Consider the following 288358-nt stretch of genomic DNA (forward strand, 5'->3'; position numbering starts at 1 on the left):
TATTTATTAAGGGTTGGTATATATTCCACCAGGGGATGATAACGCCTAAGTTTATGCTTGTCGATGAACAATATACATGTATATGCAGTGTGTATGTATAGTTCTAACCTTTTTACCTCTAACCCTTACTATTCTCTTATTCGTCGTTACATTACCCCCAACAACAAACTTTCTAGACCTTTCATAGATATATTATTTTTGGACTGTAGTGGGGTGAACAAGATTAGACGAAAATAGGGGAGGTTAGATGAGAGTTTAGATGAAAATTATTTGACCGGGCAATGTTCAGATGACTCAGCTTTATTCTCATCGAATTCAACCCTTTTTATATGACCGGATCTTATAAACGATGTCATGTTATTTCCTTTTTTTTTCTACACAATTAATCTTGACTTTAAAAATCAATCTTTATTATTAAAAAAAAAAAAAATGAGATTTATAAATTGCAATTTGCAATTCTTTTTGACTTGATATTATATCATTTAATAATTTAATTAAATTAAACTATAAAGACACTGTCCATTATTATCCATACATGGAAATAAAAAAAAAAAAAAAAATTATTTATTTCAGTGATGATAAGGGGTGGAAAAAAAATAAAGGAGGAGCTTATTTATATTTTTTTTTGAAAATTAATTCTGAATGACGTTGTTTTTTTTTTTTGTTGTTATTGACAAAAAATAATTTTATATGTATATATAAAAAAGTGCAGTGTCTGTATGGATTCTCCATTTTCACGGATGTGCATCCCAACATGTGAGAGCACACGACCGGCTCATGGTGCATTATTTAATGGACGTTTTTCCCTTTGTTCAGCCGACTCATTAACTGGAGCTCCCGATTGTACTTTGCATCGGCTTCTACAACACCAGCACCGGCATTACAGGTTTGCAGTGGCGTTGTTGCATAATGAACAGGACACCCTTTGGGTTTTACTCTGTGTGTATATAGAATACCTGTTTTTTAATTTTTATTTTCAATATATATACACACATCTCTGTACTCATTCCACCGTTGAATCGTGTGCATTCTCAACGCTATTATTCAACTTCTCTCGTCGTCTCTCCCAACACCTATATACCTGTGTCTAGTATTACGTTACATTCAACTGCGTTACGCGTTATTTCAGACATGAAAAAAAAAAAAAAAATTAATATCTCCATATCCACAAAAAGTATACATATATTTATTTCAAAAAATAAAAAAATCTGTTGAATGCGTTCAATTCAATTTACATTGTAAAGCTATATATACAAACCTTGAAATTTTTATTTTTTTTATTTTAATATTTTTTTATTCAACTGAAAGCCAAAAAAGTTTGACACTTTTTTTTTTATATTACCATGTGGCAATATTTAATTCCAATTATCCACGTTTGGGACAAAAAAAAAAAAAGCTTTACGAGGTTACCCACATAATTTTTATTGATGAAATAAAATTAACCCAATTAGTATTAATATTTTTTCTATTTATTTATTGATAAATAAATTATAAAAATATATTTTTTGATTTATTTATATCATCAAACGATCATTAATTACAGTATGCAAAACATAGAGAAGCTTTTTGCATATAAAATAATATCTCGGGTGGATAGACGCATGAGAAAATGATGATAGAAAATAGGCCTAGACTAAAAATATACAGTTGACAAGCAATGTATATGAAATGAATATTAGACACTACTATATATACAAACACAGCTCATTTGCCAACTTCGACAAATTTACCAAATTTAAATGCAAAATCGGCAAACGTCGTGCACACTGAGTGCAAGGGAGATTGAACACAGAGGCCTTGTTGGATGGCTGGGTATATAAACTAGTCTACAAAATTTTATAGATGGAATGAGGTAGAAAGTGGATAAAATACAAGCTAAAATAGAGAGAGAGATGAAAAATGTCCACAGGTTTGTGCCTCGGGTGTATAGAAAGTCGAAAATATACGTGAGACTTTGCTTGATATATATTGCTTGAATGAGATAAAATGAGAAAGATATATATTTTGAATGTGAATGCAGGTGCAGTATAGAAGTGGGTTGATTTTAGTTTGGTTTATACGAATATATATATATAAATGAAAAGGGTTAGAGGAAATTCGAATGGTCGCAGAGGCAACATTGCCTGCAGTGAGGTATATATATGCGTTTGGTTGTTGTATGCTTGTCAGCCACAGCATACGATTGGTTCCTCGTATAATGCACTTTGTCTCACTCATTTTACCACTGCCTTTATATATACTTTTATATATATAACTATATATCTCTTTTTATCTATTATTATTTTGTCTTTCTCGTATTCTTCATTTGAGTGTGTTTGTGTGTATATGCACTTTTACAATGCATGTTTAACATTACATTCATTTACTCATACTTGCACACTAATATCAAACTTCATTTTATATATGTGCACATGTACTATGTATTGACTATGTTCAGTATTAAATTTATTTATCTTGCTTGGACTTGTATGTGCTTATCATCATCACCATCGCAAAATTCAAAACTTCTCTCATCTTCTTTTGTTTGGGTGAATATTTTTTTATTTTTTTTTTTTTTTCTGCTTCTTTTTGCAATATTGTTTTGTTTTCTTTATTAGTTGCAACCTCGTTGTATTTTTGTATGGTTTTTCGGCAACTTTAATCCACTGGGAAATTGAAAGTCAATCCAAATTTTTATTCTTTTTTTTTCAAAAACTTTATGCTTGTATTAGCATTTGAAAACTAAATAGAAAAAAAAATAATTGCATACAGTTTTTATTTATAAATAAATAGGAAATATTTAGAAAATATTGTTTAAATTTTTTGGAGATAAATAAAAATTTATAGCTTAGTTTATTTATGAAATTTTGAAATTATTTTTTTTTTCATTTCTTGGAAATTGAAATACATGAAAATGATAATTATTTATTAAAATATTAGCATAGTATGGTAAATAGTTGTTGTGTTATTATTTGTATTATAATTTTGCATGGTTTTATTGTTAATCGATGTCATTTATAATTCATCATCTATCATTTTACGCTATTTGAGTGAACCCATAGCTACACACAAAACTAAAATTCCCTGTTGTATTGAAATTATAGCATAAAATAGTGATAGATAGACAGAATGAGAATTACAAAATTCGTTGTTTGTTAGTATATGAAGAAGAGGAGAAATCGTAATACATATATATCGAAGTAAAAGTAGAAAGAGGAAGAGAAGGAAGAGAAGGAAGAGGAGATGTATATACGTGATAGAGGTCGAATCATCAACCAAATATTTCTCTCTCTGCAAAACTATAGTTGGATTTACCATTAAAATAGAATCTAGTATAGAATATGTATACATGAAAATGTTTCGTCTATACCAACGACAAATGACAACGTACTGTATGATCAGTTTATATGTTTTGTCATCGTGTACCTCACCAACAAACACATCTAAAATTTTATCTACATATAAATTCAAGTATAGAAATAGTCTGAAAAAAAAAAAAAGAAATTTTTAATTGTAAAAACGTCTTTTAAAATTGAAATAAAATGTATTTAAATTATTTTGTTTGAAATAATTTATTTAAAATTGCATCTTGAATGGAATTTTTTTTCCAGTAGAAATATTATCAGAGAAATGTGTTGAGAATTTACAAATTGATAAGAGAAAAAGAAGGATAAAAATTAGAAGGTAAAGAATTAAATTAAAATTAGATGAAGGGTTTTGTTTAGCGAGTGTCAACTTCATCATCATCATGGTCATCATCAAGTTTCTATATCTATTCCAAATAAATTTTTTCAACGTCATTTTTCCTTTTGTCTTTTCCAAGTGCCAATATTAATACAACTTCGTATCACATACCACCATTTTCCCTCACCACATATATTTTTTAAATTATTTTTTTTACTTTTATTTTTTATTTCAAAAACTCACTATCCAATGAGGTCTCTAGAGATTCTTGAAACTGATATTCTTGTTCGCAATATTCACATCATATTTCCATCCTTTCAATGTCAACTATATCTACATAATTATTTTTATTTTTTATTCAAAAAAAAAAAACAATGATGAAAATTAAATGAAATTAAAAAATAAAATTCAAAGTTATTTATATGATGATGATGAAAATAATTCTTGTTATTTAATTATTTAAAAAATCTTGGTAATTGTCGAATAAGAGAGAGAAGAAGAGAGAAAAGTTTATGAAAAGGTCGGAGAATGACCAAGGGTGACTTTACACACGTATGTATTTTATTTTTATTTTTTTTTTATCCAGTAAAATAGTGAATTTTTGAATGTGTTGGAGGGTTTATGTGGCACGTACAATATACCCCAATGTTCATTTAGATATGTGTTGTTAGTTGGTCAGAATATCGCCAAGGAAAATGAAAGGCGGCTTTATAGCTTGGGTTTCGCCATTTATTTTCGCCAAAAACAAAATAAAGAAAAAAATAAAGAAAAAATTAAAAAACAAGAATGGCGAATGAGTAGGCATGCGGGCATCATTAACGCCAACTTTAACCACTTTAACTTTATTTTTTTTTATATACACCATTTTTAAGTATATATTTTTCAAAGTCTTATATATTTACTTGTTTGTCGGTATGTAATTGTTGGGTTTAAGTGGACTATACGTCTAGTCGTTTATTTTATCCTGGCTTTATTAACAATTTGTGGTTAAATTGTTAATAAATTGTACCTTGGTGTTTGTTCAATAACCACCAGTCGATGATAATAATATAAAATTTAAATTTTTAAATAATTAAATTTAATTAAAAATAGTTTGTTTAATTTTTTTTCAATAAGTCTTTAATAAATTCACAAATTAACAAATTATTATTCCTCATTTCATTTTTTTCACTTAATTTTCAATAATATATAATTTGTTTTTTTAGTAATTTAATTTTCCATTTTTTTTTAAATAAAAAAGACATTAAATTTAAACAATTACTATAATTAAAATAATTATTTTTTGTATTTATTATAAATTAAAAATATTTCAATTTAGAAAAAATAAAAAACATGAATATTTCAATTTGAAAATAAATAAAATTTTTATACAAATCTTCAATACTCAAAAAAAAAAAAATCTTCAACAAATAATTTATAATTTATTTCATTTAATATTTTTTATTTAATCTAAAGACATGTATAAAGTATTTTGCATAAAAAAGACGATATTATTCAAAAAACCAGTATAACGTTTTATCTGTCCAACTGGTCTAGACCACCCAAGGGGGATGACCCCCAGTGATGAACGATACATTCGCGAAAGATGCAAATTCAGCAGCATCCGTTTGTCAGTTGATCCAGTTTTAGGGAAGACTTGAACTACCAGTGGGGTCCAAATACCCCACCTGGACACTCTCACTGGACCCCCAGTAGTTATTCAGGTTTTATTTTTTACATTTTAATATTTCCTGTTCAACATTCTTTTGAATTTTTTTCAACCTGGTTGTACGCTAGAAAAATGGTCTTCTTGGTTGTCATGTTGTCAGTTGCCTTCACGACATTAAACCCATCACAGGGTTTTTTTTTTAAATTTATTTTTCTATAAAATTTCAAAATTAAAATGTAAAATTCACGTGAAAACAAGTAGTGTGTTTGTGTCTGTGTGTTTTTTTTGTTTCAAAATTAATGTGTATTTGTTTTTTTATTTTATATTATTTTTCTCGATAAATACTTAATCACTTAATTTAAAATCAATATCACGATGAAAATATATAGTCAAATTGCTAACGAATATAAAACAGTGAGTGTCAATGATGAATCGTCGAGTTAATTTCACAAAATTAATTTCCTATATCTCTCTTTTCTCTTCTATTTTCATGGAAATTTATTTCAATCAAAAACCTTAATAATAAATAGCCAAAAAAAAAAAAAATAATCAATATCAATAAAAAATTCAAATGAAAAAAAAGTTACCGAAAAAATAAAGAATACTCGTGGTCAAAAAGTTTGGTTGATTATTTTTTCAAGTCATCTTGATGAGGGTGGTTTATTGTTGGTCCAGATGTGGTAATTTTTTTTTTGTAAATTATACTTTTTTTTCTCAATAAGGTGTCGGATAAATAAAACAAAAAGAATTTAAAAAAAATAGTTTTAAAAAGAAAAATATGAATGAAAAAAAAAAAGTATAAAAATAATGAAAAGATCCGATAAACCTCGGAAACGCCTCCGAGAATCAAACTCGGATGCTATCCAACGATTTTACCTCTCATCCCATTTAGCAGCTTGTGGGGTTTGAGTATACATGTACATCGTTTCAATATACAGATAAATGTATTTCTATATTTCCTTTTTTAATTTATTTTTATTTTTTTATCAACCTATATCCTCGATTAACGTCGCCGTAGTCAACGGGAATGTATTGAAAATGTAAAAATAAAATAAGTCCATTGGTATCTCCAATAACTCTCCAATAGATCTCATCAATAATTAATGAATTGAAATAAAATCAGTGTGATTGGTTGATATGTACATCGTATGAAATACTAGACACTATTATATACATCAAATATTAATTATCTTTGCACATTATCTTTGACTTTTAAAATAAAATAATAAAATCAATTACTTGCTTTTTTTTCACATTGATTTACATGAGTTTTAATTACAAATAAATTTTTTAATAATTAATTATCATGTCAGACTTTTTGTTGAGGATAATGGTTAGATAAAAAAATTATTTTTAATTGGAAATATTAGTGTGTTATTAGTTTGAAAAATAAAAGAAGAAATTCATTTTGATGAGGTAAATTTTGTACTGTTTGCTATTGTTTATTTGATAAATAGCTAAAGCATCAAAATGGACAGTAAAAAAATAAAAAAATGTTGAGAAAAGGGAAAACTTTCAGGACGGTTAAAACAAATGAGCGGCCAGTGTTGGTCTTAAATTAGCGCTGGCAGGGATGGTTTTCATTTCTACCCTTAAATTAGGACTAAGCCTATAGTACCTACCAAGTTTCACGGTTTGATCGGATGAGTTACTACTGTTAAAAGTTATGCTGACGTTGATTAACATCAGTCCTTCTTTACTATGCTTGAAAAATAATACTAAACGCATTTTGAGGCCATGTCGTAAAACCTCAAACAAAATAAAAAATAAAAAAAATTTGAAAAACAATTTGATAGAAAAAGAAACAATTTAAGTCATTAGATTTAATTGGACAACTTAATTTTTTTTTCATGAATTATAAAATTATCGTAAATTAAATATTTTATAGCCTCAATAAAAAACAAATTATTTCTAAGTAAAAAAAAGGTTTTAAAATTTCATTGAAACAAAATTTTTCATCAAGGATAAATAAATATTTTTTTTAGATCCAATAAATGTTACTTGTGGAAAAATTTTTCTTTTTTTACTTTTTTATACTATCAATTATATTAATAAAAAATTTTTTCAATAAAAAATTTATTTTTGATTTCAAAACAAGTTACATTTTTATTTCTCTTTAAAATCTTTTTTTAAAAATTACAATAAAATTGTTTTTTAATAATAAAATGAGCTTTTTCATGTAATTCAAATTTATTAAATTAAAAAAAAATTATTCTTCAAATGAATAGCAAAAAAAATTTGTTTTTGTAAAAGTATACTTTGACGTAATTTAAAAAAAATTCATAAATTATTAGAAAAAATTTTCCCATTGTAAATTAACGTTCAATAATTTCCAATCAAATAAAAAATTTAACATCCAAATATTAAAAACTTTTAACTGAATATTAAAAATTAAATATACATCAATTTAATAAAAATTTTCCATAAAAAAAAAATCTATTCGTTTTAGTTTTCTAACAAATTGATTAAAAAATTTTAAATTCATTAAACCCAAGTAACTCAATAACAACAATAAAAATAATAATACTAAAACAGATATATAGAAAATTATTATGGATCAGTTGGTAAAACTTGAAATCGTATTTAATCCAATAAAGGTCCTTAATAATCCAATAACCTGGACAGTTGATGTAGAGAGAGCGAGAGAGAGTTGAAAATTTAAAATTACCAACAACTATATATATTGTTTAATAGATAAATTCAAGAGAGAAATAATGATGCAAGATAGAAAAGGAAATAATTATAAGGGAGGTAACTAGTTAATATATAAAGCATAGAAAATATCTATCCCTTCTTTTGGCATATATATATTCATCGTAGTCGCGGCCATGTTGTCTGAATTGCCACACCACACGACTTGCCTCTTTCAATGTTTAAATATATATATGTATTTGTGTATATTTACCACCCCCTTGCCTCCTTTTGATACCTCTCCCGCATAGTCATCTAGTTCTGACCAGGGGTCCGTTATGTAAATTCAAACCAACCCTACGAAACCTTTCTTCCTTTATTTCTCTTTGCTTCCTTTTCTCTTTCTCTCTTCTCTTTCTCTCGCTCCTTACTCTGTACTATCACCCCTTACATCCTTTTTCTCTGCATATACTCAAAATCAACCACCCTTGTCGTCGTCGTCGTATCCAAGTCATGCAAGCTCTATTCTTCATCTCACTTCTATTCATGCATTTACAAATATTCTTGTTTCTCTTTTATATTTTCTCTGTCTTTATATTTTTCTCTTCTTTGAACTGTTCAGTACAGACCACCCCCCATGAACTCAACCAACTAGCAACCCCTAAATCTAAGTCTGAATCGTACAGTCTTGTCAGAAAATTTTCTCAAGTTAATATTATTATACTTGTTAAAATTATTAAACTAATTTGAAAGTTAATAATATTTTTTTGGTATTTATAATGTTAAAAATAATAAAGTTTACAATAATATATTATAAATTAAAAAAATAAAATTCTTAAATAAATAATTCATTTGGTCATAAAAGATGTTAAAATAATTAACAAAATATAATATCAATAAACTTCAAGTTAAATAACTAAAAAGTTAAATAATTTCTAAAATTACAAATGAAATACTGTTTCAGTATATAAATTATATATATGCATCTAAGCCTTTTTGAATTTACTGACATCTCAAGCATACATAGCCAGAATAAACCACCAAATTCATGTTGATTTAAATGGAAAATGTCGACGAGTATATGTGGTCCTTCAACGTTGACAAAAGTATACACACATATATCTATTCAAAGAGTTATATTTATGTATCTATCTTTCACAAATTTATCTTGCAATCTAATATTTCAAATGATTAAATACAAAATGTTTCAAATATATTTATTCAAAGATAGTCAAGTTGTAAAATATATATAATTTTTTATTTTAATTTTGTATTTTTCAACAAGTTGGAAGTTTTTACCAAATAACAAAATGAAAATTTACAGATTTTACAAAAGCTTCCTTGTCGTGGTCATCGTTTTCTTCGTCTTTGTCGAGCGTTATGTTATATATCAGCCAAAACTATACGCCATTTCCCAAAGGCAAGTTCTAAGCTCACTAAATAATGGCCGTTAGAAATGTCCAAAGGGAAAAGACAGAGAAATATGTATAGAATAGAGATAAAGGTGTGCTGGAGTAATAAGAGGGTATATGTAGAAAGAGGGAGGTAAAGGATATATAAAATAGAAGTTGGATGAGTGGGTGAAATGGGTGGTTACCAGAGTACCAAGCATTAATATTACTATACATCTAGATGGTTTAAAACTCACCCCTATACTATATTCTCTCACAATTTTCGTAACTTCCTTTTCACATATATGGATGTATTTGTTGGTTGTATTGGTATTAATTTTCAAGCTAGCCAGCACTATTTCTCTTTTCCCCTCTGTTGAGCTAAGAAAAATTCAAGTGTATGTATGTGTTGTTTATGTGTGCTTGTATATTTATGTGTATATGTATTTATTTTAGTGGAGAAAACGAAGAGGGATGGTCTCGACGTCGTTAGAATTTAATCTCCTGGGGTTGTCTCGTATCAGGCTGAGCGTGTTTGTGAATTGATATGCGTACATATACTATCTCATCTTTATACAACATAGATATATTTGTTGATTATATAGAAACACTATATCACATAATTAATATTTATTAAAAAACATGAAAATACTCAATTTTATATTGAAAAATAAAAGCAAAAAATTAATTTTCTTTGATTTTTTTTTCCTATAAAAATAATAGAAAAATTAGGCTTTTTTTTGGTCTTACTTCATGAAGAAAATACAAATTAAAATATAAATAATATAAAGTTATTTTTGTAAGAAAATAAATTAAAAATATACTTGAAAATTTGATAAAAAAAAAAAAAAATGAAAAATATTCATACAAAGTTGTATACTCTGAGGGCTAACTTTATCTGCAGATGAGTTAGTCAAATGAGAATATTCTAGTTTTAGTGTCACGTCTATTATATTTGATAGTGTGTTGGGAATAAATTTGTATTGTTGTATGTGGCCTGCAGTGTATTTTCAGTGCAAAAGAACCTTTGGTTTTATCCAAGCGTATATAGAGAGAATCAGAGAAAGAGAAAGAGAGAAGTCTATGTGTTTTCATTTGTTAGTTTTATATATATATATATGTTTTTGTAAATGTGAATGTATGTGTGTGCTGATGATGATAAGAGAGTGGGTGAAATTGAGGAAAATAGTCACTAGGTAGAGAAGGGTTTTCCCGGGCTGGACGACATTGGACGGGTTTTATATAAGGGGCAAGTAAGAAAAATGCAAAAGTGAGATGATGGCGGATGAAAACAAAGACAGAGATGTTTTATAGTCTTTGTGAATATATAGAGAGGGTGGGTATTATCAAATAGAAGGGGTATTTTCAAATGCGGGTTTTGTATAAGGATGGACTGGGTTAAACATGGTACGAGGTAGAAGAGTATTCAGGCTTTGAAATACCTCGGGCCACAGTAGTCGTTATACCAACTCTTTTGAATTCCTTTGCATCTTCTCTTTATTCACTGATCTCTTGTTAGTTTTTTGTTTTTTTCTTTTATTCTATTTTTTTACCCAAAAATGTTTTCTTTTATTATTTAATTTTTCAATCAATTAAATCATGCATTTTATTTTTTATTTTTTTTCGCGATTTTATTTAGTATTATTTTTATAAATCCATATGAATCTATCATATTTTTAATCAATCTTCCAAAAATGTCCAACAGTATGATATATGATTTTATTTTTCATTTAAATTTTATATTAAACTGATTTTTTAAATTTTTCAAATACAAAAATATTTTTTTTTCACCATTTGGGGCTTTTAAATTGAAAGTATTTTTTTTATATTACATTGACGAAATTAATTTAGATATTATTTTTTTAATTTTAAATTGATATTAAAAATATTTTACTTAATTTTTGCGATTTAATTATAAATAATTTAATTTGAAAAATTAAAACTAGCTTAATTAAAAATCAATATTACAAGTAGTTCAATTTTACATTATTAATTCCAATAATTATCATAAAACTATTATTTAAAAAAAAATAAATTGTCATGTAAAAAAAGAACTACATTTACCAAAAAATCATTTTTCTTTTTCACAAGATGCCTTGCAAATTTATAAATAACTTTTTCGATTTTAAAATATTTATTTCGCCATGGAAAAAAAAAATTTCAATAAATTTAAAAATAAAAAAAGTGATAAAGTCAATATCAAGTCAGACATACTAAAATTTGTTTTAAAATAAAAATTTTGTACTGTTAAAAAGATTATTTTTCCTCATGGCAATGATTTTTTTTATCATTGTAAATTATATTTTCAAGGTGTCCTGATAACGGTCACTTACTAATGCCACAATTAGATTTTTTTACTGGTTTAAAAATATTAAAACATATATGAAGTTGAGCCCTAGATTCATTATGAAGTTTTGAACAAAGTTCATTGGTTGAACTGAGATCAATGCAGAATGCAAAAAACTGAGGTAAAAATGGTTGAAAAGAGTAGCATACATGATGAAGGCGGCAAAATGTTGGAGATGAGAGAAATGAAGGTGTGGGAAAACAAGAGAAGTGAATGTTTGTGTTGGTTAGCAGTCTTACAGATCAATAAAGCTAACCACCTATTTGCCTGACCACCCTCCCCCTTTTATATATTAACCCATTCTACTTATATTGTTAAACCTCCCACCTTAATTTATCATACATTCATTCTTTTCATAAGTTAAGAACAAATAACCAATATGTCATCTAACAATAAACAAAATTGATGAATTAGAAATTATTATTATGGCATTTTATATATAAATTTTAATTAAAATAATTTTCATTCATTAATATACTATTTTACATATGTTAAACGTGTTTATTAAAATTTTTATTTTTTTATTTTTTTGGGTCACTGAACTTTTTGTAGACCTTCACCTAAATTTAGATATAAAAAAAAAATAAAAAAAATACAGAGATAAAAAAAGAAAGTGAAAATCTCGTAGTTAATTTTTTAAATTTAATTTATTATTTTCAAAATCAAATATTTCATTAATTTTTAATTTTTTTATCATCATCTAATCATTAAAAATAGTAATAAAATAATTTCCCCTGACATAAATAAATTATAGAAGGACAAAAAATAAAAAGCTCAGTAAAAAAAAGAAAAAAAAAATTACCAAGAGGATAAAAATCTCACGGTCTCTTCTCGCGGCAAAAAAAAAAAAAAAAAAACGTGTTGGAAAAGAAAAGTCGTGGTATCCGACTTTCGCCTTGACAATTTTGCTTTTTAATTTTATTTTTTTAATTTTTCTATACCTTAGCTTTTCCACTTTTTTGCATTCACGCCCCTCGACAATTTTCTCATATACAGACACAAATTTTCTCAACGTTTGTAAATTAATACATGTGAGTGTGCAGAATAAAAACAACCAAGCAACCTACACACAGACATTTACATAGAGTTGAATATATATATTTGTAATACCACAAGCAATTCACACGTACATGAACTCATACAAACATTAGATTATTTTCTCGGTTCTTTCTTGAGTAACCCCTCCTATTTCTCAAGCATATAGTAAATGCAAATGTAAAAGCTAACCATAGAAAAGGAGATGAATAAAATTGGGGGTGGTTGGGAGAGAAAAGAGGGTTTGCCTGGCCACAGCCAACAGTAAAATAACCCCCCCACTATTCACTTCTTCCTTATTGATCGTCCTCGTGAGCTCCTATCGCCCGCGTCCTTTCTCCTTTATCCTCGCTTAGGTCCAGCCTTTCTCCCCCAAAAAACTACTATACGAATAGCAAAGTTGTGTATGTATGTGTGGGCCAGTCACCCGCTTGTAATATTCACCAAAAAACCATTTCAAACTCTCTCTTACTCTCTTTGACTTTCATATTCTCATTTATCATCTGTCTTTATTTTGCCCCCCTTATTCTAAAATACATATAACCTTACTAGTAAAGCACAAAGTTTCAGTATTTTCTACCACCCTATTTTCATCCTCATTTCTCTTATATACACCATCAACCTACCACCCACTTTTAAGGGTGGTTTTGCCGCAAGGCATACACTCAACGTCTATGTAGAAAGACTTTAACGTCCAACAAAATCGCTCAGCCAAATGGAAAATTATATATCTATACATAAGGCATACCATTTTACTCTGAGACTTTTGCCTTTTCATTCTCTATCTTTCATTTCTTTTATCATTATTATTATTCTCTTTTTTTACTATTTTTTTAATTTTACTTTTTAACTTTTTTATGGAGATAAAGAATGAGAATGAATTTAACTTTTACTTGAATTATTTTTTTTTTCTACTTAGGAAATTTATTCATTTCTTTTTTATTTTTTTTATAAAAAAAATTTTAGATTTATGAATGATTTATTGGATGGATAATAGTTATCAATATTCACATTGAAAGTTTGAAATTAATATACACTTGAAAAGCCAAACAGGTGCTGAGCACGTGGCCAATCGATCTACATTTTTTTTATTTTTATATATTCTCACTTTTTCTACTCAGCTACACGCTATTTAGTATTCTGTTGTTTTTTTTTTTTTTTGTATTATTGTTTTTATATTGCTTTATTTTATTTTTTTTTTTTAGTATTTTTATTTTATTTTTTGTATTATCCTTGTGTGTATGGAGAAACCACGCTGTTTTTCATTCATATTTTCACAGTTTGGCATGTCCGTTTATCGATGTGTATGTTGTTGCTCGGATCAATTTTTTAAAAGCCACACACTTTCCCCATTTTTTTTTCTACGATATTGATACGTCATATAGCCCACATCAACTTGAATTCACGTAGGTCGGGGTTACATTTATATATTTATTATTCTATTTTTTACTCGTCCATTTTTTTTTGTTTTTTTTAACATTATTCAATTGAGAACCAAAATAGAGCATTAAAAATAGAAATTAATAAGCAGATTTTCCACAAAAAATAAATTAAAAAAAAAACAAAATTTCAAGTCAATTTAAAATTAATATAATGATTCAATTAAATATACTTCAATTCGTTGTATAAAATTAAAAATTTACTTTTTCAAAATTAAAACATAAAAAAATATAAAAAAAATAAATACACTTGTCTTTTTTTTATATTTTTTTATAAATCATTTTATAAATTTACAAATAAAAATTATGATAAAATTAACACCTTCATATTCTTTTGTAATAATTAATCAATAATGATAGATTATTACAATAGAAGTGTCGTGTTTGACCTATGAACTTTCTGGTAAATCATTGAGCTATTACAGATGACTGAATCATAAATGATTCATTCGTCTTTTTGTAAAATAATATAACCACCGATTTATCGTTAATATTTTACTGGCTTTTACAATATGTTCATCCATAAATTCGATCATTTGCTCAGTAGTCAATAATAATCAGTGTTATCATTTTTGTAATACATTAAAAATTTTATTATTCATCACAGATTTTTTAGATTAAAATAAATAAAAAAACCGAGATAAATAAATTAAAAATAATCCTAAAAAATGTGTAAATTAAAATAGAAAAAAAAAACAGAGGATATAGAAGAAAATTTTAAACTCTTTTTTTTTAATTTTACCATTAGCAATGACCACATAAATGAGCGGTCATTGTCGACATGACTCTCAAGTCGGATCGTGTGTCCTCAAACAATCGAGCCCTTTTTCTTTTACATCCTCTCTCTGACCACTCTCTAATTATGTTTACAATTCTGAGTGCTACCGCTTGTTTTTTATTTTTTTTTTTTTATTATTTTTATTCTTAAAAAAACAAACATTTATACTTTTGTTGATTTATTTATTTTTTATTTTTTTTTAATTAGTCACTCTGTTGATAATTCATCGCTAGACTCAACGTATGTCACCACAATGACAATTAAAATTAAGTACTATATAAAAATTAAATTTTAAGGTAAAATTAAATTCTCATATCACATAACTCTATCATTAAATTTCTTTTTCTTTTTTATACTCTTATAAATTGTCTCATTTGGTAAATAAAAAAAAGCTATTTTCCATTGATTTTTTTAATTTAAATATTCAAATTAATTTTAAATTATTAATTTCAAATTTATATCGAAAATATTTAACTCAATATATTTATCTTCCATGCTCCCTTCTTTTCTAATCAACAATAAAAAAATTAAAAGCTCCATAAAAATAATAACAACAAATGAAATAAATATTTAAAATTAAATTAAAGTAAATAAAAAAAAAAGCTTTAATGCAATTAAATGAAATAAATAAATACATTTATAGTGAAATAGTGAAATATAATTAGAAACACATGTGAATACATTTGTTATATAATATCCTTAACAGTTATAAAGCTTGATAGTCCATTAACCATAACAAATGAATATTACCAACCACAAAGTAATATGAATTTCTTGAGTGCATTATATATACATCAAAAACAATGATAATAATAATAAAATAAAAATATTATTTATCATCAACAAATAGATATTCAGAGTATAAATTAAACTGAGTTTATTAACTTCAAATTTATACCATAATATTTCAAAAATTTCAAACATATCTACAAAATATTTTCCTTAAAAAGCTCAAAAAGAATAATAATTTTTGATATTTTTTAGTTCTCATTTCAATTACAACTTTTGTAATATATTTGTACATGTTATTTCCGTTAATATTCAATGTATAACTATATATTTTTGTATAAAAAGAGAGAAGGGGGTAGGTTAAGCCACACCCGCAAAAACAACCCTCTATAGCTCGACAGCCGAGTGAGCGCATCGACCGACAGACCACTCCACCCCATTGCACGCGACACATTCAAAACTTGAAAATGCTTTTCTATAATTTTCAATCTCACACCTCAATGTTACTCAACTTCTTTTGATAATTTTGTTATTATTATTCATTAGTATTTGACCTTTGAACTTTGTCGTTTGTGACATGTCTGACTTAACATTGACTAAATCACTTGATTCATTATCAAAAGCTCAATCAATTTTAATTTTTTTTTCATGTAAAATTATTTTTCAATAAATAAATAAAAGTTCAATAAATTTTATAAGCAATCTATATTCTTAAAAAAAAATTTCTAATAAATGTGAGCTTTTTTTTAATCAATTTAAAAAATTATTATTTTAGAAAATTTTCTCAGGCAAATTTAATTAATTAAGAAAAGTCTAAAAAGAGTCTAAAAATTTAATAGGCATATTTAATTAAATGTTAATAAATATTTTTAATAATTTAGACATTTGTTTTTTCTTTTTTTTTTTAAAGAATAAGCACAGTGGATTAAATTGACAGTGGGGGTAACTTTAGAGTAGTAGTAAAGACGAAAAAATATTCTCGACGTATGAGACGTATTTTATAGGGTGAAATCCAAGTTGAAGCTGACAGTAGTAAGGGTAAGGGACCATTGGCTTTAATTAAGGCAAGGAAAGAAAAATCCCAAGAGAATTTATTGAGGTCCAGGAGACTCTTTTCTCCATCTCTCTTTATCTTTACAATGTCTTTTTCCATGATTCAGCCAGTGAGATTACATACAAAAGGGTAAAACTTTAGCCTCTTTTACATACACATATGTACGCAAACACACACATTTATATCTTGGTATTAAATGTGTGTAGATTTTTGAAACTTTTTGAAATACTTGGTAGTTGGATGTACGGTAATTTTACATTTACTAAATGACTATTTTATCCATAAAGGCCTAAACGTAAAATTAACTTAACAACGTTAATTTCTTTATCCATATTAAAGTAATAATTAAAATACACGATACTTGAAAATTTCATTTAATATTTATTTTTTTTTAAAAACTTTATTCTTCATTATAATTGCTATTGAGTTTTGAAAGTTACGATAATTTAATGACTATTTAAAAATAATTATATGAAAAAGTAAAAGGATAACTTTTTTTTTTTTTTTTATTTCAGTTAATTAATAATTAAATAAGTTTTGAAAATTTTGAAAATTAATTAAGTTCATTAAACTTTGCAATAAAGTATGAAAATAATTATTCTATTTTTATTTTTTTATAATTAATAATTAAAGAAATTTGAGAGTTTTGAAATTAGAGCTAAGTTCATTAATAGTTTGGATAAATAATATTGTTGAAATACATCATGGTCGATAGTTGCTATGAAAATTTGTTAGTTTTGACAAAGTAATATTTGAATATGTTGGCTAACTATAAATTAATATACATATATATATTTCAATGCTGCTTATGTACACATATCTATTTTAAATTCACAAAGTAACTTCAATGCTTCTCATTGTAGTTGCATGGAATTTATGCTCCAACTTTTCTTCTGATGTTTTAAACAAAGAATAAAAAAAAATAGATAAAAATAAGTCTTTTGTTGGAAATTTTTTAAATTTATATTCTAATTTATATTTCGATTTGTAAATTTAATTTTTTTTATTTATATTATTGACCTTAAATGATGACAATTAATTTTGTTTATTTAAAAATAACAGACAAAATTTTTTTTATTATTTTTTTTGCTTTTATTTGAATTGGATAATTCTTAGGATATTTTTAATCTGATTATTTTTATCTTCATTATTCTTCTATTCCCTCGGACATTTCTCGATTTTTTTTTCCAATATTTTCTTTTATATTTACACAGAAAAGATCGAACTTCAGTAACACACTCGTGCTATTTTTCATCATCCTTAATTGACTAATTCTCAAACTCTTTTTAAAATTCTTATTTTACATCCATCCGGCTTTGTTTTTTTTTTTTTTTTCAATTGACAACTCTTTAAATACATTTTTTGATAAAACCCTAAATCAGGTTTTTATTTGTTTTCAATCAGCTAATTTATTGGCTTTATTTTATAATTTTAAACCCTCAGTGACAATTATTGAATCAACTCTTCCACGCAGTGCCAATAAATTATTTTTTTTTTTAACCGCAGTTTATTTAATAATCCAAATTGTTTTATACAAAATTTTCACATAATTATATTTATTTTTTATAATAATATATATTTTCTTGATGTACTAAGCAATTTTCTGGAGTTTATTTTTCATGTCGAATGCATTTATGGCGGAATCGTTTTTGTATATAAAAATCGTTGAATGCACCAGAGTGAACGGGTTGTCGCGAAGGGCAAAATAAAAAGAGAAGACTATAAAGAATAATAAAATAAGAGAGAGAGAGAGAGAGAAAGATGAAAACAGATAACTATTAAATAGTGAATAAATTCAACAGATATATATGTGTCGTAGATGCAAAAGTAAATTCAACTTGTGTTTATATATTTGCGCAATGATTGTGTATGTCTGAAAAGCATAGAGCAACGACAAAATCAGTTAAAATGAGATAGAAAACAAGAGATATTTCCATACACTGGATGCATATATGCGAGAGAGGGCAAAGAAGTGGATGGTCTGGCCATGACACTCAGAAGCACCATCAGTTATATAGAGATTTGCCGACTGCGAGAGTTCGAGAGTTTATATGCGAGAGGGGACAAATCGCACTGGGTAAATGCAATGGTCTCTGGTTTTTTTTTTTTTTTTATTTTATGTAGTTTTTTTTTTTTATGCCTAGCCAGACGTCATCAAGAATTCATCATGGCTAAAGTGCCTTCTATCAATAAAAAAAAAAAACATGAAAATAATTTTTCTCTCTTTCCAATGGTTTCAATTAGTCAATTAGTTATTAATAACATTATCAAAAAAATGCAAGGATAAAAAATTAAAATTTAAATAATAATACAATATTATTATTCATATTATTTTACACCTTATTTTATTTTTTTTTTTATTTTAAATATTTTTTTATAATTTTCTTTTTGCAGATAAAAAAAATGATAGAGTAAATTTTTATGATTAAAATACAGTTGAGAGAATTAAATTTTTTTTTTTTTCCATTTTTTAATTGTAATAATATTTTTTTAATCAACAAATAAATAAATATATCTTTCAAGTTATAATCGAGAGTTGATCGACCGCATAGAATGCTTCACTGATCATTCTGTTTGTCCCTTATTCGATTGGTAAAACCGATTAAAGTCTACACCTCTCTCAATACAAGACTGCATATATTTTCATTTTTTTTCTATTTATGTCTACAATATTATTTTCTCATTTTTTTATTATTCAATAAAAATATATATTCTAAAAAATAAACAATAAATATTATGATATAAATATTTTTTTTACTATTGAAATATTTTTTTTAATCCATTTTCATATTATTTGCATTTATTTATTTATTTTTCATCAATCGTATAAAATTTCATTTGATAAAAAAAATAAAAAAATAAAAATTTACAATATGTCTATACATATATATACATTTTTTTTTGATAATAAAATGTAAAAGAATTTAGCCCAAGGAAAAATAAAAATAAAAAAATAAAAAAACAGTGATAAAAAATAAAAAAAAAAATGAAAAAAATAAAAAAAAATAATAAAAATTGAAAAAGAGAAAAAAAAAAAAAAAAAAATCCGGATGAAACATTGGCAATGACTGGTTGGGATCATTTTTCAAAATGTCTACTGCGAGGTGGGCGTCAATGGGGTGGTCAACCCCAAGCGTAGGGTGGCAAGATGGCGGCATACAGTAAATCGATGGAGGCTAGTCACTGCAAGCTACCTCGTCTCTTCTCCACTCACCCTCATCCCCTCATCATCCCTCTGAAACCTCGTCCGACACTCTCCTCTCTATTCACAACCCTCTTTGTCACCCCTTTTTCATTGCACAGACTCCCTCATGTCACCCTTTCTCCTCCTCTTCCTCTTTCTCCTCTTCCTCCTGCCCGTTACCTATTTTACTCCCTTTACCACTCCTTTTTGCTTCTGTCTATGTCCTGGCTATCATCATCCCCTTGCTTCATGCTTGGCCTCAACTCTCTCTTCTATACTCGCCGCGTTTCGACCTCGACGATCACCTCATTTTCGAACTTTCCAGTTTTACGCAAGCGCTTGCTCTTTCTCTCTTTCTCTCTTTTTTTTTTTTTTTTTCTTTTTCTCTCTCAAACTTCTCTTATGGTCACCTGCATTATTTTCCATCGACCCTAAACAATTTTTTTTTTTTCTTTTCAAGATAAACATGTTGAAAAAAAATTTTTAAAAATGCAAAAAAATCTTATTTTAATTCAATTGGGTTTTTTTTATTTTATTTTATTTTTTGATTAGAATTTTATGGGTTTATTTAAAAGAGTTGTTGGGGTTTTATATTTATTTGTTTTTTTTTTTTTTTTTTAATTAGATGAAATAAGATATGATTTAGGTATTCAGAATAAATTGAGGAATTATTGAGTCAGTTTATACTTAATTCAAAAACCGGATCAACAGCCACGCCCCGGATTTAACAAGGGTTCAAGAAATTTTTTTTTTTTTTTAAATGATTGATGTCGTGTTATTTTGTTCCTAAATAATTCTTGTTATTTCCCTACTTTAATTATTATCAAACAAACATGAAAATAAAAATAAAAAAAAAATTTAAATACTTGATTATTTAGTGGGTAAATAAATTACTCTGGATTATTTTAATATCGATAATTAAAAATAAAAAAAAATATACAATTTATCATGATAACATCACATTGATTAAAAAAATTATTTATAAAATTATTTTTAAATTTTTTTTAGTAGATTTATTAATAATTCCAAGCTTTAAAAAATAATGAAAAAAAAAAAAAATTATAAAACTATAATTGAGTTGTCGAATTAAATATTGAATGAATAATTTTTTTGGAAATTTTTTTTGAATAATTATATTGAAATCTAAATGTTAAAATTAGATAAAAATTCAAGATACAAATTCTTGTTGTATTTGTAAATGTTGGACAGGTTCATAGATCAGACAATGACATAGACCGCGAGCCATGTCCCCGTGGTAAAATTATTGTCATGTCCAACATTTACGTGGCACACCTCGTGATCAACCAGCTTTGTAACTGCTCGACCAATCCATAAATACACATATATATTTATAAACACATTTATTCGATTTATTTTTCTCAGGGAATTGATGTCTATTGTAACACAATCGTTTTTCCATATAAACTTTTATATTTTTTTTTTTTCTCTTTCCTGTACAATTGTAGTTTTTATGTTTGTTTATTCTATTGATAAATGCTTTTGAAGTTTATAAACATGTATCACTTGAATTATCAACGATGATTAACATTGTCCATCAAAAATGGCAAATTCCCAGAAATTTCTAGGTGTTCATTAAGTCTCTTTAAATTTAATAAATATTGTTTAAAAAAATGTTTAATTATTCATCACTGAGACAGTAAAAATATCTTCATCAAAAATTTATCAGTCCAATCATTTTGGAATTAAATATCCGGGTTAATAATTTTCCAAAAAATAAATTACATCAAATAACTTGTTTGATAAAAATTTCGACAGAATAACTTTTACAAAAAAATTAATTTCAATATAAAAACTTATCAAAATGAAAAAAATGTCCACGAGAGTCAGCATTCCACCCATCCTCTTTTTTAAAAAAAGTACATTTCCAAGTACAAATTTCATTAAATTATTATCCCGTTATTTAAAATACATAAATAAAAAAAATTATTCTGTTAGTTAAAAAATTTAATTTCAATTATTTTTCATTGCTATTTTGAAAAATACTTTGTAAAAAATTCGTGGGATTTTTTTTTAATATCAAAATATCATTGAAATAAAAATCCATTTGCTATAGCTAAAAAATTTTAATTATTTCTTTTTGTTTTTCGATTGACATTGGATAATTTGTTATGTAATTATTTCTATTATTTCTATCTCCACGTGGATATTTTTATTTTAGATATGAAATTATGTAATTATTATGAATCTATGAATCTCTTATGAAATCCATTAATAAATAATAATGAGGGATATATTCAAAATTATATATCCACAATGAAGACAAACTGAAAATAATTTTCTATAATAAATTACGTAATCCAAGTAAATATTCAATACTATCATTCATCTCATTTTCAAGTTTGTTTTTAAATTGGTTCTTGGAAGCTATCTTAATTGACACGATGACTATTATTGGATCGAGTTTCTATTTACCTACTCCCATATGTCAATCTTTTTTTTTTAATAATATCAATATCACAAGTATATATCCCTTTAATAACATCTGGATGTTCAAGTGACTTTTTACCACATTTTTTTAACTCAATAATATGATTAATAAAACAAAAAGGAAACGAAGGAAATTAAAAAAGAAAAAATGAGCATTGAATAATAATAAAATTTAAATATATATCTTATCAATTTTTTTCGGAAACATTAGTATGATTTATTTTGGTTTAAGCGTGGTTTTTATTGAAAAAAATGAGGTTAAAAAAAAAAAAAAAATGGCAAGGGGTTGAGGAAGGGTCGAGGGGTCGAACTCATCGTCATGGAAGACATGGATATAGCGATGAGCTTCGTCGACAAGGCCGTCGTTAATAAAGCTTGAAGGAGGGCTATTAATCATCGGATATCTCGGTTCACGGGGGGGAGAGAGGGAGGGAGAAGGAGAGAGGCTTGTCCCGTACAAATAGCACGAGATGTTTGACTAAACACGTGCGCGAATGGCTAAAGGACGTGTCTATATAACATACATGGGTATAACCGCGATCGTTCTTCATTTTCATTGGACACTACCTTCAATATTAACTGTATAAAAAAAAATTATAAAATGACACAAAAAATAAAATAACCATATTTAACAGACAAGATTAAATACTTCTTTATCATATTCTGTACAAATATTGACGATTCATTCATCAAATAATCTTTGCTAATGAATATTTATCTTTTTTTTTTTTTTTTAATTAATATTTACTTAATCTATTTTCAACAACTTTTCAACTGTAAATTTTCATGATAAGATTATTAAAAATATATATTTAAATTAATTGTTAATTTATTTAGAAAATTTTTTGAATTTTAAATTCTAAATTTTATAATTTTATTTTTATATTATTAATTAATTATCAAGAAAAAAAAAAATTATTTATTTAAATTTTTTAAATGAGTATTTTAATAGTTGATTAAATCATTTTAAATATTTTTTTTTTTTTGCAACTTACCTCGTGTATTGATGAGTAGTAAAAAAAATTAGTAGCGGGATAAATTTTTCAAGAGTATTTGAAATTTTCTGCAGCCTATGTTGGCTGTATGTATGTGTACTTGATTATTATTATGACTAGCTAGTAAACCTGTAGCCTATTCTTGACACGAGTTACACATTTGCTATCGAATTATCATTTATCCGCAAACGTAAATACATAAATCATGTATCATGAGGGATTTGTCTCTATCAAGGTGTATCCAAAAACAATGCAAACATAAATTTAGATAAATTTAGATTAAAATGAGCTTTCTTCCGGAAATTTTTCAATTATTTTAAAGCTTTTTTTTTGTTTTTTAAATTGCAAATGTTTAAAGTTATTTTAAAAAATGACAAATAAGCGTCCGATTCGTTTGAACTTTCGATTCGACTGGTTGGTGATGCAACATAAATTAAACTGCATAGTCTCCAACCCCAATCAGTCCATGTGTATGGTCATCATCATCCAATATTATCGAGCGATATGTATTTATTCATGTTTATTATATTTATATATATACAAGTATCCATTCAGTTATTTTAACAATAAATTTAATAAATTACTTTTATCTATAGCTAATATAATTAATATTGACGTATTCAAAAATTTTTCCAAGTTAAAATAAAAAAAAAAAAACAATAGATTCATTACAAAAAAAAAAAGCTCCATCGAGCTTTGTATGGAAAAAAATTTCCGTGTAATTCGTATAATTTTATTTTGAAATATTTGATTCGATTATTAGCTGATGTATATGGAATTGATATTAAAAAAAAAAGAAAGAAATTGAAGGAAATAAAAAAATGGATTTATAGAAAAATGGAAAAAATATTTCAACCACATATAAAACGAGTTAACCGATAAAGCACAAAGCTGAATGAAAGACGAGTTGGAAAGTGAAGTGGACTTGTCAGAATTTGCACTGGAGGTATTTCAATTTTCCGTGATCAATTTCCGCTATGGAGTCACGAGATTTGATTAAAACGTGAGCTTACACTCAAACTTTTATAAAACAAAATGAAAATATACAGTATTTTCAAGTGTGCTTGAAATTGTCTCAACAATTGTAATGGTCATTCAATGTTAAAAAATTTGTTGACCCTTATAAAAGAATTTTAAATAAAAAAATTTACATATTCAACAATAAAATGTAATAAAATTTAATTTAGAATTTAATTTTTTATCTTTGAAACATGTATTAATATATTATCAACAAATATTCTATATTGAATTTGAAAAACATGTTTAAAAAATTAATTAACAAAATTTCAAGTTGGAAAAAAACAAAGCGATTGACATTTATTAAATGAATATTAAATTTTTAATTAGTAATAAAAAAATTGAGGCTAATAGATTTGATTGAAAATAAATTATAAAAAGAAGTTTAATATTTTAATTTAATAGAAATTTATATTATCGATGTTTAAATTTATTTGGTCAGATTTTAATTCGTTGGCGCGCTGAGAGATGACACTACTCACTTTCCGGGCGAGTTGAAAATATTATGTCCTTATTGAAAGAAATTTTATATTGAACTGATAAATTTTTGACTCATAAATAAGCTTTTATTATTGTCGAAATTTAAACACTACACATCAGCTAAATAATATAATATTATTATGAATAATTTCATGAAAAATATCAAATCAATAAATAGCATTATTTTGATAATTTTCATTTATTATTAAATTCCATTAACACCATAAAATAAAAATTAAAAAAATAAAATTTATATAAATTTAAAAATAAATAATTAACATCTTAAAATACAAATGAAAAAATAATCTTTATTTTTTTACTTTTAAAATTTAAATAAATGAAAAAATTTGTTTAAAATTTAGTAAATAATTAACGTTAATAAAAAATTAATCAATTAAATATTTTAAAAAATATGAAATAATATTTTTAATTGTTAAATAATATTTCAAAAATTTAAATAACATATTAACACGCAAAAAAAAAATATAGATCATTTTAAAAAAGTGTATAAATAAAATTTGAATAATAATTTAAAATAGGAAATAAGAATTTCGTAAAGAGAAAAAAAAAAATAATCATTGCGGAAATAATTGTTTGAAAGAATCATGGTTTTAAAGCTGACACTGAGCAGTGTCCAGTCATAGTTTTAACATGGAAATAAGGACACATCTGGACAGAGAATTGTAGTATTCATTGTTGAGACAATTTATAACACGTTTTTGCCACCCTCTTTATTCGCTGTCTACTGTGGGCTACTTAACAGATATTTTACGACACATACAAAAAAAACCTTGTGAGTATATATACACGCATTCACATTTAAAGGTGAATAAAAGAGCAAAAGTTTAGGTGAAAAACAGCCTCAGGGAAATTGCTAGGAAATGGCCAGCGACCTTATGCCATGTATCTTGTGTCATAAAAAAAATTATTACAAAACGAAAGAAGAAAAAAATAACAAATAAAAAATTATTACACAAAAGTTTAAATAACAAAAAAAATATATACATTTTTTAAGGGATGTTAAAAAAATTTGCAAAAGTTGTTGACACTAAAAAACATTTGAATTATTTTCTGTACAAATTTAAGCTCAATTTTTATTTTTCTTTATATTTTTTTTCGATTTAAAATTTATTTTTTATTTGTTTACTATAATAACAAAAAAAATAAATAAATGTCTCTTGGAGTCATAAGATGTTTACGAGGATCTTTGTCACATGAAAGAAGTTTATTTTACGATTGTCATTTCAGCATTTTTACAAATTTGATTTAACTTTAAGAATCCATGGATTTTATGTCATACACTTGTTTTCATTTGGTGTGAAATACAACAATGAAATAAAATAAACTTTTTTATACATTAATAAACTCTTTGGTACTTGTGGCAGTTGTATCACATTTATTTTTTGTTTTTTATTTGAGGCCTGCCACTTGTCTCTCAGATGTATATGAGAAAACTTGGAAAAAACATCGTTACGATTATATCAGTTGACTCTAATAACAATAAAAAGTTTTGATGATCCAGAGGTGTCAACTTTTAGATGTGAATTTTCTTACGTGCTATAACTGATGAGTTAAAAAAAATTTTATGAATTTTATTTTTACTCAAACGTCTGTCTTGAATGTCTCAGCAAAATAATTTTATTGCTCAAAAATAAAAACATTTTTTAAATAGTTTATTCAAATACTCAACGAAATTTATTTTTTTATAAAAACGAAACAATTTAATTTGATTTTGACTAGAGCAAATAAATTTTTATTTCGATAATTTTTATTCTCATTAAATTCTGGAAATAATAATTTAAATTTTTACAATTGCTTTGATTTATTTATTGCTAAAAATTATTTTACAAATCGAAATATTTCTTGTTCTAATCAAAAATAAATAAAACTAATTTTTTAATTTTTTTTTTCAGTATTTTTCTTTTTTTTTTGCTTTACACTTGCTATAAAAAAAAAAAAAGAAATACTCAAATTTTTATTGAGACATTGATCGGTCAACAAAAAACAATAAATCAGTGTTACAAACAGAAATTTAATTATCAAATTGTTCAACTATTTGCTTGTATATTGTAGAGAAATATTCAATCGCTTTAAATGGCAATAGATTTAAGAAGCAAAACCACCAAAGACACAAGACAAGTCAACAAAGATTTATTATCTCAAGCAAATATCTAAAACTGAGGGTGATAAAAAAAAACTTGCTAAATTCCATAGCACTAATTTTCTTGGACTGTCTTAAAACACTCATTAATTAAATCAACGCTGACCAAAATTAAAAAAAAAGAAATTATCTTTAATGTTAATTTAATTTTAAACATTTATAAATTTATTTTTTATATATCCACTTATCAATGGAGCGATAAAAATTCAAATAAAGGATTTTTTATTTCATGTTACGGAAAAAGACTGTTATACCAACACGGTGAGCGGAAATGCGTGCGGAAATTACAATTTATTACGGAAACGAATCTTTCATTTTTATCAAGATACACGCGACTCACAAAATAATACTAATTATCATAAAAAAAAAAAAAAGATATTTAATTAATATGATTTTATAAATTTACCTAGATTTATATAAAACATGCTATTATTTTTATTTCATTCAAAAATAAGACATAATAAAATTATTTTAAAATACACTTTGTTAATTTATATGAGTGTAATTACGTGAGTCAATGACTGACCCATGTCGACCCTGAAAAGCCATGACTCATAATTTAATTTTATACCACAAGTTTAAAATTCAATTTGTAATTATTTATTGTTTTTTTTTAAATTATATTTTATATAGATCCTAAATGGAAAAATTTAATTTCATTCAGTTTTTTTTATTATTGTTAAATTGTAGTTCTTGGAATGATGATGAAATAATTATTGTTGATTGATCAATTTATCAAAAGACAATTTTATTTGGCTTAAAAACATAAGTGTTTACAATTTTTTTTTTATTTTATTTATATAGGAATGTGTGTGTAATGTGTGTGATGTATGTGTGTTAATAAATGATAACCTCGGTTCTTCTTGGCAATGCGATATCGTTGGCTACATGTGTCTCCGTATTTTCTTGATGTTTATGACTTACGAGTATGGAACTTACCAGACGTTTTAGTATTTGTTTCTCGCATTTAATTTACGTCTTATCAATTATTCTCAAGTTTTCGTAGAACACTGTTAATCATTGACAAGTTTCAGGAAGTAGGTCAACTTTTTTTGTCGCTTTGTATTGTCATAAATAATGATTAAATAAAAATATAAAAAAAGAAAATCAAATTAAAACAAATTAATACAATACTTAATGAAATATCATTTAATTAAAATTAATTTTTATTAATTCATCGTGGAAAATATTTAACCATTTTAATTTACAAGTAAAATTTTTATTTTAGTTTTTTTTACTTGACCACATTGATCACAAAAATAATTGGTCAATCATTCGTATGTACTGATAGAAATTTTCCGAAAATTATTGAGTAAGAGTATGTGGAAGGAGAAAGTTTTTTTTTTTTTTTTCATTTTCCGGAAAATATCAATTTGATGAATTCGTCAAGCGGTTTTTGGATATTGCATGGATTGTGATATTCAGCAATTTATATAAGCGATTGAATTATGAGTTTTTGTTTGAAAAAAAAAAAAAAAATTATTGGTATCTATGGTCATTACTTTGGTGTTATTTCGATGATTGTTTTTTCCACTTGGATGAAATTTTTCAAAAATAAACGTGGTTAAATTTAGATTGTGTTTGTACAATTATCATCGGTGTCATTTATAATTATTTTTATATTATTTTATGATTTTTCAAATGTCAATAAAATGTTTTTATATAATTTCAAATGACAAGTTAAATTTATTATTGTTTTTATGTTAATTGACATGTAATATTTATTTTGAATTATATCTAATCATTTCGAAATCGATGTAGGCATAATAAACAAGAAATTGATGTACAAAGACTACTGAGAAAATACGATGTTTGATATAAAATTTAAAAAAAAAAAAAAAACAAAATCAATATCTGATAAATCGATCATTCAAACGACTATCTAATGTTTACTTAAGTATAATTCAAGTGCACCTACTGTTACTATATAATTGTTAGAATATTTGTTAGGCAACTCATTCCAAATCAAGTCATAGAGTTATAAGTTTGATTTTGATTTGATATTGAATGATAGTATAATCATGTCGAAATATACTCTTGGTATTTGCGTCTTTCTTGTTGCTTTGACAATAGCAGCATCTTGTACACCACCAGGACGACTTGTAAGTGTTAAATAAACTTAAAAATACAAGAATAAATAAACATTTTCAAATGTTATACTGACTTAATGATTTTTGTATAATTTTAAGTGTCAAAATGACGGTGATTGCTGTTTTCCCCAATGGTTCCGTTGTCTTGAATTTGTCGGACGATGTGTAAAACGTAGACCTACATATATTACAACAACACCAGCTGATAAACCAGGAAAACCATCGTCAGGAACTGAACGTCCAAGACCACCACCAACTTCAGAGCCACATCCACCACCAACTGGTAAACCAGATAAGCCATCAACAGGAGGTGAACGTCCACCACCACCAACAGTGCAACCACCACCACCACCACCACCAGCAGGATCTACTTCAAGGCCACATCCACCACCACCAACACCAACTGGCAGACCAGAGAAACCCACGTCAGGTACTGAACGACCAGGATCACATCCACCACCACCAACATCACACCCGACTCCACCATCACACACTGGTCGACCAATTACTGAACCAACATCATCATCATCATCATCATCATCTGAAGAAACATCAGAATCATCAGGGTCATCATCTGGCTCATCTGAGTCATCGACATCGTCCGAGTCATCAGAGACATCATCTGAAACAACATCTCAATCTCCAGTAAAACCAACATCAGATGGTTCAGTAGAGCCATCATCTGAGGGACCAGTAGAAGCAACAACATCAAGTGAATCAGAAGAATCATCATCTGGATCACCAGTTGAACCAGCGACATCAGAGGCACCAGCAGAATCATCTTCTGCAGAACCAACTCAACCAGAAACATCGGAGACAACCGAGGAATCATCAAGTGGATCACCAGTTGAACCAACAACAACAGAAGCATCAGAAGAAACATCTTCTGCAGTTCCAACTGAACCAGATGCATCAGAAAAACCCGATGAATCATCATCTGGATCACCAGATGAACCAGCAACATCAGAGGCACCAGTAGAAGCATCTTCTGCAGTACCAACTCAACCAGAAACATCAGAGACAAACGAAGAATCATCATCTGCTTCACCAGATGAATCAGCGACATCAGAGGCAACAGCAGAATCATCTTCTGCAGTACCAACTCAACCAGAAACATCAGAGACAAATGAAGAAACATCAGAAGCAAACGGAGAATCATCAACTGGATCACCAGTCGAACTAACAACAACAGAAGTACCAGTAGAAGCAACTTCTGCTAATGCTGAACCAACTGAACCAGAAACAACAGATGAAATAGTAACAGGAGAACCTCAATTAGTTCAAATATTCTAGATGTTTTTTTTGTCAAAAAATATAATCTGTTATCGTTATGTAGCAAGATATAAAACAAACAAATGTAATCCACACTTTATCTTGATTAGTGATTGTTTTCAAAAAAAGAAAAAAAAATAATATTGTCAATGTCTGTCGTTCATTTGATATGTTTTTTTTTAGCTGATAACTTCAACAAGGGCCTTGAATTTTCTGTATAATAATTCTAAATAATAAATATATCTATAAAATTAGGCAATAATATATCGGCCACTTTTGATTTTTATCATTAAAAAATAGCCTTTTAAATTCAAATCGACAATAAAATTCAACAAATAAAAAATATACTTGTCTTAATTATATAGTTATTCAATCTTCAAATAAATAAAAAGAAAAATTTAAATTTTAAATCACTACATTCTTTGACATTATTTTAATTTAAAAGTATAAAAATTATTTTTTAAAGTTACATAATAATGATAACAATCTATTATTATATATTTTTTTTATCAGCACAGATTGTAGATTAAATGATCATGATAATTTTTATCATCTAGAGTATAAATACCTTTATCCTCATCGATATAAAATCCAGTCAGTAAAACGAAGAATAACCTCTTGTATTGTTCCTTTTTTCATTCGGAAAAATCGAAATTATATAATCTAATATATTCAAAAAAAAACAAACAAACAAACTAATTATGGGAAAAATATTTCTATTGTTTCTTGTCTTTGTTTTCATCTTTGTTTTGATGGCTTCAATGGTAGCTGCTGATAACTGGGGTTTACCAAGCTGTGCAAAAGTTGGAGAAAAAGTAAAAAAAAAATAATTAACATTATTACCATTATTTTTTTATTATTTAATTATAAATTATTGTTTTTTATTATTTTTTTTTTTTTGAATTTTTAGTGTTACACGACCGAACAATGCTGTGAAAAATTGAGGTGTTTATTCTATGCTGCTAAATGTGTCACTTAAAAAAATATTCAAATAAATTTTTCTCAATCATAAACGATTCATCATAAAAATTTTAAATAAAAAAAATAAATTGATCAATCATCATGTGGTAATAAAAATTTTATAAATAAAAATAATAAAAATATTTTTGTCTTGTCAATTTATTTAAAAGTTACCTTTTTTTATTTTTTATGTTTTTAAATTTACTGTTAAAAATTATGTCTATCTTGGACGTGAAAAAATTTGAAAAGATTAATTTTATTTTTTTTTTATTATCAAATATGTAAAATTAGTAATATGATTTCTTCGAATGCGTCTAGCAAACAAGTTTATGACGCCACTATATTTATATATGTGTTGAAAATAAAACAGTTCTACTGTGTTGATGTTGTTCATATAAACGCATCGACTTGTCTCTCAAGTGGTCAGTCTTAGTTGAATCTTCCAGTCGCTTATATCATAAAAAACTTACAAAAAAAAATATATTTCAAATCGTAAGTATTTAATTAAATATAATTTATTTGTTTATAACATTAATAACAATCCCTTTAAAATTTAAAAAACAAAAAAAAATAATTAAACATCTACACATATTCACAGTGAAAGTAAATTAGTTAAATTAATTTTTGAATATTTAAAATATTTTTTTTTTTAAATTTCTTTGTACAATTCAGTAGTGTACGCACAATTTTATATTATTTTTTTCTTTCGTGTGACTGATGGCCATGAGTATATAAAATGAGATCGCTTCATTCACTTGACCTTCAACCTCAACGTGATTTATCGTGTATTAACTTTTAAATTACTCAGTGTACATAAAATTAAAAGAAAAAAAAAAAACAAAACATTTATTATTAATATTATTGTTATGATTTTGTTATTAAAATTATTTTTTATTTTTATTATAGATTTTAAACATACAAACGTGAAAAATAAATATTGACAAAATGTCGAAGATTTGTCTTATCACTTTGTTTGTGTTGTTTACTGTGAGTGCAATCACAGCAAGAAGTACTGAATTTAAGGGAGTTGAAAGTTCACTTGAAACAATATCGAAAAATAATCAAAAATGTCCGATTGAGACTAAACATGGTGACCCAGTAAGTAACCCAATTTGAATTTACAAAAAATGAATGAATAAATTTATGATAAAATTCGAAAGGTTAATGTTTATTTGACCCATTGTTTCTAGTGTTCAACAACAAATGATTGTCGATGTGGAAAAGTTGCTATGTCATGTAATGCATATGCAAAAAGATGTCAAGTTGTAATTACTCCTGATGAATTACAAAGAGGTAAAGCAAATCTTAGACCTGTTGATAGAACAAGTGACAGAGCTAGACCAAGTATACCAAATAAACAATGTAGTAAACAGAGTCGTCATGGTGATCCTGTAAGTCAATTTAATAATCAATTTTATTAATTTAAATTATTTATTGTGATTAATATTGTTTATTTAATTAATCATTGTTTATATTTATTTTTTTCAGTGTTTATCAGATAGTGAATGTTGCAACAACAGTTCAAAAATGGTTTGTAATATGTATGCTAAACGATGCCAAGTTGAAATAACTGCTGAAGATTTACAAAAAGGCAGAGCTAATCTTAAACATGTAAATATTAATCAATAATGCTGATCGAAATTTAAAATTCATTTATTTATTGTACTCGATTATTTTATATAAATGAAAACATTTAACAAAAAAAGTTATATTATTTTGAAAGTTAATAACATATAATTTTTAATGATTTATTTTTTTTTTTTTTTGAATCATTTTATGTAATATTTACTAATTATTATTGTGAAAATAAAATTTTTAATTTATAATTAATGGTTTTGTATTTATAAATTATTTATTTTTGTTATTTTTAATTAATTTTTGGTATTTTTTTATGGACAGCCATCATTCAGTTGTTTATTTTTTTTTTATAAAAATAAAAATATTGTTGTCTGATAGATTTCGTCTTCCTGAATCAAAATTTGACTTTGAAAATTTTTCTATCGCATCTAGTATTCTAGAAAAAAAATAAGAATGTTTAAGATAAAAAAAAAAAAAACATGAATTTCTACTTTATTGACTGTAAAAAAAATCATGTAGTGAAATAATTTTTCAATTAAATTAATCTTTTTTTAATTTTCAAAACCGGAAATATATATTTAAAAAAAAAATATATATAATTATGTTATAAATTGCTTGTATTAATTTTGATTCACAGTAAATAGCATCAATCAATTTTTTTTTTTCATCTATATTTGTAACATAATATTTTTATTTTTAAAACGAAAATTGACAAAATTTTATCGTACCGTATTATCGACCAAAAAAATCACAAAAGAATTATATAATAATTTTATTCGTTCATTATTTAATTGCTTTACTTGAAATGTTAATTTTAAATTTTTATTTTAAATATCAGATATGATATTTTTAAATCTTGACATCGTAATATTAGTGTTTTTTTATTCCCGACCTTTTTCAACATTGCTCAATAGAAATAAAATAGCTCGACATAAAAAACTTTATCACCTATTAATTTAATGATTGAATATCTAATTCAACTCGATTAGCCCGTCGATTGATGATTATAAAATTTATAAATTGTCATATACATAACTTAATTATTTTTTTCCTCCTATTTATTTACTCAAGGAACATTTGAATAAACACAGCATGCATGGAAGATCGTATATTTTTAGTATGACCTTCTGATTATTGCCCAAAATAATTAAATGCAAATAAAAAAAAATAAGCACACGTTTACATCACAACCTACTTGTCAATTGATTTTGTATAAATACCGACGGTTTTTTTTCGTTAACGATCAGTCTCAATCCTAAAGTTCATCCAGCGAAAAAATATTTTATTCGGTAAGTAAAAATACTTGTTAATAAATTTATTGTATTAAACAAAATATTATCTGGTAATTGCATATTTATTTCCTAGTAATTTTTAATTTTAATAATAGCTAAAAGTAATTAGTAAATTAATGAATAATATAAATGATAATGAATAATTAAAATAATTAACATTTGCTAATGAATAATAATTTTTCTACTAATGAATAATTATAATATTCAAACAAATATTAAATTTAAACAGATAATAATAAGCTTTTATTTTTTACATTTAAAATAGATACAAAAAAGATTTATCATGTCGAAAATTTGCCTCATTGTTTTGGTTGCCTTCCTTGCTGTGACAACTGTCTTCGCACAAAGTGAGGAACAAGATTTTTTTGAAAAACATGGAATTGACAGAACATGTGCTCCAAGTGTTGGAAAAGATGTAATTAAATTATAAAATTTCATATAAAATATTTTAATATTATTAGAATTATATTAACAAATTGATAATTTAATTTTTTTCTTTTATATTTTCAGTGTACATCATCAAGTGATTGTTGTGGTGATTTAATTTGCCATTCAGTCGCAAGTAGATGCTCACCTAATATTACTGTTGAAATGTTATTAGAAATCATTGAAAAACTTAAACATATTCAAATCAATGCTCACAAAAAAAACTTTTAGATTAAATTTTAATAAAAATAAAACTGTTTTAACTCAATAGAGATTTTATAATAAAAAAACTATAAAAAAAAAAAACAACAAAAATTTATTTATCCATTTTTTTTTATTGAATTTTTCATTTATTTAATTTTTTTTTTTTTCAAATTTTTATTAGATAATAGCTTCAAGTGTAGCACATGATTAAAAATAAATAAATAAATACTATCTTGATTCTATTTATCATTACCAATGAGACCTTAAGAATGATAAAAATATTTAAAAAATAAAAATTCATACAAGTGCGATCTTCGAGGGGTATCTGATAATAATATTTGCGGAAAACTGGAAAATTTTATTAAGGCCAGAGAGCATAATAAAAATGACAAACAATAATTGAAAAAAAAAATTTAAGTCAACATTCAATTGTTTCACAATCAAAAGGACCTAAGATTACAAAAAAAAAAAAAAAACAATTTATCATTTATTTACTTTGTTCTTCAAGTGCAATTGTTGCACCTATATAAACTGCGTCAACTTCGATCAGTCATCAAACCATTCTAAATCAAGACACTGTATTCAATAATAATTAAAAAAAAAATAATTTACAAAATGTCAAAGTTACTAGTAGTTGTTTGCATTGCTATCATTGCAATGACAATTGCATCGGCTTGTTCACCTCCTGGTCTTCTTGTAAGTAAATTTGATAATTTTAGTTTTATTATTAATTTTAAATAAATAAAAATGTTGTTATATTTGTTGTGAATTTTTTTTCAGTGCCAGAGTGACAGCGATTGTTGTTTCTCAAAATACTTCCGTTGTCTTGAGATTGTTGGACGTTGTATCAAACGCAATGTTTCAGATGTTGCATCCACAAGTGCTGGTCAACCAGGAGTACCAACAGTTGTCCTCCAATAGTTTGATGATTGTCTAATTATAATTGTTAAATGGCTACAAGATTTTATTTTTATTTTCGGAATTGACACGTGTAATTTTATTTGTTGAATTTAAATAAATAATTATTTTAATCAAAATATTAACTAGACTTTTTATTCAAATAATGATTAAAAAAAAGTCGTCTGAGGGTTTTGTTGGAGATTGAAAATTTTTCAATATTAGCTTTTCCATAAAAATGATGTTTATACGATTTGTTTTCTTTGAAATTACATAGCTCTCTCGATTCAAATTCTATACATTGTATATTTTGTATTCATATGACTCATTCAGCACACAGTAGCTGAACCGGATTGCGTATATGTTACTGATAAATAGCATGCTTCTACATGTGTATATGTAAATTGATGTCATCGGGGAAATACCCAAAAAAAATACGCGTGGGTGAAAGCGATTAATAACATACTGATATAGAATTAAAAAATTAAGTAAGACGCTTGATTAAATAATTCGTGTTGGGAAAAACCCGAATAAACATCAAGAAAATAAAAGTAATTAATAAATATATTGATATAAATATATATATCAAATCTCAGATTAAATTTTTAATTATTTTTAATTAAACACTGGTTCGTATAAAATTTTAAATTTAAACGAATATATAGCATCGGATAGCTGAATCTTCTGAATTAAAGATAACAAGTAATAAATTGCTAAAAACTCAATCAATGAATGATTAAATAATGAGCTTTATCAATTTAATTATAACGAACATTAATAATAACTTTAAAACAATTAAAATTGAAGTTCAATTCGAGACAATTTGATGATAATTATTGGAAAGATGATAGTATTATTAATTATTATGTTTATTTTTAATGAGATATTTCCAAATTTTTGATATCATTAGTATATCCCACGTTTTAAATATTTAAACTGATATTTTTTATGTAATCGATTGGGGAAATCCAGTAAACAAGTTCATAATGCCACTGTCTTAAAACTGATATATTGAAGTATGCTTATCACAAATTTGAAAATGCGTGTTCAAAAAACTGAGTTGTGGGGATATAAAAAGGCTGAATTTGCCTCAAGTGATCAGTCCTAACCGAATCTTTTAGACGTTTACATCGTCCAAGATTTCACTCATAGAAATATATATTTGAAACCGTAAGTATTTTTTTCGTAACTTATTTTATATATTAACAATTTTAAAAGATGAAAAACAAGATATTTAAATATTACAAAACTTATTTATAATTTATAACAATATTAAATAAATTTATATAATGAAAATATATTATTTAAAATAATTTTATTATTAATTATTTATCAATTTTACATGTTGTTTTAAAATTGCTTAAAGAGACATACATAAAGTTATGAAAAAAAAATATTTATAGGATAATAAATATAATAATAATAATAACAAATTTCTTCTGTGAAATTTATTTTTTCTAGATTTAAAATATAAGAAGAAACAAAAAAAAAAATACTGAAACAATGTCAAAAATTTGTCTTATTGCTTTGTTTGTACTTTTAACTGTGACTGCAATCACAGCAAAATACTGACCTTAAGATTAAAAGATAATTAAGTTTATGACGAAATTAAGTTTGTAGGGAATAAGTATCATTGTTCATATTCAAATCAAAAAATCATAAATAGATGATAACAAAATTTTATTGTTATAAACTTCATCTGATTTCTTATTTTTAGTGTTCTTCGGGTTATCACTGTTCTCGCAATTACTTCTGTTGGCGTGGAAAATGTGTAGTCGGTAAGAAGGATGACTATGATCTCGAAACAGAATAATGATTTCAATTATTCTAAACCCAGTTCTCATTTTACAATAAATAATTTAAAAAAAAAAAAAAAAAATACATATACATATTTGTTTATTTATTTATTTATTATTATATTTTTTTCACCTTTAAAATTAATTATCCAAATTTTTTAATCTTCGAATATAATCATCTAATTAATCTTTCAATCAGGATTTCTGTTACAACATCTGTCGAGAAGCTCAATCAATAAAAAAAAATATTAAGTGCATTTTCTTTTTCAAGCTCAAAGGTCAAGTATTATTACAAATATCTTGAAGATAAATTAAATATTTAAAAATAATTTTACAAACATATTCAAAGAGAAAAAGGATGATATATTTAATTGAGTTTTAAAGAGGGAAAATATGATATTGTTTAGAGATAATTAGATAAGTAGTTGGTGAAATAGCCAAGTTTCTTTGAAGGTCGTCTAGGCAAGGGGTCTTGTTGGGATTCCACGACAAAAAAAATTTTCAAAAAAAAACTCGACAAAGAAAATCACGACAAAACAAATTTCGTCAAAAAAAATCACGACAAAAAAAATCACGATAAAAAAAATCACGACAAAAAAAATCGCGACAACAAAATTTAGAAAAAATTTAGACCAAAAAATCAAGCAGCTGGTATAAGAGATTTGGCTGGTAAAATAAGGTAGATAGTGATTGTTGAGAAACAATTTTAGCTAAGTAAAAATCAAGCTAGTAAGAAATCAGCTAAGTAAAAATAATGTCAAATATTTGATTTGTTTGGCTACAATTACAACTGAGTAGAAGATCACAACTGCGTGAAAAATCTAGCTAAGTGAAAATCTGCACAAGTAAAATATGTAAATATTGATTGTTTGGCTATTATTAATGATGAGTTAATTATCTACCAGCTGAGTGTTGAAATCTAACGGTATTTATAAAGTAAAAATAATTTATATGAAAAATATCAAATTTATTATTTAGAAAAAATTTATTATGACGTGATTTTTATTTTTTATTTTTTGTCATGATTTTTGTTGAATTTTTTTGTCGGGTTATTGAACAGAAGAGGCAAGACCAGTGTAACACAGTTGGAATGGACCACGTCGCCGTCTTATCAAGATTTACATAACATTCACAATATTATCTGATAATTGCAACTGTCTTGAGATGGTTGGTCGTTGTGTCAAACACAATGTTACAAATGTTGCATCCACAACTACTGGTCAATCAGGAGCGCCAACTGCTGGTCGTTCAATAGTTTTATAAATTTTAAATGGTTACAAGTTTTTATTTTTATTTCCGGAATTGACATGTGTAATTTTATTTATTGAATTTAAATAAATATTTATTTCAATTAAAATATTAACTAGACTTTTTATTCAAATAATGATTAAAAAAATATGGATGTACTTGAAGTGATGTCACATAGATTGATAGGAAAAAAAAAATTTTAGATTAGTACTCCGTAAATTTTATTTTTTTGACTGATTTTTTTATACATAGACCTTTTTTATAAACAAAATGTTTATCAAAAATTAAATATTTTCGACAAAATTTATCAGTTTTAATTATTTAAATTCGTTGACATAGTTTGTAATAGAAGTTTTTAGAAGGCGCTTATATCGAGTTTATCATACCACTATCTTAAAACGAATAAATTAAAGTAGATACTCATCCTAAATATGAATATGCGTCTTAAAAAAATATTATTTGAGAGCAGTGGTTTTGTTGGTATATATAAATGCCTTGAATTTGTCTAAAGTTATCAGTCCCAGCCGAATCATCAAAACGTTCATATACAAATTTTTACCAACAAAAATATATTTTACGCTGTAAGTATTTGTTTTTATTACTAATAATACTTCAATTTTAATTTAAAAAACGAAAAAAATTGTATTCCTACAAGTTTCATAGTAAAGTATTTCATAGTATACTATTCAAAAAAAATTTTATAAATTTTTTTTTTTCACTTTTGCTGATGCTCACAGGTTTATAAAATAGTATTATTTTACTCACTTTATCTCTAGTCAAAAATATATTGTATCTATAAAATAGTAGTATAAATAATAATTTTTTGTTAAATTCTAAATAATTTTTTATTCTATAGATTTAAAATAAAAAGCAGAAAAAAAAATTCTGAGACAATGTCAAAAATTTGTCTTATTGCTTTGTTTGTATTTTTTACTGTGACTGCAATCACAGCAAGAAGTACTGATGCTAAGAGAATTGCAAGATCAAGTAATAATTGTTCTGTTGCAAGTAAAGTGGGTGACTCCGTAAGTAGTATCAGATCATCTACTCACATAAAAAAAAAAAAAACAAATAGATATTAAACAAAAAAAATTCGTTAAAAAATTCATTTGATTTATTGTTTTTAGTGTACATCATCTCTTGACTGTCGTTGTGGAAACTCTGAGATGGAATGTCTTTTTTCGAAAAAAACATCCACATTGGAATGTCAAGTTAATGTACCTGATTCAGAATACACTTCTGATGCTTCTGATGAGATAATTTTTTGTAAGTAAATTAAAAATTTGATAATTTTAATTTTATTATTGATTTGAAATAAATAAATAAGAATGTTGTATTATTTTTTGTGTATTTATTTTTAGTGTAAGAGTGACAGTGATTTTTGTTTTTCAAAATATTTCTGTTGTCTTGAGATAGTTGGCAATGTTACAGATGTTGCATCCTCAACTGCTGGTCAACCAGGAGCACCAACAGTTGTTCTCCAATAGTTTTATAATTGTCTAATTATAATTGTTAAATGGCTACAAGATTTTATTTTTATTTTCGGAATTGACACGTGTAATTTTATTTGTTGAATTTAAATAAATAATTATTTTAATCAAAATATTAACTAGACTTTTTATTCAAATAATGATTAAGAAAATATGTGTGTACTTGAAGCGATATCACATGGATTGATAAGAAAAAAAAAAAATATTTTAACTTAGTACTCTATAAATTTTATTTTTTTGACTGCTTCTTTTATACATAGACCATTTGTATAAACAAAATTTTTATCAAAAATTAAATATTTTTGACAAAATGTATCACCTTTTATTATTTAAATTTTTTTACACAGTTTGTAATAGGAATCCTTAGAAGGCGTCAATAGCAAACAAGTTTACGATGACACTATCTTAAAATCAAATATAAAATATGCGTAGTAACAAAAAAATTGTTTGCAATCGCTCGTGTTGATGATATATATAAATGCGTTCAATTTATCTCAAGTTATTAGTCCTAGCCGAATCTTCAAGACGCTCGTATTCAAATTTTCATACAAAAAAGTATATTTTATACGCTGTAAGTATTTTTCTATATTATGTATCAATAATACTCCAATTTAAATTTAAAAAAACGAAAAAAATTAAATTTCTATATGTTCATAGTAAAATATACTATTCAAAATAATTTTAGAAAATTTTTTTTTTACTTTGTTTCAAAAGTTTATAAAATAATATCATTTTACTTACTTGATCTCAAGTCAAAAATATATTGTATCTATATAAATATTAATAATAATTTTCTATTAACTTCAAAATAGTTATTTTTTCTAGATTCAAAATATGAAGCAGAAACAAAAAAAAATTACGGAGACAATGTTTAAGATTTGTCTTATTGCTTTGTTTGTACTTTTAGCTGTGACTGCATTCACAGCATCAAGTACTGACGCTAAGGAAATTGCAATTATTATTAATAATTATTAATAATTGTTCTGTTGCAAGTAAAGTGGGTGATCCAGTAAGTATATCATCAGATCATCTATTCACATAAAAAAAAAAAAACAAATAGATATTAAACAGAAAAAAATATTTATAAACTTTATTTTATTTATTATTTTTAGTGTACATCAAGTCATGACTGTCGTTGTGGAAACTATGAATTGACCTGTGTTGAGACAAATAAATTCATATCCAAATGTCAAGCTTCGGTAATTCATTCAAAAAAATATCCCCGCTCGATGACTTACATGAATTGCAGCGCAATTCGCATGTCAAAAGTCAACTTAACTAGTTTTCTTAAAAAAAAAAATTGAATTCAATTTTGAAACCTCCAGTTCTTATTTTACAATAAATAATTATAAAAAAAAAACATACATATTTGTTTATTTATTTATTATTATATTTTTTTCACCTTCAAAATTGATTAACCAAACTTTTTAATCTTGAATTATAATCATCGGATTAATCTTTGAATTAGGATTGTTGGTATAACACCTGTCGAGAAACTCAATCAGTGAGATACAAATCGATGAGCCTCATTCAATGCAAACCACAGTATTCAAGAGGATTATCTATAGTTCTCTTGTATATCTACCACCACCACCACTACCTAACTGGAATATGTTAGACGTTTATTTTTATTTTTGTAACTTTTTTCCTTACATATTCACGTGGTTATTATGTAAGATGTTTAGTCTAAAAATAACTTATTTTGTTCAATATTTTAATCAATAAAAAAAATATATTTACACGTTAAAAATGATAAGACTATGCCAGGTGACAATTGGCACATGTTTCATTACTGATAAGCAAGTCAAACTAAATTTTCGTAAGAAAAAAAAATTCCAAACTTTCAATTTTTTTATACCATTATCAAACATTTTTTTTTTTGTTGATAATATTTACTATAAATTTATTTAATTTTATTTAAAAAAAAACTACAAATTTAATTATTTATTTACAAAAATTTTAAATGATGAAAAAAAAAAACTTGTATTTTTATAAATTACAAAAACTTTTTATAATTTATAACAAAAAAGTAAAAATTAATATTTAAAAATCCTTTTTATGATAATTATAGTTGAAGGAAAAGTTCATCATTGTCCAGTGTACTTTTAATATTAAGAGCTTTTTACAAGTCCAAAAAAAAATAAAACGGTATACTTTGAGTCAAAGACCAAAAGCTACTTCAGCTTATTACCATTATATAATAACTTTTTATTTATTTTTTTTATATTCAACTTTTAAAATCGGCTTAAATCATAAGTATCTCTACTTTTTTACGCATACACAGTCGTTTGGTGATTTAAAATTTTTTTCACTGTCCTTGTTAAAAAGAATATTATAAAGAGTTAAAAAGAAAATAAGTTTTTAGAAATAAAAAAAAAAACAACCTGTTATTTTTTTTAATCATTTTCAAAAATCATTCAGAGAAACAAAATTATTATTGTTAAAAATTTCTTGCTATTTTTGCCTTGATAAAAGGTCAATTTAAAAAAAAAAAAAAAAAAACTACAGTGTCGTTTAGTTGATAAGATGTGATAATGAAAAATTCAATACTATCTATATTCTCGTGGCATGTTTATCAAATATTTACTTGGCCTTTTTTTTCTTATCTCATTGAAGCTTAACGTCCCATATTTTTTTTTTATTTTCTATTACCCTTTTATGCCAACACAACTATATATTTTTTTCTTATTAAAAAATATTATTTTTATTATTATTCACTACTTGTTTACGTGACTACTATAATTTTTTTAAATAATTTATAAGCTTGAATATTATTTTTTGTCATTCTGATAACATCTTCAATAGAAAAAATAATAATACCATACATAAAATGGAACAAAAGATTCATGTATATATAAAAAAAGAAATAAAAAAAAAAAAAAAAGTGATAAAAGAGCATCATGTAAGCCTACTAAGTATTTTCGTGCGTGACTTATTTCGCGCTATATTCTTACACCGGTATGTCAAGCCCATCCTTAAAACGAAAAAAAAAATAAATAAAAGGTGACTGACAATACACATGAGAAAGCTGCTAGAATCCTTCTAATCTATCACTAGTTTATTTTAGAAAAAAAAAAAAGAAGAAATGTAAATTAAAAAAAAAGAAACAAGAATAAAAAAAAAATTCAAACACAAAGACGTGTGTAATGACAGAAAAAAACTTGGATAACATTGTTGTTGAAGCACAATATGAAAAATATATAAAAAGTCAAATCCATTGAATAAACAAGCAATATGCTGAGCTCGGTTGAGAGTCTGCACTGGTGATACAACAATCTGTAGTCAGTGCCACGTCAGGATACAAGCCAAGGACTTTAAAATCTCCTAAAAGTCAAGTGAATAAGCAAAACAACAAGACTCATAACCACCAAAAAAATTCAAAAAAATACTTGTTAAGTGTACGAAAATAAAACAACAAAATTTTCATAATGATAAATGCAAAATCTGCACAAAAAACAATATATAAAAATAGATAATTATAAAGGATGATGATGATGATGATAATGAGAATCTTTTATTATTTAAAACTTGGTGATTCCAAATGTAAGATAGTACATATAGGTTGTGCTGGTGATTTCTGACTATCATGATGGGACATCAAAGACTCCTAGTGTCACGCCGATGGGGTTTTTAAATGTATATTTGTATGTATGTATGTTGATATTGTAAAAGGGAAAGAGCAGACATCACAGTGGTAATAGTGACAACGATGGAAAACATGATATTGCATGACTTCATGTTGTTGAGTATATATTGTATAGATTATACAAGTTGGTATAGAAGACAAGGAAAACAATAATAATCATTTTGAACAAAATAAGCCTTAGGTGATACTCACGCGACTGAGTATTTGAATATATTGAAAGATTAAAATTGAAATTTGTTATGTTGACTGATTACTTTATACGCATGTTTATCAAAAATTTAATATTTTAAATATATATATATTTATATTTTTTTTTATTTTTATTAGAAGACGTCCAGTCAACAAGTTCATGATGACACTATCTTAAAACTGATATATTAAAATATGCTTATCACAAATTTGAATATGCGTGTTAAAAAAACCAAGTTGTAGAGATATAAATAGGTTGAACTTGCCTCAAGTGATCAGTCTTAACCGACTTTTTTAGACGTTTGTATCATACAAAATTTTACTCCTAGAAATATATATACTTATTTGAAAGCGTAAGTATTTGTTTAGTAACTTGTTGTAATACTGTTTATATTATTAACAGTAATTTTTTACAATTTTAAAAAATAAAATAATTAAATATCTATATATTTATAATAAAAATATATAATTTAAAATAATCTCATTATTAATTATTTATCAATTTTACATGTTGTCTTAAACTTGCTCAAATGTACATAACAAATTATGAACGAGACAGCAAAATACTCCGTGTAATAAATATAATAATAATAAAAATTTTCCATTATCTCTTGTAATATTTTTTTTTTCTAGATTCAAAATATAATAAACAAAAAAAAAAAAAAAATACTGAGACAATGTCGAAGATTTGTCTTATTGCTTTGTTTGTACTTTTGACTGTGACTGCAATCACAGCAAGGAGTACTGACCCTAAGAGAATTCCAAGATCAAGTAATGATTGTTCTGTTGCAAGTAAAGCAGGTGACCCAGTAAGTAACATCAGATCATCTATTCACATAAAAAAAAAATAAAAAAAAAACAAATTGATATTAATATATGATAAACTTCATTTAATTTATTATTTTTAGTGTAGATCAAGGCTTGACTGTCGTTGTGGAAATTCTGAAATGGATTGTGTTTGGATAAATAAAGTCACATTCGAATGTCAAGTTTATGTACCTGATCCAAAAAAAGATCCTCATGCGATGAATGCAGAATGGGATAAAAAACAGCAAATTGAATTTGAAAAAAGCATAAATGAATTAAAATCTATCAACTTTACTGAATTATTTATCAAAGAAAACAACCTTGTATCTGGTTATAATTTAACAATAAATAATTAAAAAAAAAAAAAAAAACACATATATTTGTTGATTTACATTTATTTATCATTACATTTTTTTCACCTTCAAAATTGCCTATCCAAATTTTTTAATGTCGAGAATCTCAACCAATAAAAAAAATAATAAATACATTTTTTTTTTCAATCCAAAAGATCAAGTATTACTACAAATATCTTGGAGATAAATTAAATATTTAAAAATAATTTTACAAACATATTTAAAGAGAAAAAGGAATGATATATTTAATTGAGTTTTAAAGAGGGGTAATATGATATTGTTTAGAGATAATTAGATATAGAGACCAAGTAGTTGGTGAAACAGCCAAGTTTCTTTGGAGGTCGTCCGAGGGTCTTGTTGGAGATGGGCCACATCGTTGTCTTATCAAGATTTACATAAATTCATAGTTTCTAGCTTAGATTGTACGACCTAAGAAGACCCCGACTAAACTCTCAATCTACAATTCTCTCTCTCTCTTTCTTTATCTCCTTAAAGCAAACTTTAAATTCAGTAGCATATATACAAGTTTTGAAATTACACTGGTCACGCTTTTAAAGAGCTGCCCAAGGAATTTACTTCAACTTGATATAAATATTTTTATGTCATTTTATTATTGAATCTTCCAACTTGATAAGGAAATTATTATTTTTTTTTTTTACATATAAAATACACGGAATAATATGAATAAATAAAATTGAGTGATAAGTCACGTAACGACTTTTTCTATACCATCAAGTAATTTTATTTATTTATTTTTTTTTTTTCATATAAAATACTGGCATTCGTGCAAAAGTAGATATTTTTTTTATTTTTTTTTATTTTGTAAGCTCGAGATTTTTATAGGATTAATAAAACATGTTATAGTTTTTTTTTTTTTCTATTTTTTCTTTTCCAATATTTTGATATAATAAAATATCACTTTGTACAGTAAATCTTGGTGTTTAATTTGAAAAAAAAAATTATTAAACATAATGTAAAATTAATAAAAATTAAAAATATTAAATTCAATTACCTAAGTGGAAAAAAAATATTTAATTTATATTTAATAGAAATATAAATTAAATTTAGAATATGTACAAGTGACGGACATACTAAAATTAAACTTTTTCTAAATTTTTTCTTTACTTTTTGTAAATTTTTCCTAAATTTGATTTTAGTATGTCCAAAACTGTATATATATTTTAAATTTAATTCATATTTTTTCTAAATTTTTTCTAAATATAAAATATTAAATAAATTTATTTCATATTTCCAATAAATATATTTTTTCCACTTTGGTAATTTGGATAATTTTTCTTGACTGGAGAAGCAAAAATTGTTGCAAATTACATTGAGAGAATATATCTGTAAAATGAAAAAAAAAAAAAATAAAATTATCAATTTGTTGAGGATCTAGCTACTTGCGTTGTTGTTGCTACCTAACTCTTGTCTCGACGGATTAAACATTTAATGATGATCCCATGGATTCGTATGAGTAGACTTAGTACTGCACATGTATTGTACTTATCCATACGTGAATTCAAGTCCTTCCCCTTTTCGGTTAAAATTGAACATTGCTGAATATAAACTCACAAACTGCATGCTGATACATATATGCATGCTTGTAGAGTAACCGATTCGATGCAGTCGGTTACCATAGCAACTCACCGTCACTGGACAATCTCATTCCATTTTACTGTTTCAAGCTCATTTAAAAACATCCCAACCAGCCACTATATACTTTTTTATTTTTATTATTTTTTATATTTTCATCTCATTTTATATCTCGTATCACGTTGATCCGCCTGATACACAACACCATTTCAACTTGGACTAAAGACCAAAAGCACCAGTCAAAACTGATGAATTATTTTCATCATTTATCTCTTGTTACAAAAAATTATAAATAACAAGCAACTTGTCATATTGAAAATATTTTTTGTTCTTTATTTGATATTGATATTTATGATAATATTTAATAGCAAATGATGAATAACATTAAATTTATATATTGAAAATTTTATGAAACATAAAACAGCTGTAAAATTATGATAATGGCATTATCAAAGTGATCGAAGGGGAAACAAGCATGTCACAAACATTGGCACACTGACCTCGATTGCAGTCAATATATATACTGCGTTTATGTGATTATACGCATAGTCGAGAACCCCTCTACCATATATATCGTTTAATGTATATATAAACACATTGGGAGAGGGGAAGGAGAGAAATTTGTTGCATTTGTGCATTGGTATGAATGAGTGAGGTGATGAAAGGGTGTGATAATATCGGTTAGATTGTTGATATATATATGATGATGATGATGATGGTGATGATGATGATGATGATTATCAAATGCCAAAGATTTTGAGGTATCCCAATCGTGGCTTGTGCCTGTTGCTCACAAATGTCGCCGTGTTTCAATATGACATGTTTAATCTATTTCAAGAATTTTCCAAGAATTCATACACACTTGGTTGCTTCAAATTATCATCAAGTATTATCATAATTATGTCATTAAAAATAAATTATAATTAAAAATACAAAATTACTAATTTTTTATATAAAAAAAAAATTATTTATAAGAAAAAAAAACCAGAAAATTTTGGTTTAATTTAAGAAATAATAAAAAAATTTCATCAAGTAATTTTAATCTTTTAAAATAATTTTTCATTTATTTTTTAATAAATTTATTTTAAGCTTATTTTAATGTAAATTTTGAAAAAAAAAAAAAATAATATCAATATAATTATGAAAATGTAAATAAGTTTAGTTGACCGATAAAATAAATAATCACAAATGATAAATAGCATTGTGCTAAAAACCCAGTAATGATAAAATTATTTGACTGATAAATCTCTGGGGAATATGACATGGTTTTAATATTTATTAAAAAAAAAAAATAATAAGGGAGAGGTATAATACAAGTACCGATCACTCGATTGTCGACTAATTATCTCATTGATGCGTTTAACTAGTTTAATGAACCAGTTGGTTCATTTTGCGTTTATGCAAACTCGATACACACCAATGCGTAACTAGTATATATATTACTCATTAGCTCTATTTCACTCTAGTATAATAACCCTTTGATACAACACAGTTTATTTATTTTTTAATTTGATTTTTTTTCTCGCGCTCTCATCTCTCTTTGTCTCTCTTGCTCTCTGTGTGTCACCCTTTACAGTTGATGTAGTATACACACTATATCGCGTGTTATATTTTCAAAATCAGGCAGTCATAATACTATTAACAGTGAGAGGGAGAGCATGTCAGGGGGGTAAAAGAGAGAGAGAGGGTAGTGATCAGAGTATTCTCATCAATATACACAGTTAACAATGCGAATGCCCCCGCACGACCCTGACATACTGGAACCATGACCCTGTTGAATGCATTTACGGATGTCTTTATTTTATGTCAATTTCCTGGTTTAATTATTAATATTAATTTTAATGTGAAATTTAAGTCAACAAATGCTCCAAGATATTTTTTATGTCGATTTAAATAAACACATTTGATCAAAAAAAATAATCAAAAATATTTAATTTAATTTTTGTAATTTTATTTATTAGTTTAAAAATTTTTTAATAATTAAATTTTATTATTTTGTTTGTTTCATTTGTTTGTTTATTTTTGAGGCTTTTTTTTATTCATTTTTTTTTATTGTAATGAAATCAGAGCTTCGATATTGGATAACATTGAATATCGAATAACTCTCATTAATGTAACTCACTTTGTCATTTGTTTATCAATACTTTATTTGAATAATTAAACCATGAAATAGATGTATCGTGACAATATACTTTTGTTACAATGTGATATTGTTTTTGTTTTATTTTTATTTTTATTGAAAATTCAAGATAAATTAATGAATAATAATATTTTATTTATAATTGTAAATTTGTTTAGCTTGTTTTGTATTATTATTATTATTTTTTTTTTTTCGATTTTTATTGTTGTTAATTATGAGTTTATTTTTTTTTTTAATGATAATGATTGTATTGTGAAAAATGATTGTAAATTGTGAATGAATTTGTGATAATTTTCATAGACTGGTAGAGGATATTGTTCATTTTGGAAAATCAGAGAATGAAAATTGTCTTGGGGGTGATAACAAAGGACTGTTGTTGATTCAAGGGAGATATCTTGATTAAAATCTCTTATTCTCATTGAGTTCACTTCCTTAAGTACAAGACTCAATTGGTCCTTGTGTATAGTTGTAAAATCAATACAACTTTAGAATCTAAATTTAAAATCAAATTTAAATTTCAACTTATTATATATTATTCAAGAATCAAAAAACACGGAAATAAATTTAAAAAAAAACATTATAAATATTTTCAATAAACAACTAATTCTTTATAAATTCAAACTTAATAATTTTTAAATTTTAAATTAGCCAAAAAATCCAACAGCTAATTTTTTTCAAATTAAAAACAATCAATTAAATAAAAAAATTTTACAAATTTTTTAGTGCTGATGAGAGAAAACAAAATAATAAAATTAAAATAAAATAAAAAACGGTTGAAAAGATGGTTGTGAATTTGATATAGATAAGATTAACTAAATTTAAACAAAAAAAATAATATATTTATGGCACGTGAACCGTTGGTAAAGTATAACATAAGGAAGGTGGTTGTTAAGACAGTGAGCCATGCATTAAAGACACAAATTTTAAGACTGTAAATTTCAAGAAGTACCATTTCTTGCATGTGATGACAATACGGGGCTACACCTGCTGGGGGGGCTTTTACTACACCACACACACTGTGTTTATTCACCGTAAACACAAGGTGATTATATCATGATTATTCACCGTAACCAAGACGCAAGTTGGGATTATTTAAAGAGCCGGACGTATACACATAGTATTTAGTGGATTTTAAATAAAGCGTTATAACCGTCAAAAAAATATATCAAATTATCAATTGCTATTATCAAAAAATTTAATTAACAAATTAATAAATTGATTTATAAAAATGAAATTTAAATATATTTTTATAAAATATATTTTATGGCAACACTTTTTTATGTATTTATTTTTAGTGCCAGATTGTTATTTATCAAAATATTTTTGTTGATAATGCTCGGCTTCTTGCCCAATACCTTCAATAATTTTATAACTGATTAATTATATGATTATTGAATTTTTAAAAAATTTATTTTATATTTCAAATGTATAAATAACATGGAAAATTTTTCATCATATTAAAATAAATTAATTTTATTTGAAATATTTACTGTACTAAATAAATGATGATAAAAAAAAAAAAATTATAAATCATCATATAATTAGATAAAAAATATATTTTTGAATTATTTTTTTTCTGAATGTTATATTTTCTATGTTATATATTCTTTTATACATAGAACATCTGTATATAAAAAAATACATTTATCAAAAATCAAATATTAGCTTTATTTGAATTTGAATACATAGTTTGTAACAGGAATTTTTAAAAGACACCTATCGCAAACAAATCATACGACTATCTTAAAATTTTAATTGTCAACAAATAAATTAAAGAAGATCCTTGATATGAATATGCGTCTTAAAAAAATATCATTTGACAGCGGAGTTGTTGGTATAAAAAGGCTTTGAATTTATCTCAAATTATCATTCCCAGTCAAATCTTCAAGACGTTTATACAAAATTTTACTTTAAAAAATATATTTTACACCGTAAGTATTTTATTTTGATAATTAATAATATCTTTATTATTTTTTCCTTCAATTTGAAGCACAAAATTATTATCTGTTTATAATAAAAATATAGTAATCGTAATATTTTTTAGAAAAAGTTAAAATTTTTATTTTATACTCCATCATTTTGGAAAAAAATAAAAATACATACTATCTGTATAAATATTAATAATACATTTCTATTAAATTACAAATAATTTTTTTTTTCTAGATTTAAAATATAAGCAGAAAAAAAAATTACTGATACAATGTCAAAGATTTGTTTTATTGCTTTGCTTGTACTTTTTACTGTAACTGCAATTACAGCAAGAAGTACTAATGCTAAGAGAATTGCAAGAGCTTCTCCAGATTGTACCCGAGTGACTCAAGTGGGTGACACAGTAAGTAGCAGTAGATGATCTATTTTAAATTCAAAAAATAAAATAAATAAAATAAACGCTGTAAACTTTACTTGTCTTATTATTTTTAGTGTAGAACAACTAGTGATTGCAATCGTTGCAGCAATCAACAAATGAGATGTCATTACGAAAATTATGTATTTTCATGTAAAATTGAAGAGCCGGTTGAGCTTGTATTGGCCTAAAATCAAAACCCACTGCTCAATAAAGTTATAAAATACCGATGGCACGATATTATAAAAAAAGGATTACCAGATAAATGTACATTTGAACTTGAAGAATCAAAAAATTGGCTAGATTATTTTGTATTTTTGTAAAAATTATTGAATTCAATGTTGATGAAAACTATAAAATTATTATACAATAAATAATCATATATATAAAAAATAAATATGCATACTTGTTTATTTATTTATTCATTTTTATAGATGGTTTTTTTTTTTTACCTTTGAAATTGATTATACGAAGAATTGAATTACTAATCTTTATGTGTAATTATTTTTTAAGATTAATCTTCTATTCAAGATTTTTGATACAACAATTGTCTCAAGTAAACTCAATCATCATTGAGTATTTTTCATTAGTAGAAATATTTAATTGTTCATTCCTAATATAAAAAGGACAAACATCATCGGTTTTCCGGACATTTGATTGGTCATTGTTTTTTTCTTACTTACTCTCATACAAATTGCTTTCTGTTTGCCTTTTTCTATTATTTTTTTATTTATTTCGTTAGCAACGAAAAAACAACAAAAAAAAAGCGAGTAAACAAAATTTTTTTTGATATTTTTTATATTTTTTTTTATTGCTGTTAGCACAACTTTTTTAATAATTATTAGATCTTGATGCAATTGGGCTTGAAATTTTGTGCGAATTATGTGTTTTTTATGTGTGAAGAAATAAATTTAAAAGAAAATTTTTTTTTTATTTTTTACATATTTTCTATATTTTTTTAAAAAATTGACATATTAAGCTAGCACAACTTTTTTAATAATCATCGGATCTCGATGCAATTGGGCTTAAAATTTTGGGCGAATTATGTGTTTTTTATGTGTGAAGAAATAAATTTAAAAGAAAATTTTTTTTTTATTTTTTACATTTTTTTAAAAAATTCAAATATTAAGCTAGCACAACTTTTTCAATAATCATCGGATCTCGATGCAATTGGGCTCAAAATTTTGTGCGAATTATGTGTTTTTTATGTGTGAAAAAATAAATTTGAAAGAAAATTTTTTTTTTATTTTTTACATTTTTTTAAAAAATTCAAATATTAAGCTAGCACAACTTTTTTAATAATCATCGGATCTCGATGCAATTGGGCTTAAAATTTTGGGCGAATTATGTGTTTTTTATGTGTGAAGAAATAAATTTGAAAGAAAATTTTTTTAAATATTTTTTATATTTTTTTTAAAAATTGACATATTAAGCTAGCACAACTTTTTCAATAATTATCGGATCCTCATGCAATTAGGCTCAAAATTTTTTGCGAATTATGTGTTCTTTATGTGTGAAAAAATAATTAAAAAACAAAATTTTTTAAAATATTTTTTATATTTTTTTTTAAAATTGACATATTATTGCAGCAATAAACTTTTCAGTAAACATTTAATCTTGATGTTATTAGACTAAAAATTACGTCTGAATTATGTGTGTAGTAAATAAATAAATTAAAAAATTTTTTCGTCAATCTTATCATTCTTTTTTTTTTATAATACTGTGTTTACAAAACAATGAACAATAATCATCTTTACCATGTATTTTTTTGATAAGTCAAAATATCGAACTGTTCATTTAGACAAAAATCAAAACAACAAATTAATAACATGTCATTAAAAAAACAAAAAAAATAAATAAATAAAACAAATTTTACATGAAATTCAAAATTAAAATGAAACTGTATGTGATTTGGTGGGTCAATGTGGTTATACTTAAATAACAATTTACGGTCATAAAATGAGCCATCAAGAACAATGTGACATTTAAAAGGTTTAATTCAAATGGTTAAAATGAAAAGGATAAAAAAAAATAAAATAAAGATAGAAATACGAAGAGTTAAACAGTATATACAAATGAATCGTCGTTTGACTACATTTACTCAGGGACAGTAAAAAGCATATACAGAACTCGTTTCGGCAACAAAAAAAGAAACGGGTTAAAAAAGGTTAATAAAAAAAAAAACAAGCTTCAAGTATATTGGAGTAAAAGAAATAAAATGATACAACAAATGAATAGAAAAAAGATAAAAAAAAACATACACTTAAAAGTCTAAAAAATATTTTGTGTTTTTCATTTTATATATTATTTTTTTTAAATCTCAATGCGAGAAAATATTATTGTTATAAATTTTGTACACTGTGAAACACGTGTACTTGATTTGTATGTGTGTATATAAATTTATATATATGTATTTTAAAATGAGAAGTTTAACTGATTGTGCATAAAAGAACAAAAGACATGAAAATCAAGTTTGACCATAGGACAACAAATTGGCAAAATTGTGTATACGAAATATATAAAACGAGTCAGAATTATTAATATCACTTCTGTCAAAACCATATACACAAAATCTTGTACTCTTGTTTATTATTTATAATTAAACTTTAATAATTTTGGTCAATTAATTCTATAAAAACTTCCTTCTATTCTTAAATCACACTTGATAAATTATTTATTGCTTTATTAAATTTATTTTTTAAATAAAAAATTCAAGTGTGTCGTAAATATAATACATAGGGAAAAGCGGGGCAAAATGGAACACTTAAAGAAAAAATATAAATCGATGTGTGACAATAGTATTTTCCGATTAGTTTTTCTCACTTATTAATAAAAAAAACATAAATAATTTTTAAAAATTAAAAAAAAAAATTATTATTATAAATTTATTTATCGTTGTTAAATAAAATGTGATATTAATCACAAAAATTAACTTTTTTTTATTTCTCTTCATTTATAATTACGAACAATTGCTTTTAAATTAATTTATATCACCATTTTTCTCGACGAACAAAAAAAATCATATAAAAAATAATTTTCTTTGTTCTTAAAAAAAATGCTCAAAAAATTTTGGGCTTTTTTAATCAAAGAGTGACGAAAAAAAAGAAAAAAAATGTGAGTCAAAATATTTTTTTGGGTGTTCCATTTTGCCCCGCTTTTCCCTATATTATCTAAATTTACAGTGTTTTATATTTAAAAAAAAATAATTATTTAGATTAGTTTATAATTATTAAATTATAGAATTAAATTGAAATTAAAGTCAGTAGAATTTTTTCAAAAGTTGATCAAATTTTTGATAGATAAAAATAATTTTTAGGAATTAAAATAATTGGCAGCAGGTATTATTATTATCAAGTAATTATTTGTAACATAAATATGTATTAATTGATTGATTATTGATCAGAAAAAGTTTGACTCTAGGGAGTCAATGGTTCTATCGAGTGAGACTTCGATATATGGGATGTTGAATACTCACAAATCAAGCTCACTTTGAAATTCTAGCATCACCACTTGTATACACTCGTATGTGTATTGATACAACTGTAAATTTACATATACATACAGATTAATTGTGTACTTCAAATCGTTATATAATACTATACAAATGTCAAAGTAAACTGATGCCTCGAGATGAAACTTTTTCAATGAAAAAACATCATAAACTATAACCATTGAAATTTATCAAGAGTTACAACAGACATCATCATAAATTAAATCAAAATTTTATTTATTAACAAATAATAATTAATAATTGTCAATTACACAATTCTACAAACAAATTATTTTATCATTACCATGATTTATTAAAAAATCAATAAATTAATAAATTTCAAATTTCAATGTATTTTATGACACAGTGGGAAAATTCAACCACAAGAGAAAATCAGTTGATACACTCCAGTAAAAGTAAAATAAAAAAATGAAAAATAAACCACAATTTGAAACCGTGGACACTTTATATAAAATAAAAAATTTGTAATAAAAAAAAAAGCTCCGATTGATAAAAAAAAAAATCAAATAAATAAGTAAAGTGAAAAAAAAAAATGTAAAAAAAAAAAGGAAAAAGAGAGTGATGGTCGGAAAAATAGGGAATAAAAAAAAATAATAAATAAAAAAAAAAGAGGTAGTGGAGCGTGGCCCCCGTGGGAGTTGTTAGAATTGGCGATGGGATTCGAACAGAGGGATGCAAAACGAAATCGACAGGGCATCCACCTATTGGTCTGATATTTCATGTGTATAAGTCAGCAGAGTCCCGTTGGCAATTTCAGTGTGTAGAATTTTTATTGCTATATATTTTATGTGTAGATGTGAACATGTCAATATATATATGTGTTTTACAAAATGCACACAACAAATTGATGAGACTCACGCGTGTTAGTGGAACGCGATAACCATGTACCCATCGACATAACTAAACAAGCAACAAGTGACCTTAAAATTTTTTTTGAATAAAAATACTATTTTTTAGCTGATCGAGTATTGAAGTTTTTATGAGGGGTAGATTTTTAAATACATATTTGTATATGACTGTATATTAAACCATAAAAATACATGTTTCATAATACACGTTTAGAAAATATATAAAAAAATTTAATTTTAATTGTTATTTTTTAAATGGGTTATCGATTTTTATTTTGTTGGATTAATTTTTATATGAAAAAAATACATAGGGATTTTTATGATGGCTTAATGCAATGCAACACCTGTTCAAACTGTGTTCTATGCAACGTGATAATATTGAAAAAAAAATATATATATAAAAATGACAGGATAATATTGTGAGCTTTAAATTAATTAATGTGAAAATAAAATTATTTTGGATTTTTATTTTTAATTTACATGTGATATAGTATTTGAAATAAAAAAGAAGAAAAATTTGTAAAATAATTTTCTGGGCTTGAAATTTATTAACACAAAAATTATTTATTATTTTTTTTTGAATTATTTTTATTTTCTTTATTTTTTAATTAATATTAAATGAAAAAAAAATACATTTTTATAATTATTAATAATTATTTTCGTAGCCTATCCTTGGTGGGACATACAGACAAGATTTTCAGAGACTCGAAAATTTAATCACGGTAAATAAACAAAATGTTTATCAAAGTTTAAATATTTTTGACGAAAATTATCAATTTTTAATTTTTATCATTTAAATTTGTATAGTTTGTTATATAGTAGTTCTAGAAGGTCACGATAACAAACCCAAGTTCCCAGTATATCACTTTTAAACCAATAAATTAAAATGAATCTATTTGTTGACTAATTTTTTTTTTACATGGGCTGTTTGTATTGGCATATTACTTATCAAAGATTAAATATTTTTCATAAAATTCATCATTTTTATTTTGATCAATATTTAAGTTTGTATAGTTTGTAGTTAGAATTATATAGGAAGGCGCCTCTCGCAAACAAATTCATCATACCACTATCTTAAAACAAATAAATTAAAGTAAATACCCATTCTAAATATGAATTTGCGTTTTAAAAAAATATCATTTGACAGCGGAGATGTTGTTGGTATATAAATGTCCTGAATTCGTCTCAAGTTATTAGTCCCAGCCGAACCTTCAAGACGTTTATACAAAGTTCTACTCTAAAAAATATCTCTGTAAGTTTTTGCTGATCTTATTAATAATAATATTTTTTTTTTTTTTTTATAAAAAGTATAAAGTAAAAATATACTTAAGGCTGAATGTCAAAATATTGAAAAAAAATTCCCTCTCACAGATTTTGATCGAAGTAGGCTTATTTTTTAAGTGAAATAAAGATCTATTTTATCAAATTTTTTTTGTAATCTTCTACCACGATTTAAGCGAGATAATTTCAAAGACGCTTTTTACACACGCATAGGAAGCATCGGCACGTTTTCATTCTATTGAAAAACGCTCTACAAAAAACCTTTATTTCACTACAGCTAATACTTCAAATTACGAAAATAATGAAAAATCATCGATTTTTTACCACGGATTTTGAAAGTTATTAATTATTTAAGAATATTAAAACAGTCAAAAAGTACTTGAAGCATTGAAAATCTTTGAATAGATTAGTGTGTGTAAATACACTCATACTTTTAAAGACGTGGCAGTAAAGTAAAAAATTTTAGAATTAGTTTATTTTTTAAACTATGGTTATAACTTTTGCACCTATGTCCTACTTTGGGATTTACATTCAGCCTTAATATTATCTAAATTATTATTTTTTTTTTTTTTAAATTTTTGATTCATTGATTTGATTTATAATCATTAGTTGTCGATATAAATTGCTTATTAATTTCACATGTTATTTGAAAATTACTTAGATGCACATATTAAATTTGGAACAAAAAAAAAAAAAAAAAAAGCATCTTGCATTTATGTAAATACTAGTATTAACAATATTCTATTAAATTGTAAAAAAATTTTTTTTCTAGATTCAAAATATAAAGATAAAAAAAAAATATATTAAAACATGTCGAAGATTTGTTTTATTGCTTTGTTTGTTCTTTTTGCTGTGACTGCAATCACAGCAAGAAGTACCGACTCTAAGAAAATTGTAAAACTTCCTCCAGGTTGTACCAATGAGACACAAGTGGGACAACTGGTAAGTAACATCACATGATTTATTTTAAATTCAAAAAAAAAAAATTTTCAATGTAAACCTTATTTTAATTATTATTCTTAGTGTAATATTGATGAAGATTGTAAATGTGGACGACAAGAGATGTCATGTTCATATGAAAACAACCCGTATTCCTGTATATATGGTGTTTGGCAAGGCATTCCTTAATCTCATTTGCTTATAAAGTGATTATTAAAATAAACAACATATGTATATCGCAATGCATTTTTGGTTATGAAATAAACAACGAAAGAAAAAATAACAATTCAAATTATTAATCAATGTCATTAAAAAAAAATGTTATATATTTTGAAATTTAAAAAATAAATAAATAAATTTATAAAAACATAGTACATTAAATAATTTTTGATAAATTAAAAAACAAGTAGATTTTTTTTTTTCTTTTATGTATTTTGTTTCAGTGACAGAGTAACAGTGATTGTTTCTAATAGTATTTTCGTTATCTTGAACATTTTTTTATTGTTTTAAAATATTGCAATGTACTAGACAGTAGACACACCTTCAATGATTTTAGAATTAACTTTCTAACGTTATAGAATTTTAATTATTCATTATAGTATGAGAAATCCTGGAATTGATTGATAGAATAAATTGAAATAAAACTTTGGTGTCTTCAAAAGGATGATAGCTCAATGTAAAGCAACAACTGTATACACGTTATGATATCGAAAAAAAAATATGAAAAAACGACAGGATAAAATTCCGAGCTTTAAATTGATTAACATGAAAATAATTTTATATTTTTTTAAAATAAAATAAATTATTATCTATTGACTTTATTTTATAATTCACGTAAAAAAAAAAAAAAAAATGTATTTTTATAACTAGTAATAATACTTTGAGTAAGTATAATTAATTTAAAAAATTTTTTTTTTAATTTTTATAACAAAAAGCTATTTAATTAGATAAAATTTTTTTGTTTTTTGCAAATTTTTTTCTCACTTTATCAAAATTAATATAAAAACAAAAATTTTAAAAATGGTAATGAAGTTAGATAACAGTTTTTTATTTCAATGATGTTATACTGTGTGGGTGTGTGTGTTGTATACAAGTATATGCATATGTATACATGTAGTTAAAGTATAAAATGTAGAAGGAAATTTAAAGAACGAGGCAGCAAGAGTGATGACAGAGAAGAGGGTTGGGTATCGTGCGACTGTGTGGCAAAGCAAGTCCAACCTTTCTCCAACCACTACTGTGGCTGGATTAAAAAGCAACAAGTGACCTTAAAAAGAGTGCGGGGTATAAAAAAATACCAACGCCTGATCGAGAATTTCTCATCGTCAAAAAATAAAATAAAATAAAGCGTTTGGAAAAAAATGTGGAAAGAGATTGCCAATGAAGTGATTGAATAAACTTGCTTCCAAAGATTTAAGCAAACAATTCATCATGACACAATGAAAAAATAATACAATAAAAATAAAAAAATATTTTAATACAACACTAAAACCATAAGTACTATTATCAATAACAATTTTAATATTAATAAAATAATTTAATTACCAAAATTAATTATTTAAAATTTAATTTAATTATTTTTTCATCAAAAATTCTTGGTATTATATTTTTTTTTTATTTTAAATTTTATTTAATTATAATATTAATTAATGAATTGATAAATTGATTGAACAATTTAAAAGAATAATTGACCTTTCAATTTTCCATTGGGAAATTTTATTTTTCTCCATGTCAATTTATGTTTAATTTGTAGAAAAAAATTTTCAATTTTTGTCTTTTTTCAAGTGAAAAATCTCAAGAAATTTTGGAGACAAAGAAAGGGGTGGTTATCCCCCCTATCTCGAGTCTAGTTCTTGTGATAACCACCTAAGCAAGACATCGCCACTGTCCAGTAACCCTTTAACAAACACAACGATACTATCAACCCCTTAGTACACATGGATACTTGCCACGTGAGTAAGGGGATGATTTTTCTTTTCTACACCAACACATGTGTCGTTCTCAACCCTTACTACCACATATGAAAATTGAGAAATATCGTCTCTCGCACTTTAACATCACCAACACATATAATCAACAATTTACTTGTGATAGTACTTGTTTCAAAAAGTTTTGTAGGGGAAAATTACTGTATACCAATTTTCCTATCCCTTCTTTTTATTTCTTTTTCAAATGTTCCACTAAACTAAATATATTTTTGAAAAAACTATCCAGCTATTTTTCCATCAATTGGATCAACAATTTTCATTAATCAATTACAAACACTTGTACAACTTGAAATTCCAATTTTAAAAATTTTTTAAAATTAAATATCAACATAAAAATAAACGAAAACTTCAAAATATTGAAATAATAATTCAAAATGAAAAAAAAATTATAATAATTATAATTATCCAGTGTGAAGATAAAAATTAAAAACATTTTGTAGAAAAATGAGTGATCTAAGAGTCAGATGAAAGATTTGTGTATATATTTTCCCCTCATTTGGTGAAAAGCATTGCTTAGAAAAGCTCACCGATATACAATGTCCATGTGTCTAGCTATCCTTGTCAGGTCAAAAATACGAGCATATACGTACACTGGCCCATGCACACACATGGAATATAATTGAGAAAAGAGGGAAGGATAGGGTTGAACAAGAAGAAAAGTGTTCATATATAATATTGGAGATGTATCCTGCTGGTCAATGTGTACATGAGAAACAACGTTATACATATATTCATCCCTGTCTAATGCATGCAAGGGTTGCATCAAAGACTTACGTGTCCTTGTTCATATTTGTAAAAGCAACAAGGATGTACAATGGTCCCTACTAGTTCCTTCGAAAGGAAGAAACCATTGGTCATCTTTGTTCAACCTAATACATTAAAAGCTCTTACTTTGTCAATATCCCATTGCACATGTCCTTCTTTACCTAGTAATAATTTACAATAATTTATCTTTGTCTTTTACTCAACGTGCTTGCTTATTTTCATCCCTCTCATTTAAATAGAAAGCTGCAAGCTTCAAGTGTTTACTGTCTTTATTCAATCTACCAATAGCCACATCTTTCTCATATACATACGAAAAATTTTATAATACTTGTCGGTTACTCTGTTCAATATAATTTTAGTGCGCAATGTATATTTTCGTACTCTCTTACTAACATCTCATTCAAGCTATTTCTATTTCACTTTAATTTTTCTTTTTTTGCATTTCTTCCTTTCATTTCCCCGACAACTTGCAAGCTTGCAAATATATTATCTAGGGGCGCCACTGTACGGACCAAGAGGACCACCGGCTGACGCGTGCTTTGACAACAGCATCCGTGATATCTTCTCCGCCTACGCGAACGGCCACCACCGCCAGTGCGCTTGCAAGCCCGCAACCCCACAAGTTCGCGCTACACTTAAATTTTTTTAGCTCCCGTGATAAAAAAATTTCTTTAAAATTTAAAAAAACAAATTATAAAAAAAAAAAAAGCGCACAAGGAGCTTTTTTTAATAATTTTTTTTTTTCTTTTGTTTTGAATTTTTTTTCTAATAATAGAAAATCATTGTGAAATAATTAGTAGTAGTAAAAAAAAAAAAAAACAATTTTTACAATTATTTATTAGTGTGGTATATGTGTGTGGAATTTTTTAATTTTTTTAATTAAAAATTTAAAAAAAAAACTTGATATATAGTTTTAAGATAACATTGGATTGACGAGGGATTTTTTTTTTTTTTAATTTTTTTTTTTTAACCTTATTGGAAACTGTTGAAGTTTTTTTTACTGTGTGTTTTGTTTACGGTGATATTGTTCCGCAGCCGGCTCTTGCGAAGGGCCAATGGACGGAAAATATTAATTTTTATTTTATTTTTTTAATTTTGTTTGTTAAAAAACTACTTGTCATCTTCGTCAGAACGTGAGGTGAGTAATCTGGGGATATAAATATTTAATTTTTATCATCTCAATGCATTTGACTTGATTATTAATTGATTGAGTGTTTTTAAATTTTGTTTTAATTTTTTTAATATTTATTTTTTGTCATCACTGAAGATATTGTTTGTTGGTTTGTTTATTCTTGTATTATTTGGGGAGGTGTTAGATATCAACCGGCAAATATTTGGCAAATAAAAACATCTGGAATTGTGATTAAAATATGTGACAGTGTGTGTTACAGTGACTTGTGACAGTATTTTTGTTGGATAATTTTGTTGTCATTTGGACAGTTTGTCGGATCAATTAGAGAGAGATCTGTCAAGTGTCCAAATTTGATGGTGAAAGTTTTTCACATTTATTTGTGATTTATATTATTTTTTTATATTTTTAAATTATTTAAGGTGGTGAATTATTATATTTTTTTAACACACTAGGTATTCACAATATTCAGTGTCATTGATTTATCAAAAATATTTTTTTTTTTTAAATAATAAACGTTACAAGTGTAGAGACACAGATAGCATTATCTTAACGAATAAAAAAAATTATTAAAAACATTTTGAATCCGCGTTTGAAAAAATATATTAAATGTTAAATTTTTTGAATAAAAAATTTCTTTTCAATATGTTTATTTAATTACATCTAATTAATTCAATAAATTTTAAATTAAATTAATTTTTACTTTGTAAAATTTTAAATTAAATTTACAATACATGTCAAAGTTTAGTGGTCAGTACTTGTAACGTATTTATTAAATTACATCAAAAAAACAATGATTAAAATTAATTAGAAAAATTTATATCATTTAATTTTCAAAAATTGTAACCTATGAAAATTAAATAAGCTTCTATTTTTTAAATTATCAAATTATCTTATTATCAATAATTAAATTATCAATCAGTATAAAATTGACACTTGAATTTACTGCATAAAATTATTATAATCTTTATTAAATAAATCAAAGTGCTATATTATTTTTTGATATTCCTTTTACATTGACTCATTCGAAGGAGCGTTAGTCCATACTGGTCAGACATGGAAAGAGCCCTCGCTAGTTTCCGACGGCAAACGTAAATTCATTTTTATTATTTCTTCAAATTAACTATCAATCCTTATAACTAAAATCATAATAAACATTCAAAATCAAATAAACAATTAGAAAACAAAATTTAAATTTGTTAAAAAAAAATTTCAACTTAAAATAAAATCATTCGGAACAAAAAAGCATTGAATTTTTTTATCCTTATAAAGTTGATAATGTCCTTGAAAAGTATAAATAAAAAAAAAAAAAGAATAAATTTATTTCTTTTGAAAGTATATACAAATAATAATCAAATACTTTTTTGAATATTAAAAATAACTAGTGTAACCGGTTGATGTACAGAGGGGTTGATAGTTGTACTAGTAACACTGGTATCACAGATCACATGGTGCAAATGTGCGGTTGAATAACGGAAGTTGATTTAGCTTGGTTGTTGGAATAGTGAATAGTGGTCGCGAGTGGTCGATCGATCGTTTACTATAAACAGCTAATAATGAAACGAATCGTGTCATAAACAATTGCTGTGATGTGAATATTTTTGGAGGGGGAAAAAATACATCGGGGGACAAAAGTATTAATGAATATTATATATTGTAGTGGGATTGGTATTTGGTGGGAGTTGGTTCATACAATTGAAAAAAAAAAAAATTAAAAATAACAATTTTTATTAACAAAATGAACCAAGTATTAAATTAATTACAACTTATGATTTGTACTTGATCAACATTTTAGTAATTAAATTATTCTTTAGAATAAAATTTTGCTTATGTTATAAATTTTTGCAATTTAATGTGGATATTATTTATTTTCTCAAATGTCGATTGATAAATTGATGCATAAAATTTTGCTATTTATACAATGATAAAAATTGAAAAATTGTTTTCGATGATACTTTGTAGATTGATGATTATTATCAGTTGTTTCAACTGCACGAACATGACTATTTTATTTCATCAAAATAATATCTTGAAAAAAAAATTCTGCATGATACATTGATATAACAGTAAATAATAAAAAAATTTTATTTATAATTTTTTTAGTATTTATAGGAAATAAAAAAACACAATGTTACTGTATTTCTGTTTAAAAAAAAAATAAATATACATGTCATTTGACAGAAATATTGACAGCTTAAAAAATATAAAATCAAATCTTTAATATTTCTTTAAAAAAAGGAAATATAATTCTCAACAATTACCAAAAAAAAAAAAAAAAAATTTTAAATCGTTTGTAAAAAGGATAAAGAAAAAGGCTTAATAAAATAATCAGTTATAAGACGAAAAAAAAAAAAAAAAAAAAGGGTAAAATCATCAAACGTAATGAGAATATTCAAAAAGATGTTAAAAAAATTGTCCGAGGGTCCAGTTGAATCAGCAATAAAAAAAGGGCTGAAAAACAAGTTACGGGGTGAAATACGGTTAACTGTGTAAAAAAAAAAAAAAAAAAACAAAAGCTCAATTGTCCAAAAATATTTTTAATTCTAAGAAAAAAAATAAGAATGAAAAAGAAGATTACAGAACTTGATGCAAAAAAAAAAAAAAACCATGTATAAATTAAAAGAAGAGAGGGTAGATAGTGTGATATCAGAAGAAGGGTAGTTTGATGGTGGTGGATTGAATGAGAAACTGGTGGGGTTTTTGTGAATATTTACAAACGTAAAATGTGGTAGTAATATAATAGTAGTAGTAGTACTAATACAAGTAGTAGTGCAAAAATTAAAAAAGGATAAAAAATATACATATACATTGTCTGGAGGGGTGAAATACTCCTCTTGGAAATTTTAAATAGAGGGGATAAGACTACCCTCATAATCAAAGTGCGTTTGCGCAAAATAATCTTTGTGGAGGTGGAATTTTCGTACTAAGGGATGACTTGAATTTGAACACATACATACAAATTTTTTCTCTCACTCACTTTTCTCACACATACATGAAATTTGCATGAAAAAAAAAAAAAACAAAAAACAAATGAAAAACAAGAGAAAAAAAAAAAAGAAAATTGTTGTTGGATAGGAAGGGGGTTGAATTTGCCTGTTCTAACTCTCCCCCTTACTCCCCTCTTAAAATTGAGGGTAAGGGTGGTCTTTACGTCTGTCAGTAGTAAAGCGGCGGCCTCATAATACGGAGCTGCCGGCTGACCAGCTAGGCTAAAATCACTTAAGACGCGTTCCTTGTAATATAACCACTGATACACGCGCTTCTCTCCCCTCCCCTTTTTAAATATACATATATATTTAAAATAACACTTATCCCTACTACCATTATATACGTCAACCAATTCAAAATAACCTCCCTTCATCCCTTCTAATTCAAAAAGACTATAGTCGAATATAAAGACAACTTTAGAATAACTTGAGACGCGAGTGTAACACGTAACGTAGAAGGTGGTACACTTGTGACAAGACAGTCAACACGAACGGTAGTACATACCTCAAATTAAATAATTTTAATTATTTAACAATTTAAAAATTTGTTGACAATTGTTTATTATATATTAATATTGTTTTTTTTTTTTTTTGTTTTTATTTATTTACTTTTTTTTTTTGTTGATTTTAAGACAAGTGTTACACATGGTTTTGGTGTAAAGTGACTTTCAACAACAATGGATTATTATTAATTATTAAACATTTATAAATATATTTATTTAGATTTTAATTATTTATAATTTAATGTGATATTAACAATGGTATTGGTTTATTTTATTGTAATGGTTTTAATGGTTTTTAAAAGTGGCTGACTAAAACAAGTTTATTCTACTTGATGAAAACTTGACGTTTAAAATTGGATAATAACGTTTTTTAATGATGAATTAATTTTTTTTTTTTATTTTATTTAATTTGTTAATGTGGATTTGTGATTTTAATGATATTTAAGGTGAGAATAAATAGTTCAGTGGAATTTTATATGAGCTTTTTTGGCGATTTTTATAATTTCATGTGATGATTTTATTATGGGATTGTTTATTTAATTTATTTAATTATTAAAAATTATTTGATTTATTATTTATGAGGTGAGGGTGATTTATTGAATAAGGGGTGAATTTAATGATGATAAATTGTTTTATGATAAGTGAATAACCGAGGTGTTTAGCTGTGATTATGTTATCAAAAGTTAAAAAATTTACTGATTCATTTTAAGTGAATATTTGTGAGAAAAAAAAATTATTTTATATTATTTTTTTAGAGAATAATACCTCGGTCATTCACATATACACAAGTGTAATATTATTAATTAAATAATACACAAAAAAAAAAATATAAAAAGAAGAAGAAAAAATAATTAATTTAATCAATTTATTTTTTATTGATTTGAAAAAATATATGTATGAGTTTGTGGTGGCCGTGACCGAACACAGTCATCAAGCAGGGTCAAATTATAAAAATAAATAAATAATATTTAAAAAATTAAAAATAATGCGAGATAGAAAAAAAGGGGCAAAAAATATAAAAGACGTGTTATGAACAGGGGTTGCACAGAGACTCGAACGTGTTAACCGATAACTCCGCTGTTAGTAATTTAATTTACCACCTCATTATTCATGAACGATGTCAATGTGTTGTGTACAATTATATTATATTATGTATATGTTTTACTTTTATTTCATTCATCATTGAAATATAATTTTTAATATTTTTGTTGTTTTTTGTGTATTTTTTCTTATATTTTTAATTTTATTTTATCCAAATCCTCAATTATCCTTATATCCTTTTGATAATTTTTAATTTCATTTTAATTTTACAGCTATTTATCATAAATTAATATTAAAAAATTTTATCAAATTTACATGTCTGTGATTTTATTTTAATTTATATAATTTTATTTTTAATTTAAAATGCTTATTTTTGTTTTTTATTTTTAGTTTTTACGTACATTGACCTGACAATTATTAATATTAATTAATTATGAAAATGAAAATGTGAAAATTGATATTTTAAATTTTTTTCTTGCCAATTTGTGTCTGAATTATAATGATAAATAAATCAAGTTTTAAAATAATCAGTAGTACTTGAATTTATATATGAAAAAAAATTTTTTTTTGTTCTTTAATACTGAGGGGAAATAAAGTACAGTGGCTTATCATTTTTAGCAACTTTCAATGTTTATTTTTCAAATGAAAGCAAAGGGGACAAACAATGCTTATCCAGTATTAAAGCATGACATAAAATGTATAGAATCTTTTCTCTTTTTACTACAACTTAAATATATAAATATATATTTAATAAAAATAATTTATTATTATGCAATAAACAATATTAAATTCAATTTTTAATTTATTCATGTTTAATGTATACATGTTTTGATAATTTATTTTATACATGTCTTGTCAAAACTTTTGATTATCAAAATCTTAACTGTAATCTATTCTGAAAACTTGGTTTATTTTATCTCTTAATTAAAATAAACGTTGAGGCAATTTGTGACGAAAATGACATCGACGAATTGAATTTGAAAATACAAGTATCACAAGGGGATTCAAGTATTCAAAATACAATCTCACAATTACAAATTTCTTAGAATTCCCTTTGGGTAAACTACACCACTATTCAAAAATATTATATATGGCTTTTTGGATTTAAAACTTTTTAATTCATAAAATTGACTCACATTTCAAGCCAACTTTTTTAATTGATATCAAGACATATTTTGTATGTTGTCTCAATTTAGTTTGACACTTTTCCATATCAAGTATGACAATTTACATTGAAATTTCATATCTAAAAACAAAAACATTTACAAAATAAAAGAAAAATTTATTTTTATCAACAAAAATAATTTACTAAGATTTATATAAATTTTAAGCTGCTCATTAAATAAGTGAACCGTAAATAAAATTACTTCCAAGTAATATCAACACAAATTCTTCGCTTCTGGGCTCATTTCCAAATTACTTGAGATTTGTATTTTTTTTTTCCGGCAATACAAAGTCTCGAGTTATTGAATTAAGTTGTTAATAAAATACTACGTCTCGGCAAAGAATAACCACAATTTTTAATGGCAATTATATCATTTTTAATTGATAATTTGTTTGAAAAATTTTTTTACAATTATTTATGTCTTACAACAATTAATCTCAATAAAATAAAGTAAAAAGAAACAAGTTTTTACAGTCAAATCAATTTATTATTTAAAAAAAAAAAAAAACAAATCTCATTCATAGCAAATTTAAAACAATTTAAACGGTGTTAATCAGTGTAATAATTGTGACCCAAAAATTATCAACGGTCAAAAAGCATCGATATTAATTAACCCCAAACAAATGAAAATATTTAACCCAACCACATATAAATTTATTCATAAATGTGCGTCGATGTTTTATGAGTGTGTTAATATAATTATTTATTTATTTGATTACATGTAAACAATTTAATGCGTTAACCAGATTGAATTATATAAACACAGTGATAATATATAACGATCAGAGCTTTCTCTCTCTCTGATGTCAAACACCTCAATACAATAATAGGATAACACAAATTTCCAATTTTAAATAGTCTAATTTAAATCTCCCTTTTTTTTTAATAGAAAAATTTATACTCATTATCGGTGGCTTAATTATCCCCTCGTTTATATATTTAAAAATTTTAAAATTATATTTAAAATTTAACAATTACAGTCTTCGTAAATATAATTGAAAGTTTTTTTGTGACATTGACTGTAATATGGTTTTTTATTTTGAAAAATTAATTATTCATTTTATTCATTTTATTCATTTGATTAATATTTATGCAGTATTATTGATGACTTAAATCGTTTGTGTGGGAATTGACTTGACAACACTTTCCTGTGACCTCTTAACCCTAAACCATCTCAATGTTTTATTTATTTACTACTCAAAAACTTTCTCGCACGACAATTTGATGATTGTTACGATGTCAATTATGACGCATTTAATGTTTTTATTTTTGCAGTTTTTTTTAAGCTATAATTACGGAAAATAACAATAAATAATTATTTGAAAATAGTTTTGTATTATTTCAACGATTTTTATTTTTTTTTTAAATTGAAAAATCAATCCATTTTAGATGAAAAAAAATTGCATTTTATTGTCGTAAGAAAAAGTTAATAGAAATATAATATCAAGGGATAAATTTGTGAATAAAAGCTTCGTTAAAATTAGACTTGCATATGAAAGTTTTCAGGGTAAATGAGAGATGAATATACAAAAAGAAAATTTAAAAAAAAAAAAGGGAAAAGACAGAGGCGACGTTACTTGGTCCATAGAGTTTTTTAAAAAAGTAGGGATAATAAGAGTTGTAAAAGTATATAAAAAAAAAAAAAAAAAAGATAAAGCAGGTGCCCAACACTACCAATGCATACTAATTATACGTGAGTTTATTGTTTTCACTCGTCGTTGTGTGTAAAGACGTGCTAATTATATCTCGAGTAAGAAAAGAAAAAAAATTTTTTAAAAATGATAAAATGTATTCTCCGCCTTCGGGTTAACCAAAACAACTATTTATTATTAATTCATTTTTTTTCTCAATTCTAAGAACACAAAAAATAAAGAGCTTTTCTCATAAATTTTCTTTTTTTTTCTTTTATAAAAAAGATTTATTTTATTTTTTCAAATTAAATATCTTTTAATTTCTTGTTTTCTTTATCTGTCATCATTAGCGTGTATTTTATGTCGTCAAGAAATTCAATGACTCGATGACATAATAGTAAAATAAAAATGTCATTAATGCGTCATTTCATAGTCATCCATGTGTGAAAAAAAAAAATTATCTTTTTTTGTCTTTTATCAAGTTTATTATTTTGTATTTTAAATTTTGTAATTAACAGTTGCTTGTTTATTAGTATATCATTTAAAAACCCAAAGAAAAAAAAAAAAAAATATAATTTAATTTAATTAAGAAAACAAGAGAGATAGATAGAGAGAGAAAAAATGCCAATGATTTTATTGGCTTTTTGCAGATTGACGAATGACGCCCTAACGGAGAGCCGGCTGGTGTGCAGTTGCCGAAACAATAAAGGGTATGTATTTAAAAATCATAAAAATATATATTTATTATAAATAATAAAATGATTTATTTATTAAATCAATTAAAATGATTAATTAATTCGCTGGAAAGGAAGGAGACGGTCAAAACTTGTCCGATAGTCCTGCTCTGTTCGGCCACTTGTCGTAAGATAGCGCTTCCATCGACCGTCGGTCTCGAAGGGGTTGAAAAAATAATCATAAAAATAATAAAATACAAGTAAATAGGGCTGGTCATCCCCCTCTAATAACCCAACAATCTTTCAAATACAAACAATCCAAAAAAACAGCAAAAAAAATTGAACGTAATTAATAAACTTTTGATAAATTATTATTTTATAAATAAATAAAAATTATTATTCAATATAATAATTAAAACACATAGTAATAATAATCGAATTGACTACTTTTTATTCCATTCTATCAATTAAATATCAAAGTAAATTTATCAATATTTATTTCACCAATTAATAAATACAATAAATAAAATTTAAAAATTTAAAAATTTTATTTTTATCATTTTTAAATAAAGGAAACTATTACGAATATATTTTTTCAAGACATCATTCGTTTGAAGATATTTAAAATACTAAAAAAAATATACAAAAGAATAAAAAATAATTATAATAAATAATAATAACAAAATGATTAAAAAAAAAAATTTTAAAAAAGTACTTTTAAAATGCATTCTCGTTATATTCACTCTCAATCGTTTTTTTCTTTTCCACTTCATTCGAACATCTCAATTCTTCCACGGCCTCCTTGCAATCTGAGTGAAAAAAAAATATTTAAAAATAAAAAAAAACACCCACAATGACAAATTCGTGGTGTATGTCTTTATGAACGCATCTGAAGTAGACAAGTGCATAAAAAAGAAAATAAAAAAGAGAAAAAAAAAACCTCGGGCGTTAGTTCAAGCTTCAAGAGACACAGATGGTATGATAGAAGGGTGGTTGGGTCGGTGGGTGGGTGGATAGATGGGTGGATATATATGGAAGAGATGGAAGAAAATAAAATTGAAAAAAAAAAAAAAGTAAATCTAGAAGGGTGCACAAAGGAATGCAAAGTAAGAACCCATCGTTGTTTTCCATCTTTTATTTATTTTTTATTTTTTTCTCGTGATGTCGTCGTCTCGCCTTTATCGTATCATTTGTGCCTCGAGGTTACATTGCATTATCATGCAAGGCGATTTTTTTTTTTTTTTCTATCTATCTCCCTTTTGTTGTGTCTCAGTTTTTTACTCTTAATTGTTTTTCCTGCACCCTTGTCTTCTGTGTCATCTGTGATGTCCCCAATGCACTCACAGAGTAAGCAATACTTGAACAAAAAAAAAAACAAAATAATGACGTAAAAGAAATGTTAAACAAAATATTAATAAATAAATATGAATTGATAATTTAAATATTATTGTACAAAATTTTAAGTTTATTGATCTTTAAAAATACTTGTTACTTTTATATTAATTATATTAATAAAATATCTAAAAAATAATAATAAAAAAAAGCTCCGAGCTTTCGTGGAAAAGTTGAATTTAATAATAAAAAAATTGACTAGTCAAAGATTGTATGAAAAAAAAATTTTTATATGTATTTTTGTAATTTAAATTTCACTCGATTGCTCAATATAAAAATCTCGAGTATTGATGCTGTTTTTCGTGTCAATAATTGCCGACAATTTTTACAAACACGAGAGTCAACCTAAAAACATGAAAAAAAATAAATAATAAATTAAAAAATATAAAAACAGACATTTAGTCTTCTACAATCGACGCCCAACTGTACACGTTAATTAATCTTCCGGTTGGAAAGTCTCGCTTCAGATGAGAACAATGGCCGAGTCCGTCACTTTGACGTGGTTAATACAAACACAAAAAAATAAAAAGTTAGAAAATATATATATATACACATATATATAAATAAAAAAAGCAAAAAAAAATAAAATAACATTCACAAAAAGAAGCTCAAATATAAAAGAGGTAATATACACGTTGAGACTAGAGAGGAGGAGAACTTTAATGCATAGAAGGGGAAGATTGGGGAGGTAAATATAAAAAAAAAATAAAAGCAAAAAGAGAAAAGAATTATGCAAAAATGTGTGAATATATTTTAAGGTAAAAAAAAAGATCAAATTGATCAACTGATAACTCTTTGAGTAACAAAGTCAATCTGTATTGCGTCGTGTTGCGGGTCAAAAAAATTGTAAAATAGATATATTGTTAATAACAATGGTTTTATGTGAGAAGGAACATTCCAATGTTCTTCCGGAACGATTGGTAATTCCGGTTTATAGAACCATTCACCACCGGATCTTCGGTGGTCGAGTTACCGGACGATTATTGGATCCATGCCGATCTAGCAAATAAAGAAAATCCCGCACATATTACTCATGTAATCACGGGATGTCTCCACCTATTCCATAAAATTAAAAAATATAAATAACAATATAAAATCAACAACAAGTCAGAAAAGAATGTCATCTTTTGTGTCTGTTTATAAAATAACATGAATGATATTCATGAAAATCACATTAATCAACTGAAAAAAATAAAAAAAATAAAAATACTAGAGATCTATACAATTATACAATTTGAGGAATTGAAAACTTGCACGCAAGATAAATAAATGCAATACAATATCCCGAGAATATACGTGTATGTATTTACATAAAAAAAAAAAAAATATAAAAAAGAAAATAATGGAAACTAGATAAAGTGGCACAAGTGTAACCTTGTGATTACGTAAAAGAGACAATGAATATGTCATCTCTATTCTCTAATGGGTGCAGGCATGCTTACGAGACATTTTTTTTTTATTTTTTTATTTAAAAAAATAAATTCTTGTTATTTATTTGGATAAATTGATAGATGAATAAATACCTTGGTTTGAAATTTACATTGTTCTTCATCTCATTGTTTATTTATTTTTTTTTCTACTTGTGAAATGGATGCATGGATTTGTCATACTGCATCACGATCAAATCATGTAATAAAATTATTTTTTTTTTTTTACAATAATTATCTATTAATAGTTTAAATAATGCAGATTATTTCATTTGTCATTTTTTATTATATACTTGAATAAATATGAAAGAATTTTAAATTCAATTTCTATTGTTTCATTAGTTCATTGTTAGTTTGTTTTATTTTTTGTAAATTAATTTTATAAAAATTTATTTTTCATTAGATTTTTTCAAGGTTTTTAATTGTAGATTATTTGTTAATTAATGTGGAATTTTTATTTTTATTTTTATTGTGATTACATCGCTTGTGAGAGCTTTATCAAAAAAGAAAAAAATAAGAAGGCGTGTGTTTGTTAATATTGCCTTGTGAGATATCGCGTATCATTTGAAATTATTTCCTGTTCCTGTTTCAAGTGTGCAAGTTAAGATAAATTTTTTATCAGTAATTTAATACCATATTTATAAAAATATCTTGATGTTTTATATTATTTATTTTATACTATTTAAAATTGAAAAATAATAAAAATAAAAAATTCTATTTTTTCACTAAAAAACTCTATTTTTCAAAATTAAATTTCTAAAAATAAAAAATACAATAAATATATATTTTAAATGTTAATTTCTTTTATCAATAATTTTTATAAATAAACACTTTTTTTCTACATTATTCAAAGTATCCTAAAATGAAAAAATTAAAAACTTGCTATAATTAAAAATTATTAATAAATTTACAAGTTAGTCAATTATTTTCTATATTTATCATTTTAAATTTATCATATCTGCAAAATAACAACATCAAGCTTCAAGTACTGACAAACAATGACAATTTATTTATATTTTTATTTTATTTATATAAATAGAAATAAGTACACAAATATTTCTACTCAACAACAATCAACACTTGCTTATTTTTATTTTATATTTTTAAAATTCAAACGATATTAATTAACTAATAATAATCATATGAATTTTTTCATCTTAATGAATTTTTTTTTTAAAATACCAACAATCAATTATTGCCACGAATTGACAAGATTATAATTTTTAAAATTTAAATTATAATAAATTAATTATTTCTCAGATGAAAATCAGTCAAAAAAATTAAAACAAACTTGATCATAAATTAGCATTAATCGTCTCAAAAATTTAAGCTAAAAATAGTATAAATTCTTTTAAATAATAATGAATAAATAAATAAACAAATGAAAAAAAAAAAAAAAATTAAAAAAGAAGTTGTCTGTTCGATATATGTATAAAGCAATATTGATTGGTTGTAGGTACAATGAACAGGGTGGATAGTTGATAGGGTGGTCTTGGTCGCACATTGCATTGTATTCATTGCGTCCGGTCAAACTTTTCATCCAACATATACATATTCTCCATTTCTCTCAAGCATTATATTTGCACTTTTTTCAATACAATGTATCTTTATTTTTCATAACTCTCTTCGTCTCAGACTCTCGGCCGATAATTATTGAAGTCAGTCTACTGTACGTTCTCATTTACGTATTTCTTTAACAGTCTCCAATGTCGTGCTTTATATATATATTTACTTTCTCATTGGTTACAATTTATATATGTTTTATATACATGTATGAATGTGTGTTTACATATGTATATATACAAAACAACATTGCAAACACCCTTGTGAATTTTACAGACTATTGTCTCTTTGTGTTGGTATGTACAGACAAATACTCGAACTTTGTTACTCGATATATTTGCAATGTTTAATTTTCATTTTAAAAATACATTATGTTGTTCTAATTTAAGTCTTGTGGTTACTTTTTATTTAAATAATAATATAAAATTCGATGGAAAATTATTTAGCAAGTATAGAAACGAAAAACACTTGTTTATCTAAATTTGCTGAATTTTTGTTTGAAATACAATACTAATACATATTATTGATTTAAAAAATAATTTTTTTTTTTTTTTTTCTTTTTCTATTGAATAATATTGATATTAAGAATTTTTAAATATTAAAATAATTTTTTTTTATTGTTAAATAATAAAAGAAGTTAGAGGTTAAATAAAGTTTCTTTTATTTGAAAAATTTTTATTTGATTTAGAATAATTTTATAAATTAAAATAATTTTTTTTTTCTATTGTAAAAATTAGAATTTGTCTTTAATTTAATTATTTATAAAAAAAAAAATATTATGTCTATTTTGAGCTGTGCAATATAAAAAAAAATAAATAAATAATTTTTAGAAATGAAAAGAAAAAAAAAATAATAATAAATAATAATTTATACTTAATTTTTTTGAATTTAATATTTCAAAATTTGTAAATTAAAGTTTACTGAAGCATCTCTCTTTTATCAATGAAAAAAAAAACATAAATAATGAAAATCGAGTTGAAAAAAAATTCTTTTATAGCTTTCATAAAAAAATATATTTAAAAAAATTTTTTACTATATAAATTAAATGAATTTTTTTAACTATTTTTATACTGTATCATATTAGTGTGGACATTGAAATGACTTTCTACTGATATTTATTCAGAGATTGAAAGAATAAAAATCCAAGTATTTATGTATATCTGTGTTGGCACACTACTCTTGCTTATTTCTCTATCGCAAGGGTACGAAATTAAAAAATAAAAAATATTTCAAGTACATATTTTTCCTCCCTTTTTTCTCTCTCAATTTCCACTTTATATTTCTCTTTTCTCCCTTGTAACTTCCAAGTGCATATATCCGTATGTGCAATATGTTCCTGCAACCTTTCGTAAAAATGAAAAAAGATAATCATAATATATATATACAACGATGAACTGCAGTGGATGGATGCACTCAAATGTGAGAGAGAGTTGCGTACTTTCTTGACTCGGATAATAACTAATAACACATATATATTTTTTTTATACATGCGAACACACTAATATTGAGTTCATCCACTGACCAGTCACAATTTTTTAACATCAAAATTAATATACGCATGTATAAACAACAATCAATAACAATAGTCTTTTATTTTAAAATAAAAATTTGAAAATAAAAAATTGATGTAAAAACAAAAGAAAAAAAAAATACTTTTTTATATTTTTAAAAATACTTATTATTTGAGAATTTTTTTATGTAATTTATTTCGAATTAAATAATTAACAAGTGTTTGTTTTGTTGAAGATACTTGTTGGAGAAAAAATGATTCGTGAAAATTTTAGTTGGAGGGATTAGTTTGATTTGTGAGAAAATTATTTAACAGATGGGGTTAACTTGATAAATTTTAGATACAAGAAATTAGGCAATTGACATTCTTGGGTTGTATATATTGACAAAGTAACATGGGTAATTTATTTCTTATGCCTGACCACATATACAACATTTAATTGTGTATATATCCAAAAGCCATACAAGCGTATTTGACATCAGTTAATTTTCCTATTTACTATCAACAACTATTTTCAAATTAATTTAACTCTTAGATTAAATTTTAATTAAGTTTATCTTTTTTACATCTTTAAATTTTAATAAGAAATTAGTGAAAAAAAAACATAGGGTTTTAAAAGCTCAATTAAAAATTATTTAAAATAATTTTTTCTAAATTTTATAAAATAAATTTTAATACTTTTAAATACAAAAAAAAATTATCATCTCTTTTAAATCAATAGATTTATAAAAAATAATAAATTTCACAATTTTTATAATTTTTTTTTTCCAAGTATAAAGCTGAGCTTTTTTATGGAAAATTTTTTGTTAAGCCCTAGAAAAGGTCATGAATAAGGGATGATCAGTCACGATGCATGTTCACATGTACGCATTGTTTAAAAGGATATACATATTGTTTAATGAATGCAATTGCAGAAATAAAAATAAAAAAATAGCGAAGAACGTGAGCTTTTAGGTGGTGATTGTGGGTGGTAAACGAATAAATGTGCAAATTTGACGAGCCGTCGCGGTTCGACCATTTTGAAATGCACACATGCAAAACATTAAAAATGCCAAAGGTGTATGTATAACGACTGACCAAGAGGGGCTTGTTGGTGTTGGTGTAAAAAAGGATAGAAAATTTTTTCAATGTATGGAAAATTCACAAGTACATTGCTGCCAATGTATATAGTAAAAATAAAAATAATAAAAATCATAGATGATTTTATATATGTGTACTTTTTTTTTTATAATATTTTTTATGTGTCCATTTCTGTGCGCAGCAGTCTGTGAATAAAAATAATTAACGGTACATATATGCGAATGTCGAAACCAGCGATTGATTTACGAGTTAGGACAAACTTCGCAAGCAAAACGTAGTCATTTTCAAAAACTGCGTGTCCAGAGGGCGCTTGATTGATTTTTTTCAATTTTATTTTTACTGATTCTTTTTGTTTTTAAATTTTTTTTTTTTCAATATTATTTCATTCACGTTAATTTTTAGATATTTAATAGTTTTATGTAAAAATAAAAATGTCTTTTTTAAATTAAAATTTTATCGGCTAAATTTTGTACAAATTTGTAAAAATTATTTTTTTTAATTGACTTTGGACTGAAGGTATTAATTATTTCATCAATTGCCAAAATTATTTTTCAAATTCTAACATTAAAAGCCATTTAAAAACTAGATAAAAGAAAATTTAGTCTTTTTTTTTTTTGCTGTTTATTTTTCTAATCAATTTAACATTAATTTTTCATAAATTTCATGTTTTTAATAATTAAATTACGACCAAGTTTTTTTATCTAACGTTTTACTGGATTTATTTTATTTTCATTTCTGAATTTTTGTACATTTTTAGAGCAGCACAGTAATGCAGCATTTTTTTTAATTTAAAAATGTCAATCGGTATTCAAGATATTCAGTAAAAACATTTTTCATTCGCCTGATTTTATAATTAAATAAGCAAGGGTTAAAATTCTTCATTTTTTTTTGTTTCAAATAGCTAATTGATTTTCGATATTTCAATGAAAAAAAAAAAATATTAATAATAATTATTATTAATTTTGGTTGAAATTATAATGTCGCGTGTGGATGAAATAACGAGGTGGCATTGATGTTCATTGTCCAGGTGTGTTTATTACAGGTACGAGTAAAAAAGCAGATGCTAGGTTATAAAAATTTCCCCCTCGAAATAATAACAAATGGGAGAATATATTTTTTCTTTTTCTAATTTTTTCTTGATCGTTTTACCTCAGGGGGTTGACGAAAGCACATAGCACTATCCAAGAACACACATGCACCCCGAAAAAATAAAATTAAAATAAGTCACCCTGTGTACATACCTATAATATCAAGAGCGGAAGCAAATCGACTTCTGGGGTTCAAATTTTTTTTTTTTTATTGTCAAGAATAAGACCACCTGGTTCGCCGGAATATTCCGATCTCCAAAAAAATAGTATTAATTGTGTATTATCAAATGGAAAAATTGAAAAATATATTTTTTTTTTTTCATTAAAATTATCTTTTAATAAGTCTAATTGATTATTTAATTTTCCTTTCAACGAAAAATATTTAAAATTCAATGATTGATTGATGATTTGAATAAATTTATGGTCTATAAATTCAAAAATATCACCCAGACTTTGTGCAATTGAATATAATGAGTTAAATAATTCAAAACTGTCTGTGAATTAAAAAAATATATAGTTCATGAATGAGGTTGACGACATATAAGATTTTTTATTTTTCGACTACCCCAACGTGAAAAGCTCCGGGAAAAAAAAGCGCAAGAGATTTTAATTTTCAATTTTTTTTTTTCCTCTTTTTATCTCTGTCGTTCTTTCGAGTCTCTGAGAAGTGTAAGTGGCTATTTTTTTTTTTTTTACATAACAGTATGAGTGTGAGATTGTCGTGAAAAAGTCCACAGGTGTCTGTTTTACAATGTCAGCATATAAACGAAACCCTTGGACGTGCGTGTATGAAAAAAATGTCAAGAAGGAAAAAGGGGTTACACCTGAAGTCAGAGTTGTCTAAAGAAAAAAATGAATTAAAAAAATTCAGTAATTCAACGACATACAATTTTTTCTTCATTAAAACAGTCAATTCACACGAAAATAAATAAAAACAAATTTAAAAACATTTAAAGTAAAATTCATAAAGAAATATATGAATAGAAATTAAAGAAAAAAAAAAAAGCACAATTGAATAAAGACATTAAAATACAAACACACAAACAATTTAGCGATTATATTTTTCAATTGAAAATTGTTCCACAAAAAAGAGAAGATGCATCTCAATGATTATAAAAATACTTGGATATTTATTTACAAAATTTTATTATTGAAAATTAAATTCCATTATCTTGTCATTTTATTGTCTAAACATCTGTTTTAAAAATATCAAGCACACATTGTCGACAACTCGGGTCAAAAGTACAGATAGACAATAATAAAAAAATAAAAAAAAATAAAAAGAAGATACGCAAAAAGAGTATAGCCAGCTGTCCACTGATGTTGTCCAAACTCCAAAGGAACATCGCGAGTGCAAGTATAATATATCTCAAATTACTCCCACGAGAGAATACCAGTCATCTCATCACTTCAGCTCCACCTCCTGTGGTGTAAATATATATCTATTTTAATCTATCTTTACGAAACGCCCGCGTTGATTTGATCTGGCCTCTTTACGGCCCACAAAATCATCTGTTCAATATATTTGTTTGAGTTCATCTTCTTTATACATCAAATTTTTATTATGTTTATGCTACTTTTTTTTTTTTATTTCTTCATCTTCTTCAAACCGGAATAAACACCGGAAAAACCTTTACACCACCCGCAAAATATTTACGGTCAAACAGACTTTGCCTCGTGCCTTCTTTATCCCTATTCGCTTTTGAAAATAATGCATTGTCACTGAGGCACTCGAGCGTGCATCAAAACACTCTGCATATATTTTTAAATAGAGCAAAAAAAAAATATATATATAAACTTTAAAGAAAGATGCAGATTTTAAAAAAAAAAAAAAAATTGATTTTTCATACAATTTCTTTTGTATGTAAAATAGAAATTTGATTGAATAGTAAATTTTTCTTTTTTTTTCTTTTATTTTTTAATGTATCACTTGACATTTTGTGACATTATTCGGAAGTCAATATTTTTATTTTTTGGTTTTCTTATTCTTTTTTAAATTGTATAGATAACCGGATGTCTTTTATGTTGTTTACACAACTTTTATGATGTTTTGAATATTTATAAAATATTATTTAAAAATATGTAATAGATTTATTTTTTAGTCTAATATATTTGGGATAAATTCGGAATTTAAATTCTGTAATTTTAATTGTTTCCGTTTTTTAGATTATCAATTTATCGAGAAGATTTTTCAACCCCTCAAGATGTCATCAATCGACAATACGACCCTTCAATATTCAAGTTTTTCAACTAAGGAAAAGCTCTTTGATTTTTTTTTTTTACATAAATTGGCTGAGGGCTGTTTTGTTTGTTGCTTATCTTGTTTTTTTTTTTTGTTCACAATTTTTTACAACAGATCACAAGACACTGTTTAAACCCTCAAGTCTTTATATATTTTTCCTCTTCATCTAACATTTTTTTTCTTTGAGCTTCAACCACGTCTCTTGAGACATAAAAAAAAAGGGAAAGAAAGTGCAAACATTTTGGTGTGAGTAGCCTTTTCTTTACCCTCTATTCAAGATAATATTTTCCACAAGATTTTCCAGTCTTGCTTTAGGGGATAATATACATTTTAAAAGTAACCTGTTGAACTAAGAAACTTTGTATTTTATACCAAGTGACTTTGTGTTTTCTTATGATAAAAATAAAAGTCATACCTCGCAACTTTTTAGAATCTACTTGTTGCTTTTCCTACAAGATGTAGCCAAGAATTCTAAAGTGTTTGTTGTTTTTTTTTTTTAAAACTCTTGCCAGAAGTTTAACCAGTCACGCGAGCTTTTTTTTCTTTTTTATTTATTTTTTTTTTTGATGAGAATTTATATATTTAGTCATGCTGAATCAGAACAGAATTAATTCATTTTTGTTAAGAATAAATCATTTTTATTCTTTCATTTATCTTATCAGTATGTATATTTTTATATTTTTACTCTATTTATCACAGGATATCCGTTGAATTCTTGACAAAGTTAAATCGTCTGTGAAGAAACTTGTTGAATATATATTCCTCAACCTCCAAAAGATTGTCCGAGCTAAGATGCCACTTGTTGCTTAAACTTCTTCAACTTGAATTTCCCAGTTCCATCTAAGAATACTCAAATTTAAGTACCGGAAAAACCTCACTTACCCTGAACATCAATCTCCAACAAAAGAACACCAAAAATTATATATAATCATCTTTAAAATTCATTACTTTTCTAATGAGGAAAAATATTTCTTACTCACTCAAAAAATTTAGTCTTTTTTTTTCTAAAATTAAACAACAATATATTTTAAAATTATTCTTATCATTTTTATATATCATTCTTATTTATTTTACTTTATATTTTAATTTACATATATTTTTCTCTATCTTTCATATATTTTTGTCTAAGATTTCATCATAAATAATATCATATAAATCTTTTTTAAGTTCATTCTTTTGTTCTTAATTAATAATTATGCTCCTAATTTACATTGAATAAATATTCCAACGTAATGTAATAAAATGCTTATTATGACGAAAATCAAATGTCATCTGTATCAAACTTCAGCATAATATACATAATTATATAATGATAATTTATTTGATATTTATTAGAGAATTCAACATAAGTTTAAGTATCATAACTATAATATTATGAATTAATTAATTCATAAATTGTAAATTATTAATAATTCATAATTACTAATGATAAAAATTGACTATGAATATTTAAAATTATTTCATGGAGAAATTTTTTTTTAATTTTTATTTGAAATTCTATATCATTTTTATATATCATTCTTATTTATTTTACTTTATATTTTAATTTACATATATTTTTTTATCTTCTTGTCACTTTAACAAGTCCAAAGATTCATATGGTAAATGGGGGCGTCTTTTGAAAGGAGCCACGTGCTCCAATATTACGCATAACAACGCCCACGAATGATAATAAAAATGATATTTAATCGAACATCAAATGACTCTGTATCAAACTTCAGACAAATATACATTAATTATTTTAAAAAATTTACTTGATATTTTTACGAGTTCATTGGGACGTTTAAGAATAAAAGCTAATTCGAAATTAATTTATAAATTCTAAATTTAAAATCAAATTCACTTGTAAACAAAAGATCTATGAATATTTAAAATTATCATGGCGAGACAATTTTTTTTTTTTTTAATTTTTGAATTCTTCTTTTTATCGTGAATCTTTTTTTTTTTTTTTTCTATTTGTGGACTTATTTGCTTATTAATTTTTTTATCACACTCGGCATATCAAACTGACAACCAACTGGCCAATTGAATATATAAATATTTTCTTTGTCCTATCAAGAAATCGATTTTTATTTTTGTTCTGTATCTTTATTCCCATGTGGATATGTATATAAAACGATTGCATTATTATCATGTATAAAAATAAAATCCCAAGGAAAAATTGAATGATTAGATTTTCGACACGTGGCTCATTGTATTTTGTCTTATTCACCACTTCTTGGTGAAAATGTAACTCAATATTCCCTTGTGTGCATCTTTCACATACATTAGTAAATTAATTTTTTTATAAAAAATATATAAAAAATAATATTTACTATGAAAATTACATGGGGTTACACAGTGGGAATTTTATTAGTCAAATTATTTTGAAAATTAAAATGGTTTTTAAATTATTTTCGACGAAAAAAATAACAATGATTTACAAATCGTAATTTAATTTATCAATTAAATATAAATTAATTTATTTTTTACTATTGAAAAATTATAGCAATTAATTTTATAAAAGTTTTAAATATTTTTGATAATTAATAAAATATAAATACGAAATTGAATAATTCAATTTAAAAATTTAATTTAATTTCTTTTGTAATTTTTTAATTATAAAAAAATATATTGTAAAAATTGTTTAGTAATATTTTTAGTATCTAATTTTTAAAAAGATTATAAAAAAAAAAAAAAAACCACATGAAAAAGTGATTTAAAATTTTCTACCCTTGATTTTGCAAGTTAAGATTTTTTTGAATAATTCAATTGATATTTCATCAAAGATTTGAATACTTGTCTATAATCGATTTTGCATCCCCTAAAATTAGAAACAAGGGTTGTATATATTTATATATTATTTCTTATGATTTTTAACTTGAAAATAATATATACATCTATCTATCTCGAAATAGTAATCTCTAGAAAAAAACTAAAAAGGGGTTGACGAATATATAAGACACCCTTCACAATAAATGAACGAAGATCATTTTGTTGTCTGTTTGCTTTTTATTGGATTATGCAATGTTCTACAGCTGAATATTTCGAAAGTTCTTTGTCAGTTACCAGCCATCTGTTGAAAACATCTAAACAAATATCTAAATATCTAAACAATTTAACAATATATTTATTTATAAACAATTTACTTTTGTATTAATCATTAATTGTTTTTGTAATTTTTATTTGTCATTAATAATTACTCATTTTTATTTATTTAAATTTTACATTTATTTATTTAAATTTTACATTTATTTATTTTAATTTTACATTTATTTTGTATTTGTTATTTTTATCTCAATAAATAAATGTGAGAGAATCCAGACAAACCATGTACGATACGCGAAATATGATCGAGATAAAATGTGAGATAGTAGAAGAACCACGACAAGTATAAAAATGACACAAACGAACCTTTGGGAATATGAGTGTATTGAGTATTGATTTTTAAAAAATTTATATGTATTCAACATGCATATCAATATTTTTTTCTTTACTGTTTTTGCTTTTATTGGTTTTATTTTTTACCTTTTCAAACGACCTGATGTGTAATCGCAACACTGGCTATAAGGCATATCAAATATAACATGGATATATATTTAAATTCTGGACAGTTTATTAACATTCTTCTATAAATCCTTTCAACCCCCTCACCCCTTTATTTCTATTTTTTTTTTTCATTTCTTTTTCTACAATGCTATATCGAGTTTCATGAAATAGAAATAACTCGATCTGTAAATTCATCTGGTCAAAGTATTTTCTCTCTTGTTTATAAATATCAATGACAAATTAAAATCTATTTTCTGATTTTTAAATAACATAAACAATAATAGAAATAATATTATTTATAAAAAAATTTTTCTTAGTATTGTCTTTTTAAAAATATTCAACTATTTTAGATTTTATTTTTGAATGATAATTTTTGTCTTTTAAATTTAAATTAAAATACATTTTTTTTTATTAATAACAATAGTCTATAATTATTATTATTATTTTTAAATTTATTATATTTTTAAAAAAAAATATTCTATTTTAAATTATGAATAAAGTATTTTAGAAATAATTTTATAAATATTTTTTTATTCTTTATTTCAAGTTAAATTATGAATTTCAATTGATAATTATGAATGATAATTTTTGAAAATTTTTTTAATAGACAGAAGGATATTTTTATTGTTAATTTTAATAAATTTTTATGGTTAATTTAATTGTATTATTATTGTTAGACTGATAATTGTGTGATTGAGAAATTTATGTGATTTAAAAATTATTTTTATTCTGAGAAAATTGCATGCACCTAAGCACCTTAAGAAAATATATTTGAAAAAATTTGGGAATAAGGGAATAAGGGAAAATGCAGAGACGTATAACCAGGAGAATAGCTAATACATTACAAACTTAAATACAAAGAGAAGGATGTCGTTGGTACAGTGACTATATACCGGTTGAATCCGTCGTGGTTGCTTTCTCCAAAATGTAACACTCAAAACTTTGACTATTTGTTAGAAGTCTTCTCGCTCAAAACTGTCTCAAAATTTATAACAAATACAAGCTATAAATGCATACAAGAATTGTTTATATAATTTAGTATTTCTCAACTCAGAATTTAAATAATCATACAAACAAACATTATCATTTTGATAAGACAAAAATATATATATTTATACCATTTTTATATTTTCAAAATAATCAGATATATTTTTAACTTTAAACACAAATAAATAATAATTTTTTTTAAATAAAATACTATTTTAGCTATCAAAAAGTAAAATTAAAAATGTCATAATTTTTTTTTTTTAATTAGTTATAAAAAAGTGATGTAAAAAAATTAACAAAATATTTATAAATATTTTTATTTTATTTTTAAAATTTCTATTTTAAATTTAAATTAAAAAAAAAAAAATTATATATAGATTTTATCAATTAAATAATCAAATAAATATTTAAAAATTGTAATAAATTTTTAAATCAATAATTGGATTATTTTTATAAATAAAATAATAAAAAGAAAATCAAAAAAAAAAAAAAAAAATTGCATATAAATATAAAAATATGTAACTAGGATAATGATGATAAAAAGATGGATAATTATTGGAGGACTGGTCGAGGTGGTAAATTGCAAATATGGCACTTTTCATTCGCAAAGATTAAATATGAGTGACACGCGTGCCTGCGTGTGTATTCAAACACTCTTGTGTTATGATGATGATGATGCATCTCACTCAGTCGCTATATATCCACCACTGCTTAGTGTCTCATGTGTTTTTTTTTATTTTTTTTTTCCATTTTATTTTTTGTTATAATATTTTTTATTTCTTTCACCGCGTGTGACACGAAAATGTGTGTGGGACACAAACGCGGACGGGGTGGAAGTCATAGGGAGTCTCATTGTCACGACAATATCGCCTTAGGCGGGCATCGGCGAGAGCATGCGCCTTCCAATCCGCCCTTTTCTCAAATAAAATATTATTATTTATATTCTCAAAGATTCCCTTAACATTGATTTACTAAAAAAAAAAATTTTTAAATACATCAAATACATGTAATTAATAATTGAATTTTTTAAAAATAAAAATACTAATTATTTCTTCTCATTTTTTTTTTACAGAAAAACAGCATCTTTATCATCACCACGTCAAAATTACCCGTAAGTTTTTAAAAAAATATCTTAATTAAATTAAATATATTATGTTTAATTAAAAATTGCTAATAAAAAATATCAAAAGATGCTAAATATCTACGCCATTGGAGATGCAACCAACTGACAATGCATTCGAAAAAAAAAAAAAAATACAGAGAAAAAAAAAAAAGCAAAAAAATAAAAAGGGGTGTAGAAATAGCCTGAAGGAAAATAGAAAAAAAAAAATAGAATATATGTAAAAGAAGGGGTAAAAAATATATGAGGGAGAATATATAAAGGTGGAGATGCTTTAAGGTACATAATCATGCTTGCTGATTTCTTCCCTAATAAAAGTCGCACTGTCACCAAGAGAGAAATACCCCACTAGATTTTTCGTATATTTTTTACACTGTCACAAATATATGTGCATCTATGTATGCACTCAAAATATATTTACACGAGTGTGACAATGATAGTAAATTTATTTTTGCCCAAGGCATTGCAACACTGTCATTTCTTTGGCTAGAGTCAAAAAATCATTCACGACAACAGAATTCTTTTTTTTTTATTTTTTCCTTGATGATAAATAATTTTTTTTTTTTTTAATTATTATCTTTACATGTTTTTATTATTATTTTTTATATTGAAAATAATTAAAGATGTATTTTCAGTGCGTAATAAATGCGTGTATGTATTTTTTGAAGAACAACCCCCCAAGAATGAAAAGTGAGAAAGAATTTTTATGTTAGTGATATGTAGAATAAAGACGAAGGAAAAAGATGTAGGGTCTTTTGGTTTAACAGGTCTCAAGGTGCATGTCTGAGGTAAATTTAAAGGGCCAAAAAAATATAATAAATATATAAAGAAAACAATCTATATATACCAGATGTTTGGGACCTACCCTAAGCTCAAGTTTGCGTGTCGTAGAACAAGAAAATCATGTATCATATTTGACAAACTCTTGGCTTATATACACGTGGGTGTTTATGTTTTTTTTTTTTTTCATTTTTTATTATTATTTATATTTATTTATTTATTATATATATTGAATTCATTTAACGCCCCTACCCTTGATATTAACGCATTCTAATTCAAGATTAAATCTCGCTCAACATATGTTACCAAGTCATTGTGGATATCTGCCAGTTTTTAAAAAACATACTCAAGATGCCAACGAGATGAATCATTATACTTGCTTTATTTTTTTTCTAATAATCTTTGAGGAAAAAATATAAAAATATTATAAAGCATGATAAATCAAACCGGATACCATTGAGAGTTAAATCTCGAGCATATTTCCCTGCAATATGTTCCAAAAGGAAAAAGAAATACAAAAAAAAGAGTAGAATTTTTTTTAAATAAAACGTTTTATTTCAAAGTTATAGCTCGTGCCGATTTGAAACGTTTTTTTTTTTTTTATTCCCTCAGAGCATTCACGCATCGCAGATGAAAATTTCTCTGTTATATATGACCTTTTTTTTGGTTAAAAAAAAATCGGTCAGAGCTTTTTAAATACTTCTTAAAAAAAGCTACATTATTTAATTTTTTTCATTGAAAAAAATTTATTTTAAAATAATTATTAGTCAAGTGGACTATACAGAATTTTGAATTCAATTGATTGTGCTCTTAAAAACTCGTGGTTGCCATTCGCAATTGTTTCTTTTTTTCATTTTTTTTTTTTGGCTAAATGTGTATCTATTCGATTGAAGAGTAAATCGATCTTGAAAAATAATAAAGTATAAAAAATAATTCAAGTATTAACAGATGTTTGATATAGAAAATGAAAATGAAAAAAAATATTTTATAAGAAAAAACGCGCGTGCTTGTGCTTGATCGATTTTATGGAATCGTATTGTATTTATGACACAAACCGCCTACATACTAGGTCCCTCAAGGTGCGTGTCTATAGATTTATATAAATGCTATGTATACCGGATGTATCGTGCTGTGAATTAGCCAGTTACGAAACGACAATGCAAAACGACAAATTACCAGGGGTTTTTCCTTGTTGACCAGGGCGTGAAAAGCCACTGTCCATTTTTTTTTTCTTCTTCTTATATCATTACCAAACAATTTAGTATATTTTTTATATTTATTCCTCTTTCATTCACCAGAATAAAAACTTATAAACCTAACATTATAACCTTGTCATTATTTAAGTGACAAAAGTATTTTCAATTGGCAAATTTAGTCTTTGATGTCTTTTTTTTTTTTTATAGAAAATATCTTGTAATACATGACGAGACACCAGGGGGTCTTTCTTACATTTTATTCACTCGTCTTTTTTTCTTTTTTTTTGATGTATATATATATTTTTTTTTTTTATTTATGTGAAACGATATAAATAACAATTTTAGTAAGATATTATTTTTTGACTATTTTGAAAAATTGTAAATCAAAAATTGACGTCAATTAAAAGATGAAATTTAATTTTTTTATAAATAGATATGAAAATATATTTATACAATTTTTATCAAGCTTTTTTTTAATTATAATTTTAGTAAATTATTACAGACATTATAAAATAGATAATAAAAATTATTTAAAGAAAATAAAATTTAAAATTCTATAAAATATTCAAGATTGATTTGATTGATTTTAATTTGATAACTTTTTATTATAAAAACAAAAAATTAATAATCATTTAAAAATATAATATTTATAAAATTATAATTTTTATATTTAAATTTAAATTAAAAAAAAAAATATATACAGATGCAGTGATGATGTTGATTGTTGATGGTAGTTTAACAACCCCCTGTTAAAATTTAACCTATAATATCGATAGTATATAGCTCGTGCTATACGTCGACTACCTGAGCAGCTGCAAAGAGACGCGTACATATCCACGAAGGGGTCCTTTCCCTTTTGCCCTGAAATATATATTTTTTTTTTTTATATTTAAACTCGCCTTATGGGCACTACTTTAGCAATGCTTCTAAAGAGAAAGAGCTAAATATAATATATATAAAAGAAAGAGTAAGGGGAGTATAAATAGTCCAGGTAAATTTTTTTTTTTTTTTTTTTCATTTTATTTCTTCCCCTTGTACTCGTTCTAGAGACTTTGAATGTCACGGTTGAGAAGAGGGTGCCCATCTGCCCCCCTAACGAGTGAAGTATATGTGACGTCAGGTGTGACGACACACTATACCAAGTCACGTCTGTCTTTGCAACTTACCCCCTCCCCCTTCCCCTTCTCCCTAATATTTAAAAATATTAATTTATCTATTCAATAGAAAATACTTTTACTACTTTTCATTTTAATGCTAAAATTTATTCTTCAATTTTCATTCAAAAAAAAAATATAAAATTAATTTTATATTTCTAGAAATTTTTTCCACATTTTTAGCTTTAGAATTTTTTTTAAATATTAATTACTCGGTAGATATGTAGGGCATCATTGTAACAATTTAATTTCTTAAATATATAAACATGTAAACTGAAAAAAAAATAATTTGCATGACTTGATAATTTTTTTTTTTTAAGGATCTATATGCGTCGTTAACAAAATAGCAATAATTAAATGTTAATTACCTTCAGAATTAAAAAAATATAAATTCAAGAATATGAAATTTAAACGAGGCAATTTTATAACCAAAGTGCTTATGTAACTGAAGCTTTTTCAAGTGAACTCAGAAGAAAATAAAATACATATGTTTGCATTTTCTCAGAAATGAAAATTCATTAAAAAAAAAATAAGAAAAAATCTAGATCAACAAATTCCACAGTATAATTAACTTGAAATTATTTAAATAAAATTCATATACTATTTATAATAAAATTCATCGAGTTAGAAATTAGAATTTATTAAGTAACATATTTAATCGTCAATCAACTGTTTATTTTGTCTCGTTTGGCACGTGTGTACACCATCGTCAATTGTGCATCAGAGTTTGCAATTGTGATAAGAGGGTTGTTCTATTTGAGGTAAATTTTTTTGTATTTCAAGTAACGGGTGGTTGTACATACAATTCATATATACAACAATATACATGCACAACCTGGTGAATGAAAAAAAAAAGAAAGGGACAAGCAAAAAAAGAAAGAGAAAGAAAAAAAATAATAAAAAGTTTACAGCGAGTTTTTCTGGGCTAGACATACAGGTCCTTCGCCAAGTTCGCGACTCCGTGGCACACGTCACATAGAACATCTGCCATGTGTGTGCTTGGATTTATAAAATATATATACGAGTACATACACAGATATTATAAATATGTGTAAGGCATGTATTAAGTGTAGTTGATCGTAAGAGCCGAGAAGGGTCCGAGGCTGAGACAAAGAAAAAGTATATATGACGTACAAGGGCAGCTGCAATATTTCTGTGACGTATAAGGGCCCCACAATGTCAGATTTTAGTCTACATATATACACTTTAGTGTACAGGGTAAATCAGCTTCAGATGCGCTTATGTGTGTATTCAAGACCAAAGAGAAGAGAGAAATTTACCCCCCTATCAAATAAAATAAAAAAACCACGACATTGATGGGAGGGAAGATTTATCGTTCTTATTATCTGCAAATTTGCTTCACCAGAAAATATAAAAGAGAAAAAAAAAAAAATGAATAAATACATCAATTGTGTGTAACAAAATAGTAAAGATAAAATTATTTTTTGCTTCTGTTTTTTTTTTTTTTTTTATGTCAACCTTGGAATAATGATAAACAAAAAAAAAAAGCCTCAAAGTGTTGTTGGTGTATTTTTACAGAGTAGAAATGATGATGGACTTTATCTACTTTCTGCATCCAAGTGAATGCGGAGATGTAAAATAAAATCAAAGACAGAGTAAACGACAAAGTGGTAATCTTCCAAGAGAGCTGTAATCAAAGTCCAAGTTTTACCACCCACTTAATAATAACAATTTTTTTTTATTATTATTTTGTTTTTTATATTTTCCTTTTGTTGTATCCCTTGGAAAACTTCCGAAAAACTTTATAACGTGTACGTCTACTAAACTTCTGAAGAGTAGTTACTTTACTTTTTTTTTTTTTATAAATTTTAAACACACACAAAAAAAACTACGACATTAGGAATTTTTTAGTCATTCATTTTGTTTCTCTGATGTTTTTCTTTATCAACCACTCTTAGTCTTTTTTAATAAGCCTTATGCTCGATTATACAACAATGAAAATAAGCACAAAAAAATATATATACAAGTAAAGAGAAAAAAGAGTCATCAAGTTATTTCAAGTGCATTAAATTTTGCTTGAAAGAATGTTAATCAATGTGTTCTTTCGCGAGTTATGTGTACTCTGCACTTCGATATATATTTCAAATAAAAAAACCCTTTCAAAAAGTATCCTCATTATTACCTGATGCACAAATAGGTGAACCCCTCCGCAAGTTTATACTCCCTTTCTACAAAACCCTCTTTTATTTAATTCATTTTGTTTTTTTTTTTTCTTTTCTTTTCTCATTCTCTCAACGTGTGTTCGATGTTCCCCTCGTGCCCCTCTGGTCGCTCGCGCATCTGCCAGGGCACGCGACTCCGTGTGGGTCTATCCCCCCGTGCTTTTTATTATATTTTTATAATTTTTTTTCATTTTCACGGTCGAAGGATAACACCCTGAAGAAAACAACATCGATCTGTATAAATCTACAGACAAATGAATTTATTTATCAACATGAATAATATTTTTTGCAATTTATTTTTTCTTTCATCATTAATTCTTTTATCAATATATTTTTTCAACTCAATAATGTCATTGTATATTATTAACATATCAAATTAATTATCATTTAGATTTTTTTGATATTAAAATTAAATACTTGGAGGTTTATTTTTGAATTTTGGATGACAATATTAAGTCATGTAAATTATTTAATTTTTTTTAACAAATGTATTTATGGAGGATGTAAAAAAGCTTTGCAATAATTATTTTGTGATATTATTTTATATTGAATATATTTTTGTGGTACAGACAGATGTGTATATTTGCCCCTTTCTGGTTCTTCAAGAGCAAAAATTTTTGTTAAATTTTTCGTGAAAAGAACGCGCATCGAAAGCAATTGTATTGAACTTCTTTGCATCCTATCTCGAAATGAATTCAAACCCTTTTTCGCATCTGTCCCTTTTTTTTTCTATCAACTTATAAAGCAACATATATCTGTCAATTGCAAATAAAAAGAAAAAATAAAAATTCTTATTTTTCTTCTAGCGATGCATCCTGTTTTTCAATACAGATGTTTCAAAAATATCAGAAAAATGAAAAGGAAAAAAAAACCCTTGCCCCGTGACCATTCGGGTGTGAAAAACCGAATAAAATAGTCTTCATAGTATGGACATTGTCTGGAGGCTCTCAAGTTTCTTAAAGATTTGCCCCGGTTTTCATATTTATAGAATTTTTTCTCATTTTTGAATTTTGATACCTGAAAATTCGTTCAATCAAGGAAAAAAAAAAATACTATTTGTTAACCAGGTGTATTTCTCAAGACGTCTGTCACCTGCATCCTCCAAGATCAAATGAAAAATCAAATAAAAAAATAAAAGTAACATCATTTTCTCCAAATTTCCCACAGTCGAATTTTTACATCAAATTTATTTCATTTTTCTATAGATAATTTACTAAAAGAAAAAAAATATATATATAATCTTTTATTTTTTATTTATAAATATTTTTTCCTCAGATATAATTTTCAACAGTGCATGTTCTAAATTTTCTTTTTTTATATTTTTTTTCCATTCCACACGGTCGCCGCTTGGACCGTGCTGGCCGATCAATGAATTGAAGCACCGGTTCTTGTTCTTTTTTTTTTTGCATTTTCGGTGAGGCTTTGGATCCTCGTTGGATGCACACAGCCAGTAAAACTGCATCTCCATCTCCTGTCAAGCCTCCCTTGCCAGTTCATTCCCCTTGCATCCCAATGTTTTTTTCCATCCTCGTTTTGGCCGATGACCCCCACTGTATGCCAGTATATATCCCCACTATTTTTTTTTCCTTTTTCTTTGGTCCTTTTTCATTCTACTGTTGTCTCTCTCAGTTGCATCGTATTCATCAGATGCACTATTTCACCTATCTATTTATCTATCCACTTCTCTCTTTTTTTTTTTTTCTCTTTTGCCAAAACCTCTGTTCCTGTATATACCTCCCCAACTGGGTGATGCTACTTCAAACTCACACTGGTCAGTTGCCCATCTCTCTCTCTCTTATTTATCTATATATTTAACTCTCTCTCTTTATCCCTCTCTCAGATATTTTCGTGCATGTGCAGCAGCCAACAACCCTCATACTCTCAATCTGCATATTTGCCTCTCTGTGTATATATTTTTGCTATAGCTATATTGCAAAGTCCACAGGAAAGCTTCATACGTGTATGTGTGTATGTATAAGCTGAGCTTTGCAATTTCACGTGTGCATCGGCAGATAAATCTCTTTGGGGCTTACACTGCGCGCAACAGAGAAAAAACAAAAAAATTAAAATGAAGACTAAAAAATTGTCGAGACAAAAATACAGCAAAAGTTTGGAAAGAAGAAAATATATATATAGATTCAACAACAACAAAAAAAATATACAATTTTTATTTTTTTCTATGATGTATCTAACGAGACTGCATTTGTACTATTTTTATTTTTTGAATAGAATAAAAGTAAAAAATAAATTCTATAAAAAATAATAATTATTAGTGCATTTGTATTTTTTTTTTTAAATATTAATTTGTTTTTGCAAAAATATAAATTGCTTGAATAATTATTTATGTCTTTATTGGAAAAGTATATGTATATATTTGACGTGGCTTGAGTTAATGAAGCATTGGGAGTGCGGGTGTAATTAATGAACCAGTTGGTTCTTCTTGAAAAAAATTTGTATATAGCTTGCTCGGTTTCACCCTTGTATTTACTGCAGTCTGCATCTATTGAGAAGTACAAGGGATGCCCAGTAGCTAAAAAAGAAAAAAAAAAAAAAAATAGGGAGAATATTTTGTAGTTTTGTGAATGGTTGAGGCTTATACCGTGAAAGATGTTTGGTAAATCGAGAAAGACGTAAAAGAAGACTAAAGGTCTGATTGTAACCCCATTGGAAATACTGAGTGGATAGTCTCTCAACTTTTTAACTGGACACTGTGGGAATTTAGTAAATAAAATAAAATAAATAAAAAAAAAAAATTATTTTATAAATGAGAATTGTTGGACATTGGGGGAGACAGAAGGAGGTAAAATTTCAATGAGACTAAATTGAGAAAATTTTTCGAAAGAGAAAGATAGACATTGAAGACTAAAAACTCTGACCAACCCTTCGTTGATCCTTTCAGTTGGTACCTCCTCTTCGTACCAAATATATATATACAAATATTTTTTATCCTTTTTATTTTCCAAAGCTCAAATTCATTGCTGTCCAAAATGTACATTAATATATACTTTCTCACTTTTTCTTCATCTTGTTTCGTTGGTCTCATTCGTTTCTACACCCTCGCTCTCTTCTCATATCCTTTTTGCTCCTGTTGCAATTTACCCCTCTCTTTTTCTCTCATTTGAATATATCCATCAGTGCAAAACTCAACCCAACCACCCACTCACCCTCTCGCTCACTACCATCAAGTCCAGCTCGTACATCAAAGCTCAGAGTCAACGTCTATCATGCAACGAGCACTGTGGACCCTTCGTATTTCCGTTAACAGCCCCATGGCCTATGACCAGGACGATCACCTTTATTTTTTTTTCCTCTCAATTTTATATCCCTCTCTTCTCTACAATTTTTTTTTCATGCTCTTTTTTTTCCCTCCATCGTTTTTTGCACGCCTACATGTACAACTCGTAAAACTTTCTTTTTTTTTTTTTCATTCGAGACTCTGGTCATAGTACCACCCAACTTCCACTTCACCCCCCTCCCACATGCATTTTTTTTTTTTTTTCTTTTTCTATCATCTTTTGGTATATAAAATGGATTATTTATTTTTTTTTTTTTCTTTTAACTCTTAAATTTTATTACATGAAAACCACTGGCTCAATATTTTTTTTTTTTCAAATCAATATGTACGATATAACTGACCTGACTCGAAGATTTGTTTTACAAATAAAAAAAAATAAATATGTAAATTATTTCTAGACGAATATGAGAAAAAAAATATGAAAAAATATAATTTTGTAATCAGAAAAAATGGTGGTAATTAAAGAGAGAAAGAGGAAGAGAAAGAAGTGAAATTATTTTTGTAAATGTTATATGAAGGGTGTTTGGCAATGTCACTCAGATGACTCGTATATAAACATCCATATATATACGTTTGAATCTTCGTCTATAGTTGATTTAATACTCACTTGCAGTGGATATATAACATGACATTGGTATATGACAATCGAGTAACACGATTGACTCTTGAGAGCAACGACAAGCGATTGACGATTGCTCTCCTTTCAACAAGTTCAACAAACTTGTTCATAATCGTTGCTATACGTCAGGTATTTTTTTTCATTATTATTTTTCATCAAGCTACATGCCAACATCAACATTCCAATTAACCAATAATTACCTCAAACAAATATTTTTAAAAAACAAATTATTAATTTACAAAAAAAAATTATATTACAATTTTAAAAAATTCTATGTAAAAGGATAATTGGTTGATATTGTAAAATTGGAAATTATTGAAATTTTTTTATTTGAAATTGACGTAGTTGGAAAAACCCCAGGCAATACAACGAATCTGACCGTCAGTGGTTTTTCAGTTGGTAACTCAATTTGTACCAATTTCATCTCACCTCGTATGTTTTTTACTTTTTTTTTCTATTAATTTGTAATATTTTTATTTCAAATTTTTATCTCATCTATTTTACAATTCTCATTACATCTTTTTTTTTATTATCTTTATAATTGTAATTTACAGAAATGCAATTAAGCTGATAATTACAACAGCGAGTGCAAGTGAAATACCACAAAAAAAAAAAAAAAGAGATAAAAAAATTTTCGAGTTTGACTTTTTATGAGAATTGGAAAATTACATTTGCAATTTTTACGTTAATATCATGTAGTCTGTATTTGATGGTGTATATACCCACTAATTAATAATAAAAAAAAAAAAAAAAAAACCCAGCAGGAAAAAAGAAATTAAAGTCTACATTTTACCTAGAGCAATTTTTTTTTTTTTTTTGGGAAAATAATTTTTAATAGTTTAAAAAAAAAGCATAATTGAAATTGCTTTGTATGTTTTATATGCAGAAAATATGTTTCGTCAATTCACTGTGTGTGTGGATACTCTTTGAAAATATCAATCAGAAAATTTTCAACAAGTCACGCACTACCAATTAAATTATCCATCTGTCGTTTGTGTAAAATCGTGCTTGGCACGCGTGCCGCCTGCTCCTCATGACTATGCACCATAGTAAAATTATATTTTCTAAAAAATTTATCTACTTTTCTTGTCAAAAATACCTTTAAATAATTTTTTTTAATAATTACTTTTTGACCAGTTTGGATTTACAAATTGACCCATGAATTAAACTCTCGAAACTGTCCACTTGACCACTGCGTAATTACGACTGACATAATTGATATATATATTTTATTTTTTTTACATTTTTAATAGACAGCTTGGACCACCAAAGTATATTTTTTTTAAAACCCACAAAATTTCAATTTAAAAAATAAATAAAAATATTTTTTTTTTTTTATTTTTCATCTTTATATTTATTTTCTATTTTTTTTTATTTTGTATTTCGACTGGACCAGCTGTGCACCATCGATATAATTAATGAAGCTATTTTTATTATATTTTTTTGATAAAAGTTACGGTATATTTTGATAATTGAGAAAATGATGATTAAATAAAATTAAACCAAACAAAATTCTCAATTATATTTTTTATTTAAATTAACTTTTAATTGATCTTTTTTATTTTTCGAAATATTTTCATTCTAAATTCGCCACTCAAGATAATACATAGAGCATGATAATAAAACTGTTTTTAAGTATTTTTTATAATTTTTTTTTTTTTTTATAAATGTAGGCGCTTTACTCGTGATAACACAAATACACACACTCACACAGAATATAGCGTATCTTTACGCCCAGATGAGCAAATACTGTTCGTTTAAATTTATCGTTGATGTGGTGCGTAAACCTTGTATATATTTTTATTTTTGAAAAATAAAATATAAAAACAATACATTTATATTTATTTCTAAAAAAAAAAAAAAACAAAATTATTTGTATAATAATTTTTGAATTTAGATAAAAATACAAAATAGGGTATAGTTAAATAATTTAGAATAAAAAATAAATTTAATAATTGGCTGACGTTGATACAACCTAAATTTTAAAAATTATATATGACCAGTTTGAAGATGCATTTTAATATGATTTTATCATGACCATTGTAATATTTAATATTTTTTTCTCTGTTATGGACTAATTGAATATACCATCAGTAGAGTAGACGATTAATGCGTTTCAATGTGGTAGCTCTTGCTTTCAATTTTCCACTAATTTTTTAGCCGTCACTCGCGTTCATGCACCACCTGGACATGTCTGATGAGAGTGGCTTTACTCTCCCTTCAACCCTCTCAACTCAACACACACACACACACTCTGTCACCCTTTTATATATTCAAAAAAAAAATAAAATAATTTTTTTTTTTTTGGCAAAAGGGATTATTTACAAGAGCTTGCAACTTTGCATAATACTAAATATATATTTTATTTTATTTTTATCTTTATAATAAAATTAACAACAAAAATTTCACGTAATATTTTTTTATAAAAATAAAAAAAATTTTAATAAATTTTAAAATATATATTTATCATCTAAAATTTATAGACATAAAAATTTTTTAATACACGTTAAGAGTGATAAAAGGTATTTCAGTTAATCCGTTGAGTTTGGCAGAGGTAGAAAACATAGAAGGCTTAAAAAATAAAAGATAAAAAAATAATACGATTTTTTTTTTTAGAAAATAAAAATGAGACTGGATTGTTGAAAAAAAAAAAAAGAGAGAGGGGTTTCGTTGACGCACGGATGCATCCAATGTATGCTGGTAAAGAGAATATCAAAGTTAATCTATTGCATCTGATTGTGCAGACGAAAAAAAAAATTTTTAAATAAATTTTTATAATTGATAATTTAAAAAAAGAAAATATTCTACACTAAATAATTATAATTTATTTTATTTAAATCTAAATGATAAGGTTTTTATGAGAAAAAAAAAAAAAAATTGCAATATGAATTAATTACGATTAAGTCAATTTTACGATTTTATTTATGAAAAATTATTCACAAAAATTTTATATTTATTATTATCAAATGAATATGTATAAGTGTATAATATTCTCGAGATTTTTGGTGAAATTATATACACAGGGGCATTAAGTGACGAGGCAAAGTGAGACAGGCTATTGAAAAAAATAAAAATAATAATTAAGGGTATGAGAGTAAAAAGATGAATATGATATCAAAAATACACATGAATCTTTGGCAATACACTGAAGAAAAGACACACAAATATAAAAAAAAAATAAAACAATAATATTACCAACAAACTGAAAGATGGGAGACAGAAAAAAATTAACTTTTTGCATAAAACGAGATAATTTTAAAAGCTCGCTAGCCATTTTTGTGTTCGACTGTTCTGAGACTTGATGAGAGGGAGAGACACAGAGAGAGAGAAGGAAAGAGAGTTGAGGTCATTTAGTTTTAAAATGGGTGGTTGGGTTGATATTTCTATATTATTTTATCAAGTTGGAAGGGGAAAAGGACGATGAACGAAAAGAGTGGTTTGCCCTCACGAATGAGAGAAAAAATAAAAAAAAAATAAAATAACTGGGTGCAATGTGGGTGGTGATGGGTCGAGGGCGTGGCTATGTACTTGTAGGCGATTTTCCAACGTTGGAGAAATATGCCTCGAGGCTTTTTTCTCTCCACATATATATTTATCCAAAAAAAAAAAAAAAAAATACTCCAGCAAAAAAAAACACAATTTAACAATATAAAAATATTTTTAAAAATCAAAAATTATATTTAATAATTTAAAGCATATACCAAAGAAGAAAAAAAAAAAAAAGTTAAGAGGATTAACGTCTGTGTTAGATAAAAAAAATTAAATAAAAATATCTATATATATTAACATGCGTTGAGAGAGGGAGGAGGGAGGGAGGCATTGGGAGAGATGTGTAATGTGAAAACTTGGAAAGAGTAAAAGGAGGAGGACACATACCTACATGACGAGTGAATGTGGCCCGTCGAGCCAAGTAAATATACAAATATATATATAAAATGAGGGTGGGACGACAAAAGGGGTAAAAATCATTGCGCGGTCCAGCCTCGAGGCTGATCGATGGTTTTGCTGCACCTCTTTTGCACTCACTCACATAAACACGCACAAGGAAATACACAGACATTTATTTTCATCTCTCATTCTGCAAAATAAATACATATATACATCAAGCCAATACACAAACTCTTGTTATATTATCTCTGTCTTTTATTTTTTTTTTTATTTCATCTCTCTTTTACCAACATTTTGGTATATATATATTTTCAAAGTGATCCCTGGGACTCATACTGACTATAGCCAGACTAAAAAATGGCCGTTGCTTCCGACTGGCTGGCTGGCTGACGTTGGTGTTTGATGACCTCGCGGTACCGTCACGGATTGTTGTTATATTTATTTTAGGTATGAGGTGAAATATACAAAGAGAAAGAGAATTATATGCAGAGAAGGATGAGAGAAAGAACAGGAGGAACATTCAGTGGATACTCGTAACGTCAACTGAGTATCCTTTTTTAATTTCTCTCTCACAAAATCAGGGTGAAATAGGTGGATAAATGAGAAGGTGGGAGATTCATCAGGGTGGCAGTTAGCTTGGCCTCTCTGGTCAGCCTGATGCATTCAACGAGAGAGGACCGGAAAAACCCCGGAGGGGCTCAATACGACAGGATCAATGACGGCAATGATTTTAACAAACTCCCGGGGGTCCCTCATTGCGCAACTTTTTGTGCGCAATTTTATATATCTTTTTTAAAATTTTTTTTTTTTTTTTCAACTGATTTTTCCTTCTTTTTTTTCAATCATTTTAATATTGATTTTATTTTTTTTTTTTACGCAACGGGTCAGTATCATTTATATACGAAAAAAAAAAAAATTTGTATTTTATTTTTTTTGATGATAAAAAATTCAAAAATTTAGCGAAAAAAAAAATTATTTAGATTTAAAAAATAAATATTTAAATGAAAAATAAATTAATTTAATTAAAAAAAATTTTTTTATTTGTTTTTTTTAAGGTTTTTATAAATTAAAAAAAAAAAATTGAGTATTATTTTTTGAAATTAAATTATAGATGTATATTGATACAGACAATGATAAAATAATAAAATTTTATATAAACTATAAATATTATGAGGGGTATAAAATAATCAACCCTTATACATTGACACTGTATTGCTGTGTGTGTACACATGTATACGTATAGACATTATGTATATTTACCACAAAACAATACTCATAACGCTTGGCTTGTTGAATTGTAAACACGTGATCATTCATTGACATTAAATTATCGATAAAAAATATATGCGATAATAATATGTCATTCATTGGCCCCTCAAACACTTAAACAATTATTCGACTGTTTATAAAGTCTTGATTACTCGTCATTAATGACTTTATTAAATTTTTTTTTTCATTTAAAAATACTGATGAAAAATCATGATGAAAATTATTTAACTTTTAATTAAATTTACGATAAGTTATTTGATTTATTTAGATCAAAAAAAAATAATTGTTTCAGCTATAATAATAGCGATTTTCTCTTGATTTTTTTCTCTTTTTTTTCGACATTTTCTTATATTTTAATAAAAAAAAAAAATATATTTTTCACATTTTTTGTTGTATGTATTTTAAGTTGGTGCTTAAACGGATGTTTGAATGATAGAAATTTCTTCCGTCATTAAGAAAACTCTCTGTGAAAAAAAAAATAATGTATAGAAAAAAAAAAAAAGGTTTATATATCGTGTGTGTTTATAACAATTGACGCTGGCTCTTTGGTGTAAAGAGAGTTCGTGACGACAAGTATAGTATATAACGAAACTTTTCCTGTAGATGCCTTCGGCACAAAGTGTTTCTAGTTTCACCTTTGAATATATAAATCATATATGAAAATGACACCTCGTAAAATCTCACTTTGCTGCACTTGAGGGCATGCATCTATTCAAAAAATATATTTATCCTAAAATAAAAGAAAATACATATACATTTTTATAAAATTTCCTTGATTCATAAAAAGATTATTTTATTCTTTATTTTTTTGTTTTTGAATTTATTTATGTTTAACAATTTAGAGATAGTCGAGTAAAAAATATTTTTAGTCGTCAAAAATATATCAATAAATTTAACTTTATTCATCGAATCGTGACATCAAGTCATTCGTGTTATTTTACAGGTAAAATGACCATTGATGAAAAATGAAAAATCAAAATTATTAAAACGCGAAATGGAAAAAAAAAAAATGTTATTAAATAAAATAAAAATATGAAAAATAAAATAGTAAAAGCCCAACGGGAGTGGCAGGTGTGCATCCACTGAAGTTTGTTTTTAAAATCGATGAGAGCATGGAATTAATTTAAACCAATCCTGATATATGCATCATCAATTCAAGGCTCGTCTATCTCTCCATATAAATATTTTTTATTTTTAAAAGTTACTAAAAAAATTCACATATAGCGACAAAACGCACCGTAAAATCCGAGTGACTTTTTCTCGCAAATACACATTTTTCTAATGGAAAAAAAATATATTTAAAAAAAAAATAAAAAATAGCCATTGGTGATTTGACCCATCCCAAACAAGCCAGCCATCGAGGCAAAAAATCATCAAGAATAAAACTCAAAAATAAATGATGAAAAAAACCAAAGAAAAAAAAATTCGATACGTAAAAAAAAAAACAGCCCAAACGTGGTGAAAAAATTTCTCGTTGCATGCCAATGGAGAGACAAGAGATTCTGCTTGGATGGTCATTGAATGGAAAATAAATAAAAAAAAAAAAAAACCATCCGGAATGATTGAAAAAAAATATATATATATATTTTTTTTTATAAGTGCAATGACTGAGGGCTTACGAATGAACGAGAAAATCATCAAATGACCAGTTGCTCTTGAGCTCTCAAAAAAAAGAAGAGTGAAAAAAATAAAAAAAAATTTCTATTTACCACATGCAGGAGTAGTCGCCCTCCGTCTGGTCTACACTTGATGATTTTCTCCGGAAAATTAATTGGCTAACTACCAAATGAGAAGTTGCATATCGGCCCTTCAACCCTCTTGCACTTTGCCATCGTCTCGATCTACTCTGTCTCTCCCGCTTGCACCCTCAATATTATACAAAAATTTTTTATTTTTTTTATCTTTTTAGTATCAAACACCCGCATGCCCTCTATTCAACATTTTGCCAATTCAATTTCACCTTTTTTTATATATTTTTTATTTTAAATTCAATTATTATCATTATCGTTGTATTTTTTTATTTTTGGCCCCGCATGTACTCATCGCGCGCCAAAGCACCTGTCAAGTATTTTCGAACGACTTCATTGTAAGCGTCATCATGATTTCAAGTATATATTCTACAATGTTTTATATATTGATTTTCATTTTTTTCATTTTTTTTTTTTACCATTTGTATATTTGTTTTTATGATACCAAAGAGAAATAAAAAATGATATTTATTTTGTATGTATAAAATGATAAAGTATATCGAGGTGTGTGTAAAAGAGAAATGATAAATGAAAAAAATATAGAATCAAAAGGATTTATAGAGTGTTGGACACTTGTTATTTCTCTCTTTCGATTTATGTGTGTGTGTCGTCATGTTTACAGCAGGCAATCATTTACGAGACACTTTTGAAGTGGTTTGATCGTCCATGCAACCCTCTCTCTGTATTCTGGCAATCGTGAAATACGATTCAATTCTTTAAAAAAAAAATTTTTTTCATGATATTGCAATTGGATAAACGCTTTGGGGATGGAAATTTATTTTTTATTTTTTAATTTATATACTAGAATGCTGATTAAACGAATTAAATAATTAAAATCTTCGTTGGATTTATTTACTGAAGAAATTTTATTTTTATGTCTGAGTCGGAAAGTAATTCTTGATTATTTCAAAATTAAGAAAAAAATCTTAATTGTACTGTCCAAATTAAGGAACTATTATTTGAGCAAATAAAAAAATAGATTAGTTCAATTCAAAAATTTTTTTTCCACGAAGAAAAATAAATTTAAGAGTCATTTTAATATTTCGTCTTAAATAAATTATATCAATCTTGATGATAATAGAAAAAAATATAATAAAGATAATTTTAAAAATAGAAAACAATTTATTAAATTAATTTAAGTTGTCGAAAAAATTTAGAGAAATATTTGAAAGTAAATATTTTACATGTAATTTATAAAATCGACATTTAAAAATTTATAAAAAACGAGCACAATATTTCTTTAATTTAACACATTCAAAATACAATTTGACTTAACAAAAGTAGGCGCATATATCATGAGCATAAATCGGTGACTATGGAGTACCAAAAAACTTTAATACTGTTTTAAAATAAAATTTACATGATAGAATGATAGACGTTTGTTCGTAAAAGAAAAATACAAGATTCACTTCAGTCACGAAATGGCAAATTGGAGTTGTAACTTTAACATGGTTTGCATAATAACAAAATGATATTGGGGTAGGTTAGAAAACTCACAGTATAAAAATAAAACAAAATACACCTCAATGAATTACACCTTCAAAATTTCATCTCTATTTTTCCCACCAATAATAAAAAATTTATTAATAAAAAAACAAACAAACAAATAAAAAAAATCATTACTCAGTTGAATGGTAAATTTTATCAAACTAAAATCAGCCAAAAACAATCATTATATATTTTTTTTTTTTGTTAAAATTTAATTGTGCAGTATACTTTGAATGACTTTAAATCAGTAAAATTTATAACGACCGAGAATCACGTGTTCCCTTGTCTGAATAGTAAGTCAATGTGTATGTTTTTAATGAAAGTATTGGACTCATCCTGAGGGTGAGGAGACGATAAAGAAAGAGCTAAAAAAAGAAAACAGAAAAAGGAGAAAGAGGAGATGTGAGCTTTTGGGTAAGCCAGTTGCATCGATTTTTGCGTAACTTTAAAAAATCTTAATGCAGCTTTTTTGTTGAAATATATAGGATATGTAAACTCCATATACGACGAAGGAGGAGTGTATAAAGTTTAAATTGAACGATAGAGTCGTGTAAGTTACAAGAGGGGTTAAAAAAGTGAGATGGAAAATAGTAGGTAGGTTAAAAACAAAGTGATATGAGAAAGGTGAATATATATTTAACTTGTGTTTGGAAAAGTCAAAGAGGAATGGGGCTTGAAAGATATACGGAAACGCCTCGACTCATGTGAGGCCGAGTTTACCTCGATGATAGACTTTGCTATATGTTTGTCTATATGTTTTTTTTATTTTTTTTATTTTCATCATTATTGTTTTTTTTTTTTTTTTTAAGCAAGAGCAAGTGAGAGAGACTTAGTCATGCGTGCGAAATCCCGAACGAAACACATGCAAGCTTTGATAAGCTTTTGCTAAAATACACATATGTAATGTTTTTTGCTTTTTTTTATTTATATATATATAAAATCATTGAAACATTTTTACCCTTTTCATATGTCTACGGATGATTAATCAAGTATTTGAAATCATTTTTTTAAGGAAATAAATAAAATGTTTATGTGGGATCATTTTGCAAAGAAAATACACCTACGTGTGTATTAAAAATATTTATCACTAAAAAAAAATACAGTTATCTAGTGAAAAAAAATATTTTCTAGTAGGTAAGTCTTATTATGATTTTAGAATTATATTAGAATGAAATTTAAAAAAATTAATTAACATTTTATACAATTTTTAAAATAATAAAAATTGACAAAATTAAATTTAAATTATTTAAGTTAATGAAATATAATTACTAATTAATTAATTAATTTTTCATTTGATTGATTTTAAATTTATCAAACAAAAAAGTATATTTTCTTTTGATAAATAAATTTTTCAATGCAATATTTATTTATTTACCCCAAATCTGTTTTCTTAATTTTCACAAAAATTTAAAATCATTAATCAGAGCTTTTAAAATATTTAAGCTCAACAAATTATCATAAATGAAAAAAAAAAAAAAATTAACGTGACGATTAAATATCTCTTACAAAAAAAAAAGAAAAAACTAAAATTATTAATTAAAAAATTATATAAATAAATAAATAAATTAAGAAGCAAGCCTAAGCTTTTTAATTTTAATTTTTTTCTTGAACCACCTCAGTAGACTGTGGACAAGTGTTGAAATAAAAAAAAAAAAAAAAATGTTATATATAGATATATGTATTAAGGTTGGAGAAAAGATCCCCTACGGTCTCAAGTTATATAAGGGTTGCTGGATGTCAGCTAAAGAATCAGCCCCCTTAGACTTTCTATCATCATACTAGTAGTTGTCGTCGTCGTCGTCGTCGTTGTCGACAACTGCACAAATTCACCACGACCTTGATTTTTAATTTTTTCTTTTTTCCTTCTTTTCATTTTGCTTATTTATATCTCAATTTGAATTTTATTATCATGTACAAAAACATTATTTTACCAGTAATAAAAAAGTATTTATTTCCGTTTCTTATTCTCCCTCTTGCTGCAGTTTCTTACTATCCTAAGGGTAGAAAAATTCAATACATTTTTCTGCTAAAAAGTAAAATAAAATTCAAGAATAAATAAATGCATTTTTTCTTTTTTTTTTTTTATTTTTTAATATTAACATTATGGCTGGTACTTCAGACACAACCTGGACTAGTCAAATAAATAGTCGAGACAGTATTAAAAAACAAAGTGAAATACTTTTTCCTAAAAAAAAAAATAAATAAATAATTTTTTTTTACTGTTTATCATTTGTATCACAAGCTCCAAGTGAACATCAACATGAAGAATAGTATTAAAAATAAAATAATACAAAAATACATTGACATTTATGATTTTTGTATTTTTTTTTTTTTTTTATACTCAAGATTCTTATTTACCCTTTCGAATTCTCTCGAGAAAATCAGACATAAAATCTCGACAATATTTTTTTTCTTTTTTCAACATTATTATTATTATTATAAATAGTGATATTCTTGATAATCTGGTGCAAAGCCACGAGGCATAATTTCCCCGATGAATTTCTTAATATCGTGGCTTGATTGAGAGCGAGGTGAGTGCTAAAAAATAAAGAAAAAAAAAAAAAATTATCTACAAGTATTACAGATCTACGAGTATGTGTGTAAAGATGATGAATAAGACAAAAAATAAAAATTAAAACTGGATGATGAGGATAGGATATAAAGAATTGCTAGGTCATAGAATGAGGGGTAAAAGAAAAGAAGGAGGTTGCTTGATTCTCAACTACCCTGTATATCCGACGTGGTTTTAGTTGAGTATGATGTGGCAAAGAAATGAGGAGAGAAAGAGGAAATAAAAAAATATATAAAAAAATAAAAAAAAGAAGAAGGAAAGGAAAGGAAAGGATAGAAATGAAAAAGGAAAGAGTTAAGAGTGTGACTCTGGTGACGAGGGTGTATACAAGTCAGGATGAGAGAAGGCTCGATGAAGAAGGGGGTTAAAAAATAAAAAAATAAAAATAAGAGAGGGTGAGGCAAATGGGTAGTCGGATTCTCCAGAGTTTGTGAAGGTGGCTGTGGGTGGGTTTGATATACTTGTATATATGTTTCCTCGGTTGCAATGATATCGATTCCAATGCTTCTTACTAGACATGCTTGGTTAGGGTAGGCAACCCCTTACGTCTTTTTTTTTTTTTTTTTTTTTTTTTTCTGCAATTCTAACCCTCTATATACTCTCTCTCCTCCACAATTTTTTCTCAAGCCTTATCCTACCCTACTCCTTTTCAACTTTCTCTCAGTTTATTCACTCATTTTTTTTCTTAGTTTTATGGAGACTTTATATGCAATAAAATAAATAAAAATAGATAAATAAATAAGGAAATAAATATTTTTATTTTTTTTTAAATTTAATGAAAAATATATGGATAATTAATTAAAATATTTTTCAATCTTTGATTTAATTTTTATCAAATGTTATTTTTATTTTTTTTTTATACAAAAGTAGATACTTATTTATGCATGTGAGAAGAGAAATGTATGTATAATATATTTGCAAAAGATGGATTCAATAAATGAGATGAAAAAAAAAAAAATGAGAAAATCAACCCTCTTTGTTTAATTGATTTCTTAAGACCCAAAGGGTTTCATAAAATTTCAGTGCTTCGATATGACTCGATGCAGTTTTTTTTTACTAAAAATATTTTTTCTTATTCACTCATACCTCATTGAGGAAATATTTTACATCTTTTCAATCCGTATATTAATTTTTTCCTTTTTTTTTCACTCATTTTTTGCCGCTTCCTCGAGCACCACGTCTCCGTTACTCCTTAATTCTTTCACGGCTTTAGCTACCGAGTGGAAATATACAGTGGGGTAAGGGGGAAAAATCTGCAGAGCTTGAGGGGTTTGTTGGACTATATGAAGAGGAAAAAAACTCGGGGCTATGATGAGCGCAAGAGGAAGAAAAAAAAATATATATATTAAAGTAAGAAAGAGAATAATATTGAGGAGAAAAGAAGGTAGAAAAAAAAATAGTAGGTTGAAGTGAACTGGGGTGGTAAGGGGAAAGTTAAAATGAGGGTGAGGAGTGATGCAAGATATTGCAGCCCCGCGGGACACAACGTGAACGATGAACGTAATCTCCACGACGATGACGACGGAGACGACGACGACGGCCCGAGACGTATTACAATTCTCTCTCGTTGAGTTTCCTATAAACCACAAGTTCCTCGTTATACATATTATTATTTTTTTTCAATTTTATTTCTCGTGTATGAATGGTATATTTTCCTTCACTTGCTCTCTCTTTCTCTCTAGGAAGTCTATTTTTGACGATTACAAGTTGCACTCACCCCTTAACAACCTCCCCACTTTTATCATCAGACAAATATCGAGCAGCATCGACAGGATCTCAACACACGATTTTAATTTTTTTTTTTTTTTTAACTTCTTTTCTTGTTCGTTGTTTTTTAATTGTTTTCTCTTTTTTCTTCCTTAAAACAAAGATTCCATTTTTAGTGAAAACGCTTCGTATAAATAAAAATCCAAGTAATCGCTTTTTTTTTTATTATTTATTTTTAATTTCAACATCTTTCGAATTTTTTTATCTTAAACTAAAGATAATCGTCTCTTTTTTTTTTTTGCCTTATTTTAATTCAAAAACTTGAGAGAGAAAAAGTAGAGAAAGACTGTTGAAAATTATTTTTTCTCAACCACATTGTTTTGAATTTAATATGCACACTTGTTCTTACCAATGAGGGGGTTGTTTTATTGATCGCCTGAGTACAATTTCCTCATTTTTAAATATTTTTATTTTCTTATATTTCAAGTGCAACAGTGAGATAAGAAAAACCCTAAAATAAAAAAAATCCAACCACGAAAATGTGTATAATAAAAATAAAAAAAAACAGGTGAAAGAAAAATAATTATTTCTTTGTTTTTTGATATCTTTTTATATCAAAGTGGAGATTGCTTAAAATATTTTTATACATAAAAAAGATTTGTTATGAAAAAAAAAGGGTATAATAAAAAGGAAGAAGAAGAAGATGTCCCGATGGATCCACGATGGTGCATTGCTCGAAGCAGAATACACATGAAGGGGTGCCAAATCCGAGTGAGCAAAAAAAGAAAAAAAAAGTTGAATGTGTGTTGAGTAGTACAGTAAAGGATATAAATATACATAGGATGAGAAAAAAAAAAAGGGGGAAAGAGGAAAAGAAAAGATGATGATGAGGAAAGAAAAAAAAACAGAAAAAAAAAAAAAGGGAGATGATCTATGGTAGAACAAAGAATGCAAGTATAAGGAGAAACTCAATGGAGAAAAGGGAAAAATATATACGATGCTTTAGGGTGGGTGGTGCATATAAGATGGGCAACATACAATGCACGCACCCTCTAACAATATATATATATTCGTATATCAAACTCGAGGGCATTCTCAAGTAATTCTGCTCCGCGACGACGCTCGAGGGGAGTCCATAGGGTGGTTATAAAGATTCCAAAAACTCGGCCGCTCAATACACACACAAAAAACCAGTATATTTTTTTATTTTCTTCCCTCTTTTTTTTTTTTTTTGCAAACCCCTCTTAGTATATTTATGTATATCGTCTCTTTCCAGACAGTACTCTTACATCGACTTGTAAGTTCACTCACGTCTGCTATTCGAAAATGTGTTTTAAAAGCCTCAACATTTGAAGCAACATTTCCTTTCGCTCTAAAAAAATTTCTTTTTTTTATTTTTGGTATTTTTTTTCTCTACTTTCTGTTTTTTTATTATTTTCGTCAACTTGAGAAATTGTATTTAAAGATTTTAGGCAAAGTCGTTGGGCCAACAATTCATATTTTTCGAGGGATGTTAAGTGTTCGAAGTAAAAAACTTTTAATGTTTTCTATTGGGGATTTTTTTTTTTATTTTGACTAACAATTTTTGTAGTTTGTAATAAGGTATTTGCTTTTTACTTTGAGAATTTTTTCTTGTGGGATTTTTATCTTGCGTTTTTGTTGATTTTTTTTTTGTACATCTTGTTAGTCAGTTTATTTAGAGAGAAATAAAATATCGTGTTGAACTGGTTAGGGAGCTTTCTGTGAATATTTTATTTTTTTTATTTTTTTTACTGTGGCAAAATAAGCATGCAGCGATAAGGGTAGCAAACTTTATTCTTACGCCACTTTTACCAAGCAAGATGATGCACGAAGGTTCATCCTCTTTACATCATCGTCAAAGTGCATTTTCAAGAGCTCAAAGATAATTTCTTCTTTTTTTTTAATTCTATACTCTACTCATCATGTTTTAACTTGAAGATTTAAAAATTATAAAAAAAATAAATAATAAATTTTCAATATAATAATCCTTTTTTGCTATAAAAAAATCATTCAAATAAATTCAAAGAAAAATAAAATATCTTGAAAATAATTAATGTCGCGAATAGCAAGATGAAAAAAAGAAAAATTTTAATTTCAAGATCGTGGGATAATCAAAAGAAGATAAAAAAAAAATCAGAGTCAGCAAATTGAACTAGTTGATTCCATTTTTCCTTTTAATATTGAGTTCTACTTTTTGAATTTTATTTTACATTTTTAAGCTTACTTATAGAATATTCATGTAAAACTCACTGAAAAAAAAAAAATATACTTACTTCATCATTGTGTATAAAAAGTGCTACTTAAAAAAATCAACGATGTGTATACGTAACTTCTGCATTACTTACCTCTTTAATAGAAAAAAAAAATAAATGAAAAAAAAAAAAAATCATGTATACAAGATGTAGACGACAAAATATACACTTTTAAATTTCTATTGTAAAAAAAAATATAGCCCGAGTGTAATAGACATATTTCTCGCCTTGCAGCAAAGTAAAACGAGTCTACAAGGAGTGAGTGACAATGGGACTTTTCAATGAAAGTGGCACAAGTGAGATTTACACGAGCCAACTACTGTATGGTATATTATAATTTTATACCGGAAATTCATGTCCAGTGGACCAAGTATCCTTAGTGGAAGCATCCACTTTTCCAAAGGAAACACCTATAAAAAAAATTCTCTCTAAAAAAAATGCTCACGGAGATTGAATCGACTGCGGGGCAAACGGAGAGAAAGACGCACCAATGAAAAGGTGCCAGTGCCAATATATTTATATGAAAAAAAAATTAAATAAACATATAATCTATATACGACAAAGAGAATGAAAGTGGGATCAGTGTCGTGCCAAAGTATCAGTCGGAGGAGGGAGACACACGGAACGATATACCTGTGCGACTGTTTGTTGTCCGGACGTCCGTTGTTTTGTTAAAATCACGCGTGTTATTGGCCACTCATTTACTTTGCAGAATAACCATCTACTACTAGAGACTGCTCAATTCAGGATGTGAAAATGACGATGGGCTTGTACACAATCAAAAAATAAATAAATAAATCATTCAGGAAAAATAATTTATAAAGAAAAAAATAGGAGCGGTGTATGTGCGATTTCCGGTGATAATTTGACACAGGAAATCATAATTTAATTGATTATTAATTATAATTATTATAATGCTATATTATTGATTAAAAAAAATTTTTTTTTAAATAATTTTTATCAATATTTTGTCAATAATATACTGTAAAATTTATAATTTTTTTTTTAAAAAACTTGCAGAGTTTGTAAAGTTAATAAAAATAATTTTTTTTTTTTTTTTTTATAACAAATTTTTTACTTGGCTTGGAAAGAGTATCGTTATAAAAATTATTTTATGGTTTTGAATATTGAAAAACTTCACGCCTGTATGTGTCAAATTGACGTAAAAAAAAAAAAAAAAAAATTGTGTATTCTTTTCAAGCAGTTATGTCTCAAAGCTGACTGTTTATTGTATTTCATCTTTTCGGGCCAAAGGACATGCCCATTCGTCGCGACAAGTAGACATAAAAAAAAAAAAAACAATGTATTATTAAAAAAGTTGGCTAACATAAAAAAAAAAAAAAATTAAAGAATTAAATTGAAAAATTGCAATTCACAGTTGTTAAGATAATCAGTGATTTTATTTTGAATAATGATACTTTGATTTAATTTTATTTGATGGCATAATAGATTTATAAAATTAAAGTCTAGTCAAATATAATTGATAGATGTTATTTAATTTTTCAAGAATAAGAAACGAAGAACATATATATTTATTTATTTTTTTTTCAAGTTATAACCCCCTCTGGAAGAGTAACTCAAGACGGGTCTAAGTGAGTCTTCCGGTCGGGTGGCAATGATAGTCCTGAGAACATTGCCGACCCCCGGATATGTTTTATACGCATACACATGCTACTTACGCCAATAAATGATCTGTATACACATTACCGCGCACTTCTTGTCAAAACATCATCATCATGCCTTTATTAATACAAAACTTGCAAAAAAAAAAAAAAAAAAATGCTATTCACACCAACTCATAAAGCTGAGATGAATTTTTTTCCATTTGGAAAATTTTTTTTACACAATTTAAAATAATTAAATTTAATTTCACAAATTTTTTTCACATTATACATATAATAATTACTAAATTAAATAATTAAATAATAAATATTTTCATTTTTTAAATCTACATGAATTTTAAATAATTACCAAGACAAAAAAAAATTACTTCAAGATGATAATAAAATTTTTTTTTTATTATAAAATTATTATTTCAACTTGAAAATATATTTATCAATTCATGGGAAATTTATTTTTACACTTTTTATAATTCTTATCCCAAAAATATAAAAAATAATTATCAAATTTTTCATTCTTATTATTTTAATTACAAAAATGTTTTTTATTTTTTAAATTCATGTCTTGACATAATTTTAATATTTCCGAGATATTTAATGAGACGCACTGGTATGAAAGTATTTAAGGATGCTGAGACATAGCCCCTTAACATCACGCCTCAAAAAATAATCTTATATAAATTCAAATAAATCTACAAAGAAAAAAATCTCATTAACCTTTAATTTATAAATTAAAAAACCAATTTTATAACTTTACTTTAAATTATGTAAATAAGAATTACATGCTTGTTATTGATATAATATTCTTCATTCATCATAAAATCACAAAATTATATTACAAAATATTGAAAGGGTCTTTACATTGCGTGACGATTATCAACCCTTTCATACACATCATTCGCATAAATATATAAATTTTATTTAATACCTTTATGTTGATTATTCGGAAGTAATAATTTTTTATTTTTATGTAAACATTCTTACATTGCCGGACATAATAATAATTATCATCAACTCCGCGAAATATAGTCTCGCTCTTTTTATTTTTCCATTTCCCCGTGTTTCCAACACTTCAAGAGGAAACGAGCTCCACTAACCACACGAATATTTACACCCCTTCAATATATACCTATAAAAATTTATTACATGTATACAAATGAGCCAGGGAAAGTGTCGTCCACCACATCGTCGTAGACAAGCAGCAATATTAGCGTCAACAGTTGGGCGATCGTGCCACAGGGCCACTCGTCTGTATCGCCTTCCGTAGCTTTGTCATCAAGTTCCGGATCTGAGAGTTCTCTTCCTATACCTGTATACAAATATATATTTTTTTTATCTTCATTTTTTTTCCATATTTTTTTTTGCTTCTTTTGTTTTACATACTCACCTAAATGTATAATATATTTTCAATTGCTTTAGCTTTTTTTTTTATTTTAAATCTCTTTTTTTTTTTTTTACTTCCGTACTTCCGTAGAATTATAAATAACCACGTGTATATATTAATGAAAAAAAAAATGGATATATTTATAAATGAGACATTGACCTTGCGGTGAAATGAAAAAAAAATTAAAGTAAAAAATTGATATGGCTTCTTTGCGGAGATGAGAAAATTCAGGTAACCATTAGCTAGATAAAATATATACCGAGGTTAGAGTAAAAAAAAAAAATAGACCTTTATTGGTAGTTGTGGTATAGAAGAAGCATAAAAAAAAAAAAAAAGAAACAAGGTGGGTGAATATATAGTTGCCTCATAGCTACTGAGGGTGGGCCACTTGAGAGTGCTCGTCGTTTCCCTTATTTCTTCAATCAACGTCAGCTGGGGAGTCGAGTTTAATGTGTGCATTGGGCAAATACTTGCTTGTCCCGCATTGCAAGCACACACATATAAACTACCAATGACTATATCATCCAGACTATGTGATGATGATGATGATGTTGACTGTATGCAACAGAAATCATATAACCAAGGGAACCTTGTCTCTTAATTTTTTTATTTCTTTATATTCAAGAAAATTTCGTATTTTCATTGAGGATTTTTTTTTTTTCTTTTTTCTACTTTTACATCCCAATGGTTATATTTTTTTTGTTCAAATAAAACAATACACACATGCATATGTTAAAAAGAAAATTAACTAAATCTTTCGAAGAAAAAAAATGTTTGAAAAAAATAAATCTTTAATTATTAAAGTATTTTTTTTCTTTTTTTATAAAATAATTTATAAAATATAGGAAGGAAAAATAATGTACATATAACCGGATACATGTTGAGTTACCCATATGCATCATGGGTCAAACAAACGAGCCTGTTTAGACGACTTAAAGTTAACCCAAATTGACTCAATTAGATTAACCACACGTCGAGGCTCAACGATACTTGGGAACTGGCCCGTGGATACGTCACAATATTAAGCAATATATACTATTTTTTTATTTTTATTTTTTCATATTTTTCTCATGCAAATTGTCATTGTTATTATACTCAAGCTTAATACTATTACAACTACGCCACTTACATATTTAAAAATGTAAACATTGAGATTCATAATCCTGGGATGCATTATTTTTCTCTTTCACTCGTTATTTATGTATTTTTTTTTTTCTTCTTGCATATTCTTTTTCTCTGCTTGATGAATTTATGACTCTTAAATGTTAAATATTTTTTAAAAAATATATCAACATATGGCGCCTGATGTTAATAAAATTAAAAAATAGATGAAATTACTTTTTTTTTGACCATAAAAGTATAATAGAAAAAAAAATCTTTTATCAATTGAAACGAATATATAAATGAATTCGTCCGTTTCATCTTGGTTTAAATATAAATTCTCTGATGTAGACGTAAAAAAGTCGGACGTCGATAAGTCGTAGAGTCATAAACAGGGAAAAAGAAGTGAGGGGATTTAATATTTCCCCTTGTTGTGTATATCGTTTGTTCCAATTTGTGTTAGCGCGGAAGTTGTAAGGAGGGCGACAGTTCAAAGTTTCGAGATTGGAGTGTCCGCTTCTTGGACAAGAGATGATCATAATTTGCGTCAACAAGTATTCATTAAACTTGCATAAATATATCATTTATTGAAAAATAAAAAAACATTGATTTTAAAAATTTAAATGACAAGAAATGCCATTGGCTTGAATAAAATAATTAACACATAATTTTTTAGCATGTATTTTATAATTAAGCATATTAATAAAATATATTTTTGTACTTAAAAATGTTAGTAGTAAGCCGAGATTGGAGTGTCCGCTTCTTGGGACCCTCTCTTGATTTAGATTCTCCCTCTCTTTTATATCTCATATCCAAGCCGACGATATACACTCTCGATCTCATATATAGATCGTCGGAAGTCACCTTCCTCATTATCATACCAGTTTGTAACTCAAGTATATATTCTCTGTACATATTTGATTTAGCTTGTGAGTATTTATATATATATCTAGATGCATCATACACACACACATAACAGTGTCGACTCAGCCTTCATCCTGTATTATAAATCATTCATCCAAGTACTTACATGATGATCAATTTTGCAAGAGCACACAGTAGATAAAATAAATAAATGAAAAAAAATAAAAAACACCTCGCAATCATATAATCAATGACTCGAATTAATATTTTTATAATATATATTATTTTTTTAATCAATTTTTATTATGTTTTTTTGAATATTCATTCAACCCCCCTCAATGGATGTACGTACACTTTTTTATGAGATGGGGGGACACAAGACGCGCAAGTCCATTACACTTAATAATGAATTTTATTGGCTCAAACGATCGAACCACCACCGCATTTATATACACACAAATTGTAGACATTTTTTATTTAAATTTAAAAAATATATATGCTGTAAAACACAAGGCAGTGTCAGTCGTGACAAGTAATCATCATAATTCATTTCTATAAATATATTATCTTCAAGATTTTTTAAATTTTTTGATTTGATTTATTTTTTTTTTTGAAATAATTTTATTAAATCATTGATGCCATTATTTTGAATATTATTAATAATTGAAAAATCCTTGTTCATGTATTATTAGTTTGTTTTTTTATTATATTAAGTTTAATGACGAAAAAAAACTTTGTCAATTGAATTTAATTAAGTAATTCAAGTCGTCTGGGAAATTTTAAAAATGAAAATGAGGAAAAATAAAACAAGACAATTTTTTTTTTAAAATAACAAACTGGCAATTTTCCATGAAGATTTTTTTTTGAAAAATAATATTTTAGAGACGATAACAAGGTCGTTAGTGTATAGTTTTCAATATGTTAGTTTTCATCTCGAAGCAATTGTCGGAGAAAAAGTAGCCATTTACTTCATTTGAAAATAATAAAAGTTGAATTTTTATACTTGTACGAAATGAATATTGTCTAGGGAAAAAAGAGGAATGTAATTCTTCTGGTAATTTGGCCATTTGTTGAATTTTTAATATTATTTTGAATCAATTGATCAGAAACAATGAGAAAATAAAAAATTTAAAAATGACCAAATAAATTTTTTTTAAGTAAATAAAATTGAGATAATAAAAAAATATAATTTCAATTAACCAACGGCAATTCATTGATGCATATATATTTTATAAATTTATAATGAAAAAAATTTTTTAAAAAACCGTTGAGCTCCACCTAGTCACATGCCAACTGGTTACGCATGGCAGACGCCAAGAGGTCTCTTTAAGACGTTTGCCAAGGGGGCCCCCAAGACGTTTACTATTTTTTTTTTTTTTTATTATTATATGTATAATGATTTTTTATATATTTTTTCTTTGGCCACAACAATGCGTTTGAAGGCGCCTGTTATTTTTATGACTGAAAAGCCGAAACGTCGGTTACGCCTTGACGATGCAGCTGGCACGCGCCTCACATACTTTATGCTTAAGAAATTCAACGTCTCACCTTCTTCGTATATATGATTCTTCATGTTATACACCTTAGGTATATATCCCTCAAGAAAATTACTATACTAGCTGTCTCGTTGGGCCTACCTGGGACATTTAAATCGAAGGGAACCAACAACCAGTGGAAAGAAAAAAAAATATAAATAAAAAAGCCACCTGAATAACACCAAGGGGTCTTGGATTCATCTTGCATTGGTGTAGAATTCAAGGGAATAATTTCAAAATATACACTAAATATGCTTTTTACATATTAAACTATAAACAATTACATATTTTTATTTTTTTTAACAACAAAATTTATATCTTAAATTTGCTATTTTTAAATTGCAAAAATTTTTTTATTTAAATTTTTAATTAATTGTATATTTAATTGAAAAAAAAAAAGAAAACATTTATATTAAATTTAATGAAAAATAAATAAATATAATTAATTAAATTAGATGAATGAAATTTGATGGAAATTTTTTTTTATATTTAATTTTAAACATATAAAATGATTTTTTATTTGAAAAATGAAAAGAAAGACTACGCCTTTGAGGCCAAGGACCGTTGGTACCTTTTCTTCTTTTTTTTTTCGTTCAGAGTACTCCGAGTCGAAGGGCGTTTAAATAATTTTTTTTTTTTTTCCTTCTTTATTTTTTTCTTGCAGCTTTCAATATCATCAGATACGTTAATATTTCCCACAGTGAGAAGTCATGGGAACACAAGAATATATAGATATAAAAATTTGATTCGAGAAGAGGGGGCCAAGTTTGGAAAATTCTCAAGAGAAGGATTTGCGATCCCCTGAGACACCTTGGGAATTTCCCAATTCATTGAATCGACCGTTAGAAAAGATTCACATTTGCCCAATATTCGTGTGATCATCTTCCCCTTGATATTTGTCAGTTTAATATCAAAAAAAAAATTATATAAATATCCATCGCCCCAAAGATGCTATAAACTATCAAGTTTAAACTTTAAAAATTCACTGTTAAAACCATCTGTTTATTCAACAAAAAAAATAAATCATTAATATAAATTATAAAATTGTTTTTTCCATAATTTAATTGTAAATTTATTTTTAAATTTGCTGATATTTATGGAGCAAACAATTAAACATTGAACGCATCAAAACAAGCAAAATTACAATCATTTTTTCATTCACCAAATTAGTTCAATAATAATTTATAAAAAAATAAATAATGACAATTTAATTAAGCCAGTCTGCAGTGTGAGTAAATTAACGCGATTAACAAACGATTAATAACGCATCAATTGAGGCAGTTGTCAACTTGTTGCATGAATTCCAGTATAACCGGAAACAAAGGTCACATACCCTGCATTCATAATACAACTAAAAGTGATAGTGATATAGAGAGTAAAAAAAAAAAAAATAAAATCGATTATTTTGTGGTTTACAAAGAAAATAATAATAATGAACGTAAAAAAAAAAAATTGCAAAATCCCTGAGTGCAACCCTTCAGTATTTTTATTTGCTTCAGCTGAAAAAAAAAACAAAAAAAAAAAATGTATATACGGATGTTGCAATAATTTTATAACTAAAAAAAAAATAAAATTAAAGAAGGTATAATATAGTGAATGTGCACATGCAAAGTTATTTATTTCATATTATTTTATTTTGGAATTCTTTGTATTTTTGTGTCCTGGAGAAAATTAAAGACACGATGGACATGGGCCGTTGAATTTAACTGAGTTCCCATACACCCCCAGCAAACTTGTACAATCACCACATGACACCTACAGGGGGTTGAAAATTCCAATGCACATGTCATGGGGGGGCCCCCAACAAACTATCTAATATAATATACCTGAAATATTGTTGATTGCCGGATGTTATAGTCATGAATTCGTTACAGAAAGTGACTCGAGTAAAATAATAATACGAATAAATTGTTTTACTGAAGTTGGTTGGTTATTTTTGTTGGCTATTATTTTAACACATGCTTGTAATATTTCTTATAAATTTAATTTCAAATATTCAAACACTCAGTGTATACTGAATTTCTCTAAATTAACTAATGGTTTATTAAAAAATAAAAATAAATAATTTTAAAAACTCAATAAGCATTAAAACAAGTAGAAATTAAAATACCAAATTATACTCAAAAATAAATATTAAAATCACCTGTTTAAATTGAGGAAGAAGCAAAATAAAATATGAAAAAATTAACAGGAACTACAGATCAATGGCTTTGTAAAAAAAAAAAATTTATAAATAATCAAAAAATATAATTTTTTAAAATATTAAAAAGCTTTAAATTCAAAATAATGACAAAAAGTTATTAAATTTTCACAATTTTTATTTCATTCTCTTCAATATAAAAATGAAAAAATAAAAAAATTGTATAGATCGACAAAAGAACATATAGCTTTAGGGAAAAAAATTTGTAAAAAAAAACATTCACTGACTTTTATAGAGTTGACTGAAATGAATGATTCTCATCGACGAGTATTTTTCACTATCAGAAAAGTCACCAACACGTCTATTTATCCACATGATTTTGAAGAGACTTGATCTGAGTATGAATAGATATCGGTGTCTCGTGCGTAATTACCCTCAGGCATACTTATCACTGTATGTAAAATGAATATACACATGTACAGCATGGATATGAAATTTTTTTTCTTTCCATATTTCAAAAAGTATATAGAGGGTTGGTAAACGCACGCGCGCTGCTTCTAAAAAATTCGACGAGGCCATTTCCGGTGAGGTATACCTCTTTTATTCAACATATATATTTTATTATTATTTTTTTTTTTTATAACTTAACGTGTGTCCCACGCATCAGAGAATTTTCAAGAGGGGCGACAAGAAGGACATAGGGTTATTTCTATATGCCCCCCCTCGAAGCTTCCCCAGGTTAAGTGGCTTCAAGTTCTTATCTCATACCATATGTCTCGACCACACGGTGTTCAATTTTCTTTTTATTTTATATATTTATTCGTACCGTACAATTTTTTTTTTTTCACCTTTCGTTATCATTGTTATTTCATAAAATAAAAAAAAAAAAAATTATATTATTCTTAACATGTATTGCATGAAAATCGAATCGATTTTTCAGAAAGATTGTAATCATATTGTAACAAATAGTGATAACATAGTTTTTTTTTTTTTTTTTTTGACCAATGACAATGAGTGTATTGATGCTACCGCTTATATGTATTCGCATATACTTGGCTTTACTTAGGATGTATATGCGCATTAATGGTATATATATACAAATGTTGTGTGTTGCCGCAGGTGTCGGCTCAAATGCTCAGCTGTTGCTTCGAGGCGCACGCACATGCAATTCATATATATATAAAATAATATCAACTTTGCGACTTGCATAGACTTATTTTCCATTGAAAAAAAATAAATATATATATGAAAATAAATAAAAAACATCAACAAACATATAGAAACATGATAAATATTTTATAATATTTATTTTAAAAAATTTAAAATTGTTTATTATATACTTGTGGTCAAAGAAAATAATATATATTTTTTTCTTTTTGATGAGTGGTGTTTATTGATTATTAAAAGTGTCGTTGTTGGTGTTGTTTATGAATTTTTTATGACGACTTTTGCAAAAGTCTCTAGTCATATATAGACAGTAGCGGCGTCTTGAGTTGTTTTGTCGTATATATATTTATAATGTACGTACAAAAGTCGATGCGAATGAAGGGCATTGCACATAGACAATGTGAGTTTTTCAATTTCATGAAGCTGATGAAAATATATCGACAAAAGAAAGTTGACAATAACGATGACAACTACTACATCAATGAATAATAAGATAATAAAAAAAAATAGTATTAAAAATATTGCAAGTAGTCGTGACTTGTCATGCAATCGAATTTATATATATCGTATAGGTCTTGTGTAAAATATATATTTTTATTATTCTCCTTATATTCTTTCTCATGTGCCAGTATTGATCAGCTAGTTCCAATTCATCACTTTTATTATGAAAGGCTGCTTATTAAATTAAATATTGAGAACCAATAATTTTCTTATGGTCAATTTTTAGATACTTGGCCATGAAGTTCGATCACACATTTTTGTATTGAACAAAAATCATGAATTTGTCATTTCTTATTTTTATTTTGTCTTTACATTGTCTTGTAATGAATTTTTTTTTTTTTTTTAAATTAAATATTTTATTAAATAACAGTATGTTAGTAGTCAGAGCTTCAGAGGGCAAAGAACTGTAACATTTACGTTACGATAATATAATAGAAATTAATAAAATGTTGTCGTTTTTTTGTTTTAGAATATTTGAAAAATAAAAAATTTTATTTATGTGATTGATTGATGTGATAATTAATTGATGTGATAATTTTTTATTGTTACAGATAGATAAAAACAACGACAATCGAGCTGAGGGAGCGAGGGGCAACTAGCCCTTTGGCGAGTTCGAAGGATGCAGCTCCCAGGCGGGAGCACGAAAAGTCCGCCAACGCGAGCTCCGTATCCTGCCACCCAAATTGGCATAATACAAAAAATAAAACTAATATCGTGTTGCCATCTTGAAAGTGGTAATACAACCGGTAGTAATTGTATCGGTAGTGAAAGTAGTAACGGCAACGGTACGGGACCTGACAACGATCCAACTCCCTTGATTAATCATAAACGCATCTCAAGAACTAAACATCGACACACAATAACCAGCAGCAAGCATCGACAGCCACTGGTGTTAAGATTAGGGTGGAAAATTTTGTACAAACAGCAATAGTAAATGTACAGAGTCGTCGTCGATGCACAATAATTGAAAAAAAATATAAAAGTGCAGACGAAGCCAAAAGTGAGGAGATCAGGGATTAAAAAAAAAAAAAAAAAGAAAAAAAGTCGTTTAGTGTTTGAAAGACGGTGGTTTCGGCGGCGGCGGCCAAAGAAGAAGTAAAAAAAAAAAAAAGAAACGATCGAAATAAGTGAATAGAAAGAGAATAAGAAACAAGGGTTAAAAAAAAAAAAAGGTAAGCTTACATCTAGTGTTGACCTCGTCATCATCGTCGTTAACGGTAGTGAACAAACCAAGACACGAAAAGTAAACAACAAAACTTGAAAACATAAATAAGAATTTATACTGAAGAAACTAAATTGCTACAGATATATACAGAATAAAAAAAAAAGGACAAAAAACTCTGGCCATAACAAAATTACGTATAGAAAAAAGAGGAAGTTATACGTTGTGAGAAAAAAAGAGAAGAGAAGAGAAGAGAGAGAGAGAGATAAATAATAGAGCAACTGCTTGGTCTGCTGCTCGAAGAAGGAGCATTTGAGATACGATCGAGGTGGAAGGGATAGTGACAGGGTGTAGTATTCGCGCACGGAGCCACAAGGCAAGCTATTCGTGCGCAAAGGGGAGGGGTGAGAAAGAGCCCTGGCGGGGAGGGGTCGAGGAGGCCTTCGGGGGGCCGACCAACCAGACGGCCGATGATGTCATCGGAGGAGGAGACCGACTGTTTCGCCCTCTACGGAGCAACTGCGGATAGTAAGCAACAGCAACTCTTAAAGAAACAGAAGCGCACCAGACAGCGCGTGGACGCCGGAGAGCCACGTAATAGCTACTCGAGTATACCGAACTTTAGTTCCCGGCCGACTTTTCTAGGAAGTGGTATTTACGGTGCGATATTTAGTGGTTCAGGTCCACCTTCTAGTCATCAAACAGCATCACAACAACAAAGTCCACAACAAGGACAACAACAATTACAATCACATTCACAACAGCAGTCTCAACAGGCTGGTGTAGCAAGCACAGTGGCGGCCACTACGCAAGGTCACCTCGGTGCAACAACGGGGCCAACAACACAACATTCCGCTCACGCGGCATTTGGCTTCTTCGGGGCACAGGGCTTTGGCCCCGCCAAGATGCTTAACGAGCTTCTCGGAAGACAGGTCAAACAGGCCAGCGACGCTGGTGGATCACCTCCTGAAGGTAGTCACGGTATGACAGGAGCTGGAATGGATCAAGCAACAAATTTGCAGACTGGCGGGGTCGTTAATTGTGACGATCCAGCCACTGCTGCTGAACTCACACAACACATGTTGCGTGATATACTTCAAGGGAGAAAATTATCTGCCCTTGCTGTACAAGATCAACCAAACAACAACAATAATTTACACAATAATAATAATAATAATATTAACAATAATAATAACAACAATAATAATAACAATAATATCAATAATAATACAACGGAAATTCTCAAATCACAACAACAACAACATCAACAACACAGTCCTCAACAACAACAACAACAACAACAGTTACACCAACAAAATAGTGATAGTGCGCGATCAATTAGTGGAACAGTGCACAGTGGTGGGGAAGAAAGTGTAGATGGAAATAACGTTATCGTGAATCATAGTGATAGAGTTATGTCAGTTGATGCTGAAGACAGTAGTGAAGATGTTGCATCAACAGCTCGTGCTATGGAAGAAGCATTTGCTGAAGCTGGCATGGAGCCTGGTGCAAATCTTGATGGTTCTGATTGTGATCAAAGTTTACCACCTAGCCCGACGGTAACACGTCCAAGTTCAGTATCTGTTAAAGAAGAACCCCTTGATTCAATTAGTTTAAGAAGAAGTCGTTCAGCAAGTCATTCACCCTGTCCTATGTTACCAAAAACAGAGACAAATTCACCAACAACTGAAATAAAACGTGCACGTGTTGAAAATATTGTTAGTACAATGAGAAGTAGTCCAGCATTACAGCCTGTTAATGGTTGTAAAAAAAGAAAACTTTATCATCCACAACAACAAACAGTTCAACATGTACTTCATCATAGTGTTAATGATCCAATGTTAGATGTTGATGATGAAGAAAGTGAAGAAGAAGAAGATCCAACAACGATAAAACAAAAAAGAGAAGAAAAAGATAATTTACAAAGTCAATTGAAACAATTGCATCAACAATTAGCACAAATGCAACAAAAATATCATGAATTATCAAGTCGTATGGATCCAGAAACTAATGAAAGTGGTGAATCACCAGCAAGTCCACAAAATACACCACAACAACAACCACCACCAAGACCACCAAGACCTCATCCACCAGCATATAATGGTATTGCATCATTACCACCAGATCATCCGCATGCAACAGCAGCAGCAATGTATCATATGGGACAAAAACTTTACCTTGAACAGCAACATGCTGCCCTTGAACGAATGAAACAACACCAGGAGGCAGCAGTGAGGCAACAACAAGCTCAAGTACAACATCAACATCGTGAAAGAGAACAACAACAACAACAACAACAAAGAGAGCATCAACAGAGACAACAAACATCACCTCAACCAAGTAATCAGGCAAGAGATCAAAGTAATACAGGATCATCAACGCCTCAAACACCACAAATGCAATCATCTAGTACGCCTCATCAACATAAAGATTTTCATGAAAGACTTAATGTTTTTCGTGGTAGTGGAAATACAGGAAATTCATCAGGACCACATATAACTGGTACTGATCTTGAAGGACTTGCTGAAACATTAAAAAATGAAATTACCTCAACACTTGGAAATTTAGTTGATACAATTGTTGCAAGGTTTATGCAACAAAAAAGGTTTTTAAATAAACCATATGAGGCAACACAAGCCGCCGCCGAACAGCTCAATAAAGATTTATTACTTGCAAGTCAATTACTTGAAAGAAAATCACCAAGAACAAAAGTTGTAGATAGAGGAGTACCACAACAACCCGGTGGCCCAAACGGGCAACGGGGGCCCCTCAATGGTGGCCCCCCATCTCAACAATCCACGGGGTTTTCCCAAATCGGAGCTATGAGTGGTACCCATGGTCCACTATCTGGTCCAACAGAAAATAATTTAAACCAGATTAATCAATTACCTCCACATGCAAGACCAAGTGTAGGCCTTTTTCAAGCGCCAAAAGCACCAATGTACAGCATGGCATCAATGCAAGCTCAACAACAGCAACAGCAGCAGCAACAACAACAACAGCAACAACAACAACAGCAACAACAGCAGCAACAACAACAAGAACAAAGGCAACGTGAACAGGCACAAAGAGATCAATATTGTAATTTAAGAAATGAGGAAAGAGACGCAAGAGAGCTTGAACAAAATGAAGCTCTTTCCCTCGTAATGACACCAAAAAAGAAACGTCATAAGGTAAGAAAAATATTTTAAATTAACTTTCTTTCAAATAATAAATTTTAAAAAAAATTAATAAATAACACAATATCAATTTTAATAATTAAAAATAATTGACATATTTAATTTTAAATTTTATAAATCAATAAATTAAAAAAATATTGATAAATTGAGATAAATTGCTAATGACATATTTAATTAATTAGGTCACTGATACGAGAATAACCCCACGTACAGTATCAAGGATATTAGCTCAAGAGGGAGGTGTATCACAAGGTGGTAGTGAAAGTCCACCACCTCCACCACCACAAAGACCGTATCATGCGCCACCTCCAATGTTGCCTGTATCATTACCAACAAGTGTTGCAATACCAAATCCAAGTCTCCATGAGAGTCAAGTATTTTCACCTTATTCACCATTTTTTAATCCGCACGGTGGTCATCCAGGCCAAGTGCCACCACCTGGACCACATCATTTGCCTGCAAGTCCACCAGGCAGTGGAGTAGATCTCCGTGATTCACCACCACTACCTCATCCACCAGCAATGCTACATCCTGCTCTTCTTGCTGCTGCTCAACATGGTGCAAGTCCAGATTATGGACACCTCAGGATAGACAGCAATGACAGAGCGAGCGATTGTAATTCTGGTGATATTATCTACGATGGAATTCAACCTACAATATCCTTTTCAAATGCTTTTATCATGAGACATTATTCTGTCTAACTTTTTCATATATATTTCAAGTTTTTTTTTTTTTTTTATTTTATTTTTAATTCTTCTTCTTCTTTTTTTTTGTCTATTTCAATTGTATTTAATTTTCTTTTCTATTATCATTTTTTGCTCATGAAAAACTTGAGACAAGCTGAGGTATATTGTAGTTAGAGAAAACTAGTTTTCAACGAATGTTAGATTAGTTTGTGACGAAGTTTAAAATAGTAAAAGGGAGGGACACACATACGACTATACAAAAGTTTATACAAGGCACATAGAAAATTGACTATATATGCAAAAGTTCTTTATTTCACATTCAGGCTACTCACAAAGTAAAAGAGCTTTTCCCTCGTAACTTAGCCAGCCAATAATCTGGCAAGGGTAGTTAAACGGAGAAACCAAAGTTTGATTTTTATTATTATTTTTTTCATTGCTTTATTTTTACTATTTTTTCAAATGCAATTGAAGAGAAACAAGCTTGAGTAAAGTTAGAAAAAAAAGTCAAATTATACATTTGCATTTGTTAAAAGTTAATTAATAAAAATAACAAGTGCATTTATTGATTATTAAAAATTAATTAATCATGTTTAAAATAAAATTAAAAAAAAAAAACATATTACATAAATTAAAAATGAAAGTGGAAAATTCATTATGAAAATATACACTAGACAAAATGACTGTTGAGTTTAAGAAATGAAAAAAAAAATAATATAAATTAAACATTAGAATAAAAAAAAAGGAGAAAAAAAAAAAAAATGAATAAATAAACAAGGCTGATGATAGAAGAGTAGGCAAGGGTTAGGGAGATCGGTACGCTCGATTGGTAAAGTTAGAGAGTCAGGTCGTGTGTAATAGACGTATATATAACGCTGCAACGGAACTGCATCGTGGTCATTCGTTCGTTCAATGCGCGACGTTCTTTGCCGCTTTTTTAGTTCGCCCTTTGATGTAAAATCAATGCTATTTCTCCCTCATCTCATATATCGTATCTCCCTTGTTCGTGTTCTCATCTCAATGCCTCAACCATATGAGAAAATAAAAAATAAAAAAGAGGATAGGTCGAAAGCACAAATGACCAACACTGTCTCATCTGCATATATGTCTTTCACGTATGAATGACACAACTATCCCAATATTTACCCCAAATATATGTACATATTTTTTTTTTTTTTTTTTTTTTTATCTTTTGTCATAAAAGGCTATATGCAATATTGCTCAATGTACTGAAAAATTTTTTAACTTTGAAATTTAACTTTGATTATTTTTTCTTTTTCTTTATTTTATAAATTTTATATTTTTTTTTTTTGTAATTTAATTTAGAAAAAAATAGGTGAAAATTTAGAAAATTAAAAGATAAAATACTTGAGATATCATACGGTGTGAATTTATAAAAATTAAGAATTCAATGAAACCACAACGGGATATCCCATTACGACTAAGAAGTAGATAAGGCTTCTGGCTAGGAGTCGGCCAATCGTAGGTCAATCTGAGGTCGAGATTCCCCTTCAATTATTTTATTTATTCTCTATATCAATGCCTCAGCTTGTACGATTTCTAATCCAATTTAAAATCAAGGAAAAAAATACAATTATTATTTATAAACATCAATGTTTTCATTAAACACAAAATCAAAATACAACATATATTATAATTTAAGCATAAACATAAGCAAAACATAACGTCTATATAAAACTTAACCACAGTGAACTCGTCAACATTGACACCAATGCATTTGAGGAAAGCCAAGCTGATGTTTTTCTGGGTGAGGTATCCGTCCTCAGCTGTCCTCAAGATGTACTTTCCAGATATTAAATTCAACAAAAACAACACAGCACAACTCGTCAAATGGTTCTCCAACTTCAGGTGAGTTTTTTATGAGCTTTATTTTTAATCAACATTAAATTTATAAAAAAAATATCTTAACCACACCTACTCGTTGTAAGAGTCGAGTCGTATAAATTTATACAAAAGACAGACATAACATTTGTGCTCTTGTACGTCAAATATATTCACATGCAAAATTTGTACAAGTTGTCTATATTGTAAAGATCGACCACACCTTTCTCTGTCATCATTATAAGAGTCATAGTTTTCACAAGGGTCTTGGGTGTGTCCGTATCTTAATTACCGCGAGCTTTTTAACATATATTTTATACAAGTTACCAAACTTGTAGACAAGTACCATGGTCAAGTTAAATTCTCGAGGTCAACTTGACCAGTAGCTGGGCTTATTCAAGTGACCCCATAAGAATCATCCTCGCTGGACATTATACTGATTATAATTAGTCTAAGTACAAATTAAAAAAAGATGGTAGATAAATTAAGAAGTGAAAATAAAAAGGGCACTCTTTATCATTCTACATAATCATTCATTTTTTTTCTTATCTATAAATTATTATTTTTTTTTTTCATAATTTATTCAAACGAAACAAAAAAAAAACAGTAAATTTTTTACTACAATTATTTTTAAGTAAATTAAAAAGATTTTTATTTGTTTTTTTTTTTTTTTTTTTTTTTATCAATGGGTGTCTTTGAAAGGGCAGATAGGAAATTGCTATTTAAAAAAAAAATAATAATATAAAATTCCCCTTTGAGTTATCACGTAAGGTACCAGCATTCTTATTTTTTTTTATCATAATATTACCACACGGGTATACACAAAACATTTATGTGTTACTTTCAGGTGGTCAGTTGTAAACGCGTGCCTGATCTGATATCCTAATGTACGGCTTCCTATGCGGAAATGCCTCACTACATTATTCCATGCTTATATCCCGCATGGAACATTGTCACTAATTTATCTATCTATTTCTATACAATTTTTTTTTTTTCTTTTCACTTTTCTTTATTATTATTATGTTCCCCTTATAATAAAAAATAAAAATTTATTTACCGGGTAAATCGTGAAATATATTTTTAAAAAAATTAATTTTATTATAAACTTTTACAATCAATATTTTTATTTAAATTATAAATTTATAAATTCATCATGATAATAAATTATAAAAAAAAAATTTAATAGACCAAGTTTTATTTTTATCATCAATCTTTTTTCATGATAATTGTTTTTTTTTTTTATTTTGAATTTTCACAAGTTTGCAAGTATCTCCCCTTTTCTGCCAAAAAAAAATAAAAAAAAAAAAAACTTTCTCACGGTATTATATGGTATGGGGATGATTGGTTAACATCTTGAGGGTGAAAATTATTTTATCAAACTTTGTATTGAGTGAGTGTTACTCTTTACTTTAACAGACATGTGTGTATGTTTTAATATATATATTCACTTGGATGATTTCATGAGCTAGATTGGGGTCGTTATGAGAACACGGGGGTTTTAATACTGAAAATGTGAGATACAGAAAAGTGTTCAAATTGGGGGAAGGAGAGGGAGAATCGTTATCAGATTCCACGGCGGGACACGCGACTCAACTAACTGAGATCATATCACCCGGATGGATGGAATTTAATGTCGTATAAAGAATTTATTATTATTATTTATTCTTTATCAATCGAGAATAGAAATATCTATATCTTTGTATGCATACACGCATCAGAGATATTTAAATAACACGACAACTGCCCCGAGGACAAATCCAAACTACATTTCGCTTGCATGTAATACTTATCAATAAAAAATCACTATTTTTTTTTTTTTTTTTTTATAAAAATGATAATAAACAATATATAATTATTTATTTTTTTTTTTTACATTTTTCTTTGATTGCAATTTTCGAAGGGGAGGAAGAGAATGACCTCTTTCTTTATAAAAAAATTTTAAAAAAATAATATAAACATTCATCAGCTGTAGTGAAATAAAAATTTTCCCAGTTGAATATTTTCTATTGTTTGATGGAAAATATTAAAGATAATTTAAAATTCTATTATTATTATTTTTTTTTTATTATTAACTCATATAATTGTGTGTTTATGCCTCACCCTTGTATCGTCTTTTGCGACTTGTATATGGAGTTTTTTTTAAATTTTATTTAACCACACTATCTTGGCACGTAATCGTACATTTGTTGACGTAAATAATATCCATCTCATGTGGAGTTTACTACTTGGCCTGTTCTTCAAATCACCACACCTATATTTTTTTTTTTTCTTCTTTTTTAAACCCTTCGAAGATGTAGGCTAGTATTTTGCGCGAAAATATATATATTTGTTTTATGTTGGTGTTGTAAAAAAAAATAATAATACAACGGAAGTAACGTTGTAATTTTCTAAAGACAAATTTCCTTTTTTAACCCCTTATCTTGTCCAGTCACACGACACGTGATCGATTGTTACTGAAAAAAAAAAAACAGAGATAAGAGACGGTCGATTGGATGGTTGGTTATGATTAGTGTGTAGACAAAATTTCTTGTTCTTTTTTAACTTAAAGCGCAAAAGACCTTCGTGTTGTTTTCCCTTGTTTTAATATAATTTTTTTCTTCGTATAATTTTTTTTTATTATTTTTTTCGAGCTTAATAGACATCACGCATATACTCCAGTTTGTCAACCATTTGTAATCAGCACAGCATGGTCTCTTTTAAAATACATCAACTGCAATCATACATACTCTTCCTTTATTATATTTATAATTCAAAAAAAAAAAATTTAATTAATTAATTTTACATCATGAAAATAAATTGATAATTTAAAAAAAAAAATTAAATATAATTTTTCTCTTGAAAATAAAAAATACTCTTCATATTCAAATTTATTATTATTGCCATTTTAAATTTATGACAATGATAAGGGAATTTTAACAATACCAAAGAAAGTACTAATTTGAAAATAAAAAAATGCTTTTTTTTTTTTTCAAAAAGTTTACTGAAAAACTTGAGATATATAAAACAAAGACAAGAGGCAATTTTCATAAATGAGACGAATAGTCAATGTGAGCGATATTCATGACGATGACGATATGTGAGGAAAGGGGTTTACATCAAGAATCCAAAGTAAAAAAAAGAATAATAAAATACAAGAAGAAAAAAGGAGAAATAAAAAAAAAAAGACACGACATGTTCTTCGGTTATAACTGAGGGGGTATGTGTGCTTTTTAATCCCACAAGATTGTGTGTACTCGAGCTTGGGAGGCAGTTAGGTTGCCGTTTATGAAGAATAGAGCAAGAGAATTGTGTATATATGGAAGGGGAGAAAAATTGCAAATATGCACATACACCGAGGGCCATTTAAAAAAAAAAGAAAAAAATCTTCCATCTATCTGCCTATCTATTTCAAGCGTCAACCACGCTACATTTTTTTTTTTTTTTTACTTTGTTTTATATTTTACATTTTTTATCTTACTATTATTTCTTGCATAGATGTATTTTTTTTTATTTTGTATCTAGAGTATGAACGTCATCCTGATTTTCCTCAGTGACATTGTTAGAATGAGGGAAAAAAAAAAGAAAGAAATAAGCTGAAGGATGTTGAATATATAAAGGGTGGAGAAAATTTTTTTGCCTTGAGGTAAGAGAGACTCCACACACGAGTTTGTACACACTAGCCATCCCTTAATCTACAGCTTTCCACCCCTTGATTTTTTTTTTTTATTTTATATATTTTATTTTTGCTGCTGTGCAGTGCAAACATGTGCATACTCTTCTGGTGTATTTTGAGCATGTATATGTAGTTAGTCCCACAGAGAAAATTTAAAAAAAAATGAACTAAGTGTGCTAACGGAAATGGGAGGAAAAAAGAAAGGAAGTTGAGGAGTAGGCGGATGAGGTAGAGATATACAAAGTAGTAGGAGAAAAAGGCCTTGTAATTATCATACTCTTGCTTCATATAATCTCTTTGCCCAGTGACAGATACACTCTCTATCTTTTTCCCTCATTTACTTACTTTATGCTTTTTCTTTTTTTCCTCTTTTTACCTCAACCTACTCATTTTTTCACTATCATGTACACACAAATGAGATCGTGGACTCGTTGCCTCAATGAATAACGCAATGGCTAAGAGGATAAACTCGTCAATCTTTATGTATTTTTTAACTTTGATATTTATAAAACAAAAAATAAGGAAAATCTTTTTTTAATTTAATTTTTTGTTTCTATTTTTAAATTTATTGTATTATTTTATTTATGTGTAGGTTTAAAAAAAATTAACAAGTAATTTGACAAGTAGATTTTTTTATTTTAAAAGTATCATAATGTTGAAAAATAAATCTTGACAAAATGAGCAAAAGTGTAAAGAAGAGCCTCTGTTGAGACAAAAGCCTTCGGAAGGTGAAAAAGCCCTTGGGCAACTGGTAAAAGAAAGTTTTTTTATCTTTTATTATTTAAGGGCTGGAAGAGACTTTACTGGAAACAAAAAAATCAAAGAAAAAGTTGATATTTGAGTTGTCGTCTTTGCGGCATTAAAGATATAGCTATTTTATATATATTTTTTGTCAATGCTTTGATGAACTAATGAAAAGAAAAATATTTAAAAAATTTTGAGTTGTCTCATACCGACATACACATGATCTCGTTGACTTGATTTTTTTTGGATTTTAAAATTACATAAAGACACACTTGACTATCTTCTTCCTACCCCGTACGATCATTATTACAAAGCCAAAAAAAAAAAATACATATGAATGCATTCAACTCTGTATATTTATTTATACCCTAGCCAAACAAAATAATAATAAAAAAAAAAAAAACCAACATCTTCAACTTTTCTCCTGTTTAAAATTTTTAAAAATTTCTTCTTTTTCTAATTTCATTATTATTATTTTGGTATTCTTTATTTCTTAAAAAAAAAAAAAAATTCAACTTGAAATTTTTCCGAGTTTCATATACACATAACTATAAATTTTTCATATCTACATATACGTAAAAGCATAACTAAAAGATCTCGTGGAATTTTTACGTTCTTAATTAAAAACTCAGTACACGGCACAATGGAGTGGCAACTCTTTGGTGGTTCATATATTCCAACCCCCTCCCCAAAGCTGACGGTAGCTTTTTCTACATATATCAACTTACGACCTACCACAATGAAGAAAAAAAATTACCTCAATATCTCCAGTAAATATAACAAACCACCACAAATAAAAAATACAAAAAGTATCATTAAATTTATACTTGCTTTTGTCGACACTCAATTTTTCATACAAAAAAATATGTATAAAAAATTTGATTACCATTGCAAATATACATATAAAATCTGCGAATCAATATTAAATAAAAGAAAAAAAATAAAAAAAAAAATTTGTCATTGGTGGGTGAATGTGTATAGCCTCGTGCTCGTTTAATACTATACAATTCTTAGCGCAAGATTCGTTGACGGTATACAACGTCAAACGTCTGTGCATATATAAAGTCATTATAAAAAAAAAAAATAAATAAATATAAATAAAAGAGTCTGTCATTATTTATTTATTTTTGCAAAAAAAGTTGAGCCAATCTGTCCACGACCCTTATATAAAACGTATAAGCTCAGTATGTAGCGTGAATACCAGTCATTTAAAAATAACTTAATTACGTTCTTGGCGCTAATTAGTGGCTTTATATATTACGGATGCATACTGTTGATATGTATCCCTTCTCTCAATTTATATCATTTTTTTTACCATGCATTGTAATAAGCTTTCTCTAGTATTTTTTTTTATTTTTTCTTTATTTTTTTGAATCTTTTTTTCTCCTTTTTTTTACGCTCAGTGGTCGATTACTTTTTATTTTATTATTATCATCATTGAAAGAAGAAAAATCAACATGAAAAATAAAGAAAAATATACATCGTCATTTATTTTCACACCTTTCTTGATGACTATTATTATTTTTAATTTTTTTTTTTTTTTTCCCTTTTGATTGACACCCTTCTCAGGCACTTTTGATTTTGCTTACTTGGTGGTTTTTTTTTTTTTAATTTCATTCGTATGATGCTAATTAAATTCTTGAGAAAATTAAGCCCTTAATTATCGTTTGAATAATTAAAAAAATATTAAACTAAAAATTGATGAAAATAATAATTTTTATTTTTTGAAATTTATATTTGTAATTAACTTGTAGAAGAGAAAAAAAAATGAAAAATTAACTTGTCATTATGATGGAACAGAAGAGACTGATGTCCTCTTGTCAAAAAATTTTTTTATTTTTTATTATTTGGTACTTGTACTCTAGCTTATTTTCTCTACTACCATGTTGTTTCTTCTCTTTATTTTTTTTTACTTGTTTTCGTTTGGGTTTATTTTTTTTTTCTTTGTATTTTTTTTTCTGCTGATAATGAACACAAGTAGGAGAAATACGACGGGTATTGGCTGGTTTGTAGACAATGCGGTGTGGCCGCGGGGCTATCTATACGAAAAGAGAAAACCAGCTATTCGAAAGAGTAGAGAAAAAGATAAAATCCGTGGGTTTGATAAGCAGAGAGAATCGTTGGATCGTCTCGCAGAAAACAGTAAACATATATATGCGCATCGTGCATCTCTACCCTTTGCTAGTCAAGAGAGGGCAGTCATTATTTTTTATTTTAAATTTTTTTTACAAACTCTGCAGTAGAGAGGGATTTTTTTCAGTACAAGAAATGTAAGCATCACTATTGCAAGGCTAATCTGGCGCTATGAGCTGCTATTTGCAGCATGAACACGAAATACACATTCAATAGAAAAAAAATTAATCCTACAACATTTTCTTTAAATTTTTCATTATCATTTTTATTTTCATACTATTTTTATTATAAATGAAATTTTTTTTTTTTCAATTCTCTATTCAAATTTTAATTTATATTTATAAAAATTAATTTAATTAAATATTATAATAATAATAATATTTTTATTTTTATTTATTTATTAGAAATGCAAAGTAGAAACCTATTTTTTTTTTTTTGAATATGTAGAGCTTTTTGATGCTTGGTTTAACTGAAGACTTTCAAAGAGAATAAAAAAATTATTAAAAATTTAATAATTAAATTTTTTTTAAATGTTATAATGTTATTGTCTAATCGGCTTTTGTGAATTTCATGTGATTAGCTGGTGTATGTGTGTAACAAAGACGAGAAGAATTTACAATATATTTATATAATTTTAGTCTCCGAAAGAGAAGTCGAGGTAGTGAGGATAAAAAGTGCATGCTTCAAATGACAATTATTATTTTTTTTTTATCTATTTTAAATTTAAATTCTTTTTTTTTTTTTGTTTTATTTTCTTTCTATTTGTGGAGAGGATTTTAATTTGCATTCAACCGTCGAAAAACGTGAAAAACAGTTTATCAAAAAAGTTTGAGGACGAGCACTCGCATATACACACATCAAACGTATATAACAATAATTTTTTTTTTCATTTTATATATAATTTTAAATACTTTACGTAGTGATTGAACTAAAAAAAAAAAAAAAAAATTCAACTAATACACTGTGAAAATTTTTAAAACAATTTTCAAATAATTTATTTTCAAATTTAAAAGAAAAAAAAATGAGCTTTCAATCGAAATTCGAAATTCATGTAGACATAAATTTTCATTGTAAAAAAAAAAAATAATTTTAATTTAGAAACTTAACAATCTAAACATAAATATTATTACAAAATTAAAATTTAAATAATTTTATTAAAAATTTAAACAATTAAAAAAAAATAAAAAAAATTTAAAAATAAAATTGATTAAATATTTATCAGAGTTATTGAAAGTTTATCAGTCTATTTAGTTAAAATTAATTCAAGTTACATTATCCACATATTGAAGCAAGAAATTTTATATAAATATATTTAAATTTAAATTTAAATAAAGTGTGCAGAATGACATTGGCAGTGTAAAATTGCAATGGAACAATGGCTATGCATAATATGAAAATTTATAAAACCATAGTAAATTTTATTTATCTTTATTTCCAACTGAATTTTTAGTAACTGAAATTACGATTCAACATTTGCCCTGGCAGATTTTATATACATGTAGATAGGTAGTTTGATAGACAGAGAGATTTACTGGGGGTAACGTTCGACTGGACAGTAGCTCTAAATTGATTTCGTTTGAAATTTCTCCCTCTATGTATTTTTTAGTCTCATCTAGCTTTTTTTTTTTTTGTTATTTCGTTTAATTTTTATCTCTTTTTTTTCTCATTTATCACGAGTCTCGTTCGGCAATCAAAATTTCCCTTCACTCTTTCACCTTCGTTACCAGCCCCCTCTTGTTATTTTTTTAATATTTTTTTTTATCTCTCTACGAGTTTATACAACCGTGCTTCATTTTGCATTTGTCTTTTTCTCGTAATGTTTTATTTTTTTTTCATCTCATTTTAATATTTTGTACTCGTCTTTATTTTTTTCCCTGATTTTCATTTGATTACCCAGAGCTGATATACCTGGTCAGCCTAAAAATAATTTTTTCAGAAATTATCCTCTCTCACAAGTTTTTAATTTCAAATTTTAATCATTTCATTTTTTTACTTGTTTTTTTTATAAATTTTTTGAATAATATTGAAGGAATTAATTTATACTTTGTTGAGAATTAAAAAAATAAAATTTATTGACAGGCTACTAGATGTAACGCAGACGTAAATATTGATTTATCGTAAAATCTATAAACGATATTTACATTGAAATTTGATTTATAGCCAAAGGGAAATAATAACATTTATACTTTAGTAGTCTTTCTTGTTGAACATACGAGTATGATACTAGACAAATTACAAATGTCCTCCACAGATTTTTACATCAAACAGTTACAAATTTTTTATTTTCTCATCTTTGTTAATTAAACAGTCTGTATATTTTCATATCTCTTTGTTTTAAATTATTATTCTAAAAAAAATATTCAATTATCTGACCATTGATGAATTTTTTCTTGATAATTATCGCTACAAACATATCGTTGTAATTTGGCAAATATCCAGTTTTTATTTTTTACAAATTACTTTTTACAAAAAAAGAAATTTCTTAAGCATTGTCTAGAATTATTTTTTATTTTTTCAATAATTATAAATTAACAGACTAGCATAGAAATAATAATTTCAAAAGAAACATATACCAACATTTGTTATTTTTAAAAATAACGGTTTAAAAAAATTGCAAGATCGATTTGCAAATGAGCTCGTTGTATCTCAAAAAAAATAAAATCTCAAATGTTTATAAGTATATACCGTTATTGAGAACTATGTTAATCGCCCATATGCCTCAATACAAAAATTTGTATCCAAGTATATTGGAAAAAAAAAAAAACAAATTAATAATGTAAACAAATAAGCCAACAATATTTTCTATGCGGGTATGTCATGACTAATCTTAGCTTGAAATAGGGGCGACAAGTGGAACGACCAAAAAAAAATACAAAAAAAAATTGTCGTATTGAAGATTAACCTCGAGAATTAGACGTGCTAATATTGCTCAAGTAGTAACAGTCACTATTTAGTCAGACATTCAAAGAATTAATTTTTTATCAGTAAATTATTCTGTCGAAAAAAAAAATTAATATTAGCTTCGTAATGTAAATAATTTTAAACACAAATAAGATATCATATTGTATATTTTTACATAATTGTGTAACTGTCTGTATTAGGTATGATCTTTGAGAAATAAATATTCAGTTATTTGTCTATCCAATTTCAAACAGTTGCAAAAGTAAATCCTATTTACTGTTGCTGTAACCCGCGGGAAACTAGAATATCAAGTCTCACCCTTGGTGGATTTAGTACAAGATATAGTATATATATATATTTATATAAACTCACCCCTTGGCTAACCTACTGCCCTACTGTCACGAGACCTTACCTAAAAATTTATCCGTAAACTTCTTTCATACTCACTACTCAAACTAACCAAAAAATAAATAAAAAAATACACAACGGTTCTCTCAATAGATCAAATTCAGCACGCGATAATCTCACGATATATAACTTATTTTTTTTTTCATTTCTTATTTTATTTTTTTACACTGATCCCTTCTCTCTTCATTTATAAATTTTTTTTTTTTTTAGCTCAAGGGGTGGACAATGTCTATCACCCTCGAGTTGAGGGTGACTCAGACACTTTCACTTTCAGATTAAAATTACTCAATGAAATATAAAGAAAAATATCATTTTTAAATAAAAATATAATCAAAAAAGTTATAAATAATTTTTTATTTTTTTTATTTTTAAATTAATAAATTTATTTGAATGATTTTTTTAAATATTTATTGAATATATTTTGATGTACAAAAGGATGAACTAGCTAACAAAGAATTATTGATTTTTATTTTATTTCTTTTGGGTCGACTTAACAGAAAAGAATGAACGATCCCTGTAGGGTATTTAACAAAGGATATATTTTTCAAGTTCCTAACCTAGGCAACCCTTTTCTCCCACATGAACAAATTTTTTTTTTTTCTTTTGTGTACAATTGTACACATAATTTTCAGTGGTTTTCTTTAATATTATCCCACGCGTTGTATATCCACATTTTACTGTACATTGAGTATATAAAAATATAAAATGTCTTTAAACTCATTCAAGTAAATATCTATAATGCCTATAAAAAAAAAAAAAAAAAAAAATAGTAATGACGCACTGAATGACGTTGCTCCACTTCTAATATTAAATCTAACATTAACTATTATTACTAAACTAGATGAAGCAAAAAAAACTAGAAGAAAAATATTACTTGAGGTAAAATTTTTATTCTTGAGATTATTATTAAGTTATTGTCTACGCTTCACTTCCGCTTTCTCATATGTATACATGAATAAATTCTCACAACATCAACAGACATAAAGACTATATAGCTTTGGTTGATGATACTTTACTTTTTATACTATGAACGAACCTCTGTTGTCGTCGTCGTGGTCGTAGTTGTTGTCTGCACAACGTCATCATCAGTCTACAATTTTTTAAATTTTATTTATCATATATTTTTTCTTTATAAAATAGAGAAAGAGTTTAAGCAAAGTGATAGAATGCATCAACATAGACAACAGCAGTGTCTTTTATTCATGTATAGCAAAGTATAATATGCACACGACCGTGATGTTGCGATGCAACCGACAATACATAAATACACATAGAAAACAAGCCTATGTAAAATCGATCAAATGAAAAATAAATTGAAAAAATAAAAAAATTACTTGACCGTTGTGACTGGGTATATAGTGATGATGCAAATCATGTGACGATCCTTCACAATAGTGGGGATAAAATTACACTCAAGAGGGCTAGCTAAAAGAGGACAGTGAGATTGTTAGTTATATAAAGAAAAAAAAAAAATATATTGTAGGATGAAAAGATGGAACAAGGTTGGCCCGAGAGTAACTATTCAAGAGTAAAAATCTTCAAAGCATTCTGGGCTTATCTCTCAACACATTCTCAACACTTTATATAGTGCGATTATAGTGCAGTATATATTTAACAAATATTATATATTCTATAAATAATATCAGAACATACACAATTTTTGCAAATATAAAAAAAAAAAATCACTATTAAAATAATAATAATAAATATTTAAAAAATCACAATAGAAGCTGAGAATTTTTTGACAATCAAAAAAAAATAGCAGAGAAAAAAAATAAATGGGGGGCAGTAAGACGAGCATGACATACAAATGAATTGTTTTTCGAGGCAGATGTAGTCCCCCTCTCCTTACCTCTATATATATTTTTTTTATTTTTATTCTCTTAGAAAAAGAACATGGGGCGAGAAATCAAAAAAAAAAAAAATGAAAGAAAGAAAGCAAAAAAATTAAATTAAAAAAAATATTAAGGGAGAAAGAGAAAAGCTTCAAGGCAACAACCAGATGCAAGATGAATAGGGGTTTTTTTTTTTTCATTGAAAAGAGAAAAATATATATATTTAAAAAAAGATAAAGAGAGTGAGGTAAGAGGGGGCAAGGGGGTTCAGCACGGGACATAACCAAGTGCGTTTGTATTGTGCAAGATTGGCGCGTGCGGTACTTGGACCCCCTTATAAACATTTCTCGTTTTTCTCCCTTCTCTATAATATATATATTTTTTTTTTTATTTTTATTTCTTTACCGATGTCGTGTGTAAATTTTACCCCCTCATATTTTTGGCCACCTTGTCGAGTCCCTTATGGTACCCTTCTCTTTGACTAACTCTTAGGGCCCCTGTTTCTCGAGTCGCCCTTTCATTTCATTTTTGCGAGGGGGCGAATATCGTCATTTCTGCTTATATACTACATATCTGTAAAACCCCCTGCTTTTTTTTTTTTTTTCGTCTCCTTATTCTCCCTCTACTACCCTTAGTAGTTTCTCTATAACGTAGACGAGACGATTTTCATTGTCGACAGCACATCTGCCGTGTTGATCACACACGATATTGTCCTGAAGCCGGATTATAGCCTCTTGCTCTTTGCACAAATCATCATCATCATCATCATCATGTTGATAGTACCAACGTTGCAAAAAAAGACAGTATAAAAATATAAAATTCTACTTTTATATATTGTATGGTTGGGTTTAAACTTTTTTTTGAATATTTCTTTACAAATTAGCAGATACTTCAAGGGAATTTATAAAATTATTTATTTATAAAAATATTATAGCATAAGCAATTGACGTCAACGAACCACGAAACATTGAATTGCATTTTTACTCAAGTTTTACGGTGTTAAAGTGTAAAATATTAATTAAGAAGGGTTGTAAAAGCAACATGCATATGTCAATTTTTCTCTTTAACTTTAACGACATACTGAAAACTCAAACACTCTATTTATATAAATTTTATATACACTTACATGTGTACTTGTATATAAAAAATTTTTTCCAACTGTTGTTTTGTTTTTTATTTAATTTTTTTCTTTTTCTTCTTGACGCGTGCCTCAACCCTAATGTTAAAAGTTGCACATTTTTATCAACAAAAAACAACAACACATACATAAGATAAAACAAAAAAAAAAAAAAAATATTTTTAATTTTTAAATATATTATTATAATTTTTCGACGTTTAAAAAGTCGAACCCGCCTATTAGAGAGACTTTACGACTTGAATAAATGCTTTAAGGATAAAAGCAAAAATAAATAAATAAAAAAAAAAAAATGACTGTGGGAAAGTTGTTAGAATAAGAAAGCCACAGAGTAGAAAAGACAGGGGTTGAAGATTTTGAGACTTTCAGGGTCAAGGTAAAATACTCTGTTGAATATCTCAACGATGAGAATTCACTTAATACACAAGGGGCTGTTAAATATATTTCGTCTTTGCTATTTTTCGATGGGGAGAAATAGAGGGGTAATGGCTGAGGTATTGTCAAAGGTCGGTTGACTTGGAATAACCGTTAAAAGGGGAACTTAAGAAATGAAAAAAAAAAAAATCAAGAAAAAAAAATCCTTACAATAGATCCTTTTAAAGTCTAAGAAAATAAAGGTGGTACCGGTATACAAAACCTTTTTGCATCTTTTCTTCAGGTCTTCTTTAAAATTATCATTATTATTTTTCTTTTCATTTTTTTTTTCACTCTTCTTCTTCTTCTTCTTGCAACCAACCGTTTCTATTCTTCAGCAAGAAGACTCTCGAGTCAAAATGTAAATTTGCCAGTAGATCATATATCCTTTTAAAAAAAAAAAACTTCAACTTTTTAAAGTTAAATATACAATATATTTCCTGCCTTGAAGATGCTAATAATTCAATTTTAAAATACGAGTGCATCAAGTCATAAAAACAAATAAAAAAAATAACAATTCAAAAATACAAAAATTAAAAAAATGTTTTTTTTAAGAGCGTTATTATTATCCTAATTATATAAACTTCTATACAATGAATCACTTCGGGGTATCAACTTTTCATATATATCTTTTTTTTCATAAAAAAAAAAACCTTTCGTTCTTGCGTGAATCCTCACAATTCGTCGCTTTCTTTTATATCAGTCGGCATGCACTGTGTTATAATTTTGAACACGTGGGAGGTTTCTTCACACTGCTTTTGGCATCGAAGTGTGGCAATTCAAGTACACTATGATATGCCTTTTTTTTTTATTTTTTTATCATCAACGTAACTTGTCGTGGGTGCTCGGGCGTCTCCCTCAATGTGGCACTCTTAGCAGCCCATTATAACGCGCAGAGACAGAAGGGTAGATATAACGTACAAAATAAAAGAAAAAAAAAAAAGTACACATATATATTTTTCTCCAACATGCAGATGGTATTTTATATATAATATATGATGTCTCCAATATTATATGTATAACCTGAACAACCGTTGTTCCGTTTCAGTCTGTGCGGGTGTCTATTTGTATTTTTCTTTTTTAATTAGGCACTTGGATATATAGATTTTTTTTATCTCTCATCTATTTCTCATTCTCGCACTTGTCAGATCAACGAATGACGGCTTGAATGTGCCGTTAGTGGATGGTTGCATAAGGATTATGATATGGTAATATAGAATGTTGTATAAAAGTTTTTACATCGAGAGGTCTGTGTCGGTTCGTTGACTCAAGGATACGATGGATACTAGTCAATTTATATCTCGTCTCGTTCATATCAAACTCTTTTTTTTTTTTTTCATATTTTATATCTGTAGATATATATCAATTCCCTGGTGATTTTATCATTGGAGGTATTTGCATATGTAGAACATACACAAGTCTTAATTGGCTCGAGAAATGCGTAATTACAAGTACACTTGTAATTCATTTTATTATTTTTTTTAAATATAAATAACACATATTCAGCACCTTTATTTTTTCATATATACACCAACACAAAAAGCACAAGTTTAGCCAAGCAAAATAAAGTTGCTATTTTTATTTTTCACTCGTTAGAAATACACAGAATAATTTGTAGAAAAAAAAGCTCACTCATTTCGAATAGAAAAATAATTAATATTTTATTGTCAGTTTGCTAATTGTTTTTTTTTTAATTTATTATAATTAATAAATATTAAACGAGTCCATCTGTGTTATACCAATTAGTAAATTATAAAACTCCATTAATTAATGAAGGTAAACAATTAATATAAAAGAGGGTTGATGGAATATTACTATGATGCCGCAAAGACAAAGTTTTAATTTTTATATACAATTTTTACCTTTTTTAAAACACACAAGACTTTAGAAATTACCCTTGGTGGAACTTTTATTTTTTCAACAACACAGAAAACGTGTGAAGTTAAAATTAAAAGTATTTACGAGTTTTGTTATTTATACACTGTATATATATTTTTTTATTACGACTTTATGATTACCTTGAAAATAACTCGAATGATTTTTGTCAATAGCTTCTTTTTTAATTTGAAAAACTAATTTATAATACTCCTTTGATATCACATGAAAAATACTCGACTCTTACAAATAAATTTCATGTTTTTGTTGGTTAAAATAAAACTTGACTTGTAATTAAATATAATTAATTAAATAATTTTTTTGTCGTTACAGGGAATTTTATTATATTCAAATGGAGAAATATGCAAGACAAGCAGTATCAGAAGGTGTTAAAAATGCTGAAGATCTCAGGGTTGGTGGTGATTCAGAAATATACCGAGTATTAAATCTTCATTACAATCGAAACAACCATATTGAGGTATGGGGTCCCCAGGTGCGCAAATACATAAACACGCACAATTTAAATTATGATTTCTTTGATTTGATATTTATTATTTTTTAATTATTCAAAAAACAAATAATAATTGCATATTATTGCATGCATTTATCAATAAAACTACTTTTTTATATTTTCATTTTAAATTATGCTTATTAATTAATTGTTTATTTATAATTGCAAAACAAAATTAATGAAAAAAAATATTATTAAATAATTTTTAGGTACCAGGTAACTTCAGGTACGTGGTGGAACAAACATTAAAAGAATTTTTCAAAGCAATACAAGGTGGTAAAGACACTGAACAATCATGGAAAAAAGCAATTTACAAAGTAATATCAAGGCTTGATGATCCAGTACCCGAATATTTTAAATCACCAAATTTTTTGGAACAACTTGAGTGAAGTAAAACAACACTACGTTGCTCCACATGGTAGTAACAGTGAAATTAATATTAAAAAAAAAAAACAAACAATAAATAATAATAAAAAATTATTGGAACTTTATTTGAGTGATAATAAATAAATATGTCAATTTTCGGAGTTGAAGAGAATATATTTAAAAATTAAAAAACAAGAAATTTTAAGTGAAAAAGAAAATTTGCCAACAATGGAAGTGGCCGTTCGTCGAGGACACCTTTAACCAGGTATCGCATAGTAACATATCGTGAAAAAAAAAAGTAACTAGCGAATGGATAATTCGACAAATAGCTTCGAGTATGTTTTTCGATAAAAAATTAATAAATTATTATTACTAATGATGATAATAATTGACGAAAAAAAAATCAAGATGCACCGAAGAATAATTAAGAAGATGGCAACTTGTCTTTAAATATCATTTATGAAAATTTAAGTAAATCAAGTATTGAAGAAAATCGACAGATTGATTCATCGAAAGTGAGCGTATCGATATATCAATTAATATAATTTATCAGGGGAATGAAAAAAAAAAAATATAAATATATATATATTATTTAAAAAATGGAAAATATAATTTTATTTTCCTTCGCGCGTTTACAATTCTCAGTGAAAATTTATGAAAAATAATAAATGAGAATTGTATTATAATTTAATTTAAAAAGAGAAATATTGAATGATTGTGGAGAATGACTGAGCAAATAAAACAACGTTAATACTGATTTAGAAAAAATACAAAATTTTAAAAATTAAAAATTCGACAGAGTATAGTGAGAATAAACTCGGTTTGTTTATTTTTCAATATAACTTTTAATTGAATTTAGTTTATCGTTAGTTTTGTTTGCAATTTGTGTATAATTATTTTAAAATATAATTTTTTTTTTTTCTTATTTTTTCTTGTAAAAGAAAATCAAAGAAAAACCAGAGTCAATTTTGGTCCAAAGATATTTTTTAGATACCATTTAATCCACGATCGCAATATGTCGATTTTAATTTACTTTTTTCTTTTTTTATATCGAAGAATTTTTTGTTGATCATATTTTTTAAAAAATAAAATATATTTATTTATTATGAATGACTAAAAATTCATCGATATATTTTATTTAAAACGACTCAAAACTGACCGATATTAGCTTAGTTTTGCGTCGTTTAGACACAAGTATTTTTTATCTTTTAAATCTTGTGTTTATATTTGAAAATATATATATTTTTTTTCTTAATTTTTGAAATATATCTGATTAAATGGCTGTGCAAACGTGAGACTGTGCGATTCGGCCAATCGACAATCGCGTCTCGATGGATTATCTGGTATACTAGAAATAAATAATTTTTTTTTTTTTATTTTTTAATATGTAAATAGATAATTTATAGTTGTAGAAAAAAAATTAATTAAAGAGGGGTTAATTAACAGACATACAAATGAGCATGTATAATCGTCAGTGACGTGAAATTTTAATTTTTTAATAATTTCATGCCGAGTTTAAAAATATGTATGTAAGTAATGATAGACAAAAAAAAAATAATAATAATTAGAATGCACTGATAATAGTAAAATTCGAAAATAAAATATTCCATTTCAAAAATTTTCAAGTTTAAACGTAAAAAGTATTAGAAAAAAATAATAGAAATTGCGCGAAGGGAAAATCATTAGATGTGTTCCAAATAATAATTTCACAAAAAAAAAAAACAATTAGGCAAAAAATAATAACAAGAAAGCAAACAAAATAAATAAATAATTAAAATAATGATAAACAAATAGGCGCGGGTACGTATTAATTAGATTTTATGATAAAAAAAAAAGAATTTTTAAACATATGAATTTTAAATAAATATATTAGGAATTTTAGTGAATCATAAAAAATATCCAATCAATGTGTGGTTAAGACATTAATATAATTATCACAAAAAACAAAGAAAATTATTTTAAAACATTCGACACATGACAACACAAAAAAAAACACAAACACAAAATTAACGCGTTTTCGAAAAAACACAAAAATTTAATCCAAAAAAAAAAAAAGAGTCAAGCTCTTTAAATTCCCGCGTTGTCAATTGATTAATTTTTTTTTTTTTATAATTCAAGCTTCACACCTTGTAGATAAAAAAAAACAAATAATTTAATTAGCAAAAAAAAAAAAGAAAAATTAATCGTAACATTAATCAAAACGTATTAAAAAAAAAAAATGAAAATTTATATAATTTTTCATTCGCATTATTATCTTGTACTATTATAATTATTTTTATTTATATTAATGTATTATTATTATTATTACTGTTTATTACCATTGATCCTACAACGACAAAAAAATGAAACAATTTTTTAATTTTTATTATTGTATTAGTTGTATTCCTGTAAACAAAAAAAAAAAAAAAAAATTATTTTTTTCAAACTTCACACACAAAATATTGTTATTAAAATATATTTTTTTTTTTTTCAATTTTATTATAATTTACAGACAGCATCGATATGTCGACTATGCTTTTCAGCTAGTCCATCGAATAATTAATTTTTTTTCTTTGTCAATCAATCAATCAGCTAATTAAATAATTAAAAATTTTATTTTCTTTCTAATTACTCATTTATATTAATTTTAATTTTTATAAATTATTAATCTGTAATTATGTAATTGATAAATATTTAAGAATTATTATTATTATTATTATATTAACACACACAAACACACAATTTTTTTTTTGCAAGCGGTGAGTCTTAACCTAGTCACAAGTCACTATTTTTAATTTATTAACTAACTATTATTATTATTAATTATTATTATGATTATTATTATTATTATGACTATTATTATTTTATTTATTATTCACGCTAATAAATGAAGAGACAGTGAATTCTAATTGCAATATTTTGACTTACAATGAACCTTTAATCACACTTGACTTGACCAAATTTCCTTAGTCCTTTATTTTATTTTTTAATTATTATTTTTATGTGTTTTATTTAATTTATTGTGATTGTTTAAGAATGTTATTTTATTTTTATTTTTTGTGATATTTAAATCCCGCGCCAATTGCATTTTTAAATGCAAGTGAATATTTAAAATTGAAAAAGAAAATCTTAATTCGCTCTCGACAATTGTGACTATTTGGATACTTGTTCTTTTTTTTTTTGGGATTTTATTTTCTTGCTTTCTTTTTTGATTCATATTGAAGAGCAAGAATGAGGAAAGAAAATGAGACTTTTTTGACATGCGGAGGATTATAAGACTTAATGAAAAAATTAATCTTTCGGTCTTGTTATAAATATATGAAAAAAATATATATATATTATTGAAAAAATTTTTCATTCGACTCAACGAAATTTTGTGATATTATATTTGTGAATTTTTTGGAAAATTTTATTTATTTTGGCATAGATATATTTAAAAGAAAAATAATAAAAATTTATCGAAATTGGTCAATGTTGTACAAAAAAAAAAAAAAAACGTTAGAAAAAAAATTAAAAAACAAAAAAAAAAAAAAGTTTAAGACTAATTTCAAATATTCTCCGCATAATTTGTCAATAAAAAAGTCCTCAATCTATATCACCTCTAAAAATATGTATATAATTTTTAATTGAACCAAAAAAAAAAAGAAGAAAATAAACAAAAAAAAATAAACAATTTAAATGAAAGTAAATTTTTCTTCTATGAAAAATAAAAGAAAAAAAATATTTAAATTATATTCGAGAGCAATTATGAGTTGTGATTTTCTTTGTTATTGAAATTGATAAAAAAATTTTTTAAATTAATTGGAGATACTTTAAGATGACATCATCAATGCCCTGATGAATTAATAAATTAAGCTATATATTCTTCTCACCTTCGATAATTAATTGTAAGAAACCAAAAAAAAAAAAAATATACATATATAAATTAAAAATTGTATATGTATATTGAAAGATGAAAAAATAAAAATCATAGTCGGTTTTCATGTTAAGGATGTTATCAAGTTGAGCAACCAGCAACAAAAAAATCTACTTTGTTTTTTAACAGACAGATCAATTTGACTGAGCAATTACTTTATTTGCTCGAACCCTCGACCGCGATTATTTTCCGGCATTAAATTGCCCATCAAAATTGACGATTAACTTGCGATTAAAACTGAGGCACTTGACTTTAAAATACATTATTTTTTTATTTATTTTTTTTCGATTTAAAAGCCAAAGACAATCGAAAAAAGTCATTCGTCAATGCGAGCCAACAAAGAAATAATAATTCAGCGGATAATGACATTTTTATTTGAAAAATAAAATACAAAAGATTTTAAATAATCAACTCAATTTTAATATAAACAATCAATTAACAATCACAGTGTATCAAACAACTAATGAATGGTTAATTAAAAGAAACAAAAAAAATAGTTGAAATATTTATCTCGAACTTGACACGGTGCGCTACTAGACACAATGAGAATTGAATAAAATAAAAACATTTTGAGTAATTAATAACGAGAACAGAAATGTTAAACGTGTGTGCAAATAATAAAAAAAAATTTAAATGATAATAATTAACGCGACAGGAACCAAATCGTTTACACGCTGGATCAAAATCATTGCGAGTTACGATAAACTAGGTGTAGTAATCATTAAATTATAAAAAAAAAAACTTTATATTAAAAAAAAAAATAGGTTTTGAAATATAAAATAAAAGAACATTTTTAAAAACGTGCAATAAATAAGTCACGTTTATAGAAAATTTGTCTTTGAAAATTATTTAATAATAGGAAAAAATTTACTCGATAATTTTGTCCACGCGTGTGTAATTATTTTCAATGAGAAAATGAAAGAATATTTCAGTCGCCCTTACTCGCCTATGTGCACAAAAAAAAATTATTTCAATGCTCAATAATGAGATGACAAATACGGAAGATGAGGATAACAATACAATTTAAAAAACAAAAAAAAAAACTCAAAGAAAAATTTAATAAATAGTATCTAATGTTAGACAAAAAAAAAAATTAAAAAAAGTAAATTTAATAAAATCACAAAAGAGATGAGAGTTAATAAAAAAAAAAATCTACAAACTTATAAACTTATTATTATTAATCGAGTTTTTATCGAGTCGTGATAAACAATTTAAAAAAGCAAAATTGGAGTAAATTCGTTAAAAAATAATAAGATTTTTTCAATAAAAAAAAAAAAGTTTAGGATTTATTAAAAAAGAATAATTAAATTAATTAAAAAAAAAATAAATTTTAAACATATTTTGAGTGAATATTATGATCAAGAAATTTTAAATTTGTGGTTGTTTATTTTTTTGTATTATTTTTCGTATTAATTATTATTATTAATTGTAATTTTTAGTGGTGAAATTGAATGTGAATTTAGCGACATTAAATTGAGCCACGTGAAAAAATGAAATTTAAATTTTTTTCATTTTTAAATGCACGACTGCTAATGAGTAACGAGAATTTTTTAAAAGAGCACAAAAAAGAAAATTAAAAACATCAATATTTATTTATTTAAAAAATAATGAAATTGATTAAAAAGCTCTGTGTGATAATCTCGTAATGAAAAGAAAAATATATATGTAATATTTACAACAGGATTGAGGAAAACACTGAAAAATTATCATCAAAATTTGGAGAATTTTTAGGATTTTTTTATTGTCAAAATTGTCAATTTAATATATTTTTTTTTGACTGATTATCTGAAGGCAATGGCTGTCGACAACTCCGGTCATTGAACTAACAATTATTTTTATTTTCTACCACAATATAGACAGTGTCAATTCAATGCTATGAATAAAAAAAAAATCCACAGATTATTATTTGATAAATTTTCCATCTTCGAATACAATAACAGATTTTAGTTTTATACCGTTGATAATTGCAGTCGATACTCCTGCATTTACAAATAAAATATTTAAATATACAATTGCTCAAATGAAAAATTTTTTATTTTTTTAATATAAATATATAATGGCTTTATCCGTAAAATGTACAAAGAGGCCTGTCGATACTCCAGCTCTTTGTACAATAATATTATATAAGTCAAGTTACAATTTAAATACAATAGATTCATTATCGATGATGGAAAATTTAACGATAAATAATAATCATAAAATACATAATATCTATTACTCAATCAATTTGGTAACTAAACAGTAATAATTGACTAAAAATATCTCCAAGTAATTGAAATAATTTTTCTGTTGTCCTAGGAAAACTTGAAATTGAATGCCAATTTTTAAATTGATATGAGCTTGGAGTAATGAAAATATATAAGCCAAATAAATGTCAAGATTGACAAGTGCTTAATGAAATATAAAAACAAATTTGAAGAAGAAAAAGTACAGTGAAAAATTTTACAGATATAAAATGCTAATTTCCTTGCAAACCGGGAAAGCTCAGCATAACAATAGACATATAAAAGCTCGTTACACAAACGAGCACATGCACAATAATTTCAGAAACAAAAATGTATATAAAAAATTAACAATATATACCAAATTTTTGTATCGACTTATCTGTACTTAAAAGCTCTTCATAAAAAGTTTACAGTTAATTTAAAATGTGTTTAAAAATAAACATCAAGTTTTGACATCCAGCTCAGTATATCAAAAGGAAAATCAATAGTCAATATTTGCAAATTAAAGGACATTTCAAATTGAAAAAAAAAAATAACTAAGTGGCTTTTAATATCCACAAAGTAACCTCAATCCATGCTAAGAATAAATTCCCAGCAATTAAAACGAACGATAAAAAAAAAAGAAAGAAAAACTGGAAATATAAAAAAAATTCATTCAGCAGTCGTGTAAACAATCACGTAAATTTTTTAGATTAATAAAAGTTATAAGGTTATTACGAATATAAAAAAAAAAAAGAGTGAGAGTGAGCTAATAATATTGTGAAATAAAAAAAAAAAATTTTTTCTAGTAATATGTGATTGGTAAAGTGCAGCTGTATGCATTTTAAAGAGAAAAAAAATCCAAAGAAGAGGATTAAATGAAGATATATAAGAAAAAAAAAACACAGTGATTACGTTGATTTGTGTGAGGATGTGCAGTCTTAAGTCCTCAATAAAATAAAAAAGTAAATAATGAATAATTATTAAAAGAAATAAAAAAATTATTTAAACAAAATACTAATAATAATAATTTAATAATGAGAAAACAAGACGACAATCATCAGTCATGATCTTATTATAAAATTAATTTTTTGTCGTGTTAAACAACAAAGAAAAAAATAAATAATATTATTCTGTTGTTAATAAATTACAATAATAATAATAAATAATAAAAAATAATAATAATAACGGAGTGGACAAGAAACCGTACGACAGTCTTGTGAAGATTGTGGGAATTGTTTTTCTGCGTTTCGTTGATAAAACGAAACACCAATTGTAACGGCGAATAAAAATTTTTTTAAATGTCCCAATTGTTGTCCAGTTAATTTCTCATAATTACTAACTAATAGCAATACAAATTTCCATCTATAAATATATACTATATGAAAAGTTGAGCACAATAAAAAGCCATACAGCAAAAAATTTTAGGCTATTACAAATATTTATATTATTCAACAGATATAATAAAGTAATTATCAAACAGGTAATTACTAATCCGTCCTCAATATACTCGCAAAACACAGCGATAACATATTTTTATTTTATACATTTAATTTGCAATAGATAAATTATCATTTAAAATTACAAAAATTAACAATAGACAAATATTCGGGGCTTTTATTGTTAATGTAAATATAGTATATATTTATGGTTGAAAAAAAAAATGTATTGATGAAATATTGATTGAGAAATACTGACAACAATAGGGACAAATACACCTGTCTATTTTGATAACTGCATTACAATATTTGAACTATACAGACCGATATTTTAGTTACTATTAAAATTATCATTTAAATGAAAAAAAAAAAAAACAATTTTCCGGCGTTTTTCATGTTTTTTCGCTTGATAATAATATCATTATTATTTGATAATATTTTGAGGATAAATTAATTTAAATATAAAAGGTAAACGAGAGAAAACAAAGAGTTTAATGAAGAGAAAAGAAAAAAATAAATATGAGGCAAAATAATTTAGAAAAAAATGATTTTTAATAATATCAGGGGAAAGACTAAAATTCTGTTTTTGGCATACACCAAAAAGTTTTAATACTATTAAAACAGACTCACACACACTGGAGGTTAATTATAAAACCAATATTATGTTGAATGACTAATGAGGTTATTAGATCCACCGCAAGTCAACAATACAATATACAAATACACTTTGCAATAATGCATATTTAACACCAATAACACGTGTTCACAAGGACCCACACCTACATACATTAAAGTAGTTTAATTAATTAATTTTTAAATATTTATAATTGATGTTTTTAAATATATTTATAAATAGTTTTAAATATTTTTTTTTCTTTGAATTATTTTACTTTGAAATTTTGGTTTAATATTAATTTACTTTGAATCAATTTTTATTTTATTTTTATTTTATTAATAATTTAATTTTTAAGATCAATTATTATTATTATTATTAATTACAATATATAAATTTTTTTTTTGTGTAAATAAGAAATATATAATTGATCTTTTTGGTTTTTAAAAATTTTTTTTTTGGTTAATTTTGTCGAGGAAATTTTTTTTTTAATTATTTGATAATTCAACTACTTTTAACACATACTGTGACATACACCACTACACATAACATATTTAACCCACAACACAAACACACGCAGTTTCGGCCCAAGTCCAAAAGACACATCAAGGAAAAAAAAGTACAAGTTTTCACGTTTGCGCCTTACATTAAAATTAAAAACTAAAAAAATAAAAAAAAAAAAACTAAAAAAAAAAAAAAATAATAATAATAAAGATAAATAAATAAAGATAAATAAAAAAAAAAGTTGATCAAAAACGTATTCTTACCAAAATCGGCCTTAGTATATACTTTTCCAAAAAAAAAAAAAAAAAAAAATTAGGGGAAAACAGTCAAACGCGAGTAGCAATTAACACACTAAGTCCAAATAAAAAAAAAAATACGCGTTTAATATATGCTCAATTATTTGTTATAAATTCCACGTTTTTTTTTTCTTTTTTTTATTGATAGCTCAACGAGCAATATCAATCAATTACATGCACAATAATTTTATTTCATTTCGAAGAAAAAAAAATTAATAAATAAAAAAAAAAAACGTGGAATATATTTAACGCGTTATTTATTATTTTTCTTGTAAACACCAGCGATACTCGCCGCGTCTTGCTTACACCCCTTCGACTGAAATCAAGACCCTCCCAATCCCAAAAAAAAAAAAAAAAAATTAAAAACAAAATTACCCCGTTGATTCCCTTGTATCCAGCTTCTATTTTCATTTTTTTTTCAACCCCACAACCCGCTCCACATTTCGTAAATCTCAATAATAAAAATGAAGAAGAAAAAAAAAATTATTGGAGCTTTTCTTCGCGTAGAGAGAAAAACATTTCCTGCATGTTTGACGACGAGCGGACGGGTCACCCACGCGATTGGGAAAACTCGTCGCGTTAACTCTTTCGTATAGGAATATATATTTAAAAAAAAAAAGTCTCGGTGATGTCGATAAATCCGCGAAAATCGTGAAAAATCGTTTTTTAAAATAAAAATTATTACGTTTCGGTTAAAAGAAAAAAAATATATATATAAACTTGTCTCGGGGAAAATGAATATAATAATAATAATTTTTAAAAAAGGGTGACCCTAAAAATTTAAAGGCGTCTGTACGCTTGGGCCAGCTCGTCCAGCTCGCGTTATAATTCATCGGTAATATCGAGCATTTTAAATTATTATTTTTGATTTTTTTTTTCAATATTAATTTTGAAATAATATGCACGATGTATTGTTACGGCAATTTTCAATTAAATATCAAATAGTGTCCGTGAATTCGTTGCAACGCGAGTTGAATATAACATAAATTCGCGTTAAATTATTTTCAAAAGTAACCTTACTAATTTTCATCTTAAAATGATATCCGTTTGTGCACACATTTATTAATAATATTATAACCCGATAGTCAAACATAAATAATTACGGAAATACAACTACAATCCACAATCATCTAATCCAACAGTATTACTTCATTTATAAACACAAACATTTTTCGTTGCTTGATTTTCCTTTTTTTATCAATTTTTTTTTGGTAGTTATATCGCAACTGCAGTACAGAAAATAAAAAAAGCCGGTCACATAATATAATATTTAAAAAAATAAATAATAATAAATAAAACAACAGAAAAATCAATAAAATCACAAAAAGTGTGCTCTCACAAATAAACAACAATTAAAAGATGAAAATAATTAAGAAGCACTGAAATTAAAAATAATAATTAAATCGCAATGTAATGGATATTTACTATGCACTATTGAATATTGCAAATATAAAAAAAAAAATATTGCAATCTGCCATTTAAATTTAAACAGAGAAAAAAAAATTACAACTGGTTATTATTTTAAATATTTGGAGTAATTTGTAAATTAGAAGTGAATCAGCTACAGCAACTAAACAACCATGAATATTTTTATTCATGTTTTTTTTTTGTTCATCATGTTATTCAGTAAAGAATGTTGAACCCGTCGAACTACTCCGGGTGACAATATTGACAATTGACACAATGCAATTGGCAGATTGCATTTTTAAGAGAAAAAAAAGCAATGATCATATGCCCGCAAGAGTACAATAACCAGCACAGGATTAAATTTGAAAAAAAAATAAAAAAATGATATTTAATGAATCATTATGAATTAAAAAGAATTAAAATGATTAATAAGAAAAAAAAAAAACGAGCCAATGTGGTGAGACGGCTGCTGACCCAAGTGGACAGTGCTGACTTAATATTAAATAAACCGATGATTAATATGCCACAAATACAACCAATAGCAAATCAACAGAATAATTAAATACATAAAATGAAATAAAACAAATGATAATTAATAAATAATAAATTTAAAAAGTCATACAGCAGAAATATTAATATTATTTCAAATCAATGTCAAAATAATCATATTCAAATAAATGGTATTAACATAATTAACAATAATAAATCTGCATAACAATAATTTAAATCATAGTTGCAATGACTGAAAGTGTAAACATGATAACCGTCATTATTTAACGAAAAAATTTAAATAATTATTTCGTGTGAAAGTGAATGCGAGAAAGTGAGATGCAGCAACAAAAAAAAATACTAATAATAATTTAAATGAAAAAAATTTAATAAATAAAAACAACCACACGTAATCAATAATCATCATGAAAAAATAATAATAATAATTAAAAAAAAAAGGAAAAAACAAAAAAAAAATAAACATAAAATAATTGAGAAATTTTAAAACGTAAATTAATCATAAATAAGGATCAATAATTAAATCGATTTTTTGATTTTCGCAGATTTTCGCACATTATCAATTTCCCAATTTTAAAATTCAAAAAAAAAAAAAATTATCCTTCCTATTACCAAAGTCTTGAGAGCCCCAAAAAAAAAAAACCTACCTCCAATTTTTGGAAAAATTAAAAATACCCTCCAAAAAAAAAAAATCAACCAATCCCTAAATGAAAAAAAAAAAAAATCTCCCTTTTACAAGGTTATCTTCCAATTCGTACGTGTTATCGAGAAAAAATAAAAAAAAACCTTATAAATTAAATTTATATATATATGAAAAAAATCTTAATAATAAAAACTAGTTTTAAGAGTTAAAATTTTAAGAATAATTAAATTTACTTGAAAAAATTAATAATAAAAAAAAATTAATGGATTTAAATAATAATTAATGTTTAAAATAAAATTCTTCGCGATCTCAAAAATAAACGGCGAATAAAAAACAATTAGATAAATTAAAAGATCACATTGGCCGTGACCAAATAATAATAATATTAATAAAAAAAAAAAATATTTAAATGATAATTGATGATTGAACAAAAAGAAATAATTTAATAAACACGAAAATAAATTATTATATTTTCGGCATTCATTGATGATAATTAAAATGAAAGAAAAAAAAATTTTAATAAATAATATTTATAAATAAAATTATTAATATTAAATGAGTTGATGAAAATTGTTTGTGATCCTCTTCTTCCTCCAATAATTATTTGTCACTCATGAAGAGTATAAAAAAAAAAAAAATTGTACACACTGTGTTTCTGAAGCTTCTCATCTAACAAAAACATGGAATGATGAAAAAAAATTAAACGCAATAATGGAGGGGATAATAAAGTTAGTGATAGTAATTTTTAAAAATTAATAAATTATCTTTCATGAGAGCGCGGGACCGCTAATTATATTCGTTAAAATACGCGGACGAAAATAATAAAAAATAATAATAAATAAAAACAGATTGTTTAAGAATAAAAAAAAAAAATTAAATAACCCCCCTCCAAGTCCCAGCGTAAAATATGACGATAATTTAAAGACAAAAAATTAATTAAATTAATTATTTGGCGAAACGCGGTAGTTTCTTACCCATCATTTATACATTTAGCTTATAAATTTAAGACTTTAGGTATAAAAAAAAATGAGCCCAATAAAAAAATTACTAAAAAAAATAGTTTGAAAAATGAAATAATAAATACTACACACTAAAATATATCACTGATAAAAAAAAGGATAATTAGAAATCCTGTAAAATCAATGAAAAATAAAAAAAAACGAAAAATAATTTTTAATAAAAACGGTTACGCAGCCCCGTGGCTAACACAAAATAAAAAAATTTATAGTTGCGTAAATAAATCGAGGATGAATTCTTCAAAAAGACAAAATAAAAGCAAATTTTTTTTAGGGCTAAGAGATAAAATAATGCTGAGTCAAGAAAATGATTAAAAAAAAAAATATATATACACAATGAAATAAAAAATAAACTGCAGCATTAATTATACTAATGATTGATTAATTATATTATTGATAAACTTACAATTATGAAACTATTCTAGTGATATAATACGATGACATAGTTGATTGAGCTGTTTAATATTGAATGTCTGTAGAACAGAGAGCGTTTGGAACTCTGTGCTATCCGTAATAAAGCCCGCCCAACCCTTACACATTAAATATTAAAAAAAATTCAAATATATTAGAATAATTAAATTTTAATCACCCATATCATTCCCCCGACCGTTAAGCATCGACCAGATTAAAAATACGAAATATCAAAAATATGCTTTTTACCATCGAGCAAAAAATTCGACATCAAAATTTAATCTTAAATAATTGGCATTAACCTTGATGATAAATTAAAATTAAAAAATTGCAAGACAATTAATTTAAAATAAAATTCGACATGAAAAAAATTCAAAAAACGCAAATGAAAATAAAAAAAATCTATTAAAATATTTAATAATTTAAAAATAATTTGATATTGTGTAAGAAAAACTCATTAACTTTTTGGCAACTGGTTTTGATTTGTAAAAAAAAAGAATTTGCATAAAATGCAAAAATATTAATTACAATTAATGACAATAATATTGTACAGCTGGTTTTAATTTATAATAATAAATACAGATGACTGATGATCGATTACATAAAATCGATAATTTACCATTCAGCAATATTAAATTATTTTTGAATATATAAATTATTTTTTTAAATTATAAAAAGCGTAATGCTCGTATAAAACTTGAATAAATCCCAATTAATTGGTTATTAAATATTAAAGGGGTATAGCGGTAATATAAATAAGAATAAAAAAAAAAATTATTGCAAATTTAAAGTTTAGAATGATAAAAAAAAATGAGATTAAATTTATTCCAAACCCTCTGTCAACGAGTACGTGAAACAGTAGTGAATACATCGGACGTTGTCGATCAAATAAATTCAAAAAAAAAATATTAAAATTATTTAAAATAATTGGCAAATGATCGACTGGCTTCCCCCGTTGTTTTTTCACTCTGATTGTTGAGTTTAAGTTTATATAATAATAGTTAGCTAATTATTTTTATTCGCGTTTTATTATATACTGCAACGTCATCACGTTGCCTGCAATAGTCGATATTTAAATGTTTTTTACAAATGTTTGTGTAAATTTTTGGTTGAGTTATTGGTATTATTATTAATAATTAATTAATTTTATATTATTTTTTTATGTTTTTTTTTTAAATACCAATTTATATATCTCAACCTTGATTTACAGCTTTTAATGATTATTGTTGTATTTGTAGTTTGACATTGTCAGAGGGTGACAAATGCAATCTTTAAAAAAATTGAATTAAAAAAAATGTGTGCAATAAAAGCGCCCTAACCCCACTAAAAATTAAATTGAATTAAAAATTATATTTAATTCGACAAAGGATATATATATATATTAATAAATTAAATAGAAAAAAAAATTAAATTAAATGTATATCCAAAGTAATCCTTCTCCGACGAAATTATATTCTTTGGGTGAGAATAAAATTTTACAATAGCCCTCTGCGTGTATACTCCGCGAGGTTTAAAAAAATATATAAAAAAAAAAAATATACTCATTATACACAGCTACACAAAAATTTGAAAAAAAAAAAAAATTGAAATGAAATTATTAGGTATTCACGACATGGTAGTCAAAAAAAATCAAAGAAAAAATATTTAAACTCGTTTTGAAATTTTCATAAATGAAAATATAAATAAATAATTTACCAATAGTTTATTTTTTATTATTTTCAACAAACTATAGTACTATAGTTATAAATAACTATTTTTTTTTGCTTTGAAAAGTTAATTGTCTTTATTATTTTACTGGCTATTTAATGACGTTGATGAATTCCCGACGTCATTAAAATTCAATGCAATAATTTCTGATCAAACTGGTTATAATTTAACAAAATTATTATCCGTCTTGAAAACATTAACAATGATGTTTCAACAATAAACAATAATAGTAAAAATAAACTATGAAAAATTATTTTTTTTTATAAATTCATTTTTGATGATTATTTAACGAGTTTAATGTTTTTTTTTTTAATTTTTATTGATAAAATGTCGTGAAAAAATGATGGAATTTCTACACACAAAATACACAATATCCAAAATTTATTATTAATTTATTCCTGGGTGAGAATGCGCGAGCGCTGGTCCGGCTCTCAATTTTGAAATAGCCATTTCGACTAAAAAACGAAAAATGCGGAACTAACCCTCAAAACCCGACGCAATAGAAAAAAAATCAACTGGATATTAAAAAAAAATACCGTCACATGATGTAACAGTTTCTCGCGTAAGATTCAGCTATAATTGTCTCAACCAAAAAATCACGTGAAATTAAAAAATCTAAAAAAAAAAAAAAAAACTAAAATAAATATCAAAGAAAATAATAATTAATATAAATTAAAAAAATTAATATTTAAGGAAAAAATCGTGAATAGATAAAAGAAAAAAACCTCCCTATACCCAAAATCTAATTAATTAAATTAAAAAAGAAATCCTGTAATTGTAACCTCGTTATGATACACTCGGACCTCAATTATATATTTATTAATTGATTAATATATTTCACGAATAAATAAAATGTATAATATATAATAAAAAATATATTTCACGTGATTATCTATTGATAATACTTGTGACAATAATAGCGACCAGTATATTTTAAATGGTCATTGATAAAAAAAAAAAAAAAAAAAATCTTGAATCTTACGCCCAATCTCACTCACAGCACACACTGGGCCGACTCGTCCGATAGAATGTGCCTTCAGTGTTGATTTTATACGAAAAAAAAAATGAAAAAAAAAGAAAAAAAAAATATACTAAAATTATACAAAAGGGCCCGACATAGACCGAACGCCCACCCAAAGCCTGATCCGCGCTCGCCCACCACCCCGTTATGATGAACCCCACAGAAAAAAATTCACAACACATGAGCAAGTGTTTCAACGATCATTTGAAAATCAAAAAAATTAAATTAATTAATAAATCAAGAAAAAAATATTGCTCATGCATTGAAATGACACTCAACAACACAAACAATTATCAAAAATTAAAAAACCTCACATACAAAACATGAAAAAAAATTAAAATAAACCCCATAAAATCCTCTCTAATATATAAATAAATAATCTGATAAACATCAGATTATCAACAACAATGTGATTTTTAATTTTGGCAGGGAGTTCAGAACGCTGTTAAATAATAATTAATGCAATTACTATGTGATAGGATATATTAACAATAATAATTATATGTGTACTATGGTCTCTCCCACTTTTTCCTTTTTTTTTTATTAATTTTTAACCCTTCCTTTTTATTCAAAAAATAACAAGATTATTGTATAACGATCTGGCGTCAAATTGAGTTGCAAATTTATTAAAATTGCCAAAAAATAAAATAAACAACTTGATAATTAAAATAACGAAATTTATCATTGCAAATTGAGAAAAAAAAAAAATGATCGTTATATTTTTAGTCGTGTATCCATAATAAAACGTTAATTCCATCGCTCATATATAATATTATGAAAAGGAATAAACGTTTATAGCTAACTAAACATACAATTAACAATTATTAATAATTAAAAAAAAAAATATATGCAGTAAACAGTATAAACCGTAAAATTCCCAAATAATCATTGAATTGTGTGTCGACAACTACATACTATTTTACCTCCCTTATATCGAAATAATAGCCGTATGTAAAAGAAAATAAAAACTTGTATTCTGTATCAGTTGTATTCAACTAAATTCTATATACAAGTGATTTAACCAATGTGAAAAAAAAAAAAATAATAATCATTTTTAAAATAATTAAAAACACCTCCCCTCCGCAGTAAAATTTTATAATTAAAAAAATAAATTTATAATAATTATTCAAGCGCCAATGAGAACGAATTTAATCTGATACAAAAAAAATTACAATAGAAACCGAGACCACAATCTCTGATAAACACAAACAATTAATTTTTGATTATAAAATTTTATAAATATATTCTCATTATTTATTAATGAAAAAAAAAAATAAATCACATCAAACGAAATGGAAAATAAAATGATATAAAATTTTTAAATTACCGATAAACTTATGAATTAATTAGAAAAAAAAATCGATATTTAGACAGATTGTAAAACTTCGTTCACATTGTAAAATGCACATGTGTGGGGAGACCATGTAACTTTTAGCTCCACCGCTCATTTTGGTCCTAAGATTTGCAATTTGAAAAATAAATAATTGTCCAAGCTCTGATTAGAATTAACAATGATAAAATTCAAAAAAAAAAAATATATACACAGTGCAATTTCGTGACGCCATTATATCAAAAAAGCACGCACAATAAATTTTCAAATTAAAAATAAAAAAAGGTTAATAAGAGCTTGAAACAATAATTTATTCATTGTGATATCTTCAGCCAAAAAAAACCTACAAGCCCTTGTTTAATTTTTATTTTGATCCCAATAATTTATATTTATAAAATTGATTAATGACCAATTGATCATTGTAACTCGTGTGCACCACAAGTGGACACAAATTCATAACCCCCATATAATAAACCATCACATTAAAAAATAGAAAAAAAAAAATGAAAAAAAAATAAGCATCCCATAATTTCCAACGTGTAGGTATTATCCGTTATTTTCTATATAATATTAGTGCTAATGATATTTAATAATAATAATATGATGACGATATAATGATTATTGGAGAAGAACGTTTGGTCGAAAAATATGTACCACAACACGCCATTTTCCTACGGAATCACGTTTTAACATTGAAAAAATTAAAACACAAACATTTACACAATATACGTACACAATACATGAAAAAAAAAAAATGACGAAAATGTTAATTTAAAGAGAAAAAAAAACAATTAAACAATATGAAAAATAAACACGTTAATGTGCATAAGATGGACAAGAAACAACAACAACAACAACATCATTTAAATAATTAATTAAATATAATAAAATTTTAATTTTTTTTTTTTTTTTCGCTACCGTGTAATGAACATTTACACTCTCACACAAGAAAAAATAAAAAGTGAAAAATACTAATAATAATTATAATAACAAGTAATAATATTAAAAAAAAAAAAAAATAATTAAATAAATAAAGAACAAAATAGTTGCCGTGTTTGATAACACCAGACCTACCCGCGGGTCCGCTTCGAATAATTTTATAGTTCCACGAAGCCAAAAACGTATGAAAAAAATAAAAAAATATTTATAACAAGATATATCACAATGCAATTTAAATTTGTCAATTGAAAAATTTTTTTTTAATTGACGAAATTTGTGTTGTTTGTGTGATTATTACTTGAAAAATATTTAAAAATACGTTCGCCACATTGGCTTTTTACCGAAACACACTTTGTTTCATAATAATTTTTGTACAGGATATTTAAATGAAAAAATAATAATAATTAAAAAATAAAATAATAATTTAAAAAAAATACAAAAAAAAAAAACAAATAAAAAATGAAAAAATGATAAAAAAATAAAAAAAAAAAAAAACAGATTAAATAATTGCATTATTACAAATGTAAAATCTTGAGTTACAGAGCAGCACTATACATACAACACAGATGATGTATATATTTTTACGTTACAGAAAATATGTCTGCACGCACACTGATGCGACAGATTCAATAAGACTGGTTCTCATTTCCCAAAGACAATGCGTACATACATGCCCTTATTAATATTGATTTTAAAATGAAATAATAATAATTAAAAAAAAAAATAAATAACCTTATAAATAGAAGCATCAAAATTTAAAAATATGGATTTATAAAAATAATTTTCAAAATATGCCACATATATATTTAACGGGAGTGCCCGCACGCAACACTTGCGGTAGAGTCGAAATTTGTGCGCGCGGCAATAACGTGATTTTTATAAATTTGGCCTTTTATAAATTTGAAAATTATCAATAAAAAATTTTTAATAAAATATGATAATCAAAATTTTATATATTTTATATTTTCAATTTTATAAAACCGGTAAAATTAACATCCTAATTTTTTCTTTCGGCCGTTATATTACATAGTTGAAAAATAAAATAAATAATTATTGATATAATAAAATAAGTATTTAAAAAAAAAATTATGAAGAAAAAAAAACCCAATTCGGCGCTAAAGTGGATCACGCGGCAAATATTTCAGACATGATTAAGGAGTTTTTAAAAAAAATACAAACAAACAAATATAAACAAACAAACAAAAAAACAAACAGACAAAACAAAAAATGATTAATGGAGATTAATTAAAAATCATAATTATATTGTGATTTAAATTCACAAGCTAATAAAATATCTACCGTGTTGTCCGCGGGCACATCAGCGGATACACAACGCGGGTAGGAATCTCCATAAATTTCCTGGTTAATTCAAAGCGGTTTTTAGCCGCAAGAATATCTAAATTTTTTTTTTTTTTTTTTCAAATAAACTATAAAGAGTAAAAAAAAAAAAAATAAATAAATCCGTACTCTGTGATCGTGTGACTTTGTTTCGGTAGCAATTCGGTATTGAAAAATTTAAAAAGAAAAAAAAAAAAAAAAGAATATTTCTACCAAGTTTCTTGATAATAAATCCATCTTAAATAAATTTATTTTTTTGGGAAAATTTACTCGTCAAAGGCGACAATGGCCTAATAAAAAAAAAAAAAAAACCAAATTAAAAAAATATTGATGACAAACGATTGAAAGTAAAATAATAATAAAAAAAAAAAAAAGAGAGTTGGACGAGTATATTGGACCGATTGATGAATTTATTTATTTTCTTTTAAATTGTTTTTTTTATTATCATATGAAAACATAATCATACCGAGTAGTTGCCAATTCACGTTGCATGTTAATTGAGAAAAAAAAAATGAAAAAAAAAAATAAACCATATGACATAATTTTGAGTTGCAGTGCAAGCGAACATCTGTAGAGCCATATTAATATAGTAATGTTGTTGTATCTTAGGCAATAGAAAATAGTGAGTGTAAATTTCAATAGGGGTTGCTGGTTCATATACTATTTTAAGACTCCAAGTGCGTAAGCTAGAGGCAAATTTTTCTTTAAAATCAAAAAATTAAAATTAATAAATAATAATAATTATTGGATATTAAATTTAAAATTTTTTAAATTAAAAAATTTGAGTCATACCAAAATAACAAGTTTAAAAATTTTAAAAAAATACACATACACACACACATACATACACATTTAACACAAAATAACGAGAAAAAACGACGAGGAATAATGAAACAACTAAAAAAAAAAAAAATGAAAAAGATCTAAAATTAAAAGTTAGAACAAAACTAAGACAAAAAAAAAAAATATGACGAGCTAAATTGAGCCTAATAAAAAATGAGCAATCGAATTTTGAAAAAATAAAATGTGGTCATCAGAGGGGCCCCGTCCAAAACGGGTGCAAGTAACTTTAGGTGTATAAAAAAATTATAAAAATATTTCTCTCGTATTTCTTTTTTTTTTTTTTACAAATAGAGAAAGATTTTTTAAATTAAAAAAAATATTTATTATATATAGAGAAAAAAAAAGAAACGAAAGAAATTTTTTAGGGACAGCAGGTGAACATGTTTAATAATTTAAAAAAAAAAAAAATTAATAATGATTATGAATGTTAACACGAGTGAGCATGAACAACGAGCAAGAGTGCAAAAATAAAAAATAATAATAATTAATTATAATGGACAAAACAAAGCTGCCAAAAAATTAAAAATAAATTAAAAAATTTTATTGTAAATTTTAGGGAGTGATATGGTCGCCTGATGATTACATTTTGATGATTCGATTCTCGAAAAGTTCCTACAGGGCGCGTGTATAATGAAATCTAAACGACGAAAAACTAAAAAAATGGAATTTTTTTAAATAGTCAATTATACATGATGATGAATAATAATTTTAAAAAAAATTATATCAACTTGGAATTAAAGTTGATATAAAAACATCAATGAAACGGTGCCCAAGTCAATTTCGACGTAGAAAAGCTCGTCTTGATTTCGATTTAAAAAAAAAACGATAATACGTTTCTGAATTTTTATATATTTTTGGCAACGACATCTCGTTACTATTTAAGATTTAAGCGCAACAAACCAACAAAAAATTAAATAAATAAATAAATAAAGAAACGGTGCGTTAAAAAAAAAAAAATGATAAAACAATACACGGAGACTATGGGAGGAAAAATAAATTTAAAAAATCGACGCAATGACGTCGCAGATATTTCGACAGGTCGAACGGTTATATGGGAGTTGACAAAAAAATAAATAATAAATTTAAAAAAAATAAAGCGGCAAATAAAGTTTAAATAAAAAATGTTTAAAAAATGTGTAGAGCCTCCGCGGCAGCTACGTGCAAAAAATAGTAGAGAGTGTGAACCCAAAGCATTTGTATGATCGAATGAACGACAAAAATAAATGAAAGGCAAAAAAAATTTTAGCAAAGAAAAATCTAAAAAGTTGAACTACTACTACGTAAAATTAACAAAAAAATTCAAAAAAAAAAAAATGAAAAAAATTGAAAAAAAAAAAATACAAAAAAAAAAATAAAAATATTATAATATATGGCTACAAGTACAAATTACTTCGATTACTGATGTAGTGGTATTGATGTGTGTGGGGAAAAAAAAAAAAAATCTGGTTGGCCAATAACCGTGGTTTTTTTTTTTGTTTTCGAAAAATAAAAAAAACCATCTTACTACATATAAAAGTATGTAAAATTTATTGAATAAACGCTAGCATATTATTATCATAATATAATCTAATAATGTAATATTGTAATGACGAGACTAAATGATGAAAAAAAAAAAAATTTTAATCTGAGATTTAGAAGTGCGCGTTGAAAAGTACACGTAAATGAAAAGACGACAAAAATTAATAAAATTATTGTGCATATATTATTGAGTGACAAGAAAAAAGGAAAGAAACAAAAAAAAACATTAAAATTTAACGAAAAAAATTGCATATTTATAAAATTTAAAGTAAAAAAAAAAAAAAAACAAATTGTGTAATATGATTATTGCGATTGTGATTATTGTCATGGTCATATTGTCATTTATAGCCACATTGTCATCGCGATCGCTATGAATATTTATTATTGTCCATTGTTTTTTGTCACTGTATCATTATAATTATTGTGACGATGATTTATTATTGAAATTGTATATGAAAAAATAAATAAATAAATAATTAATTAATTAAATAAATAAATAAAAATTAAGCTGTACACAGTTTTCGAGACACATATTATATAGAAACGTTTGGGCTATAAAAGTGAAAATAAAATAAATTAAATTTAAACAAAAATAAATGGACGAGTTATAAACAAAAAGGTGGGAACACTTATTTAAAAAAATAAAGAGGATGACAAAGTAATCTAAACTATAGGGAGAAATGAGAGATAAACAAAATAATAAAAAAAAAATTTACACGCTAAATTTGATTGTGTGGAAACGATGGCCTATGGTTTACGACATATGTTGTGTATAAAGACAAAGCTTAACGGTAATAATAATAATAAAAAAAAAAAAATATTATATTGACTGTATTTTTTTTGTATTATGATATACAGTCAATTAAGCATTAAAAAATTAAAAAAAATTTTTTAAATAAAAAAAGGAAAAAATTTAATGGCAAAAATTAAAATATAATAAAAAAAAATAAACTAATAAATGAAAATAAATAAATTTTAAAAAATTATTACGAAAATGAAAATTTAGGAAAATAGGACATAAATATAATGAAAAATTTTTTTTTCGGCACTTTGGCGAGATATTATAAATATTATTCCTCACGATTCTGTTGTCAATGGTGCTTTTTTGTACCTCGCTAAATTCTATTTTTGTAAGCATATTTCTATAAAAGGTATATACTAACGATATGTCAAAATTTATTATTCCTAGTACGATGAAAATAAAAATAAAAAATTGAACGTTTAGATTTCGTTAGTATAGTGTAAAAAAAAAAAATTAATAATGTCTAGGTCCTATTCATATACATGTTTTAAAAGAGAGAGAGCGAGAGAGAGCGAAAGAAAGTGAAGTGATTATAAAAATTATGAAAAAATAAATAAATTATATGTCGACGGTGTAGGTTGTAAAATTGTACATAAATTGCAAGAGGAGGTACAAAAAGTAGTCGTATGATTTGAGGGTCGTTGAGGATATATGTAAAAAAAATTTTTGAAATTAAGACTTTTCGAGATTAAATTAAATGTCTATAAATTAAACGATGATGGTGGAAATAAATAAATAAATAAACAAAAAAGGAGAAAAATAAAAAAATTATATTTAAAAAAAAAAAATAAATAAATTACGTCGTAACCGTATGGCATTGAGTTTCCCCGCAAAATTTCTACGTCACACCGCTAAGTATTAAGCCGTTTCGTCGGGTTAAATAAACCATTGTTACACCTTGTGTGATACTATTTATAAAAAAAAAAAAAAAATACGCAATTAGTTTTAAATAACATCAAAAAAATTTTAAGAAAAAAATTAATATCAACAATTGCATATACACTGTGTAATTAAAAAACAAAAAAAAATATATTCAAGTGAGTCATAATGGTTTATTTAGCCTTAATAAAAATAATATTGTTTATGAATTTTTTTAAATTTAAGATATTATGTTAATCCTGTTAGATGACGATAACGGCATTGTACCTGTTTATGTTGTTAATTTTAATACTTAAATTATTAATTATAAATTGTATTATAATTTTGAGCTTTTTTTTTTGTTTCACGAGAGCCAAACAATCCTGGAACTTTAGGAAAGTGGTTTATGGCAAATGCGACACTACCAAAGAATGAAATAACGCGATAACATTACAGATAATAAAATAAATAATAATAATATTCCTTTCAATTTTACAATAAATATTTATTTATTTATTTCATTATTTTTTTCTTTTTTGTTTCTCTTTCGAAATCATCACTAGTTTGCAATCGAAAAAATTTTTTCACGGCCTCGATTTGCATTCTAGTGTTTGAAATAAAAAGAGAAATAAAAAAAAAAAAAAAAAAATGAATAAAATACGTAAATATATTTAAAAAAAGTAATAGTAAAAACCAAACAATAATGAATAATAGGCCACACACTCTACGATACACAAAAAGCTACACCAGAATGAAAATAAAATTGTTAAAAAAAAAAAATTGGCAAGAGCAAAAAAAAATCGAAAAAGATAGTAAAAAAAATTATCAATTGAATAAAAAAAATTGTAAGTGCGATAGACATAAAATGTTGAAAGAAAAATTGATAAGATACAAGAAAAAAAAAAAATCAAACGGATAGAAAAAGTGATTAAAAAAAAAAAAAATTATCACTGTAACAGCCGTTCACATAACCACCCCTTTTTCCCCTTTCCCATCTTAAAATACAAATAACACACTCACAATAAAATAAAAAAAAATAAGCATACAATATACGAGACACACCACCAATATTATATAATATACTGACTCCATAGATGATGGCGCGGCACACTCACATAGTGTCTCTCGGATTGTTCCACAAAACTTTTCATTCGAGTTTGCTTCAAGAAACCTTCTGTTTTCTAATGTATGACGTGTTGTTGTCGATATATAAAATAAACTTAATAAAAAAAAAAAAAAAAAATATGTCAATTTGTCTATTTTATTACTAATTAAACACCAAATTTTTATTGCAGATTTTTTTCTTTTCGAAATTTAAAAATTCATTTTTCAGCATCCTGAATATTTAGAGCATTCATTAGCCTCTCTAATGAAGCAAGCCACTTTTGTCTATCATTCAAGAAAGTGCCTGATAAACTCTTCAAGAATATACACCCTCTTTTACGAAAAAAAAAAAAAAATGATAATAGAAATAAAAAAAAATTCCACCCCAAATCCATACACGAGTGACTAATATATTGGATAACCTCTCAAAGTGAAAATAGTAAAGACAAGGGGTGAGACGATATTCTCTTTTAGTCTTGTTGTATATTCTCTTAGGATGCTTAAGGGTTGTGCAAGCTTAAAATGCTTCATCGAACGAGTAATCAACACTTGAATGAGCTTTGCTGAGACTTGGAAAATATTTTCAGTGAATATGTTATTTTCAGCTTTCAGGTTCTTAATTTTATTCCTTATTCGTTACAATAGTGTGGATTTAATTTTTCAAGATATTAATTAGGCTTTTTAAAAATGTATTTAATATTCAAATGTATAGTGTAAGTTGTGTATAGTTTTTGAATTTAATATTTTTTGATTAATTTGATAGCAGTGCTTGTAACGACAAGGGAATGAAACTCGAAGATTTTTTTTTTTCTTTTACTAACACAATGGGTATGGTTTATTTACCAGCGAGAATTTACTTTAGCGACGAAAGCTCATGTTATTTTCTTTCTTTATTTGTTAATCATTGAAAAATAAATTGAAAGTTCAGAAAAAATAAATTGAATTAAATTTTAAAATTATCAGGGTATTAATATTTAGGTGTTGTCTAGAAACTAAAAGAATAATTTCATAGAAAATTCATTTAGAAATATTTTTTTACACTGATATCACCTGCAGCGATATCATATTTTTAATTTAATAAAACGCATATATTGTTGGTGGACTTGTTATCAAGACGTTGGAAAAATATTAAAATATTAAACATTAAATCCGATATTCGAAGATGCGCTCTAAGCAGCAATCAAAAAACGAACATCGAAATAAATAAGTAAAAAAAATTTTTAAGCAATGAATAAACAAATTAAATAAATGAAAAAAAAACTTTAATTATTTACCTGTTATTGCCTAGGCTGTAATTTGGATAGCTTTCTGATTTAAAACGTTGCTGACTGTCTAGCTCATTCTGACAAAATATATTTCTTCATGGGATATTTTTTACCAGGCAGATTATTCTTTACATGAGTTTAAATAAATTTTGTTTAAATTTTATAATTATTTCATCTATAATAATCGAAAAATAATTTATACCTGGATAATCCTGTTGATAGTCCTGCCAGTGTTGACAAGTCTTCATCACCACAAAGAAAATGCTTCATAAAGTAAAATCGACAATTTTAATATATTATTCTTGTTGGTACTAAAAGATGATGATAAATTTCAAGATATTTTATTATTTTGAATAATATATTAGTAATCAATTTTCAATTTAAATTTTATTCAGGTGAATCATAAAATCAACTAAAAAAATAAAAATGTTATAATTAATTATAAAAACTGACGAAAATAATAATTTTAAATGATAAAAGAAATTTATTTGTTGGTAATTTTTATCTAATTTCAGATGTGTTCTCCAGCAGGATCCATATGTGAATTTGGTAGACAAGTTTTAGCTACTAGATTTCCCTGAATTGGCATGATGGTCATCTTATTTTGGAATTGTTAAGAGTAAATTTCGTTGAAATACCTGGCATCTTGTCATCAGCATCTGATAATAGTTTTTTTTTTTTTAAATACCTGCATGCTGTCTTCGTCTAGCTGGTATTATTTTGTAGATTTTTTTTTGTTCTGGTGTGAGCTCATTCGTTTGATCCACATGTGGTTTTTATTATTTTTAATCTGGCTCAAATGATCTTTATATTCTGTATTTTTCTTCTTTTTTTGTTTTAATTTGTTTTAGAATTATTGTTCTTTCACATATTAATAATTTTAAATTATAAATTTATTTATGAGATTTTTCAATTTAAAATAAATTCTTTATTTTATTTTTTTTAAATGCATGATTAGGAAGTTAATCAAAATCATTTTTCAATTTTTTGTTCAGTTATGTTCATAAATAATTTTCTGATCAGACGAGTTTTATATTAAATTTTAACGAAGGTAAATCAAGGCATACCTTGTAACTCATCATCAATTCCAACACTTGGATTTTTTTTAAAACTTGATACTTATTTTTGAAATTATCGTTTTGTATCATCACACCTTACTCTCAGAACAATACCAGTTATATCAAAACTGTTCCACTACATTTATTAACCTTGTAACGAAAGAAAAAATACAAAATAATTAAAATATCAAATGAATAATTGGCCATCATCATAACAATTTTGTTAGCTTTAATTCAACTTTAAAAAATTACATCAACTTACTCTTTTTTAACTCTACTTCATCTTGATTGTTCAACCAATCACACTCAACTGGATAAATCATTTTTCATCTTGGTTTTAACAACAGTTGTATAACATCATTTGCTAATTTATTGTTCAGTCTTTGTGTCGGTCATCTTGTTCCTCAAATAATTACTGGCCACTTTTTTCTACATCTATAAACATTAAACAATAATTATCATCATAATTAAAACAATATTTTTGTCGTATAAAAATTATTAACAACAAAAATTGAGCAATCTTTAAGATTTGATAACAGTTGGCAAAGTTAATCTCAATCATTTGAATTTTAATGGATTAATTTCGATTTTTATTGATATTATTTATGATTAATTTATAATTTATATTATTCTGAAGGATTTTACTCTATTTTTATCATTTATTCATGATAAAATGTATGAAATTGTTGCCACTGTCTTACAACAACAACGAATCCTAACCTCAAATTTTTAATTAATTTATTTGTTCAATTAATTATTTATTCATAACTTCACTATTGTTTATTTATTTCTATATTATTTTTACAATCAAAAACTAAATAATAATAATATTCATGTACCTTTTTGTCAATTTACAATGCAAATCCACCAGAATGTTGTCATCGACTTGACCTCCAACAATGTGCATGTTTTTTGGTAAAAATTGAAAACTTTGATCAACAATTTATCAGTCAATGCATTCACAATTAATTGACAAAACGATTGATTATAAATTAATAATTAATTAGAACAATTAAACCACTTAATTTAATTGTTTAATTATCACCAGCGACAACAAAATGACATGTAAATATTTTCATGTTTAGACTGAGATTATTTATTTTTTGTAGATGGCATCATCAAATTTGGAAATCGACAACTGCGCTTGCAAGCGGTGAGAATATCAACCATCAATTCCATCTGCTGGTAAAAAATAAATAAATAATGATAATAATAAATTTAAATATTTTTTTTTTATAAATTTTTAAAATCATTATTTGAATTAGATAATAAAAAAAAATAAAAAAATTATTACGTATATAAATTTTTGTACATTTTATTTTTTTAATTTAAAATTATCATTTAGCCTGAAAGATAGAAAAATTATTACGAAATTCAGTTAAATATTCAACTAATTTTATATCTATCAGGTTAAATGTCAATTTTAAATGTATTAAAATTAGATTAAAAATCAATTCAAAGGTAAAATATTAATGAATAATTTATCACATAAATCATGCGCGTAATGAATAAATATTTCTATAAAAATGATCACATATTTAAAAAAAACTAGAATAATAAAATATTTATGCAAAAATTGAAAAATAAAGGTTGCAAAACTGATTATCAGATAACAATAAACACATGGAACTGCATTAACAAAAAAATAAAAATAAAAAATAACTTATAGTTTTCAACGACAAAATAGCAAGTTGTATTATTATTAATAATTTAATTCTACAATTTAGCGATGACAGGTAGAAATCATGAAGAAATCAAGCTGTTATTTCTATTGTGTTTTTTTTTTTTATTTTTTGAAAGTAACAAGGTAATATTATTTATAGCAATTTTGTTTCAATGTAGTGGTATAAAATAGAAGTAGCTCTTATTAAAGAATCTCTAGATGTTTAATAATAATATATTGAATTTTTTTTTTTTTTAGTCTTTATACAAAATATTAAGTACAAATGCAGTTAATCTTCCTTGCGTGCATACGAGCATGACGCTTGCCGGCGGCACAAACGTTGACGTGTTGGCTACCGACGATCCGGTCAACATTTTTTTTTTTCATATATTTTTTGCATTGTAGGTAATAATTCGATAAGAAAATATGCCAATACGCAGAATTACCAAAAAAAAAAAAAATACATACTCTTCAAAAATTTCTCTACATTATTGTAAAAAAAAAAATAAATTTATTAAAATATTTTTCATTTAATAAGAAAATATTATTTCAGAAGACAAAAAAATAAAAAAAACTATTTAAAAATGACTCTATGTTATTGAAAATAAATTAATAAATTAATAAATTTAATTTGTTTATTAAAATTTATTGAAATCAATTTAAAAAAAAATTATTTATACGCAAATTTAACGAGTTTTTAATTTTGAATATAAATTCACTATTTATTTGACTGCAAATACAAAATATTGTTATATATTCAAAATGAAAAATAAATTTAATAATATAAAAATAAAATAATAAAATTAATTTTTTAGATTTACGATGGTAAGTTAATATTTAAATATAAAAAAATTTGAAAAAAAAAAAATTATTTCATGATAATCACATTGATTTAATTATCCTTGAACGAGCAAATTTCCTGTTCATATATTTTTTAAATAAATTGCGTGTATATAAAATATCATGACTGGTTATTTTCAACCACACCAGCAACATACTTGACTTTCTCATAAATTCGTTTGAAAGAAAATTGCAATACAAAGTAATAATATTTCTTTTTTTTTTTCGGACGTTGCAAAGCTCTATTAAACACGAGTTTATTTATCTGAATTATTTTAAATATTTTTATTAAATTAATATAATAATATTATTAAATATAAAAAATAAAAAGTAAGCAACAAATTAATATTCACACTCTGTAAATTATATTAGATTCATAATAAATTGCATGCAACTACTATAAATTTGTTAGTTAATTTTTTATATATTTTTTTCAGTTGAGACTGTACAATATATAAACGGGCAAATTGTGCTTACAATGTTGCACGAAACGTGTACATTCAATGTCAAAAGTTAAGCAAAGTATTAAATTACAGAAGATATTTTTCTCTGTACTTCCTTGAATGTGCACGCTCTTTCGATCCAGTGGTTTGTAAAAAACTACCTTGAGAAAACGGTGACGGGAATCCAGATTGGATACGACACCACGTTACAAGGTATATGATTATTATTTATTTTTTAAAAAAATTTATTCCCTTTTTTTTTTTTATTCGAAAAAAAAAATATTTTTTAATACTACTTTTTACAACGTCTCAAATGTTGATGTTCGTATTCACGAGATTTCCAATTAAATCTTATTCTCAAGTACTCACATGTTATCATTACAATCTGAATATTTAAATTGTTTTTTTTTTTTATTATTTATAAATATATTATTAGTAGTATAGCATGATTTGAAAATTAAAAATAAAAAAGTCTTTAACCATAATTTTCTAGTCTAATTTTTTTTTAAAAATAGTTTCTTTTCTCTTTAAAAATTCATTTATTTCATTTGTTTATTCATTATTGCATTTAGCACATTGTGTTTATCATAAAAGAAAAAAAAAAAAAACGCTTTAATATTAATATTAAGCTTTGAACATTAATAATAATTTAATATACAAAAACTAGTCTTTGTTAAAAATAAAATTTCGTATTTAAATGCATAAAAATATATCGTATATATTTAATTAATAGTAACAACGTCATAAATACATATCGATGTAGTAATTATAATTATAATTATCAAATATAAATAATAACACTTCAAGGTGATAAATTTTCAACTGAAAAATATTATGCATATGGAAAATGAAAAAAAATATTATTTAAAACACTTTTTTTAAAAAATATTTTTAACTGAAATTAATTTTAGATAAAAAATTATCTATATCATTAAGAGACTGTATTTTTAAAAAAATATTAATTCAAATATTATGAAAGAAAAAAAAACCAATTAATTTTATAGAAGAAGCTTAAAGTCCAAGACGATTTGACCTACTGTTATTTTAACCCCATCAATAGTATTTTTCAATTGACATTTTTTTAATTAACATTTAAATTTATTTATATATGTTATCTATTTAAAATGTATTATTTTATTGCAGTATTGATGTTTTGTTTGTCTAATATTTAATGAATGTAATGAATCATTCTGTGAAAACTTTTGAAATGTAATTATAATTTTAATATTTTTTTCGGCATAATTTATAACGTTATTTAAACAACAAGAAAAAAATAAATTAGGAAATTCTAAAACTATGTCTATTGACAATTAAAAATATGTATTAAATTATTCAATATTAATTGTTTTTTTTTATCAATTAGAAATTGTAAAAAATCTCTCGCTTTATAGATAATTTTTTCATGATTTAAAATGAGCTATATTGTCAAACGGACAACATCTTTTTTAAATGGCTAATAAATTTTAAATGTCTGAGAAATTTGCAGAAGGATAAACGTAATTTGTCAATGAAAAAAAAAATATATAAATAATTATAGACAGTGTCAATCGATACAAACAACTATTGATTAAAAATTCTAAAAAAAGGGAATATATAAAATGATAATTGTAGAAAAAAAATATAATCTGTATGTATATTGACAAAGTGGAAAAGTAGTAAGGTGACTCGTCAAAAAATGAACATGTCAATGTCACGAATAAAAAAAAATTAAATTCTATTTAATACTGAGCAGATATATGTTTGTTAAATACAAATTAAAAGTCAGCATGTTGTAGATTTTTTTGTGTGTCTATGATTAAGTTGAATATTACATTTTAACATTTGAACATTACGTGTATAAATATGCCAGACATTGTGACATCTTATTTCGTTTCTCGCTACTTAATTCCATACTGAGATAAAAATATAAATTCGAAATCCAACAGTATATAAATCACCACAATGCATGAAGCAAGTAAGCGAATCATACACGTACCATATTAGACAAGATTAAACCACAAAGAAACAAGTAAGATAGAGAAATTGTTGTTTGAATGAAGACTGAGAATGTAAGTAGACACAAAAAGAATAAGACAAACTATTAATGTATAACTGGGAACACCAAACGAGTGTCAACATATATAGAAAAAAGAAAAAAATTTATATAGTAAAGTAACAGCAAGAATTAAGAATGTAATACAATGTATTTAATACGCCAATTAATCTTGAGTCAATGGAAATTAATATAAAAAAAAAATACATAAATAAATCATTGCCTTTCACACTGCTTAATTCCACTTAATAAATATCCAAGAATATATTATTGCAACAATTATCATGCTCAACAGTTTGAAAATTAAAAAAATACATATATTTATCTTTAAATAATTATTCTGTTTTACTTTGTATATTGACTCTAATCTAACAAGCATATTTTAAAATCATTCTTCAAGTAATTCTATGAAATATATACACTGATAAGCTGTTGAATAAATTCAACAAAAAAACCTAAAAATAAAAAAAAATTTATAAAACTCTGTATACACAAGCTTAATTCAAAAAAAAAAAAAAAATTCTTTACATTGTATCTTAATTCGTTTAAAAAAAGGAAGATAAAAATTTATCGTTTTAATTTTTTTTTTTTTTTATAATTGATATAAATTATCATACTGAGATAAAAAAAGGTCAAATGATAATTTGACAAATATAGTTTCAGTGGTTTATTAATGCTGTATTTAAAATTAAAAAAAAAAAAAAAATTATTATTATTAAAAAACACGCAAGCAACCTGTTAATAAATTTTCCCATTAAATATATAAATTGATATAGACCAAAATGTATATAACTTGGCTTAAATGTAATGAAAAAAAAAAAATTTAAATATTATATTTTGAAATAAATACATGGAACATTGAATCTATTGAATTTGTGCATTGCCATATGTGTGGTATTATTGCAAAATTGTATACGTTGAGTATGTTGTTATTGTTGTTAACCCTTCTCTCACTATTTTTTATATATTTATTTATTTTTTCTATAATATTTTCTCTCTTTATTTATTATATTTTTATTCTCCACACGAGAGAGAGAGGGAGAGAAAGAGAGGGAGAGAGAGAGTGCATCAGAGTGCATGCAGTCTTACGAAGAGAACATGTAAGATATTACGTGTTAGACGAGAGATAGCAGAGTTGAACTGAAAAAAAGAAACACGAGCATTCACACAAGAAGCCCAAAGGCTTACAGTACTTTGTTGCACGAATATATATATAAAACTAATTGGATAAAACTTTTTTTTTTTTATATATTTTTTTTTTTTCTTCGCATTTTGGATGCACGCAAGCACGAGAAACTAAGTTGCATATATACACGTGTATTTAATGTTCAAGAGTAAAGGAGAGATGATGATAAATAATGTAAAAAAAATAATACTGAATAATTTTTTTGAATATTGTAATGGAGATCACGAATATATTGTTATTCAAAAATAATAATAAATGGGTCCAAGAAAATTAATTTTTTTTTTTAAATAATATTTGAAGTTTTAATTTTTATGTGCACATAAGTATGTCCGGTCGGTCGGCATCACACATACTCACGCTATTGAATATATTTATTTAATTTTTTATAAATAAATTAAATATTTTATATTCCAAGAATGATAAATTTGAAAAAAAATAATTTTTTTTTCATTAAATTATATGGTTATAATTTGACACTTTTTTTTTCAAGTTATTTTCAAGTATTTTTCACGTGGGTGGGAGGGAGGGAGTGTTGCGAAAATAAATTTTTTTTATATTTTATTACTAATGTTTATAATAAATATTTTATTATTTAAATTTGATAACGTTTTTTTTTTTTTTTCGTGTGAAGGGAAATCGAAACAGCGACAGACGATAAAAAAAATTCACTTTGATAATGAAATTGTTATAATATATTAAAATTAATTTGCAAAATTATCAATTTTTTAAAAAATATTTATACATTTTATTATATTTTATATGAAATAAAAAAAAAAACTTGAATGTATATTTTTTTTTTAATTTAAAAAAATGAGAAATACGAAACCTTTAAAAGAAATTTGAGATGTTAAAAATTAAACAAACATATAAGATTTTGCATCTTTGATGAGAAGTGACTTTGTACGTTGGTTAAAAATTAAAAAATCAATACTCGTTTGATAAAACAAAATTTTATAATACTCATTTTACTCATAAAAAGAAAAAAAAAAAAAGATAAAAATGATAATAATATTTTTTAACTTTTTAAAATAAATTAATTGCATATAAATTAAGGTAATTTAATTACGTAAATAAAAAATAAAAAATTGACATTGTAGATAATAATAAGAATGATACTTGATTTGTGTGAAAAAAATCATAAAGTCTAAATAGTCTCGTTGGGAATTTGAATAATTTTAAATCGGTACCAAAAATGGATATCTTAATAGGCTCATCAAGACCCCCAGTGCTTTATACATTTTATGTGTAAATATTTTTGCAAATAAACCACCGACACTAACACGTACATATAATTCTTGCTCATTTTGTATATGTATTACAAGGCCAATTAGTTTTTTTGTGAATGTATTTGCAGTGTATTTTTATTTCGATATGATACCCTTTTTTTATTTCGATTAACACTTAAAATTATTTGCAAAAATATCAGAATTTAAATCATGACACATCGATAATTAGTTTTATTATGATTATTTGTATAATTTCAGTATTTATAATACTAAAAAAAAAAAAAAAAAATAAACTAAATTAATTATTAAATTCTAGTATTTAAATTTTCGAAAAAATCAATTTTTTTTTTCGTTATAAAAAAAAATTATTAGATAAATTTTAAGATAAACAATTTTCCATTAAAAAAAAAAATGAATTTTAATTTTTAATTAATTAGCTTATCATTAATTTTAATATTCATAATTTGTTTTTTTTTAATTATCACAAAAATATAATTTAAAATAAGCAGTTAAAAAAAATGATGAATTTTAAATTTGATTCAATTTATCATTACCCGTTTATAAATTAATTTTTTTTTCATACAATAATTTAAATAAACTGTATCAAAGTATATATAAGTTTCATATTTTTTGTAATTTGAGATTAAAATGTCGATGGTTATTTGGCACCTACGCAGATATCAATACAACAGTAACAAAACTGTCGTTTCCTAGAATTCCGGTTTATCATGGTTTATTGCCACTTGACGACGATCATGCCATAAAACATTAATAAATAAACATCCGGTGTATCTCATCGCATTCTCATTAATTTATATATACATACTTTCAAAATTTGTCACGAATGCAATTTCTTTATTCCGGTTATTTATTAAATTATTTACTTTCTTGTATATTTTTCTGCTCCGAAAATACAAAATAATTAAAATTTCTTTTTTAATTGGTTGTATTTATTTTTTTTTCGAGTGTGATACATATATTCAATTTAATTTTATATCAAAAAATAAAATCAATGATTTATATCAAGTATTTTTTGGTGATTCGTATAAATAAAAAAAAAAATGTCGTATAACTGAGAAATTTTAAGGCGCTGACTAGTGCTAGACCGTAAATCCACTCTCGTCATTTTACGATCATTTCTCCATCCCCAAGTTAACCAACACACTTGAATTTATTATCAGAGATATATACATGTGACTTTTTTTTTTCTTTATACACCCTTTGTAATTTTCATGCACGTACCGCATACAAAAGAATAAAAATAAAAAAAACATTTTTATACATATCTATAATGTTGACTAACATTTTTTATGATTATTTTTTTTTCTAGCGACTATTTCGACTGATAGTTTGACTCAAAACTTGCTTGCACGATTCAACGGTTTTTATATCCTAAATTCAAAGTCGAGTTTCAGACGGATTTACTTTTAACTATCAAAACCGAGAATTTATTTTACTCTTCATATTCAACCCCCTTTTAAAGTTTTATTTTTACTCAAATTTTATTGTATATAGTATTTTCAAATGGATTAATATAATCAAACAAGTTATATTGTCATATTGTCTGATAGATTCAAATAATTTTTTTTCAACTTACCAAAGTTTTTGTTGTTGTTTTCCATTTAGTTCTATACATCTAAACATCTACAAATAAAAAATAAACAAATATTAATTACTCAATCAATATATAATATTATTAATTGCAACTACTGGTTGGAATTTTATAAAAATTTAACAGTAAATACCTGACATATTGATAAGTTCATGGTTTAAATTTGGTGTCTTAATCTTTATTCATTACCGAGTTATAAATTTTTAAACATTGATAGATTTTTCAAATTCGCGCCAGGTCAGGGAGCTGTCAGCTGTCCCCAGAGACGTTCGCCCCCACCTCTCCCTGTGACGACAATTAATAAAAAAAAAAAAAAAAAATCAGCCAGAATTGATTATTAAAATTAAACTCAAAATAATAATTTTTTTCTTCATTTTAATTAATACTTTACCAGTAGTGTTTGTTGCGATTTTTTGTAAACGGAATATCTTTTCTTTTTTTTTCATTATAAGTCATCTGTAAAATAAAATAAAAAAAAAAGAAAATTATTATTATTTACTTTGTTAATAAATTATAAATGATAATATTGTAGTTGTTATTTGATTTTTGATCTATATTTTGCAAGGTTAAAAAAAAACTGCATTAACAAATTATATCCTTATCGAGTTGGCAACAAAAAATAAAAATTCAAAAGTCTGTTTAAAAAAATAGTGAATATAAATTAGAAAAAAAAAAATTAAATATTTGATTGAGCTATGATGTATATTGCAGGTAAATTCATTGTTGAAAAAATACTCATTATTATCAACACGTATTTGTGTATTATTATCAAATATTTGATATTGAAAAACAACACATACACAATAAATACATACACCAATGATACAAAATATAATCATCGTTTTATATCAAAACACGCAAGTTGCATATTATATGCATCATATAGCTTTATGCATCAAGATCAGTCCAGATAAACAACGATGATCATTTTTTTTTTTTTAAATAAATAAAAAATCCACCACTTTAACGCTAATAAAAAACAAAAAAAACAAATGCACTTTAATATTAATAAATTAATTATATCTAAAATTCAATTTAAATTAATTATTTTAAATTACTTTTATTTTCTCTTCATGTACTTGATTATTTTAGGTTAGAAATAATAAAAAATTTCATGCAAATTATACTTAAAAAAAAAACAAGTAATGTACTTACAATGATGTGACTGTTATTTAATTATTCCCCTGCAATTGTTGATGAATAAAAAAAAAAAAAAAAAAAAAAAATGATTGTATAAATATAATCATAAACAGTTTGTCTGGAATACAATCATAGACCTCGATACGTTGTAATCGACCCTCTTCTGCCATGTAGCAAGTTAGTAAAAAAAAGTGAAAAAAAAAAAAATAAATAAATAAAAAAAACAAAAGACGACAACTACAGTGTGTGTGGAATGCAATCTGCTATCTTGCTTTTCTGACGCTTCACTTTGTGGCAGGTCCCTGGCGGTCAATACCAACATGTCAATTTCCTATATATACACAAAATTTGATTTATATGTATTGGTGTCTGCACGCCGGGTAACTCTCCCCTCTCTCTCGTCTTATTTTCTCCCTCTCTCTCTCTTTCCTACGCGTTCTACTATTTTACACACAACCACAAACGTAATATATATATTTTCTGTTCTTTTCTCTCTTTCATTGACCACCATTTGTTTATCCTTCAACAAATAACACACACACACTTTTAAAAATGTATTTTCATTTATACATAGTTGGCTCTTGTGCTGCCGCGCTACCACGCGCTACCAGACACACACAACACACTTTCAGTGACTTACCAACTGTTTACAACAGAGGTACTATATAACGTCTTTAAATACATTCACAAAAATTTTTTTTTCATTTTTTTTTTTTTTTTCTTGAAAAAAAAACATTCATAATTAATGAAATTATGAATATTATTTATTGATTTTTAAGGTTTATTTATTCATTGTTGATTTTTTTATTTTAGATTGTCATTGTGTTGTTTATTTAAATTTAAAGTGCGTTGGATTAAATTGTGTTTTAATTTTAGTTGCTCAGTTAAATTTGTGGGGAAATATAATTTTTTTTTGAAGTAAATTTAGTTGTTTTTGGAACGTTTTGGTCTGCGATATTGAAGAATTTTTGAGATAATTATTTAATAAAATTAAGTGACGCTGTGGTGAACTATAAACTCGTGTATTTTTTTACACATGCAATTGTATTTTAACACACGATAACAAACTAGTGTATTTGTGATACTTGTATTATTTTTTTTTTTTTTTTTTTTATTCATCTATCATGGTCACTGAAAAATCCAAATGAAAAAATAATAAATGTCATTAGAAGTCGTTTTTTTTTTTCTTTCATATTGAAAATAAAAAGTTGTAGGTAATTTATTATTTTTTTTTATATAAAATTACTGTATTTAAAAGATACTAAGACTGAATTATTATTGTTGTTGTGATTATTTATTTAGAGAGTAAATTGAAGGATAAAAAATTAAAAATAATCAAAGTGATATACTGACAATGACTTGTGTTAAAAAAGAAGTTTTAAAAAATAAATTAAACAGGTATTAATTTACTTACAATATTATTATTGAATATAAATAATTAATTTATGTTTGTGTGTATGGTATGTATTAAACGTACATTGTAACTTAGTACATTTCATATGAATCAATTCAACCTGTTTGTAATACAATCTTGCAATTTTAAAATATCAATATTCACAATGTAAAAAAAAATACAAGATATAATAATTTATATTTTTATTTAATCTTAACCGCATGAAAAATTACAAAATAAATTTTCATTAAATTTTTTTTAAAACGAGTTTTAATATTATTATATTCAAATGTATTTTTTTTTTTTTTTTTAAATAAATTACTGGTATTGAATGCGACAAAATGACCCAAGTATACATGTGCAATAAATAAATGCATACTGTACAAAGTATAGAAATAATATTGTAGCGTGGTTGACAGTATGTCATCGATTTTGTTACATGTTATGTCATTTTGTTTTAACAAATTCAAATATAATAAACATTTGTCAATATTTAAAATCAACTGGAGATTAGAATTTTTTTTTTTTTTTTTATTTAATCATTGTTACAATTATTGAAATATAATTTTTTTTAAAATTACTTTGTTCTGGTGTTATCAAACGTTATGAAATATTTGTGTTTAAATCTCAATGTCAATTTGAATATTTAAAAATTTGTTAATTTTATCTCCAACAAAAGCTACAGTTATAAATTTAAAAAAAAAAAAAAATTAAACTATCGCGTGTTGTTGACATTAAAATTCAATCATTCAATCTTTTTTTTTTTTTGTTTAAAGCATGACAATAATTTTCTAAAATTATTAATTTATTTCTAAAATAACTAAGCAATAATATTCATTTAAAAAAATATAAATAATTAAAAATTTATTTAGCAAAAAAAATAGAAATTAAACATTTAATTTAATGTTAATTAGAAAAAAAAAAATATATAAACGTAATTTTTTAATCTACAACACAATATTCTATAAAAAAAAAAAAGTGCTTCTCATTATTGTTGTTATTGTAGACTAATTTGTTTTTCATGCCAACTTCTAATCTTATAATTTTTAAAATTAATTTTTTCTTACCTTCAACACGTAAATTATTATCATTCATATGATAAACGTGTCATTATTCATAAACAATAAATTAAACTATTTATTTATCACTTTGAAAAAAAAAATTAAAATTAAACATGACTGTTAACGTTAATATTTTCATATCACCTCAATTTTTTTTTAATTTTAAGCTCATTTATTTACTTAATTATTAATTATACAAAAATAATTATTTTTGCCTTTTACAGAAACAAGATAAATTGACAATTTTAGTCATTATGAAAGTAGTCGATCATAACGATTAAAAAAAAAAAGGAAAAAATAAAACAACAATAACAACAAGTAAATAAATTTATTAATTATAAAAAAATAAAAATGAATCAGGAGAGTGAAGTATCACCAGCTCCATCAGAAGCTAAATCATCATGTGGTGGTAATTCAGGATTAAGCCCAAGAACACCACCAAATTGTGCACGATGTCGTAATCATCGACTTAAAATTGCACTAAAAGGACACAAGCGTTATTGCAAATATCGTTATTGCAATTGTGAAAAATGTGTATTGACAAAAGATCGTCAAAGAGTCATGGCATTACAAACTGCATTGAGACGAGCACAAGATCAAGACACATCAAGAGTACGAAGGCCAGAAGAGGTTATTTTTTATTTGTTCTTTCGGCAGTTTAATTATTAAAATTATCTATTTATTTATTTATATTTGTTTTTTAATTTATAATAATAATAAATAATGTATTTTTAATACTGGTCGAATGATCTTGTTGATTTCGAGAGAAATCAATAGATTGTTTTTTTCGATTTCTCTACAAATAGTAAAATGAATTATTTAAGAATGAGTAATCTTGACTGAATTTTTTACCCAGCAGGTGGACCCACGTCCATTGGCACTTGATGGTGATCGGTTGATGTCAGTACCACAACCAGCAAGAAGTTTAGAGGGTAGTTGTGATAGTAGCAGTGGTGATTCACCATTGAGTCATCATGGTAGTACTGAGGCAGGTATTGTTTCATCAAGAACATTACCATCTACTCTTACAAATCATTCAACATCAACAACACAAATGTCTGAACCAAGAAGCTATGAATCAACAGGTAAATAACATTTTAATAATTTACTTAATTATCATTTATTTTGGTATTTATAAATTTATTATTTATATTTATTTTTCGAAACAATAGTTGATGTATTATTCGAAATTTAATTGAACATTTTACATCTCATGAAATATTTTCTTTTTTTTTTTATAGTAATTATTTTTTAAATTCGAAAAAAAATAATTTTCAAGAAAATAAATTATTTGAATTTATAAATTTTATATTTTTCAAATTATTTAAATTATTTTTAATTAAATTATTATTACTTTTGTTTAAAAAATATATTTACATATGATAAATATTTTTTTTTAAATAACTTTAATATTTCATTAAAAATTTCGAAATAACTCGACAATATTTTACTTCTTATTTATAATTAATTAATTAATTAATTAATATAAAATAAAAATATAATATTAAATTGCTAAATTCATTATTCTATTTTTTTTTTTTATCTTTCAATGTTGAAAGGATATTTTTTTTTTGTGATCATTCATGCGTTTCATGTATTATATTAAATCATAGTCTACCTGTTGCTCGTCTTGCGTGATTAAGCCCTCAAAATATCCTTAGAAAAGAAAAAAAAAAAAATCCAAAACATCCTGTTCTACAAACTATCAATGAATAGGATATCCGATTGTCTTTTTTTTCAAAATAACATTCTAATCTATTATCTAAACTACCAATTTTAAATTATTTTTTTTTTGCCCTTTAATCTATAATATTTTCAAGATGTTTATTTAATCTTGCAAATTTTTTTTACCGTGAGAATTTTATATGCGTGATAAAAAAAACTTGTCGGATGTCGTGTAAAGACGATAATGCAAAAAAAAATAAATACATTTTTTATACATTCGTGGTTTTTGGCACGATTAAATAAAAATTTTTTCATTATATTTTCGTTACATTGAGAATTGAAAATGTATTTTTACTAATATGTCTTTTCAACTTTTGCATTTATATATAAACCGAGTCCAGTAATAATATCACAACCACAAAATAAAAATAAAAAACAAGCATATATCTTGATCATTTATGTAGACAACATTAACAATATTATTGCAAACAGCTGAACCCAAAGAGGAATATAAAAAAAATTATTTAACCCGTTGACTTTTTAGGCTGACAAATTTATCACAAATGTTTGTCATATCTTCATTTACCTAATTAATTTAATAGTCTAAAAAATTAAAAATTCCCTGTATATAAATTAAATTAAAAAATATATTTTCAATTAAAGTTTTTATATGAAAAAAAAAAAAAGAAATTATTTTTTAAAATATTTCAACAAAATTATATATCCATGTATAAATTTGAGTCACTCTTTTTTACTTGACATCACAAACGAATGTTGAGTATTCTCTCTGTCGTCCTCTCTGATCGAGGGGGTTTTACGATCTTTCTCATTGGTTATTTGAACATTCGTATCAAGCTAATATAATACAGACTTATAACCCAAAGCCAAAACCTAGGAGCACATACATCGTGCTTTTACGATACACGGGCCCCATACACACACACACACACACATATTTTATTATTATATTATTATTATTTTTTAAAGTAATCGTTATATTTTGCTTGCCTTCTTGTGAAATAGTTTTCTTGAAATAGTGTTTGAGTGTGTGTTGTGCATTCCTAAATGTCAGTATGTTATCGATATTATAAAAGCTTTTAAAATTAAATTGTAAAAAATAAAAATATATTGTTTATAATATTTTTATGTTAATTAAAAAACATTTCATTTATTTTATTTTATTATTTAATCATTTTTTTTTTCACTAGAAAAGCTCAAATGTCCAGATACAAAAATCATGTTTGAAAAAAAAAATTTTTCTAGCTTTTTTTTTTTGTGGAGATATGCCTTTTTACTATTAACACATTGAAGTATTAATTAATTTTTTTAATTTATAAATAACTTGTTTATAAACCCTTGATAATTTGTTAGTCAAAAATTTTTTTAAACTTTTTTTAAAAAAGAAAGAAAAAATTTAAAAATAGCTATTATTGTGTTTTTTCTTTATGCGACGATATTATATATTATTATAACAAGTGCACATATGTTTCATGACTTGATCGATATATAAATACATGTGATTTTATTTTGAATAATTCCCTGAATTTTTTTTAACGTTTTATATACGTAAAATCACTGATCGACAAGGGGTTATATATTAAATCGTAAATTTTAAAATTGAAATCAAATTATCTTCTCTCTAAAGTTTCGAAACAAAAAAAAAAGTATGCAAAGGGTTGTTGCTATTTATCGTATAAATATTACAAATATATATTTTTCTTTTTTTTGTAAAAGGGTGGTGAATATTTGCAGGGGGTAAAATTGATTATTACAGGGTATTAATAGGGTTGTAAAAAAAATTCTTTACAAGCATTCAAATTTTGTAATAATTTTTTTTTATTTTTTTACAATTTTTTTTGACTCATTCATTATTTTATTATATCAAAATATTTCATATAAACCTACTATTATATTATTTTTTTTGGAGGTAAATAATAATTAACTTCATACACCTATTATTTACGTCATATCAAAAATCATATTTTTATTTTATTTCAATTTGGGCTGTCAAAATACATGAATTATTATTTTATGATTCATTTAAGTGGTTTTTTTTTATTTTTATTATTTTCTTTACAAATTAAATTTTGTTTTTTTTATATATATAATATATCTTGATAAAATATATACAGCTTTTTTTGTGTTTAATGACTTTTTGGAGTCAATAAATCTATTGTTGATGTAGGTCTTGTGATTTGACTCTTGTCCTAAAATTTTACGAATTCATGTTGATTTTTTTTTTTGTATTTAATTTATTATTATTGTTTCTTGTCTTTGTGTCTTGAAAATTTTTATTATTTCTCTTGATTTGACGATTATTCTTGTTATAAAAAAGACTCAGCGGTCGACGTACTCTTGTTACTCGAGACACATGAGGGAAAAACTTTAGTCGGGGTCGCGTGGCGTTGGGGGTTGTCTTTTACGACTTTCTTGAATTTCACCCCTCGATAACAGACAACATGTGACAGAGTTTTCCAAGAAAAAATATAATGTATATACATAGAAAAAAAAAATAAAATAAAAGTACTTATATAAAATAATTTTTTAAACTTTCAAATGTGTTACAATTAATTGTAATACAAGGTAATCATATTTTTTTTCGAAAGTATTATAATAATAGTTATAAAAAATTATAAAAAATATATTTAAAATAATATGTAGATATGTTTTATTTTTAATACGGTAAAATTTAACGGAAATACAACTATCGGAGCATAAAATTCCGTTCAATTGATATTTTCTAATATAAAAATAAATTTAAAAAAATTACTTGTAATTTTGTCATTATTTTTAAATAAAAAACAAGGAAGATAAAATTTTTTCTTTATAGATTAATAATTGACTATTAATCTTTTACAAAATGATAATTAAATAGCTTTAATAATTATTAATTTCGTAGTTACCAAGTTTAAAATCAAAAGAGAAAATTTCTATTTAAAATGATAATTTTTCTTGCAACTAATCTAGCACCACGGCAAGTTAAAGAAAAAAAAATTTATCTAAAATTGTTTAACGAAAGAAAAGTTATTTAAAAGGCTTGATTAAATATTCTCATTGAAAAATTTCATTATAAATGTAAAGCAAGATTGTATTAAATACCGTCTTTACAATATTAATCAGGAAAATTGTTGAAAAATTCTATTTATAAAAACGAGGTAAAATATCATAGCTTTATTTTAAATAGTATTTTTTTTTTTTAGAATTAAATTCTATATTTAAGAAAAACATTTATATACTTATTATTGAATTTTTTATATGTAAAATATTACCGGAGGTCAGGAGTAAGTTTGACGACGTTACGACTATAAAAAAAAAAAAAAATATTATATCCCTCAAACCATCAATATCAACGTCTCAACTGACTGACGCAAAAGTTATTTTTTTTTTTTATAACTTTATATATCCATCCGAATATTCATGAAATCATATAAACTTTTTTTTTGTTTCTCTTTTTATATCAATAAAACACAAACACATTGATTCGATGGCCTGAAATTTATTTAAATTTTTTTCAAAGGTTTATAATAAAATGTAACTGAATTTTTAAGATAAGATTTCGATATATAATGACATTGTGTTAACCAACACATGTACAATTCAATATCAAATTGAAATATATATTTTTAATAATAATAAAATTTATTATGTTGCTCAGTAAGATGATATAAATTTGATGGATATAATAAATATATATTTAAGATGTTTTTAAATGTGTATACTTTAATGATGAGGGGTGAAAAAAATATTAAAAAAACTACATAATGACAAATACCAAAAAATTCTATGGACATATATATATTAAAAGGTATAAATGAAACTGTAGGGTAGTAAAAATTTTTGGTCGCGTCACAGTCTAGCGAGTTTTCGTGCCAGTCTTGTCGACAAAATTTTACGACGTCCACGGTTAAATGATCTGTCACTTTCTCATAGCCACCGTATTTTTTTTTTCGTGTTACAATCACTCTACAAGCAAGAAACTGTTCTCACACAACCCTCAGATATTTTATAGTTTAAATACATATACATCATTGAGCTCCGGATTCAATTTTATTATACAGCTAAAAATAAAAGCAAAAAAAATATGCAACTTTAGTTATAAAAAGACAAACTATTTTATATTATATATTAATTTGAAAAAAAATTATAATAAAATATTTATTACAACTAATAAATATTGTTTCTAATCTAAACAACATTGATAGAAAAAAAAAAAAAAAAAAAATGTTCATAAAATTTCTAACGTTCATGAAAGAGTTTCAAAATATCTTCGACTCATTTCCGAAAGTAGTTTCATCGTTTTTTTTATTTTTTAATGCAATGTATATATATATATTTTTATACTTACTGAAATTTAACTGATGAAAAAAGAGGAGTGTTGAGCGAGCCAACGTTTTACGACAACAGTTGACAGGACAGAATTTTACAGCTTTTCAAATGCCTGATCCTCGTAAAAGCAATCTTATTCTTTTCCACTGACTCGTTCGACAACTTTTACCACGTTATTTTATTTAAAAAAACACATACAAAATTCTCATTAAAATTCATATATTCAATATAATATTTATCTATAATATACCAAAGATAAATTAAAATAAATATATGACAATATTTTTAGCATTAACTATTTTAATTTTATTATTTCAAGTTTTTTTTTTTATATTTACGATTTTAAAATATAAAATTAAATGTATTTAGCTTTATTGATTTGGATGACCATCAAGCTGATTCGTGTGCAGGTGAATCCCAGTTAGTTCTCATCTAGACTAGGGGGATTTTATTACGCATCATGACAACGGTATCATTGATACAAAGCTCTTGTGTACAAACCCTCTCATTGCTTCTGATTCTCGCGTGCCACATGTAGATGATATGCGTTATACTATGGTCAATGCATTTTTCCCTCTCTGCAATATGAAACCCATCATCACATAATACGAAATTTACGTTAACATCATAAGCTTTGAAAAACCTCAAAAAAAAAAACCTACATATATCCCTGATCATTTTTTTTTTGCTATTTTATTTCCAAACGAATTTTTCATTATAATTTTATAAAAATTTTTTAATTAAAATCCAACATTTGCATGAAAATAATACTCTTTTTTACAAATTTTTTTTTCGTTTTTTTTGTTGAAATCTTTTTAGCTGTTTATGAATGAAATTTATCTCAGTTTTTATATTTTTCATTCATCAAAAAACAATTCAGCTTATAATGGTAATAATACTGCAACATATTATAATTTTTTTTTCATTTTTTAAATTGAATATTCGTAAATTTAGAAAGGAATGTTTTAAGAAATGAAAAAAGAAATATGTTACATAAAAACCGCAAATTTTGAATTAATATATAATATGAATGGTCAATATGTATTGGATAGTGTGTATATTTGGCACGTATTGTTGATTGTCGATGAATTTCTTGGAATTAACCTTATGTGCCTCCGGTCAGTGTTTCACGAAGCCACAACATTATGGCACAATGCACGTCATTGGGATGTTATGGTTACCGGATATGCCATACCGAATATCAACCCCACAAACTATCAATTCATTCACTTTTATTTTTTTTTTTTTCATTTATCATTACAATAATGACAATCATATATACGCATGTATACATTTACAGATTATATTGTTTTATTTTTTGTTTTTGTTTATTTTTTTTTTTTTGTTTAAAATTGTGTTATCGCGTCAGTAGGTTGAATTCATTTTGATTTCTTTTAATCAACTTGTTTCATTATTAAATTATATATTTTATTTATTTTTTTTATTCTTGGTAAAAATTTTTTATTTTATTATCAATTATTGTTTTGTCTTTGGATCAAGTTACTTTTATTTTTTTTTCTTTTTTTTTTTTTTTTTTAAATACTATTTGACATTTTTTAAATTGAATCTATATATTTTTTTTTTGTTTAGGTTAATATTAAGGAGAAAAAAACGTCGTAAAATGGTTAATTTGATTATTTTTTTTATACAAAGAAATATTCGATTAAGTATGTGGTAAAATTGAAAGAAAAAATGTACTTTATTTCGAAATTTAAGATGAAAAATTTCAATAAATAGCATTAAAATGATTTATATTTTTTTATGTTTTTAATATTAAAGAAAAATATTCAATTATTTAGATTTAATTGTGGTAAAATTGAAAGAAAAAATGTACTTTATTTCGAAATTTAAGATGAATTTTTTAATTTTTTCTTTCAATAAATATTTTGCATTTTTTAAAATAGGATCTATATATTTTTTTTAAATGTTTAATTTAATATTAAGAAGAGAAAAATTTCAAAAAATGGCGATTTTAATTATTTTTTTTTACCCAAAAAACATTTAATTGTGGTAAAATTGAAAAATATAAAAAAATGTATACTTTATTTCGAAATTTAAAATGAATTTTTTAATTTTTTTTTCCAATAAATATTCAACATATTTTTAAATTGGATCCATATTTTTTTTTTAAATGTTAAATTCAACATTAAGAAGAAAAAAAATGTCAAAAAATATTGAATTAAATTATTTTTTTTTATACAAAGAAAAAAATATTTAATTACGTGGTAAAATTGAAAAAAAAAAAAAAAATATACGTCAATTCAAAATTTGCGATGAATATTAATTTGACATTCGAGAGTTGTTAAAAATTCAACATTTACATATTTTTTTCTTGATTTTTAAGTACATACTATGATTAAAGTGTCAGAGGCAATGGGGGGTGTGATGGAAAGTTAATAGGAAGATCACACGAAACTTTAAAATGTATCACGAACGTTAACAGAGCATACAAATTATCATTTATTTTGTTTTTTATATTCAAACTTTTTATTTCTAATAATTCTCAATAGGTATTGTCTATATTGCATTAATTTTTTTTTCAACAAACCCTTTATCTACACGCAAAATATTTTCAGTCTAAATAAAATATGATTTTGCAATTATTTTTTGAATCAAAGATATAACTGCATTAAAATTTTCAGGGTATATATAAGAACTGATTTAATATTTTTTTTTTCACCTATAATCAATGCACCCTCATTTGCATAATTTCAAATGTTAAAGTTTATATACCCAAGTCTTTTTTATAGAAACATAAATCCGCTTATTCAATTTTAAAAATAAAAATCCAATTATTTTGTTGTACATGAATTTTTTTTCTTAAAAACAAAAAGAATAATTTTTAGCTTAAATTGAATATTTAAATAATGAGTGAAGAGTTAATGTTAATCATTTAGCTGTAGTTTTTTAAATTTGTATTTTTTTTTTTTTTTATAATAAAAGGGTGGTAAATGTTGCGCATTTAACTTGTCATTCCCTGCGCGTCGTTAGTCCCACCTGCATCGTACTCTTTCTATTTGAGATAACTGTTACACGTACAAAAACAGTCAGGCGGATAGTAGGCGGAGCTGGTTGGTTTCCCTAGGCAATTTCATTGGTCGAGTAATGCCTAATATATCATATCGTAACGGCATTAAAACTATTATCCCAGTATTGTTTCGTGTTAACTTATATTGTTGTTTCATGCACATCTTGCAATTACAACATGCCTTTATTTTTCATTTGAAAATTTTAATTTTTTTTTTATTTTATCAATTATTATTTTATTTTTTTCATTTTATCTTGACATGACTATTTTATTTACAAGTACATTTATTTTTAAATGCAATATGAATTTGTTTTTAGTGTTGGAAAATATATTTATTTTCTTTTTTTTTTTCGATATTGTCTGACCATGTATTTCCAGATATCTACTTGTGATATTTTTTAATTTTCATTTTTAATTTTTCACAGGGAAAAAAGAAGTTTAAAATTTATTTTACAATAAATATACGTCTTGAAAATTTTTTTTTGAATTTTAAATTTAATTTTTAGTCGTTTTTGTTGATCGCGTATACAAATTTTATTGGACTCAATTGGATTTTACGATTTCTGCTTGATGATTTCTACATAAAGCACTTTAACAATTGTTTTTTTTTCAGTATTAAATAGAAATTATTATTTTTAAAAAATTAATAATCATACTTACCGTTGTGATGAAAACAAAAAAGTGTTAAATTCTCATTTCGAAATAAAAAAATGTATTTTCGAATTTTTTTTTCTGCAAAAAGACTTGATTTAAAATGAAAAGCATTTAACAATTAATTATTTTTCGTTGTTACAGGTGATAATGTTGAAGTCCTACTGGAATATAGCACAAAATTATTGGAAAGATTTTTGTATTCATGGGAAATGTTACCATTAATGTACGTCATTCTCAAGGATGCAAGAGCTGATCTTGACGAGGCAACAAGAAGAATTGCAGAAGGTGAGAAAATAATAATTAATTTTTTTATTATTAATACAATTTTAAATAATAATGCTATTGAATAAATTTTAAATTATTATAACGTGAATAACAATAACAAGAGCCACGTTGAAAAAAAAATATATATTTATTTATATTTTATATTTAAGTAAATTATTAGGCATAATTTTTAATAGAAATTTTTTTATATTCAATGTCGAATTGATAACATAAAAAAAAATTATTTCGACATTTACACAAATTATTTTCTTATCACCAATTTGAAATTAACGATAAGAATATTTTTTTATTATATATTTTTATTTTTAACTGTTAATTTATTAAGATAATAATTATTTTATTTTTATATATAGCTGTGGATATGGTAACCTCGAATAGAATTTCCCAGATTGTATTTTGAAAAATGAATAATATCGTATATTTTGTGCTTAAAATTTAACAAAGTAAATTCATTGAATTTCCATGTTTTTAAAAATAATTTTCCGAGTATTTTGCAACATGAAGATAATTGAATTCCAGCTCATGCAGACCAGAGAGTGATGACATCAATGAAGATTTATTACTCATCCACATGAAGATTTTAAATATTAAAGCTTTATAACATGTAGTTTTTATTTTAACAAATATTATTGATCCGAAATTTTTATGATAAATAATTTTGATTTTATTGAATCAAACACTTTTTATATTTTTACTTTGAAAGTGATCATTTAATTATATATAAATTATTGAGATTTACAACATTGAAGATTTGTACTCAATACCAAAGGTTTTGGAATATTAAGGTAGGAATTCCAAAAAAGATTTAAAAACAAAAAAAAATATACACTCATTTAAAAAATTTCGTAAATGCCAAAAAAAAAAATCTGTTGATATTTTCTTTATTCTCTTTTAAATATTTAATTGTATTATTTATTTAAAAATTTAAACATACTCACTTTTCTGTCAGTTTAAAATTCTATATTTTATTTACTCAATAATTTTCAACATAAAATAATTAAATTTTCATATTCAAATTCTCAAGTATTTTAATAAACTATTATTATGGTCAAATAGATATGTGCAAAAGGTTACTGTTAAGTTGATAATTATATAGTTTCATCAATAGCTATACAATTTAGAAAATTCTATACTTAATTATTAACAACTTTTTCAATCAAAAATAATAAAAAAATATCTTGCGTGTTTGATATTTTGACCCTAAAAATATGCACAAGTATATAATAGCTTAACTTCGACAGGTGATTTTTTATTTTCATTCTACAATAATGTTTTTTTTTTTTTATTTCTTCTTCATCTTCTTTCATGTTTATTATTTATTATTATTTTACATAAATCGTTGCTTTTTATTATCAAAATCTTTCATTTTTTTCAAGACACTATTGTATAATGATTTGTAAAGAAACGAATTTCTTTGTTCTTTTATTTTATTTTTACATTTCAATTGAACAACTAATTTTAGTTTAAATATCAAAACTATATTTACAATTTAAAATCACTAGAATATTATTCTCTAAATTGATAATATTACCTACATTTTTTAATAATATTCAAATTGTTTTAACTCATATACCAAAAAAAAAGATGAAAAAAAAATTTTTAAATTAGTTAAACAGGTGCATTTAATTCTGCTCGTATCAATTAAACAAAATTTTCATAATAATATTTCAAATATTATTAATCTAAATTCAAAAATACAAAATAATAATAATTTTTTTCTAATCAACAATAACAAAAATACAAAATAATCTATTTTCCATACAAAAAAAAATACACATTACAATTTTCTCGTAATTTTTCTTTTACACTTAGCAACAAATATTATTATTTATTTATATATATTTATTATTTTTTTATAGTTTAATATTTACTCTTTCGTTCCACATATGTAACTGTGCAAGAGGCATAAACAGAGGTATATCGTAAAACTTTCCGGATCAGCATCTACGTTAATTGGCAAACGTTCTCTGACGTTTCTCATTAGTCATTAAGAATGAAGCGACTGCTGGTCACTTATTAACATTTTTTTTATTATCATCATCGCTTTTTTTTTTTTAAATATATATTTTTTTTTTATGATCATTTTTAACTGATGTAGAAGCATAACCAATTAGTTGTCTAATAATATTTACAACAGGTATTCCAACATCATTCAGACCCATCATCATCATCATCATCACCACCACCGCCGAGAACCAACACTGATATTTATAAACAATCCCACAACAATGATTTTAAAATATGCATTATAATTAACCAAAAATATATAAAAATAAACCCAACCAATGTATTGAGGGTAACAAAAAAAAAAAAAAAAAAGGGGTAGATAAAAATAATAATAAATTTAAAAGAGCGCGGGCGTCGCGATGGTGAACCACGCCTCATGAACGCGGCCATTTTGAATTTTACTCATGGAATAAACACTCCCATATGTAGTTCAAAAGATTTTTATTTTCATTTTTATATCCAGTACAATAAAGATTTTTTTTTTTTCAATTTTAATATATATTTTATTTTATTTTTTTTTTTCAACTTGCAGTTGCAGCATTAGTATAATTAAAAACAAAAAAATGTATATTTTAATTATTTATAATATTCATTATATTGTTTAATTAATAAATGTTTTAAATTTTATTTTAAATAGCAAATGATGAAATTCGTGCAATGGCATTTTGGAGGACACGAAGACTCATGCAAGATTCAAGTAATAGTTGTTATGATTGGCCAGTTGGTGTTTTTGGTAATGTTGGACCACCAACTTATGTTGGTCATGCACCATTTATTGGTTTTGCACCACCACCAACAAGTGTACAATTTGGACAAATTCCACATATATTAAATCCTCATGTTATCAATGGCAGAGGACAGTCGAGTTCAAGTAGTCCACCAGAAAGACCAACCACGTAGCCTCTGTGAGTATATTAAAAAATTTTTTAATAATAAAAAAAACATTTATCACTATAATAAAATTATATTAATAAAAAAAAAAATATATAAAATAGAATAGTTTTATTTGAAATTAAAAAATATGTTATTCATAATTTTATATATTTTTTTTTTATTAACTTGAAGATTATAAAAATGTTTATCATTTAAAATTAATATTTTTTTTTTTAATCATCATTTTGGATTATTATCAAACTGGTCTTACACATAGTTTTTTTTTATTTTTTTTTATATATTTTTGTTTGCAAGCATAACAATATCCAATTTCCTAATGGCACTTCTCGACGATTTTTACGATCATTTTGATGACGGTCGATAGGTTTCGGTTCATGGTTATGAAAGAAACGGAAGAAAAAAAAAATATATATACGAGATCTTTATATACATTTTTGTATAGTTATTTTGCTATTGACTTGCTGACCGATCTTTTTTTTTTTTTGTATATAATTCTTTGCGACAAGTTCCGGATCATTTTTATATTCTCAACTGTCTATCTTATTTTTTTATAATTTATTTATTATATATTTCTTCGATTTTTAAAAATTTTATTATGTTTTTTTTTTTTCAACTTTTTTATTTATTACATTTATTTCTTTTTATTTTTTCGTTTAACTTTGTGGCGGTGGCATCAAAAGATATGGCATGTATATCCACGACAGTTACTACACCCTTACTATTTCATATTTTATGTGACTTTTTAATGTTTTTTTCGGGAACTGTATTTTTTTCATTTTTTTTTCTTGCTTTAACCACACTTTTGAGAGATGATTGCGGTCAAGGTAGTTCTCATACCGCGAGTTTTACAATAATATCCATTGAAAATATTTGTTACGCTTTTATATAATGTAATATATAAAAATTTTAAAAATTTATTTAGTTCTCTAGGTCATACTGATGTTTTGAAAATTTTACAATATTCAAATAGTGGAAATAATGCATTTTATAAATCAGTGATAATTTATTTTTTTTATTTTTCATATTTTTTTTATGTCATTTTTTTATTTTATTTTTTCAAGTTTTTATATTGAAGAACATAAAATTTTTGTTCTTCACTTTTGTCTGGTAAGATTCACTGTGCATCAGAGCTATACTCAAACCTCGTAATCGCAAATACGTTGAAGAATATAAAACAGATTTAAACCTATAAAACGCCCTTACTTTTTTCATGACTTTTCTATGGCCGTTGTGTTAATGCACAAGAGAAGAGCTATACGTTTAACTGAGAAAACTCTTTTTCTTTTTTTTTTTTGTTCACTCAATCTTTTTAACTTTTACGAGGTTTTTTTTTCATTATTTTATTGGAATAAAAAAAATAAATGCAGTTTATATTAACTGTAAAAGTGGAGCCTTGTTTTGTATAAAATTCATCGAAAAATTTAATCAAAAAAAATTACCAAAACTTTAAAATAATCTCGTGAATAATTTTGCTTCAAAATATTGTTGATATGTATTGTAAAACAAACTTTCAAAAGGTAAATTTATTTGTAGCAATAGGATAGAGAGTAATCCCTTTAGCAATATTGCAATTTTAACTTTCCTTTTTGCCTTTAAGAGTTATTTGTCTTAAGATTTTAAGGACACTGCCGAGAACGTATACCCTCTCTGCATCATAAAATAAAATATAAAATAAAATAAAATATTTTTTCAACTAATTATTTAATTTCCTATTTGCATATAGTTTCCAACAAATATCAAAGTAAATTTACAAATCAGAATAAAAAAATTACAGTTACAAAGGAAATTTGATTTTTCATTAGAGCAAAAAATTCTCGATTTAAAGCCCATTGATTATCATCACAATAAAGTCACTGTAAATTCAATAAATGAATTTTTTTTTTCAATAAATATATTCTCATTTTATATAACAATAAATAGAAAAAAAAAATTTTGCAGTTAATAAAATAATTGACAAACATTTATCATTTAAAAATGAAAAAAAAAATGTTATAAAATCATCAGCCATAATATTATACAATTGACAAAGAAGAATATAAATGAATGCATTCATTAATTGAAATTAAAAAAAATAAAATCAATAGTTTATCGTTCAAAGATAATTAGGAAAAAAAAAAAAAAAAATGGTATCATCAATGAAACACTGATAAGTAGGCTATCTCTTGAGATATAAATTAAAACTTATAAATAAAATATATTATAAAATAATATGTATGCGTCAGTCACTGGCGTAGCTGATTAACCATAGTAAAATTATGATTTACAAGCAATTATGAGCATGAATAATTGCTACTGTATTTGCAATGTTAAACTAGGTATCGATTATTATATAAATACAATGTAAAATAATAAAAAAAATAAAAAAAATTATTGCGAAAAAAACAAAACAAAATAATAATAATTCAATAAAAAATAAAATGTCATAAAAAAAAATTTATATTTATTATAACTAAACAACAATATCAAAAATATAAAAAAATTAATTTCAAATAATTGTTTTGGTTTTTTAATTTACAATAACGTCGCGTGAGAATATCACTGTTCTACAATTTAACTACAAAAGTTGGCAATTTATCGGTTGCTTACGTAACTTTATACATACAATACTTGAAGACTCAAGCTTAGCTAGTAATAAAAAAAAAAAAAAAAAATTAAATTAGTATGAGTGGAATATATATATATGTTCTGTTTAGTTGGCAAAGTCATCGGAAAAAGAAGCACACACAAGTGGCACGTGCACTAACACACATATTTATCTTTAATGCATTTACTCAACTTGCAATCATAGATTCATGTTTGTATATATTTGGTTCTCCTTGACATTAGTTGCTACATTGTCATTGCATATATTCAACATTAAAAACATTTATTTATTTCATGTCATTGCAAATATATATGCCTTTCAATGTTGCTATATCAATAGCTTCATTGAAATAAAATATATAAATACTTTTAATCTTTAAAAAATTGACTTTTCTTTTTACAAATTTATCAATTAATTTTTAATTAATTAAATATATTTTTTAAAATTAATATTCGGTTTAATAAAAACTACATTTTTGATGAATTTATATTCAATTTTTAGGTGAATTTATTTATTTATTTATTGATAAATAATTTGTTAGAAAATTTTTTTCTATCGCAGTATTTCGAATTTGTATTTTGGTTATTTCGATTTTTCTGTTGGGAAATATTTAATGCGCTTGGGCTTTAAATGAAGCACAATTTTGCCAAGAAATTTTGTCGTTTTATTAAAACCCCGAGTGACATAAAATTTGTGTATTAGGGGAGATGTAATAGTTTTCGCAAGAATGCATTGCATATATTAATAATCATATATATTTTTTATGACATTTTTTTTATTTTTTATGATTTTTTTTTCTTCATATATACGTGCAAATAAATTCATGACAGTTTATTGACGTGAAGCATTACAACTTGTCACAAGAAAGAAAAAATAATATTTCTTATCGAGTTCTATTTTTTTTTCAAATTCATATATAAAAAATTATCTAAAAAAAAAGCAGTTTTTTAAATTTTTTCTTCTAGAAATAAATATATTTTTTAAGCCTACATATAACTCCTTATAAATGACGTAATATTTATTCATAATAAATATTATTTTGTCAACCGGAAGTCTTGACAATTAAAACAAAAATATTGACTTTGTTTTAAACTTGCAGCTGCAATTTTAAACAACTATTTCAACTATTATAAAATACATTTTTTTTTTTGTAATACAATAAAAAATCTTTACGTTTGTAAATTATATAATCGTGGTTTATATTTTATTTAATGTCATGTCAAAGTTGTAGGTATGAAAAAAATTTTAAAAAATTATTAATACATGCATAGATTTGCTCGTCATATAACAGCAGGAAAATAATCTAAAAAAAACTAATTTTTTTTTGAAAAAAAAAATGATAATAATTACAAAAAAAATAATTGCATAAATACATGAGTGAAAAATAACTCGATCCAAGTATTCAATATTATATTAGCATGTTGATTTGCCACAATTTTACCATTACATATTATTTTTTAAATTTTATTTTTAAATTTATATGTTCAATCATAAAATATAATTGCCGTAAATATACACATATTTCCTCATTTGGATTTGTTAATAATATGTCAATAATATATACTCATCGATATACAACACGTCCATAATTTGAAACAACAATTTATAAATACATTCATTTTTTTTTTATACATTTATTTATAAACAGGAATGAGAGCTTTGAAGTTGCTTAAATAGTATTTATTGGCTGACAGTGTTGAATGAAATAAAGTAACAAAACAATTTATTTCAAGCAAAGATATCTTTTGTACCTATTTGTGTACATAAAAATTATTATTATTAAAATTATTTTTTTATTTTTTTATTAACTTGAAACTGTACAGCAATTATCCATTATTATAGAAAAAAAAAAAAAAAATATTCCAGCTATTATTTTAACTGCCGAATTCGGGATAAATAATTCGACTATTATAGAAAAAAAAAAATAGAAAAAGGCAGTTTTATTTGTTCATTTATTTTACAACTTTAAAAAATTCAACGAGTAAAAAAATAATCTAAAAATGAAGTTTTTAATACTTCAAAATGAGATTAGAAAAAAAATAAATAAAAGAGAAGAAGGGTACATGTATTAGTTTAAAAATAATAAGACGAGGTAGTCACGCGATTTTCTCACGCAAACTAGTGTACTCTAAATTATTATTATTTTTTTTATTTAATATTTTGTATTAAGGATATATTTAAAATTATTCAAGGTGTTATATAACACCTGCATCAATGCAAAAAATGAAACATATCGATTGTCATATAATTATATATATATTTTTTTTTTTTACTTTGTACATTGACTTGACTTGATAAGTTGTCAAAAAAATTTTAATAAATTTTTTTTTTTATTTATTTTCATGCTGGTTGGGCTACTTGTTAGCGTTGCCATTTTTTTCGTTTAAATTTTCGTTTTAATTGGAAGTTGGTTGAGTGTAATATCAGCTGCAATTGTGCAAAGTAAAATTAAAAATTAATTATTTGTCTATTTATATTATTGATAGTAATTATAAATTGTTAATTTAATTTTTACTTTTAATCAGTTTATATTTATTGATCTGTTTTCATTTCAAAAAAAAATTAATAAATTGATTATGATTATTTTTTTTTGTGGTTTAGATGATTTTTAGTCTTTTATTTTTTAATTAATTTAGTAATTTTATTGTGGACTTGAAAATATTATTACAATAATTTTTTTTAATGCATAAAATAGTTTTTTGTTTAAAAAATAATTAATTTTCTATAATAGACTATAATTTCATTTACTATTTAATTTTTCATTTCAAATTTTGATTAAACCTCTTGTAAATAATTTTATACTTTTATTTATATATTTTATTTTTTCATAAAAACTGTTTAAATTTTTAGAATAATTTTATTGAAGATTATTATTAGCTGAGAAACAGAGGTTTATATTTGCCAAGTTCATAAACGTCAACAGAAATCTCAATGATTTATCATCTATTTGGCCTTTTCGTTATTTATTTTTTTTCCAATATTTATTGGCGATATAAAATTCAAGATACATCAAATATTCATGAAAAAAAATTAACAATAATTATTATCATCATTATAAATTCAGTGTTTTTTAATTTTAAATAAATCTTGTGTAATTTTTAAACGTAAAAAATATTCAAAATTATTTAATTTCCAGCTAGATAAAAAAGCTCAAAAATAGACTAAAAATTTATGAATTTTCCTGTGAATATTTTACGATGATAAATATATTTTTTTTATTCCTTTGTTATACCCTCGATGCAGAATAAAAAAAAAATCAATGTACAGTGTCCTCCCATTGGGTATATTACGTTTCACTGACAGACACTAAAAAAAATATTTCTTGACAAGTAAACTCAACATTACCATATCGATTACTCCAATTGAACTTCCTTTTTTTTCTATAGAGAAAAATGAAAAATATATTTAATCAAGCAAGGGTTAAATTAAAAATACATCAAGCTATTTTTAATATATAATTAAATTTTCATTATAATAAATTTTTACTACAAAAAATCTCACTGATTTAATGAAAAAAAAATTTTAAAAAAATTCAGTGTTTTATGGTTTTTATATTTATATTCATTATAAATTTAAAAAACAAAAATTATATATTTTATTTTGACTGAGAATTTAAACAAGGTCGTATATCATATTCAAGGTACGATTGTATTTTTGCGCGTATGACTTTAACTATCAAAGAGGACTTGTATTATTTTCTTGATTTTTTTATTTCTCAACTTTAACTGGCGCTTAGTTGGGTTCGGTCTGGGCCGTAAACGTCATTTCTTGTCTTAAATCCTCTCTCATGCTTTAACTGCAATATAGAAATGATATTTCGTTTCCGTTTGTAAAATAAAAAAAATAACCAACACAAATACACATCGTCAATTCTCTTTTCATTCTTTCAACAATGAATGTTTATTATATCCTTTTTTTATTTTTTTTAATTCATATTTTTCATAAAAATTTTATAGCATATCGACCAATGAAATTGCCATGAGAAAGATCATCATGAATCTCTGAGAAACATTATATATAAAATTTTGCAATTGCAATTGAACTTTTGACAATTTAAAATGCAATAAAATTTATATCAAAATAAAAATATATATTTATCGTTAAATAAACTCAAATACAACTGATAAAAATACTAATAAATTCAATGCATTCGTTGTTGATATATATATTTTTTTTTAAATAAAATTTAATAAAACGCGATTTAATTTACCGGATGACGCCGCGTTGTTAACGCCCTTCGTCCAGTATTATTGAGAATTCATTAAAGATGTAACATGGCCGCCAACTTTTTGCTTTTAATTTTTTTTAGCTTTTTTTTTTATTTCTCTCATTCATTTTATACATATAATGTTGCTCATATTTTTTTTTATTATACTATTTAAAAATTTTCGAGAAATAAAGTTTTTATATTTCTTGATGTTAATAAAAAAAAAAAAAAAAAAGCAGGGGGTGTGTTATATGTGTAGAATGAATATGTATAAGCGCGGGTTAGCAATGAGTACATTTAAAAAAGTTACGAGAAGGTTTTTATGATTGTTTAATTGTAGCCCACAACTGTAGTTATAAAGTACTTAACTTTAAATGTCGGATATTTTAAGATTAATATTTTTTTTATTATTATTTTAGCTACATATATTTTAATGTTAATTATTTTAATAATATTTTTTGATTGTTGTTAAATATATAAGACTAAAAATTCTTCAGACATATTCATTATTAATGAAATAAAATAAATTGTTTTTTTTTTTATTTGTATAAATGTGTTTGCAAGTGGCCTGTCACATAAAATCAGATAGTTTATACACATCGTCTGTGTATTATAAAATTTAAAAAAAAAAAAAAGCATAAAAATATCAGCCACTTTATAGTGAAAATGTTTTGAAAACAGAAAGAGAGACTATGAAATTTGTGTCGTTATATTGAGGTGGTAGAGTAAAAGTAGAGTATGATGGACAAAGCAATGAAATAAAAATATATTTATTCATGATGACTGCAAAGCGTGGACCACGTTTATGACTGTCGTTAAATTCGCTCTGAGCGGCCTGTCTGATTACATTGATGTTGTGCACTGCAAATCAGCTCTCTTTTTTTTTTTTTTATTTATTTTTATTTTTTTTTATTACTCTATTTTTTGTATTTAAAAATTATGCACAAATTTTGTAAATTATTTTTAATGTTGTTTGATGTTTTTGTTGCTTCAAAAGTTGGACTGTAATATTGTCAAGATTAAAAAGATTTTTAAAATGAAATTTCATTTATTAATAATAGATTTTTAATGTTGTTATTATTTTTTGGAGTATTGTTAATTATTATATAGTAGTTTTTAATGAAATAATACTCGACAATTATAAGGGAATTATTTATACTCGAAAAATAAATAGCTACGATTTTTTTTTTTTAAATAAAATGAAAAAAAATATTATAAACTTGTTGATTAATTAAAAATGAAATTTTTAATTATAATTATTAATAAAAATTAATAAATAATTAATGAAAAAGTAGGAAAAAAATCAAAAGTTCTTAATAAAAAAATTACATATTTAAAAAATAGTTACTAGAAAGAAAATATAAGAGAGAAATTCTTGAAGTTTTTATGAATAAATATATGTATTTATTTATTTATTTATATTTATTTATTTGCGTAAGTCCAGCGGAATAAATACCAGTGAAAGGGCTACAGGGTAAAATCACTACCAGAGTGATTAAGCTTTTAACAGAAAATACAACTGATTAAATATGCAACTTAACTAAGTAATAATAATATAATAAGTATAACAACAATACAACACAATTAAAATAATATTATAATTGTCTAGTCAACTAGCAGAAATTTTACTTAAAAAATTATAATATATTTTTTTATAACAATAATAACAGTATGATAATTTAAAATGTAAATATTATGTAGAAAATGTTATTAAAATAATGCTATAAAAAGACGTTTTTTTTTTGTTTTCGTGTAAAAAAACAAATAATTATTACTAATGACTATTATTCTAAATGGAATGTTAAAATTTAACAACAGCTTTGTATTTTCTTGGACCTGATAGGAAAAAAATATATACATGCAAAGGATACAATACTAGTAGATGTGATTGATATTTATGTTTAATAGAGTTCTGATTATATCTGCTTGTGGTTATGTCAGTAGGTGCTCGGACTAATGTAAAGAATTGATGTGTTCAAATCCCTTAAATTAAGAGAAATTCTTATAATACGCACTCATAACGCACAAAAGTGATGCAATCATTAAAATAAGTGCTGGATGATTGACATGTTCTTGGCTATTATTTGCACATATTGAATTGATAAGCACAAACATATCAGATATCTGGTGCTTGGGGCAAATACCTCTTCGCACAGAAAAAGTGGAGACGCGAAGTTCAACTTGTTCTATGCTAAGAAGTATTTGCTCTAAACACCAAATGCCCTTTTTTTTTTTTTTTTGGCAAAACAATTGTAACACTGTAAATATACGTAATATATTATTTTTTTAATTTATTATTGTTACTTTTAAAAATCAATCAATACAGTCAATGTAATTATTTTTTTGTAAAATCATTTTATATAATCATATATATAAATAATACCTAAAAAAGAAATAATTAAATATAGCATTTGTTTAGTTTAATAATTCAAATTTCTTGGAATCTTGGCAAATTTTTGTTTAATTTTTGAGAATATTTTTTATTACAAAGCCAGCGAATATTATCAAGTCTCGTAAATTAAATATTTTATTGTCAATTGATATGATTGACGCCGGAAAAGGTGTCTTACAACTTGGCATGATATTTTTTCATCAGTAAATCTTTCATCTGTTTATCTTTTGCATCATCATCTTCATAGAAAAATAGATAAAATAAGATGAAAGAAAATAAATATATAAAATTAAAAATAAATAAATAAAATTCTTGTGTCACATGTTACACACTGAATAAGTCAAATGAATTTACTTGCACAAGTTGTGTGTCTTACCACAACAAAAATTAAAAGTCATTGGTCTCTTTTTATTTTTCATCTTATTCTACACTTTACTCCGGATATATTTTATAGTCTCTAAATACTTGCCAAATGTTTACTCGACAAAATAACAAAATATAAAAAAAATAAAAAAGAAAATAATATTTTTCATCAAATCAAATTAACATTTAAATATTTTTGATTCACATTGTTGCAATTTATTTATTTTTTAAAAATAAATAATCATTGATTATTTAAAATAATCTAAATAATAAAATATAATTCTTTTCTTTTTTTTTTCTATTATACGAGCGTAATAAAAATTAAGTAGGATAGAAAATAAATAAATCTCTATGTGTTATGTTGAATGAACCAACGACGATGCTTTCTATAATGACAATTGTTCATAATGGAGTAGGATAAAATGAAAAATATAAAATGAAATATATACGAATATAAAAAAAAAGTTTTAAAAAAATTTTAGACGACGGGTGCATGTAGATGAAAACAAAGTCCCTCGGTTTCATTTGACTGACTTTACGACAGAGACATTAAATGAATTTTACTGTCGGCTAGTTCGCTAGTTCTCAAGTTGGTAACATTACTTTGCCAAAGTATTATCCAAAAATAATCATAATAATTATTATTAATAAATTAATATAAATAAAAAATAACGAACAAAAAAAATTATCATAAAATACTTAATGCAGTCGAGTCATATGGCCCTCAAGCTTTTATCTTTTTTTTTTTTTTTCTTTTTCAAATCTTCGTTTATGTATATTTTTTATATTTTTATTTGAACCTTTTTCTTAATCGTGACTTTAGCAGCTTCTTTATCATCAATCCTTGTATTATAAATAATTTTTTTTTTATTATAAAATATAGCTGCTGTATTTTATATTGAATAAGATTTAATTTCTTTTTTTTAATTTATTAATTTCATTAGTTTTCATACAATAGATTTAAATAATAATAACTATATTTTTTTTATTATTAATTGCTATTTTGAATTTTGATATTTGTACAAATTAATTTAGTTAATAATTTATTTTTTTTTGTTTCAGAATCATTTGATAAACATTGACAGTGTGATTGCTGAGCAGTCAAATATAAAATCAGCAAATAATTAAAATATAAAAATATAATTATAATAATAATAGTAATAACACGTTATATAGATTATGTTTATCAATGCAAATTAATTTTTTTTTTTTTTTTATTTTATATTTTTCTTGTTTGTGATATTACTAGGATTATCTGGTTGATAATAAATGCTGCGTGTGTTGTAGACTTTGTTAATAACTACAATCATTTTTAATTATTTTTTTTTTCTGTTTCACCAAAATAATATCAACAATTGGAGAAGATAATAATTTAAAAAAAATAATTATATGAAAAATGTTAGACTAAGAAAAAGCCAAGACATTACTTTATAAACTCCAAGAAAAAAAATTAAAAAAAACTTGTAAAGTAAAAAAAAACAAAGAGCACTTAGAAAAACTTTATAATAAAATTTAAAAAAAATAAATTTTATGTTTATGTTTGTTTAGCTACAAGTCTAAACTTACAGATATTAAATTATGTGAAACAAAAGTTAAAAACATTGTTTCAATTGTTGATATAATATGTTATTCATTATTATTTTTTCTATTCAAGTTTTCATACTTTTAATTTTTCTTTTTATCATTTTTTATTCGTCATTTTGCTTATTGTTTGCAAAACAAATAAGCAGTTTATTATTATTATTATTTTGAATAGATAAATATATTTTAAAAAAGCGTAATTCCAAACGAATTTGGATTTATATCCTATATTTTACTTTACTTAAAAAACAAAAATACAATCAAAAAAATAAAAAACATTTAATAATTAATAGCTGTATAATGTTGCAAATTATATTTAAAAAAAATACAGGTCAATTTTTGAATTATATAGCATGTAGAATTTTAGTATCTATAATATATTATCGCCAAAATAAAATGACTCTGTAAAAAAAATTTTAAATAAATCAAAAAATAAGTAATAAAAAAATTTATTTAAATTTCGAAAATTTTTAGAAAATATTTCGAAATAAACATTTAAAATATTTCACGTTTATAATTCGTGTGTTCAATATTATTATTAAATTTTTTTACACAATTAATTTTGTTTAATTAATATGAATAATAATTTAAAAAAAAAAAACAAACCTGTCAATTGACAATTTATTCAAAAAATAAAAATTAAAAAAACACAAAAATCTGTATGTTTCTGCATTACGTATTACTATTTCTAACTATTGTAGTTATTAATTCGAAAAATATATGTAAAGTTCAACTTGAAAGGAAAAAAAAGATAACCAAAATAATTGACTTTTCAAAAATTACCATATTTTGAATAAATAATTAAACTGTAAACAAAAAAAAAAAGACAAAAGCAAAAAAAAAAAAAAAAATGAAATGTTAGAATGATTTGTAAAATCAGTGTATTCGAAATAATAATTATTATCTAATTGTTAAATTATAGTATACGATACACAAAAAAAAAAAATAATGAAAAACCTTGTTATTTATTTTATTAAAAAATTTTTTTATCTTATCCTTTTAATATTGTCATAAAGAAAAAATAATTTACAACTCTGTGGATTTTACAAGTCGTGATTATTCTCAAATTATCATCATTGAATGAAAAAAAGTATAAAAAAATAAATAAAAAATATATAAATAAACATTATATGAGAAAAGGACAATGTATAAAAAAATATAAAAAATGTATGCAAAAAAAAAAATAACGATAAAAGTAGCGATTTGCAAGCTATAAACGTGACTCTCTCACAAAACTTAATATTCAATTTTTTTTTTTTTATATATATACAAGTTCTCATACGCATAGTTCAAACATGTATTGCTGTTTTTATTTTTTAATATTTGTTTTTTTTTATTTTTCACCCACCAACACCTGGTGACTGACTCTCTTATATGTATTTATTTGTTAAAAACACGACAAACGTCGTAACTGCATGAGTGCGCGGATTCGCGCAGGCCTATAAAAGTCTTCGTAACGTTTAACTGCCTCGTCTTAACATAAACCAAGAACTATATTGCTTAGATAGCACAAAAATACGCTACACGAACGAATGCCAGCCATTTATTCGTCTCTCATGCAACAGACTGAGTTAACAAAATTATATTGCTTATTCGTTTTTGCCTTTTATTTTAGATTACATTTTTACTTTGCGTGTATGACAAATATTAAATATTTTTTAAATTCAACTTTGAGATAATCGTAATAATAACATCATGTAATTAATTTGTTTTTTTTCTTTTTAATCCATCAATTTGTTGATAAATTTAAAGGAAAAAAAAAAAACCTTTATTGTTTTTGTCTTTGATATTTTATCATTGGATTTTCATTTTATAAATTTTATATTTTTAAAATTGACAAACAAAAATATATAGAGTTTTTTTGCTTTGATTTTGTTTAATCAATTTTTTAGCTTTAGAATGAATCAATTAGTTTTTAATTTGATAATTATTCTAATTAATTATTGAGAATTGTATTTTAATAATTATTTTTTATATTGAAAACAGGATATTTAAAATTTTTTTTTTTTTTCGATTTTGAATTAGTAATTATGTCGGTAAAGAAATTATTTATCATGTGGTATCTATATTACCGACGACTGGTTTGTTTCGATTGGTGGTTGGTGAAAATTCCACTGGTGCTGCTGTTGAACAACAAGTCAACAAATGTCAAATAATAAAAAAAAAAATAAAACACAAGTGTACAAGTGTAAGCAACAATTGTGAGTTTATAAATCAACAATTAATAGTAAACAAATAATAAAATACAAAACAATACTGAAACAAACAAGTAAGATAATTTTAGTTTTACATTAATTTATCAAAAGTTAATTGAATAATTATTTGTATACTTTATAATAATAAAAACACAATAATCTAACCTAAAATTGATATATTTTTTATGATTTTTTATTTACACAGAAAACAATGGATCCAACAATAGCAAAAAAAGTATTACAATTTGAAACATTTATAAATGACAGATTAAAATCTGATCTCGCTGAATTAGAAAAGAAATTGAACGAAAAAAATTCAGAAATTGCTGAATTTTTACAGCTTAAAAGTGTCATTCTAACAATGAAAAATAATGAAACAATTGAAAATGGTTTTAAAACAAAAATTGACATTGGAAATAATTTTTTTGTTCAAGCAAATGTTGAAAATTCATCAACTATATTGATAGACATTGGTTTAGGCTATTTTGTTGAGTTAAATTTTGATGAAGCATTATCATTAATAAATGTTAGAGTTAAATTATTAGAATTACAAATTAAAAATCTTCGTTATGAAATTGCAACAACAAATGCACATATTAAAGTTTTAATAATTGGCATTAGTGATTTACAAGGATTAAAACAATCATAAATTATTTTACTCGAAAATCAATTGTAAAATTTTTCTATTACAATTATATATTTGTTATTAAAACCACAAACTTAGTACAATTATTTATACACTTAAAAGTGACAATAAAATATATTTTTCAATTTAAAAGAGATGAAACTTTTTTTTAAAATATAAATCAGCAATTATTAATTATAAACACTTATATTTTTATAATTATTCATGTAAATTAATTGATAAAAAATTCAGCAATCCTAGCAATTTTTTATTGTCTTTAAAATTTGCTTATAATTATTTTGTAAATATACTCAAGAGACTAGCTAATTTAAATTCAAGTACATTACTCATGAATATGTAATTCTGTATGTCGAAATTATTTACTCTTTATAAATTTTTTCGAAACAAAAAAAACCCATTATTTTGCAGAGAAAAAAATCCAATGATCTTACATGTATTTTTCAATTCAAGATAATTATAAAAACTTTGAATAAAATTAATCATCTTACAATGTAATCTAGTTTAAATTAATTCACAAAAAAACTTGATAAACAATTTAATAGTAAATAAGATACTTTAACAAGGATAAAATAAAAAAAATGATAATTGTCAATTAATTCAGAAACTAGTTAATTTATAAACTTTGATTATGCAATGATATAATTTTCAAATTATAAAACTTTAATTAAATATGAAAATTTATATAGTTAAAAATATAATACACAACATTGTTTCTAATAGTATAGTTTATTCATAGTGATACATAATAATATTGTTTTAAACTATATCTTATGAATAATAATTAAAATTTTCAAATACTTGTCGTATTACACAGACTGAATATGTTTCTCAATATACATGTACAGTACATACATGCATTAGTTGTTAATCCTGATTCAACTGACAACCCACAAAGAAGCCGTATACATTTATACATACATATGAACATAATATAATGTTACAAAATCACGACAAGTTATAATCTTAACAGGGCTGAAACAACCAAGTCAATAATATAAATTTATACAATTTTTATTTATTCAATATCATTAAATTTTTTTATTAAAAAATCAAACGCATCAATTGTATAATTTATGATTAAAAAATTAATATCCAATCAACTTTTTTCTTTGAAATAACATAAATACTAATATTATTCTTAAAAAAAAAATTGTTATTGAAACTTTTTCCGGGTTTTTTTTTTATTTTCAAAATGAATATGAATATTATTTGAAAAAAAAATGGAATACTTGTTTTATATTTTTTTTTAAATAATTAATATGTTAATTTATCATTTGAAAAAAAATTTATAATTTTTTTCATTTCATTATCTTTTCATTTTTCAATCGGAAAAAAAAAACAAAAAAAGTATTATTAATTTTATGTTAAATTTTTTATAGTTCAATTGGCTAGTTTAGATTTATTTATTTAAAAAAAAAAATTTATTATTTATGTGAAAGGGTTGTTTATAAAATCGACACAGCCCTGCATTAAATTAAGCCTTTACTTGGGGTGCTTGCCCTACGATAACTCGACAGTCAAACAGTACTTTCTACACCACCAATATCTACTATACAAAATACACAAAATTTATTACAATTTTACTCGATATATTTATAACAATTAAATACATAATATCAGTCATCCATAGTATTTATTAATTTAAATAAAAATAGAAAAAAGCCAAAATAATTTTTTGATTGTGCAAAATAAATTTTTAACTATTTATTATAATTTTTTTTCTTAATTAGAAAAAAAAAAAAAAAAAACGAGCAATGTAACGAGTTTACTCAGATTATTGTTCATAATTTAATTCAAATTTTTCTCGTTGAGTTTTCATTGAATCGTGACTATTAAAATTGTGCCACAATATTGTCAATTTAATGTCAAACATCTTGACCGTTATTTACTTAGTAACGTGACTCGGAATTATTTAAATTATTATTATTATTTTTTACCAATTAAACTGATCAACACTACCGACAAAAAGTACTTTATCACGTTTTAAATTTTTTTTCGAAATTTCTCTATCAATTTAAATGGCTGGTAACATATTTTTTTTTAAATTCAATTTTTTTTTTTATTTACAATTTTTAGTTGATTTCATTTGAAATAACGTTAACTCAGTGTCCTTATTTTATTTTTTTATTCAACGTAGCATGTTCTATGATGCTTTTGATTGTACTTCAAATTATTATTTCATATTTTTTATTATTTCTCTCTCAATAACCACATGACATGATAAATTTCTGTACACAATAATTCTCTTGATATTTCTCACGTTTATTTATTTTTTCTTTGTAAAAAATATAATAAAAAAAAAGTGATAAAACGTCATCGTGATGGATTTGCTGTTGGTGACCGTTGGCTTAGTAAATTATTAACTGTCATCCAAGATTGTCTGATCATTCAAATACACAGGTAATAACGGTGTTAAATTTTATTCATTTAAATTCAAAAAAAAAAAAAACTCTTCACACAATTTCGATTTTAAAATTAGCATTTCCATAATTACAATAATTCCACTGTTAATTTAATTAACTAAATAAATTTCCAACTTTAATTAACAATAATTTCCTTCATAATTAAAATATATATTTAAAAAAAATAATACATTTTTTATAGTTAAATATTGATTAAACATTTTTAAAGAAAATAAAGCAACATGCAATATATTTTTTTATAATTGATATAGAAAAAAATAAAATAAACATAATAATAATAATCCACGTGGCATATGTTAACTGTCAGTTCTTGATATTTTGTATTTTATTATATATTCATTTTTATAATTTATTTTCATATAGCTAGAAGACAAGGATAGTTTTATCGTGGGGTAAAAACTACTGTCAGAACAACTTGCATGGTCAGTCTTTGTTGAAACAGGTCCAATGCATGACACTAATTTACCTTGTCTTATCATTGTAAAATAGTTATAATTTATATATTGATAAATAAAAAATAAATCAATGGAAGACTTAATCACAAGACTATCCGAGGCAGCAGGTAAATTTATTTTGCTAAATTTATTTAAACTATTATAAAAGTAAAATTTTATTGATTTTTTTAGATCCAAGAGTGATTGATTGGCCATTTATGAATGATCCATCATTTGTACTTGTTATTATTGTTGTGTATTTAATATTGGTACTTAAAATTGGACCAGCATTTATGGAAAATCGTAAAGCATATTCGTTAAATAAATTTATGTTTTATTATAATATTACTGCTGTTATTGCAAGTGCAGCTATATCCTATGGTGTATGATTAATTTTCATTCAATTTATTTATTGATGATAATTTTTTATTTAATTTTAATGTACTGTTTTTTGGTTTTTCTTGCAGTTACTTACGTCAGGATGGACGACGACACTGACTTTAGGCTGTGAACCAGCAACTCATTCGTTGGATCCTGAACCATTGAGGGTATATATTTTATTGATTTATTAATATTTTTAAAAAGACATGTGAAAATATTTTTTAAATTAAAATCGATTTGTTTTTTTTTTTTTTACGTTGAGTTTTCGAAATAAAGAAATAATTTTTTCGACTAGTTAATTTGTTGGTAGGATTAATAATTTAGTGTGTTGTTTTAAGCTTCAAATTAGTATTTTTAAAATAAAGTCAAGATTTAAATTTAAATTAAAATATAATAATATAATATAATCGTAAGCTATTGTAAATAAAATTAAAACAGTCTTCAGCATTAATTAGACTAAAATATAGCTTAAAATAAATTAAAAACATGTAAAAATAATCAAAATAAATTATAAAAAATTGTACATCATTGAGGCTCTCCTGGCTACCATGCTGTGGGCTTATAGAAATGAAATGAAATAAATAAATAAATAAATGAATTAGAAAAAATAAAAAAAAAAAAAAAAAGATACGTCGAGTGACCTTGGGAATAATCATAAAATTTTAACAACATGAAAAATCATATATCAATAAAATAATAGTCCCTGTTTCGTAATATTAATCCTATGACAGGAAATGACATTATTGACATGAACTTTAGTTTTTCTGATTATTTTATTTAATCAAAATTGAATGACCATAAATTTGAATTAAATTTTTTTAAATTACAGAAGAATTAACAAGTTTCATTTTTTTCTTAAATTAAATTGTTATTTTTTAATGATAATAATGAAATATTATTAATTTCAGATGGCGAAATTTGTTTGGTGGACAATGATCTTAAAAATTTTTGAACTTACTGATACTTTTATATTTGTATTACGAAAAAAAAAAAATCAAACATCTTTTTTACATATTTATCATCATGCTATGGTTGTTCTTATTGCTTGGATAGGAACTAGATGGGCTGCTGGTATGTCATCTATTAATAAATATTTATTGATAATAATAATAATAATATTTTTTTTTTTTTGATTCAGGTGGCATGTGGACATTAAATATCATAACAAATTGTATGGTCCATGTGATGATGTACATGTACTATCTACTTGCAAGTTTTGGACCAAAAATACAAAATGTAATTTCACCATGGAAGCCTTACTTAACAATAATACAAATGGTAAATATTAACCACCTATTAAAATACATAATTTATTTATAAATTATAATATAAAAATATTTATTTTTCTCTATTTTAGTTACAATTTTTATTTATGTTAATTCACATGTGTCAGGCATTGTTGCCATCATGTGAACCAACAAGAAAACCAATTGCCTATATTTATTTATCACAAGTTATTGTTGTATTTTATTTATTTTGGGAATTTTATAAAAAATCATATTTAAAAAAGAATAAAAGTTTGTAAATTTTAATTTTATAAATAAATTATTATATAATAAAATTGAAAAAAAAAAAAAATATAAAACAAATATTTTTTATTTGTTTTTTTCTTTACGATTATATAAAAAATAACAACAACAACAACAACTCAGCAATGTTATTTAAAATGTATTTTTTTTTATGTATAAAAGTCTAGAGTCTAGACAAATAAATATTTAAAATTTTATCGTTACAAATAATTAATGACCAGCTCAGATTAGCATTGAGGATTACTGTGTCAATTGGCAATAAGTCCACTTGCATGGTCACCCACAGATAAGATTAACACAAACAAACAAATCAATATCATCATACATAAATTCACATGAAAATTTAAGGTATATATATTACATTTTTTTTTAAACAATAACTATAATTTATTTATTTTTTTCCTCATAGTGACACAGTAAGTATTACAAATTACAGACTAATCTATCTTTTGTACTAAATTATTAACATCAAGCACCATGTAAACATAAAATAATGACCATACATATGCCATCACATGTATAAATTATTCCTTAATTCAATTTTAATTATATAATATCATAAAAATCAATACAAATCACCCCATTCATTTATTAATTAATTTTTTTTTTTCAAATTATCATTTTTGTGTTTTAAATTTCGACGAAAAATAATTGCATAAATGTGTTGTAGATAGGTAGAAAATAATAATATAATTGTACAGATATAATTTTAATATACTAGAGAAAGGTATAAAAAAAATAGAAGGGGGAGAAAGGGGGTTAACGTTAAAAATCCAATTGCAAGCGACAGCGGGCAAACGTGTCAGTTGCAGCAGGTGCCCATTTTTTATTTTACCCTATTTGTTTTTTTGAAAAATAATATAAAAAAGGTGAAAAAAAAAAAAAATTAAACGAGTGAGTTAGTGAGTAAAAATTGGAATTAGCAGTAGTAATAATAAAAAAATTAAAAAAAAAATAGAAATCATATATATACTGGGTTATTGTATGAAATTTATATGAAAAAAGTAAATTCAATATTGTATTATGTATTATGTGCAGATGATAATTGATATAAATTTATTTAAAAGTTATTGTGTGGTTAAATAATGTTGTCAGGTATTTAATGAGTGGCCTTGCCACAGTAACACTGCATATGAGCACTTATAATAATTTAAAAAAAAAAAAATTTAAATAGTGTGTCATTTATTTCAATGGCTATTTGAAAATTTCATGTATTATTTATTGTTGATATATATTGTCAATTATGTCATTGTGGTTGAAACACTTTACTAGTTTAAAGCCGCAAAAATTTTCTATTCAATAATAATATTATTCAATGATATTGTTGTTATTATTATTGCTTTTTTTTTTTTAAATTTTTTCTTTGAATTTTTTATGATTTATGGTAATTGTCATTGAATTTTTTTTTATTTAAATAAAAAATTTATTGATTTAATTATGTATTGAAGATAATGTAAAACAACATTACGTTAATTTTTTGAAATTTATTAATACAACAGGAAATTGTAAGGTGATTTATTTAAATGGAAAAAAAATTGAGGAAATGAATTATTGAATAATTGATATTTTTTTAATTTTTTTTTTTGTTCTTTCTTTTTATTGTAAAATTATTATTAATGAAAAATAAAATAATTGTTTAATGATATGAATATTTTTTTTTTTTTTACTTTCTTATTAATACCAAGAAAGTTATGAGTTAAATAATTAAAATTAAAAGATAAATTAACTGTACAGTCTGTTGTAAGTAATATAATAATTTTTGTTTTTTTGATTGATTAGTTAATAATTAATCAATATTTTTTTGCTTGTCATTGTTTCCCCATACATTGTGATTTCCATCGCCAGTTCTTTGAACACGTCGTTTAATCATATCGGGTGATACACTTTTAAGATCATAGGCCCATCCAAATTTAGCAAAAAAATCAATAAATTTTAAACTTAAATTACAGGTGTATATTGGAAGTTCAGCTGCTTTGTAATCCCAGGGAAATGTGTGATGATAATTATGAAAACCTTCGCCACGTGTTAAAAAACTGACCCACCAATTTTCTGCTGGATTAATTCCCCTGCAAAAAAAAAAATCAATCGATTAGAAAAAAAATTAATCCGAAATTTAGAATAGATTTTTTTCTTTCATTGATACTAACTTGTCATAAGGCTTATCACCATATAAATGAGCCGCAGAATTAACTAGCCACGTTACATTTAAATTATAAATCCATCTAAAAATACTTGCAACGAGAAACGCACTTTTCCATGATTCATTCCATAAATAAACTGGAATAACAGTTGGCAATATAAATGCAAAAAGTGGCATTAAAAATAAATAATATCTGTTGAAAAAAAAAAAAACAATTATAATCTTAATTAAATATTTAAAAATAAGGTATTTACTTTTTTTGAAAAGCAACAACTGGATCAGCATCTAGATCACTCATGTCAATTCCTCGACCTTTTTCTTTGACATCTGGATGTTTTTTCAATAATAACCAACCAACATGAGAAAAAAAAAATCCTCTTTTAGCATTATGAGGATCAGCATCAGTCTCACTATATTTATGATGCACTCGGTGATCTCTACACCATTCCCAAATTGAATTCTACAAATGAAATAAATTATTTCAATAAAATAACAATAATAATGTCTTAATTTTATAACTGCATATTGAATAGATATACTTGAAAAAATTTATCAAGCATTTATTGTTAATTTATTTTGACAAAAACGAAACAAGAAATTAAGAAAAGATGATAATTAGTTTAACATTTTAAAAATATATTTTCGTCACAAATTACAAGACCATATGGAAAATTTAAAAAATAAATTACCTGAAATGATATTGTATTGAGAATCATTAATAAAACTCGAAGTGGAAATCTTGCTTTATATGCTCTGTGTGACCATAATCTATGAGCACCAGCCGTTATTCCGAATCCACTGTACATATGAAGAAAATAAGCTAAATAAATAGCAAAAAAAAAAAAATAATATTAATAACTTAAAGAAAAATTAATTTACTAATTATATATTTAATTTTTAGAAAAAATTTAAAATACTTTAAAATAATAAACATTTAAATTATTTAAAAATCAAATGAAAATTTAAAAAAACATACTAAATATTATTGTTGGAATTTTAGTTGATGTAACAAGTAGATAAGCACCATAAATTGCAGCTAAATGAGATGTCATAAATATAACAACATTTTTCCATACAATATCATTCCTAAATTTACTATTAATATTATTTTTTAAACTATACGATTTATCATTCATATTTTGATCACTTTTAAAAATTAAATTTGTTGCTATATTTTTATCAGATGTCATTTTAAATAATCACAGTTAACAATATATTGATTGATGATAAATTAAAATCAATAATATATTTATATTATTCATTCAAACTGTTTGTTTGAACATTTAAACAAACTGCGTTGTAAATTTTTTAGATCTAGTATTTATACTGTGTGTTCTAGTTAAAAAAAAATTAGCTTTGAATTAATAGCTAACATGTATCTACGTAAAAATGTGCATTTTATAAATATTTATGGTCAATTTGACTCATTTTACAATGACATATAATGACCTTTCTCATGATTAACTATTTATTGTCTATTCAAGTCACCTATTACTCAGCATTGTGACGTTCAATTTCGTGATTCATTCACTTTTTTTTTTTTTCATAACTGAAATTATTAATTTTTTCGTGCGTTATTATTGTGTAATTTTTTCAATTATTATTTCATTAGTTTATCATCTATATATACTCCTTTGAATTAAAAAAAAAATTCATTAAAAAATATTTTTTTTTATTAATAAAATTTATTTATATAAATATTTCATTTTTGATATATTTGTTATCGATTTAAATATATATTAAAGTTTAACAATTTTTTGAATGAATATTTATAAAAATAATTATTCAAAAAAAATTTGATAAATAAATATATATCTATACAATAATTTATAATTAAGAATTTTTTAATGAATATTTAATTTTTTTTATGTTTTTTATTTAATGTCTCTATTACTTTTGTGAAATTATATAATTTAATCAAAAATAAATTATTTATGTAGCTGATTTTTGTCTTGGTATTGTTGAATTTAAAAATTTATTTATGAAAAAATTAATTTTAATTTATAATTACTATTATTAAACTGCTGTTTTTTTGATAAGCTTATAAATAAATATATATTTATGTATAATTGTATAATTTCTAACCAACAAAGTGATTAATTTTATTTTGAATATTTACCAATTTTAATGCGTTTTTTTTTCATACAATAGGCTCCAAAAAATTCCAATCTTAAGATAATTATAATTCCAAGACCTCACAATTGACCTATCAAATATTAAAAAATTAATATTCACAAATTTTTACGTCATAAATTATGACTCATAATAATGAATAAGTGAAATTTTTTTTTCATTCTTTTTTTATGTTTTTTGATCGTATGAATTTGTTTTTCCTCTATTATTTTAAAAGATATTTTATAATTGATAAAAATAAATTTTTTATTGAGAAATTTTTAAATTTTTTTAATGTCATATTGAATTGAATATTATTACTTGACATTGTTAAAAATTAAATATGAAAATTTTAATGATTTATCAACTCTTGATAAATTTCTCAAAGTTATAATGTTAAATGCTCACTAAATTATGAATCAAAAAAATTTTAATTTATTTATCTAGTTTTAAAAAATACGTAAGTCAAATTATTATTATTATTTTTTTTAAATATTTCATAAATTATTTATTGTTAGCATTGAAAAATTTATAACTCTGCTGTCTTTACATTCGTAAAATTAATTTACAAAATGTGAATACAAAGTAATGCATGTGAAAAATCGATTGCATTGAATTTTAATATAAAAAAAATTGATATTATTTTTTCAAATATAAATTTCTTTTTTCTCAATTTATTCAATCATTATTGATATTAATTTATTAATTTTCAAATGACGATTTTTCTTTTTTCGATTTTTCTTTATAACAATAAACTTTGTTTTTATAATTCAAGTAAAATTTAGATTAAAAATAAATAACGAAAAAAAGTTGTTAATAATAGTGTGCTCGTTTTACCAAGTAATATCGATTAAATACCTCGGCAAGTTTGAGGCCCATTGGAATTTGCCGCAAAACGTTTTTAGCACGATAGTCTGTTGGCACGATGAAATTAAAGAGAAATAAAGACAGCTCATGCAGGCTATCATCATTCAGACAGAGAAATAATCAAACAAGTATTTTCTAAAACCTATGTATATATACAAATATAAATAACGTCTCAAATTGTTATTATGCCCGTGATAACAATCACCTTTTAAAAAATAGTATTACAAATAAAAGCAAAAAATGAATAACCAAGTCTAGGCAATACTCAGGAAAGTAAGTAAAAAAATAATAATTCAAATATAAAAAATAAAACTAACATAAAATAAAAATTCAAATTTAACAAATCAAAATTACATTGTTGATTTTTTAATATTTTTTTTTATCCTTTGTTATTATTTTCATAGAAATTTTTTTATTTTTATTAAATTTTCATTTGAAAAATTGGCGAAACACAGTATTGACCATTGGAAATGTCTGATGAATATTCAAATAACCGTTAGAATAAAATTAAAAAATAAAAATTTGTTGTATTTAGGTCAAAAATAAAAGCCTTGAATTAAAAATGTTATTTTTATTTTCTACATGTACCTGATGAACTGTATTAAGCAAAGATACAGAAGAAATAAAAGTAAAAAGAAAAAAAAAAATGTTAACTCCAAAGCATTTCAATCGTATACGTGAAATGAGTATAAGTACAGAGTTTGCAATTTAACGTAGAATTCTCGACAATCTCAGTGCTATTTCAACAGCACTGATTGCCTAGTCTCGACCATTCAGAAATACCTGGGGATAAGGCTAATAACAATTAGCCATTGTCTCGAACAAACGATTATACTATTTTGATAAAGTTCATTTTCTAGTCTTGCATAATTACGTGTATTATTAGTAGAGAAAAAATTATTTTTTTTTGTTCTAAAATAATGAAGAGTTTGTATTGAATTAAATAATAATAATTATAATAATTAATAATATTCATTTAATATTAAATTTATAGAAACAATCATAATTTTCAGCAATTGAATTTAATTTAATTGAAAATTAATTTACCAATTTTTTAATTGGCAATTATGATTTATAAGAAAATCATGGAGAAATTAATTTAAAAATAGAAAAATGGAAATTTAGATATATTCAAAAAATTATTTAATAACTTTACAACATTTTAATGTCAATAAAATAATAAAAAAATATTTAAAATACATTTTGAATTTAAAAAACAATTTGAATTTTTAAACATCTGAAGAAAATAATTAATAAATTAATTAAATAAACAATATTTATAAATTAAATTAATTTATAAAATTTTTATAAAGTTTTTTCTAATAAAATAAAAATAATAAACAATTTATGGTAAAAAAATTTGAGTTGAAATAATAGAGATTATAATGAAATAATAAAACAAAAAAAAAATTTGAATAAAATCAATGAAATTGTAATAATTATTATGAATTTAATTTACGAAAAAATAAATCACCCAATTATCCAATAAATTTAGTAAAACAATTATCAAAAAGATAATTTTTTTTTTTTGTATTTAAAAAATTTTCGATTAATTCCTCTGAACTCATCAATACAAAACCAGTAAATCATAAATTTTACAGAATGAAAAATCGGATTTTATTTTACTTCAAAAGCTTAATTAAAATTTCAATTAAAAAAAAAAATTGTCCGAGTAAAATAAATAATGAATTTTTATCTGTTAATAAAAGAGAAAAATGAAATTGATATTTTTTTATTTCAATAAATTTTGCAAGTTTTAAATATAGTGTTAATGTATAGTATGCAATTAAATACCATGCATGTATAAAATAATTAGATTATTATCGATGAATGAATATAATCGCTGGATCTTTTCATTATAAAATTTAAACCATGCAAAGCCGATTAATTAATTTTTTATTCACATATAAATATTTTTACAAATGAAAAAAAAAATGTTCAAGTTTGAACAATGTATTTCGAGATGATCCAAAAAACTAATAATAACCCTGAAAATCATGACAAGATAATGAACAAGCATTTTCATATCTATCAGCAACGTATTAAACATCAGAATATAATATATGAATATAAAATTAATACATGCTTCACATGGTTTGGTGTAATGAGATTAAATTCATCTCATCAATGAAGCTTGAATTAAAATTTACACACTGTTATTGCTGATGACAGTAAATATCATCTCTCTTATCTTTCTAATCAATAAATTATCAACAGTTTCTAAAAGCCCCAAGCTCATCTTTGCGAATTAAATCAATGTATTTCAATTTTTTAAATTAAAAAAAAAAAGCACAGCTTTAATTATTTGCATTAAAAAATACCACTGTTATTGTACACTATTACGATTTAAAAATTTATAATTAAACTTTAAATAAGATACAGCATTTTTTCCTCAAGGACCAAAAATATTTTTAAAGTAGTTTTCATTTAGTTTTTATTTTATTTTTTTTGTATTTTCTTCTCGCACAGTTTAAAAACTATCTAAAATAAATTTAAATGTAAAATCATCTGATGATGATAACAATAATAATGATGATGGTGATGAGATGAACATCACGACTATTGTACAATATTTTAAGCCCTCAACAAAATGTGTATGTATAATGGCTTAATGAGTTATGGATAAAATGTGGTATACCGTTAACTGAGAGCAAAATATAAGTAGCTTGGGTGTATATCTTCATGGTTCGTGTTGAAAACTTTACTGTTTATAATATTTTTTGATGGTTTAATTAATCAGAGTTTGAAATATATAAGCAGCTAAAATATACATTGTGTTTTATAGTTTATAATATTTTTAATACACTTGTTATAATTATATTTTTAATATTTTTTTGTTGCAATTTTTATTTTTAAATAAATCATATGACTATATGAAAAAATATAATGTAGAATTTCTTTATGCTTTTTTTAAAGATAGAGAATGTTAATTTAATTTTTTTTTTAAATTAAAAATTTATACAGAATACGAATATATATATTTTTTAAAAATGTAAAATTTATGTCAGTGACAAAATGAGGAGTATTGAATATTGGATAATTTAGTAATGATGTTATTTAAAAATTTACAATTTTTTAAAATAATTTAATCCAATTTCAAATGACACTTTTTATTGAATTTGAATCATTAAAAAATTATAACATGTTATTTTAATTGACATAAGTAGAACGTCTCAGATGGAGAAATGGCGGAAAAAATTGGAATAAATTTTAGGTGGAGAAAGATTGAAGAAATAGTAGAAATATTTCTCCGCCATTTTTCCAACTGTTGGTCATTTTCGGAAAGGAGGCAAAAAAGTGGAGAAATGTTGGAGAACCGGCGGAGAAATATTTCCACCAGGGATCGAATAAGTGATAGATAACAGACTTGAGTATTCACTTGACTTTTTTTTTTTGTTATATAATATTTATTACTAAAAATTTTTAATGAATTATTTTATGCGACGAAAAAGAAGAATTATATGAAAAAAAATGATTACAAATATTGTTTTTATAATCAATGCATAAATCTCGCTGATGATGTCATCGAGATTCATATATTTAATTTCACGTATGAATTCATCCACAAAATTTTGGAAAATTTTGGTGATCGCAGATACTAAGAAACATTGACTTTTCATCATCTTAATATCTTAGATTGATATTGAATTACTAGTGACTAAAAGGGAGTGGTTCAGCACAACTGCTTGAATCTGGAAAAAAAATAAAATAAGTTTTTTAATGTATTATTTCGTGTTTCGATTAAAAGACGGTAATTTTTTTTTCTCAAGTCCAAAAAATATAAATAATTTAAATATAAAATAAATTTAATTTAATTCTGCAAAATATAAATTAAATTTATTTTATACTTGAATTATTTATATTTTTTCCATTTGGGATTTGGTGAAAATCCTTTAATAAACGACATATATTAAACATCGATATATTAAATTTGTTAATGTATTTACATTTAAAATATCTTGTATATAAAGTTTGTCTTATGTGACACCAACTGGAAGTATGATAGTGGACTTTATTATATGACTGTCTAAACTGTTTGAGTTTGTCGCTTTTAAGCTCGATAAACTCTATTATGTTTCTATAAAGTATTATCTAAATTAACTCACTAAAAGAAACACAAAAAAAAATATTATACACATAAAGTTTTTATATTTATTTTTATATATTTATTATAACTTTAAAATAATTATAATGGATTATTAAAAGTATAAATTTAGATAATAGATAGTGTATTTAGACGAATGTAAATAAGTGAAGTTTGTTGAATGTTCAAAAGAATAAAATTACTTCTTTAAAGTTTATATTATTTTTTAAATTTGAACAATAGAATTTTGGTCAGGTACAAAATGGCTAAAAGACGGGATAGTTGTACGTGATTCGTGTGTAAATTGACATTAAATACAGTCAATGCTTTATTTAGTTTCACTATAGAGGGAATATAATACAAGTAGAAGATTGAAAGGTGCAAAAATCATTAGCTGTTAACTTTTAAATATAAATGTATATACTTTTACAAAATTTATATCTCAATAAAAGCCAAGTCATTTTAAATACATTCTTTCTTTTCATTTATTCAAAAAAAAATTTCTATTATAGAAACGACACTTGACAATTGACAATTGACTTTAAAAAAAAATCTACAAAAATTGAATACCGCTACTCCCCACAGCCCCCATGAGCAGCGATATAATAAATATTTTTTTTTTTTATAAAAACGCTAAAAAGATTAAAATCTATTTCTCTGTTTTTTTTTTTTTAATTTACAATTTAAATCGCGACTGCCGGTCTTGTAATTAAAAAGGTTTAAAATAAAATTATAAATTAAGGAGCTTGTCGCATTTAATTATTTCCCTCTCTTCTTCAATTAATTACTCATTAACAAATAGCTCAAAAAATAATTTTCCCAGTAAAATTAATAAATCAAAACCTCCAAAATACGTATGATTTTTTTCAAGATTCCATCAACAATATTACTATTCGAAAAAAATTATTGTAACTTTTATAAATGTATGAGAAAATTATCTTTTTAAAATGAAAAAACAATTTTTTTTCTGTATTATTTCAGCAATATATTTATGTGTATATATATAATTTAAGACATCACGTAACTTGGTTAAAAAAATTTCCATAATATCAACTAGAAAAAAAAAAAAAAAATAGATGATATCAAACTATTTTTTCTCTCAATGCCTTTTGATATTCATATGTAAGGTGTACTCGTGAAAATATTCTCATTTATGTACTGTGTGCATACTGAGTAGTCACACATCACTGCCTATACATTATGTTCACAAAATTTTTCATCTTTTTCTTCATCATTTTTTTTTTTTTCTTTTAATATTATTGTTATTTTTATTCTGTTGGTTCTATCAGTCGCAACGATGAACATTGCCAGATCTTTTGAACCGTAAAACACGTATTCAAGGCTATGAACATTTGCCTCGTTTCCATTTTACTTGGAATAACCCACCGAATATATGATTATATTAATATTTAATTTAATTTTACGTATTTTACTTTAGTATTTTAAAAAATATCATAGCTCTTAAAATAATAATTATATTAGAAGATCGTTTATTTTCAATTACTCACTTTTTTGCATAATGAGTAGTCGCACATCATTGCCTATACATTATATGTTCACAAAATTTTTTATCTTTTTCTTCATCATTTTTTTTTTTCTTTCTTTTATTTTAAGGATATTTCAGAAATACTGTGCAACAAATATTTATTGTAAAAAAAATTGTTTAAACGTGTAAAAAATTTTAACTTCATAATTTTCCACTGGTTTTTTATTTTCAATATTTTTTTTTACAATAAATATTCGTTTCATAGTATTTCTAATTATAATTTTTTTTTTTCATAATGTTAATTTATTGAATAAAATGTAATTGAACTTTAAGATTCACTTGGATTGAAAATCTTTAAAAAATCATGTACATTATTTTTTTTTTAAAATTAATTATCTTTTTATTATTTTCGTAAAATTATAGTTGAATTTTAAATTATTTGGGCATTGTTTAATTTGATGAATATGTATGACAAATTTAATCAAATTTCAAAAAATTAAATTCACTTTTAAGCTTAAATTAAACGAAATTGTTATTGGCACCGATACGGGGAAATTTACGGAAAATACGGGGACATTTACGGGTTTCTCACAAAATGTAATCAGTCCTACCATACACATACAACGGTGGCTATGTTTACCGTAAATTTTCCCGTAACCTGTATAAATGTCCCCGTAAATTCCCCCCTGTTGAGTGTCAATAGCGTTACCGTAAATTAAAATAGAAAAAAATATTTAAAATACATTTTAAATACTAAAATCTGTGAAAACATAACAGAAAATTAGATTTTTTTTCATCATATAAAATTGGCTTATTGAATTAATTTAATTTTTTTTTTTTATATTTAAAATAATTGTGGTGAGACGGAATAATCGTGTCGGTTTTGAAAATATATGTATCACGTTATATGCATAAAAATATAAAATATAATATTATAATAAAACGGAAGAAACGAATTCCTTTAAGGAAGGAAGGAAGGACGGAAGAAAGGAAGGAAATAGAAGAATAGAAAAAAATAAAAATAATAAAAAAGTATAAAAGACGCAGTGGGCTTGTGGTTAAAGTGAAGACAGCCACAGAAACCTCAAAATTTATGAGCAAGTGATACTAGCAAAGCGTATATATAGTCTAAGATGCTTGTTGGTTTTCACTGGATCACATATACCAAAAGGTGATGTTCAAGGTATATTTTTAAATTTTTGTTTTGACAATCTTGCGGTATTTTCTTGTACTTGTATATATTACATACAACAGTTTGTGTCTGTATGTTTTATGCATACATGTTGTCTATGGAATACACAGTCCCTTTTCAAGACTGACTAAGTGACAACATTACCATCAATAAATATATTTATACCGATATGCACAAGTGAAAAAAAAATATATATAAAATAAATACAAAATAGAGAATTTAATACAGAAAATTTAAATCAATATGACATTCGTTTTTTGTTAAAATAACGATATGAAAAGTAAAATATAAATAAATGTAAATTATATTAAAAATAAATTCAAATTATTACTGAAATATATTTAAATTTTATTGAAGATAAATAATTAAATTGTAAATAGAAAATAAAATTACATTTAAAAAATATTTCAATGAAAAAAATAAAAGAAAAAATAGAAATATAAAAAATTAATTTGCGATGAGTTAATATTTATTTAAATACAATTTATATTTATTTTTAAAATAATTTGAATATATTTTATTTATATTGACTATTAATATAATTTAATTTAATTTTTTTTTATCGACTTTTTATGTACTTAGTCAACAAAACAATGAGAAAAAAAAATGTATAAAAATGTATAAAACATATAAAACGAAAAAACATACTTTGATAAGAGTACAAGAAATAAAATACACCTAAAATATGATAAATGAAATAAAATAAAATCATTCAAATATATAGTGAATAAATTTTTTCGTGTCTTTGAATTCACAAGTTGGTTTTTGTGTGATTCGTGACATTTTTCGTTTACTGGGAATTATAAATTCTGCTTGGACGCCAAGGGAAAAAAAAAATTAAAAAAAAAAAAAAAAGTATTCCCCAGATGAAAATAAAAGTAAATTGAAGTTGTGGAACCCCGAGTGGTTTAAAATGTAACGACCAATTACGTGCATGCTGAGTTTGAGGGGTGCTTGCGCAGCGTGAAAACATGCTCTATCAAAACGTCACCTTGGTTCCTCTTTCACTGTATATTTTATTATTATAATTATAATTATTACTGTTTTATTTGTTTGTTTGATTATTCAGATTTCATTTTTTACTGATAATTTGCTTTATTTCTCTTTTATTATTTTGATTTTCTTTTATGTTAATGCAAGCTTGTAATTTTAAAAAGCTCCGAGTAAATTTAAATACAAAAACCACGTGGAATCTTCCGAAAAAAAAGAAATTAAATAGTTGAAATAGCAAGATATTGAAACATTCAAAAGGTTTTTTTTTATTTAGAAATTTATTAACGATATTAATTTATAATTTAAAAAATTTTAATTTATTTTTTAACGTTAATTATTGTTACAAAAAAGTCAAACAAGCAAAATGCCTGAAGCTTAAAATACCAAAAAATAATAATAGTAGTATTAACAATAAATAATAACAAATGAAAATGTCAATGTTTATAAGAGTCTAAGAAAAAAAGTGTGTATTTTAAAAAGAATAAGAATTGTACAAATATAAATTGAAAAAAAAAACAAGAAATGAAAACAATTCAAAAGACATAAACAAATAATCAAGCTTGAAAATACGATGTTATTGTTTGTAAAAGTTTTGTACATCTTTAGCTACTCTATATTGTCTCTAGGTCAATAATTTAAATGTTGCCAAAATGAAGGAAAAAAAAAGAAATGAAGATTAAGTTTAAACTTGACTCTTTATAAATACATTTATATTAAAATTTCAACTGATGCTGAGATGATGAAAACTACTGTGCGCTCAGCAAGTCTAATCGTTGCTGTGATTGTTTCAATGTATTTTTTAATACACGTCTTGAGGATACTCATCATGGAAAAATTTAAAAAAAAAATACAATAATAAGGCAATAATCTTAACAACAGAAAAAAAAATTGAGAAAATGAAAAAATATATTCCTACAGTTTGAAAATAATTTAGCAAGTTATCTTTTTTTATGACCTAAGTTTTTTTTTTTTGGGATATTAATTGAGACTAAGTATATTTTTGCGCTGTTCCAAGAGAAACCATTACATTATTATTTTTAGGAAGCATTGTATTAGACAGAAGAATGATCCCTGTTCAATAACTCTTATTTATTGTATTTTTTTTTATTTCTGTTTTTTCGTTAGAATAAAGAGGATAAATACACGAAAAACAAAAAAAAGTATTCGAAGAAAAGTCCAAACATACTGCTCAATGTGTATACACTTGAGTGAATATCTTTTAGCTCTATTGATAAATTTTTTTTTCTTGTATATCAAACGGCTTTCTATAGTCACTGATAGAAAAAAAAAATTATAAATAAAAAATATAATATTTTTATAATAAACAAAGAATAGTCAAAAAGTTATAATCAGTGTTATTTTAAGTATGACCTGATGAAATGATTATATAAGTATAACATCCAGAAATAAGTATTGGTTAAATTATCACAAACAAAAATATCACAAGGGAATAATAATAAATGAATCACGAATTTATAAAAGATCTACAAATAACAACATCAAGATAATAATAAACATGTCATAAGTTTGTTGAAATTTTAAATTGTCATTGTATCATTATGTTTTCATGTTACAATGCTCGTATCATTTTTTTAATAATAAATTTCAATTGTTTTTTATACTACTGGACATCTTCAAATTTTAACCAAGTAAAATCATTAAATATAATTATAATAATTAAATGTTTATTCAACACGTAAAATTTAAAAATACATACATGTAATTTAATGCTAAAAATTTTTAATTTTTTCCGAGTAAAATTATTAAATATAATTATAAAAAATAAACACAAAATTAATTTTATTATTTTTGTTATTTAATAATTTTTTTTTTTTAATTTCTATTTGTAAATTAAAACAAAAAAAAAATTTGGCTCTGACACTGGTTGACTTGTACTACTGAAGTATGTAATTTCAGGCAAATCATATTTAAATTTTCTCCAAGTAAAATTATTGAATACTACGATAAATAAATAAAAATAATTTTAGTTTAATTTTTTTTTCATTAAATAATTTACTTATTTAAATTACATAATATTTTTTATATTAAAAAAATTAAAAATAAATATCTGGTTGACCTATACTACTGAAATATAAGATTCTTAAAATTTTTTCCAATTAAAACTACGGAATATAATTAATAATAAATGTATAAAAAATTAAATATTCAAGTCTAGCCAGTTAATATATTCTATAAATTTATAATTACTATTTTTTTTTCTCCAAACTTTCGTTTGATCATATTTTGTGTTTATCAGTGATTCTTGCAACACTACAACATCATCATTTTAGTTATTAAAAACTTTTTTTTTTCTTTCTATAACTTTTAAGAATTTTTTTTTTCTTTTTTTCCTCTTCTTGGAGCTGATGCACCACTAGGGTAATCTAGACCCTATTGAACGCTATCAAGAGTTACGATCAGGTCATTTGTTTTTTGACTTTGACTAACTATGAGGTCAAACTAGTGCAGTGTCAACATGACATGAGTGTTTTTGAAAAAAAAACCTTTATTATTTTCTTTCATCCAAAGTATAATAGCTAATCCCACACGGGCCGACTAAACTCTTGTCTATATCCCTTGTGGCAATATTCTTTATAGGCCTTATCTCCTCTTACTGTTTTAAATATATCCACAAAAAAAAAAAACAGGATGTTGTCTTAACAAAAAATAATAATAAACAAAGGAAAATAGAACAAATCATCGTCAAGTTTTTTTAAATAGAAATAATATAATAATAATAATGAAACAATATGAAAAATTATTTGAAATATTTTATTGAAAATTCCAGATGCTAGCTTATTGAATTTCAACAAATGAAAATACAATATGAGCTAGTGATATTGCATCAAAAGTCATATTCATTTCAGCAAGTTTGAATTTTTTATTTCTAAAAATAAATAAATAAATAAAAAATTTATATCTCAATTTTATTTTTTTTTCTTGTATTTTAGTCGTTGCTCTTTGTGGTAGTATTTTTATTTATTTTTTATTTTTCTCTTTTGTTTCATTTTATCTTTATATATAAGACAGTTTATATATATACATATTTATAATAATATCTGTATTGCACAGAAACATCCGGTTGTCATCTGAATGAAACTGGAAATGGATTTTTAATGAGATACTTGGATGCAGCAATTTTGGAAGAAGAAGAACGTAATATATATTTTCTTCATAATAATAGATTTCGTTACTTTATATCATCCATGGAATATATGATTTAAATTTTATTTTAAAAAAATGGTAAAATAATTTTTAAGTATTTTTTTATAAAAAAAAAAATTTCATTTATAAAAATTTATTATTAAATGAGCAATATGAAATTCTTTACGAGATACAATATAACAAATGAAATTTGAATTTTCTGACAATATAAAAAATATACAATTTTTATGATTTTTTTTTGTCATTTTATTGTTTTTAAAAATAATTTTTTTTATTTTTTCAATTGTACATGATTTTGTGTTACTTAAAAATAATTGAATGATTTTATTTAATTTTAAATTACATTTATTAATTAAATTGAAATTATTAAAAAATTTATTTTGTATTATTTTGAATTATGTAAGTAGAATTGTCAAGCTTTAGTCAGACGTTGATTAAAAAATATCAAAATAAATTGGAAAAAGTTTAAAAATGATTTTTTGAGATTATTTAATAAAATAAAATTAATGGGATTATTAAATAAATAAATAAATAAATAAATAAATAAAAAATAATTATAAACATTTGTTTTATTTTAAAAAAATTTACTTTATTTAAAATAGAATTTTAATTATCTATATTAATGTACAAAAAGTCCGATAATAAAAAATGATGAAACAAAATTTACATTAGTTAAAAAAGGATTCTATTTCTTTATTAATGTACTAAAAGTCCTATATATAAAAATGATGATAAAAAAAAACTCTATATTTTTATTTATAACCGAAAATAAATTTATTATTAACTGAAAAATTAAAAATACTTTGGAATATTTCATTTGGTCAACTGACTTTTCCACAGACTAGCAATTTTTAGATTTATAATTTAATATAAAAAAGTTATATATTTTAATTTTCAAATTTGATTAATAAATTATTTTAAGAGAAAAAAAAAATATATATAATTGAGACAATACATACTAGTTAAAAGAAGTATAATAAATTTTTAAAAATATTAAAATAATTAAGTAATAATAAATTATTCATAAATAAATTTTGAATTTTCAAACTATTAATGAAGAGACTGAAATATAAGTTAAATATGGTATACTCGATTGGTGGCTTAAACTTATGATAAGGAGAACATTATTTCAACTTTGAAAATTTAAAGTTTTAGAGTAAATGCTTGTGAATGTATATCTCAAAATGTTAAAAGATATTTACGTATATATATATAGTTGTATTTACAGCATGTTGGGTAGAAAGTTTGCTCATTTTGTGAGTAGATCGAATGTACATTTACGTTTATACTTGATATTGTATATTGTCTAACGAATACGTTGACAGTGCCATTCCAATTTAACAAACAAAATACATAAAATATATATATACACATTAAATGTCTGAGTTTACATCTTCTTGTCAGCTCATAAATCTTGGGTGTTACTAAAATTACTTCAATTGGCTTTATACACATTTCATATATGCATCAACAATAATAATAAACATGTGAATATATTTTACATCTTAAATAAAGCTCATTTATAAATCAATTTATCATTATAAATATAAATATTTTAATTAATTCTTTGTCATTTAATACTTGTGGTAAAATGTAACAGGAAATTTATCAATTTAATTTACCTAAAAATTAAATAAAATCATTTATTCTCTTTTATTTTTAATCATAATCAGAGCCGGGAAGTTTGCCTGTTATTTTAGATGACTGTAAACACCGTGGTAACATGGTGAAAAATAGTTTAAAAAAATGACGATCTAAACCTCGTACAACGAAAAAATGGCCTTTTTAAAATATTTTTTTTTATTAATTATTATAAAAGCTTCTTATTTTTGATAAAAGAAACGAACAAAAAAAAATTGTATATTTTCTTTGATATAATACAAAATAAAGTATTTTAAAAAAGTAAAATAAAAAAAAAAAAAATGTAAAATCATCTTTCCATAAATATCCATAATACGATATGTAGATTGAAAAGCTAGATATTATCTTTTCTTCCGTAAAGTAGATACGAGTTTAAAAGAAAAAAAAAAAAAAAAAATATAAATGAAAAAGTTTAAATAGAGTGAATTGTGTCGTCGATCAAGATATCCAAAGCCCGTCTTTAATGTACATACTGTGTAAACAAAGTAGAAATGTTTGCATTGGACAAATCTTAAAAGTATAAACGACATCTTTACTCAGATTCATCAGACATTGTAGGCTTCAAATAGAGTTGAAGAAATGTGTATATAGATATTTTAAAAAAATAAAAAAAAAGGAGATAAATATAAACCGAGAAGTAAATTCCATAGAAATTTTCCTTTGCAGATGGAATAAAGATGACATGATGATGCTGGTCAAATATGAGCTTTTTTATTTCGAGTTTTTAACATTACTATTTGTAATGATTTTAAAACTAGGTAATATAAATATATACAAAAGATAATTATGTGTATTTTGTAGGAAAGATAAAAATTCCGTAAAAAGTTAATTCATAAAAAACCACTGTATCTTTAACATTATTAATCATAATCAAACTTACTCTTTTTTTGTTTTATTTTTTATGAAATCTTTCCTTTTATTTTATTTTGTTTTGGCTAAGGTCGTGAATCATTGTGATAATTAAAATATTTATTTCAAATTTAAAAACATTTTTTATATATGTATTATTATTTTTTTTTTTGGTTGAATTATTTATCATTGTCTTTTTTTTTTTTTTTGATTAATATTTCATTTATTCATTTAGCGGAAATTGCGGCTACTTGAAAAATGTTTAAAATAATTAATATAAAAGCGTATGATTTTTTTTATCATTTTATTTTTTTAAATCTTTTTTTTTGAATAGTATAAAATTTACTTATTAATTTTTCATGATTAGAATTTATTTTAGTTTAATAAATATTTAACTTTTTAAAAGTACGTGTCTTTTTTTAAAAATAATTTTGTATTGTTTTTAATATAATAAATAATAATAATTGAATGAAAAATATATAAGTTATTTTGACTCAAATGATTGATTCAAGTGAGAAAAATATTCATTAGAATGATAATTAAAATAAATAAAAATTAAATTTAAATTTGAGTATAAAAATGCATATCAAATAAATATAAAATATGTTTTAGCAAATCTAAATATAATTTACATTTATTTTTAATATAATTTGAATATAATTTAAATTTATTTTTACAGTTGTATGTATTTTATTTCTACTTGCAAAAATACATGAGCATTTCTACATAACACTTTTGCTATTTTTACTATATCAAAAAGTTTAAAGGATGCAGTAAACTATAAATATATACATTTAGTACAACAACAAGTTGGTTAAAGGTCTAAAGAAGAAGACTGCAAGTCAAGGATAAATACAACGAGAAAAAATTAAAAACAAGAAAAAAAATAAAGAGCACACTGCTGTTGGTTCATGTACAAAACTTAAATACATATATTTAGAGAAAAAGTGAATAACATACCAGAAAAACGATAAAGAAAGTTATAATGTCGAAAAAATATTTAGTCAAGAAAATAAGGGTGTAAGATAGGAGCGTGGGAATAAAGCTTCTCGGTGAGTTCATATTCAGTTATGTGTACAAAATTTTGTTGCAGTTTAAATCTTCCGGATGATGTTGCCTCATTTATATACCTATTTTTTAAAATTATTTTTATCTTTTTTTTTTATATATTTATTTTTTTTTTAACTTGTTTTACAGATAAGCTGTGTACAAGCTCAAGCGGAAAACGGAAGTAATGGCTTACCAGATATTATCGACTAGTGAACTAACATTTATTTATTTATATATTTTTTTTTTATGATTTTATAAAAAATAATATTTTATTATATATTTCCCCAGGGGTTTTTTTTACTTTTTTTTATTTCAACTTATTATTTTTTGCTACTAAAAATCATGACAGAATATGTCTTGGGAATAATTTAATTTTATATATAGATTTATTTAATTTTTATTATTTTGATAATTTAATTTCATCTTTAAATTGTTTTTTCATTTTTATTAATAATAAATGTATACGTGGAAATTTTTTTTTTTTTCATATGAATTGTTTAATTATAAATTTAATTTTTTTTACTTTTTTTTTTTATATCTTTTATAATTTATTGCATATTTTTTTATTGTTCTCATATGTCAAGAAAAAGTAATTTTAATATTTCATTGGTTTTTTTTTTACATTTGTTTTATATAAAGTTTTATAAATTAAATGTTTCAAAGACTTGAAAGTTTTTTATATATATATATATTCAAGGTAATTATACTTGCTAAAATTTTCTTTTTGAATTTTTAATAAGGCATTTTTTTTATTATAATTTTTCTTTCTTTGTTTTAGAGTATGTGTGATGTTTTAGGGAAATATTATATTTGTGTTTTACCAATTTATGTTGATGTTAGCTGATTTTAAGCAAATGTATTTACACAAGACAAACTGCAGAGGTGAATATATATTCTAAAATTTTATTTAAACAAACTTGTATTTGAAATAATTAATAGTTTTATATATTTTTATTTAAGAAAAATATTCATAGCTAAGTAATTATTAATAAGAAAAAATATTTAAAACTGTACATTTATTTTGTGATTAATACGTGTAAATGAAAATAAATTTTATAACGTAATACATCTTGAAACATTCAGCCATCTGCGATCAAACTGATAGTGTGCATCAAATTAAAATGAAATAGTAACTCCTGGTAAGTTTGATAATATTAATATGCTGTTCAACAAAAATTATTGTCATTATTTATTTGTCAGTTGAATAAAAAATAATAACAACTATTACTACTAATTACTAAACAATTTACAATTTTAATAATGCAAAATAATACATGAAAACATTCAAAAGGGATTTTTGTAAATTCTTGTTTATTTACAATAGATCTTTTCAATGTATTCATACAAAATAATAATGAAAATAATAATATCTGACAATTGTAAAATTTTCTATTTACAAAATTTTGAATTAATTGCAATGTCATGAAAATTTACAGTCGATGAGCTTCATCTTTAAATAATTTTCTCTCATTTTACTACTGTATTCATATTTATGTATTTTGTGGTGCATTGAATATTATTTTTTTTTTTGTGTCTGAGTACACAAATGTTAAATTATTTTTCAATTCTTTTTTTTATTTAACTAATTAACATTTGACATTTATTTACTTGTTTATTTTTTTTGCTATACATTTGTATATAGGTATATTTATTTTTAATTATTCAGAATCTATTTGTTGTGCTATTATTTATTTTTTTTTTTATTAAAAAAAAAGTCGTTTAATTGTTTGGGTTGTAAATTTTATGCTTGAAAATGAACATCGTTATTCTTCTGCAATTACGTACTCATGGAAATGATAAAAAATTTGATACTCGTATAGATATAGACGAGTTTATTTAGAAGAGTCTCATGTTCAAATAAAAATAGTTTAAAAATAATAACGAACTTGTTTTATTTTTTTTCCCCATGTGTACATACGTTTGCATTTTGAATTTTTTTTTTCTCTTCTCTTTCCCAATCAGTTGTGTTTCCAATTTTTATATGTATTGATATCATGGTTTTTTTTTCAATAAAAAAATAAAATACTAAAATGAAAAATTCAGCCTTGTTATCTCGCCTGAAATTTGATGCTTGTTTTAAATAAAACAGCTAACACTCTTTCATCATTTTTAATTTTTTCATATCTCTAATAATTTCATAAAAAAATAATAATAATTAAAAAATTCATTTCGTTTGTCATATTATTTAATCCACAATATTCTGTTGAAAAAAAAAATCATTTTACAGTTTTTTATATATTTATGTAATTAAAAAAATTAAAATCCTTGATATGATATTTAATGTTACATAAAATAATGAAAATAATATATTTCTAAAAATAATTATAAATAAAAAAAATGAAAAATTATACGAATGAATTCATGTAAAACGTTATTAACCATAAAAATGAAATAAAAAAAAAAAAACAAGGGTTCAGCTCACATATAAAACGTTAAATATTCCATAATAAAACAGTCGAAAACACGCCAGTCTAGATAAATGACAATAGCAGCAATTTTAATTCCGATTTTGCGTATAAATCTCAATGCGAACATTTACAGCCGACTGAAACCATAAAATTTCGTCGTCAGGAAAACGTACTATTATATGAGTGGAAATGGTATTGTGATAGGGGGAGGTAATAGGGGGACAGAGGGAAGAGTAAACAGAGAGGTAAAAAAATTTAGGCAGTAAAAGGGGGAGAAGAGAAAAGTATCGTAAATTTAATATGAAACTTTTGAAAAAAATGTATAGCGTAAAATGTGTGAGTGCTTTTTAGAGCTGAGACTTGATAGAAAAAGTGCAGAAAATGTATAGCTTGAGGTATTGTGAAAAATATAAAATACATCAGACAAAGTGGTAGATGCAATGAAAAATTTTTCAGGCTTTTTGAAACTTACTCTATTTATAAAATACATAATGTAATTTAATATTTTATTTTTACAATTTTTATTTCTTTCATTTAGATTTAGTTTATTTTTATGTATTTTTAAAATATTTGACATAATTTTATATGATTTTTTAATGATATATTTAGATTGTTTGAAATTTTCATTTTTATTAAGTAGAATTATCAAGCTTTAGTCAGACGTTGATGGAAAAAATTAGAATGACATACCTAATTATTCAATAAAAATTAAAAAAAGTTTAAAAATGATTATTCAAATATAAACTGAATATTTATATCGATTAATAATTAAATAATAATTATAAAATTATTATTATATTTAATAAATGTGGTCTATTTAAAAGGTCATTTTGATTTTTTAAAAATACTATGTAAAATTGTTGGAAAAAAATCTATAAATGTTAAAATTAATTAGCTTCAATTGAAGATAAATTAATGTAAATTATTATAATTATAATAAGTGATGGTCATTGATTTATTATAATTTTTTTCAATTAGATAATAAAAATAGTAACTTGATTCGTGACTGACCTCTTTTGTTTGATTAATCATTCCGATGTGAACTTTTTTACACTATAACTTTTGACAAGTCTAAGAATGAAAAACACCAAGTGAAAAATGAGTATTAAGACAGATTTTTTTATAACAAATAAAATGTATTTTTATTTATTTTTTGTCTTGGTAATACCACATGGGACAAAGATTTGACGATGACACACATAGTCCACATATAAAATCTTTGTTCAGCTATTAAAAAAAATCTATCATAAAAACAAAGTTGTAAAAAAAAATAAAATTAGTATCAAAACATTCATTTGTTATTTGTCAAACAGCTCAGAACTGTGTAATCTCAGATATAAAGTTATAAAAAAAAATGTTACATTGTAAAAAATAAAATGATTTAAAACTTTGTTAAGAAATATAAAAAAAAAAAATATATATTTTATTTTTTACATTTAAAAAAATATAAAAACAAATAATTTTTTTTTTATTTCAAAATACATAGTACATTTTATAAATTGAGAAATAAAATTTTTAGTATTATTATTTTTTTTTCTTCTTTTTTGTTATCTCAATTTAAAACTTTTGAAATGAGAGAATGAAATACGAGACTATATTTTAATATCTTGAGAATCCACTGTTATATTATTTTACTTGAATTAATATTGTTTACTAATAGAATATCTGATGACAAAAATTATAACAATAAAAAATTTTTAATTAACATTAAATTGAATTTAATAATCTAGAAATTAAATAAAAAATTTTGAAATGATTATTTATAAATTCCATTGTTAATACATTATAATAAAAATGAAAAAATATCTTTAATTCAATTTAAATTGTCGATCAATCTAAATGAATACTAAACTTCATTGAGTTACTGTACAGTGAATAAAATTCAAAGAATACTTGAAAATATTTTTTTAGCTTAAATAAATTTCTTTATAAATTAATATTTAAATTAGAATATTATTAGATGAACTATTGGATTAAGTAATAATAAATCAATCAATTTGATATTTTATTTTTCAAGCTGAACTGGCTTAAAAATAAATTGTGGTCATACTGTTGAAATATTTATTAAGTCATAGATATTTTTGTCCTATAAATTTATACAATTTATACAATAAATAATTAAACATCATTTTGACGTCATGCAAAATTTAAAAATACAAAATAAAAATGAAATCCAGTAAATTGCAAGTTCAATGATAATGTTGAACAGCCTCTATGTTAATATATACATAAAATATATAAACAAATAAAAAAAAATAATAATATAACATAGGTTTGTTTGTTTGTATATGCCTATTTCAAATAAACTGCTTCATGTGCCAGCTAATTTGTCACTGTGGAATCCAGCGGGATTATTTGTCAAGCTAATAATGTGGGTACAGTGTCCCTATCCACGGTTGGATACCCGAGGGGTGATAAAATCGTCGAGGATGTGTTTGATGTAAATAATTGCGGCGGGTACCAAACAAGCTCACTGGGGTTGACCATTTTTACTCAAAAAATTAAATGAATTTTAAAAAAAAATATAAATGTATATGCATTACAACTGTGTGTTTGCGTTTGTTTCAATGAAATTGTTTGACATTTGATACATTTATACGAAACGTTTTATGTATAAATAATGGCTGGTTGAATGTACGATGAAAAAAAAATATTATAGATAAACTATTGACTTCATCACTTGATGGTATACTTGTATTTATTATATGTATTTAAATTTATTTATTTTTTATCTAGATATTATCATGATAATGTATTAAAGATAAATACAATGAATACATGAATTTTTCAAATATAAAAAACATTAGGGAATTTGAATACAGAAATTATTTAATGAAAAAAAATTAAACTAAAATTATTTTTATTTATTTATCGTAGTATTCAATAATTTTACTTGGAAAAAATTTAAATATGATTTGCCTGAAATTACATATTTCAGTAGTACAAGTCAACCAGTGTCAGAGCCAAATTTTTTTTTGTTTTAATTTACAAATGGAAATTAAAAAAAAAAATTATTAAATAACAAAAATAATAAAATTAATTTTGTGTTTATTTTTTATAATTATATTTAATAATTTTACTCGGAAAAAATTAAAAATTTTTAGCATTAAATTACATGTATGTATTTTTAAATTTTACGTGTTGAATAAACATTTGATTATTATAATTATATTTAATGATTTTACTTGGTTAAAATTTAAAGATGTCTAGTAGTATAAAAAACAATTGAAATTTATTATTAAAAAAATGATACGAGCATTGTAACATGAAAACATAATGATATAACGACAATTTAAAATTTCAACAAAATTATGACATGTTTATTATTATCTTGATGTTGTTATTTGTAGATCTTTTATAAATTCGTGATTTATTTATTATTATTCGCTTGTGATATTTTTGTTTGTGATAATTTAACCAATACTTATTTCTGGATGTTATACTTATATAATCATTTCATCAGGTCATACTTAAAATAACACTGATTATAACTTTTTGACTATTCTTTGTTTATTATAAAAATATTATATTTTTTATTCATAATTTTTTATTTCCATCAGTGACTATAGAAACAATATATATAACAATAATCTATATTTGATAAATAAATAAATATATTGTATGTAACAATTTTTTTATAAATTTACTTCTATTATATATCTTGGATAATTTAAAAATTGATCAATTTAAAAATTAATTAATTAGTCATTGCTATATTATTCTTTTAAAATTAATTTTATTAATATTTACATTTTATTTGAAAATTGTATGAAATGCTCATTTAATTTATCTATTTGTTAAATTTATAATTGGATTTGATGAAATTGTAGATTCAATATAAGATAACGGTGTAGCAATTTTGAATTGATATAAATTCACTGGTTTTAATAATGAACGATAATATATATCATGGCACAATCACATTTTGTAATGTCATGAACCTTTCTCTCTTTTTTAAGTACCCAACACAAACGGAATTTGACATAAGTACTGTAGATTAAGAAATTAATGATTGTTGCAAAGGATAAAGTCGTATAATCCACACAACGTTTGTGAATATAATCAAGAGAATAATATACCAACTTGCAACGAGACGGTACTTAAAAATTTTCAAAATTAGTAAGATCAACTATTTTGAATTACTCTGTTACCGGAAAAACAAGAAAATTCAAATGAAGATATCATAAACACACAGTTGTAAGCTAAGTACTTTTATAATTACTAATTTCAAATTAAATTGTAAAATATTCTTGACTTTATTTATAATAATTTATTTAAATATTTAAAAATATTCTTTTTAAATTTTTTTTTTATTTTAAAAACATGAAAAAACATAATTTTAAATTAAATATTATTTATTTTTTATAATATTTATAATAAAATTTATAAATTTAAATTTAAAAAATATATATTTCGATAATTTTATTGCATTATTTCGTTTTTTTATTCAAACTTTCTTTTCATGTAAAGAAAGGTATGATTAATATACGGAAAAATTTTTCAGAGGGGAAAAAGAAAATGTGAAAAAAAAATGTGCGATAACGACCGGTACATACAAAAGAAATATATTTATAGCTGTCTGATTCAGAGGTGGGGTTATTCTAACAGTGAAAAAAGCATATACAAATTTTTCAGTCTTCATTTTCCAATGCCACAAATATTCCGATATAAATTTTTAACGTTTTTATTTTTTATAGTTTTATATTAGAATGAAATTTAAATAATCAATCAAGTTTATTTGGATTTTTAAATTTAATTAAATTATAATAAAAATAAAAAAATTTGAATTTTATTTTTAAAAAATTAACAATTTATGATTTTTAATATTTATCATAATTTGATTATGAAAATGTATTTTCGAAATCCATTTGAAAAACTACTGTTGATGTGAATTGAGATAATTCAAAAAATGACAGGGTATAAATATAATGTAAATTAATTTAATTTTATAATATATTTTAGGAGATTACATCTGCAATTTTATTTTTCCATTCAATTTCTTTGAATTTTTAAATATATAAATTTAAGATTTGAAGTGTTTTACACATAGTATTATTAATAATTAATAATCATCTATTTTAACAAGGCATAATGTGAATTTAAATAAAATATTCGGGGGGTTTCGCTTTATATATTCACAAATTTTTATAATTTTCCAGCTTTGCGTGTATTTTTAAATAAATAAATAAAAAACAAGAAGAATAGGCGTCCGTTCCATCGGCTGTAACAAGCTTGTCACTATTTTACCAAGATCCAAAAGCTGTGAAATCGAGTCTCGAATTGAAAGACCCAGTGGATGAGAACCTTTTTTCGATACTATAAGATCCATGCTTACCTGTGGAAGATCCGTCTTCTAAAAACTGTGAAAAAAAAAAATTGAAACGCTCTAATTCATTTTGGAATTCATTGAAGAAAAAAAACAATACGATATTTATATTTTTTTTTTTTTTCTATAAGTTATTCGTTAATTCCTAATAAACATACTCGAAATTTTAATTAAGTTATCGAATTCGCTTATTAAAAAATACAACAAATTTTCATCACGTTTTTTTCTTTTATTTTGTTATATAAATTATTTTTTTATTCACATCGTATCTTTTATTTTTATCACTATTGTTTCATTTTTTTTTTTTTGTTCAGTATATTGTTACTCATAGCTATTTTTATTTTTAAAAAGTTGCAAAAATTGAAGGACGTCTCCAATACCCAACGACTTTTTGAGACGATTAAGATTACCCACGTAAAAATACTCGAGTCAAGCTTTAGTTGCAAGTCTTATCTTACTTGACCTCTTCAACTTGTGACATACTGCTTCACGAAAAAATGAAAAAAAATGAATAAAAATATTCATTTCTACCCATATGTTCGAGCCATTTTTAAAATTATTAATAATTAATTTCAGTCATCAATTTTTTCTATGAAATAAAATTTTATATCTTTGATAATTTCAAATAATTCAAATCCAGTCCTTACTCATATTCTATTATTATTACTTTTTAATAATACATTATAAAAAAAAATCAATCTTCAAATTTCAGAATGATTATAATTTTTTCATATCAGCAGTTTTTTTTTTTTTTAATTTTATAATTAACTGCACGTGGAATAAAATGACACTCAAGAAAAAATTAATTCCTCAAAAATCAAGTACGAAAATTATAATAAAAATACATTTCATTTAAAAATTACATATTTACATCAAAATAAAAAAAATATAAGTACTGTGAAACTCTAATAGAACTGCAATTAACATGTAATAATTGCAACACAAAAAAAAATTTACCAACTATTCAAAAAACAGAAAAAAACAAAAATTTTTTGCAATTTTTATTCATAAAAAATTAACATATTAGCTGAGTAGACTGAGTGTTTTATTTTATTAATTATAATTACTCTTCTCAGCATTAATTTATACATCCAATAAAAAAAAAAAAAACGTCTTTCTTTTTTTCAATTTAAAATATTTACAAGTGTCTGTGTGCTTAACCCCATTTTTCGCTGAATGAAAAATAAATAAATTGCTGACAATAATTAGACATTCTTGTATAATTTATTTATGATTTTTTTTTTTTTTTTTGTAATTATCAATATGATTTATGAATTAAATGGAATATTTTAATTGTGTAATTTAGACAGGGAATATGAGACAGACAGTGACCAGTATGTGATATTATAATTTTAAAGGGTTTTTGTTATTTATTAAAATTTGTAAATATACTGGACAACGCCCACTATCATCATTATATTCAACGTGCATATTCACTAGTGTATAATATATATATTTAACAAGCTTCTGCTTAGTTTTCTCGTCATCAATTATTTCAGTTTACGTCTCAGGCGTCTCAGCTTACCAACGCATTAATGAGACTGGACATAATTAATCACATACATTGTAAATGATTCCTCTATCTTTATACCAGACACTCAAAATTTTATATATTAATTAAAAACAACACATATTATAATCATCAATATGATTAATTATAAAAATACTTTATCCTTTTTTTTTTATCAAGCTTTTTTTTCTTTTGTAAATTTAACAATTAATTAATTTAAAAGTATTTTATATTTTTATTTAAGCTATTTTAAATACTCAACGTCTTTGAGGCTCTTTTTTTTAAACTTTTAAATTAAAAAAAAAATAAAATTAGTTGAAAAGTTTTTTTTTTAAATAGGAAATTTAATCAAATCTTTTTGAGATATATTTTTAAAATTATATATGAATTTATGATTGTTGTCAAAAAAAAAAAGAAATAAAAATTTACAGGCAGTGTACTGTAAACAGTTGAAATGATCGGACGTCTTTAGTGAGCTCCGTTTGTAAACAAACAGATTACAATATACATAAAATAAAATAAAATAAAATAACATAAAGTGTAAAATATACAGAAATCAAACAAATATAAAAATTTAGTGGAGTGTGCAGTTGAGAGTGAAAGGTGTGAATTTCCCTGGTCCAGTGCAGACAAATGTCTTCACAACAGGAAATTCACAGTGAGGGCTACCTGAGTCAAACAGGTAAGTCCTTTGCGACTATTACCAGTCAAACCAATCATCAATCAACCAACTCTAACAATCAACATAATGAAATATTCCCCAAGAAAGATCAAGCTATTGTCATAGACTCAATTGAAGATGCCCCAATAAAAGACTATATTACAGCTATCTCAACTAAAGTTGATCCAATTAACATTAATTTTGTCTCAAAAATATCAAATAACAGAATTTGCATATATTTATCAACCAAAGAAAAAGCTGATGAATTAGTAAACAAACATAAAAATATTATAGTAAATAACAACAGACTGAGCATCAGACCTCTGATAACACAAAATAAACGCATTACACTCTCAAATGTTCCTCCAATAATTCCACACAATGAAATTAAAAATATATTGAGATCACACAACATAATACCAGCTTCAGCTATTAGTTTCCTACGTGCTGCTGGAATGAATGAACCAAGTTTTGCACACATCATGAGTTTCCGCAGACAATTTTACATCAAGCCTGATGACGTTTCCAAACTGCCTGATATATTAAAAATTAATTATGATGACACAGTCTATTCTATATATTGTTCACATGACAATATCTCATGTTTTCTTTGTAAAAAAGAAGGTCACTTAGCTAAAGCATGTCCTAACACACAAACTGACTCATCACAAGCAGCATTTCCAATGCTACACAAGCAAAAAGAATCTTTTATTAAAGAGACTACACCTTTAAATTTAAATTTAAATAAAAATAAAAATACTGGAAATATAAACATGGACATGTATGAGCATTACACACAAACGCAAACCTGCTCAAATGACACGTGGGTACCCGCTGTGTCTCCAACTGATAAAAATAATCAACCACAAATAAATACCAACGAAAATATAAATTTAACAGTCTCAACAACATATACAAATAGTGTCAACACACTAACACAATCAACTAAACGTGGCCTATCTGACTCAGAATCAAACAACAGTACTGATTTAAATAAAAAACAACCGGCTACCGAAGAACTAGAACATAATTTCATCACACCTATTTCAAAAGCACCTAAACTAAAGAAAAAGAAAAAAACCAGCAATTCAATACAACTACCATTAGAAATTGAGCAAGAAATCACAAGTAAGCCAAATAAATATCCTCTCTCTCTCTCTCAACTTAATAACTTCCTCGAAATATCAGCAACAAACCCACACACCAAACAAAATGCAAAAGAATACAATGACGATCCAAAAATTATCGCAAACATGCTACAATCTCTCTATGTATTTCTATCAAATCCAAATCACAAAAGAAAATTCACTCGAATCATAAACAAATTAAACAAATCAGAGGACATTTCAGGTGAATCAGACAGTGAGATGACAGACTCGAGTACCACGGATTATGAGACTAGACCAAATTGATAGAATAATAAGTAGCATAAAATCGTACTCGATAATAAAATAAATAAAAACTACTTATATATTTATAAATTCAGGAAATAACAATTTAAAAAAAAAAAAAAAAAAATCAATACATATAAAAATATAAATACAAATACATATACATTGAATAAAAAAAAAAAAAAAATAAAAAAAATAAAAAAAATAAATAAAATAAAAAATAATAATAAAAAGAAAGCATAAAAATTAGATATATAATCTCAATAAATATAGAAATCATTCTAAAATTATTAAACAAAACTTTAAAATTAATAATATTAATTAATAAATAAATAAATTAATATGCTCATAGTGCAATGGAATGCTAATGGTCTTTACTGTAGACGTGAAAGTCTGAAAATACTTATAAACAAATGCTCCCCTGATATAATATGTATACAAGAAACCAACTTTAAATACAATATTAATATGAAAATAAAAGGATATACGATATATCATAAAAATAGAATACAAAATAACTATGCTAGTGGTGGAGTGGCTACATATGTTAAAAACACAATTAAGAGTAAACAAGTAATCATAAACACTAACACTGAAACTATCTGTGTTGAAGTTATGAACCCAAATATACTACATATATGCAACATATATTATCCAAACAGCCAAGACATTAACACACAGGAACTTGTAAATATACTCAACCATGTGCCTAAAAATACCATTGTTCTAGGTGATTTTAATGCACATAATTACATCTGGGGATCTAGTAAAATAGATAAAAGAGGAAAAATATTGGAAAAATTTATTGATAGCCAAGAACTAGTCCTATTAAACGATGGTTCACCAACGCATTTCTGTGTATCATCTGGCAAAAGCAGCTGTATTGATTTAAGCTTGGTTACAGTAAACATAGCTGAAAAAATTAGCTGGCAAGCTGATGAAGATACATATGACAGCGACCACCACCCAATATATATCAATATAAATGAACCAATAAATGAGATTACTTATTCTACACCAAAATGGTTATTAAAGAAAGCCAACTGGACTAGTTTTAGCTATTACATCAACAATAACATAGGCAAACTTGTAAGTCCAACAAACTCTACCAATGATATTAATCAAATCACGGCTGATTTTACTGAATTAATTAAAAAAGCTGCTGACTACAGTATACCTAAATCTAAAACCAGCCAACATAAAAGAAAATTACCATGGTGGAATGAGGAATGCAGAGAAGCACAAAAAGCAACAAAACATGCTTTCAACACTTATAAAAAACACCCACAAATTACAAATAATAAAATTGAGTATAAAAAACAACGAGCTAAATTTAGATACACAATTAAAGAAAGTAGAAAAGCATCATGGAGAAAATTTGTATCATCTCTTAATCCTCAAGCACCGATAGATCAAATTTGGAAAAGCCTTAAAAATATACAAGGTAAAAATATAAATGAAAATTCAACAATTTTACTCGACAACGTAGGTAATGTACATAATACAAATATTGACAAAGCCAATTTATTAGCCAAAACCTTCGCATCCAACTCAAGTGATGACAACTTTCTACCTAATTTCCAATCATATAAAAATAATCAAGAGCTGTCTACAGATGCCCCTGAGGATACATACCAACTCTATCCTGAAATAAATGACAATTTTAACATGTCTGAACTTGAAAACTCAATTCAATCATGCAAAAATACAAGTCCTGGTCCAGATGGGATACCAGCTATCCTTATTAAACACCTACCATTAACTGGACTCGAGTACATTCTAGAATTATACAACAAAATTTGGTCCTCAAACTCCTTCCCTTCACAGTGGAGTCTTGCAACTGTAATTCCAATCGCCAAGCCAAACAAAGACAAAACTAATCCAAAAAATTACAGACCGATAGCACTTACATGTAATATGGGAAAAATACTAGAAAAAATGATAAACAAAAGACTATCTTGGACACTTGAAACATCTGGTTTTTTCAACCATGGACAAAGTGGTTTCAGAAGATTTCACTCCACTCAAGACCATTTAATACAATTCCATAGTCAAATTTGTGATGCATTCGCCAACAAAAGACACTTGTTTACAATATGCCTTGACCTAGAAAAAGCATTCGAGATGGTCTGGAGATATAGAATAGTAAATATACTTATAAAATGGGGATTAAAAGGACATATCATTGAATATATAAAAAATTTCTTGAAAAATAGGCAAATTCAAGTAAAGTTTCAAGATCACACCTCATACAAAGTTGATATTAATAATGGAGTACCACAAGGATCGGTCATTAGTGTCACGTTATTTTTAGTGGCTATTAACGAAATTATATCTCTCTTACCAAGACCAGTAAAAGGTTTGTTGTATGCTGATGATTTAACAATCACTTGTACTGGGACTAACCTTTCTAATACAGCCAAAATACTTCAAGACACTTTAACCATCATTGAAAAATGGTGTGAAACCTCTGGTTTTAAATTTTCTCCCTCAAAATCTGAGTTTATAATTTTTTCTAAAGACAAACACATCATCTATCCACACATTAATCTTCACATACAACAAAGTAACATTAATATGGTAGATACGATCAAAGTACTGGGAATGTTATTTGACCCACAATTAACATGGCTACCCCACTTGAAGTACTTAAAAAAACAATGTTATGAAAGACTCAACATCATTAAAATTTTATCATCTAAAAATTGGGGTGCTGACACCAATATTTTAACCAACACACATCAAGCTATAATCCTATCAAAAATTGATTATGGTAGTACCATCTATGACTCAGCTAAAGAATCAGCTAAACAAATTCTTAATCCTGTTCACACCATGGGCTGTCGATATGCACTTGGTGCCTTTAAAAGTAGCCCAAATCTAAGTGTCTTAGCTGAAGCAAACCAACTACCGCTTGATATACGAAGAAAAATGTTGAGTATCAAACAACTGGTATCATGGAAAATCCCCCAAAGAGACTCATGGAGCTTATCAAATCCTCCACAAACCTTGAATGAACACATTTACAATAAAAATTCGTCACTTCCAGCTCCACTGTCAAGACGAATTAAACTAATACTAAAAGAACCAGAGTATGCTCTAATACTAAATACAAGAGTCAAAGTAAATACAATACATAAATTACCACCCTGGACCAATTGCAATTTCAACATGGACTTATCCATATACCATCTTACAGGCAACAAGGCTAGTACAGTCTCTTCCACCTACAGACAACTGTTTATGGAGCTTATAGATAAATATCCAAATGAAACAAAAATTTATACAGATGGATCCAAGACTGATAATAAATGTGGGTGTGCCATTGTATTTAACAACGTTACTCATCTTTACCAACTACCACCAGATTTCTCTATCTTTTCGTGTGAAGCTTTTGCAATCTTACGCAGCCTTGAACTTTGTGAAGCATCACAGACTTCAGCTGCCATTATATTTACTGACTCACTATCAACATTAACAGCCATAAGAAATTTCTACACCAGTAATTATATAATACAAAATATACAAGTTAAATTAACTAACTTGCAAAAAAATAACATGAAAATCACTCTGGCCTGGATACCTTCTCACCAAGGTATATCAGGCAATGAAACAGCTGACGTAGAAGCCAAAAAAGCTACAACAACTGGTTTGATGAGACTTGATGAACCACTAACACCACAAGAATTCAAAAGACTCATCAAAAAAATAAGTTTAAGTTGCTGGAATAACCTGTGGACTAATACAGACACGAAATTACACCAAGTGAGAAACAATATCTGGGAAAATACTGAATCATGTAGTAATAGAAAAGACCAATGTATCATCACCAGGCTCAGAATTGGACACACAAGAACAACACATGAATACCTGATGAACAATACTGAACCACCGGTATGTCAACACTGCAATGAATCACTCACTGTTACACACTTATTAACAGTCTGTAATCATTTCTCAACACACAGAAATGCACTTGGACTACCAACAAACATCAAGACTCTACTTTCTGAGAAAAAAGAATTCCCAAACCTAATAAAATTTATAAAAAATAGTAAAATTGATATTTAAAAAAAAAAAAAAAAAACTAAAAAGTAATACAACAACCTATGTAACTCATCATTTTCTTTCTTACTATTTTTTAAAATAATGTACTAAGTCGCTCATGACCACAGTTGTTAATGCGACTTTAAATAAAGATATAAAAAAAAAAAAAAAAAAAAATTTACAGGTAAATTTTTAATGACATTTGCATTTTTTTATAATAAAAAAAAAATTTAAGGAAAAATTAAACTAAGGCTCTCTCATGTGGTGTTGATTTTTACACTGACTTCTTTATGCACTGTAAAGCTGTCATTTGCACTTCCCCTTGTGACTGAGTGACTTCAGGGTGGTTTAAAAAAAAAAAAAAAAAAAACAAGGGAGTTGTAAAAATAAAAAAAATAGGGGAATAGAAAGAAATAGTGTATGGTAAAAAAATGTTATATAAAAAATTGTAAGTTGGTGAGAAGGGTAAAGCAATGTGAAAAAAAAAAAAAAATTGTGAATTTTTAACATTTTATTTTCGCACACATCTTGGGGTGATGATGGGTCGTTTATCGTGAATTGAGGTTCACAATGAGATGGAGATATAAAACCACATTGAGAGGGGAAAATTTGATGAAATGTGGTGATAATGATGGTAGTAGAAAACAGATGGATTTGTCAAATTCAAACCAAGGGGTTGTCTATATATTTAACACTGATTTTTTATTTATCATATCATTTATTTTTGTCGCTTTTTTTTTAGAATTTATTTAATAAATTTTTATATATTTTTACATGTTTTTATTTTGTACTTTTAACTTGTTAAATAAAATTTTAATTTGCATTTATTTTCGAGGATATAATTAAGTAAAAAAAGGCAAAAATAAAAAAGAAAAAATGTAAATAGAATAAATAAAATTGAAGGAATTTATTTATAAGGATGTTTTTTTTTTTTTTTTTTTTTACTTTGAGGACTAAAGCAGGATAAGGGTCCTCATAGCCGGATAAAAATACAATCCCACACTTGACGTTGTTTTTTTTTTTTTTTTTTTTTTTGTTTCAAAAGAAATTCAAGGTGACCATTAAAAAAAAAACGAAATGAAAAATAAATGATAATAAAATATACAAGCTATCAAAAGTTTTACCAGTCAACAAGTCTTTCCTGTCAAAGTCTTGACTACCACGAGAATAAAAAATTTAAAATCCACACCGACTTTAAAAAAAGAATTTAAAAGTAAAAAAAGTAATAAAAAAAATTAAAGTAACTATAAAATAAAAAAATAATAAACTTGATTTTTTTTTTATTTCAATGCTTTCAAAGTATTGAAGACATTCCATTTTTTTTTCTTCATTTATATATACTCCAATAATTTTTTATATATTACTATTTTTCAATAAAATAGAGAGAAATGAAAAAAAAATGGAAAGAGACAATCATACAGCATCTGTTTTCAATACATCTATATACATTTTCTACATTGGAAAAATATAATTCCCATGAGATGGACATAGTGGACGACAATTGAGACAATCCAACTGGATACTTCTATTTTCATGCAACATTTTTACCAAGATGTTTCATGCCAAGAAAATAAAATTTTTCTTAAAAAAATGTAAAAAATGAAAAGCTGTAACACGACATCATGGCAAAGAGCTTTCTAGTGATGACAGTTGGTCTTTTTCAATTCCTTTGGGACCCACTACCTTAACTATATACCCAAAAAAAAAAAAAAAAAAAGTAACATACTCTTTATTTTCTCATACATTCACATTTTTTCTTATTTTTATTTCAATTTTATTTATTGTATTTTTAGCTAAAAACTATTCTTGTTTATCGTCAATAAATAAAACCAATGTCTGACTAAAATAACAGCTATATCACTTTTTTTTCTAAATATTTATTATTAATTATAAAACCAATATTAACTCGTTAAAAAATAATAATATTTAATGCATAAAATTAAAGTTTAAAATAATATTATGAAAGTTAAACTTTTGATTATTAATTTAATATAAAATTTTGATGTTGTTTTATTTTTTTTTAATATTTAATTTTGAGTTTGTAAGGGTGTGTATATAATATACGGATTATTCAATTATCACGTTTGGTATATCAGACTAAAACTTGGTATTGTGCACGCATGTGTAAATTTGGTAAACTTTGTTGAGTAAGAGGAAAATAGGAAAATTGAAAGAGACAAGTATACAAGTTTAATTTTTTAGTATACAATTGTATATACGACAAAACATTTCTACTGTGTTTGCAAACTCATCGAGTTACGAAATGTCGACGTGCCCCTAAGGTCTTTGCCTTTTCTATTTTACAAACACTTGTTATTGTGCTTTAACCACTAATGTGTACTTGAATTTATAATTGTTTTGTTATCATTAATAAATTTAGATAATAATTATGTAATTTTAATTAATGCTAATATTAAAATTCACTATTTATTAAAATTCAAATTTCTAAAATTTTTTATCATCTGGTTATTTTTATCTTATCAAAATATCTTCGCCAGATAACGAGACGAAAAAAAAATGATATTTATAAAATGACCAGACAAAAATAAGTGTCATTAAACACTGAATGTTAAGTTATATATTTTTTTTTTCAAGAGGATGAATGTAAAACGCTAATAGCTTTTTTTTTTTTATTCAATTATTGATAAACGTTATTTATATACTGTTTTTTTTTTTTTTTTAACAGTTGATAATTAAATTTTTTTATTTTTACACTTGTGAAAATTGCTGTGTCAAGTGTTTTTATACATTTTTTTTTTAATTATTTTATTTTTATTAGTTACTTGAACAAGTGATTGATTGACTTTCTTTAATTAATGAAAGTGGAAGAAAAAAAAATACACTCGTCCTACTATTTGTGTCCTCGATATAAAAAATGAATAAAAAATATTTAGAAAATAAAAAATAATATTGTATTTTGAAATTTTATATTAGATAATTTTACAAAAAAATTGACAAATATTGATTTTTGCTTGAAATAATAATAAAATATAAATGTTATAAAATAATAAAAATATTTAATGAAAGTTGGTTTATATATTTAAAAAGATAGGAATTTTATTTTTACGTTTTTTCTTATTAGAAATGTTCAATTAATAATTCTAAACTGTAATAGCTATCTATGAAAAGATTAAAAAACTTTTTACCTTATACTTTTGTCATTTTTATAGTTCACTGAAGCCACGGTTTGTCACGATGACTTTTTATATTATTTTATTATATTTTTTTATCCTAAGAAAAAAGAGGATAAAAAAAAATTCTAGAACATGACTTACGAAGAAATTGCCAACGTATATTTCACACTAGAAACGGATATCACTGTCTTCCACATGATATCCCTCGTGTCTTTTTAACTCATCCCCAATTTCAAAGCCGAAAAAATACTATTAATAAAAACTGACAATATTATTGTATTTTTAGCTGTTACAATGATGAAAAATTTTATTTTTCGACAATGATTCCAAACTGACTGTCACACTAAACAAATATTTAATTCAAAAATAAATTATCTTGATTAGAAAAAAAGCTATTTCATCATAAAAATATTAATGATAGTAATGAGAATATATTTTTAAATATAAAAAAAAATATAAAAGCTTAGAAAAAGTAATTAGCAAGATAAATAATAAGAAATTTTTTATAAATAAAATTAAAGGGCACTTGAAAAGAATGTCCATATTAAATTCATTAAATTATTAAATTTTTCCTTATTTCATGAAACAAATGAACTATGAAATTTATTCATCGAACAATTCGAGTATATTATTCAAGTAAATATTAACTGTGATGTAGGTTAAATTGTTTAGTAATATCATTTTATTTATCCATTATGCATTTATAGAAAAAAAATTGAAGAATAATAGAAATTTCAAACAAAGAAAAATTAAATAAACAGAAATTTTTACGTTTTGTCTATTTTTTTTTATAATAAAATTATTCAATTGCCAAAAAATTAATAAAATACAAAGCTAATTTTGCATGGATTTATGCTCTTTTTATTCTAAAGATTATTAATTTTTTTATATTATGAAAAAAGCTTTACTTTCATTGACTCAACATTTTTTTATTTTAAAGCTTTTTAGTTGTATTTTTATGCATATGGATTATAAGATAAAAAATTAATAATAAATAAAAAAAATTAATAACGAAAGGGCATATGTCCGTGAAGATAAGCCCTTTTTCTATTTGTGAAATTAAAAAATTAATAATAACAAAAGGGCATATATCCATTGATATGAGCTTTTTTCTTTTTTAAAAAAAAAAATAATGACAATTTTTGTGGACATAGGTCTTTTTTATATTTACTAGACACGTAGAGGGCCTAGACAAGTTTGAATTATTAAAAATGATGGATCAAAATGGTTTACATTTTGCTTTTTGGAAAATCAAACTTCAAAAATACTTGTAAATATAATTTCTCAAAATTGTGAGATGAACATTGTTTTTTTTTTAATTATAAAAATTAAAAGTGAGCTTCAATTTATAAGCAGCACTTTAATTGTTTTATAAACTAAGTTTTCTGTTTATTACTAAATTAAAAAATGCATTTACATAAATAAATTGAAAAACAATTAAAATTGATGAATTTAATTTTTAATTTGCATGATGACTACATTCTTCGATCGGAAGTCTTACCGATCAAAGTATAAATTTTTAGTGATACGACTGAAAATCTGTAGATGGAGATTATTCACCATGATAAATGCAATGGCATAGTGAATAATTTAAACCAAAGTTGAATTTTTTTTCAAATCAATAATAATTAAGTATAATTATTTTTCATAGATCACCGAGTGAGCTGATGGTTAAGTTGGCAAGAGCCCTGCCTACAGTGCTTGTGGTCTCGAGTTCAGAACCCAAGCGGGCGCCGTACTTGACACGTGTTAATAGCAGTGTAAAATTTAAACAGATTTACGTGCAGACTGGCAACTGTTTGGATTAATCACCATCACATATGCAAGCTGACACTAGCATGGTTTTTGGGACAAATATAATCTAGCATAGACCACGTGAACAACGCACTGGGTCTGCGCCAGGTACTATTTGCCTGAAATTCCTACTACCTGTTTTTTATTTTTTTTGAAAAAAAGATAATATAACAAGCTTACACATATTCTATATATTTTTTTCTCTTATAATTATCGATGACAACTGTTTTTTTTATAATAGAAAAAAATCTTTTTTATTTTTCATAATAATTGATGTTTGTAATTTTCGAATTTTAAAAATAAATATACGAATCAGTTGATGATGAAATTTATTAATTAAAGTAAATAAATTATAAAATAATTATATTAATTTGTTTAATAATAAAATGATTTTGTTTTTGTTTATATTTATTGTTCTATAAAAAAATTTATTTGAATAAAAATGTATACATAAAAGTGGATTGAATATTAATATTTTAAAATTTATAATTTTGAATAAAAGAAATTCACTGAGTTTATTAGTGTCAGTTTCGGTTCGTGCATGCAAACATTGTTGAATAATAATTAAATTGTAAATAGCCAAACGATGTAAATGAATCTTCCATCCAAATAAAATATGAGACTACAACCATTGCTCAAAGGGAAAAATAAAACAAATAACTGTGAATCTCAAAAACAAATAGAATAAAAAAATTCTCTCTTAGTCAAAGCAAGAATAAAAAAATAAAAAAATATTATTTATTATTCTGTAAATGTATTTCTTATGAGCAGAAAAATAAACAAAAAAAAAAAAAACAACTATATTAAAATTCATGAAAAAAAAAGACCAGGTATATTAAAATTTAAAAAAAATAAAAATAAAAAACTTTTTATTATTTTTAGCTTAATATATTATCAAAAGCTTTATGCAAGTTTATTATTTATGTGTTTTTTTTAAATTCATTTATAAAATATCTGTGCAAATTATCCAAGCATTAAAAAAAAAAATTTTAATATTAAATAATTTATTAAACATTGAGCAATAAATATGAGCCAAAAGATTACACTAAAATTGCTCGAAAATTAATTTGTAATATCGAAAAATTGACAATAAAATAAGTAAATTGTAGAAAAAAAAAATTATTCAACTGATTGGTCACGTGAAAGTGTCACGTTACTCGTCTCTCGGCTTAAAGCCATAACTGAGTTATCATAGAATCGATTCTTTAATGCGATTTTTTCTCTCGGGCTCTCATCCTACAACTCATCGAAGCAGGTATCACGAACCAAACGAAATACAAAATAAAAAAAATAAAATAAAACTAGTATGATGGTGTAAAGTGCATAGATGGTAAAGTAAGAGAATCGTGAAACTAAAAAAGAGGAGAAGTGAAAAGGATAAAAAGTCTCTGTAGAAACTCATTTCTTTTTACTCTAATCATTACCTCTCTCCCTCTCTTCTTTTTTTGCTTACCTTTACTGTCGTTTCGTTCTCGTTTCATAGCACGTTTTTTTCCATGTACGTGTGGCATCGTACTTATATTTACTTTTTTTTTTTTTTTTTTTCATATACTCATTCGTACTTTTACAGTTTGGCCAATGCACTCTACTACGTATTTTTTTTTATCCAGACTTATCAATGAATTTAATAAAGAAAAAAAAATTATATTATTAAATATTATTATGAATATTTATAAGACACAAAAAAATATTTTAAATCATTTTTTTAACTATTTTTTTGCTTGAAAATTGAAAAACAATACAAAAGTTTAGGATAAGCAAAAAAAAAAAATACTGAAAAATCAGGAAAAGTCTATTTCAAAAAACGTTAGAGAAAAAAAATTGTAAAGGTAAAAATAATAATTCAATTTTTATTTATTTAATTAAAAAAAAAATTCACCGAGTTTATTTGTCAAAGTGAAAATGGAATTGAATTAAATATATTTCCTTCAAAGTGAATATAAAAAAAAATAAAAAAAAATAATATCTAGTCAATTGTTGTGTATTTGAAATAAAAAAAAAAAAAAAAAAATGCGTTTAACCCGAGGGAATAAAAATATGCAAAGACCTCCGGTCATATAAAATGTAAATTTATCGATTTATTTACAGCATGTATGACTATATATATTTTGAGGAAGTTTGATGTGTCATAGATCGTTGGAGTAAAATTTACCTAATATAAAATTCCTCAAAAATTCCATACAAATATCCGTTTTTTTAACAAAAAAAAAAAGGTAAATATATATATGAAAAAACATGGCAAATAAAATAATAAAAATTTTCTATAGTTTATTTTTTTTAAGCGGTAAAAATTGATGACACTGCGTGTATATATCTAGGTAGAATTGGCAAGTGATGGTGAGGGATAGGATGAAAATTGAAAAAAAAAAAAAAGTTAAAAATTTGAGGGTGAAAAGAGGTGCCAGTTGTGTTTGCGTGTGAGTATTGAAAGAGTATGACAACAGAGATGAAACGAATAACAAACAGGGTGGGCACATCAGAGGTCAGAGAATGAGGAAAACAATTCGGGGTTTGTGGCAGAAGAATAATGAAAAAAAAAAAAAGAATCATATGAGGGAAAATTTATAGCGTGAAACGTGATCCAGGTAAAATTCTCTCATATATATTTTTATTTTTAAACTTTTTTATTTACACAAATTCTGTCTCTTCTATTTCTCTTTATTCCCCGCAAATTTAAAACAACCCTCTTGGTATTTTTTTTTTTTTTTTTTTTTCATGTGTTTGTCATGCATTTGGACTGTATCCAAATGCTTCAAACAATAAAATTGGTGCCAGTAAATTATTTTTTATTTAAAAGAAAATTAAAGATGAAAAAAAATAAATTTTTTTTTGATATTTATCAAAGAAAAAAGAAGCAACAAATTATATTTAAATGAAGACAATACAATTGTGATTTTTTTAACAAAAGAACTAATTTATTTAATTGAAAAAAAAAATATTTAAAATATAATAAATGTGTAATGTGATATTGAAAAATATTTTATTGATAAAATTAAAATAATAAAGATAAAATATTTTTCAATTTCCATTATGCATTTACTTTTATTTCAACTTTAAAATTTTATTATTATTTTTTTATTTTTAAGTATTGAAACGAGATCAAGATATCTATTTTTTTCTTCCTGTCTTTTCTCATTCTCTCTTTACTGATCGTAAATTTTGTTGAATAATTCGCTTTATTTTGCTGACGCAATAACACGTTTTAGCTTGAAAACGTGATCGTCTTGAGGCCATTATAACCCAGATATATAACCGATTTATTGTATCGATATCCATCGTTTTGTATCTATGCACATTTAAACATTATATCTAAATATCTATACTATTTTACTTTAAGTGTCATTCACTTTAAATTTATCATACATTTATATAATTTCCTAAATAAAAAATTTCTTCAATTGATTAATGAAGCACTCATATGTTAATTATACTATTTTATCATTTTTATAAAATTTATTTCAAAGCTCTAGAAATTATAGGTTACCTCGTTGAGAGCTTTCATTAATTCTAAAAAAAGCTTTAGTCATAAAAAATTAACAAATTCAATAAATGATTTTTTTTTTTTTACCTTTATTTTATATTTTTTGTTGAAATGTAAATTTGTTTACCAATATTGGAACAATATTTACAAAAAATTATATAATTTTTTATTTTTAAAATTCAATTTTATAAATAATTGATTGTTAATTATAGTTAAGCAATATATACATGTATTTTTAAATTGAATGAATGTCTGTTATTTGAAAGAAAAATATTTAAATTTGAAAAAAAAAATGATAAAATAAAAATTCAGTGAATTCAGTATTGTATAGAATAACCAAAGCATGTTGTAGCAGATGACGACACATCTTTGCCAACATAGGCAAAGACTACTGCAAATCTATAAGACGTAACAGCTGTTTGAATTAACACATTTTACGAATCACCGCAGATATCGAGCAAAATTCGTTTCAGGACATTCATGCTTCACAATTTTCCAAATGAAAGTTCAAATTCAATCTCTACCTCTTACCATTCCTGACCTTACAACTGATAAATTAATACATCCCCCTTTCTACTCTTCATCATCCCCCTCATTTACAAAGCAAGGATTAACATATTTGAATATCGAGCAGTGGTAAATTGAAAATAATAAAACCGAGAAACCACACAAATTGCATCCATTCACTCAACATATATATATACATTTTTTTTTTAAATAAAAAACACAAAAAGAAAAGTATTTTAAAAAAGATTTGCAGGTTGAATGCATTTGCTTGGTTTTTTTATTTAAAATAAAAATAAATAAATATTGAAATAATATAGTGACATATGTTTTTAAATTACTTTTATAAATTTTTTTATTTTTTAACATCAAAAACATTTGGATATTTTATAAAATTGCAAAGTTTTTTTCTATTTCCTTAAATTTATAAATCATTTAAGTGAATTTATATACGTGGAAAGTTTGAATGATGTGAAAAAAAAAAAATGAATTAAAAATAATGTGTCGTAAATAAAAATGTATTTATGATAGAGATATGTTGTTATTTAATTTTTTTAATTTTTATTCTACGCTGTAAATGAGGTATATAAGTATTAAAAAAGAAACAAGTATTAAAGTGTATTTTTAATAGTTTTTAAAAAGCTTTGCACAATGTATCTCGCTTGTGGATATTCAGGTGAAAAATTTTGTTGATGTGCTTGATGATACTAGACGTTACGTTTTAGTGATGAATAAATATTTTATACTAATGGAAAGTATATTCGAATTACTAAAAAAAAAATTTAACTATACCATTTGTTTTGTAATTTATCTCTCGTTAATTTACCTCACGAAGAAAGCTTTTTTTTTTTTTAATTTATAGATATCGTTTAAAGTAGAATAAATTCAAATTTTATTAAAAATAATATTTTTCTCAATTTATTATTACTAAAATTAATTTAATTAACAAAAAAAAAAAAAATTTATACCTTTAAATTATTTAACGCCATTAACAATGAATCAAATTTTAAATATTTTGAATTTTCTTTTTTTTTTAATTTAAATATATTATTGTCTTGATAAATGATAAATAAATTTTTTTAATAATTAAATAATTTAATGCTATATTGACAATTAATAGATAATTAAATTTGATTAAAATTAACATTTTTTTTATTCCAGACAATTACAAAATTCATAAAATGCAAATAATCATGAAAATTTTTAAACTACATATTGATAAATACCATAAACAATTAAAATATAATTGTTTTTAACTGGCATAAATTATGCAACGTTTAATGTGAATTTTATTTATTTTTATCATCAAGTCACGTGATAAAATAAATATTGATCTTTCCAATACTCAAATAGCGTATATAAAATTAAATATAGGACTGGTTAAAATTAGTAGATATATCGTATCACGTTTGTTACACTGATTTACATATTTGATAGTTGACTGACACATTAGCCTGTCATCCAGTCAATCAATGTCACTGTAATTTTAATTACTATATATATTACCAAGCAGATAATCTGATTTATTAATTTTATTGTTAGATGTATTTAACTTAATGACTACTCTCACCTACATTACTTGTCATTCAATATGTTAATTCAATCATTACTTTGATTGAAATATTTTTCATGACATTTTTGCTTTACCAAAAAAGAGCTGCTAAAAATAAGGAAGACTTATTTCTAATTTAATTAGCCACTGTTTAAAGTTGAAAAAAAAAATCTAATTATCAAAAATCAATAGAAGAAAGAACGAAATTTATGTAATTAATGCTCTTTTTATTTTTTTTTATGACAAGAAGACTCAACTTTCATGAATCCAGCCCTTTTTTTATTTTAAGATTTTAAATTTTCTTCTAACAATTTGTTTAACAATTTAATAAATTGCAAAATGAAATTTAAAACAATATTAATTCAAATTATAATATAATATAATTTTAAAGAATTATTTTTTCATTTATTATTGTAATTTTTGTCAATTTAATTTGATAATTTTTTTTATGTAAATTGGTATTTATGTATTAAAAAATTTTGATGACTCATTTAATTTGCAGAATAAAAGTTGTTTGTAGAATTAAAAAATTGAATTTAAAAAAAAAAAATAACCGTGATAAGAGGTGGCAGTGACAAAAAGTAGATAAATTATAGTCGACAAGTAACGAGTAACCTAATGGTCAAGTAGGCAAGAGCTCTGCCTACGATGCTTGAGGTCTCGAGTTCAAATCTCGGTGTCTTATAAATGAAAAGAGCGTTAATCAATAATTCTTAATGAGGTCTGTAATTGTTTGGGTTGATATACCTCCTGGCATAGAACTAGTGAGATGAAAACCTCCTCACTTGTTCTACGCCAGGAAGTATTTGACCCAAATAAAACGCTAGATTCTTTTTTTATAAACGAAAAAAAAATAAATATATTTTTTAGTAAATTAAAAATAAAAATCAAATGTAAAGACTGTTCTAATGTAAAATTACAGTCAAAATATTTTAAAAAGATATTAAACTTAGATCTAAAATAAAAATTAATTTTTTTTTTTATCAGATATTCAAATTATATTGATAATCATTTGCTTTTATTGTTTGATGTTGTAATAATATTATTTACATTTTATTTAGATCGAGGTGAAAATTAATGTCAACTTTTGATCTTCAATCTCGGGCTGACATGGAAAATTGCTTTAAAAAAAATTAATTAACCACAGAATCAACTGAACACAAGTATGAATGATTTGAAAAAAAAAAAAAAAACAAAAAAAATTGCAAAAGAAAATTAATTCGTCACTATTATTGAAACAATAGTATTTTATTCATTATCCTATTAATATTATATTTACAAATTGTAATAGAGTGAAAATAAAATTTTATAAATAATTATTTACTTAAAATTAATTCGAGATAATTTGAGATAATTTGTTCTGACTCCTTTTGATATTTTTATTTAAAAAAAAAAAATAATCGTGATGAGAGGTGGCAGTGACAAAAAGTAGATAAATTATAGTCATCAAGTAACGAGTCACCTAATGGTCAAGTAAGCAAGAGCTCGGCCTACGATCCATGAGGTTTCTGGTTCGAATCCTTGTAGATGAAATATGGTGCAGAACTGTCGATATTAACGACAGATCATGAAAGTGATCTACCTTGAATCGAGTTATTGGGCTTCATCCGATGTTGGATCCAAATACCTCCTGGCATAGAACTAGCGGGGCAAAAACCTCCTCACTTGTTCTACGCCAGGAAGTATTCGACCCAATCGCCAGATAATTTTTGTAACTGAAATATAAAATTGAATTAATTTTTTATTTGAATATGATATTTTCAATTACTCGATAAGTAATTGAACATATCAAATAAAAATATAATCAATTTTCTTTTTCAATCAAAAACAATATATATTTATTCAAATATTGATCACCCTATTTTACAAAAAATATTGATGAGTGTTTTAAAACAATAATAATAAATCCAAGAGAATAAATAATCTACATACTCGTGCATTTTGCAGGGATTAAAATGATTAGTTGCTGGATCAAAGAAAAAAAAATAAAAAAAAAAAAGATAAATACCTCTGTTATTTATTTAAAATTTCATGGATTATGCAGATGTATTGTTAAAAGTTTTGTACATTAGATCGTGAGATATACCATTTACACTGGTAATAACACAATCGAAAATAGACCATATGAGTATTATTAAATACAAAGCAAAAGAAACACGTGGAGAATTTTAAATCGATATAAGGTCGTTTTTTTTTTTTAACCAGGGTGCAATGCGGCAGGCGCACTATTCCCCTACTATTTTTATACTTGTGTGTGTTAAATTTTTTCATACTTTTTATTTTATTTCTATGCTGTCTTTTTCTCGAAATATTTTTTCTCTTATTTCTCCTCAACTTTTTTTTATTATATTTTTCTTTAAAGTTGCTCACTCTTGTTGGGCCTTTTCTTCACACACATTTTTCTTATTTTATCAGCAAAACGTTCACCATCGTCTCTGACAATTCTCGACACTTTAACTTTTTTTTTTTTATATATATTTTAAGCAGTCTCTTTGGTCTCTCTCGAGAGCTTTCTTTCAAGCCTCATCCTCATATCCTCTCACACACACATAATCCCATAAGGTATTTTTTTTTATTTTTTATTTTTCAACTACTCGTCCTCACTGCAACCTCGATCGTCCAACGATTCAAAGATAGTCTTATCCCAAACTCGAATAGATTTGGTGAAAAAAGAAAAAAATAATAAAAGAAAAAAAAAAGCACTACTCGACTGCTTTTCTTTGCTACGTGACTCAGAAAATCATTCGTATCTGAGTTCAATCAGGCTGCAAGAGACGCTTGGCGCTTCACCTCCATTCGATAAAACTTACTAATCAAAGGTTTTTTTTTTTTTCTCTTACTGAATTTTTACCATTTTATTTTTTATCACTCAGTCTTTATCCAACAACAATAATCAAACAGACAAAATACTGATCGAGACAAATTCTTTGATAAATTTCTTGACAATTTATTTATTTTTTTAGCAATAAAAAAAGTACAAATAAAACAACAAAAATACAAAGGATATATATAAATAATCAATTTGAAAAACTTTGTAATTAATAAAAATATAGACAGGTTATTTTAGCTGATATATTATTTTATTTTTATTTGATAAATTACATAATTTAATATTAATTTGTAGAAATAGAAATATGAAAATAAATAAAATATATTTGTTGTATTATGATTTAAATTATGTGCAGCAATTATTGTTTAGCCAAAAGTTATTTATATGTTTACATGTTTGTTTAATGTGTTAAAATTCAGTAGTTATTTTAAAATAGCATTGTTGACCAGCCAGTGGGTAAACCATTTCATCTAATTACGTTATGCGACTACCGTTTAATCCCTTTTACAAAGCATTACCAGCTAAAATTGCATCCGAGCAAGCTCAACTAAAATGTGCTTTTCTGAGAAACAATGATAAATAGATAATACGTTGAATTGTTTAATTTTTAAATACAAGTTAGTTGCTATATAACAGTCAGCAAAATATTTATATACTTTTTTTTATTTTTCAAAAGTTTTTAAAAAAAGAAAAAAATTGTCGCGATGTTTTTTGCAAATGCCGCAGGCTTCTCATTAGTGTGTTATATACGTGCTGAGTTTTTGAAGAGACACAAAGTAGAAAATAGAAAGTTGAGAAAAATAAAAATCATAAAATTGCCTTGTTTTTTCAAATAAATCACGTAATTTGCCGTTGGCATTTTTTGAAACATCTTAAATACAACTAATAATCAAAAATAAAAAATTTATATTTAAAAAAAACAAACAATAGTAATTATTAATTTCGAATTAATTAAAAAAATATAACAGGTATTATAATTTGAAGATGAAAACAATTGAATTGACAGTATTTATAATTGAATATGATAAATAAATTTTGAAATGTTGGAATTTTAAATTATTAGACAGTAAAATATATTATGTAAAATATTATTTGTCATTTCTTGGCATTTGAATGAGTCCAACAATTATCTATTGTGGCTAAATTTACATAAAATGACTTTTGGGATTTTGCCAAATTGGCTGCAGCTGATTTCGATCGAAATTTTCAAAGTATAACGACATTTTATGTTTAACCATATATATACATTAATTAACCAAAGTAAGGGTTTTGAATTCTATATATTAAAGCAATATTCCTTGGTCCTTTTCTCCCATGAGATTCATACTAAACTTAATATTCAACCGTACATTGTCCTTCATATCTACGAGGTAATAGACGAAATGGGCATAGCTCGTTCAGAAAACTGTTAAACTTAAATCGTTTGATTTTATGAGCTAAAGTTTCAGTAGTCTGTTCTCAAGTGATGAAGATCAGCGTTTCGTCAGACAATATTACTTAGAAAAATTATTTATTTAAAATTATTTTATTATAAATATTTTTAAATGTTAATTTATATTTTCTAATGCATTTTTTAGCTATTAATTTATTATTATTTTTAATAGTTTAAACAATACTCGGAAAGTTAATTAAGAATTATTGGTAATATTTTTTTTTTTTAATTTATTTTAATCTAGCTTACTAGAGCTTTAAATAACACATACTTAATTTAATTAGGATGAGAAAAAAACATTTTTTTTAATTGAAAATAACGGATAATTAATTAATTTTTTTTTTTTTTTTTATTTTATAAAAAGTTTTGTCAGTAAAAAAAAATAAACTTTATTTTATTTTATTTTTTTTCTATCGATTTTAATAAATTTGACATCCAATATCCTGAAAATATTGATATTTATATTAAAGATGAAAAATTCACATTGAAAAAATAATTTCAAATAATAAAATTAAATATAAAATTTAAATATTTTTTATATAAAATACTTGCTGCAGTAGTAATCATGATGGCAATTGATAATTATTATTTTTCTTTTTTTCAAATAAAAATTTCTACTTAATCTCAATAAATTGGACATTTTGATTAGATTGTAAATCATCATTATGAAGATAATATGTATTTATTTTTAGTTATTTGTTTGATTGTCAGTAGGAAAAGAAATAAAATAAAGATGAAATGGGTCAAGGGCCATTATCACCATCCAATGTCGTACATCAGATACTTATTTTCCACTTTCATTATCTTTCAGAAATATATTGTGTACATGTATGTACAGATATACAACATATGAAGGACAGAAAAGCAGCACGTTCAAGTGCTGATTTTGTCTACTCGAATGTCTCTCAACGACCCTTAACAGTATAGTTGGAACTTGATGATGTCGTAAAAACGTTTAACACTTATCCCTCGCGCACCGTACCACCCTACCACCATATATATAAAAAAGAAAAAAAAAACATACGTCCCTACATTTTCTATTACCCTCAAAAAAAAAAAAAAAAAAAAAAGAATTACGATGTACTTCTAACGATTCTATAAAATACATAATAATAAAAAAATATTTTACACAAAAATTATTCGTTTTTTATTTTCATTATGCATCTTAATGTTTATTGTATTTTTTTTTTTTTTTCTTTTAACTTAAACCCTTTGAGTGTTTTAAATTTAAAGTAAATTTAAGATATTGAAAATATAAATAACATTCATGAAAAAATAAGAGGGTAGTAAAATTTAAATAAAAATTTACAAAAAATGAAAAAGCATTAAGTGTATTGTAAAACGAAATAGAGAGCTTTTTGAAAAAAAAAAAAAAAAAATTAATTTATGTATGCTGAGGGATATCACTGATCGTCTGTGCAAATATTCATATACACATTTGTGATTATCATCCAGACAATGGCATTTAATTCTAAACGTTTTTTGGATCGAGTACAAGTGGTTTATTTATTTTTTTTTTTGTATTTGTATTTTGTAAAATTATGTAATTCAAAGATTATGGCTGACAGAAAATCTTTGAATCGTTCAAGTTTAGTGAGAATGAAAAAAATAAAAAAAATAAATAAAATGATACCAAAGTGGGCTAATAACAATAACGAGTTTATATATATGTGGGGAGGGTAGTTTGCTTGGGGCAAGAAATTGGGGTTGTAAAGACGATGATGGTATAAAAAGAGAAACATAAGGGTAAAGAATTCTATGCTTTTTTTAGAGATAAGCTGGATTTATGTTTTGCAATACATTTATAAATTTTGATAACAGTATGCTGCTTCCTTCTTTTTTTTATATTTATAAATTTAGATACTAAAAAACAATTTATGATACTTGTCGATATATATATTTTTATTCAATTATTTATTTATTATTTTGATGGAAAATATTTTAAATAAAACAAGTGAGAAATATAAATTTAAATTGCATTTTATAAATATTTTTTTCTATTATTTATTTAAACATAAATATTAAAATTTAAAAATATAAAATATAATTAATATTTGTAGATCTAAATGTATTTTTTATATTTATTTTTAATATATTTTAGATAACATTTATAACATTTATAAAATAATAAAATCGTTTGAGCTTTAACTTTGACTTTTTTTTATTTATAAAAATTAATTGGTAGTTTAAAATTTTAAAATTATTTAATCTTGATTTTCAAATTGAAAAATTATTTATATTCCATTTTTTAAATAAATTTTTATATGAATTTTTATCTGTATAAATCCTTCTTAAAGTATAAATATCAGATAAAAATATTTAATACAAACACTTAAATTACAAATAATATTGAATTACTAAATAAATATTACATGTCTTTTAAATATTTCATACACTCAAGATAAAAATATTTAATAATATATTTATTTACGAACTCAAGTGTATATTAAACATTGAAAATATAATTTTCAGTATCAAATAAATTGTATAGAAGATCAGGCAAGCTTGTAACAGATAAATTTTTACTATTCATTACACCAGTTTAAAAAATAAAATATTTATTTTTTTTTTTATTATCCTGCAATTGCAAATATTTTATTTTCAAAACAATGTTTGTTGTTATTTTTTAATTTTTTTTTATCATCAGCTTGTTGACAATATTAGTGTACCAATGTTCTACGATCCGTGAAATTAAATTTTTCTTTAGCAATAATAAACTGTGCGAATAATTGACGATGTTTAGAACAACCAAGTAATTTATTTTTTTTTTTACCTCTTTTTTTTTTAAATGAGATTATATCCAATCTCGTCCGGTTGACTTTTGTCTGACTTTTTCTACATGCTTTCTACTTTTTCATTTAACTCTGTACACATTGTTTATTCTGTTTAACCATTAAGCTCGTTACATTGTTGTTTATGTCGAATCATAAGTTCAAAAATTCTCCTGTTAACTCGGATTATCTCAGTATATTTTTTACTACTGTCTAAATTATTTATTTAATCCTTTTATAATTTTTTTTTTTACCCAATTAATTCCTTCATATTATTTAGATTTATTTAATATTCATTTCCATTTTTTCTACTGCATATTAAAGCTTCAATTTCTCTCACAAATTTAAGCTCAAATTCAAGCACTTATTTAAGATGAAAAATACAAAGAAAATTTAATAACACCATGTATGTTTTTTTGTGTTATTAATGCTTCACTTAAAAACAACTTTAAAACTTGAAAAAAAAAATATAATAATAGTAATAAAAATTTATTGTCAATATCATATGACAGTTCAGGAATATGAGAAAACTGAAAGACGAAAAAAAATGTGCTTGTGATGAGAAATTTTGTGAAAAGAAAAAAAATAAAAATAATAAAACAAAAAAAAGAAAAGGATTCTTCGACAGTGTGACACAGCTGGTGCGCTTATCGTAATGAATTTCCAAATAGGATAGCTTCGTATATAAAGTTTAGTAGCAAGTGGGGTTAGTGAAACTTGCAATAGCAAAATTTCAAATGGTTTGCTTTACTCAATCCTTCGTGTGCCGGTCACGTGCCAATGAACATACTATTGTTGAACCGATCGTTCTTTAGAGCTTTATCACTTTTATCACGGTTAAGCCACAGACACCAAAATGACGACAAACTATCAATAAAAAATTTTTTTTTTATTTTCTCAATATCATAAATATGCTCAACTTGATTTATTTATTAAATAAAATTTATTTCATATTTAATTAATTTATTTAATATTCAATATATAATTTTTTTTTTTCATGAAAAAAATATATTTTATTTTGTTACTTGTAATGTTATAAATAAAATTTTATTTCTATTTTTTTATATGGGGTTTTTTTTCTAAATTGGAAAGGAGATTTTATGGGAAATAATAATAAAATTATTAACAATTTTTTTCTTGTTTTATTATTTATTTTATTCTTTGGCACTATCGTGTTGAAAATAATACTTTGTTATTTCAATTTATATACGATAGTATAATTTTTAATGAATTTTCGTCGAATTAGACTGGAGTATCAGTTGAACAATAAAATTTCAAGTTGCATGATAAGAAGACGAGTATGATATTTACGTGTCGTAAAGATAAATATCAGTATACTATTATAGAATAGTTTCCTGCTAGAAAATTAATAGTCTGGAGTTATTTTTATTTTTTTATATTTTTTTATATATTTTACCAGTTTGTTGAGGGTTATTTTCACTTTAACAATCGGCCATCATGTCATTGCGATTTTCAGATGATAGGAAGTCAACGAGAAGTTGTTAAACATTTTATATTTTTAACCTTACATAAAAAAATATTCCTGGGAAATTGGTGTTTTAAAAAAATATCTTAAAAAAATTTTAATAAATAATTATCTCGTTGTTTGGTTAATAATAAATTTATTTATTTAGTTACTAATTTTTTTTTTAATATCAAAAATAGACCTTTAATAATTGGCGTGATGAATTGATGAAATGTAATTAGTACCATTTTTTTCTGTGGAATACAAAGACTCGCTTCAGGGTTTTACAAATTGGCATGCTGCCATAAACAGTAGCACGAAAATTTACAAGATTACACTAGAAATAGTGCTTCAAAATTTCGACTGTGTATTCATCCACAAACATACAATTATTATTATAGTAACAATCCTCTTGAAATAAAAAAAAGTTGTAATATTTTTTATTTAAAAATCACTTTAATAAAAGTTTTGTTTTTTATTTTTTAATTGAAATGAAATATGAATAATTTTCATTTCCAATCGGTATTTTATTTATTTATTTATTTTTATAAATTTAATTTACTTTTTACTTAAATTTATTTATAAAAAATAAATAATTTTGAATATTTTTTATTTTTAAATCTCAATATATGTCAATTGATAATTTCCTGATTTTCATTTCCTCGTCAGTAAAAAATTTTAAAATAAAAAATAAAAAAAAAAGTTAATTTCATTGACAATTGTGACAGGAAGAATATTCACGTCATCAATACATTTTTTCTAAAATTTCCTTCAAATAAATAAAATTTTTCTATTTAACTTTGAAATTCTAAAATAAAAAAATCGATTCAAAAATAAATAAATACAATAATTTCAAATGAAACAATTTAATTTATTGATTGTATCATTGTATATATATATAAACAATTTCGAAATTAAATTTGCAAGATTAATTTCATTTTACAATTGATGGTTTATAAGCGCTTTTGGTATGATAGAATTATTAATCGTAATCCGTGTCGGCAAATGTGACATATTTGACTAAAGCATTTTCCTCCCAAAACCTGTTACAATATATATTCATACAATGTATATATCTTTGTGTGTCTCTTCGTCTAACTTGAAATCCCCTACGGGCTTTTACTATTCAAGCATATATTTCTATGTAGAAGTTATAGTCAAACTTCCGGCATGGAGGACCAGTGTTACTCATCCCCTATATCACTTTATCCTTACACCATACCTTCTCTTCCTTAAGACATCTCAATTCAGGTATATCATATAACAATCTACATAATATCAAAATCCAAAACCTATATGTATATCCAATTGTTCTGTGATCACATGGATTGTTTAAACTTTTATACAAAAAAAATATATATATTTATACATAAAATAAGAATTTAAAAAAAGAAAGAAATAGTTTTTATTTTATTTTGATAAAGTCTTGAAGTCAGCAACACAAAAGATGTGGTTGAATAACTTAATATACCATTTATCTTAGGATATACCTCTTTGGTCAAACTTTCTCACAAACTAATTTCAATGAAAGTACTTGAATAACAACTTACCTTAATATTATAATAATTTAATTGAAATTATCACAATGAATATATAACAACTATATGGATCATTTAAAAAAGCTCAACTTTTACATTAAAAATAAAAATTTAAAAATATTTACAAACAATTATTGTAGGAATTTTTTTCCTTTCATTTAAATTCAAAAGGGATATATATTTATTCATTGTAACATTTCAACAAGTATTTTTTTCAATTTTATTTTTAACTATGAACATTAAAAAAAGCACGTAAATATTTGTAAATTAATTTTTTTTTTTTTTTGTTAATTTTAATTTCTTTTTACTTGAGAAAAAAAACCAACGATTAAAATTAGATAATTGTTTGAAAGTTTAAACACAACATGGAGCTTTAATAAAAAAAAAAAAAAAGTGTTTATATTATTTGAAAATAAAAAAGCTTAAAACATGTATTTAGAGTGAAAAAAAAATAAAAATTTTAGGAACAAAGTATGTTTGTGTGTGTGAAAACAAATGGAAACTAAATAATTGTAGGTTTTCATTTGTACAACACTGTACACAACAGCTTGGCTAATTACTGGTCGTAGATTTAGGCAGATGCATCCGACATTGAAAGAGAGAGATCGAGGGAGAGAGAGGAAGAGTAACAAAAAAAAAAAAGAGATAAAAAGATGCAAACAATATAGAATATGAATACCATATATATAAGCAATAAAAATAGTAAAAGTTTGAGGATGAGACTAGATAGTAGAGAGTTTAAAATACATGAGCAATAGTTTCATAGTATTTGTGGTTTGAAAATTTGTAAATATGAGAAAAGCACACACATAAAATAGAGTTTGCACTGTGTGAATGTATTTCGAGCAAAATTTAAGCATTTTGCTTGGTCTAATCAGGATGGATATGGCAAAGTGATAATGAGGGAAAGACACATGTGAACACACACACACATAAAATACAACTCAACCCATGCCCTAAAAAGTGATACCACAAGTAAGCGAATGAAGACAAATAGTTGTTGGACCAGCATTTATTATACTCACAATATCCTTTCGCTACTTTATTAACAAAACTTTTGTTCTTTTTCTTTATTTGTCTGTGAGATTTTTTTAGCTTGTTGTTAAATTTTCATAACACCTTTACTTTCGACAAAAAATTGTAGAAAAAAATATCTAAATTTGGTTAAAAATAAATTTCGAAATATTTTAAATTTATTTTAATTATATTTACATTTGGACATCCAAATTTTATTTTGATTATATATTTTTTTAAATTTAAAAACAAGAAATAAATTTTTTAATTAAAATGTAATTTATTTTTGATATTTTAAAAATAAAATTTAGACATTTTTATATATAATTTAAATTAATTTTTTTTTTTCACTCAGAGCTTTATTTATTTGTCTCTTTTTAACTGTTGGTTTTTTATTTTTTTACATGGTATTTTTTTTGTGCCACGATAACCCATGCCAATGACACGTGTGTTGTATAAAATGCGGTTAACTTGGGTGTATTTATATGTATTATATAAAATACAACAGAGCTTTCGTACAAACATTTACAACTTTGGTTTTCTTCAGAGAATATAAAGCTGATCATAAATGCCTGATAATATTATTTTGCTGCATTTATATGTATTGATATGGATTTATGTAAAAGATGGATTATATAAAGTATATATAGTTTTTGATAAGATGTATTTTATCAGACGAGGTCTGACAGGTTTTTGGTTCAAGTGAAAAAAAATAAATAAAAAGATATAAAAACTTTAAATTGTATGTTTTTAAATCGATATATTTTGAATTATATAAAAATTGAAGTGTAAAAAAAATACATATATATTTAAAATGAAATTTTTTTTTTTTTTTTATTATTTATTTTGGATTCTGTATGAGTTGTGGGTTGAATATGAAATATATATAAATTTTTTTTTGAAGCCTGTTAGTTTGTATACCATAAAAAAGAGAAGATTTGGCTGATTAAATTTAGATAATTGATTTATTTCCATGTAGTTCAGAAAAGAAAAATATTTTTATCACTACAATGACTTTCGATGATTTTTATACTAAATTAAAAATTCTATCATAGTGCTCATATTGGTGCACATAATTGGTACCAAGTGGAGAAGATATATATAATTTAAATATAAAATAATTCAAAATATAAATTAAATTTATTTTATAGTTAAATTATATATATTTTTTCGACTTTTGATATTGGATTATATAATGAATTAATGGTAATTATATAATTATCAATGATAATTCGCTAAAATTGTAACTCTGAATTTTTTTTAGGCATAATTTCACAACATGGAATATTAATTTTTCCTGGTTTTTGATAATCTCATTGAGAGGACAACCAAAAATTTTCACAAGTCAAGGAAAATATTTGAAAGCTTTCATTGTTTTTTTTAAGTAATTTCACTTAATTTTAATTTTTTTATGTCCAAATTTAGTTCTAATTTAAAATTGTTATTAACATAACTTTCAAATATAATTTAAATAAATTTTTCGTAATAATTTAAAGGGTAACGCTATTGGCACTGTAGACGGAGGAATCACGGAGACATTTATACAATTTACGGAGAAACTTACGATGAACATAGCCACAATGTCTCCGTATTACCCGTAAATTTTTCCGTATCGGTGCCAATAACAATTTCGTAATTTAAATATATTTTTTCAATTTAAAATAGTATTTATATTTAATTATGCACTTTACTATGCCTTTTTTAACCTTAGATTTCTTTTAAATAATTATGTATATATTTATCTAATGCACATAGTGCTCATGAGCTTAAAATTTGTGCTTTAAAGTTAAAATGAATTATACATACATTTCTTTATTATTTTTTTTTCACATTTTATTTTACCGACAGACACCCCACACTAGATACAAACCATACGATATTTTATGTACATATATATTTTTTTTTTGTCATCTCTAATTTGGTTTCCTTTGTTCTTCGCCATTTTATTTTATGTGTGCGTGTATGGGCATGTCTGTGTAAAGAATATAATCCATATGCTCCAGTCCGAGAACAACGAGGATATATATATTTTTTTTTCCTCTCCTTTTCACTTGCTCAATGCACCGAGATTTAAAAAAGGACTGCACTCGACATTGTGCTTTAAGGTATTTTTTCTTTTTTAATTATTATTTCTTTTTCATTTTGTTTTTATTTTGAATATTTTTTTTTTTTTCTACACTGTTTTACTCTCTTTTTTTTGCCATCGAGTAATTCACTTAGTGTACTATTTGGATAATTGGTTGTGACACAATTCACCGTATGAATATGAATTTTTTTTTTCCAATTTTTCTTTTTTTTTTTTTGCTTTATATTTTTCCATTTATAATAATTAATTTCTTTCAGTTTTTTTTTCTACAATTTCATTCGTATTGCTTTCATTAAATAAATGTTTATTTTAATTTTTGATCGTGCAGTCGTGTAGTCAGTGCACAGTGTATTCTACACTTGGCATTTGGAAATGACATTGTTTCAGAGATAAAATGAGAATATGAGTTTAAGTATAGTACAGGTTATACGTATAAACTAAGCAGTTTCACTATTCAGTGAATTATTCTGCCTCGTTTAATTCAAATTATAATAAACATCTGGCGAGGATGGTCATAATGTTAAAAATAATGTATCTCATATACAAACTGACACAAAAACACAAATTATTTATACATTTTTTTTTCGTTTTTTATTATATTCATAAGTTTAATTTAATTTAACTTTTTTATTTTGATATATTCTCTGGTTAAAATACTTTTTCCAAGTCATTATAATATTTTTAATAATTAATTTATTTTTAAAAAACTTTAACGACAGCTAATGGATATAATAATTATTTTTTTTTGCAATTTATAAATTAATAATTAATGCAAGCTTTTAACCTATTTTACACAATCCAACTAATCGATAAAAAAATTTATTTTTAGTTAAATATTTATTGTAAATAATTGCTGTTTTAAATTAAATAAATTTCTTTCTTTTTTTCTAAATCAGTTTCTTCAAAAGAAAAATGTTTTTATAAAAAAAAAAAAAGCAAAATTTATATTTATCTTGGAAAATATTGAAATGAAACTGTCGAAGGCTTTTACGTGATTGAATTGAACCGGGCCAACAATTTCAATCGATCTATCGAAAAACACCAGAACTCACTTGATTTGATTTTTGTTTTTTTATTTTTTTAACTTTTGTTTCATTTTTTTTATTTCTTTCCGACAGTTTAGTCTATTCAATCGATCCATATATTCATTCGTTATACAGGTTTATTTATATTTTTCCTTTTTTTAAAAAATTTTTCATTCATTGTAATTTTTTTTTTTAATTTTTTTATTCAACATTTTGCTGATAGATACAACCTCAGAGATTTATTTCAAATACCAATTTATTTATGATCGTTATCAATTAACCATACAGCTAAAAATGAATGTTTTCTATTTTTTAAAAAAAAGCCTAAAATAAATGTTAATTTTATTTATTTATATTTTAATACTAAAATGTTGTATTTTTAAAATGAAAATTTTAAGTTAACATAAAAAGTCAGTTGTGTTTATACATATATAAAAATAAAAAAAATAAATTAAAAGGTTAAAAGTTGTATTTAAAGTTTGAAAGTTTAGAAAAGTTATCTCGAAGATGAGAATACGAAAATTCAAATTGTATGAAATAGTAGATGTGTATATGGATGTGTTGTAAATTGAGAATCATGAGACAAGGACCATCTTCCAAAGAGTCATACTGAGGTGGATAGATACAAGTTTCTGATGGCCTTCGTAACACACCACCATGTCTGACTTTTCGAAGACTAATAAAGACAAGACGACGAATGTAAATGCAGTGTCAGATAAGAAGAGGCTAACAAGAATGTTACAGACATTCGAGAATATAGAACAAGTTTAGTTGAACATGTAGAAAAAAAATACAAAAAAAAAGTTTGTAAATTCATCAGGTATTAAATAAACTCGTACGAAAATTTATCTATATTTTTAACCAACAAAAAAAAATGATTGAAAAATTTATTAAAACTTTAATTATAATTAATAACTAATAACTTTCAATTTAATTTTTAATACGTATTTCCAATTTTTTTTATAGATTTTCTTGATGAAAAAAAAAAAAATTTCTTTTATGAATAGTGTAAATTGAAATAAATTTATATTTTATTAAAAAATCACTTTATTATACACTTGATTTATTTGCTGAGTAGAGTTTTAAAAACTTGTTGAACTTTAAACTCGTTTACTGATAAAAAAAAAATGTGAAATTATTAAAATAAAAAAAAAAAGGATTTATTTAGTTTTCTATTTTTTTTTTCATCAAAAAATTAATTGAATTTTTTATTGGATGATAATGAAAATTGTGTAAAGGTGGTATATACGTGATAGGATATTCATAGAACGATTATAATGCAGCACGTTGAGCTAGAGAATTCATCTCCATATAAACTCTATATATATAACACTGTATCAAGTTATTAATTTCCATAATAGACCAGTCAACGAAGTGATACTACGACAGAATCTCATAATCGCTTGCTACTTTTGTGCGTGTCAATCATGGATTATTGATGATAAATTTATATATTCATCAAGTAAAATTTATGTATTTATTTTTTAAATTTCAAGTAAGTAACACACAGTATACCAAATAAATTATTTAATTTTTTATATAAATCATAATTCAAGTATAAATTAATGGAAATAAAAATGACCATTGACATTGGATTAATTTACTTTTTTCTTTTTACCTGTCAAATTTCTAGGCCATTTGAATTGACGTTGACTCAAATATATCAACTTGATAAGCGTAAAATTTTTATGTCTTTAAAAGCTCGATTTAAGACTTCAAAACGAATTTATAGTTTGAAAAATTAATATCAATTTTGACCTGGATATGTATTTTTAAATTAAACAGCTAATTTATTTATGTAGTTTTTAAATTAAGAAAGAAAAAATGTATTTTATGTATTTTATAATTAAATTTTTTATCAAATTAATTGAAATAATTTCATTGTATAATTATATAATGAATTTTCTATTAAGAGAATCTTATATTATAATAGTTTTAGATATTGAAAATGTACGTGGTGCTTGGTTTGTATAGATAGCATTTACCCAAACTCTTGTGGTATTGTCAAAATCTTTTGGCAAAGTTGTCTGAACACCAATAATCTATAGAACATCAAAATTTGACAATAGACATTTCTTCCTATTATTATCAACCTCATTTCTATATAAAGTTGGCATTTATCTAGGTTTCACTGGTGTTCTACTTTTATTTTATATTTTTCATTTGTTTTTTTTTTTTTTAGTTATTTCTTTTATTTTCTTTTGAGACATTGAGATTTATGACAAAACCTTCAGCAAGTATATAAAAGCTCGACCTATGACACCCAAGTTTACCACCCGTTGACAAAACTTCAACTTATGAAAGAGTAAACTATTTTTGAATAGCTCGAGAAGCAAGCTAACGATCCTCAAAAATTCACTCAAAAACACTTAAGACTTTTATGTGTTTATTAATTCTTCATTTTTAACTTTATGAATTTTTTATTTTTATATTATTTTTTGCTATTAAACAATTTGCAAAAAAATTAAAAATACAAAAAAAAAAAAACAATGTAAATATTCAAGTGTTTAAATTATTTAAATTTTCATAATTAAAAATTATAAAAATTTAATATTTTCTTTTTTTTTTAAATTCAGTTAGAATAAATAGAAAAAAGTAAATTTTAAATTTTAAAATAACATTTTAACATTGACTTTGTCGACATTTAAATTTTAATAAATTTTTTTTGTTTTTTACTACTGTGATAGAAATAGAATAAATAAAATTTACATAGTATCTATTTTGTTTTTTATTGTTTTATATATTGTTTTTTATTTTGTGGTTGTTTTTTGGTTGGCTAACCACATGGAAGAGCCACCCGTTGTCCTGGGAATATCTCCATGTGGATCATGACCATGGTGGTTGTATTTCATCATCAGTCCTTGTCACTTGCAGATGAATCCCTGGGTCATTGCAAAAATAAATTCAAAAGAAAAGTTAATGAAATAAAAAATATAGCTATTGACAAATAGAAAACAGCAAAGGGGTTGATTGAAGACACATGATTTTATTTGTATTTGAATGACAGTTTTTTATTGAATTTAAATTTTTTAAATTATTATTATTTGTTATTTTATTTAAGTAGAACAACTCAATTTTTAGTCAGACAATGAAAATAATATTTCAAAAAATTTAATTTTAAACAACTTAATATTTTTTTTTCAATTCCAATTATTAACTGGAAATTTTAATGACTAAATTACTTTGAAATTACAAGTAATTTTGAATGACTCCAAAATCAAAATTACCCAGACAATAAAAAATTGTTAATAGAATTTTTAAAAACAAAATAAAAAAAATATAATTTATTTTCTAAAATAAAAGTAATAAATTCACGGAAAAACAGTGATTCAAAAATACTATTTTTAAAATTATTATTGTATATTAAATAGATTTTCACAAAAATAATTCACTTAAAAATTAAATTTCATATTTATCGAAAGCTTTGATGTTACTATTTTTATTTTATGATATTCTATAAAATTTTTAATATAAAAAAATACCCAAAAAAAAAAATATTTTACAGCCCTTATATTAATTTAATTTTGTTCCTTCAATTTTCTAGTAGTTCAATTCAATCATCTTCTTATCATTGACGTATCAAAATGATTCAATAACTCAATTGAATTTTTCCGGCTTCCCAAATTACTAATTTAAAAATAAGATAATTATCAGCTGATGCTAGCATTGAAACTTCAAAGTAAATTCAAGTGACAATACTCACAATAGAACTATGCAATCGTCAATTTATCAAGTATTAAATTAATGTAAAATATATTCATATCGAAGAACCACAAACAGCATATTCATTCATTCGTAAAAGTTGAGTCTTTAGATTATTATATTGAAAATTTCAATGTTCTGTGAATGTGTGATGTCAATGGAATACCATGCAAGTTCTATCATGTAAACCAACTGGAAATATCAGAAGCTTATTACTAAATAGAGGCCAGTAGCCCAGTGGTGCATTATCAACATTAATATCTCTCTCTCTTTGTGTATGTCCATGATTGATTTCTATGAAGGTTTCAGTACAGTTTAATACTGGCCATCTCATCTGTAAATGCATTGCAATAGACAATACGATTCACGATATGATTTCCGAATAGAACGACATTGACTTCCGAATACTCGATTAGTATTGGCTCGATTCATCTCAAGATAAAATATATATATACATATAACTTGATGCCACTATACAACGTGCTTCAAGCCGCGATGTAGATGCTCTTCTCAGAGCCTCAAGCTTTATCGATAAACAGCTTGATTTACTTGTAAATTTTCTAAACTAGTTAATTGAAAATTTAATTATATTGTCAATCAATTTTCTTCTATAATTTAATTATGTTGATAAATATAATTAACAGTATATTAAATAGAAAAAAAAATACAAAATTATTTTATTAGTTTTATCTGACATTTATTTTTTTTTTTCATTAAAAATTTTAATAAAATTAAATAAAATTTTAATTAATTAATTTAAAAAGGTTAAACATAAATTTTTCAATAGACACTTATTTGATACGAAAGAATTTTTTTAATCCATTAATTTAAAAAAAAAAAATTTAAATGATCTTAATTTTACAGGTAAATTAATTGAATTTTTTTTTAAATTAATTTTTGATTAATTTAATGAGAATTTTTTTGTTGTAAATAATTAATGAGATAATTGTTTTGTTATAAATGAAAATTTTATATTATCACTGATGATACTAGAGAATGACATGGGGTGTCTCAGTGATGACACGAGACATTGTTATGTAAATTAAAGTCAACAAGCCTTTGAATATTCAACAAAGACCACTATTGGCTCCATGAAAATATATATCTATATACATATAGAGTGTTCTCATGTCACCTGTTTGTCATTATCATCTAGATGTCAACGACTCAGTGATGGTTTTCATCCAGATGTTCTCTTTCTCACGTTAATCCTCATCAAATTCTCATGTTATATGAAAAGTTATTCTGATTATTTCATCACTAATTTAATTATCAATTATTAAATTACTAAAAAATTCACTGAAAATTCTAAAGTTCAAAAAAAAATAAATATTTAAACTATAATCAAATTAAAATATTAAAAATAAATTTAAAAAATTATGTAATTTAAATTTTCGTATATTTTTTCAAGTTGAATAATTAAATTAATTTTTCATAATTTAAATTATTTATTTATCTCAATGATAATACAAACATCCAAACAAAAAATAAATATTAATTATAAAATTTATGATAATATTATTTATCACATGTTGTAGAATTTCATTGTGGTTAAACTCGACAAATGAATTTCTACTGTAAATTTATATGTGTATATATATGTGTTTGGTATTTTAGACATTTATTTAAATATATATATGTATACAAATGTTGAGAAAAGCGAGAAAATTTAGGTGAGTTCACAAGGGAGCTTGGATATACGATACGTGAGTTAAAGTGGTTTGGGAAATTGGAAAATAAGGCATGGGTAAGGTTTGCCGCAGTGGTCGCAATGTTGTTACTCACTGCTTTTGGTGTTCTGAATTAATTAAAATGCATATAAAATAACCTTTTCAACAATCATATCAAGTTTTACATTTTAACAAATATACACAATTTTAACTTGTTATTTTTTAATTATTCTTTTTTTTTTTTTTTTATTAAAATATATCTATATTTATTCTTGTGTTACAACACAACTAGTTGAAATTGATTAACTTCTTTATAATTTATTTAATTAAAAAATTTAAATATTTATATTTTTCAAATAAGTATATAAAAGTTAACAAGTGAAATTTTAGATGATGTGGAAACATAAGACAGTAGCAATTGAGGCGGAGCGAAGCGGGCTACAATGATTCTTGATGATTCTAATACTAAATTGAAGATTCTAAATAAAATATTCTAATTTTTCCAGTGTATTTTTCATTTTAATTTTTGTATGCCCAAATTTGACTGTAATGTAAAATTGTCTTTTAGAAAACTCTAAAATATAATTTACATAAATTTTTTCATCATAATTTGAATATATTTTTTTAATTTAAAATAGTATTTATATTTAATTTTGCACTTTGTTATGCCTATTTTAACGCTGGATTTTTTTTTATGATCATGTATATATTTATCTAATGCACATAGTGCTTATGTTGGTGCACATAATTGGTAGCAAGTAGAAAAAATATATATAATTTAAATATAAAATAATTCAAAATATAAATTAAATTTATATTTGAATTATATATATTTTTTTGACTTGCGTAAATTTCCAGCTCGACAAGACTTCATGAAAACACGATAATAAAGTCGTAATTTTTTTTCACATTTTATTTACTGACAGACACTCCACACCGAGGGGCTATTCATTGATGTAGTCATGGTGTCATTCTGAGAGTAGTCATAATGTCATTCTCTGTGTAGCCAGGGTGCAGTAGCATGTGTTGAAGGCGTAGTCACGTATAGTTATGTAGTATTTGTACTTTTTTCACTAAAACTTCTGTAGTAATTTCATGTAGTCCCTGGTGAAAATATTTTTTTGAATTTCTCCGTGATTCCTCCGAATTTTTCTAATGTTGACCCATGCGGAGAAATAAGGAGGGAATTTTTTTTTGGCGTGGTATAATTACTGTGAACTTTCTCCGTACTTTCTCCAAAATATACCAACGTGGAAAAATGTAAAAAGAAATATTCTTAAACTTAATAAAAAACTTAAAAAATATAGTTGAAATGTAGTAAATAGTGTAGTCATCATATTTTGTTGGTGCATAGTCATTGTAGTTATGTATAAAGTGTAGTAAGTGTACTTGTGATTTTTTTACTACATTTCGTAGTCGTGGTGTCACTAATTCTAGCGATGAATAGCCCCTCGTAAATAATCGTTTAATTTTTCATTATTCTCTCCAACCGTTGTCAGGATAAAAAATACTTACCAAATAGGCTTCAACAATTACTTATTGAGATAATTAATTTTTTTTAGAGTGAAACCAGCAGAAGAAGTTTACAAGGTATTTTCTTCTGCCGGTTTCACTCTACTTTCCTCAATCCAAAAAATGACCATAAATTAATTTGAATTATATCTAAAAAATATTTGAATAAAATTAAAATTAAAATAAATCTAAAACTCGTATCCTCAAGTCCAAATATAATTCCAAATTTCATTCAAATATTTTTCAAATATAATTTATAAATTTATAATATTGCTTCACCTATTATTATTATTAATATTATTATAATCATTAATACTGGTATATTTTTAATAAATTTAAATTAAGTATAGCCAATTTTAAATATTTAATTTTCTATTTATTATCTTTGTCTGTGTACTTGGAATAGATATATATTAATTATCTTCATTTAAAATTATTTTACATTTATATATAACTTTGCATCAGTATGCATGTGTGTTTTCATACACTACCACTGTCATTGGGTTTTATATGCGCCAGCAGTTTTCCATATCCATGTATACTGCTTTAATTAAACATTTACATACAAGTGTTCTACTACATAACTATACATATATATTTTTTTTTTATTGTAAACATGTATCGTGGAATAAAAAAAGCTTTTTAAAGCTGCTTTTGAGAAAAGAAAATTTTTTTCTTTGAGCATATTATATTCCGAGTGTGAATTAAATTTTTATACTAACTTTTTATACGTAAAAATGGTAATTGAATCGAGTGGAACATTGGCTTAATTATTATTTAAAATCTTTAAATAATCAATTAAAATATTATCAAAAAATTTGCAATGAATTTTATTATTTTATTGTTGATTTTTTTTTATTATTTATATTTTGGTTTTGTATTCTCGTCTTACAGCTTAGCTTTGTAATAAAATAGAAATAGAAAAAAAAAAGTTATACATATATAATTCTTAGCCATGGTAAATAAGCGCAGGAGTTTTATAATCCGATGAAAATTCAACGACTTGGGATTATACTGTGTTACTAGAGTTGTCGTATTTTCAAAATTCTAATGTAATTAAAGACTAACTTAAATCGCGAATATGCATTTGTTAAAAAATTTTAATTCGCTGTTAAATACAAAGTTCATGACCAGTGCATTATCATAAATTTAAAACAAAAAAACATTTTCAATTATTATTTCCCCCAAATGTCTCGAAATATTCTTCTAAATTATTTTTCATTTCACAAAATCAAATCTACATAATAAAAATAATTAAAATTAATAAACCAAATGAAATACTAACTAGAAAAAACTCATCTTTCATCAAAAATAATTATACAAACTATAATTCAAATTAAACTAAAAAAAAAAATTTATTTTTCAAACGCTAAATTGTAAATTGAAAATAAAAAAAAGCATATATAAATATATTGTTTATTTTTTTTCTAGAAATGAGTTAAAATAGAAAAATAAAAATAAAAAAAAATGCTTATGCAAGTAGCACATAAACTAAAAAACTAAACTGATGTATAACCAAGCTCAGTTGAACGCTAGACGAGAAGGGTTTATCGTTCATTTGCATCCTGTATATTCAACAAATATATATATATATACATTCATCTATGTACACAGAGTTATTTCTATTTATTTTTCCTTTTTTTTTTTTGTTGCATATACCATGACTCAAATATTATGCTCCAGTGCGGTGATCCTCAACAAAAAGCATCTCTCTGTTTTCCCCGTCAACGCACATATTTTTTCACTTCGACTATTTTATTTATATTATTATTATTATTTTTATATTTTTCATAAAAGTGTATATAATAATATGCAAAAAAAAAATACATGATATAAAAATACCACAAATACCATCACTATTAATTTTTTTATTTCAAATTTCTTTTCTCATAATTTTTTCTTTTTTTTTTTCAATGAATATTTTCTTTTTTTTTTCTTTCATTGTTTTTTTATTTTATTTTTTTCCATCTCGTTCATCTATTGAGAAACCCCCCTCAAAATGAGAGTGGCTTTCAGACGATGTCTCATCACTATCATCAACCCCCATCTAAATATCGAGTCCATCCGCAACGAACCGACCAAAAACCCTCTATTTTTTCGATTCATTCTACTCCCACATCCAAATGGAAATTATTTTTTTTTTTTAACAATATATTGTTGATTCACCATCGAAATATTCACATTTATTTTGATAAATAATCCCCGTTTTTAAATTAAATATACGTAAATTATTTTTCATCAATTCATTCGCGTTACATTTGCAATCTTATTGTCAGTAAATTGGTAAATCAATCAGACGAATGAATCATTGTTAAAAATAAATAAAAAAAAAATTTTTTTACCTTATCATTTTATATAATCTCAGGGTAATCGATATCCACGGTCCAGTGTCAATGGCTGGGTGAAAAAAATTGACGTTTAAATGGAAACGTTGATTTTTATCTGGCAATCAATTGTGATTGATCTGTTCGATATGTGAAAAATTCTCAGGTAAATGGACATTGAATTACATGGATAAAAAAATGTTGTAAGTAGTTGTAAAATTGAATTAAAAAATTCCCCTTTTTTTCTTTACTAAAAATGAATTTAAAAATATGATTAAAGTATTTGATGGATTACCAGGTGTATTTGATTTATTATTTTCATTGGGATTTATTTTATTTATTTAATTTATTTTTTTTTTATGTCTGTATTAGCGTTATTAAAACGTATATGGATTGTAAATGTTTATGTACACATTACATCGCTGATGTGATAAAAGCACGTGTAAGAGATTATACAGCTATTTTTTTTATTATTTATTTATATTTTTTTTTTACGAATGAAATGTTAACGGTCGTGACTCGTGTAGGACATATTTTTATCTCACGTGACGCAAAAAAAAAAAAAGGGCTCGGCTAAATGACGATATATAGTTTGAATGGAGTGGCCTGCAATCACGCATAGTGCTGTGTTTATAACGCAATATTCATTTTGACATTGACAGATAATATGTGTGAGTAGAAATTTTAATATATGATGGTTCAAAAAAATTAATTTTGGGATTGATAAATAATTTTCTAATAATTTTTTATGAAAAAAGTAAAGGTGTAATTACTAAATTAATAAATAATTTTAGCTGATGAAATAATTTGCTTAATTCGTAAATAAAAACATCTAGAAAATTATTTTTATGATATTTTTAATTCGCCAGATTTATATCTCGTTAAAAAAAAAATTAATTAAACAACTTTTAAAAGGTTTAAAATAATTTCCACGAGATATTATCATGAAAATAATTATTGTTAATTTTATAAAGTCATAGTTTACATTTAAAAATAAAATAATAATAGGCACGTGTTGATTGTTATGACGTTTATCAGGACAATAATAACCGAGACTTTATCTGGTCTTTTCAATAAAGACCCTTTTTTTTTTTTTAAATTAAAAGAAGCCACCAAGTGAGGCAATTCCAAACACAAATATATACCGCAATATAAAAGACTTATTTTTATCCTTTTCCCAACAAAACTTTTATATTTAAAATCAGATTAAAATTATATATAAAAAAAAAAAAAATATGCAAGAAGAAGAAATGAGTTTCTTGAAAGCAAAAGTCTTGAAATCATTAAAAAAATATTATATACAAATTGAATATTTTCAATTTATCTGTCTCGTCATTAAATTGATGCTCATTATAATATTCTACATTTTACATAAGAATTTTATTTTTCTCTCAAGATTGAAATCTTAAGAAATAAACATGAAAAATTATTTAATTCTTGCTTTATATTTTTAAATTAATTCAAGTATTTGTTTTATTTATATCTCACTTTTTTTTTTGTTCCATTGCAATTAATAAAAGTTGAGGAAAAAAATAATAAAAAATAAAAGAGAAAAAAAATACTGTTGCACATTGAACGAACATATCAAAGTTAAAATTGTACGAATACACGCGATGTCATTGTCGGCAACAAATAAATGTATATAAGTTTAACAGTAATATATATTATGGGTGTAATACTTTTGAGCGTGTATACATGAATTGTATGTCGAGCATTTTACCATGCACCCAACAATGAGTCTCTCTTATATAAACTTGACTCGTAGATTCAAAATATAGTCAGGTTGGGACACACGTCGTGAGTGTTTAGGCCACTCAACTACCTCTTTTTCTCTCCCTCTCTGTCTACCTCTTTTTAAAGTTACCCTCACACAAAGTCAACGCTGTTTTCTACCATGCTGTTTCGTGTCTACTCCACACTTTTGACCTCTTCAACCTTCTGCGTGTTATCTCGTAATAATTATATACATATAACTTTTATTATTTTTTTTTTTATTTTTTATTTTTCTCACTCACAATTTAACCCCTCATGTTTCATACGGTAAAATGCCCCAAGGAGATATGCAAACTTTTTATTTAATGATATGAGATTGTCAGTATTTATCTTTTAACATATCGGAAAAATTAAACTTTTTTTTTTTTTTTGACTGGTCGTGATAACATAGAATTTTATCTATTTTTATTTGAAATTATTTTTAAGTTATTTAAAGCTAAATGAATTATTGAATAATTCATTTAAAATATAATTCCTTTTTTTTATTTTTATTAATTTATAATTATTATTTTATTAATATTTTTAAAGCGAAAATTATTTATCAATTTTTTTTTTTTTTTGTTTGATTATTATTTTTATTTACAATTAAATTTTATTTACTTGAATTTAAGTTGAAAAAACAATAAATATTTGTAATTTTATTGATAAATAAATTTATAAGATAATTTAAAAATTATATTTTATTATTGAATGAATTTATTTGTATAAATAAAATTATTTACTAGTCACTTTTTGTTACAGTTACTTTTTAAAATATTTTATCTATATTTTTTAGTGTAATTTTTTTAAATAAATAAAATTTTTTTTATCATTGTGTACGTAGGCATTGAACCAATGTTTATTATATTAATAAAAAAAATAAAAAATGATATGAAAATACAGTTGATTTAGAAATGACAAAAAAAAATATTTAAAATAAATAAAAAAATATAAAGCGTGTGCTTTTTCATGGCAGAATGGACCTTCTACTGTGTATAAATTGCAAACACTGGAAAATACGTATTGAAAAATATAAAATAAACGAATAATAGAGATAAAAAGAGAGAAAGATAGATAAATTATTCGATTTGTGCGAACGATGGCTTTTAAAAAAAAAAAAACACCAACAATGGCAATCGAATCAACGCTTGGATACTCACACATGAAGAAAAGAGAAATGTTTTTTTTTTATTTTTATTTTTCCATTTCATTTCCTCAAAGTGGCAATGACCTCAACAACCTATTGGTTCCATGGTTCACCTAATTTCCACAGAGATTTTCCTTTTATCACACATTTATTCATTTATTTTTTTTCGTCTAGTATTTTTTTTTTGAACCATTTTCATTTATTTTTCTTGGAATTTTATCAGATTCACTCAAATCACAATATCACTTGAATCTATTTAATTTTTTTTTTTCCTTTTTTCATCGTTTTTAATCGAAGGGTCAATCATTTTAAAAATTGAAATGATTAATATTATAGATATGACATTGATGGAAACGTTGTATCAATGATGAATCGTGAAAATTTAATTTCGATTTTGAATAAAAAGTAAACAAATAAAATCTGTCATTTTTTGGATTGCTCTGAGATTGTGTGAATGATGTTTCATTTTATTTTTCATTTTATATATACTCATTCATTTTTAAAATTTTATAAAATCCATTTCACCGAATCATTCGTTTATGTTGTCTTTTTTTTTTTTTTCTAGTTAAGCCCTTTTGTGTGTATATCACTTTGAAACACCATTGTTGTTTCACAATTCAATATGACAGAAATAGAAAAATCTAATCTTTGAAATATCAAAATTTAATCAAAATTTCGCTTTTTTTTTTCTACAAAAATTTTATATATTATTTTTACCTTTTTTATTTTCAAAACTAAAAGGAATTTTATATTTAAAATTTTTTTTGAAATTTAAATTTGAGATTTAGTTTAATCTGACTAGTTTTATTTTTATAAACTATAAAATATATTTATTTAATATTTTTTAAAAATACAACAGTTTAATAAATAAATTATGAAAAAAAAAAATTTTCTACTTTTGAAATTTAATTATCATAAATCAGATAAATATAAAAGACCAAAAGAAAAACTGTCTGTATTGATAGCTAAGAATTAAACAATTAAATTTTTCTATTTTAATCTACTTTCATCTATTTGATTATTTTTTTTTCTTTCAAACTCATCAGATTTTTCATTTGCTTTTCTATTTGATCATTTTTTTTCCTTGATCACTGTTGGGCAGCAAGTTAACCACATCAAACTTGATAAAGCAATTTTCGTTTAAAAAAAAAAAATTATTATTCCCTAGATTCTCATTTTACTATAAAGATTTTTCCTCGTTTTATAAACAAACCCTTTTTTTCGTCTACAATGTGGCAACAATAGAAGTAAAAACACATGATAAAATAAAATATAGATAGTAAAAGAAAATAAAGTAGAAAAACAAGCCTGAATGAGAATAAAAAACGACCTTTGAAGCGTCATATAAAAGGTAATCGAGAGAAAATAAAGTAAAAAGAAAAAAAAAATGTAAAATTTCGTGATACGCATGAGTAAATAAACAAGATTCTTGTCTCGACACGAAAATTGTTATCAAGTAAGGAGACATATATAGATCGTATTCCTTTTGTTTTATTTGTTTTGAATTTTCTCATTAATTTTACTTTGTCTCTTGTAAAATTTTCATTGTACAAACAAAACCCCTGGTATCTTGTATTCTTCTGTTTCATAAAAACAATTCAAATTATATTTTTTCACACATAAAAATCCCATAAATCTTAATTAATCAATTTAGCCACAATAAAAGTAATTTAATTTTTTTCATTGTTAATTATATTCAACTATTATTTTCACATATAAAAAATCAATTAATTTTTCCATTATTATTATCAAAAAAATTTCAATAATAATATTTTTTTTATTTTTAAATTTAATTATATTAATTTGTTTTATTTATTTTAATTTATCAATTTAAAAAAATAAATTAAATAAATAAAATTGAACTCTTTTTTTTTAATATTTATATTTTTTTAATTTTCATTTCTATAATTGTTGTTGATTTTTTATTTATTTATTTATTTAAATATTTATTTTCATAATTATTTTTTTATTTAATTATTTATTTAGTCATTTAAATCATATTGTATTTTGTAATTTTTTTTATCAATGTTATCATTACATTCATACAATTCGACAATAAAAAATTGTAAAAATTCTGGTCACTCTCTGATATTCCATTGGAGTTTGTTGGTTGACTCCGAGGCTCATACATTTTGCTATACTCTGCTAAGCTTCCAATTACTCGACTCGAAATGCCAATGTGTGTATAACACAGAATGGATCTGTTGGCTAAGCCTTTCGCATATACATGTATTCGCAAGTCAAATATATTCACACATGTATTTAGTTTGTTGTACATATTCCTCTCTTTCCCTCAGTCTCACTCTTCCTTCTCTCCCTCATCTCTTGAAAAAAAAATATACAACACAAGCCATCTGTATCAAAGATTAAACCGATAAATAAAATAACAATAATAATAATGATAATTTAACATGAAGAAATATCATTGTGACAGTTCAAGTGCAGATATATCTTTTAAACTACTAAATTTCATCTCGAATCAGATATTTTCCAGAAGAATATTTTTTTATTCAAACAAAAAAAAAAAAACCCCATTATATCATTTTAAATTTGATAATAATAATAATAATTTTTTATATTTTTTATCTTCTTTATATCTTATCGGCTTATTTTTAAAACTGACGATTTATTTTTTTTCATTTTTGACAAGTAGATTATGAAGAAGCTTATGACATAGATCGTTTGCTGAATTAATTTTTATTCCATTTTAAAAAAGAATGTAACCGTGTATATGAAAAAAAAAGGATA

General features: G+C 24.7%; 8 protein-coding genes and 1 long non-coding RNA gene across 17 annotated transcripts; 7 read left to right on the plus strand and 2 right to left on the minus strand.

The window, feature by feature from the left end:
* Positions 1-25954: 25954 nt before the first annotated feature.
* Positions 25955-31463, plus strand: LOC122855848 (flocculation protein FLO11-like). Its single transcript, XM_044157501.1, has 3 exons — positions 25955-29102; positions 29190-31177; positions 31273-31463. The coding sequence occupies exons 1-2, from the start codon at positions 29022-29024 to the stop codon at positions 30381-30383; spliced, it is 1275 nt and encodes a 424-aa protein (XP_044013436.1). The 5' UTR covers positions 25955-29021; the 3' UTR covers positions 30384-31177; positions 31273-31463.
* Positions 31464-31689: 226 nt separating this feature from the next.
* LOC122855849 lies at positions 31690-33159 on the plus strand. Its single transcript, XM_044157502.1, has 4 exons — positions 31690-31814; positions 32229-32420; positions 32513-32713; positions 32811-33159. The coding sequence occupies exons 2-4, from the start codon at positions 32268-32270 to the stop codon at positions 32949-32951; spliced, it is 495 nt and encodes a 164-aa protein (XP_044013437.1). The 5' UTR covers positions 31690-31814; positions 32229-32267; the 3' UTR covers positions 32952-33159.
* A 1003-nt stretch (positions 33160-34162) lies between these two features.
* On the plus strand, positions 34163-34849 carry LOC122854089 (omega-conotoxin-like protein 1). Its single transcript, XM_044154501.1, has 3 exons — positions 34163-34189; positions 34458-34607; positions 34703-34849. Exons 2-3 carry the CDS (start codon positions 34476-34478, stop codon positions 34847-34849), a joined length of 279 nt encoding a protein of 92 aa, XP_044010436.1. The 5' UTR covers positions 34163-34189; positions 34458-34475.
* Positions 34850-61691: 26842 nt separating this feature from the next.
* On the plus strand, positions 61692-166987 carry LOC122855850 (homeobox protein prospero-like). Of its 4 annotated transcripts, none has more exons than XM_044157504.1 (8): positions 61692-61795; positions 69764-69823; positions 85677-85715; positions 120759-124542; positions 124731-125204; positions 126946-127100; positions 142504-142663; positions 142891-166987. In XM_044157504.1, exons 4-8 carry the CDS (start codon positions 121840-121842, stop codon positions 143068-143070), a joined length of 3672 nt encoding a protein of 1223 aa, XP_044013439.1. In that variant the 5' UTR covers positions 61692-61795; positions 69764-69823; positions 85677-85715; positions 120759-121839; the 3' UTR covers positions 143071-166987. The 4 variants fall into 4 exon arrangements, with proteins under 4 accessions (XP_044013439.1, XP_044013441.1, XP_044013442.1 ...); XM_044157506.1 differs by having other exon boundaries at positions 142504-142648; XM_044157507.1 differs by having other exon boundaries at positions 124731-125172; positions 126941-127100.
* A 2715-nt stretch (positions 166988-169702) lies between these two features.
* Positions 169703-170757, minus strand: LOC122855851. The gene is made up of 3 exons (XR_006374100.1): positions 170605-170757; positions 170028-170200; positions 169703-169915 (listed from the first exon to the last, which is right to left on the minus strand). It is a non-coding gene; the product is annotated as an uncharacterized LOC122855851 (long non-coding RNA).
* A 9759-nt stretch (positions 170758-180516) lies between these two features.
* LOC122855852 (protein doublesex) lies at positions 180517-206253 on the plus strand. Of its 5 annotated transcripts, none has more exons than XM_044157512.1 (7): positions 180537-181121; positions 181210-181305; positions 182586-182991; positions 183221-183446; positions 192176-192319; positions 194964-195231; positions 205829-206253. In XM_044157512.1, exons 3-6 carry the CDS (start codon positions 182713-182715, stop codon positions 195224-195226), a joined length of 912 nt encoding a protein of 303 aa, XP_044013447.1. In that variant the 5' UTR covers positions 180537-181121; positions 181210-181305; positions 182586-182712; the 3' UTR covers positions 195227-195231; positions 205829-206253. The 5 variants fall into 5 exon arrangements, with proteins under 5 accessions (XP_044013443.1, XP_044013445.1, XP_044013447.1 ...); XM_044157509.1 differs by having other exon boundaries at positions 180538-181121; positions 183218-183446; XM_044157511.1 differs by having other exon boundaries at positions 180538-180565; positions 180721-181305.
* Positions 206254-208504: 2251 nt separating this feature from the next.
* LOC122855854 (protein UXT homolog) lies at positions 208505-209254 on the plus strand. The gene is made up of 2 exons (XM_044157513.1): positions 208505-208616; positions 208748-209254. Exon 2 carries the CDS (start codon positions 208754-208756, stop codon positions 209189-209191), a length of 438 nt encoding a protein of 145 aa, XP_044013448.1. The 5' UTR covers positions 208505-208616; positions 208748-208753; the 3' UTR covers positions 209192-209254.
* A 2009-nt stretch (positions 209255-211263) lies between these two features.
* On the plus strand, positions 211264-214015 carry LOC122855855 (elongation of very long chain fatty acids protein 1-like). 2 transcript variants are annotated; one of them, XM_044157514.1, is made up of 7 exons: positions 211264-211588; positions 211975-212173; positions 212238-212428; positions 212513-212593; positions 213335-213497; positions 213565-213704; positions 213784-214015. In XM_044157514.1, exons 2-7 carry the CDS (start codon positions 212137-212139, stop codon positions 213949-213951), a joined length of 780 nt encoding a protein of 259 aa, XP_044013449.1. In that variant the 5' UTR covers positions 211264-211588; positions 211975-212136; the 3' UTR covers positions 213952-214015. The 2 variants fall into 2 exon arrangements, with proteins under 2 accessions (XP_044013449.1, XP_044013450.1); XM_044157515.1 differs by lacking the exon at positions 211264-211588 and having other exon boundaries at positions 211919-212173.
* A 1407-nt stretch (positions 214016-215422) lies between these two features.
* LOC122855856 (acyl-CoA Delta-9 desaturase-like) lies at positions 215423-217392 on the minus strand. Its single transcript, XM_044157517.1, has 5 exons — positions 217072-217392; positions 216785-216915; positions 216350-216555; positions 216103-216288; positions 215423-216021 (listed from the first exon to the last, which is right to left on the minus strand). The coding sequence occupies exons 1-5, from the start codon at positions 217283-217285 to the stop codon at positions 215742-215744; spliced, it is 1017 nt and encodes a 338-aa protein (XP_044013452.1). The 5' UTR covers positions 217286-217392; the 3' UTR covers positions 215423-215741.
* Between the last annotated feature and the right edge of the window lie 70966 nt (positions 217393-288358).

The sequence above is a fragment of the Aphidius gifuensis genome, linkage group LG4 (assembly GCF_014905175.1).
Source record: "Aphidius gifuensis isolate YNYX2018 linkage group LG4, ASM1490517v1, whole genome shotgun sequence".
NCBI lineage: Eukaryota > Metazoa > Arthropoda > Insecta > Hymenoptera > Braconidae > Aphidius > Aphidius gifuensis.

Coding starts and splice junctions, on each gene's coding strand:
- LOC122855849 (XM_044157502.1), top strand. CDS start 32,268: ATGTCGAAGATTTGTCTTATCACTTTGTTTGTGTTGTTTACTGTGAGT. Junction 32,421..32,512: donor AGACTAAACATGGTGACCCA/GTAAGTAACCCA, acceptor CATTGTTTCTAG/TGTTCAACAACAAATGATTG. Junction 32,714..32,810: donor AGAGTCGTCATGGTGATCCT/GTAAGTCAATTT, acceptor TATTTTTTTCAG/TGTTTATCAGATAGTGAATG.
- LOC122855854 (XM_044157513.1), top strand. CDS start 208,754: ATGGATCCAACAATAGCAAAAAAAGTATTACAATTTGAAACATTTATA.
- LOC122854089 (XM_044154501.1), top strand. CDS start 34,476: ATGTCGAAAATTTGCCTCATTGTTTTGGTTGCCTTCCTTGCTGTGACA. Junction 34,608..34,702: donor CTCCAAGTGTTGGAAAAGAT/GTAATTAAATTA, acceptor TTATATTTTCAG/TGTACATCATCAAGTGATTG.
- LOC122855855 (XM_044157514.1), top strand. CDS start 212,137: ATGGAAGACTTAATCACAAGACTATCCGAGGCAGCAG. Junction 212,174..212,237: donor AAGACTATCCGAGGCAGCAG/GTAAATTTATTT, acceptor TGATTTTTTTAG/ATCCAAGAGTGATTGATTGG. Junction 213,705..213,783: donor ACTTAACAATAATACAAATG/GTAAATATTAAC, acceptor TCTCTATTTTAG/TTACAATTTTTATTTATGTT.
- LOC122855852 (XM_044157508.1), top strand. CDS start 182,713: ATGAATCAGGAGAGTGAAGTATCACCAGCTCCATCAGAAGCTAAATCA. Junction 183,447..192,175: donor AAGAAGCTATGAATCAACAG/GTAAATAACATT, acceptor TCGTTGTTACAG/GTGATAATGTTGAAGTCCTA. Junction 192,320..194,963: donor AACAAGAAGAATTGCAGAAG/GTGAGAAAATAA, acceptor TATTTTAAATAG/CAAATGATGAAATTCGTGCA.
- LOC122855850 (XM_044157504.1), top strand. CDS start 121,840: ATGATGTCATCGGAGGAGGAGACCGACTGTTTCGCCCTCTACGGAGCA. Junction 127,101..142,503: donor AAATGGTTCTCCAACTTCAG/GTGAGTTTTTTA, acceptor TTGTCGTTACAG/GGAATTTTATTATATTCAAA. Junction 142,664..142,890: donor TTGAGGTATGGGGTCCCCAG/GTGCGCAAATAC, acceptor AATAATTTTTAG/GTACCAGGTAACTTCAGGTA.
- LOC122855856 (XM_044157517.1), bottom strand. CDS start 217,285: ATGACATCTGATAAAAATATAGCAACAAATTTAATTTTTAAAAGTGAT. Junction 216,556..216,784: donor TCAATACAATATCATTTCAG/GTAATTTATTTT, acceptor TTTCATTTGTAG/AATTCAATTTGGGAATGGTG. Junction 216,289..216,349: donor GTTGTTGCTTTTCAAAAAAA/GTAAATACCTTA, acceptor TTTTTTCAACAG/ATATTATTTATTTTTAATGC.
- LOC122855848 (XM_044157501.1), top strand. CDS start 29,022: ATGTCGAAATATACTCTTGGTATTTGCGTCTTTCTTGTTGCTTTGACA. Junction 29,103..29,189: donor GTACACCACCAGGACGACTT/GTAAGTGTTAAA, acceptor TATAATTTTAAG/TGTCAAAATGACGGTGATTG.